This window comes from Chiloscyllium punctatum, chromosome 39, assembly GCF_047496795.1.
Source record: "Chiloscyllium punctatum isolate Juve2018m chromosome 39, sChiPun1.3, whole genome shotgun sequence".
In the NCBI taxonomy this organism is placed as follows: Eukaryota; Metazoa; Chordata; class Chondrichthyes; order Orectolobiformes; family Hemiscylliidae; genus Chiloscyllium; species Chiloscyllium punctatum.
Window position 1 is genome coordinate 66,950,615 of NC_092777.1, and position 288,358 is coordinate 67,238,972.

General features: G+C 45.1%; 3 protein-coding genes across 9 annotated transcripts; 1 reads left to right on the top strand and 2 right to left on the bottom strand.

Annotated features, from left to right (window-relative positions):
• Nucleotides 1-18,344: 18,344 nt before the first annotated feature.
• ankrd40 (ankyrin repeat domain 40) lies at nucleotides 18,345-28,169 on the bottom strand. Of its 3 annotated transcripts, none has more exons than XM_072558988.1 (5): nucleotides 28,002-28,169; nucleotides 26,772-26,920; nucleotides 23,863-24,111; nucleotides 20,527-20,708; nucleotides 18,345-19,530 (listed from the first exon to the last, which is right to left on the bottom strand). In XM_072558988.1, the coding sequence occupies exons 1-5, from the start codon at nucleotides 28,130-28,132 to the stop codon at nucleotides 19,444-19,446; spliced, it is 798 nt and encodes a 265-aa protein (XP_072415089.1). In that variant the 5' UTR covers nucleotides 28,133-28,169; the 3' UTR covers nucleotides 18,345-19,443. The 3 variants fall into 3 exon arrangements, with proteins under 3 accessions (XP_072415089.1, XP_072415088.1, XP_072415090.1); XM_072558987.1 differs by having other exon boundaries at nucleotides 18,345-19,584; nucleotides 28,002-28,168; XM_072558989.1 differs by lacking the exon at nucleotides 18,345-19,530 and adding an exon at nucleotides 19,628-19,923.
• A 14,630-nt stretch (nucleotides 28,170-42,799) lies between these two features.
• Nucleotides 42,800-66,875, top strand: luc7l3 (LUC7-like 3 pre-mRNA splicing factor). 2 transcript variants are annotated; one of them, XM_072558994.1, is made up of 11 exons: nucleotides 42,800-42,957; nucleotides 45,200-45,266; nucleotides 48,038-48,077; nucleotides 48,160-48,307; nucleotides 48,591-48,665; nucleotides 50,401-50,505; nucleotides 50,590-50,751; nucleotides 51,624-51,901; nucleotides 53,342-53,508; nucleotides 62,239-62,438; nucleotides 66,273-66,875. In XM_072558994.1, the coding sequence occupies exons 1-10, from the start codon at nucleotides 42,859-42,861 to the stop codon at nucleotides 62,403-62,405; spliced, it is 1,308 nt and encodes a 435-aa protein (XP_072415095.1). In that variant the 5' UTR covers nucleotides 42,800-42,858; the 3' UTR covers nucleotides 62,406-62,438; nucleotides 66,273-66,875. The 2 variants fall into 2 exon arrangements, with proteins under 2 accessions (XP_072415095.1, XP_072415096.1); XM_072558995.1 differs by having other exon boundaries at nucleotides 51,627-51,901.
• A 1,117-nt stretch (nucleotides 66,876-67,992) lies between these two features.
• abcc3 (ATP-binding cassette, sub-family C (CFTR/MRP), member 3) lies at nucleotides 67,993-205,517 on the bottom strand. 4 transcript variants are annotated; one of them, XM_072558990.1, is made up of 31 exons: nucleotides 205,335-205,517; nucleotides 167,968-168,144; nucleotides 152,541-152,666; nucleotides 150,015-150,152; nucleotides 146,627-146,752; nucleotides 142,619-142,683; nucleotides 131,871-132,002; nucleotides 131,448-131,663; nucleotides 127,727-127,904; nucleotides 122,012-122,173; nucleotides 121,780-121,872; nucleotides 120,197-120,400; nucleotides 115,524-115,670; nucleotides 113,789-113,876; nucleotides 112,728-112,794; nucleotides 109,192-109,318; nucleotides 107,882-108,058; nucleotides 107,631-107,798; nucleotides 102,790-102,973; nucleotides 99,204-99,309; nucleotides 94,324-94,477; nucleotides 92,395-92,602; nucleotides 84,613-84,926; nucleotides 77,931-78,130; nucleotides 76,939-77,065; nucleotides 75,587-75,688; nucleotides 73,223-73,369; nucleotides 72,269-72,427; nucleotides 70,517-70,683; nucleotides 68,516-68,710; nucleotides 67,993-68,386 (listed from the first exon to the last, which is right to left on the bottom strand). In XM_072558990.1, exons 1-31 carry the CDS (start codon nucleotides 205,380-205,382, stop codon nucleotides 68,278-68,280), a joined length of 4,611 nt encoding a protein of 1,536 aa, XP_072415091.1. In that variant the 5' UTR covers nucleotides 205,383-205,517; the 3' UTR covers nucleotides 67,993-68,277. The 4 variants fall into 4 exon arrangements, with proteins under 4 accessions (XP_072415091.1, XP_072415093.1, XP_072415092.1 ...); XM_072558992.1 differs by having other exon boundaries at nucleotides 142,619-142,680; nucleotides 205,335-205,516; XM_072558991.1 differs by lacking the exon at nucleotides 84,613-84,926 and adding an exon at nucleotides 91,589-91,899 and having other exon boundaries at nucleotides 205,335-205,515.
• Between the last annotated feature and the right edge of the window lie 82,841 nt (nucleotides 205,518-288,358).

Here is a 288,358-nt window from a genome sequence, read left to right on the forward strand (position 1 = left end):
TGTCTTCTGAACTACTTTATCTTCCTGTTCTTTATGGGCCAGTCAACATGCACACCACAGAACATAGAACGTAGAAAAGTACAGCACAGAACAGGCGCTTAGACCCACAATGTTGTACCAAGATTTAATCCTAATATAAAATACAATAACTTAACCTACGCACCCCTCAACTCACTGCTATCCATGTGCATGTCCAGCAGTCACTTAAGTGTCCCTAATGACTCTGCTTCCACCACCACCACTGGTAACGCATTCCATGCATTCCCAACTTTCTGCATAAAGAACCTACCTCTAGTGTCTCCTCTTTACCTTCGTCCTAATATCTTAAAACAATGACCCCTTCTACCAGTCAATCCTGCCCTGGGGAAAAGGCTCTGGCTATTGACTCTATCCATTACCTTGTGTACCTCGATCAGGTCACCTCTGTTCCTCCTTCTCTCCAGAGAGAAAAGTCAGAGCTTAGTCAACCTTTCTTCATAAGGTAAGCCCTCCATTCCAGGCAGCATCCTGGTAAACCTTCTTTGCACCCTCTCCAAAGCCTCTGTATCTTTCCTATAGTAGGGCGACCAGAACTGGACACAATATTCCAAGTGCGAGCTGCAGCAAAACCTCACGGCTCTTAAACTCTATCCCCCTTTTAATGAAAGCCAAAACATCATATGCTTTCTTAACAACCCTATCCACTTGGGTGGCAACTTTAAGGAATCTATGTACTTGCGCACCCAGATCCCTCTGTTCCTCCACACTGCCAGAATCCTGTCTTTAATCCAATATTCAGCATCAAGTTCAACCTTCCAAAATGCATCACTTCGCATTTATCCAGGTTGAACTCCATCTGCCATTTCTCAGCCCAATGTGCATCCTGTCTATGTTGCGCTGCAGCCTACAATAGCCCTCAATACTATCAACAGCACCTCCAACCTTTGTGTCATCTGCAAATTTACTAACCCACCTCTCAACCTCCTCATCCAAGGTGTTTATAAAAACTACAAAGAGCAGAGGCCCAAGAACAGAGCCCTGCGGGACCCCACTCAACACTGACCTCCAGGCAGAATACTTTCCATCTACAACCACTTTCTGCCTTCTCTTAGCCAACCAATTCTGAATCAAGATAGCCAAATCTCCCTGTATCCCATACTTCCTGACTTTATGAATGAGCCTACCATGGGAACCCTATCAAATGCCTTGCTGAAGTCCATATACACCACATCCACTGCTCGACCGTCATCGACCTGTCTTGACACCTCCTCAAAGAACTCAATAAGATTTGTGAGGCATGACCTGCCCCTCACAAAGCTGTGCTGACTGCCTTTAATCACACTATGCTTTGCCAAATAGTCATAATCCTATCCCTCAGAATTCTTTCCAAAACTTTGCTGACCACAGACGTGAGACTGACCAAGGCACCTCTGAACCATGGTGCTTCCCAGAGCCCTATCATTCATCAGGTGTTCCTTACCTTTTGTTTGTTCTACCCAAATGCATCACCTCACATTTATCTGATTTAATTCCACACAATTCAATCCTACTAGGTACATTTTCAATAAATACTCATGTATTATGATTTTCAAATTGTCCTGTTACCATATATTAATTATAGCTTCTTGCATTTTACCTACTATAGATATTGGACTAACTGGACTAGAGTTTCCCATTTTCTGCCTTTATGTTATCTTAAATAGTGCGATTATATTTATTATTATTCTCGTAGTCACTGCTCAAGAATTTGCTAAAATCAGGAAGGTCAAATCCAATGCATCTGCAATCTCTCCAGTCACCTGTTTTGGTATCTGAAGATGTAGGTCATCAGATCAGAAGATTTAGTGTTGCTTAATCAATTAATTTGTCCGGTAATGCTTGGACTATCTTCTTTAATTTCCTCATTTTTGGTTCCCTATTAGTTCTGGGATATTTTAATGCATTCTAGAACAAAGATATGATACTGCACAAAATATTTGTTTAATCTCTCTGATATTGCTTAAATTTCAATAAAATTTCTATGTATTATGATCAATCCTCCCTAGAGACACTTTTACCACAAAACTACTAACTATTAATTAATTATTTCTCATTGTATAGCATTGAATCGAAAATAACTTGTTCATAGTTGATTCCTTGATATACTGACCTAGAAACTATTGTGTGTATATATTTCATGAATTGTCTTCTACATTATTGCTGCAAGTCTTCTTTGCTCAGTCTATGTGGAAATTAAATCCACCATAATCACTTAGCTGTGTCTCCAACTTCCTGAGCAATATTCTGTCCAATATTTTTATTACTGTTGAGAGATCTGTAAGTAAATCCAATCAATACTGTCTACACTTTGCAGTAGTGTAGGCTTCACCCAAACTGATTCTAGTGCTTCTGTTTTCAAAACTAAGATTCTCTTTCTTTCTTGTATCTATTCCGTCCTTTATATTGATCCCAACTCCTGCAAATTCTCTTCTGAAAATTGTAACTTTGGAATATGTTGGAATATCTGGCTCGTGAACTTGATCACTTTGCCACCATGTCAGGAGAAAAGAGACCCAGTCTGTTTGTCTTTTCCTCATAGGTATAGCACCCCTCCCCCTGCCAACAAACCCTGGTATTATTTCTGTCAATCATTTTCACACCATCTCCAGTGCCACTGTAGCCTCTTTAATATTGATGACCAAAATTGTACTTTAGTGATCCTGCTCTTCCTGAAATATATTAATCACCTGGAGCTTAGTGCATGGGGTACAATTTCAAAGTTTGCAAATGGCACTACGTTTGCAAGAACTGTAAACTGTGTGGGACTTCAAAAGGACATTGACATCTTGGAGTGGGCAGGGAGGGGGCATTTGAGGGTCAATGCAGAGAAATGTGAGACTTTGATCAGAAGAACATTGAAAGACAATATAAAATACGGGGTACGATTCTGAAAGGGATGCAGGAGCAGAAGGATCAGGGTGTATTTGTGCACAGATCATTGAAGGTGGCAGGACGGAGGTGGGGGGAGAGCAGTTAATAAAGCATGCAGTGTTCTCAGCCTTATTTAATAGGGGCATAGAGTACACAAGCAAGGTGGTGATATTAAACTTATACAAGACTCTTAAGTATTATGCACAGCTGTGGGTGCCACATTATAGGGAAAATGTGAATACGTTAGAGAGAGAGAGAGAAAAAGAGTAGAAGCAATTTATAAAAATGGTTTAAGGAATGAGAAATTTCAGTGATGAGGGTAGATTGAGGAAGTTGGGTTGGTTGTTTTAGGAGAGAAGAGGCTGTGACGAGATCTGATAGAGGTTTTCAAAATTGTGAGCAGTCTGGATACAGTGGAATCGAGAGTGCAGTGCTGGAAAAGCACAGCAGGTCAGGCAGCATCCGAGGAGCAGGAAAGTCCATGTTTCAGGCAAAAACCCTTTATCAGAAATAGAACATAGAACAATACAGCACAGAACAGGCTCTTCGGCCTCGATGTTACGCTGACCTGTGAACTATTCTCAGCTCGTCCCCCTACACTATCCCATCATCATTCATGTGCTTATCCAAGGACTGTTTAAATGCCCCTAAATGTGGCTGAGTTAATTACAATGGCAGACAGGGTGTTCCATGCCCTTACCACTCTCTGCACAAAGAACCTGCCTCTGACATCTGTCTTAAATCTATCACCCCTCAATTTGTAGCTATGCCCCCTTGTACAAGCCGACGTCATCATCCTAGGAAAAAGACTTTCACTGTCTACCCTATCTAATCCTCTGATCATCTTGTATGTCTCTATCAAATCCCCTCTTAGCCTTTTCTCTCCAATGAGAACAGACCCAAGTCTCTCAGCCTTCCCCCCAGACCAGGCAACATCTTAGTAAATCTCCTCTGCACCTTTTCCAATGTTTCCACATCCTTCCCAAAATATGCTGACCAGAACTGTACACAATATTCCAAGTATGGCCGCACCAGCGTTTTGTACAGTTGCAGCATGATATTGTGGCTCCGGAACTCAATCCTCTACCAATGAAACCTAACACACCGTATGCCTTCTTAACAGCACTATCCACCTGGGTGGCAACTTTCAGGGATCTATGTACATGGACTCCAAGATCCTTCTGCACATCCGCACTACCAAGGATCTTTCCATTGACCCAGTCCTCTGCCTTCCTGTTATTCTTCCCAAAGTGCATCACCCCACATTTAGCTGTAAATGGAATACAGTGGAAAATTGTGAGCAGTTTGGATACAATGGAAGTTGTTCCTCTTAGAAAAAGGAATAAAATCAAGAAGGTATTGATTTAAAGTGATTTTCAAAAACAAACATGTGTGATATGAGGCAAATGTCTTCACACAAGTGGTTCAATCTGGAACATACTGCCTGGAAGTGTGCTGCAACTAGGCTCCAGTGGGGTATCAGCAGGAGCAAGGTGCATGGAGTGGGGAAAGGGCAGGAGAATAGTTCTAAAGTACAATATTCATTTGGGGAGCTGGTGCAGACACAATGGGCTGAATGGCCTCTTTCAGCATCATAACACTTCTATGATTCTGAATGATCTGATGGAAACTCTGTTTGTATGAAATGTGCTACTCTGGTCTACCCTCTGTGTCTTCTCTTTAAAACATTCAAAGTGTTTGGTCAAATGAGACTTTCCTATTGAAATCCATGCTGTTTATTTATTTGCAAAGTGCTTTTTTGATTTTCTAATGTTTGATTTTAGTCAGCTTCAATTCTTTTGCGGAGCATCAATGTTAAGCTGACTGCTCTGTAATTCCTTTTAAGAATTACATTTGCTGTTCATCATGCCTCTGACAGTACACCTTTTTTCAAATGTTGTGAAACCTTTTCTATCGCTTTCCTCAATGGCTTTTCAAATGCATGGATGTAATCTGTCCTGATCACATTTTATCCTTTTTGATTACTTTATGTAATATTTTCCTTTTTATTATACTAAAAGCACATTTTTCATTGCACATCCACTGTCCTCTCTCCCTGTTAAATACTAGAGCAAAGTAATTATTTAATATTCTGGTCTTTTTTCTCTATCATTACCTGTGATCTATCCTGTTAATCACAGGGTCAGTCTATCTCCTTCTCAACTCTCCTTTCTTCATTTACGAGCCTGGAAAATATTTTACCATGTTACTTGATAAATTAATTTCAAAATTTCTCTTTGTCCTTCAGACTGTTTTATTTCCTGCTAAGCTTGTTTTCATTCATTTAAGTAATATGGGTGTCGCTGGCTGGACCAGCATTTATGTGCTGTCCCTAGTTGCCCTCCTTAGGAAGGTGGGGGTGAGCAGCCTTCTTGAACCGCTGCAGTCCATGTGCTGTGGATTGACCACAATGCCCTTAGGGAGGGGATTCCAGGAATTTGACCCAGTGACACTGAAGGAACAGCAATATGTTTCCAAGTCAGGATGGTGAGTGGCTTGGAGGGGAACTTGCAGGGGGTGGTGCTCCCATATACCTGCTGCCCTTGTCCTTCTAGATGGATGTAGTTCTGGGTTTGGAAGGTGCTGTTGAAGGACCATTGGTGGATTTCTGCAGTGCATTTTGTAGATGATATACACTGTCGTTACTAAGCATTGGTGATGGAGTGAGTGGATGTTTGTGGATATGGTGCCAATCAAGTGGGTTGGTTTGCCCTGGTGTTGAGCTTCTTGAGTGTTGTTGGAGCTGCCCCCATCCAGGCAAGTGGGGAGTATTCCATCACATTCCTGACTTGTGCCTTGGACATGGTGGACAGGCTTTGGGGAGACAGGAGGTGAGTTACTCACCGCAGTATTCCCAGCCTCTGACCTGTTCTTTAGCTGTTGTATTTGTGTGATGAGACTAGTTGAGGTTTTGATTAATGGTAACCCCAAGGTTGTTGATAGTGGGGGATTCTACATTCTCCTGCCATTCATGTACTTAGTGGATGACTTCACATTCCTAGCCCTCCATCGAAACTCTTTGGTCTTTAGTTTGTTCTGGTTTCTCACAAGCCTGGCTCGTTCTTGCACCTCTGTTGAACACCATTGTAAACATTTCCTATTGTTGCTCTACACTGTTGTTCGCAAAGTTAATTGCTCATTTTATTTCCTGAAGTCCTATTCTCAGCCTTTTAAAATCAGCTTTTCTTTAATCAATGATTTTCTGAAGGAATGCTGTATGAAGGTTTTATTTGGATGTCACCTTATGTTTACTGTTCTGTTCTGGCTCATTGCGCACGACTAGTCATCAATAGCCCTTGGGTTTGTAAAAACTGTATTCCCTTCTCTCCATGATTATTACCTCCTGTCCACTTAATGTCAGGAAATCCCACCAGGACTATATTTCCACATATTTTTCGCAAATTAGTAATTCTTCTACGTATTTCTCCCTCCATCTTCCTTTCCCCATTAGTTGATCTTTAAACTGATTATTATTATTGTGAATGATCCTTTCTTAGATTTGAACTCCAACAAAATAGAAACAAAGACAATAGGAATAGGCGTAGGCCATTCGGCCCCTTGAGTCTCCTCTGCCATTCAGTATGATCATGGATGGCCATCCAATTCAGTCCACTGTTCCCACTCTCTCCACCATTCCCTTTGATCCTTTTAGCCCCAAGAACTATATTTAACTCCTTCTTGAAAATAGTCAATATTTTGGCCTCAACTGCTTTGTTTGGCAGAGAATTTCACAGGCTCCCCACTCTTTGGATGAAGACATTTCTCCCCATCCTCAGTCCAACGTGAAATTGTTCCTTTGCTTCTGACTAGCAGCTGTCTGCCATGTTTCTTTGGTGAGTATGTTCTCCTGAATGAGGACAGCTACCCACCTCCATCCCAGCTCTCTAGATTCCAATCTATATTATATGTCGGGAGGGGAAGGGGCAGAGATGGGGGATGGGGAGGGGCAGGGATCAGGGGCAGGGGAGGGCAAGGCAGTGGGGGGTATGGGGGGGCAGGGAGGGGGAATGTGGGGTGGGGGCAGCAGAGTCTCAAGTCGTAAGTGTCATTCATTTGGTTTTATCTCAGAGTCACAAGGTTCAGGTCTGCAATGCATCACCAGGCTGTGAGCAAAAAGGAAGAAGTGAGAACTGCAGATGTTGGAGATCAGAGTCGAGAGTGTGGTGCTGGAAAAGCACAGCAGGGCAGGCAGCAGTCAACTCTCCTGCTTCTCAGATGCAGCCTGACCAGCGCTACACTCTCGACCTTGAGCAAAAAAGCCCAGACCGACATTCTGGTGCAGTTCAGAGGGAGTGCAGCATTGTTGGAGGTGCTGTATTTACAGTGAGATGTTAAACTGAGACACCTGCTGAGCTGGGTTAAAGGATACCACAGCACGATTTTGTAAAAGAGCAGGACATTATCCCCGGCATCTTGGCTGTTGTTTATTGCTCAGAACAATATCAGAGAGAAACAGAAACCAGCTCATTATCACATTGCTGTTTGTTGGTGCTTGCCTATTGGAAGCTGTGTTTCCGATATTGCAAGTACTCTTTAAAAAACCGTGTCAGATGTTTGGAGATGTCAGGAGTCTTCAAAATACAATGTTGGCATTTTTGTGTCGATACCTGTCTCTCATGCAATGAAAGTTTCTCTTTCTCTGCCTCTCTGTTTGGCTCTGCCTTTTTCCCTCTGTCCAATTCCATCCCTCTCTTTCTTTCCATTTTCCCCTGTTTCTCTCCAGGCCCCTCCAGGATTTTCCAGACTGTATTCTGTACAATTTTGTCTCTGATCTTGGGGCCTCCTCTTTTTTACACAGTAATGTGAAGCCTGTATTCATTGCCGTGGTGGTTTCCATAGATATGTGCCTGGGATTGTTTGATTGGAGCACAGGGCCTGTATATTGTGGCTTGGGGGGGGTTTACAGCTAGTCTGGCCCTGATTAGCCCTCCCTCGTGCAAGAGGCACCACTTCCTGCTGACTGCGGGACTTCCTCCAGTTGGAATCGGACACCTCCATTTTCAGCACAGCAACCTGAGAGACACGGCTAGTCAGAGAGTGAATTACAAACCGACTCAGGACCCCTGCAGCTCAGGGTTCCCAACAAGACCAGTACTCTCAAGGCTGCCTTTGTCTGTCTGCAGACCTCTGGCTTTGACCAAAACCAAAAGCGGAATTCCGAAAATGATGCATGTCTGAGGGAGGCCCTGGCAGTGTCAATATTGTGAGATTATTGAATCCAGTTCTGAACGTCACACTGTGCACAAACTCTCTGAACAACACAGAGATGCACCATTCTTAAACTGAGTCATCCTGTATCCTGTTAAAACAGAGACCTGATCATTGAGAATTCATTTCCACAGAATCGCACTGGGGGCCATTCAGTCCAACAGATCAAGGAAATAGTCCCACTGGCCCTGCATTTTTCCCATGAATTTGTAAATGTTCTCTTCTTCAAGGGTGTGTCCAATTCCCTTTTTAAAGTTCCTGTTGTTTCTGCCTCCAGACTGTTCCTGTGCAAACCCACTGTTTTAGATTAGATTCGATTCCCTACAGTGTGGAAACAGGCCCTTTGGCCCAACCAATCTACACCAACCCTCCAAAGAGTAACCCACCCAGTCCCATTTCCCTCTGACTAATGCACCTAACACTATGGGCAATTTAGCCTGACCAATTCACCCGACCTGCACATGTTTGGACTGTGGGAGGAAATCCACGCAGACATGGGAAGAGTGTGCAAACTCCATACAGACAATCACCCGAGGTTGGAATCGAACCTGGGACCCTGGTGCTGTGACTCATTAGTGCTAACCACTGAGCCACCAACTCTGTAGCTGCACGGGGGAGGATTCCCTGTGATCAGACTGACTTTCCTGGAAACACTTCGAGTCATAGAGATGTACAGCATGGAAACACACCCTTCGGTCCAACCCATCCATGCCGACCAGATATCCCAACCCAATCTAGTCCCACCTGCCAGCACCCGGCCCATATCCCTCCAAACCCTTCCTATTCATATACCCATCCAAATGCCTTTTAAATGTTGCAATTGTACCAGCCTCCACCACTTCCTCTGGCAGCTCATTCCATACACGTACCACCTTCTGTGTGAAAAAGGTGCCCCTCAGATCTCTTTTATATCTTTCCCCTCTCACCCTAAACCTATGCTCTCTAGTTCTGGACTCCCCAACACCAGGGAAAAGACTTTGTCTATTTATCCGATCCATGCCCCTCATAATTTTGTAAACCTCTATAAAGTAACCCCTCAGCCTCTGACACACCAGGGAAAACAGCCCCAGCCTGTTCAGCCTCTTCCTATAGCTCTACTCCTCCAACCCTGGCAACATCCTTGTCAATCTTTTCTGAACCCTTTCAAGTTTTACAACATCTTTCCGATAGGAAGGAGACCAGAATTGCACGCAATATTCCAACAGTGGCCTAACCAATGTCCTGTACAGCCACAACATGAACTCCCAACTCCTGTAATCCATACTCTGACCAATAAAGGAAAGCATACCAAACGCCTTCTTCACCATCCTATCTACCTGTGACTCCAATTTCAAGGAGCTATGAACCTGCACTCCAAGGTCTCTTTGTTCAACAACACTCCCTAGGACTTTACTATTAAGTTTATAGGTCCTGCTAAGATTTGCTTTCCCAAAATGCAGCACCTCGCATTTATCTGAATTAAACTCCATCTGCCACTTCTCAGCGCATTGGCCCATCTGGTCAAGATCCTGTTGTAATCTGAGGTAATCTTCTTCGCTGTCCACTACACCTTCAATTTTGGTGTCATCTGCAAACTTCCTAACTGTACCTCTTATGCTCGCATCCAAACGATTTATGTAAATAACGAAAAGTAGAGGACCCAGCACTGGTCCCTATGGCACTCCACTGGTCACAGACCTCCAGTCTGAAAAACAACCCTCCACCAACATCCTCTGTCTTCTACCTTTGAGCCAGTTTTGTATCCACATGGCTAGTTCTCCCTGTATTCCATGAGATCTAACCTTGCTAATCAGTCTCCCCTGGGGAACCTTGTTGAACGCCTTACTGAAGTCCATATAGATCACATCTATTGCTCTGCCCTCATCAATCCTCTTTGTTACTTCTTCAAAAAACTCAATCAGCTTTATGAGACATGATTTCCCACAAAGCCATGTTGACTATCTCTAATCAGTCATTGCCTTTCCAAATACATGTATATCCTGTCCCTCAGGATTCCCTTCAACAACTTGCCCACCACCGAGGTCAGGCTCACTGGTCTATAGTTCCCTGGCTTGTCCTTACCGCCCTTCTTAAACAGTGGCACCATGTTAGCCAACCTCCAGTCTTCTGGCACCTCACCTGTGACTATCGATGATACAAATATCTCAGCAAGAGGGCCAGCAATCACTTCTCTAGCTTCCCACAGAGTTCTCGGGTACACCTGATCAGGTCCTGGGGATTTATCCACCTTTATGTGTTTCAAGACATCCAGCACTTCCTCCTCTGTAACATGGTCATTTTGCAAGATGTCACCATCTATTTCCCTCCAGTCTATATCTTCCATATCCTTTTCCACAGTAAATACTGATGCAAAATACTCGTTTAGTATTTTCCTCATTTTCTGCAGCTCCACACAAAGGCCGCCTTGCTCATCTTTGAGGGGCCCTATTCTCTCCCTAGTTACCCTTTTGTCCTTAATGTATTTGTAAAAACCCTTTGGATTCTCCTTAATTGTATTTGCCAAAGCTATCTCAAGTCCCCTTTTTGCCCTCCTGATTTCCCCCTCAAGTATACTCCTCTGGAAGCTGCTCTGATCCTCAACATCTCATTAAGGTTCCTTCTCGACTCTAAGGAGAATAATTGCTTTGACTTCTTCAGTCTCTCAACCCTGGGGTTGTTCAGATAAATCTCCACTGACCACCCTCGATCCCAAACAACATCTTAACATCCTCCTGAAGTGAGATAATACTGCAGCTGAGAATGTGACAGTGTTTTATTCAGGGTTCAGCAGAAGACTCCTGCTTTTGCATATCTTTCAAATTGTCCTGGAAGAGATAATCATCTTAGCCATCACTTTGGTGGCATCTAGGATCTTTCTGTGCACAAATCAACACACATGTTTCTGGTAACAGTAACTACTTTTCAAAGCTGTCCATCAAGTGTAAAGGTCTTTGGAGCAGCTCAGAGGCTGTCCCCCCATGACTCCTGGGCTTCCCCCTGTGACCCCCAGCTGCGCCCTGTGACCCCTTGCTACTCTCCATGACCCTGGGCTGCCCCCATAACCCCTGGCTACTCTCCATGACCCCAAACAGCTCCCCCGTGACCTCTGGCTACTCTCTATGATCCCCAGCTGTCCCTGTGACCCCTGGCTGTCCCTGTGATCTCCAGCTCCTCCCTGTGACCCCTGGCTGCCCCTGTGACCTCCAGCTGCTCCCTGTGACCTCAGCTGCCCCCTGTGACCCCTGGCTGTCCCTGTCACCTCCAGGTGCCCTGTGACCCCCATTGCCCCGTGACCTCTGAATGCCCCCCCACCCCCATGTCCCCTGGCTGTACAGTTGGCAGGATGTCTGGTTTGTGATACAGAGTGATGCCAACAGTGTGGCATTTCCCACACCAGCTGAGGTTATGACCATGAAGGACTCTCCTTCTCAGATCCTCCCCTCGCCTGAGGTTCAACCACCACCAACCATCTCTCTCTGAAGCCCCATGGTTGGTACAATTATGGCCACTTTACCTTCACTTTTTACTCGCTCTATGGAATGGCTTTTCTCACAATACATGTGCATACCAGTTTAAATCTGTGCCCTCTTGTTCTTGTTTCTTTTACAAGTGGAAACAATCTCTCCCGATCTACCCTGTCCCGTTGCTCATGATCTTGAAAGCGTCATGATCTCCTCGCAGCCTTCTTCTCTCCAAAGAGAACCGTCTTCAATCTACCCTCACCGCTGAAGTCTCTCATTCCTGTAAATCCCTTCTGCACTCTCTCCAGTTCATTCACATCTTTCATATAGTGAGCCACCCACAATTCTATCCAGTTCTCCCACTGAGGTCTAACAAGTGTCTGGTACAAGTTCACCATCACCTCCTTGTCCTTGGGCTCTATGCCCTTATTAATAAAGCTGAAAACATTCTGGGACACTCCCATCCCCTCTCCAGCCATGCCCAGAGTCACTAGCCCTGAACTCCTCAGGCAGGAATGTTTCCCGAATCTCTGGATCTCCTGCCTCTTGGTGACTAGATCTCCTAACTCTCGGTTACTAAAGCTCTTGCCTCCCAGTGACTGAATCTCCTATCCTATGATGACTGGATCTCTGGATTCTCTCAGTGACTGGATCTCCTGCCTCCATCAGTGACTGCATCTCCAGACTCTCTTGGTGACTGGATCTCCTCCCTCAGTAACTGGATCTCCTGTCTCTCAATGACTGGATCTCCTCTCAGTAACTGGATCTCCTGTCTCTCAATGACTGGATCTCCTCTCAGTAACTGGATCTCCTGTCTCTCAGTGACTGGATCAACTGCCTCTCTCAGTAACTGGATCTCCTCTCAGTAACTGGATCTCCTGTCTCTCAATGACAGGATCTCCACTCAGTAACTGGATCTCCTCCCTCTCTCAGTAACTGGACCTCCTGCATCTCAATGACTAGATCTCCTCTCAGGAACTGGATCTCCTGTCTCTCAATGACTGGATTTCCTCTCAGTGACTGGATCTCCTGTCTCTCAATGACTGGATTTCCTCTCAGTGACTGGATCACCTGCCTCTCTCAGTAACTGGATCTCCTGCATCTCAATGACTGGATCTCCTCTCAGTGACTGGATCTCCTGCATCTCTCAGTGACTGGATCTCCTGTCTCTCCCAGGCTCAGATTGTCTCAGTCAGTGAGGAGTCTGGAATAAAACCATCAGCTGAAGATGCAATGATCTTTCTCTTGAGATTCCTTCCTACAAGATTTGAAATCATGCTGTTAACAGACATCCATGGACAATTCTTGGACTCAGAGAAGACTTGTCATGGACTTGTCTGGAGAATTTTACAGTCACAACTCCCACAAGTCCCAGTCTCACTGACAATGCCCAATGCAGTGAGTGTGAGCATGCAAGGGTTAAACATGAAGCTACAGACCCTTCCAGAATAAAGTTACCTCAGTTCACGAAGAGAAACCTTAATCTTTTTTGCACAGCACATGATGTCGGTTAATCTCAGTTTTGCCGTAGAATGAAGCAATTATTCTGTTTTAATCGTATTACTCTGTCTGTTGACAGACCCCAGCTCAGTGATAATCCAGTCCGCAGACTCCTCACACCAATACTAAACCTGGGAACAAAGTGCAGCCAACATCAGAATTCTGAGCTGGGATTAGTAACAGTGAGGAGCTTACAGCAGTGAAGGTTTGACCAGGATACTGCTGGCTCAGATGGTCAGCTTGTTGGATCAGTGCCGTGGGCAGGCTGGTGTCCAGCAGCCTCCCTGCTCATTGTCGGGGCTTGGGTGGATGGATGGTGGTGGGGTGGGGGGTGGGGAGTGGTTTGCCTGCCCAAGGGGTCGGCAATATTGGGCTACTTGGTTAAATATCACATTCCCAAAAACACTCACTGGGGTACAGTCCCACACACACACTGACTCTCACTGGATATAGTCCCACACACACTGACTCTCACTGGGATACAGTCCCATACACACTGGCACTCACTGGGGTAAACTCCCACACACAGTGACTTTCACTGGGGTACAGTGCCACACACGCACTGACTCTCACTGGGGTACTGTCCCACACACGCACTGACTCTTACTGGGGTACAGTCTCACTCACACACTGACTCTCACTGGGCAACAGTCCCACACACACTGGCACTCACTGGGGTACAGTCTGACACACACTGACTCTCACTGGATATAGTCCCACACACACTGACTCTCACTGGGATACAGTCCCATACACACTGGCACTCACTGGGGTAAACTCCCACACACAGTGACTTTCACTGGGGTACAGTGCCACACACGCACTGACTCTCACTGGGGTACTGTCCCACACACGCACTGACTCTCACTGGGGTACAGTCTCACTCACACACTGACTCTCACTGGGCAACAGTCCCACACACACTGGCACTCACTGGGGTTCAGTCTGACACACTGACTCTCACTGGGGTACAGTGCCACACACGCACTGACTCTCACTGGGGTACTGTCCCACACACGCACTGACTCTCACTGGGGTACAGTCCGACACACATTGACTCTCACTGGGGTACAGTCCCACACACACACAGGGTCTCACTGGGGTACAGTCCCACACACACACTGACTCTCACTGGGGTACAGTCCCACACACACTGACTCTCACTGGGGTACAGTCCCACACACACACACTGACTCTCACTGGGGTACAGTCCCACACACACACTGACTCTCACTGGGGTACAGTCCCACACACACACTGACTCTCACTGGAGTACAGTCCCACACACACTCTCACTGGGGTACAGTCCCACACACACAGGCTCTCACTGGGGTACAGTCCCACACACACACACTGACTCTCACTGGGGTACAGTCCCACATACACACTGACTCTCACTGGGGTACAGTCCCAAACACACTGACACTCACTGGGGTACAGTCCCACACACAGACTCTCACTGGGGTACAGTCCCACACACGCTGACTCTCATGGACGTTCTGAATATGACACAAAGGGAGATGCAGATAAGGAGCAATTATGAAGGCAAATATCATGAAAGCTTTCACTGCAAAGTGTTGTTGGAGTTTATGAGTTTAATTTTCTTGTCACAAGCCATAAAAATGTTCAATTCTCAGCTGTTCCTCAAGTTGATGATGGTGTCTGTTCAAGGTGGAGGTTTCTACTGTGGGTCTGCCAGACATGAATCTAAACCACTTTCCAGCAACAGTGTTACAGGTTCCTCAGCAAAGATGTAAAATATATTCCTTTTACAATGGTAATTATCCTCAGTAATACTACATGAGCATATTTTTAGGAACAAACTCCAAGTTGAACACATGGGAAAAGTAGAGCGGAGGTTTTGAAATTTATAATAAGAGATGGAGCCATAGAGATGTACAGCATGGAAACAGGCCCTTCAATCCAACTTGCTCATGCTGATTAGATATCAGAAATAAATCTAGTCCCATTTGCCAGCATTTGACCCATACCCCTCTAAACCCTTCCTATTCATACACCCGTCCAGTTGCCTTTTAAATGTTGCAATTGTACCAGCCTCCACCATTTCCTCTGGCAGCTCATTCCATACACACACCACCCTCTGGGTGAAAAAGTTGCCCCTTAGGTCCCTTTCACTTTTTCCTCTCACTTTAATCCTATGCCCTCTAGTTGTGGACTCCCCTACTCCAGGGAATAGACCATATCTATTAACCCTATTCATGCCCCTCATGATTTTATAGACCTCTAAGAGGTCACCCCTCAGCCTCCGATGCTCCAGGGAAAATAGCCCCAGACTATTTAGCCTCTCCCTGTAGCTCAAACCCTCCAACCCTCCAACATCCTTGTAAATCTTTTCTGAATCTTTTCAAGTTTCACAACATCTTTCCGATAGGAAGGAGACCAGAATTGCACGCAATATTCCAACAGGGACCTAACCAATGTCCTGTACAGCTGCATCATGACCTCCCAACTCCTGTACTCAATACTCTGACCAATAAAGGAAAGCATACCAAACACCTTCTTCACTATCCTATCTACCTGTGACTCCACTTTCAAGGAGCTATGAACCTGTACTCCGAGGTCTCTTTGTTCAGCAACACTCCCTAGGACCTTATCATTAAGTGTATAAGTCCTGCGCAGATTTGCTTTTGCAAAATGCAGCACCTCATATTTATCTAAATTAAACCCCATCTGTCACTCCTTGGCCCATTGGCCCAGCTGATCAAGATCCCGTTGTAATCTGAGGGAACCTTCTTTGCTGTCCACTACACCTCCAATTTTGGCATCATCAGCAAACTTACAAACTATACCTCTTATGCTCACATTCAAATCATTTATATAAATGATGAAAAGCACTGATCCTTGTGGCATTCCACAGGTCACAAGTCTCCAGTCTGAAAAACAATAGAGTCATTAGCAGGGTCATTAGGGACATTTAAGCAACTGCTGGACACGCACATCGACAGCAGTGAACTGAAGGGTGCGTAGGTTGTTATTTTATTTTACATTAGGATTAATCCTTGGCAGAACAGCGTGGGCCAAAAGGCCAGTTCTGTGCTGTACATTTCTATGTTCTGTGTTCTAACCCTCCACCACCACCATCGAGCCAGTTCTGTATCCAAATGTCCAAGCTCTCCCTGTGTTCATGTGATCTAACCTTGCTAACCAATCTATCATGCAGAACCTGCAGTAAATCTTGAAAGGATGAGCAATGAAGCATTGGAGAACATTACAGTAAATCACCTGGGAGCTGGAATCTAAAGCAATGACTATCCAGGTCTGTGTTGGCATGATGCAGTCAGATACATTTCAATCAAAGATGTCACCTCAGCGCACTCCCAAAGCCGATGACACTTTTTGAGAAGCTTTGCTACTGTTGCACTGGGAGAAACCCAGCGAGCTCCCACAAAGTCACATGCTACAAATAATGCATTTTTGTGACAGCAATGGAGAGATAAATAATGACCAGGACAAGGGAGATAAATCAGCTGCTTCTCTGCAAACTGGGATCTCCTGCAGTCCCATGGAATAGACAGGGCTTGGTTCAACATCAGAATCCAAACATGGCCCCTCCCACGTGTGGCACTCTATTATTCCTGCAATGACAGAGCCAGCCTGAGTTTTGTACTCAGCCTTCTGGCCAGATGCCAAAGGCATGGAGAGAGTTATCGATGAAACCTTGATTGGAGGGAGAAAGACAGACATTAAAATAAAACCTCCTTCGCCCCTTTTTAATTGCCTTTGAATGGGAGTACACAGGCTGGAACTAAGAGGTTAATAATCCCCTCTCACTACCAAGTCTTACAGACCAGGGTGATCCCACCAGGAAGCCTTACAATAGTGAGATTGTTGTCTGAGAGATTAGGGATAAGGGTCCCGTGGTTTTACCTGCACTCCACTCGATGCCCAGTCATGTGCAGCTGATTTGCTTGTGTTGGGGAAGGTGGGGGAAGGTTGCTGAGTTTTTCACCCTCTCGAATCAGACTGGTACGTCACCAAACACCAAATTAACAAAATACTGCTCAAAGCTTGACCAACACATAGTGGCACGTTTGGATAGGAAAATCTCAGATGGGGCTGAAGGTTGTGTTCTGGGAGAGATACTATACACAGAGAATCTTACAATCACTCCCAGGACAGGGACAGGTTACATAAAGCTCCATCTACACTGTCCCCCATCAACCACTCTTGGGAAAGGGGGAGCACAAGATTAGATGCAGAGTAAAGCTCCCTCACAGTGTTCCCCCCTCATCAAACACTCCCAGGACAGGGGGAAGCACGGAGAGTTGAACCCCTCACCACTTCGTGTGTTGTGGTCTTTCTGATAACTGAATTGGCACTGAAAAAAATGTGGTGAAATGGGGAGAGATCCGGAAACTACCAGATTATTGAGGAATCCTGCAAACTGGAAATAATGAAGATTTAAACTCAGGGTCAGGTCTGAGCTGTTCCAGACTGTGCCATTCTACCCTGGAAGAGAGCTGTCCTGAACCAGGGTCAGCCTGGTGGCCAGCCAATGGAGATTAAGATCCATGCTGTATGTTACATTTCACATTCGGCTTGGTATTAAAAAGCACACAGCAGGAGCTACAGTCAAGACAGCTGCATTCCCTCTTGGACTGCAGCTCACTGTCTGCTCCCAGCAGCATAAAGAGACATGCTGTTTTAACAAATACAACATAGTACTCATTTTACATTTCAGACCAAAATTGTGGGAGATGAAAGGACAACCCGAATTAATCAAAGTTTTTGACTTGCTTCTGTTATACATATCTGGGAGCACTGATACAGGTGACAGTACCAGACTGGAGTGAACTGTCCCTTTTACCTACCCATATAACAGTACAGGAGGTGACATGTGCAAACTCCTTATACACAGACAGACAGACACACATGGACTTTACAGGAGCTGACACAGATACATAAAGCCATACAGGTGTGAATCATTGTCTTGTAGGAGGCTGTTTTTCACCTTGCACAGCTACTCCATCTGCAGGATAGCCCGGTAACCAAGGGCCAAAGGAAACTGGGACAAGATTTGTGCTGATAGGAAGCTGAAATGGACAGCAGTTAGCCAACACAATCTCTCCACTGACCATTAACAATGGGCTACAGCAGGTAAACATCATTTTCTCTGTTGCTGAAAATAGGAGTTCATGGGGGATGTGCAGCTGTCCAGTGTACTTGCTTGGATACCTGTTTACACACCAACAGACATGCCACAAACATGCACGTGTAAACATACAAGATGCTCAATACCACCACATGCACAAGCACACCTTGTCCACAAAAAACTGTTACATACTGTACCTGCACGCAATATTTTTATTAATAATTGTACAGTGATTATTAGATCAATTCCTGATTATAACTGTTAGAAAAAGTGCTCAAGAATATCTAAAGAATAAAAGCCATTTATAAAATATAGCAAATCTCTAAATGCATAGGTTCATCAAGTGGTGTTGGAGTCAGCACTGGACCTGTTGGGAAATGGGAATTTTCTCTGGGACTTATTGTGAAAAGCAGAAACTCGAGAGGATGGAACAGCAGACAAAAGTGAGAATGGGAAGCATGTGCCACTGACAAAGTGAGAGAGGAAAGATCACAATTAAAAATAAAGTGGTCAGTGTTTCATAACTTGAAGGATATCCCAGGATGAGACAGGAGAATGGCCAAAGGGTCAAAGCTTTGATAATGGGCAGTGATTGCTTTACCTGGAGAGGTGCAAAAATGTAAAGGAGCAAGAAAGCTGTGCTGGGTCTTTTGAACCACACAGTTGGAATTAGATTCTTGTCTACAATCGAATTATACTGCCTACCAGTTCCAGTGGCTCCTCATCCCAGGCTGCTCCTGTCAACACCAGGCACATTGGGTGGGTGTGATAGGCTAAGGGTCAGGGACTATATCTCCCACTGCTCAAGGGTTAAGGAAACAAGATGGTCAGGGTTTACTTTCAAAAGAGATTGTTTAACAGGGCATTTCAACCTGCTGTTGGAGCCCATCCAAACAGCTCAGTGAGACACGGGAGTACTGATGGAAGTCTGTGGTACCTACAGTTCCTTGTTTGGAAACAGTGGCTGGCTGGAGCAGCTGCTTTCAGAACGCTGTGCTCGGATAGCCGCAGTGGAAGTGCTCGAGTGGATTGACTAGATGTGAGTGGTGGATGGGAGCACATTTGATACATGAACTAGTTTTTATTTGTTATCATCACAAGGAGAGGCAGCTGAAGGTTTTCAATAATCCCCAAAAGTAATGCTAGTGACCATCGTGATTAACTTTTACAGACATTGCAGCGACTGGTGTAGTCATTCAGCGAAGTAAAACTTGTGCCCTTTCATACACAGTGAGTCTTCAGTTTCTGGAGTGCTGGGATAACGCCTGTCCCAAGTACAGCAGGCACCATGTCTCAGTAGGTCAATGTTGCTGCCCCCTGATTGTAGCAAGGACGCTCAGTCAGAGTCGCTGGCACAGAGCTCAGGGCAGGGTCACCTTTCTGTAAAACAAACTCCAGCTCTTGGTAATTCTGAAGCCTCGCAACTTCTTTATCCTAAAGATCAAGCCAAATAAAACAGGTTTAAATTGAGCAGAGACTTAGGGAGAAGGTGGAGGAAGAAAGCGAGAGGAAGGCAGGAGAGATTAAATGACAAAAGGACAATGATAAAAGGAGGCAGGTACCAGTCACAGGACGAGAAACGGAAGGCAAGTGAGAGGGAGGGGGAGGTGGGAACGAGAAAAGCAGAATCATTACCAACAGTTGCTGCTCAGAAAAAAGGAAGGAGAGGTTGTAATCAGAAGCGGTTGAACTGAGTGCGGAGCCTGGCAGGCAGTGACGAGTCTAATCGAAAGATGAGGTGCTGTTCCACCTGCTCTGAGCTTCATGGAAACACTGCAGAAGGCCAAGGATAGACAGGTCAGAGTGCGAGTACAGACAATTACACTGATAAATGAACCTTTTGTCATTTAATTTCTCCTGCCGCGGATCATATCAGAGTCTATTCATCGCCGGCCAGCTTTCTGAGTAGTGTTTCCTGGCTGTAGCAACAGGTCACAAACTGGAAACATTAACCCTGTTTCACTCCACAGACATTGACTGAACTACTGAGTACTGCCAGAACATTTATAAGCGAGGGGCACATGCCCCCCCCCCGTGCCAGTGTCCCAGCGAGGGGCACATGCCCCCCCCGTGCCAGTGTCCCAGCGACGGGCACATGCCCCCCCGTGCCAGTGTCCCAGCGAGGGGCACATGCCCCCCCCGTGCCAGTGTCCCAGCGAGGGGCACATGCCCCTGTGCCAGTGTCCCAGCGAGGGACACATGCCCCCCCCCCCGTGCCAGTGTCCCAGCGAGGGGCACATGCCCCTGTGCCAGTGTCCCAGCGAGGGGCACGTGCCCACCAGTGTCCCAGTGAGGGACATGGCCCCCCATGCCAGTGTCCCAGCGAGGGGTGCGGCCCCCTGTGCCAGCGAGGGGCGTGGGGTATATTTTGATTACCTTTCTTAGCAGTGTGTTGGGTAGTTTCCTGATCTTTGCCACTTGTTTTGGATCGATACAGAGTTCCTGACAGCTCACCCTGAGCAGCGCCTGGTAAGTGAGCTCCTGTCGATCCAGTTCCACCTCTATGAAGTCATCATCCCGGACGGCAGGATTGTGAACTCGAACTTTCAGCACCAGCTCTGCAAGGACAGAGACAGCAGCAGCTTACAGCGTGGGATTGTGTTATCACCTCAGACCTTTGAACAGGTGAGGCGGCACCTTTTCGGATTGTTGACCCAATCTAACATTGCAGGCTCAGGAATTACTGATTCATTCTCCATCAGAGGGCACAACTAACTGGAATAATTTTAGAAGACCACAGCTTCCTGACCAATTTATACAGAGCACAAACATATCAGTTGTATAAACTTTCAACTGTTAAAATGAGTCACATTAGAAATAACTCAGGAAGGAATTCAATAGGGAGTCAGTCCCCGTCCCACACGGGCCCCACAGGACACCAGTCACCGTCCCACACGGACCCCGCAGGACACCAGTCACCGTCCTATACGGGCCCCGCAGGACACCAGTCACCGTCCTATACGGGCCCCACAGGACACCAGTCCCCGTCCCATACGGGCCCCACAGGACACCAGTCCCCGTCCCACACGGACCCCGCAGGACACCAGTCACCGTCCTATACGGGCCCCACAGGACACCAGTCACCGTCCCGTACGGGCCCCACAGGACACCAGTCACCGTCCCGTACGGGCCCCGCAGGACACCAGTCACCGTCCCGTACTCGCCCCGCAGGACACCAGTCACCGTCCCACACGGGCCCCACAGGATACCAGTCACCGTCCCATATCGACCCCGCAGGACACCAGTCACCGTCCCGTACGGGCCCCACAGGATACCAGTCCCCGTCCGTATGGGCCCCACAGGACACCAGTCACCGTCCCGTATGGGCCCCACAGGATACCAGTCACCGTCCTGTACACATTCCATAGGGTGTCAATCTGAAGACCGATTGCTAATAAATGTCACATCTACCTGTAGTGAGAATGGTCACAGCCTTATTAGAGATGTTTGCAAAATAGTCCATACAACAGTTTAGAGGTGGATCAGAAGTATTAACGTTTCAAATCTAACAGCAAGAACACAGTCTTTGAATGTGAGCACAGAGATTTTCAAATTTTGCTCAACCCAACCATTCCTAACTCTTCATGGGCAAAGTAAATTGCAATTTCCTGGAGGAGTGGAAAGCCTTATCACGCTGATATTTGACCTGGGGAGGGATTGACAAATCAGCCACACTCCGATCGTGCTGAATTGATGAGCACTCTCTCCAGTGGTTCATGGAGGCCAGTGTCAGAAGCATTCACTTGTTGGGGACCATGTCGCAAACAGCAACAGTAGCAATAGCATGGTCAGAGATTGTTCTCTTTTAACATCACTTTTGTGATGAAGCAGAAGACATTGAAAAAAATGGAACACACATCCAGTCGCAGCATTTCATTTTTTTGACGGGAAGTAAATTCAAACTTCTCTTGCAGTGCCAGTAGGTGTTTGAATAAGAAGCTGTGTCTGTTCCTGATGGTGTAAATAGCTGCCACTGTCTCCTGTCAAATGCCCGACTGTGATCAGAAACCTTGGAGTTTCTCTTCGATAGTCAGGATTCTTTCATTCTCCAACTGCATTTTAATATTCAGATCATTCAGATGGTATCTGTGAGATACTCCATCTTAGCCCCGAAGTAATAATCTGGAGTTTGTGAACAAAAGAGAGAAGCTTCCCCAAAGTGTGACAGGAGATGCTGATACCAGGCTCACATTTCTGCAAACAATACTGTGAGCAGAAGTGATGCGATTTGATGTAATGCATGATGTTCACGCATACTGTAACATTGCAGCTAACTCCGGTTACATTGTTTTGGCCACAAGAGCTTTGTGATGGAGGATGCAATTGATGGTCTGAATGTCAGGATTTTGCTCTTTCACCTTATTGACAAAACCTTTGATTTTCCCATCAGTGCTAACACTCCAACACATGGCCCAGGTAAGTTGGTTTTCCCTCAAGGAGGTAATGTTTCTTCACCAGTTACATGGCTCGGTATCTCCTTACAGAAGGAAACATTCTCCTGAATTGCATTCCCACAACATACGGAACATTGGCCAGCATCTGGCAGTGTCAGCTTGGATCAGTGGACTCATCACTTTGCAAAGGAGACGTCCCAATGGTCACCAACGTCTCTTGCAGCACTTCCTCTATCAGTTGTCATGCTGATAATTGGCAGTTTAACCACGTTAGCAGAATGGAATTTTCTCACACTTTCTTGCAGTATCAGCTCCTGCTGATTTGTTTTTACATACAGGCATGATTAAGTTGTCAGCAATAGGATGGGACTTATTTGACTTTGCTACAAGCTCAGCCTCCAGGTAACGCACTGGTTGAGGATTTTCCAATACCCGTGCACAGACCATCAGACATTGCTTATGCTTATTGTTTTGTTTTCTCAAGCTCTTGACTTTGTTCACAAGAGATGGAGGTTTCATTTGCAAATGGCATATGTATGTTCTTGATACAATCAGAGTGTCAGCCAACTTCTCTCTGCAGATGAGATATTCCGGTAAGGGACAAGCTGCACCACCTGTCCAAGAAAATCCAAAGGCCAGAAAGCTCTCACTGTGCTGTCTCTGAACAGTCTTGCCTTATTTTTCTTTGGGTTCAGATGTTTCATTGAGTGAAGCAGCAGAGCAATCATCTCTTTTGACAAGAAACTTTATCCATTCCTTCTTCGAAAACAAGATTTGGATCAGTGATACATGTAAAGAAATTTCTAAAACTATTCCTTTTAAAGCCCATGCTAATATGGAAACCTGTCCAGGCAAGCAGGTCAGTTCAACATCTGATTCAATCACGTACAGAGTTTCCCCTCACACTAACATTTGGTAGTGTGGATACATGTTACCAGAAGCAACTACATAAAGTGGCACTGTGCCTGAGAATTTCATATTCACTTTGCCAGGGCACACCAGCTGAATGGTGCTAGTTGTGACGTTGTCCACATTTTGCAGGGCATTCGTTGTTGTCCTGCCTAATTGTGTATGATTACGTGGCATTTTCTGTGTGCACTTTTTAAGGTGTAGTGTTGTGTGTCAGATATAGTTATCCTTCTATCAACATCACAAGAAACCAATTGTCAGTTATTACCTGGTTGTTAACCGTACTCATCATATTTTTATATTTCTTTGTGTCCCCCCCACACAAGGCAGGCACAAACATTGCCCCTGGAGAGCCTGCTGAGATGGAGCAGACTCTCTGTCTACACACAGTGCCTGTCCCTTTCCCTACCTTGCTCATTTATAGGGTAGGCTCCAGTGAAGAATAGTGGCTGGAAAGTTGCTGGGGGTCCTGTTGCTAGTGTGTTCTGTTGCTGCGATGTCAGTGACGGTTTACGGTCTGTTAGTGAGCCAGCAGCTGCAGCCTCCGTGCTTTTGGACTCCCGCTTCTCCACGTACGGGAAGGAGGGATTTGCCAGGTAGTTGGGCAGGAATGGGAGAGTTGATTCTCCATTAACAACAGGCTCTGAATCCTCATCAACTGCAGGCAGATGGAGAGAGAGAGAGAGAGAGAGAGAAAGAAAACAGCAGTGAGCAGTACCTTACATAGCACCTTAAACACTGATTATAATAACCTAAGTTACTTCACAGAATATTGCCCAACAAAACTTGGATGTGCAAAATAAAGAGATGTTAGGACTGAAACAGAATTAAAAGAATCCACATGCACAGCAGCTTTCACAATCACTGGGTGTAACAATAAAGTAACATGGGAAAACAAGTAGCCAATTTGCAAATTGCAAACGCTCATAAACAGCAATTTGATGATAACCTGATAATATATGTTTAATGATGTTGACTGACTAATGAATATTGGCCAGGACAGGAGACAGAGAGAGACACTCTTCTGAGAAAGAGTCATTCGACCTGCTAACTATTTTCTCTTCAGATGCTGCCAGACCTGCTGAGTTTGTCCAGCAATTTCTGTCTTAGTTTCTGATTTCCAGCATCAATGGTTCTTTTGTTTTTCACCAGAGAGAATTCCCCTGTTTATCACTGAGACTGAGTCATGTGACCATCTACATCCACAAGAGAACATATGAAGCCTCAGTTGAACACCTTCCCTGAAATACAGTAGCTCTGGCAACACAGCACTCCCTCAACACTGCACTCAATACAAGTCTCAACTTCTGTGCTCAGGTTTTGGAGTGGGATCTGAACACTCAAATTTTGGATTCACCAGTGTTAGCCACTAGGTCAGGACTGATAGTGACCAAACGTTTGGTTGATTTTAAGAACTGTAATTAAGAAGGAGAGAAAGATCGAGGGTATAGGCTTAATCAGCTTAACATTTTTTTTCCAAGGGTTTTTTCTGTTTCCATGTGTGTTCGGGATGTGTAGGCAAACATTACCATGGTGATACCCCAACATCCTGGGCAGTGCTCCGTGTAAACTGCATGGCTGCTGGGAGTTTCCTTCGATCACCGTGCCAATCCTGTTGTGCATGAACCTTTAAGATCCATGCAGCAGAAAAATAACATGACAGGAAACATTGGTCCTGTGTGTGTATGTACGTTTGCAAACAAATAGTCAGGCAGCATCCGAGGAGCAGGAAAATCAACATTTTGGGCAAAAGCCCTTCATCAGGAATGAGGCTGGGAGACTCCAGGGTGGAGAGATAAATGGGAGGGGGGTGGGACTGGGGAGAAGGTAGCCAAGAGTACAATAGATGGATGGAGGTGGGGATGAAGGAGATGGGTTAGAGAGGAGGGTGGAGCGGATGGGTGGAAAGGAAGATTGTTAGGTTCCATTTAAAATTTAATTTAAAAGCAATTACATTTCTTCACGGAACACAGAAGCTTTTAAGCTCTGTGTTGCTGTACAAATCTGCGCCTGGCTGCCTTAATTTATTAAACCGGTAACCTTGCTTTAAACAGACCATACTCCTAGTGATTCTTTTGACCGATCTCGAACCAAGAGGCTCCTTTGGAGGGGTCAAAATCTTCAAATTTAAATTTAAACTTAATTCAATTAAATTTAAAAAAAATAAGAGTGCGTAGCAGGGTTGGAAATGTCTGATAGAGAGTGGGTGCGTGTGTGAGAGTGAGAATATAAATGGCATCACAATGCACCCCCTCCCCTAAACACACACATACATAAAAATTGGTGGGGTGAATTTGTCCTTGTAGAATTACATTTTACTTCACTCAAAAACTGCATGAATCCATGTAAGATTCTATAAATTCATTTTTTAAGATTAGAATCAGTGTAAACATTTGTGGCACAGACAATATCACACAGGGGAGCTCACACCTTCAATACATTATCTGGGCTGACAGACACCAATTGTTAAAATTCACTTGAGAATGTAACTTTTACAAAAAAATATTTTGCGATTTACATATGAAAGAACTGAAACCAGCATGGTCATTCTAACAGATGACAGACTTAAACAATCCAGGTCCTTTTCAATATATAATTTCAGTTACATCACACAGCAAATATTTGCTATAAATTCTGTGTCTTACAATCTTATGCTCCACAACCACTTGATGAAGAGGCAACCCTGGAAGCTAGTGCTTCCAAATAAACCTGTTGGACTATAACCTGGTGTTGTGTGACTTTTAACTCTCTCCTACTGAAGTTGCCATGGCTTTCACAAAGAATATCTGGGAACCAGAAGGCTTCTTATGAAATTTGGTAGTTTCAGGGTCATCATTGCTGATTCTAACATTTGGTTCCAGATTTTATTTCATGAACTTAATTTAAATTCCCCAGTTACAGGATCTGAACTCATGTTTCTCGATCATCGATCCAGGTCTTGGCTTTCTCGTCCAGTAACAGACTCACCACGCAACTGTTCCCATTAGAGTACATTATGGGTTAAGGAGGGATCAAAGACACAGAAGATAAGTTTAAATTAAGCCATCACTAGACTAGGAGCCAGTGCAGGTTACTGAGTGAAGTTGGATGAACAGGACTTGGCATAAGTTAAGACTGGAGTAGAGTTTGCAACAAGTGACTTTATAGTGCGTGCAAAGTTCCAATTCAACATTTGACCTTGGAGAGTAGTCCACCCAAGAGAAAGGGACAGAGATGGAGGGATGAGATTGTCAGAGTGAAATATATATTAAAATATCCAGGCAGAGTGGTAGACAGTGATGCTACAGAGCAAGACAAAGAATAATGTCAGCAAATCACCTCCTAACATGGCTCGGAGTTCACGTTTCATCGTCAGTTGTGCTGCACTTTCACCTTTGTTTGTGAGAATATCTTTATTAGCCCCAGCATCAAGTAGGTAGGATACAATCTGAGTGTGACCACGTTTACAAGCCCAATGCAAACAGGTCCTGCAATGCAAGCAACAGAACCAGATAACAGTCAACAATAGACATAGTAAGGTAAACGTTGGTTTTTGCAGATGAGGCAGTGCAGCACTCCCGCAGCGCTGACCCTCCGACGGGGCGGCTCTCCCGCAGCGCTGACCCTCCGACGGCGTGGCACTCCCTCAGCGCTGACCCTCCGACGGGGCGGCTCTCCCGCAGCGCTGACCCTCCGACGGGGCGGCACTCCCGCAGCGCTGACCCTCCGACAGTGCCCACTCCCGCAGCGCTGACCCTCCGACAGTGCCCACTCCCGCAGCGCTGACCCTCCGACAGTGCCCACTCCCGCAGCGCTGACCCTCCGACAGTGCGGCACTCCCTCAGCGCTGACCCTCCGACAGTGCGGCACTCCCTCAGCACTGACCCTCCGACAGTGCGGCACTCCCTCAGCACTGACCCTCCGACAGTGCGGCACTCCCTCAGCACTGACCCTCCGACAGTGCGGCACTCCCTCAGCACTGACCCTCCGACAGTGCGGCACTCCCTCAGCACTGACCCTCCGACAGTGCGGCACTCCCTCAGCACTGACCCTCCGACAGTGCGGCACTCCCTCAGCACTGACCCTCCGACAGTGCCCACTCCCTCAGCACTGACCCTCCGACAGTGCGGCACTCCCTCAGCACTGACCCTCCGACAGTGCGGCACTCCCTCAGCACTGACCCTCCGACAGTGCCTACTCCCTCAGCACTGACCCTCCGACAGTGCGGCACTCCCTCAGCACTGACCCTCCGACAGTGCGGCACTCCCTCAGCACTGACCCTCCGACAGTGCCCACTCCCTCAGCACTGACCCTCCGACAGTGCCCACTCCCTCAGCACTGACCCTCCGACAGTGCGGCACTCCCTCAGCACTGACCCTCCGACAGTGCCCACTCCCTCAGCACTGACCCTCCGACAGTGCGGCGCTCCCTCAGCACTGACCCTCCGACAGTGCCCACTCCCTCAGCACTGACCCTCCGACAGTGCGGCACTCCCTCAGCACTGACCCTCCCCGGTGGTTGGTTATTTTCCACCGTTTTCCCTCTAGGCCCGGTCGCCCAGCTCCTCACCAGCCGTTCACCGTGTTCTGTCCGTTCACTCGGGCTCCGCGGCCCAGCAGCTCCGAAACCAAATCCAAATCCCCGAGACTCGCCGCCTCCCGAAGCCGCTCATCAAGCTCTAGGCCGGGATCAGCCGCCATGGCGCGTCAGGAGCAACCTCTGACCCCGCATGACCCGCCCCTTCACCATCGCCCCGCGGGACCCGCCCCTTAGCCATCACCCCGCCTCTTAGCCATCGCCCCGCCCCAGCCCAGCCCCTCGGGATCCGACCCGCCCCTTCACCATCGACCCGACCCGCCCCTGCCCCGCGGGATCCGCCCCTTAGTCATCGCCCCACCCCAGCCCCGTGGGATCCGCCCCTTCACCATCGCCCCGCCCCAGCCCCGCGGGATCCGCCCCTTAGCCATCGCCCCACCCCAGCCCCGTGGGATCCGCCCCTTCACCATCGCCCCGCCCCAGCCCCGCGGGATCCGCCCCTTAGCCATCGCCCTGCCCCAGCCCCGCGGGATCCGCCCCTTAGCCATCGCCCGTCCCCAGCCCCGCGGGATCCGCCCCTTAGCCATCGCCCCACCCCAGCCCCGTGGGATCCGCCCCTTCACCATCGACTCCCGCGTGATCCGCCCCTTCACGATCGCCCCGCCCCCGGCTTTGTGGGTTCCGCCCCTTCACCATCTCCCAGCCCCAGCCCCGTGGGATCCGCCCCTTAGCCATCACCACGCCCCTTGGCCATCGTCCCTCCCCTGACTTGTGCGGGATCCGCCAATGCAGTGTAGCTCCACCCACAAGTCTTGTCGTCCCGCCCGACACAGCGCCCTCTGGAGTCTGCCTCAAACACGGTCTCGCCGACTGGTGTTATTCCCCGCCCCCTGCCACTGAAACCCCGCCCTCAGGGCGAGAAACCCCACCCCTTGGCCAGAAACCTCAACCACTCCCACCTGATGAAGGAGCAGCGCTGTGAAAGCTAGTGCTTCCAAATAAACCTGTCAGACTATATGCTGGTGTGGTGGGTTGAAGTGATTATGCCTGAAACGTCGATTATTCCTGTTCCTCGGATGCTGCCTGACCTGCTGTGCTTTTCCAGCACCACTCTAACCTAGACTCTGGTTTCCAGTATCTGCAGACATTGTTCTTACCTATCTGATTATTAACTTTGTCCACCCCACCGAGGGTCAGCATGACTCCCAGAGGCTCTTCAGAGCATCCTAGCCAGGCTGTTGTGTCCGAGTTGGAGATTGTCAGGTCCTGCTGTGCTGTAGCTCATACATGGAGTCATTGAGTCATAGAAACGCACAGCATGGAGACAGATCCTTCAGTTTAACCAGTCCATCCTGAATATAATCCCAATCTAAACTCGTCCCACCTGCCTACTCCTGGTTCTCATCCCGCCAAGCCTTTCCTTTTGCATCTGAATGTATTTTAAACATAGTTGTACCCACATCCATCACTTCCTATACGCGAACCACCTTCTGTGTAAGAAATTTGCTCCTCATATCCTTTTTAAATCTCTTTCTTTGAAACCTCTCATCCAAGGGAAAAGACAATTTTGCAGCTGTACAAAACTCTGATGTGGCCGCACTTGGAGTATTGTGTACAGTTCTGGTTGCCTTGTTATAGGAAGGATGTGGAAACTTTGGAAAGGGTTCAGAGGAGATTTACTAGGATGTTGGAGGGAAGGTCTGATGAGGAAAGGCTGAGGGACTTGAGGATGTTACCTGTAGAGAGGAAAAGATTGAGAGGTGACTTAATTGAGACATATAAGATATAGGGTGTAGATTTGCTCGCTGAGCTGTAGGTTTGATATCCAGACGTTTCATTACCTGGCTAGGTAACATCATCAGTGGCGACCGCCAAGTGAAGCGAAGCTGTTGTCTCCTGCTTTCTATTTATATGTTTGTCCAGGATGGGGTTTCTGGGGTTTGTGGTGATGTCATTTCCTGTTCGTTTTCTGAGGGGTTGATAGATGGTATCTAGATCTATGTGTTTGTTTATGGCGTTGTGTTTGGAGTGCCAGGCCTCTAGGAATTCTCTGGCATGTCTCTGCTTAGCCTGTCCCAGGATAGATGTGTTGTCCCAGTCGAAATGGTGTTTTTTTTCCTCCATGTGTAGGGCTACGAGGGAGAGAGGGTCGTGTTTTTTTGTGGCTACCTAGTGTTCGTGTATCCTGTTGGCTAACTTTCTTTCTGTTTGTCCTACGTAGTGTTTGTGGCAGTCCTTGCATGGAATTTTGTAGACGACGTTGGTTTTGCCCATGGGTTGTACTGGGTCTTTTAAGTTTGTTAGTTTTTGTTTGAGAGTATTGGTGGGTTTGTGTGCTACTAGGATTCCGAGGGGTCTTGGGATGGTTGCTGGTGTAGTTATATAAGATAATCAGAGGGTTAGATAGGGTGGAAAATGAGAGCCTTTTTCCTTGGATGGTGATGGCTAGCACGAGGGGACAAAGCTTTAAATTGAGGGGTGATGTATACATATATATATAAGACAGATATCAGAGGTAGTTTCTTTACTTAGAGAGTAGTAGGGGCATGGAACACACTACCTGCGACAGTAGTAGATTCACCAACGTTATGGGCATTTAAATGGCCATTGGATAAACATATAGATAAAAGTGGAATAGTGTAGGTTAGATGGGCTTCAGATTAGTTCTACAGGTTGGTGCAACATCGAGAGCCGAAGGGCCTGTACTGTGCTGTAATATTCAACGTTCCATGTACCATTAACTCTATCTATACCCTTCATTATTTTATAAACTTCTATAAGGTCGCCTCTTAACCTCCTAAGCTCAAGTGAAGGAAGTCCCAGTCTATCCAAACTTCCTTTATCACTCAAACCTTCCATACCCAGCAACATCCTAATAGATCTCTTCTGAACCCACTCCACCTTAATAATATCCTTCCTATAAGTGGGCAACCAGAACTGGACATTGTATTCCAAAAGTTGTCTCACTAATGGCATGTACAACCTCAACATGACTTCCCAACTCCGACACTTAAGGGACTAAGCAATGAAGGCAAGCGTGCTAAACATCTTTTTAAGCACCCTGTCTATATGTGACGCAATCTTCAAAGAATTATGTACCTGAATCCCTAGGTTCCTCTTTCTGTAACACTACCCAAGCCCCACCATTAATTATATAAGCCCTGCCCCTATATGTTGTACCAAAATCAATATCTTACATTTATCCAGATTGAACACTATCTGCCATTTTTCAGCCCATTGACCCATTTGATCAAGATAAAAACTGAAGGTTCTGAGGAAGGGTCACTGCCCCCATAACGTAAACTTCGATTTGTTTTCACAAATGTTGATAGACTGTTTAAGAAGGGTGGTGAGGACAGGCCAGGGAACTATAGACCGGTGAGCCTGACCTTGGTGGTGGGCAAGTTGTTGGAGGGAATCCTGAGGGACAGGATGTACATGTATTTGGAAAGGCAAGGACTGAGTCGGGATAGTCAACATGGCTCTGCGTGTGGGAAATCATTTCTCACAAACTTGATAGAGTTTTTTGAAGAAGTAACAAAGAAGATTGATGAGGGCAGAGTAGTAGATGTGATCTATATGGACTTCAGTAAGGCATTCGACAAGGTTCCCCATGGGAGACTAATTAGCAAGGTTAGATCTCATGGGATACAGGGAGAACTAGCCATTTGGATACAGAACTGGCTCAAAGGTAGAAGACAGAGGGTGGTGGTGGAGGGTTGTTTTTCAGACTGGAGGCCTGTGACCAGTGGAGTGCCACAACGATCGGTGCTGGGCCCTCTACGTTTTGTCATTTACATAAATGATTTGGATGCGAGCATAAGAGGTACAGTTAGTAAGTTTGCAGATGACCCCAAAATTGGAGGTGTAGTGGAAGGCGAAGAGGGTTACCTCAGATTACAACAGGATCTTGACCAGATGGGCCAATGGGCTGAGAAGTGGCAGATAAGTGCGAGGTGCTGCATTTTGGGAAAGCAAATCTTAGCAGGACTTATACACTTAATGGTAAAGTCCTAGAGAGTGTTGCTGAACAAAGAGACCTTGGAGTGTAGATTCATAGCTCCTTGAAAGTGGAGTTGCAGGTAGATAGGATAGTGAAGAAGGCGCTTGGTATGCTTTCCTTTATTGGTCAGAGTATTGAGTACAGGAGTTGGGAGGTCATGTTGTGGCTGTACAGGACATTGGTTAGGCCACTGTTGGAATATTGCATGCAATTCTGTTCCCCTTCCTATTGGAAAGATGTTGTGAAACTTGAAAGGGTTCAGAAAAGATTTACAAGGATATTGCCAGGGTTGGAGGATCTGGGCTACAGGGAGAGGCTGAACAGATCTCATGGGATACAGGGACAGGATGTACATGTATTTGGAAAGGCAAGGACTGAGTCGGGATAGTCAACATGGCTCTGCGTGTGGGAAATCATTTCTCACAAACTTGATAGAGTTTTTTGAAGAAGTAACAAAGAAGATTGATGAGGGCAGAGTAGTAGATGTGATCTATATGGAGGCTGAGGGGTGACCTTATAGAGGTTTACAAAATTATGAGGGGCATGGATAGGATAAATAGACAAAGTCTTTTCCCTGGGGTCAGTGAGTCCAGAACTAGAGGGCATAGGTTTAGGGTGAGAGGGGAAAGATATAAAAGAGACCTAAGGGGCAACTTTTTCATGCATATGGTGGTACGCGTATGGAATGAGCTGCCAGAGGATGTGGTGGAGGCTGGTACATTTGCAACATTTAAAAGGCATTTGGATGGGTATATGAATAGGAAGGGTTTGGAGGGATATGGGCCGGCTGCTGGCAGGTGGGACTCGATTGGGTTGGGATATCTGGTCGGCATGGACGGGTTGGACTGAAGGGTTTGTTTCCATGCTGTACATCTCTATGACTCTATGCCCTGCTGAGTTTTTCCAGCAACTTCTGTTTTTCAGCATCTGCAGTTCTTTCGGTTTATATTGCAATGTTTGCTTGTTTCTTCATATACTACTGCACAGAACCAAACTGCGTTAGGGACTATGTATGTATATGAAAATATTCTGTGATTAAAGCATGTTTTTGAAATAAAAACTCTTCCTATGAAATGCTTATAAAACCCTGTCCTGGAGATTTTTCAGGAATTCTGCTCTCTCTCAGCCATCTACTCGATCGCTACAAATATTACTCTTTTATTTGTACACTTCTCTGACATTTGCCTAGATATCTTTGTTTCAAAATCCCCGATTGTTTGGGGATCTATAAGGACACTCCCAACAGTGTCATTGCTTCTTAACGTTTGTAAGTCCTTATGGCCTCATTTGAGAAATCTTCTGAGGTATCATCCCTCCTTACTACCATAATCTTTTATCAATATTGTGATACCATTTTCTCTTTTACATCCCTCCCCATCTCACATAAAGTTTTGCTACCCCAGAATATTGAGCTCAGACCTGTCCCACCTGATCCGTATCTTTGTGACAGCAGTAATTTCATATCCCATGTATTAATCAACACCCATTTCTGCTTTACAACAGCCTCGTAGTGTTATCACTGGTCTGTTAACCCAGAGACCCAGATAATGTTCTGGGCAAATGGTGGAATTTGAATTTAAGAAAAATCTGGAATTAAGAATCTAATGATGGCCATGAGTCAATTGTCGGAAAGACCCATCTGGTTCACTAATGTCCGTCAGGGAAGGAAACCACAATCCTCACCTGGTCTGGCGTACACTTGACTCCAGACTGACAGCAATGCGGTTGATGCTAAACTGCTCTCTGGGCAATTAGGAATGGACAGAAATGCTGCCCTAATCAGCAACACCCTCATCCTGTGAATCAATGAATTAAAAAAAAGTCACTCCTTACAACCTATGACTTTGAACCAGTTTGTCAACATTTGTCTCAAATATCTCTGACATAGGTTCTGTGTTTCTTTGCCTGAAACCACTCCTGAGAAGTACCTGGGATGTTTTGCCAGAATCACAGAATTTTTATGGTGCAGGAAGCTATTCAGCCCTATAACACCAGGTTATAGTCCAACAGGTTTAGTTGAAAGCAGACTAGCTTTCGGAGCGACGCTCCTTCACCACCGGCTCCAAAAGCTAGTGTGCTTCCAATTAAACCTGTTGGACTATAACCTGGTGTTGTGTGATTTTTAACTATGTTAGGATGAGATGTGAAGGCTCAGTTAGGACGCTTGAGGGTTACAAGGTAGCCAGGAAAGACCTAAAGAGAGAGCTCAGAAGAGCCAGGAGGAGACGTGAGAAGTTGTTGGTGGATAGGATCAGGGTAAACCCTAAGGTTTTCTATAAGTATGTCAGGAATAAAGGAATGACGAGAATAAGATTAGGGCCAATCAAGGATAGTAGTGGGAAGTTGTGTGTGGAGTCAGAGGAGATAGGGGAAGCACTAAATGAATATTTTTCGACAGTATTCAATCTAGAAACAACAATGTTTGGATTAGATTAGATTACTTACAGTGTGGAAACAGGCCCTTCGGCCCAACAAGTCCATATCGCACCGCCGAAGCGCAACCCACCCATACCCCTACATCTACCCCTTACCTAACACTACGGGCAATTTAGCATGGCCAATTCACCTGAGTGTGGGAGGAAACCGGAGCACCCGGAGGAAACCCACGCAGACACGGGGAGAATGAGCAAACTCCACACAGAGAGTCGCCTGAGGTGGGAATTGAACCCGGGTCTCTGGCGCTGTGAGGCAGCAGTGCTAACCACTGTGCCACCGTGCCGCGACAATGTTGTCGAGGAGAATACTGAGATGCAGGCTACTAGACTAGGTAGGATTGAGGTTCACAAGGAAGAGGTATTAGAAATCCTGCAGAGTGTGAAAATAGATAAGTCCTCTGGGCTGGTTGGGATTTATCCTAGGATTCTTTGGGAAGACAGGGAGGAGATTGCCTAGCCTTTGGCATTGATCTTTAAATCGTCATTGTCTACAGGAATAGTGCCAGAAGACTGGAGGATAGCAAATGTGGTTCCCCTGTTCAAGAAGGGGAGTAGAGACAACCCTGGTAATTATAGACCAGTGAGCCTTACTTCACTTGTTGATAAAGTGTTGGAAAAGGCTATAAGAGATAGGATTTCTAATCATCTAGAAAAGAATAATTTGATTAGGGATAGTCAGCACGGTTTTGTGAAGGGTAGGTCGTGCCTCACAAACCCTATTGAGTTATTTGAGAAGGTGACCAAACGGTAGATGAGAGTAAACCGGTTGATGTGGTGAATGTGGATTTCAGCAAAGCGTTCGATAAGGTTCCCCACAGTAGGCTATTGTACAAAATGCGGAGGAATGGGATTGTGGGAGATACAGCAGTTTGGATCAGTAATTGGCTTGCTGAAAGAAGACAGAGGGTGGTGGTTGATGAGAAATGTTCATCCTGGAGTCCAGTTACTAGTGGTGTACCACAAAGGTCGGCGTTGGGTCCATTGCTGTTCGTCATTTTTATAAACAACCTGGATGAGGGTGTAGAAGGGTGGGTTAGTAAATTCGCAGACGACACTAAGGTCGGTGGAGTTGTGGATAGTGATGAAGGATGTTGTAGGTTACAGAGAGTCATAGATAAGCTGCAGAGCTGGGCTGAGAGGTGGCAAATGGAGTTTAATGTGGACAAGTGTGAGGTGATTCACTTTGGTCGGAGTAACTGGAATGCAAAGTACTGGGCTAATGGTAAGATTCTTGGTAGTGTAGATGGGCAGAGAGATCTCGGTGTCCAGGTACACAGATCCTTGAAAGTTGCCATCCAGGTTGACAGGGTTGTTAAGAAGGCAGACAATGTTTTAGCTTTTATTAATAGAGTGATCGAGTTCCGGAACCATGAGGTTATGCTACAGCTGTACAAAACTCTGGTGCGGCCGCACTTGGAGTATTGTGTACAATTCTGGTCACCAAATTATAAGAAGGATGTGGAAGCTTTGGAAAGGGTGCAGAGGAGATTTACTAGGACGTTGCCTGGTATGGAGGGAAGGTCTTACAAGGAAAGGCTGAGGGACTTGAGGCTGTTTTCATTGGAGAGAAGAAGGTTGAGAGGTGACTTAATAGAGACATATAAGATAATCAGAGGGTTAGATAGGGTGGACAGGGAGAGCCTATTTCCAAATATGGTGACGGTGAGCACGAGGGGGCATAGCTTTAAATTGAGGGGTGATAGATATAGGACAGATGTTAGAGGTAGTTTCTTTACTCAGAGAGTAGTAAGGGCATGGAATGCTTTGCCTGCAACAGTAGTAGATTCGCCAACTTTAAGAGTATTCAAGTCGTCATTGGACGAACATATGGAGGTATATGGAATAGTGTAGGTTAGATGGGCTTCAGATTGGTATGACAGGTCGGCGCAACATCGAGGGCCGAAGGACCTGAACTGCGCTGTAATGTTCTATGTTCTATGTTAAATCATATTAAATGTGCCAGATAAATAGAGTCATAGAAATGTACAGCACGGAAACAGACCCTTCGGTCCAACTCGTCCATGCCAACTAGATACTGCAACCCAATCTAGTCCCACCTGCCAGCACCTGGCCCATATCCCTCCAAACCCTTCCTATTCATATACCCATCCAGATGCCTTTTAAATGTTGCAAACGTACCAGCCTCCACCACTTCCTCTGGCAGCTCATTCCATACACGTACCACCCTCTGTGTGAAAAAGTGGCCTCTTAGGTCTCTTTTATATCTTTTCCCTCTCACCCTAGACCTATGCCCACTTGTTCTGGACTCCCTGACCCCAGGGAAAAAACGTTGTCTATTTATCCTATCCATGCCCCTCATGATTTTATTAATCTCTATAAGGTCACCTCTTAGCTTCCGACGTTCCAGGGAAAACAGCCCAAGCCTATTCAACCTCTTCCTATAGCTCAAATCCTCCAACCCTGGCAACAACATCTTTCTGATAGGAAGGAGACCAAAATTGTACGCAATATTCCAACAGGGACCTAACCAATGTCCTATACAGCCGCAACATGACCTCCCAACTCCTGTACTCAATACTCTGACCAATAAAGGAAAGCATACCAAATGCCTTCTTCACTATCCTATCTACCTGCGACTCCACTTTCAAGGAGCTATGAACCTGCACTCCAAGGTCTCTTTGTTCAGCAACACTCCCTAGGACCTTACCATTAAGTGTATAAGTCCTGCTAAGATTTGTTTTCCTGAAATGCAGCACCTTACATTTATCTGAATCAAACTCCATCTGCCACTTCTCAGCCCATTGACCCATCTGATCAAGATTCCATTGTAATCTGAGGTAACCTTCTTCACCGTCCACTACACCTCCAATTTTGGTGTCATCTGCAAACTTACTAACTACAACTCTTATGCTCGCATCCAAATCATTTATATAAATGACAAAAAGTAGAGGACCCAGCACTGATCTTTGTGGCACTCCACTGGTCACAGGCCGCCAGTCTGAAAAACAACCCTCCACCCACCACCCTCTGTCTTCTATCTTTGAGCCAGTTCTGTATCCAAATGGTGAGTTCTCCCTGTCTTCCGTGAGATCTAGCCTTGCTCACCAGTCTCCCATGGGGAACCTTGTCAAATGCTTTACTGAAGTCCATATAGATCACATCTACCACTCTGTCCTCATCAATCCTCTTTGTTACTTCTTCAAAAAACTCAATCAAGTTTGTGAGAAATGATTTCCCACGCATAGAGCCATGTTGACTATCCCTAATCAGTCCTCGCCTTTCCAAATACATGTACATCCTGTCCCTCAGGATTCCCTCCAACAACTTGCCCATCACCGATGTCAGGCTCACTGGTCTATAGTTCCCTGGCTTGTCCTTACCATCTTTCTTAAACAGTGGCACCACGTTAGCCAACCTCCAGTCTTCCGGCACCTCACTTCTCTAGCTTCCCACAGAGTTCTCGGGTACACCTGATCAGGTCCTGGTGGTTTATCCACTTTTATGTGTTTCAAGACATCCAGCACTTCCTCCTCTGTAATATGGACATTTTTCAAGATGTCACCGTCTATTCCCCTACATGCTATATCTTCTATGCCTTTTTCCACAGTAAATACTGATGCAAAATACTCGTTTAGTATCTGCCCCATCTCCTTCAGCTCCACACAAAGGCCGCCTTGCTGATCTTTGAAGGGCCCTATGCTCTCCCTCGTTACCCTTTTGTCCTTAATATAGTTGTAAAAACCCCTTGGATTCTCCTTAACCCTATTAGCCAAAACTATCTCATGTCCCCGTTTTGCCCTCCTGATTTCTCTCTCAAGTATACTCCTACTGCCTTATGCTCTTCAAAGGATTCTCTCGATCTATCCTGTCTATACCTGACTCATGCTTCCTTCTTTTTCTTAACCAAACCCTCTATTTCTTTAGTCATCCAGCATTCCCTATATCTACCAGCCCTTCCTTTCACCCTAACAGGAATATACTTTCTCTGGATTCTCGTTATTTTTTTTCTGAAGGCTTCCCATTTTCCAGATGTCCCTTTACCTGCGAATATCTGCCCCCAATCAGCTTTTGAACGTTCTTGCCTAATACTGTCAAAATTAGCCTTCCTCCAATTTAGAACTTCAACTTTTAGATCTGGTCTATCCTTTTCTATCACTATTTTAAAACTCATAGAATTATGGCCCCAAAGTGCTCCCCCACTGACACCTCAGTGATCTATCCTGCCTTATTTCCCAAGAGTAGGTCAAGTTTTGCACCTTCTCTAGTAGGAACATCCACATACTGAATCAGAAAATTTTCTTGTACACACGTAAGAAATTCCTCTCCATCTAAACCTTTAACACTATGGCAGTCCCAGTCGATGTTTGGAAAGTTAAAATCCCCTACCATAACCACCCTATTATTCTTACAGATAACTGAGATCTTGTTACAAATTTGTTTCTCAATTTCCCTCTGACAATTGGGGGGGGGGGTCTATAATACAATCCCAATCAGGTGATCATCCCCTTTTTATTTCTCAGTTCCACCCAAATAACTTCCCTGGATGTATTTCTGGGAATATCCTCCCTAAGTGCAGCTGTAATGCTATCCCTTATCAAAAATGCCACTCACCCTCCTCTCTTGCCTCCCTTTCTGTCCTTCCTGTAGCATTTGTATCCTGGAACACTAAACTGCCAGTCCTGTCCATCCCTGAGCCACGTTTCTGTAATTGCTATGATATCACTGTTCCATGTTCCTAACCATGCCCTGAGTTCATCTGCCTTCCCTGTTAGGCCCCTTGCATTGAAATAAATGCAGTTTAATTTATCAGTCCTACCTTGTTCTCTGCTTTGTCCCTGCCTGCCCTGACTGTTTTACTTGCCTTTGTTTCCAACTTTACCAGTCTCAGATTGATCTCTTTCCTCACTATCTCCCTGGGTCCCACCCCCCCACCTTACTAGTTTAAATCCTCCTGAGCAGCTCTAGCAAATTTCCCTGCCAGTATATTAGTCCCTTTCCAATTTAGTTACATCCGTTCTTCTTGTACAGGTCACTTCTACCCCAAAACAGCTTCCAATGGTTCAAAAATGTGAATTCTTCTCCCGAGCACCAGTATCTTAGCCATGCATTCATCTGCTCTATCCTCCTATTCCTGCCTCAGTAGCTCATAGCACTGGGAGTAATCCAGATATTACTACACTCGAGGACCTCCTTTTTAAATTCCTGCCTATCTCTCTATAATCTCCTTTCAGGTGTCAACCTTTTCCCTTCCTATGTCTTTGGTTCCAATGTGTACAATGACCTCCTGCTGGTCTCTCTCCCCCTTGAGAACATCCTTGATCCTGGCACCAGGGAAACAACACACCATTCTGCTTTTTCGCTGCTGGCCACAGAAACGTCTGTCTGTACCTCGGACTGGAGAGACCCCTAACACAATCGATCGCTTGGAACTTGACGTACCTCTCATTACACTACAGCCAGTCTCGATGCCAGAAACTTGGCTGCTCATGGACGTATCCCTGAGTGTCCATCACCCCCTACCTTTTCCAAAACAGCATACTTGTTTGAAATGGGGATAGCCATAGAAGACTCCTGCACTACTTGCCTACCTCTCTTACCTTTCCTGGTGTTAACCCATCTATGTCACTCTATCTGCGACTTACCTCCCTTCCTGTAGCTACCATCCATCACATCCCCTTGCTCCTATAAATTCCTTATTGCCTCTACCTGCCTCTCCAATCGATCCACTCGATCTGATAGGATTCGCAACCAACAGCATTTATTGCAGATATAATCCTCAGTAGCCCGTAAACTCTCCCTAAACTCCCACATCATCAGAAGTCACACAACACCAGGTTATAGTCCAACAGGTTTATTTGAAATCACAGAAACTTTTGGAACACAGCCCTTTTGTCCACCCCAGTCCAACACCGGCACTTCCACATCATGGCTACACAAATGGAAGTTGTTGCTGGTAAACATTCCCTCCATCCCCTTTAAGAATGGTAATAGTAATAGATGAGACCTGCTTCCAGTTTTACGGCTGGGCGCAGGATCTGATTTGGGAATCTGAATCTAACTGAGCTGCAACCAGGTTTGATTCAGAGATTGAGGTGGAAGGGTACATTTTGTTTATATCCATTCGTGGAATGAGGGCATCTCTGGCTAGGCTGGCATTTATTGCCCAGCTCTAATTGCCCAGAGGGCAGTTAAGAGTCTTTAACAAAGCTGTGAGTCTGGAGTCCCCACATGTAGGCCAGACCAGGTAAGGATCAGACAAAAAAACTGCAGATGCTGGAATTTGAGGTAGACAGGCAGGAGGCTGGAAGAACACAGGAAGCCAGGCAGCATCAAGGTGTGGAGACGTCAATGTTTTAGGTGTAACCCTTCTTCAGGACCAAAGGATGCCAGATTTCCTTTCATTAAGGACATTAATGAACTAGATTTAACACAGGAGTAATGAGTGTGCGGGGATAGATTACTGAATAATAGGGTAAATTACAGTGGATAAAGTGTAAATTACAGAGGGCAAGGGTTACATTACTGAGGATAAAGGGTAAATTACAGAGGCTGAGGAGGTAATTACTTAGGTCAAAGGAGTTCTCTTGTCCACTTAACAGCCAGACTGAATGTGAGAAATACATCATTCAGTATAAAAAATCTTGAAGACACTCTTCTATGGAAATGTCTTCCATACATTTAAACAAGTCTTTTTTTTAAAGCAAAAGTGTAGTTTTGACTCTGCTGCAACACAACAAGATCTTGTTTTTACACAGTGTCATTCTATAGGTCTTCACTGCCTATTAAATACTTCTGATTTGTATTCTCAGTTTTGTGAGTAAGCTGGAAAACAAAATGGCCACTTTCAGCACAGCAAAATTCCACAACCAACAAATATTTCCCCTTGTGGAACAAAAGCAGAACTTGCTGGAAAAGCTCAGTAAGTCTTGCAAATTCTGTGAAGACAAATCAGAGTTAACATTTTCAGTCTGGTGACCCTTCCTTAGAGCAGTCCCCCCTTGTGGGATAGGACAGCAGGTCAGGCAGCATCCGAGGAGCAGGAAAATCAATGTTTCGGGCAAAAGAATGAGCTCATTCTTGATGAAGGGATTTTACCTGAAACATCGATTTTCCTGCTCCTTAGATGCTGCCTGACCTGTTGTGCTTTTCCAGCACCACTCTAATTTGACTCTAATCTCCAGCATCTGCAGTACCCACTTTCGCCCCCTTGTGGGATAGTCTAAGACTAGAGGGAATAATCTTGAGGGACTAGAGGGAGTAAGGGGCCACCCATTTTAAGAAAGAGATGAGAAGAATATTTTTCTGTTTTAGGAGAGTGTAATCTGTGGAATTCTTTACTGCAGAGGGCTGTTGTGGTTGGATCATTCAGTATGTTCAATGTAGAAGTAAACAGATTTTTAACTAGTAAAGGAATGAATGTTGATGGGGAAAGTCAGGAAAGTAGTTGAGGATTATGGGATCAGCCACAATGTTATTGAATTGCAGGCCAGGCTTGGTGGGCTTAATGGCTTAATACTGCTCCTAAATCTTCTGGTAATAACGGAGGGTAAAGGGGTAAATTGCTGAGGTTAAATAGTTAATTTATTTAGGATAAAAGGGTAAATTATTAAGCAGTGGGGGTAGATTATTAAGGGTAAAGGGGTAAATTATGGAGTGCGAGGGGTCAATTCACATGGTCAGGGAAACTTACTGAGGGCAAAGGTTTAATTACTGAAGGTAAAAGGGTAATTACAGGGCAAAGTCATAAATACTAAGGGTAAAGAGAATTATTACTGAGGGGAATTTCTGAGGATAAAGGAGTAATTGGAGGGGAAGGATACTTAGAGGGCAAAGTAAGGAGGGTGGAGGTAATTAGGGACATGGGTTAAGTAGAGGGTAGGTAGAGGTTATCAGAGCAATTCAGGTAAAGGGGTAATTACAAGGTAAAGGGTAATGTATTTCAGAATAGAGGAGGTAATTACAGCATAAATCAGCAGTTATAGGAAAAAGGGGTAATTAAGAGTGTAGAGACAATTAGGGAATAATTAGATGGCAAAGGGTTAATTAGAAGGCAATGTACAAATAAAGGGGCAATTAGATGGTTAAGGCGGTAACTATATGGTAAAGGTGTAATCAAAGTGTAAGAGACAATTAGAGGATATTTGGATAGGAAAGGGGAATGAGAGACTAAAGGGGCAATTAGAGGGCGAAATATATAATTTGAGTGTAAAGGGGTAAGTAGAGGGTGAAAGGTATAATGAGGGTAAAGGGGTAATTAGATGATATAGGGTATAATCTGAAGGTAGAGGTTAAAGGGTATAATTAGAGGGTGAAGGAGTAATCTGAAGGTAAAGGGGGTAATTTCTGGTGACCCTGATATGGGGTGTATTCTGACCAAACCAGGTGACCCTGGCGGCGTGGGTCATTTCCGGTGCGTTGCAGTGTGGGAGGGGGCCGCGGTGCAGACTGGGAGCAGGCGGCTGGCGCCATTTTGGGAGCGCGGGGGGGAACGATGTTGTCGAACGCGCAGCTTCTGGATGAGTTGATGGGCCGTGACCGTAACCTGGCCCCGGACGAGAAACGCCAGAATGTCCGGTGGGACGATGAGAGTGTGAGTCCCGGGGCCCGGTCTGACAGAAACTGAGTGACATCTCACTGGCGCCGGGAGCCTGCGGCCTAGCCTCGGGCCCCGGTTCGTGCAGAAAGGGCTTTGCCGGGAGCTGCCAGCGAGAGCCCGGGAAACAAAGCGAGGATTCCCGCTGTCTGAGGCTGCTGGAACCTCTCCCCGGGGCTGGGGCCTGGGGCCTAGCTCTGTCCCCTGTGCCCCGGCCCCGGCCCCGGCCCCGGCCCCGGGTGTGAGTGAGGGCGGGGAGGGAGAGGGTCTCGCTGCGGGTGGGTTTGAACCTGTCACCGCTGTGTCCCCCCCCCCCGGAGGTGGGACAGTGCCTGGTCTCTGGAAGTAAATTGTCTCGGAGTCACCTGCTGCCAATGAGCAGAATCCTAACAAAAAGTGATCAAGTTGATCCCGGTTCCTCGTTAATTCGTCTCTAGCCAAGGATCTCAGACTTATCTTGTTGAACTTAACTAGTTTCATTGGGAATTTGAGGAAAACAAACTTCCTGAGAATGCACACATTCATAAAATTAACCTCTGGATTAAAAATAAACTTCAGTTTTTGTTAGGAAAGAAATATCCTGTGGGGAATACTGAAGATTTATGACTTTTTAAAATATCAGCTGCTGCTTTTGATCTCTCTCTTCACCCCCCCCCCCCCCCCACCACCAATATTAATGTCATCAATGAAAATCCTGGAGATTTTAGTAAAGATCCTGAAAACTAATTTGGGGTTGCAGATTCATTATCTTCTATCCAGTTGAAAAGTGCTTCCTGTGTGGCCTTATCGCAGGGCAAGTTGTAGCAGTGCATTGGGGTGGATAATGGTGTTGTAAACCGCATGCTTTTATAAACAAAACTCACTTTTAAGATTCTTGGTGTTTAAAATTATTACAGTACATTGCAATCACAAAATAAAGTTGGCAGCAACTTATGAAGATCCACAAAAGTGCCAATGTTATGTAGTTCATTTTCACTTTTTGCGACAGTTTTGTGTTATAAAATATTTAGTGCTGCTATATTCTGTTCTTATGCTGTTGTATTAATTGTGACCTAGGTTAACTGTTAGTGTGGTCATGCAAAACCTGTCAATATACTTGGTTGTTCTTCCTTCAGTTCTACCCCTGTTGACATTTATCTTGATGAGGCAGCAGTTAGGAATTGGGTGTGGCTTAACTGTTTGGTTAAGTAGAATATCCTGTCATAGCATGCTACTTGCCAACTTAGTGAGTAATTTAAAATGTTCACCATTGATTGTATGCTTTTATGGGTTTCTGTTTTATTTGTTCATGGATTGTATATGTTGCTGGCAAAGCCAGTATTTATTACCCTTCTAACTCATCTTAAAACTGTGGTGAGTAGCTACCTTGATCTGTTACAGTTTGTGCTAAAGGTACACTCTTGATGGTAAGGCAGATATTTCAGAATATTAGCCCTGTGACAATTCAGACCAATAATGAATTCCAAATAAGATAGTATGAGGTAGAGGCAAGCACTTACATAGTTGAGATCACTGATTTAGGAGGACCTTAAACTATCTACCTGCTCACTTTGTCTTGATGCTGCCCATGTTCAAATGGGTTGCAAACTGCTTCGAGGGTGAAAAACACAGTTCCTCACTTTTATTTTACCCTACTTTGAACTTTTGTAGTGGAACAACCCACTTCCAGTTTTTTTGTCAAATGACAACTTATGAATGCCTGACTGCTCTTTAACCAGTGGTACGCTGTCTGTGTTCCTTTCAGCAGGGCCACTCTAGTGATTTGAAGTAGAAACCCTGGATAATTTGCTTCCGTCTCCAGTGTAAGAGTGCTGAACCTGTCAGTAAGAATCCATCTGTCCTGTCTGCAAAGTCTGGATTTTGATTCTCAATCAGATTTCCTTGTGTACTGTGCAGTGACTCCCACGGCTGAAATTTGGACATGCATTTGTGCACCCCTTTTTTTCCCAAAATAAGTGCAATATCTGTTATGAGTTGTTTGAGAAGCTAAAATGTAGTCTGGAGCACTGGCTGTGATTATCCAGGATTACACAGAGTTGATTGTCTTGAAATAATGCTTTTGTTTTGTTCTTGGATTCTTTAGTAACACTCAGAGGCTACTGTGTAATTTCAGCTGTACTGGTTGCTGTACTGTGGAATGGGGCTGAGTATATTTGGGTTGGGGTGGAATTGATGCATATTGTGAAAGCGAATCTGTTACTGAAACTAATAACCACTATTACTATTTTGTCTTTAACAGGTATGTAAATATTTCCTGTGTGGATTCTGTCCAGCTGAGTTATTTACGAACACACGCTCTGACCTGGGTAAGAGTGCTTCATATAAAACTGTTCCATGATAATCCAGTTGTTCAATAGTTTAGTGTCACTGAGGAAATGATCTGGTGTAATTGGCTAGTCACTTAAAAACTATCCAGGAGCCTGTTGAGCAGTTAGTGGAGGCTGCCATGGTGACCTACATACACTGATAGTTAAAGCAAGGGCAGCTCTCTAGGGTTTCTGCGCAGTGACTAAAACTCCTGACTGGCATGTGTGCCTTTCAAGGTAGAGGAATAGCAGTGAAGCCTCTCAGTGGAATTGACTGCCACAACTTGTTTGAGAGATGGTGAGGAATTGTTGGTGGCTATGGATGTATACTCCAGAGAGTGAAAGGAGCTGATGAATGAACTGTTCCCAGTCAAAATCAGCATCTACAAAGGAAAGGACACCCGGAAGAAATTAAGCAGCATCTGGTTATAATACTTCCCCAAGTCCTGTTCACCTATGACCCTATGCTTATTGGTGTACATTAGCAACATCTTAATTTTAAGGTCAGTCGTTTAGAGACTGCCTGTGTTCCCATCAGTCCAGGACTGTTCACGGCCGCAACTTTAATCACTGTAAACACAAGACGCGATCAGTGTTGGACACGCTTCTTTGAAATGTTTCTGTCGGGCCTTCGATCTCCTTCAAATAATCTGATTTTTGGATAATTGGTATTTGGATAATCAGGATTCCTCTGTATTTGGCTGTACGTTGAGAGAGAGGAATGCTCGATGCGACCTGGATGTTGTCGTGCACTATTTACTGAAAATAAGTGTGCAGGTACAGGAGACAGTGAAGAAGGCCTTAATGGTGAGAGGGTTCCAGTAGAGGAGAAGGATGTCTTAATGCAATTAAACAGGGTATTGATGAGGCCACACCTAGAATATTGTGTGCTATTTTGGTCACCTTATCTGAGAAAGGATGTTCTTAAAAAGGAGGGAGTGCAGCGAAGATATTAAAACTTGATTCCTGGGATGAAATGACTGATGTATGAGGAAAGATTAATTAAGTTAGGGTTACACTCACTGGAGTTTAGAATAATCCTAGTGGGGATGGATCTCCTTGAAACCTATAAAATTCTAACAGGGTCTATTCAGTGTGGGTGCAGGAAGGATGTTGCTGCTGGTGGCGGGAGTTTAGAATGAGGGATCATTGTTATGAGATAGACCTTTTTAGGTCTGAATTGAGAAACTTTTCACCAAGTGGTGAGCCTTTTGAATTAGAACATAGAACAATGCAGCCGAGGAGCAGACCTTTCAGCCCCACGTGTCTGCACCGACCACAATGCCGTTCTAAATTAATCCCATCTGCCTGCATGTGGTCTATCCCCCTTATTCCCTGCCTTTTCATGTCTGACTGAATGCCTGTTAAATATTGCTATTGTATCTGCTTCCCTAGCAGCATATTACAGCTACCTATTGGCTTCTGTAAAAGTTCACTCCTACACAATGTGGTTGAGGTCAAAACAGTGTTTTCAAGGAAGTAAGATGCAGCTCTTGTGGCTGATGGGAGCAAGGATATGGAAAGAGGATGGGGTTAGGATTTTGAACTTGATCAGCTGTGGTCATATTAAATGGGGCAGGCTTTAGGTGTTGAATGACCTACTCCTTCTATCTTCTATGTTTCTGAGTCTCGTCTTTTAAACATGTATTTATATAGCTCCTTTAACGTGACAAAAGATTCTGGGGGCTTTGCAGGACTGAACACACAATGCTAAGCAATGAAGAGATAATACAGAGTAACCTCTATCTGAATAAGATTATCTGAAGAAGATCCCAAGGTTCCGATAGAAACATTACATCAAAGAGGTGTTTCCAACACTGATCAAGCCTTTTGTTTACAATGATTAAAGACAAACTTGGTGTACTAATATGCTGTGTGGAGAATAGTCCTGGGCATCCATGGGAGCCCAGGCACAGTCTCCAAATGACAGACTTCCACCCCTACCACCGCCAAGGCAGCAGCAGTCTTACTGTTGGTGTCCAGCCTGGCTGCCCCGGGAGTGGGGAGAGGGGGGGGGGTGGGGCTGGGAGCAGGATAGGTGTGGTTGGGGTGGGCGGGGCCAGGGAGTGTCAAAGGGGTTGGGTCAGGTGGGGGTGGGATGGACAAGCTTGGGGGGTGGGGGGGGAGAATTTGGAAGGTCAGATGGAGATATGGGGGGGGGGGGGGGTGGTGAGTGAGGTGGGCAGAGGTTGAAGTGCTGCTTTCACTAGGTGAAGTGACTCCATCTGATGTAGGAGCAGTACTCCAAACGCTTGTGATTTCACTTAAACCTGTTGGGCAATAACCTAGTGTTGTGATGTCCGGCTTTGTCCACCCCAGTCCAATGCTGGCACCTCCTCGCCAGAGATAATGTATGGGAGCAAGAGTTCAGATAAGGAATTGGGATGATTCTAGAGATTAGTTTACTTGGGTGGTTGGTTTTGACTGGTGCAGGTTCAGTAGACTTAATGGTCCTTTTGTGTTGTAGACTTAGATGTTTGTTTGGATGATTAGATCTCCTTTCTGTCTTTTATTCCAGAGGGTTTTCTCATAGTCAGTTTCCACTTAAACCATCCGCATCTGTTCATAAAACCAAAATTATTTTTGGCCTTACCCATGGCCTTTTCTACAGAGACTTTCAAGTTTTGAAATATAATCTTTCAGAGGGAATGGCATTTGAGACAGAGCTCCCTTAGGGTGGACTTTCTGATGGTCTTGATTGTGGCATTGTGGTCATTATTTGTGACAGACATACCTTTTGTGATGTTACATTTCAATTTTTGCTCCTTTAGGTCCCTGTGAGAAGATTCATGATGACAATCTGCGGAAGTAGTAAGTTTCTAGCTTTATGGCTTCTTGTGTACTGTCCCAACATGTGGAATATCCAAGTTATATCTGCCCTTTGCTCCTGCAGCTATGAGAAGAGCTCCCGTTTTATGAAAGTGGGTTATGAGAAAGACTTCCTGCGTTATCTGCAAAACCTGATGGCTGATGTTGAGCGGCGGATCCGTCGAGGTCATGCTCGGTTGGCACTATCCCAGAACACGACAACTGGAACAGCGGTGAGTGCCCGGGTTGGGCACTGATTCACTAAAAATAGCACCTGGACCGCTTTCAACAGTCTGATTCTACAAGCATATAGTGAAGCCCACTCGGGAATGTTTATAAAGCAGTTGGTTTCTTGAGAATGAATACTGTGTGGAGGAAATTGTAAAATGAAGTGTGTGGGTGGTTATGGAGATGGGGGGGGGGGGGGGGGTGGGGGTTGTGTACAATGGTATGTGAGATTAACTGCTGTACTAACATTGCTGTTTCTGAATTGCTCATTATGTCTGTTTCTGGCAGACTGGAGGGCCTGTGAGTAAGAATGAAGAGAAGGGTCAGGTTTTAACAGAGAAAATAGAAGAACTCCTGGAACAGGTAAGAGCTGAGAGTGTGGCTGCTCTAATAATTCTGGGAAGAGGCTCGGTTTTAGGCTTCCTGAACTTTCTCTGACTTGTCGTTAAAATGTCCAGCAGGAAATGGAACTAGCCATCCCTTTGTTTGTAAAATGTCTGTATTCAAACAGTACCATGGATGCTGGCTCTGTCTGCCTATTGGAGTTACCGGGCCATGTCTTGGATGAGCAAGTGCCATCCTAGAGTCAGTTGAGTGATTTGAGTACAATCAGTGTGTGAGGTTGGTTTGAGGAATTCTCCATGAAGTTTAGTCAGACTACACTGTGCCTCTGTAACACAGGGCTGGAGGAGGCAGGTCATCTCCAGAAGCATTCACACCACGCGGTGACTCATGCAGATATTGAACATAATAACTGCACACTCCTTTTAGTCAAGTGTTAGGAGATTACAGGGTGACCTGGACAAGCTAGGTGAGTGGTGAGATGCATGGCAGATGTAGTTTAATGTGGATAAATGTATGGTTATCCACTTTGGTGGCAAGAACAGGAAGGCAGATTACTACCTAAAATGGAATCAATTTAGGTAAAGGGGCAGTACAGAGAGATCTGGGTGTTCTTGTACACCAGTCAATGAAGGTAAGTATGCAGGTATAGCAGGTAGTAAAGAAGGCTAATAGCATGTTGGCCTTCGTAACAAGAGAGATTGAGTGAGTATAGAAGTAAAGAGGTTCTTGTGCAGCTGTACAGGGCCCTGGTGAGACCACACCTGGAGTACTGTGTGCAGTTCTGGTCTCCAAATTTGTGGAAAGACATTGTGGCTATTGAGGGAGTGCAGCGTAGGTTCATGAGGTCAATTCCTGGAATGGTGGGATTACCTTACACTGAAAGACTGGAGTGACTGGGCTTGTATACTCTTAAGTTTAGAAGACTGAGAGGGGATCTGATTGAGACGGATAGATTATTAAAGGATTGGACACTCCGGCAGCAGGAAACATGTTTCCGCTGATGGGTGAGTGCCGAACCAGAGGACACAGCTTAAAAATACGGGGTAGACCATTTAGGACAGAGATGAGGAGAAACTTCTTCACCCAGAGAGTGGTGGGTGTGTGGAATGCTCTGCCCCAGAGGGCAGTGGAGGCCCAGTCTCTGGATTCATTTAAGAAAGAGTTGGATAGAGCTCTCAAGGATTGTGGAACCAAGGGTTATGGAGGTAAGGCAGGAACAGGATACTGATTAAGGATGATCAGCCATGATCATATTGAATGGTGGTGCAGCTCGAAGGGCAGAATGGCCTACTCTGCACCTATTGTCTAAGTGGGTATGGATTCAAGTGTCAAATTCTGGTTGATATTCTGAATGCAGTAATTTGAGTGCTATGCTGTCAGATGTTGTCTTTCCGATCTAATGTTAAATTGGCCCTGTATTTGTCATCCCCTCTGGTGAATGAGTCATCCCATGGGATTATTTTGATCTATATGCTCTAGACATCCTGACCTATATTTTGGATTAGTGGTGCTGCATTCGAGGAGCAGTAAAATCGGCGTTTCGGGCAAAAGCCCTTCATCCTGACCAATATTCCTCCCCTTATCAAGGTCCCTGAAGAAAATGATCAAATTCTCGTCTCCTTATTGTTTGAGGGAGTTTGCTGTCCAACTGGTTGCTGTGTTAACATTGCTGCACTGCTCAGGATTTGCCAAAGCATTTCACAGCCAGTGAAGGTGAAAGGCACTCGTAATTTGATCTCGCTTTGTTTTTTAGATTGAGGAGCTGGGCTCTGAGGGGAAGGTGGAAGAGGCCCAGGGTATGATGAAACTTGTCGAACAGCTGAAAGATGAGCGAGAGCAACTGCGATCTGCCAGCTCGGTGAGGCTTATTGGCTTGTCATCTTTGATTATTTCACATGGTTGATACATATACCTATAGGATATCTTTAAAATAATTCTGCAGACCATCGAGAGCTTTGCGGCCCAGGAGAAGCAGATGGAGGTTTGTGAAGTGTGCGGTGCATTCCTCATCGTAGGAGATGCACAGTCCAGGGTGGATGATCACTTAATGGGGAAGCAGCACATGGGCTATGCGAAGATCAAAGCAACCGTGGAGGAGCTGAAGGTTAGTGCACGGCTGGAGTGTTATAACTATCCTATTGAACTGATGGTGGACCTGACCTGGAGTCACTAGGTTCAGTTCTGGGCACCACACTTTGGTAAGCAGATAATGACCGTGCGGGTTGTGGAGCGCAAACTGACCAGAAAATAATGAGGATTGAAAAATTAAATTGAGGGCAGCTTGCAGAGACTGCAAATATTTTTCTACGTTCGGAAGGTTGAGGTGATAAAGTTGTGTGCATGTATATCCTCTGGGTATGGGTAGGAGATGTTGACTTGCAGGTCGTGGTGTTCAATGTACTTGCTGTATTTGTCCATCTGGATGGTAAAGGTTGTGGATTTGGAAGGTGCTTTCGAAGGAGCCTTGGTGAACTGTTGCAGTGCATGTTGTAGATGATGCACACTGCTGCTATTAAGCATCAGTAGATGGATTGAATGTTGAAACTGTTAGATGAGGTGCATGTTAAATTAATACTTGGCCTTGGATAGTGTCAAAGCTACACTCCTCTAGACCAGTTGCGGGTATTCCACCAAATTCCTGAGTTATGCCATGCAGATAGTGTATAGACTTTGGGGAGGTTGCAGAAATTTCAACCTCCTGTAACAGGCATAGTATTTATAATCCCTAGTCCTGTTTAGTTTATGGATGTGGATAAGGGATTCAGTGGTGGTAATACCATTAAATGTCAAATGGTGATGGTTAGATTCTCTTGTTGGGAACGGTCATTACGTAGCATTTGTGTGGCGTGAATGTTATTCAGGTCTTGCTGCGTTTGGGCCTGGGCTGCTACAGTATCTGAGGAGTTGCAAATGATGTTGAACATTCATACAATATGTATGTGCTGGCTGTGTATTTAGTGTTTTATTTCTGTCCAGGAGAAGGTTCGGAAGAAGACTGAAGAACCAGAACGTGATGACAAATTAAAACGCGAGAGGGAAGAACGGGAGCTGGAGCGAGAGCGTGAGCGGGAGGAGAGGGAGAAGAAACGGCGGCGGGAAGAGGAGGAGAAAGAGCGAGAGAGGGAGGCACGGCGTAGGAGGAGCCACTCGCGGAGCCGGCATTCTCATTCTAGCCGGGCGTCTGACAGAAGGCGAAGCAGGTCGCGTGAACGCAAGCGGTCACGCAGTAAGGAACGTGAAAAGAAACGCAGCAGGTATGGAACGAGGTGTAGAGGAGAGCTGAGGAGTTAAAGACGATTCGTGAACAGAAACCGACTCCATCCTGTTGTTCGTGGGGCACACTAGTCTCCCTGTGCCTCAGTTCATCTCCCCAGTTAGCAGACCCTTCAGTCCTCCTCGTTTGTGTGTTTACGTGGTGTCTCCATGAATGTTTCGATTATATTTTCCTCACTTGCTCCATTTCAGTTGTCTCTGAACTGAATGGCATATTAGGCTTTTTCAGAGGGAGTTAAGAATTTGCGAAGTTGCATTGCATTTGGAGCCACCTGTATGCTAGATCATACATCAGCGAATCAGATTTTTTTACTGCAGTTGATTTATAGTCTTAAGTACCGGTCGCTGTGAAGCTACCATTATAGTACTGAGGTTTTCCTGACTCTGATGGGGAGCTGTCACCTGCCCCCTCTCAGCTGTGGTGCAGCAGTTGCCCTGCAGTGTACATATTCTTTCCTTTGCTTGTATTGCACTAGTAAGTGAGACCCCATGACAACCCAGTGCATTTACCTTTCTGGAGTGCCTGTGTCTATGCCTAAATTCAGTTGCAGCGTCCAGTCTCCAGTAAGCAGATAATGACCGTGCGGGTTGTGGAGCGCAAACTGACCAGAAAATAATGAGGATTGAAAAATTAAATTGAGGGCAGCTTGCAGAGACTGTGTCACTACCATGGACCAGCAAGAACCATGTTTATCTCATGATCAAATGTGTTTTACTGCCGTTTCAGCCCAAGCAAAGAAATGAGACTCCCCACAACAGGAAATTGAGTGAAATCCATGCCCAAAATGACTAATCAACAGCTGAAATTCATGTCAGTTCCTGGAACCTGAAGCCCATGTCAGCACTTGATTTTCCTCTGGCTGACTTCCTACCCTCCCACTCTCAGCTACTTTTACTCCCTTTTACCACAGCTCTGCCAAGTCCTCACTTTTGGTAGTGCTTCAAGTGGAGTTAAGAGTAAGCAGGTGTTAAGTTAGTAAATATTTTTTGACCAGTTAGTACTATGAAGTAGTTGTTCTACAACTTATTGACTGCCTTATTAAAGCAAGGTTGATTGCAAGGACATATCAACAACGTAAGGGCATTTCTAGGGAGTTCCTGAGACATGGTGGAGTCCTTGCTAAGAACTCTTGAATAGTAAGGCAAAGTTTCTTGAGGTTCTCTCATGCAGCATTTTAAGTTGGGCATACTTACGCGTGCCACATTCCTGTTCATTTTGTTTATTACTTCACATTTGATAAGTTTTTTTTAATCTGTTGTATTTCCTGGTGTGGCTGTGTCTAATTTTATTAGATAATTCTCCTGTGAAACGCTGAGATTTTACTGTAATAAAGGTGCTGATAAAAGTTTTTTTTTGAGATTTGTTAGGAAAGTGTTGAATTTTTAAGTGTGATCTTCACTTCAATTTGGTTTCACAAAAGGGGTGAGGATCGGCGGAGCAGAGACCGCTCTGAGAGAAGCAGAGACCGATCAGAAAGGAAACACCGATCCCGGAGTCGGGATCGGCGCCGATCACGAAGTCGGGATGTCAGGTCACACAAGCACAGAAGCAGGAGCAGAGAGAAAGAGAGGAGGTCAAAGGACAAAGGTACAAGCATTCAGGCTCTTCACAACGGTTATATATTGACTTCTTTCACTGATATCTCCCAAGACCTTTCTTAGCATGGAGCCAGTTGATTAAGGTGCTTGTGTATCTATAGGACAGGATCTGTGGTTTGCAAACTAAATCTGTTCCAATCATCATTGGGTAAGCTTAGTTAGGTGACAGTGAGCTGTGTAACTGTCAAACTCACAACTGCAGGCCTGGATGGAACTCGGAGGGTCAATCTTAGTTACCCCCGTCGCCCCCCCCCTCCAGCTGGTAACTTGTGCTCTGTACAACTGTCCTGTGAGCGCAATCGCTTCAAATCCCAATGATTGGTGGATGGAATGTCCTACCTCAGCATTGATCTAACCATTGTAGAGATGTTTATTAAAATAATAAATCTGAAATACCTATTCTTAAGAGTTAAACCACAAGATCGACAATTTAACCAAAATTGTATTAATGAGTCTAAAACTTAGAATCTTCAGAAATTAAACATGAATTAACGTGAATTGTGATTGATTGTAAACTATAAATTACACAGAGTTGGCTTGACAGTTCACTCAGCATTTACATCACACATTCTTCCAAACGTTGTCTTCCTTGTGAATTTCACTCTTCCGTTTCTAGAATTTAATCTAATTCCCAGCTGATAGCAACAGCCAACACCACATTTCCCAGGTGCACTCTTCTGTAAGGGCATGTTGTGTTCTTTCAACCAGGTGTGTCCCCAGAAATTTTGATTTCCAATCTTTTAGCTTCCTTACAAAAGGAAGAACATAGAACAGTGTAGCCGAGGAACAGGCCCATCTGCCTGTATGTGGTCTATCCCCCGTATTCCCTGCCTTTTCATGTGTCTGACTAAATGCCTGTTAAATATTGCTATTCTTGTTAAATATTGCTTCCACTACCTTGTTTAGCAGTGTTTTACAGGTACCTATTGCCCTCTGTAAAAATAAATTTTCCTTGTATCTCCTCTGAACATGTCCCCTCTCCGTCTTTAAATCTGTGATCCCTTGTATTTGACATTTTCACCCTGGGGGAAAAGACTGACTATCCATTCCTTTCATTTTACATTCTTCTATTGGATCACCCCTCAGCCTTTGATGCTTTAGCAAAAACGATCAAGGTTATCCAACTCTCCTTATAGCTAATACACTACAGCCCAGGCACCTTCTTGGTAAACCTCTTTTGCACCCCATCCAAAGCCTTTATATCATTCCTATAGTGTGGCAACCAGAACTGCACCTAATACTCCAAATGTGACCTGATTGACTTATACAGCTGCAACGAGATTTGCCAACTTGTATACTCAGTGCTTGACCGATGAAGTCTAACATTCTGTATGCTGCCTTTACCACCTTATCCACTTGTGTTGCTACTGTCAGCGCTATGGACTTGCATCCTAAATCCTTTTGTGTATTAGTGTCCCTAAGGATCTTGCCATATACTGTGTACTTTTCTCTTACATTTGACCTTCCAAAACACACCACATTTTCATGTAGAGAGCAGAATGTGTATGAATGAGCTTCCAGAGGAAGTGGGGGAGGCTGGTACAATTACAGCGTATATCTGGTTCGTTTGGATGAGTTGGACTGAAGGGTCTGTTTCCATACTGTACATCTGACTCTATGACATCACACTTGTCTAGGTTAAACTCTCGGTGGATTTCCTTTCTCTGTTAAACTTTTTAATTAAGGTCTGTCTCAAAACAAGTTTTGAAACCATAAATTCCATCCTAGAATATTGTGAAAATAATTTAATTGTTTGAGGGATGCAGCATTGCAGGCAAGTTGACTGTTACCACATCTCTAAATGGCCTGACAAGGGAGTAATGAACAGTTGTCTTGGATAGCTGCTGTCCATAATGTGTAGGTATATCCAGGGTCCTGTTCCAGGATTTTGACCAAATGACAATATAACTTCAACTCTGGGTGTGGGTGGTTCTGTTCCCATGCATGTGCTGCCTTTGTCCTTCTGGAGAGTAAAGATTGTGTGTTTGGAAGGTGCTGTAAAAGGAACTTTGAGTTGTTACAGTGCATCTTATGGGTGGTACGTGCAGTTGCCATTGTGGTGGAGAAGAAAGTGAATGGTGAGGGTGGTGGATAGGGCACCAATCAATTGGACTGCTTTGTCCTGGATGGTGGTGGTTCTTTTTTCTGAGCAGTAGTCATCCAGGCAAATGGAGAATGTTCCATCACGCTCCTGACATGAAAGTGATTGATTTTATATTCAGTTTGAGGGAGTAAAGATTGTTTTTAAACTTAAATAAGGGGATTATGAAGGCAAGAAAACAGAGCTGAATTGAACTGGAAAGTTAGGTTAAGGGGTCAATAAAGATGCAGTGGCAAATATCAAAAAGGATGTTGCAGAATACACTAAATCAATATGATGAGAGGACACATCATCTGTGGTCAACTAAAGTTTCAAAACAGTATCAAACAGCATGGTGATCGTGCATCAGGGGCACAAGGCACTGCTGGGACCAGATCTGGAGAACATCCCAATGAAGAAGGAAGGATGAAGCAACCGTGGCTGACCAGGGAAGTCAGGGACAGCATAAAAACAAAAAAAGAAAGCACACAATGTGTTGAAGATTAATGGGCAGCTGGAGGATTGGGAAGCATTTAAAAACCAGAGGATGGGATGTGGGTGGGAAGGATAAAATTTGAGTAAGCTAGCTTGTAATATTAAAAGAACATTGTAAGAGTATTTTTAGATATCTAAAAGATAAGAGACAAGAATAGACATTGACCGTTGGAAAATGTGACTAGAGAAGTAGTAATAGGAACTGAGATGTGATGGACGATATGAATCTGTACTTTGCATCAGTTTTCACAGTGGAAGACATCAGCAATGTACAAAATTTTTGTGTATTGGCAATTGCTAAGGAGAACGTACTAGGGAAGCTGAAAATCTGAAGGTGGATAGGTGGACTGCACCCTAGAGGTTTTGAAGGAGATAGCTGAGGGGATTGTAAAAACATTGGTGATCTTGCAGGAAATGCTGGATTAGGAAGGGACCCAGAAGAGTGGAAAGTGGCTAAAGTAGCATCCCTGTTTAAGGGAGGGAGGGAGGCAGGAACCTATAGGTTGGTTAAACTGACTGTTGGTCCATAGAACTATAGAAATGATACAGCAGAGAGGGAGAATATTCAGCCCATTTTGTTCATGTTGTCCCAAAGACAGCACGGTGCCGTTTCTAATCCCATCTTTCCTATGGAACATCACTTGAAACAGGTTCCAAGGGCAGCTACTGAAAATAATTTGGCATATTACCCTGTATCCCATGGGCTTTTACTTTTTTGACTGGCAAACTTCACTCATTCATTTAATGAATCAAACTCCATGCATTCATTGAATCAGACTTCATTCATTCAGGGAATCAAATTTCACTCTCTCATTCAATGATGCAAACTTCATGCTTTCATTCAGTGAGTTAAACTTCACTCGTTCATTCCATGCTGCAAACCTCATTCAATGAATCAACCATCATTCTTTCAGTCAATGAATCGGGCACCATTTATTCGATGAATCACACTGCATCAATTAATTCGGTGAATCAAACTTGACTGACTCATTCAAGGAAGCAAACCTCGGCCCGTTTGTTCGTTCAAGGAAGCAAACCTCATTTTTTTAATTAATGAATGTGACATGCCTCATTCATTCTCTGAATTAAACTGCATTCATTCATTCAGACCAGTGGGATCTTGTCAACTGCTTCACTAAAATCCATGTGAACAATATCCATTGCACTACCATCTTTGATTCTCCTTGTCACTTTCTCAAAATATTCAGTCAAATGCATAAGGCATGACCTTTCTTAACAAAGCCGTGCTGACAATCCCCAACTAGTCCATGCCTTTCTAAGTGACAGTTTATCCATTTTCTCAGGATTGATTCTAACAATATACCCATCACCAAAGTAAGACTAACTGGTCTATTACTGTTTGACATTTCCTTTGGACTTTGTTTAACCAACAGAACTGCATTTGTATTCCTCCAGTCCTTTAGCACTCACCAGTGTCTAGTGAAGATTGGAAAATAATCCTGATAGCAGCTGCTATTCCCTTCCTGACCACCTTCAACATCCTGGGGAGTAATCCATCCCAACCTGGTGACTTAGCTACTTTCAAGAATTCCAACTCCTCTAACACTTTTCTTATTCTAATCATTTTATCAAATACTTCACACTCCTGAGTTATTATATTCACATCTCCCCTTTCCTTTGTGAATACAGAGACAAAAAATTCATGTAAAGTTCTTCCCATATCCTTTGTGTGTTCACCCTTAATCTCTAATAGGTCCCACTTTTTTCTTAACTATCCTTTTGCTCTTTATATTCTGGTAAAACATCTTTGGGTTTTCCTTAACTTTGCTAATATTTTTTCGTGCCCTCTTTGATTACCTTTTTTTAAACTTTTTATCTCCGTACTTTCTGTACTCCTTTAGGCTATCTGCAGTGTTGAGTTTTTTTTTTGTAACTATTGTAAGGTTTCTTTTTCTGTTGAATCTTCAATTTACTAGACAACTATGGGGGTCTAGATTTCGCAGCACCATTCTTATTTTTGTGTTCCAAGGATCGTACTTTAAGTGCCTCCCACTGGTTTATCCTTTAGCTGTCCTGTCCAGTCCACCTCAGCCAAATCACTTTAGTTTCCTAACATTTGCCTTTCCCTAAAACTCCTGATTTTCTTTCTGTCCTTTTCCATAATGAATCTATCTGAATTGTGGTCACTATCCCTAATATGATTAGATTACAGTGTTGTAACAGGCCCTTTGGCCCAACAAGTGCCCATTGTCACATTACCCGCTTGCCCAGTTTCATTTCCCAAAACTAAATCCATAATTGCATCTCCTCTGGTTGAGTTTGTCACATATTGTCCAGGAAAAATTTCCTAAACATGGTACATGCATGTTTCACCCAATGGTCCTACAGACAAAGTATTTTCTGCACATGTCCTTTTATCTCCCCCTCTCTTTTGGTGGGTGTGTGACTGCCCCTTTTTTTTAATTTGATAAGCTTAACCCATAAAGCTTCGGTTGTTAGTTTGCTTAGCATGTCATCCTTTCTCACAACTGTAATTGATTCTTTAACCAATACTGCTTTCCCCCTTTTTTTTTGTCAGTCACACTATTCTGACAATTCTCTATCCTGGGATATTGAACTGCCTTTCCTTTAGCCAGGTTTCTGTTATGGCAATGACCTTGTGCTGCCATGTCTGTCTGTGCCCGTAGTTCATCTGACTTGTGTAATACTCTTCATGTTGAAAAACAAGCAGCTCAAACCCTATGTTAGTATCCATTGCTGGACTTACTTTTGTCTTTGAGTCACTGACAACATCACTAACTAATGTTCTACCTCTTTCCTGATCCGAATCTGACCCAACAGAGTCGACACTTTCGTTCCCATCCCCCTGCCATACTTATCTAAAACCTCACCAACAGGGCTAACAAAAGCCGCAATGAGGATATTTGTCCCTGGTCTGCCCAGGTCCAGCCAATCAGGCTTGTACAGGTTCCCCCCCCCCCCCCCCCCCCCAAGAAACAGTCCCAGTGCCTCAAGAATCTAAATCCCTCCCTGGTGCGCTATTTCTTCAGCCATACATTCATCTGATCTGTCCTCTGACTCCTGCTGTCGCTAATGTGGCACTGGGGTTAGTCATGAGATTACTGCATTTGAGATTCTGCTTTTTAATTTATTTCTGAACTTCCTAACAGTGGTTGGTACAATTTGACCGTCCGTTGTGGAGTACTTGGAAATGAATGGTAAAATATGGCTGAGTCAGCACGGCTTCATTATTGGGAGGTCATGCCTGACAAATCATAGAATTCTTTGAGCTGGGGAACAAGCAGGTTAGACAAAGGAGAGCCAGTGGACATGATCTATTTGGATTTCCAGCAGCTCTTTGACATGGTGCTGCACAGGAGGCTGCGGAATAAAGTAAGAGCTTGTGTCGGGCAAGGTACTGGCATGGAGAGAGGATTGGCTGACTGGCAGATGGCAGAGAGTGGGGATTAAGGGGTTGTTTCAGGATGGCAGCCAGTGACTAGTGGAGTTCCACAGGGTTTGGTATTGGGATCACTACTATTCACGTTAGACGTTAATAATCTGAACAGAGGGCATTGATGTGAAGTTTACAGATGACACAGGTGGTGTTGAGGAAGCGGGGAGGCGGCAGAAGGCCTTGGTCAGGCTGGGAGAGGGGCAAAGAAGTGGCAGATGGAATACAATTGGGAGAGTGAGAGATTAGGCACTTTTGAAGGAAGAACAGAGGCATCGACTCTTTTCTAAACTGGGAAAGGCTTCAGAATTCTGAATCACAAAGGGACTTGGGAATCCTGGTCCAAGGCTCCCTTCAGGTTAATGGACAGGTTCAGTTGGCAGTTAGGAAGACAAAGCAATGTTAGCATTCATTTCAAGTGGGCTAGAATATGAGTAAGGATGTATTGCCGAGGCTGTGAAAGGCTTTGGTCAGACCGCGTTTGGAATATGGTGAGCAGTTTTAGTCCCTGCATTTCAGGAAGGATGTGCTGGCATATGTGGAGGTCCAGAGGAGGTTTACAAGAATGATCCCAGGGATAAAGGGTTTGTCAAATGAGGAGCGGTTGAAGACTCTGGGTCTGTAGAAGTTGAGAAGGATGAGAGAGAATCTGATTGTAACTTACAGAATATTGAGGGGCCTGGATAGAGTAGGCATCAAGATGATGCTTCCCATAGAAGGAGAGACTGGGATCAGAGGTCACTGCCTCAGTGAAAGGACAATTCTTTTGAGCGTGTGAATCTGTGGACCTAATTGCTGCAGAGGGCTATGGAGGCCAAATCATTGAATGTATTTAAGACAGTTCGGTAGGTACTTGTCCTTATTTAAGGGGATGAAGGGTTACAGGAGAAGGCTGGGGAAAAGGGTTGAGAAATTTATCTGCCATGATCAAATGGCTGAGCACACTTGATGGGCCAAACAGTCTAATTCTACATCTGTTTTATGGTCTACTGTTTTGCAGAAGTGGCCAACTTAATGAAGGAGGGATGGAATCCATTTGAAGCAGTTTAGACAAGGTTTGAGTCTCCATGCCTGGAATGGGCAGATTGTCTTATGCGATAAAAGTTCAACAGGCTTAATTTGAATCTTCAGGAACTTGGAGGAAAAAGAAGTGATAAACTTTGAAATAAATAGTATCATGAAAGAGGAGTGTTTTGTTAGGGTGAATCTTGAAAGGATGTTTCTGCTTAAGGAGAATTGAGAATTAGGGTCACTGCTTAAGTGAGTTGCCCATTTAAAACAGTTTTTCCTCTGTCAGGAGTCTTTGGAGAGGTTCAGGGAAAGGTTTACAGAGCATTGAGTAGATGAGAGGGAGAAGTAATGATTATATAGAGAAGGCTTAAAGGGCCGAGTGACCTTCATCTGCTCCTGACTGAAGTATGTCAGCATTAACAGCAAGAATGCTACAGAATTCCCAGCCAGTGACTTGCTGTTGCTATTGTTGCTGCTCCAGTATTTACATAGCCACTAGAATGTTAATGGTTTGGTGATTGGGGGGGGTGGGTTCCTTGCTAATTAACATTGCACAGTGCACATTGGCAAGAAGGTAAAGGAAAGCTTTGAAAATACAGGGGAACCTCAATTATCCGAACATGATGGCCAGGCGCTACTACGTTCGGATATTCAATTATTTGGTTAATCGATTTTAAATGCCTTTCCTCTGGGACTCTGAATCTGCTCCCTACTGAGGAGACTGCAGCAGGTACAGCGCGCGGGTCCCCCAATCCCATCCAACACCCCCCCCCCCCCCCCCTCTGTAGAACTCCAGGGAAAATGTGGGGCGAGAGAGAGGGCAGAAGGTCAGTCATTTGTAGATGGTGCCTGTTTAATCACTGTCATGAAAGACACGGTCACTGTTGGAAACGCGTCTTTGATGTAATGTTTCTATCAGGACCTGGAGATCTCCTTTTGGATAATCTGATTTTCAGATAATTGGTATTCGGATGATCACGGTTCTTCTGTACTCCAAAGTTGAATCAGTCCATTAGATGTTGTGGCATCTTTATTGGGTTACAGTCCTATCTGGAGTGTAAAAGTATAAACATTAATCTCAGGAAAAAGCATTACCAGTTGATCCATTGTGCAGTCACCACCCAATCAGCTCCACTCCTTTGTTCTCTTCCAGTTGTGTTTTGAAAGTTACTGTTGAATGTATTTGCACTGGCTGTACCAGCTGACATGTTCCAGATTGCAACAACTCCTGCTTGTTTAAAAATGAAAATCTTCTAATTATTAGATTAGATTCCCTACAGTGTGGAAACAGGCCCTTCGGCCCAACAAGTCCACACCAACCCTCCGAATAGTAACCCACCCAGACCCGTTTTCCTCTGACTAAAGCACCTAACACTATGGGCAATTTAGCATGGCCAATTCACCTAACCTGCACATCTTTGGGTTGTGGGAGGAAACCGGAGCACCTAGAGGAAACCCACGCTAATACGGGGAGAATGTGTGTGTGCGAACTCCACACACAGTTACCTAAGGCTGGAATCGAACCTGGGACCCTGGCGCTGTGAGGCAGCAGTGCTAACCACTGAGCCACCACGCTGCCCCATTTTTTTTTTCCCTCCCCCAAATTTATCCTCCAATTTAAAGCCTTTGATAAACGAACCAATCCTGCTGCCACCTCCATTCAGCCATTACCTGAAAATGATGCCATTGTCTCCAGTAAGTTTCTATCCTTGTTTCAGAAAGGAGAGACTCTGATGAAATGAGGAAAAGCAGTCGGAAACCCAGTCAGACAGACAGAGAGAGTGTAGAGGCTCGACCAGACGCCATGGAGGTGGACGCCACTAAAAGCGAGGTCAATGGGAGAGATGAAGACCTAAAATCTGAAGGTGACACTCAGTCCAATTAAAACTGATCTGATTTGACCTCAGATCAGACCAAGGTAAGTGTCTCTTTTGCATTCCTCGGTTAGGGTTTGCCCTTTGTTTTTTATGGTTCGCTTTAGCAGTGCAGTGTAAGTATTGCAACAGAAGACGGAGAGACTCTAACCAACAAACGCACGGGAAGGTATACTATGTAAAACGTCGAGCGAAGACAACAGACTAGTCTTGACAGATTAAGAGGCAAAATGTGCATCTGGGAGACACTAGGTACTTTACTTTACCTCTGCATATTCTATGTAATGTTCTGAAACCTGGTCCTCGTTTCTGTTCCTTTATGGATCTGGTGAATGGCAATGAATGAATTTGATTTAAAAATAATGTTAAGAAAACTGTAAAGTTTTGGGAAATTGGATTGTGTGGGTTGGTTGGTTGCTGTGAATTGTTATCACTTGAATAAGTTTAGAATTCATTAAGTAGGTGGAGAATGGTTTTTCCTGTTTCTGTAACTGCATCTAAGGCATCTATTTGAAGAAAAATTTTTTTTAGTTTTAACAAAATCTGTTAATGTCACGGATGTTGTAGATTTTTTGTTTTTTTTTGTTTTTTTTTAAAAAACTGCCTTGCACTCTAATGGAGTCTTTCTGTAACTCGAGCCAGTAGCTTGGATTGATGGAAGTGTAGGGTTTATGACTAAGTGAACCTGAGAACCATATCTCACACTGCGCTGATCTTGTGAGCCGCCCATGAAAGCAAATTAAAAATCAAGGAATCAGTGAATGAATTGCAGGTACTCATGCCAGGTACACTCCTTTCTCTACACACCTGTGTTTGAATGCTTTTGCCTGTTTTTAAAAATAAATCTTTAATTTTTTTTAAGCTTGCTATTTCATAATGTATTTGCTGATCATGTTTAACACAGGATTTAAATATTCGTTTCCTGTCACCATAATTTTTTTTGACAATTGTGGAATTGTTTCTGTGCAGATTTGTTACAGAACTCTCTTCAAACTACAGGGGATGGAAGGGAATTTTCAAGAATTTAACTTTACTTTTCACATAAATTTAAAACAAACCAAAAGCTGTAGCAGCCTCCTGTTTGCGTGCAGTACATTACAGGTCCTAGCACAGAGGTACGACTTGCGAGTTCTTTGCCCTCCGTCCCCCTTCCTTGCCCTCCCATCCCATGTCAAGTGAGCTCTTAGTCCGATGGTATCCTGCCATGGCAGATGAAAAATTGTTTTTGTTAATATTAAATACAGAAAGACATTTGAATGGCAGTGACTTTGGTTACAACGTGGGCAAAGGAATTGTCAATATTAATTCTTTGCTTGTGATCAGTTTCCTGGCTGATCAGCTGTTGGCCCAACTAAACTCTGGATCTGTGGGAGGGTTCTAAAGAAGCTCTGTGAAAGTGTGAATAATGATATTCAGCAGAGGTTTCTAGCACATAGGCACATTGACAAGTCAGTACTGCTGGGTCAGTCTGGTTACTATTTGGACGCGGTCTCTCTGCCAGTTTGATTAGGTCAAGGTACTGGAGCCTGTTTGACTCCAATGTTCTCTATTACCCGACCTCCTATCTCCCACAACACATTCCAGCTATTAAATGAAGACAGTGCTTGCCTCAGTCTTGCAGCTGAATACCTTCCATTAATAAATATTTCCAAGTGCCTATTTGATACTGGCTCCCTTAACCTTATCCTTTGCTTATCTGAATTGTACCAGGTTGAATTTCTGTCACACTAAGTATATTTCTCAGTTACACATTTCCCTTTTGAAATAACCTTTTTTTTGGGAAACTGATGAGCCCCAGCCTTTGAATTCCAGTCTCATTCTGGGGCTGTACCTTTTTTTTCTGTGTAGGAACAGTAGGCCTGAGGAAGGGATGTGTGCAAAAAGTGTTTAAGGTGATAGGACAGATTGAGATCATGATGAAAAAGGCATGCACAAGCCTGGGCTATTAAATAAAGGCATAAAGTAGAAAATGGAGGGAGTTATGGTGAATATTTTTATAAAACATTTAGTACACCCTCGACTGGAGTATGTGTCCACATCTGGACACTGCACTTTAGAAAGGATACAGAGACTCTAAAAGAGGTGCAGGAAAGATTTATAAGAATGTTTCCAGGCTTAAGGAAAATCAGTTACATGGATAAATTAGAGAAACTACATTTCTTTAGGGAAGACAAATCTGAGATTTCATAGGTGCTGAAAATCATCTATTGGACAGGAGATTAAGAAATACACTTGCTGGGGTTGGGGGGGTGGGGGTATTCTTAAACTAGGAAGATCACTCTTACAGAGAGCTGATATTGTCTCCACTGACCCCTGGTGCCAATGGTGTCCTCCCATGGAAACTGAAAATGTTGTTAATTATTAGATGCATAATGACATTTTGAAAATTTTATGCATGTGGCATTGCTATACCCTTTTCGTCTTACCTCAAATCCCACATCAATGATCAGCTTTCAGAGGGGCACTGGAGAAAAACGAAAGCATTGACACTAATGTTCACCTGTAATGGCGAGCATGATACATCATTGAAACAGTATCTCTGGTCTGTTTCTGGGCTACACGCAGCCCCATTAAATATAGGCAGTTAGCAAAAATGTTACTGAGCTGAGTCATGAATTATTTCTCTGCCACCTCATGAGTCTGCTTTGACTCACTCACTCTACACCATTTTTTCACCATCCCAGGACGTTCTACCTTTAAAGCACTAGGAATACAATTTGTTTATTTTCCTGTGCTGTTGTATTAAAAACCAGGCCTCGCTAATTCCCCTTACCCTCTCTCACATCACTTTGTCTGAGCGTGCACATCGCTTCGTTATTGACAAACTAGGAATTTTATTGAGGTATGTTGGGATATTTGTGCTTGTGTAAGGGCTATATGAATCATAATTGTGATTGCACCTACTGATCCATTTATAACAGAGTTAATGATAAAGAATTTGAAAAAACAGCCTTTAATTTTATCTGTAGGCTCACTAATTCCAGATTCCCTGAGAACATTCTGTTGACTGTGCTCTTTAATATATTTAATATTGGAGGGATGGGAGAAACATTGTTGCAATAATGAGTTAATAAATATGGCTTCAATTGTTTCGGTAAAGGAAGGGATTTGTGGCTCCCAATGATTTCAGCGGGAACAAGGGATATGAATCCCTCTCTAAACTGGAGTGAACTGGTGGGACTTGGGGGCAGGAGAGTCCAATATAGAAATGGATTCCAGGGAGCTGGGCAGATGGGAGAGTGCATGCTGTATTTGGATGCTGGCTTGATGGACCAAATGGCTGTTTCTCTGCACTTTTCTTAAATCCCATATTGCCTTCACATATCCACATGGATAATGTTTAAAATTTGTAAACAAGTGAAGCATTCTGTAAAGTGAACATTATGCTGAGGTTACTGTAGAAGTTACAATTAAACATTAACTGGTTTGTTTAAGGCAGCAGCACACATCAAGGAGAGCTTTCCAGTAAAGAATTAATATTGACCAACCACAAGGTAAAATGTTTTTCACATGTACAGTCACTGCCCTTGACCCTTTTTATGTTGTGTGATAAATTGGTTGACAAACTCTGTATGCTGTCTGTCATTACAGATGGGAGATTACAGTAAATCACTACTTAAGGATACAGTAGAGGTGGGCTGTTTACACTCTGAGAAAGGGTTTCCTTTTCTAGGTTAGAGCTGTAGCCAGTCGTTAGCAGAAACCCCAGAAGACAAGTGCTCTGTGTAGGGCAGTAGGAAGTCTCCAAGAGGTACTTTCCTTTTGCCTTTTTTTAAAAAAAACAGAAAATAAATGGTTGTGTATAATGGTGAACACGTTTTATGCATTTGTTTTACAGTGATTCTAATTGCATGTTGTCAAATGTTTAATTTCTACAGGCATGGCCATTTTTGAAGATGTCAAGGAATCCCCGTGAAGATTCGATTGCTCGACCTGAAGTCTCTGCCCAGTTAAAACAAGGTGAAAGAAAGCTGTAGTGGTGTAGGGAGAGGGAAAGAGTGAGAGAAATTGTAATTTAAGCAAAAAAATTCATTTCAGGACTTATATGTACAATTAGCTGCCCAAAGAAGTTCCCGTTTCTTGTGCTTGCAATACTCTTTTTCACTAACAGTGAACTCGAGTCCTGTTTTTTCCACAAGTGTCAGACTAAAGTGAGCAGCACCCAAACCATGTGACCTGCAAATGTGTACCCGATGGTTTCCTGACGTTTAAATTTCTTGGCAAACTGCTATCTGTAAATACACAGGCCACAAAGTTGTATAGAGCTGTTTTGATTAAGAGGCTGATTTTTACCATGCTCCTGTCGCCACTATCCTTTTTTTTTGTTTTTTGTAGTATTAGGCTGCCTGCCTCTTTCTCAGTTTCCCATCTAGCCGTGAGGACGAGTGTTTTTCCCTGCCCTGCTGTTCCTGTATTTTGAAAATGGTTGCTGTAATTTGCAAATTTTAGTGTTGAGTATGAATAAATTTTTTTTCAGTAAATCTTCTATTGTGCCTTGTGTTTTAACTTTTTGGTTTTGTAGCTCACGTTTTTCAGGTGGAGCATGTCAACTTGGTCTTGTGTTACCAGTCACAGCCTTCGGGGTGCAGCACCCTTCTGTATTCTCTACAACGTCATCTTGTTAGCTGCAGTCTGGTTGGCAAATACTGCATTGGGTCTGAAAGTTAAGTCACATGTGGAGACTTGAGCTGAGAATGCAGCCTAACACTGCAATACTGGGGTATGCTGATATATATTTCACTTCTATTTTAGATGAGTCATTTCAACTGAGATTCTTTTTGCATCCTGTAGATAAGAACCAAAGGAAGTATTTTAAAGAATATTGTTCCTGGGGTTCTGCCCAATGTTTTGGGGTGGGGAAACCCATTTAGTTCACTGATGTCCTATAGGGAAGGAACGCTGCCATTCTTACCTGGTCTGGGTAAGAATCTTATTCCTGTTAAGAGTTCATTTTATACATTTACAAAGAATCCAAACTCCTGCACTTAAATGCTTAACATATAAATACATCAAGTACAAAAATAGAGTGCTGTTCGGTGATTTTACAAAAAAAGGCAATCATTATCTCCTGAGTGGGAATGGATTTCCTTTGGCATTAACCTTAGAATCAGTTGATCTGAAGCTTTAAGTCACAGTGTGGTGCCCAGGATTTCTACCATCTTTGCTGCACAGGTTTATAATGGTTTAGCTTAGGCCAGTCTAGCATCCTTCTGGTGACGTCAGTGTTTCGGCAATGTGGTTGACCCTTAACTGTCCTCTGAAATGGTCTTGGTTCAACTTTAGTTCAAGGGCAATTATGGATGTACAGCAACTGCTTTGCTCACCAGCCATGTCCACGTTCCAAGAAAAGACAACTCAGTTTGCAATATCTTTTGTGATAATTTGGATGCCTATATTATTGTCTCTCATTGGCTAGAAAGCACATGTAGATATGTGAAGGCAGCATTCAGATGTTGTCAAAAGGTGCTGTGTAAATGCTTGCTCTTTATGTTGATGTATTGATTAGACTAGCTGAGTTCTGCTTGGTGTAGGGAGTGTCTGTGACAACACTTTGTGGAACAACTTGTTTACCAATTCCACCGTGAGACAAGTCATACATACAGTAAAAATCTTGTTTTATTAAAACAGCATTGTATTCCTGTTGAGTTCATTTTATACATTTACAAAGAATCAAACTCCTGCACTTAAATGCATAACATATAAATACATCAAGTACAAAAATAGAAAGAGTGCTGTTCAGTGATTTTGCAAAAAAGGGCAATCATTATCTCCTGAGTGGGAATGGATTTCCTTTGGCATTAACCTTAGAACTGAAGCTTTAAGTCACAGTGTGGTGCCCAGGATTTCTACCATCTTTGCTGCACAGGTTTGTAATGGTTTAGCTTAGGCCAGTCCAGCATCCTTTGCCATGTTATAGAAGATTCCCTTCTCTGCAATGAGCTTGCTTGGTGTATCAAACTCTGCTATCCTCCCTTTCTCTAGGACCAAGACCCTGCCAGAAGGAAAGTGGAATAAAGTTATTCAATGATTAACAGTTTCTTCCAGGGTTCCCCATTAGCTTGAATCCATTGTCATGTTACGGAATTTAAGCGGTCGCACTGTCAAGTGAATGTCTTCTCACCTGGTATAATCCATGATTGTGTTCAAACGATGTGCAATTGTGAGAACAGTGCAGTTCTCAAACTGGGTCCTGATAGTAGACTGTATCAAGTCATCGGTCTCCAGGTCGACAGCAGCAGTAGCCTCATCAAGAATCAGAATCCGTGTCTTTCGAAGGAGAGCTCTTGCAAGACACACAAGCTGCCTTTGCCCCACACTATATTCAGATAAGGTAAAGAATTTAAATCAATAATGAAAACCAGTCCCTCAGTTTGGAAGCCCTTCACTGGTGAAGGGTGCTGCTGACTGCTGTTGGGTTGTAGCTTTGACTGGGTTCTCTAATCTAGCCCGAGTGATGACCTTCACACGTGAGCAGTGCATTGGTGTCAAGTCACAGACAAGACCAATTCTGTCTCAACTGACGTCTGTAACACAGAAGTGAATCTTTGACTTTTTATTCTGCGTCCCAGCTAATTTACTGAGCCAGATACAATACGGGCTTTCTTTGTACTAATTCACATGATGTCGAAGTCACTGGTAAGGCCAGTCTGTACTGCCTATAGGCCATCTGGGTCCAGTGAGTCACTCAGTTGTACACATTTCAGAACCGTTTTATTTTAATCAATTGTGGGATGTGGGTGTCATTGGCTGGGCCAGCATATATTGCCTGACCCTGGTTGCCCTTGATGTTGATGGGCTGTCACCTTGCTCTACTGCAGTCCATGTGCTAGGTTGGGGGTGTAGGGGCACATAGACCAGACTTTGGTCAGCAGATTTCCTTCCCTAAGGGACAATTGTGTAAGCCCATCTGCATCACCATTTGGTAATTTTGTCCTTGTCATCACTAAGACCTTTATATTTCTGCTTTATTAGCACAATGTAAATTCCTCAACTGGGCTGTGATCACAGTTTTCTGTAAGCAAAGTCATCTCTAGAATACCAAGCCATAACTCCAGCCTTTTACCCTCCCTGTACCCTTCCTTTCAAACCACTGCACAAACTCCCTTGATCCTCAGTGATTTTACTTATTGTTCAACCCAATAATTTAAGTCAAGAATTACCCTGACCACTCCTGTGTCTAAAAGGTATTCCTCAGGTGCTCCTGGATACTACTACAGATAAGGTTCCCTTTATATCTTGTGGAATGAATTTCAGGTTCTCATCTGTATGTCGTCAGTAGAAACAAAAGTATAAGTTTATTCCATCACCATTATGGAACAGGAATGGACTCCATGATAGAATGACATCTGACTGGGAGGGTCCCAGCAGGGAAGATTATTTCTGATCTAGTTTTAAGATCCATGTATTGACGTGTATTTTAGCAGATTTCTAGCTGATTAATCATAGATTTGGGTATCATCTGTTACTTTCACAAGGGAGTGTATGTTGTTTCTTTGAGCTAGGATGGCAGTAATAACTTAAGTGTATGGATCTTCCTGTGCAGAGTGAACACTAGGGTTAAGGTGTACGGTGTCTTTGCTTTTGAGTTTTGGAACCATGAGATCATGCTGCAGCTGTACAAAACTCTGGTGCAGCCACATTTGGAGTATTGCATACAGTTCTGGTCACTGCATTATAGGAAGGATGTGGAAGCTTTGGAAAGGGTTCAGAGGAGAAAAGAAGGTTAAGAGGTGACTTAATTGAGAGACCAGATAATCAAAGGGTTAGATAGGTTGGACAGTGAGACCCTTTTTCCTGGGATGATGGCTAGCATGAGGGGACATAGCTTTAAATTGAGGGGTGACAGATATAGGACAGATGTCGGTCGTTTCTTTACTCTGCTAGGGGTGGGGTAGTGAGGCAAGTTTACCTCTTCTATATTGCATGTGAGCTTTGATAAATCCCTGTCATTATATAAACTGGCTATATGTGCCTTGGAATTGTCGACAGTCAATTGTGGAATAGCAATGGTCATTGTTGTACTGGATGTAGTTTTATTTTGGGCAAGAGTGGGCATGTCTGGGACCAGTACATCACCTGATTTGCTGCAATGAAAGAAGTTTATTATTTGAGGTGGCTTTACCTGAGGTTTTCTCCTCCTTCAGAGCATTCATGCTCCAGCTTGGCTGGCAGGCTGCTCACATACTGTTTGAGGTGGGACAGTTCCAGAGCTTTCCAAATTTCCTCCTCTGAGTATTGGTTGAACGGGTCAAGATTCATCCTTAATGAGCCAGAGAATAGCACAGGATCCTTGAATACACAGTTCAGAAGGAATTAGGAATGGGAACACCTAGCTGTGGTCAAACAAGGGGAGTCTATTCTGATTGTGCAGTTGACAGAACGGAGTTGTGGTGAACATAAGGAAATGGGGCCCAGACAGCCTTCTCCACCTGTCCCTCTATTCCCTGTAACCAAAAATCTTTTATCCCAACCGTAAATCTATTCAAAGAAGAAGAGTCTGTAACCCTCTGGGCACAGTTAAGTTTCACAATCACTGTTAAAGTTTCCTGAGGCACTTGATAAAACGTGGGAAAATAAAATTTATGTAGCGGGTAGCAGATTAGTGTAGATAGACATTGGCTAACAGCAAAGAGAATGAGCAAAAAAAGTTGGCAAAATGTAACAAGTGATTGGCCACCAGGATCAGTGCTGGGATGTCAAATGTTTGCAATTTATCTAAATTGGATGAAGGACAGAAGGTATTGTTGAATTTGATTATACAAATAACTCAGAAGGTAAAGTTGTGAAGAGGAAGTGAATCTATTTTAAAAAGTTTGGTGAATGAGCAAAGATTTGGCAAATAGTGTGTAGGAAAATGTGAAATTGCTCTTTATGACAAAATAGACATATTATCTAAAATGAGACTGCAGAGCTCATTTATTGTGAGGGGAACTGAACACAAGTAGGAAGATTCAGTTATAGAGACCACACCCAGTGTACAGCACTGCTCTCCTTAAAGGATACAAGTTTTGTTAAAAGTTTGGAGAAGGTTTACTAGACTTAAACCTAGAATAGGTATACTGTCTTCAGAGGAAAGATTTCTACAGTTTAGACTTATGTCCACGGGAGGTTTTGAAGAGTAAGAGGTTCTTTTGATAAATTGTGAGGTTTTGACAGTATCGATCTGGAGAAGATGATTGGGGAGCCAAAGTTCGTGATGTTCCCAGAACAACAATCACAAACTTTGCTCCCTATTTAAAACCGTGAAAGCAGTGTCTTTGATGTTGGAGGAATATAGATTCTTGGTAAGCAAAAGGGTGAAAGGTTATGGATAGGCAGGAACATCAATTAGAGGTTACATTAGATTAGCCTTGAGCTTATTAAAGAGAGGAGCAGGCTTCAGGGACTTTGTGGCCGTCTGCACTTTCCTTTGTTACAAACCCAAGTAATTTACTGAAAATAAAGATTCCAGCAAACACCAATTCTAACTGCTTGTGGACAGTTCTGATTCATTTTTAATCAATTAGAAACATGTTGAGGAATTAAAGACCAAAGTTTAACAGGTGCTTGATTGCTGGTGTCTTGATCTCTGACTTTGCATGGGTTGGGGTGGACTGGAGAAGCTGTCCACAGGGGAGGAGCCAGAAAGTTGTGGGTATATAAACCCCACTCGAGCCCTGACCACAGCATCCAGACTGACATTCCCAGTGCATTACTGAGGGACTATTGCATAGCAAGGGTGTGCAGAATAGCCCTGTCTGTAAAGGTGCCGTGGGGATTTTGGGAGATAGTGTCTGCCAATAGGGCAAATGCAGCAATAGCAGATATTTATCCAGGCTTAACACTACAGACAGAAATCACTATGTGACAGCAGGAAGTTAGTAAGGCTACTTACCTGAGGAATGATGGTGAGTTTTGAACGGAGGTCATGAAGCCCAATATCTGCAATCTTTATCCCATCAATGACTATCTCTCCTTGTGCTGCCTCTATGATTCTGAAAAGGCAGAGAGTCATCGAAGATTTGCCAGCTCCTGTCCGTCCAACAATACCGACCTGTAATCAGATACGGTTAGGAACACACCTGTATAGGGAGTGTGTACAGTTCTAAACTGCTACATTCACCCAAGTTTCACTGATCAATCATATACCCAGCCAGCCCCACACCTTCCTGTCTCTAACCAAACACCAAAAGCTCTCTGGCCTTATTCATGCTCTCATTAACTTCACTGCCTTCTGGAAAGGCTTGTGCTTGCTGCCCTTCCTCACACAGATGTTTCTCGGTGGCTCATTCTTGGTTTGATTCTAGGTCAGACAGCTTGCTGTGGAGAAATCCATTTGTAGCTCTATTCTCTTTCCAACAACATCACCTTTCACTAGGATCTGAGGCATTGATAGATGATTGAAATGAGCCAGCCAGGTAGTCTCTCAAAATCCTTTACCCTGTCTCCAAAATTTACCCAATTCCTTCTGAAGCGTAATCCTTTCCTTCAAAACCAGCTTTCAGACAGCACCCAGATCAAGACTACTCTCTCCTTCCCCAATTTTTTTTCCTCCTCATCTAGTCTTTTTGGGAAAACAGTTTAATGTGCCTTTGGGTGCTGTCCCTGACCATCCAAATCGGGTCACCAATATCGCACCCACCCGCGATTAATGTCATCTTTCTCTCAACTTTTTCTCTCTCCACCACCACACCCACCCCCCCTCCCCCAAGCTCATGTGAAATCTAAATTGATGAATTTATCCAGTAAGCACAAAAATAGATAAGGGGGCAAGGAATAGAATCAGCAAGTCGATACGATGAGGTTTAAATGGAATAGAGACTATTTGGATTGGGTTTCCCTCACCCACCTTTTCTCCGCCATGCACACTGAGATGGAGGTCCTTCAGCACCAAGTCCAGACCCTTTCGATACCGCACACTGTATCCTTTGAACTCCACATTCCCTGCCTGTGGCCAGGACTCTGGAGGGCGGTTACCCTCAATTACCCACGGAGCCTGTATTTAGACAAAGGGTTAGGATCAGGGTCATTCAGCCTCTGCCTTGCATCAGGGAGGAGAAAGGGAGGACTGCAGATGCTGGAGACCAGAGTTGAAAAGTGTGGTGCTGGAAAGGTGCAGCAGGCCAGGTAGCATCCGAGGAGCAGGAGAATCAATGTTTCGGGCATAAGCCCCATCAGTCAGGTTTCTTTAAAACCCACAGTGATGAACATTTATCAAGATCTCACTTTGTTACCCCAAATGTAAAGTCTCTGGTTTTCATGATGCTCGGTGGTCCAATTCTCCTCAGTGCTCCAGTCATCTCCAGGAAGTATTTTGGAATGTTTCTAACCAACAATTTGGAACCTGATCTCGGATCCAGAACTCTTTGTTCCACATCAATCACATCTTTGTTCCAAATTTAAATAATTTCGGAGGTGAGGGGAGTGTGACATCAGGAAGCCTGAGCAAAACTGGAATCCGGGAAACTCCTGATTGGAATCATATCTGTCACATGTAGAAAGATGGTTGTGGTTGTCAGAGATCAGTCACCTCTGCTCAAGGACATGGCTGCAGGAGGGCCTCAGGGTAGTGTTATGAAGTTGTGTTGAGTATTCATGAAGTGGAAGGCAGAAAGCTAGAATGTATTTATAAAAAAAGATGAGGAAAGAGAGCATGGTCTCAGAGGAAAAGTGCTTTTCTCAGCTCTATTTATACAGAATATCTGCCGAGCTGCAGATTAGACTATTCTGAAATTGAAACTTATCAATTGGCTGCATGTTTGGAAACCTGAGGCTTGTTTTGATAAGGCAACTAGCTTGAATATTAGCCAATTAATTTAAACCAGGCCCTAGATACCAAAACCCAATCACATTTAAATCTGATTGTTTTGACTTCTTCGAACCAATCCAATTAAAGAAATTAATAAGTCATCAAGGATATAAAATTTTGGAAAATCAGAGCCAATTGTCAGCTGAACAGATAGCAACTTTCAGCTCTCAGAACGCACCATCTATCCATAATAAAGGTACCCACAGCACCTTCATAGCTAATATTTTATTCAAAATAAATTACAGATAGAATATCCCTGACAACAGGATCAGCGGAAAAAGGGGTTTGTGACTGGGGAAGGTAAAGCATTCCAGAAGACATAGTCTCTCAAAGTTCTCACAATCTGTTTTAATGTACAGTTTTCTTATTACTTGGATTTATTTAAGTTGGACCTGTATTTATTGGAACAGCATACCAATAGAATTTAGTTCATAGAATCCCTACAGTGTGAAACCAGGCCATTTGGCCCATCGAGTCTAAAGAACACACTACCCAGACCCACCCCATTCCTAAAACCCTCAGTTAGGGAATAGTAAATAGTTGGGGGGGGGCGGGGGGAAGGGAATTGTTTGATTTGTTAGTAATTCTGTTAATTTGTTCACTGTTAGGGTTAAATAGTGTTACTTGTTACTTACAAAGTACATTTGAGAGATTCCTTTAATTTAACCACAGGGGAGAAGGTGAGCTTTTCTGAGTATTTTTAATTATTAGAAGGAAACCTCTATTCCCACCATAACAGATTGGGGCTGGTGTTTTGGTTAAATTGAGAGGGGTTTGACATTTTCCCCATTGACCATCGCTGTGCACCACCTTCCCCCCCCCCCCGCCCCCCCCCCCCAAACTCTCCATCATAAGGTTTGAAGTTGAAGTGGGGATGTTCACAAATGCACCAATGTTCCAAGTTTGGGTTATTGGAGGGCAGGTAACCAGAGCGAATCCAGCCAGATTCAAAGGCATTATCATTCTGTACCTACAAACCAACAGTCATGTTGACCAATTATTGTAATCGTTCCATTGAGTTTAAAAGAGCAGGGCAGAAGCTTGGAATTCTGTAACTACCCAACCACCCAAAGCCTGTCCGCCTTCAAGTCCTCATTGGACAAGCATATGCATATACATAGAATAGTGGAGGTTAGATGGGCTTCAGATTGATATGACCGGTCAGCGCAACATCAAGGGTCAAAGGGTCTGTACTGCGCTGTCATGTTCTACGTTCTGCAGATTTAGGAGGGTGATGGAATATTCCCCAGTTGGCTGCAGCAGTGCAGCTCCAACAATGCTCATGAGAGTTGATACCATCCAGGACATAGCAGCCCATTTGAATGGTTCTGAACCTTTGGTCCCCAACAACATCCACCCCTCCCCACCCACCACAAAACATCTGGAATTTAGTAGGTCACATACCTCTGTTTCAGTTTCTGAGTACTCTTTAACTCTCTCCACTGCCACTATGTTAGATTCCAGGTCCGATGTCATCCTCACCATCCAGTTTAAAGACATGGTTACCTGCATGATTAGATGGAATGTTCTGGTAATTTAATACAAGTGTTCTAATTCAGCAGTACCCGGATTCTGATTTCCTAATAGTACAAACCATTATGAAATGGAGGTGTCAGCTTTAATCTGTGCTCTAGATATTCAGTAGCAGCAATGTCTACAAGATGCACCAGGGTTCCTCAGACAACAGCTTCCAGACCATTGAGTTTCCAGCAAAGCTATTCACCATCCTGCTCTGGAAATATATCGCCATTCCTTCATGTGCTGTCACTGAGTTAAATTCCTGGAATTCCCTCCTTAAGGGAATTGTGTGTCTACGTATAGCAAATGGACTGCAGCATTTCAAGAATGTAGCTCACTTCCACCTTCAAGGGACAACTAGGGATGCGCAATAAATGCTGGTCTAGCCAATGATGCCCATGTCCCATGAGTGACTAAAAGAATTGACCTGTTTTCAGGATATTAAAAGGGACCAGGAGGAGATGATAGAGATAACTGATGCTGGAGCTCTGAAATAAAAAACAAAGTGCTTGAAATAATCAACATGTCTTACAGCATCTGTGGGGAGGCATCTGATGAAAGGTCATCGACCTGAAACAAAAATTGGTTTCTGTGATTTGGGAATCCAGGATGATGTGACACAGTTTAAAATTTAGGGTCAGCAATTGTCAGAATGAAATTAGGAAACCTTCTTACACACACAGCATGGTTAGCATTCTTGATGTTGCTTCAAAAAAAAGGCTATTGATGAGAGTTCAATTGTTAAACTTAAATTGAGAGATTATTAGACTTTTAATAACCAATGGTGCTGAGGGATATAGGCAAAGCTGGGGTTGGGTCACAGATCAGCCATGATCCCACTGAATGATGGAAAAGGCTGGAGGGGCTGAATGGCCTCATCCAGTTCCTCCATTTACTCTCAAATGATGCCCTCGGATCTTTTATTAACAACTGAGAGCAGAGAGGGCCTTGGATTATCTCAATAAAACATTTCTCCCCAAACCTCCCCGAGAAGAGCATGCAGGTTCTCCCTGGTATCCTAGGGCCAGTACTTCTCCCTCACTTCCTCTCATTGGAACAAATTATCTGATCCTTATCTCTTTTTAACTGTGGGGGCTTGCTGTGCATGAACTGGTTGCTGTGTTTCCTTTTTGACATGTGGTAAGATACGGGGAGGGACAGCCAGAGAGTATAAAAGATAAAAAAGTGAAAGCTAAGCAGAGGCGATGCTTTACATGGATGGTAAAGGAGTCCCTTACCTGCAGAGCGTAGGACACAGACAGGCCGACGATCCCTGGGTTCAGGTGAGCTCGGCCAATCACAGCAAAGAGAGCAGCAAAAAGGACGATGCAGTTACCAATAAACTCAATCCGGATGCCCAGCCACCTGAGGAGCAAGGAGAAGACTCAGAGCTGGACAGGAGCACTACAATACCCATCACCCAGACTCTTCCCCAACTCTCAGCCTGGACTCTACTACCCAGAGCAACCCCCTCCCCCAAAACAGACTCCATCTCTCTGCACAGACTCATCCCTCCCACTGAGGTTCATTTTGAGGGGTTAGAATTGAAAGTTATGTTACTCCTGTATCCAATCTTGGTTAAACCTTCAGTTCCGAAAGATGATCCACACCAGACTTGAATGCCAACTCCTTTCACAATGCTGCCAGACCTGCTGAGTTTCTCCAGCAATCTCTATTCATTTCAGATTTCCAACATCCATTAAAATTTGCCCTTATTTGGTTAAACTACACTTCACATAACACAAATTGTTTAGAATTTCAAAGGACAAAGAGGCACTAGTAAGGGTGCAAAATGGTTTTGTGTGATAATCCCTGAACTGGGCAGTTATAGATAACAGGAAAGACTGAAGAAGCTTTTTCCTTTAGAGACAAGACAACTGAGGGAAAAATCACTTTAAAATTATGAAAGGGATAGACACAGAAGATATTTCTGCAGCACTAGGAGCCAATGACAGTCACTAATAAAACCAACTGGAAACTAAAAGAAACAAGCCAGAGAGTGGGGAGAATGTTCACAGTCACTGGGTCTGATATTGGTACGGAGATATTTAAGGGGAAACTGGATAAGCACATGACACAAGGAGGAATAACAGGATATAGTGATCGAGAGATATGGAGAGGATGAAGGAGATTGTGTGGAGCAGAAAGATCAGTCTTGAATAGATGGGTCAAATGGCCTGTTGCTGTGTCAGTGGAGGATGTTCCTAATGTTCTGGGATCCCTGCCTCACCTGTTTGATACAATGCCTGGGTAATAACTCTTCTGGTTTGCATCAACTTTGTTATCGTTCATGAGGATGAAGCTGTTCTGCCTGCCATACGCTCGGATCACGCTGGAGCCGGTGATGGTCTCGGAGAAGTGAGAGTAGATCGGCGAGCGGCTGACAGACTCCAGACGTTTGAGCTGCCGGGATGTAGCCACATAGAAACGCTACAGTTGGGAATAAAAATTTAAAAATACACCAACTGCGGTTAGGATAAACACGGGAGAGTTCATCTATCACATTAAAATAACAAGCATGTTGGTGACAATGCACCATTATATAGCAGAGCAACAGGAGCGTTGTGACAGCAAGGGGACAGCATCAGAGTAAAGGATAAGGGATACAGCCAGAATTCCTTCAGCAGTCCGTGCTGCATTAGAAATCGTCCCAAAGCTATCAGATCAGCATTGACAGGGCCTGGGGAGGGTATACAGAGCAGCACAATGACTGTGTGTGGGGGAAACATCTACAGACACAGATACACACCCATTCTATAGACATGCTCCCACAGCCATGTACACACAACTCTCACTCACTGGAAACTGATCCTCACCAATGCCAGTTGTGGGCCACCGGTGTTTAGCAAAACTGATTGAAAATGGGACCGGAGAAGCTAAACCTGACAGAGATCCATTCCTATCAGAATCAGGAAGGACAAGGAAATCTGGCAATGGACAGATCCAACCCCATTAAACTGGGAGAACTTCACAAACACCCATCCAAAGTGCACCAGTGAGAAATGTGCTGATTAAATCCATATTGTCGTCAATGGAGAGATAGCTTTCCCCTTCCTAAACAAACCAAGAGTTCCTGGCAGCCTGCTCAGGTACTGCGAGATTTCCCCACCAGGCCAGAATGGCCAGCCTTCCTTAAAGTCACAATTCACAACTGGACAGAGCAGGGAGTCAAATCTACAACAAGATGAAATTATACAGCAACTTTAATGTAGCATGATATCCCAAACCTCATCAGACTAACAAGACAAAGATTAGGTTAGCAATAAATTGATTAAAGAGTTTGTTAAAAAGGAATAGTAGGATCATGATAAAGAGAAACAGATGTGTAGAGAGGCAGTTTCAGAGATTGGGCTGTTGCCCATCAATGGTGGAGGGCAGAGAGTTAAAAGCTGCGGGAGATTATAGATACATGGCAGGGTGACAGAGCCATCAACAAAGTTGCACAATATTAAAATCAAAACTATGCTGCACCCAAAGCCAGCATGCGTCAACAAACACAGGGTGACAGGCAATCTGGTGTGGCAAGAGTTTGACATGCTGTCAGGTTTAGAGAGGGTACAGTGTGGAGTGTATGGGAATAGTCAGGTGTAAGACAAACTGCAGATAAACTGACGTTGAAGTGGACTCAACTGATGTAACAGCTGGGAAGACTTTGTCATCCATCCATCTTTGTGATGGGGCAGAGTGTAACACGATGGGCTGAATAGCCTCCTGCACAAGAACCAGTCCAGCATTCTACGAAATCTGGCTGCTGCCAGGAACAGGACACCAGTCAGTCCCAAAGAAATGGAGATTGTGGAGGGGGTGACAGGCCCAACATTAAACTGGGAGCAACTGCAGCTCGTTCCAGACACACAGGGACAGAGAGGGGAGAGGGAGAGGGACAGAGTCAATTTTGAGAAGGATGGTACTCATGTTGTACTTAAATACACTCAGTAAACAAGGTAGTGCGCAGAGTGAATTTGGCAGGAGCAACATTGTGGGTATTACAGGAATGTGGCTGGGAACTAAAACCCATGGATACACAGCCAATCAAAAGGATGGGCAGGTGGGCAGAGCAGGCGGAGTGGTCTTGTTGGTAAAAAATGAAGACGACAGCCAGCAGTGATAGTCAATGTGTGGAATCTGGGTCGAGTTGAGGCTCTGCAAAGGAAACAATGCTGATGGGAGTTATCTACGGCCCTCCTAGCAGTAGTCAGGATGTGGGGAGGAAAATAATCCAGGAGATGCAAAAGACATGTAAGAGACACTGTTACAAAAATCATGGGGGACTTCAATGTGCAGGTGGACGGAGAAGGATCCAAGATGGGGGCAGAGAAGGAGAACGGAGTCTGGGGCTCACCTGCTGCTGTCAGCTTTGTCTTTTTCCCCTTTTGCATTTTTTCTCTTTGTTTACTTTTTAGATTAGATTAGATTACTTACAGTGTGGAAACAGGCCCTTCGGCCCAACAAGTCCACACCGACCTGCTGAAGCGCAACCCACCCATATCCCTACATGTAACCCTTTTTACCTAACACTAGGGGCAATTTAGCATGGCCAATTCACCTGACCTGCACATCTTTGGACTGTGGGAGGAAACCGGAGCACCCAGAGGAAACCCACTCAGACACGGGGAGAATGTGCAAACTCCACACAGTCAGTCGCCTGTGGCGGGAATTGAACCCGGGTCTCTGGCGCAGTGAGGCAGCAGTGCTAACCACTGTGCCACCGTGCTGCCCGGTGAGCCTGGAGAGTGCCGAGTGACGGAGAAGGCCTCCAGCGGCAGTAACACCAGGATGAGCCAGATACTGCTTCAGCCCAGCCTGGGGTCTCCCAGTGAGTAACTCCCCAGGCCCGGATTCTAGGCCAAGGCTCCAGGTGTGTAGCTAGGCCTGGACACCTCAAGGAGCAGAAGCATCAGCAAAGTGACAGAGAGTGGATCAGCGGGAACATCCTGGAGGAGCAGACAGGGAACAGGAGACTTCTCCCGGCACAGAGACACGGTGGCTCCAGCATCCTAGCCCAACAGTGACCGCCCCGGCCCAGCTGCCTGTTTAGGGTTTCCCATTGTTTCTAAATCGGCTTTCCCTAAAAGCCCAGCAGCTGTTTACTGAACTGTGATGGACTTTTTACTAATTTTACTTTTCTTATTACAATGTGAGAGACCTGTGATTGATGCTGGCACCATAGTGGGGCGATTTATAAAACATCTCACTGCATTTTTCATGTCAAAGTCCACATGACAATAAATTTCTATTCTATTCAAGAAAATCAAGTTGGTAGCTGATCTAAGAAAATGAAATTAGTGGAATATCATTGAGCTTTAGGTTTTTCTTTGGAGCAGCTTGTGGTTGAGCCCCCTTTAAGCGACAGGCAATTCTGGATTTGGTGATGTGTAATGAGGCCGACTTGATTAGGGAGCCTAAGGTGAAGGAACCCCTCGGGGATAGTGACTATAATTTGGTAGAATTCACCCTGCAGTCTAAGAGGGAGAAGATGGAATCAGATGGTAATGGTCTGACAGTTGAGTAAAAAGACACATGGTAGGAGCTGGAAGGGGAGCCTAATAGGAACACAGTGGAGCAATAATGGTGGGGGTTTCAGAGGGTAATTCAGGAGGCACAACAGGGATTCATCTCCAGAACAATAACCTGCTGCCATCAATACACACAGGTAATACCTCCACACTCCATCTTCAAACAGTCCCAGGAAATCTGAAATCCACCTCAACAGGCAGATGAAGTCTTGCTTTCATGTCTCACCCAAGACACAGCCCTCCGACAGTGCGGCACTCCCTCAGCACTGACCCTCCGACAGTGCGGCACTCCCTCAGCACTGACCCTCCGACAGTGCGGCACTCCCTCAGCACTGACCCTCCGACAGTGCGGCACTCCCTCAGCACTGACCCTCACCCAGAACACTGTAACCCAATGGCAAGTACTACCCAAATGATTGGAGAACAGTGCACTGGATAAGACAGACGATTCAGCACTAAGCAGGAATGAGAGGAAAGTGAGGTGAATTCATCAAATGATATTCAGGATATAGAAGTTAGACCTCGGTGGGTACACAGACATGTGGAAGCAGAGACAGAGACACTCATGTCCATGCATGGAGTACAGACATGTGCAACTCATTCCTGCCATCCCTGATGGACACAGACTGTACCCTCTAATGCTTGGGCACATGGAGACAGGCACACTCACAATAATAGGAACGATTTTCACACTGCAACCTCCAGATAAACAATGTGTATAACATCACAGCATGGCCCCGTTTAGAGGTAAATTCAGAGACTGCTCAGGATCTTGGAGATTATTCTGGGGAGGGTCAAAGCAGACTATACTTCCAAGTTGCTGTAATTATTGACTGGGATCTTCCTCCAATACACGGCCCACTGCCACTCCCAGACATTCAGCAAGAAAAGGCAGACTTTCAATCCTCCCAATCAGGGCCTAGAATCATACAGACCATGTTACATGCAGTCATTACTGTAGACTAGATTGAAAGAAGTACAAGTAAATCAAAACATACAAACGCAGAACAGGAATCAGCCATTCGGTCCCTTCAGGGCTGTTGTGCAATCAGGAAAGCTCATGGCTGTTCTGATTGTAATCTCAAAATGTACATGCCAACCTACCCTCAATAACCTCTCACTGCACTCCCTCCCTGCCCCACCTCCAAACAAAAAATCTACCCAACACTGCCTTGAAATACTAAGGGCCTCCACATCCACCACATTTTTAGAAATATTTCCAAAGACTCAATCCTCAGACAAGAGTTTGGGTTATTTTGGAACAGTGACCCTGAGTTTGTGATGCTCAGATCTACTGCACATCTCTCTATGGAGACTCCTCAGAAACTTCGGGTTCAATCAGGTCACCTCTTACTGTAAATGCCAGCAGATATAAACCCAGGTCATCCAATCAGATTCGAATTAGGCCAATCAGTTTAAATTATACCCTGAAAAATACCAAACTCCAAACCAGTTTGAATTGACTATATTGAAAATCTTAAAAGCCAATGACACAATCCAATGCTTTGTGGGTATAAGACCAGGCAAATTGAACAGTTGGGAGGAGAACTGCCAAGCCACCAGCATGTAAAAAGACTGCCCGATAAAAATAGCTCTTTTGAAAAGGTCCCTTTATCGATCAGTAACCTGTGAAACAGAAATCCCTGAGAAGAAGACTGGAATTCAGAAAAAATAAAAGCTGCCTGGTTTTGAGGTAAGAAGTTTTGTTTTATAAATCATAATTGGGAGTTTTATCAGACTAGTATTATAGAAGGGAAGATAACAGATAGGTAAGAGGAAGGAGTTGTGATTAGTTGTTAGTTAATTATTCTCTGTTATACTTTAAGAAATAAAGTTAAGTTTTACTTTAATTACTTTTTCTTGGCCTATCTAATTTTCACAAACCACTGCATGGGATAAATCTTTTCTGTGTTGCTGGTTTTAAATTAAGAAAGAGAGTTTACCCAGTGTTGTAACAATATATTCTGTCCAATCCTCTGTAGTGCTGTCTGTCCTAGTATCAAACTTAAAGGAAAAGGATGTATTTATACCATCTTTAACCTTTCTGGTTAACCACAGATGGTGGATTCATCCCATGGACATTCTTACTCCAGTGGAACTGGAAAATTGAAATGGTTTTGTTTCTCATTTTCACCTGGCCAATTTCTGACTTGTCTTCCTTGATTACTCTGCCTCCGTTTACGGGGATAGGCTTTCTTTTTGGTAGTATTCATCACCAAACACATGTTGCTCTCTCCTCCCCCGTCAGCAATCCAAAGGGACTATTCCCCTACCACCTTGGCCCACTGCTCTACCACTCCAACACCTCATTCCCCTCTGAAGACACCTTCCCTTACAACTGAGGGAACTATAACATTCGCCCTTTTACTTACTCACTCCTCACTGCCCAAGGCTCCAAACATTCCTTCCAGGTGAAGCAGCAATTCATATAGACTTCTTTTAATCCATAATTTCCACTGCTCTCAATCTAATCTCCCTGATTCTGGGAGACCAAATGCAGAACACCTCCACTCAGTCTGCAAGCGCATCTCTAACTTTCTGGTCACTTGCCATTTTGATCCACCACTTCCTCTCTCATTCACATTCCTGCTCTCGGACTGGCGCAGTGTTCCAGTGAAGGCCAACATGGAGCTGGAGAAACCACACCATTTTCCAATTTGGCATTTTACACCTTCTGGACTTACTGCTGTGTTCAACAGTTTCACACTAGGAATTCTATGCTTCAATTTTGTCTGCTTTCCCTCCCAGTGTCTGTTTATTTTTGTTTTGCTTTCAGTTAAGCTGACCTCTGCTCTGTCATTAACCTATTTGCCATTGATTCCTGAAGAAGGGCTCATGCCCAAAACATTGATTCTCCTGCTCCTTAGATGCTGCCTGACCTGCTGCGCTTTTCCAGCAACACATTTTCAGCCCTTTCTCCTCTGCTATTAACCTACCCTTGGTCTTTCTTTCTCTCTCTCTCTCTCCTTTCGGATGATTCCCACTTCATTCTTTATTCTGTTAAACCTGTCATCTGCAATCTTCACACATTCCCCTCCTTCACACATTCCCTTCTCCTCTTCTTGTTTCTCACTTTTTCTATAATATTAACCCCAAGACTTTTCCATCTTTCCAATTCCAAAGTCAGGAATTTGAAATGTTAATTTCTTCATTGATGCTGCCAAACCTGTTGCATTTCTCCAGCAGTTTCTGTTTAATCCCAGGTACAATTAACAGTTAAGGGTGAGATTTAGAAACTACTGGGGATTGAGCTGGAAACAGGGACCCACCCCCATCCTACGACATACAAGAACACTGATGTTGCAAGACCTCACTCAGATTCACAGTTCACTTCAAACACTGCCCAACTCTGCAAGATTTCCAGATCTTACCAGTTGAGAGCTCAGTCCTATTTACCTGCACAAGCCAATAGAAGAGCAGCAAAGGGACAATCACTAGCAGGAAGGCTGGACTCAATGCACAGCAAATGAGCAGGACTGCGAGTGTGTACAAGAAGCAGCGAATCCATATGTCAATGTTCTCAGGAATGTTGACATCAATCGTATCCATATCTTTACCAAAGCGATTCAATATCCTCCCAGAGGGAGTTGACTCGAAGAAGGACAGAGAACAACAGAGGACATGTTCAAGCATGTGAAGGTGGATCAGCCTGGAGGCTTTGAGCATACAGTATGCCCGGCTCAGACTGCTGCCTGTGAGCGTGAAGAGCCCTGTGCAAGAAGAGGGAAAGCAGTCAAAGGACAGAGAACACTACAGAGCACACAACCATAAACGTCAGGGAGACTGGAAGCAAGCAAGAAGACCCTCATTTTTATAGCGTTTTTTTACAACCAATCGATGGTCTCAACAGTGGGTTACAGCTAACGTAGTACCTTCTGAAGTGAAAGCATTGTTCTAATGTTAGAAATGCATTTGTTAATTTGCACACAGAAAGATCTCAAAAACAGTCATATGAACCAGGTAATGTTTCTTTTTATGTTGTTGATTGGTATTGATGGTCCCAAGTTAGGGGCTGAGTACAGACTGTGTACATACAAATAAGTAAGCAGGCATGGAAACTGAAGCAGGCCCTAACACTCAATTACTCACAGCCCCAGCAGCACAGCCAAAACTAGCAAATAACAGGGGCCCAGCTGCTGGTCACCTTCTGACAACCAGACCCCAAGCTCTCTCTCAGCAAACCACCCCCCCCCCCCCCCCCCCCGCAAAATCCATTCTCCTCCCAGGCACGGGTTAGGAAGCGGGAAGTGTAGATTAATAGGATACAAGGTTGGGGGCAGTGAAGAGAAATAATCAGGTGCAAACTGGGAAGGGAATGGGAGAGAGTGAGATGGAGTGAAACAGTCAGAGTGGAAAGTGAACAAGAGACAGAAAAAGCTTGAATAAGAGTTTCATGATCATCCCGGAAATCTGACTGGATCAGCTACGTTTAGCCGTCCTGTGACTAATGGATGCATTTCTCTCTCTCTCTCTCACACACACACACAGATCCAGCCTGACTCCTCTTTGGGTAAGGTTTATTCATTCTGTGGGGAAAGGTGCTGGTGGTGGGGGGGTGGAGGGAGAGAGAGAGAGATGGGACAGCTCAACAGACCAGACACTGGCACCAGTCCAAAGGGCATAGATTGAAAAAAATAAATTAGACTTAAGACAATGGAATTATGATGACAATAAAGTTCAAAATAAACAGAAACTTGACTTTGAGCCTGGGACTTATTTTCGCCTCTCATCTGAAACCAACATCTTCTGTTGGGACCTAATGCCATCTCTCTCACCTCACCTTGTCCAAATGTTAGAGAAATCAAACCTAATTCAGCAGAGGCTGCCAGTGGAGTCTGGGATTACCCTACATTCTGTGTACTGTAGTTTCTGGACTTACACTTCACAGAATGTGTTTCTTACAGGAAAATCCCTCAGCAGGGTCTGTTTCTCTTGATACACTCCTAATACCTGCAGAGAAAAGTACAGGCAAGCGATTGGAAGAGAGGGCAGGAGACTCAGAGGAATGGAGTAAGCCAGCACCAACACAGTGGACAAGACATCGAAGAAGCACAGCAGCAGGTCCTCAACACACGCTGGGATCCGATCATCAATTGTTTCCATGTCTTGTGAGAAACGGTTCAGTATTCGTCCAACAGGTGTCAGCTCAAAGTAATGTGCAGGACAGCGAAGAGTTTGGTTAAGCAGGCGAGCATGCAGGGAACAGGAAGCACAGATACAGCAGAATGCAAACAGCAGCTGCGACTCCATGTAAGATAGGAAGCCTGTTGGACGAGAACAGGGTGTTAACGCACCTAACAAAACCGCTGTTTCTACCCTCTCCCCAGGGGCAACCCTCATTTTAGTACATCAGATGGAGGAAGCTTTATTCTGTATCTAACCCCATGCTATCCCTGTCCTGGGAGTGTTTGATGGGGGGGACAGTGTAGAGGATGCTTTACTCTGTATCTAACCCCATGCTGTCCCTGTCCTGGGAGTGTTTGATGGGGGACAGTTTGAGAGGAAATGTATTTTTTTTAATTCATAGAATGCAGAAACTACAGCAAAGGTTATTTAATCTGCTGCACTTGTTTTTATTCATTCATGGGAGGAGGATGTCACTGACCAGGCCAGTATTTATTGCCCATCCCTTATTACCAGAGGGCAGTTAAGAGTCAACCACATTGCTGTGGGTCTGGAGTCACATGTAGGCCAGACCAGGTCAGGATTCCTTAAAGGACATCAGTGAACCAGATGGGTCTTTCTGAGGATCGACAGTGGTTTCATGGTCATCATTAGATCGTTAATTACAGAATTTTATTGAATTCAGATTCCACTATCTGCCAGGGCAGGAGTCGAGTTACTTGGGTCTCTGGATTAGAACAGTCCAGTGATAAGATCACTAGATCATCACCCTCCCCCTCTCGGCCCAGTGGTAGCTCTTTAACAGAGCTGGCTCCTTGAGTCCTGTTGCCCCAATTGTTTCCCTCATTTTTGTCCCTCCCTGATCCTTGTAAAGTTCCCTCCTAAATAATTACCTGTACTCTTAAAAAAAGGAACAGAAATAGGTTACTCTGCCCAAACTGGCCATGCCAGTGTTTAAACCCAACTTGAGCCTCCTCCACTCTCTTCTCTCCCAAATACCTATCTAGCTTCACACAGAATCATAGAATCCCTACAGTGTGAAACCAGGCCATTCAGCCCATCGAGTCCACACCGACCGTCTGAGGAACATCCTACCCATACCCAGTCCATCCCTAAAACCCTGCATTTCCCATGGCTAACCCACCCTATGCCACTCACCTTAAATGTTTCTGTACTATTCACTTCCACCACTCCCTAACAAAGTGAGTTCCACCTACTCCCACTCTGGAACGGAAAAGGTTTCTCCTGAATCCCCAATAGGATCGCACTTGTACTAACAGCTGGGAATTCTGCTCTTCCCCACATCAGGAAACACTGTCTGTCCCCACTCTGAAACCTGTCGTCATTTGGAATACCTCCATTCAGTCACCGTTGAGCCCTCTCTTCACCAAGGCAGGAGAGAGCCAGTCTGTCAACCCCATTCCTGAAATGTATAGCCATGCTCTTCTGTTCATCTCCACTGCACCCCCTCCAGGCTTACTATGTCCTTTCGTTTTAAAGTAGCTTATTTGGCTGGACTACTGGTGTGCAGTTCAAAGTGATGCTAACAGTATAGGTTCAATTCTTCACTGGTTAAGGTTGCCATGAAGGAGACACCCTGTCAACCTCTCCCCTCACCTGAGGGTGGTGACCCTCCTGTTACAGTCACCTAACAGAAGAGCCACCCTATGTTCCAGTAGGATTGTGGCGACTTTATAGAATGTCCTTTCTGTAGCACAGTGACCAGGCCAGTGTGTGGTGCAACAGAGGTTAGCATCACTTCTCTACTTATTACTTCTTTGCTGCAGAACATCATAACTTAAACAGTTCAGTCTTGTCGTGTGTATGAAGAAACTGATCTCAAAAGATGTTTTACAACTCAACACCAGCCAGAGGACCTTCTGATTACATCATCAAATGAGAATTAACAGTTAACTAGTGTCATTCTTTAATATCCCAGTTTATTTGGTCCAATCAAAACACCTGCTGGAGTGATTGGGCAGGAAAGAGCACGAGTGAGTGAGAGCGCGTGAGATCATGTGATGGAGCTTAAGACAGCAAACGCTTAGGCACGAGAGAGAGAGCGTGCAAGTGAGAGATTGGGTGTGATAGAGACAGTCAGCATGAGACAGAAAGAGGGTCAGTAAGGGACTGGAGGTGTGTTTGGATGCCAACATCAGCTTGCAAGTGAACCCTTCTCCAACAAACCTTCTGTAGAGTTCTGAGGCAAAGGGTGCTGCCAATTTTCAATCCTCCAAATGGGGTTATTGGGAGAAATGTGTGGGAAGTATTGATCTGTATTCTCTGACCTGGGGTATAGCCAGCCACTGTCTTACCCTGTCACACCACCTCTGATGAGTGACTGACCCTCAGTGTTTGCGACCTGTAGAAGTCACACAACAGTAACCCTGTCAGCTCGCATGTGAAACAGGACTGAAACCCACCCCCCAACACACCAATCTACTCACCTTCAGAGAACAATGTGAGGGCCATTATATCTGAGCTCCTGTCTTAGTGACAGGTTTGGATGTGGGTAGGGGGTTAGGGGTTCCACTCTGATTTTTCACTTCTTCTACAGGGCACATGCTCCTCTGATTTAAAAGCTCTCCGTGATGGCGTTACACACATTACAGACCCAAAAGTTTCTAAACTGAGAGCATCACCTTCAGATCAAATCCTGTTTCAATATTTGTGTGCAAAGGAGGTTGGTACTCTTCGCAGAATAAACCCCACAGCAAACCATTCAAATTCAGACAAACAATTTGAACACTTCCACATTCAGCAGTGTTAAATCTCTAGGATTCTCTGGAATCTTCCCCAAGTTCACTGAATGTCGAATGGCACAAATTGTGTTGTAAAGAGAGTGGGGGGAAAGAGAGAAAAATAAAGGGAAGGGAGGGGGGAGAGAGAAAGAGAGAGGGGGGTGGGAAAGAGGGGGACAGAGGAGGAGGGGGGAAGAGAGAAAAAGAGGGAGAGGGAGAAAAAGAGCAAAGAGGATAAAAGAGAAAAAAAAAGAAAAATGAAGGGGGGGGAGGAGAGAGAGAGAGAGAGAGAGAAAGGAAAGAGGGAGTGAGTTCGGGAAAGAGAGCTCGTACGAAAAAGAGGGAGAGAGAAAAAAAAGAGGGAGAGAAAAAAAAAGAGGGAGAGAAAAGAGAGAGAGAGAGAGAGAGAGAGAGAAGACAGACAGAGAGGAAAAAACAAAATGAGCCAGAGATAGATAAAGAGACAGAGGGGGTAAGGAACAGACAGAGACAGAGACATATTTAGACAGAAAGAATGATAGTTAATGGTTGAGCTAAAAGGATAAAACAGAAAGTGAACAAGTTAAGCCACACACGACTGGGTGTATGAGCAAACACCAATTTATATCTAGATAAAAAGATAAAGATCAATTAGTACTGTTTATTCCAGTAAATGGTCTCGGTATCATTCAGCTGACATTGCCTGCTCAGAGACCCAGACACACACACCATACACTCTTTGCTCAAAGGCCAGATATATAATACCCAGTAATCGTCATCTAAGGGATCTGCGTCTTGCTCCCTCCAGGCCAAACACAGTCCCTTTCCATAGAGACCACAATGAGTGACCTTTACAGTACCCATAGTCTTGGCCAGGTAGTGACTGTGTTAAGGGGCTGACAGTGATAGAGGACTGTGGTGTTTGTGGTTAGAGTGTGTGGAGTGCAGACTGTGAGACATGTCATCTGCATACATCCTCATTTTGTTGTTCATGGAGTTATTGGTGGCACCAACTAGGTTCCCTTGCCCATACTGACAAAAACAGCCACGGAGCCACTGGGTAAATGAGTGGCAGCCTCCCCTGACCCATGCTGTTTGATACCATCGTATTTTGGGAATGTTTCCAGGCTTTGGCAAGTTCCTATCCCTAGACCAGAGCCAGTATCTTTCAACTAGGATAAAACAATGCATTGACTATCATAAAACAGTGCACAAAGTGTAACTTCTGGAGTTAATTTCAGCTGTGTGGCTATTAGTGACAGACTTTGGTGTCTGTTATGGTCCACATTTTAGAATTGGGGATTAGACCAGAGGTACACAGACCTGCCAAATAGGATTTGTGACAAAGGGAGTGTGGTTATGGGACAGTGTCACAAAACTCACAAATTCTCCAATCCACAATCTCTCAGGGTGCAGCCATGTTAAAGATCACTCACATGGTGATTGCTGGTGAGCCCAAGTTCTGGAGCATTTCTGTCTGACAATAGCTTGTGGGCAGAGAATATGGTGGTGCTTACTGTCAAGCGGAACAGCCAGTCTGGAGTACACATGGCCCTTGGACCAAGCTGCCTCTCAATGTGGCAAACCAACAGACAACACATGAAATGTCAGCCGCACTAATCCACAGCCTCACACTTACAACACCTGGAAAGTGATGACAACATTAACACCAGCATGAGTGCTGGCATGGACAGGTTGATTCACAAACACTAACTGCATCAAGCCACACAAAATAATCCAACAAAGAACCACAAAGGGAAAAGCAAAGAGGCAAGGGGGAGCCCCAGCGTCAGCCACAGTTTTGGAATTTCAGAACAGCAGTACATGATGGTATCTCTCCTGATATTAATCCCTCTCTCCCTCACACTGTCACTCAGTAACCCCTCTTCCCCACAGTAACCTGTTTTAGTGACTGTATCTCTCCTGATATTAATCCCTCTCTCTCTCACACTGTCACTCAGTAACCCCTCTTCCCCACAGTAACCTGTTTTAGTGACTGTATCTCTCCTGATATTAATCCCTCTCCCTCACACTGTCACTCAGTAACCCCTCTTCCCCACAGTAACCTGTTTTAGTGACTGTATCTCTCCTGATATTAATCCCTCTCTCTCTCACACTGTCACTCAGTAACCCCTCTTCCCCACAGTAACCTGTTTTAGTGACTGTATCTCTCCTGATATTAATCCCTCTCCCTCACACTGTCACTCAGTAACCCCTCTTCCCCACAGTAACCTGTTTTAGTGACTGTATCTCTCCTGATATTAATCCCTCTCCCTCACACTGTCACTCAGCAAGCCCTATCCCCACAGTAACCTGCTTTGGTGATTGTCTCTCTACTGATGTTAATCCAGCTGGATCATTCCCTACATTTAAGAATAGGGTGTGTCAAATCGAATTAGAATTTTCTTGACACTTTAAGGGTCTGACAGTGAGACTCCCCCCTTCATAAAGAATACATCTGCACCATTCCATCGTCCTTTGCACCGCAGTTTGTCCAGGAGAAAGTGGAGAGGTGTTCTGGGAGGTACCTGTACGAAGAAGTACACAAAAGCCAGTGGCACGATTAGCAGAGTAAACCACGGGGTACTGGCGACTACTACTATCATGGTGGACAGGGAGACGAAAAATGTTGCAAGGAACATCTGGAATGTCAGGGGAATGACTTCATCAATCACGTTAATGTCCTTGCCGAAGCGATTGATGATGCGTCCGATGGGTGTGGTGTCAAAGAATGCCTGTGGTGTGTGTAACTTGTTGTCCAGGAGCTGTGTGTGGAGCTGCCGAGCAGCAGCTAGGCCTCCGAGTGCCAGTGTGAAGGAGGAGATCAGAACTAGGATCCCTGTGATGGAAACATAATGCAGTTCCAGAGCAGAGGTTAGCACATAGATGAGACATTGTACAATATTCCCAACCTCCTCCCCAACCAGCACCAGTCCAACCCCAACCATCCCAGTACTGTGCATGCAGTTAGTCCCTTCTCCCAAGTGCTGACAATGTCAATTAGATTGGTGAGCAGTGAAGGGATTAATCTGGGCTCAGCTTCATTACTATTATGTGAAGGTGTACACTTAAACTATAAGCTTCACCAAGAAATTAGGAGAAATGTTTAAATAATTTATTTAGCTCTGAAATCTAGAGATTTTTCCAAATTACCACAAGGACCTCTGGACCCCTTCAATAATTGAGAGACAGAATTATTCCTTTTACAGATGCAAACTCCTGATTGGTATAGACCATTCAAGCCCCATCTGCTTCATGGCAGAAATTGTTATTAGTTGCTGATGAACATGCTGCCTCCTGCTGGCTCAGTTTCTAGGTGTAGGATGGGCCTTACCTTGTGTGAAGCCAAGTGCCGCGTACACTCCTACCCGCATATAGGTTCGGTGCTGGGTCCTGTTGAAGGCGGGGTCATTGGTCCAGTCACTTAGCCAGAAGTTGGCACCGATAGCTGCAGCATTTTGGCAGCAGTACAGGAAGCAAATCACAACAGAGATGAAGGGACCGACTGCCTTCAGGTACTGCCAGAATACAATCAGTTTAACCTGCCGTCGAAAGACAGGATTCAGTGACTCAAATCAATTGCTGTTATTTAGACACATGCCTCACTTTCACCCCTGAACCACTTCCTGGCAGTACGGCTGAGCTCAGCAACTCCCAGACTCCATTATCTCAATCCCGACGGCACTGTGCAACTCAGACTCTATGGTATTCTGTCGCCAATCTCCAGGAAGAATAGGAAATCACAGAGAAGCTGATGGGAAGGACTAAATACCAGCATGGGCCAATTGGGCTGAATGGCCTGTTTATGTGCTGCAATATCACCCAGGAGGAACCAGCCTTGTTACTGACAGTCTCCTCTTCTAGCCTTCCACTTGGGATATATTCACCATTCACTATTCCAAGTGTCAGTAACTTAGTGAATCTGTTGCTGCGAGTGTAATTGTAAAGCACACCACTTTTTGTTTCTCTTTACTCTGAATTGTGGCCTAAAATGGGAAAAGATACAGCCATTTTTTAAGATGCCATGGCACCAAGGGAGGGTCTGAGACACCATGGCACTACAGATGGGCACAGAGTAGGCTTCACCCAGGAAAAAGTGCTGATTGGTTCATGCTGAAGATTAGTGGCCTCCACAACTGGTCCTCAGTGCATGAGCTATTCTCCAGTTGGCTCCTGGGCAGGTGGTTAAAGTGTATATACAATACAGAGGCAGAAGCCTCCAGACTACTCTCTCTTTGTAGTAAAAAAGAAAGCCTGGAAGAAAATTAACTATTCTCTCCCACCAGTTCTTATAAGCTGTTGCCTCTAACCAGTGACTGAAAGACTGAACAATGAGCATTCCATTTGCCCTCTCTTTACAACAAACTGAAGGTACTTGGAAGAAGCAACTGAGATCAGAAGGATTCAGAAAGCAAAAAAGGTATGCCTCATTGAATCCTGTGGAGAGTGCTATTGAACTGTGTTTCCCCAATGTTTTTTCTCCACTCATAACATCTATGTGTGTCTCTGTACCTGTCTGCATGTAACTATTGGTGTTTAAGAAGGGGTCAGAGTTTCAATAGTAGAATTACATGCTGCTCATTCACAATTTTTGTTTGCCTGTGGACAGAATTGAAGTACAGAAATCTGGCCAGAGTTTCTTGTTAACCGGAGTTCATCAGACATAGAAATTGGAACTTCAACTTCAGTAACACCCGTGAGTAGAGGGACTTGAGTGTAAATGCACTTTCCCCAAGTGGGTCACAGCATGAGAGACAACTAGGGCTAAAATGCCTTTGTTAAACTTTTAGAATTTGAATTCAGTTCTTAAAAACCTGGAAGCAATAGAATACTAGTTCAAGGAAAACTTCTCATGAAGTTGGGAGATTGTCATAAAAACCCAAATGATTATCTGATGCCCTCTACAAGGAGGGAAATCTGCTGTTCTCACACTGTATGGCCTACGTGCAACTCTGGACCAACAGCAATGTCAAGGACTTTAACTGCTCTCGGAAATGACCCGATAAGTCTTTCAGTTGCTAAGACAGTAGGTGGTTCATCCCTACCTTCTTAACGATAATGAGAATCGAGAATAAATGCTGACTTTGCCTACGAGCCCTACATCCTGCAGTGAATAAGTGAGTGTCTCAGAGTAAGTTACAGGTAAACAGACAAAGGGAAACTTCAGGGAAAGTGCTGGGACCTCAGTGCCACGGTAAGAGGGTGGCATGTGAACACAGCTGCCAAGAGTGACAGAAGTAAGAACTGTGCAGTGTGAACATACCCTCCCAGTTTCTGCTGTCTCAGCCTGGATTAGGTCCTTTGGTTCATTCTTTGGCTGTGGAACAGTATCTGCCACCTTCTTCTTCTCACTCAGTCGCCTCCTTGTGGATTTCCACGTGGATGCCTCACCATCTGATGAGATGACACTGATTTGTCTGATAGAGGAAGAGCAAATAGCAGAAGGAAAATGTCATCAGGAACCACCATTTAGTTCATCAGGGAGGGGGAATAACGCAAATCTCAGCTGGATAAGGTTATAGGGTTTCAGTCCCTAAAGATGACTAATGAACAAGAGAGGACTTTAGAAATATTGGTGAAAGTTGTCACAGCCACCATTATTGAAATTAAACTAGATTATCAGCTGCTATGGTGGGATTTGAACCCCTGTCACCAGAACATTGGTCCGGACCTTTGGATTACTAACCCAGCGACATGACAACTACACTACTGTCTTCCCAAACATGGAAATAAAATACTCCACTGCACTATTTCAAAAAGCAGGGGAGACATCCCATGTCCTGAATAAGTTTATTCTTCATCCAACATTGAAACATAAATTAGCTGGTCACTTTGACATCCCTACAAACACTACATTTGATTGGCCATAAACACAGAAACACAAGGATGGCCTTCAGTCCCTCAATCCTGTCCGAACTTTTAATGAGATCGTGGCTCATCTGTGACCTACTTTTGCCTTATATTTAACAATAAGAAATGTATTAACTTCAAATTTTGATGATCAGTTGATCCAGCAGGAATTGCCATTTCGGGATGAGAGTTTAAACTTCTACTGCCCTTTGTCTGAGGAAGTACATCTTAAATTTACCCCCAAAAGGTCTAGCTCTAATTTTTAGACTCTGCACCCAATCCTGGACCCCCCCCCCCCCACCCCCCCCGGCGAACATAGCCTGCATGCTGTCCAAGGTTAGGATGCTTCTTCCGGAGATGGTACTCAGAACTTGCTCCCAGTCTCCAAGTGTGGACAGCTGTCACCTTGATTGTTGTGTTCTTGTCTGTTTGATATGAAGCCAGCATTCCACTAGATTTTTTGATTAAAACATTATGATTGGGAGCAGAAGATAATGATCTATTTACCTAGACCTCTAATCTTTTTGCTCCTTCACGGTTTCTAGTTGTCCACCATTTAGAAAGCCCCATGTTTTATACCTTTCAGGTTCAAAGTGGATTATCTCATTTCTCTCCATCAAACTTTGTCACTTAACCTATTAAGATATAGGTATTCTGAAATTCATTGCCTGACAAGAATCTAAGGTTATCAGGAGTAGATGGCAATATGGAATTTAAAAGAAACAGATCAGCTTTGATCTTACTGAAAGGTACACTCGGCTCAAGGGGCTAAATACAGTCTAGATTAGAGTGGTGCTGGGAAAGCACAACAGGTCAGGCAGCAGCCGAGGAGCAGGAAAGTCAACGTTTTGGGCAAAAGCCCTTCATCAAGAATGAGGCTGGAAGCCTAGGGAATAGAGAGATGGTGGGGCTGGGGGAAGGTAGCTGAGTGTGCAATAGGTGGATGGAGGTGGGGGTAAAGGTGATAGGCAGGAAGGAAGATTGACAGATGGGACAGGTTATGAGGATGGTGCTGAGCTGGAAGGTTGGAACTGGGATAAGGTGGGGGTAGGGCAAAAGAGGAAACTGGTGAAGTCCACATTGATGCCCTGGGGTTGAAAGGTTCCGAGGAGGAAGATCAGGCGTTCTTTCTCCAGGTGTCGGGTTATGAGGGAGTGGTGATGGAGGAAGCCCAGGACCACCCACCTCGGCAGAGTGGGAGGGGGAGTTGAAGTGGGGGCGGTGGGGTTGGTTGGTGTGGTATCACGGAGATGTTCTCTGAAGCTCTCTGCGAGTAGGTGCCCTGTCTCCCCAATATAGAGGGGAGGCCGCAAGGGGCTAAACAGTCTAGTCCTGCTCCTGATTCACTGGTTGTTTGTCTATTGTAATTTTAGGCTTCAAACACCACCAGTTACAATGCTACCCATCTTGGTTATCAGTAAATTTGGATTAGTAGCTTTCTGTTGTAAAGACCACTCTTTTTCATTTTAGTTTTGATTATGAACAGAATTAGGAAAAGGACTGTTTTACAACAAAAGACTGAGGAAGGATTTAGAGTACCTTTAAAAGGCAAGTTACTGAAACTCACCATGGGCCACGTTTACACGGTTTCTTTACTGGGCCCAGCATTGGGACCTATACACAGCGAGATTCAACCAGCAACAAGCAGCTGATTGGTTTGTGGCATTATGACCATGGATGCTGGAGGTAATCAGCCTAACAGCAACAACTGATTGGTTCCTGAGCAGCTGAATAGCTTGTGGGTGTGGATGATTGAGTGAGAAGCCTATGGACCTCTGGGAAGGGAGTTGGTGTCGCCCTCTTGCTGCCTCCAGTGAAATATTTGAAGCTAAAGAAAGCCAGATATTTGCTTTCTCCTCCCAGCTGCTGGAAGCTGTTCTCTTTAACCAGTAAGTCAGAGACTTCATAATTTGTGAACCAGTCACTTTGTGCTTCCTAGGAGAAAATGAGGACAGCAGATGTTGGAGATCAGAGACCCAGAGTGTAGTGCTAGAAAAGCACAGCCGGTCAGGCAGCATCAGATCAGCAGGAGAATCAACATTTTGGGCATAAGCCCTTCATCAGGAGAATCCACCCCCCAAGGCTCCCAGTCTCATTCCTGATGAAGGGCTTTTGCCGAACCGTCAGTTTTCCTGTTTCCCGGATGCTGCCTGACCTGCTGTACTTTTCCAGCACCACACTCTCTACTCTGCTTCCTGTAAAGAAGCGAAAGAATCTGACGAAAGAGATCAGATAACTGAAGGACTTGTGAAATAAAAGGGATGTCCCATCCGATCCTGGGGGCTGGTGAATGGAACAGTTTGCTAGTTCTCTCTCCACTGTAACATTACTTTTTTTTTGTCTGTTCTGAAGGGTCACTGGATCCCACGCGTTAACTCAGATTTCTCTCCGTAGATGCTACCAGACCTGTTGAGATTTTCTAGCAATTTCTGTTTTTGTTTCGGATTTCCAGCATCCACAGTTCTTTCAGTTTTTTGTTTTATGCCTGCCTGTACTTGTCTGTGTGTGCAAAGGGCAAATGTGGAAGGGGATTAGAGTTTTAATTAGTGGTTAAATGCCAACAGTCCATAGTTATTCACTTGCGGTTAGAATCTATTTAATTGTAATAAAGAGTAATTTTTTGTGAAGTACTACTCCCTGGTCTGTGCTTTCTGTCAAACTTGATTCTATCAGATGGATAAATTAGGGACTGTAATTTGATACAATTTTCTCAACTTTTTAAAATTCAGTTGTGGGACTTGATTTCCAGTGCATGATCCCAGTGAGAAGTGGCACTGTTTCTCAAAATCATTTACTGAATACAGTACACAGGTTAGGCCTCAACACACCTTTGTGAGCCAGCACTGGCCACATCCTGCTAATTAACATACCTGCTCATTATCCCCACTCTGGATGACAAAGAGGAACAGTCTCCAAACCAAGTCATTAACTCACTTTCAATTCTACAACCTTCAACTTTAGCTCAGTCTGCCTTGGGGAATTTTATAAAATATCTTCATTAAGATCTCATTATCTGTGAGAATAATAGGGCTGTTATGGTACAGGATTTTAACTTTCCAAACATAGACTGGGACTGCCATTGTGTTAAGGGTTTAAATGGAGAGGAATTTGTTAAGTGTGTACAAGAAAAGTTTCTGATTCAGTATGTGGATGTACCAACTAGAGAAGGTGCAAAACTTGACCTACACTTGGGAAATAAGGCAGGGCAGGTGACTGAGGTGTCAATGGGGCACTTTGGGGCCAGTGACCATAGTGATGGAAAAGGATAGACCAGATCTAAAGTTGAAGTTCTAAATTGGAGGAAGGCTAACTTTGAAGGTATTCGGCAAGAACTTTCAAAAGTCTAGATTAGAGTGGTGCTGGAAAAGCACAGCAGGTCAGGCAGCATCTGAGGAGCAGGGAAATTGACGTTTCGGGCAAAAGCCCTTCATCAGGAATAGAACTTTCAAAAGTTGATTGGGGGCAGATGTTCGCAGGTAAAGGGATGGCTGGAAAATGGGAAGTCTTCAGAAATGAGATAATGAGAGTCCAAAGACAGTATATTCCTGTCAGGGTGAAAGGAAAGGCTGGTAGGTATAGGGAATACTGGATGACTAAAGAAATTGAGAATTTAGTTAAGAAAAAGAAGGAAGCATACGTCAGGTATAGAGAGGAGAGATCAAGTGAATCAGAGTATAAAAGCAGGAGAAGTATACTTAAGAGGGAAATCGGGAGGGCAAAAAGGGGACACGAGATAGCTTTGGATTCTCCTTAACCCTATTTGCCAAAGGGTTTTTAGAAATACATTGAGGGCAAAAGGGTGACCAGGGAGAGAATAGGGCTCTCCAAGATCAGCAAGGCAGCCTTTGTGTAGAATAGCAGGAGATGGGGAGATACTAAACGAATATTTTGCATAAATGTTAACTGTGAAGGACATGGAAGATATAGAATGTAGGGAAATAGATGGTGACATCTTGAAACATGTCCATATTACACAGGAGGAAGTGCTGGAGGTCTTAAAACACAAAGGTGGATAAATCCCCAGGACCTGATCAGGTGTACTGTAGAACTCTGTGGGAACCTAGAGAAGTGATTGCTGGGCCCCTTGCTGAGATATTTGTATCATCGATAGTCACAGGTGAGGTGCCCGAAGACTGGAGGTTGGCAAACGTGGTGCCACTATTTAAGGGGGTAAGGAAAAGCCAGGGAACTATCCTGTGGGAGCTCTGGAACAAGCTTTAAGAACCTCCAGACATCACTGATCTGTGCGGCTCTGGGTTAACGGATAAAATGATAACAGAACTCTGCACATACCTCATGAACTGTTTCCGTGCCTCTGCTGCTGGGGGCTCATTGTCACCCAAGTCAATGTGGTTACTGAGGGTATCCTCCCCAAGAAATTCCTCCTCTTCATCGAGTACTGAGAAACAACAAGAAAGGAGTTCATAACAATCCAGAGTTAGACCACGCTGATCTGTGCGAGGGCTACACTCAAAACAGAACCCACCCAGAAGCCTGGAACAATGGCCATGGAAAATCCTGCTGCAGACCACTTTGCTATTGGCTGGCCAGCTGATTCCAAATGAATGACAGAACTGATTTCATAAACAATTTTATTGGGAGCTAAACTTAGACTGTATGGGGCAGGATAGTGGCAGAGACACTGATTCCCAGGAAAAGTCCCAGATCATAGAACATTCCCTGCAGAACCAGCTGGCAACACCTGCTCCTTCACTAGCATTCACTCAGCTCAGATAGCAAGAAATAGAGAATAAGTGAGAGACAGATGGATAGAGCTAACTCCCTGATTCATGCCTTGGTGTTAAGTGACCTGCTTACAGAATGCTCAGCATCATCAGCAGTCAAGATTTCATGAATGGTTTCTCTTTAATCACAACTGGCTCTTTATCCTTTGGAGTAAGTTTACTTTTTAATTTTGCAATCCTGGTGGGAAGTCTCACCTACACAAAGCAAGTATCAGGAATCTAACTCCAACTCCAGGACTTGCCAGGGTTCAAGACCTACCATTTGGTACAGTGATCTTGTTTACCAAAGGGCACCAGAGCCCAAAAGCGCTCTCTGAACTAATGCTGTGGAAACATTCATCAATGCAAAGATCAATCCAGCTTAGCGGTCAGTACCAAGTTCACCTAGTCTGCACAGAAACCTAGTTCAGTTGCTCGCTTGAGCTTGCATGTGCTGTATGTGACTGGTCTGTTATATTGCCTGGTTTCTGTAAGCTTGCATCCACGTGTCCACCTGTGTAATTGAGGGGGAATGCTGGCCTGGGCCCAATAACTTAAGTAGGAGATAGCAGTGGGAAGCTGTGCGTGGAGTCAGAGGAGATAGGAGAAGCGTGAAATGAGTATTTTTCATCAGTATTCACACTGGAAAAAGACAAAGACAATGTTGTTGAGGAGGAAACTACGATACAGGCAACTAGACTACAAGGGGGTGTTAGCAATTTGGGAAAGTGTGAAAATAGATAGTCCCCTGGGCTGGATGGGATTTATCCCAGGATTCTCTGGGAAGCCAGGGAGGAGATTGCCGAGCCTTTGGCTCGGATCTTCATGTTGTCATTATCTACAGGAACAGTGCCAGAAGACTGGGGGATAGCAAATGTTGTTCCCTTGTTCAAGAAGGGGAGTAGGGACAACCCTGGTAATTACAGACCAGTGAGCCTTACTTCGGTTGCGGGTAAAGTGTTGGAAAGGATTGTAAGAGACAGAACTTATAGTTATTTAGAAAGGATTAAGTTGATTAGGGATAGTCAACATGGTTTTGTGAAGGGTAGGTCATACCTCACAAACCTGGAGTTCTGTGAGATGGTGGGTGAGGGTAAAGTAGTTGACGTAGCATATATGGATTTCAGTAAGGCATTTGACAAGGCTCCCCACAGTAGGCTATTGCACAAAATATGGAGGCATGGGATTGAGGGGGATTTAGCATTTGGATCAGAGATTGGCTAGCTGGAAGAAGACAGAGGGTGGTGGTTGATGGGAAATGTTCATCCTGGAGTTCAGTTACTAGTGATGTACCGCAAGGATGTGTTTTGGGGCCACTTTGTCATTTTCATAAATGACCTAGTGAGGGCGTAGAAGTATGGGTCAGTAAATTTGCAGATGACACTAAGGTTAGTAGAATTGAGGATAGTGACAAAGGATGTTGCAGGTTACAGAGGGACATAGATAAGCTGCAGAGCTGGGCTGAGCTGAGAGGTAGCAAATGGAGTTTAATGCAAAAAAGTGTGAGGTGAATCACTTTGGAAGAGCAACTGAAATAAAGAGTTCTGGGTTAATGGTAAGATTCTTGGTACTGTATATGAACGGAGAGATCTCGGTGTCCATGTACATAGATCGCTGGAAATTGTCACCCAGGTTGATAGGGTTATTAAGAAGGCATATGGCGTGTTAGCTTTTATTGGTAGAGGGATTGAGTTTTTGAATCAGTGAGGTCAGATTGCAGCTGTACAAAACTCTGGTGCGGCTGCGCTTGGAGTACTGCATATCCGATCGCCGCATTATAGAAGGAATGTGCAAGCTTTGGAATGAGTTCAGAGTAGATTTACCAGGATGTTGCCTGGTATGGAGGGAAAATCTTATGAGGAAAGGCCAAGGGACTTGAGGCTGTTTTCATTAGAGAGGAGGAGGTTGAGAGGTGACTTAATTGAGACATAAGATATATCAGAGGGTTAGATAGGGTGGACAGTGAGGGCCTTTTTCCTCAAATGGCTAGCATGAGGGGACATAGCTTTAAATTGAGGGGTGATAGATATAGGACAGATGTTAGAGGTAGTTTCTTTACTCAGAGTAAAAGGGGCGTGGATCGCAATGCCTGCAATATAGAGACTCACCAACTTTAAGGGCATTTAAATGTTCATTGGATAGGCATATGGACGAGAATGGAATAGCGTAGGCTTCAGACTGGTTCCACAGGTAGGCACAACATTGAGGGTTGAAGGGCCCGTACTGTGCCGTAATGTTCTATGTTCTATGAGTTGCACAGTCACAAACTTACCATCTGGAAGATTGTCTGCAGCATGAGTGTGGGTTTTGGAGAGATTAGAGGGAAAAAAGAAAAAAAAGGTACAAAAGTGAACATATTATAACCTGCAAGAGCTGGAATTCAGCATGCTGGCTGTCTGTCTGTCTGCTCTCAATAACACTGCATGGTAAGATGGAACTGGCATATACCAGCCCCACCCTCTGTGCTTCACAAACTCTGGGTTAACATCCTTTTGATCAATTGTGCTTCCCCCTCCTCTCCCCTTTCTTTCTCTTCCCCTTTTAATGCTTGAATGTTACAGTGCAGGAGACCATTCAGTACGGCTTTGCAAGATCTGATTAGCCCCATCTGAATTTTTCCCATAGCCTGACAGTATCTTCTGTTTTAAGCATTCATCAAGCTCCCCTTTTGATAGTTCCTGTTGAATATGCATTTATCGCTCTGTGTAATAAATATTCTCAACTTTCCCCTAGATTTTCTGTGGCCTTGGTTACCAACATTTCAAATCACCGAAAACAGTTTAGTTTTATTTACTTTATCAAAAGCACTATACAATTTTGAATATCTCTATCAAATCTCCTTTAATCTTCTCTACTCCAGAGAATAATCGCAGTTGTTCTGTTATTCCCTGCACCCTAAAAGCAGAATGAGATCTAACCAAATATTTTATGAAGTTTCAGCACAATTTCCTTGTGTTGGGTAATCTATTCTCTCGAAGAAATCCAGAATTCTGCGTTTATTTTGATTAACAGCTTCCTGGACTCATTCCATCACCTTAAAAAATGATACACCAGTTAACACTTTGTAAAAATACTGCAGGTGTTAGCGCCCAACAGTCGTGTGACAGTTTTCTAATTACCTTGGGCCTCTGCCCCCAGCCCAAAAATCCTCCTACCTGTTGGCTCATCTTCCTCCAAGTCATCTCGCTGGGCATAGTTTCGTAGGAATTCTGCAAAGGCTCCGTTCTGGTTCTGCAGCTCCTGATATGATCCCATCTCGGAGATTCTGCCATTCACCAACACCACAATCTGATCCACTTGAGGCAGGAAGCTGATCCCGTGGGTCACAAGTACTCGAGTCTGCAAAGGCAAAATAAAACCGACAAGAGATCAAAGGCTGCAGCACAAATCACACTGTGAAGAGAGCAGATAAAACTATTCAGTACCCAGTCCTCACTCTCACGACAGCGGGAACGGAAGGGAGGGAATCATGATGGCCTAAGCAGACAAATATTCAACACGATCACCAGCTCCTCTACCCCCCACCACCCCCCTTCAAATTCATTTATTCACTGGTTTCATGAAGAACCAGTTTCGGAAAACACAAATATTAACTCAAATATGTCACCACAGAGATATTCTGTATTTCCATATTAAGTCATATAACCTAACAGAGTAATACATTCAGCTGCGTGGCTGACTGCACCATTCAGTTAGATTTGATCATTGTTTATTCAGGGTAAAGGTCACTCACAGTGTAAATTACAGAAACATGAAAGACAGGAGCAGGAGGCAGCCATTGGGCTCTTTGAGCCTGCTCCACCATTCGATGTAATTATGGCTGATCATCCAACCCATCCTGCTGTTCCTGCTTTCTCAAAGGGGATCATACCATTTGATCCCTTTATCCCTAAAAACTACACCTTAGTTTCAAACATTCAATGCTTTGATTGCAGCCTCTTTTGGTGGGAGTGAATTCCACAGGCTCACTACTGTCTGGGTGCAGCCATTTCAGATCTCAGTCCAAAATGACCTAATCCATATTCTCATACCTTAACACCTACTTCTGGACTCCCTGGTCATTGGGAATATCCATCCTGTGTGTATCCTGTCTACTCCTGTTCGAACCTTATAAGTTTATAAGAGATGCCTCATCATTCTTCCAAACTCCAGTGAAGTTTTTATTTATTTGAAGATGCGGGTATTGCTGGTTAGGCCACCATTTTATTGCCCATCCATAACTACCCAGAGACAGTTAAGAGTAAAATCACATTGCTGTGGGTTTGGAGTCACATGTAGGTAGACCAGGTAAGGATGGGAGTTTCCCTTCCCTCACCCCAACTGATCCAGACAGCCATCCCATGAAGTAGCTTGGGAAAGCTTTGTTCTTTTCCCTCCATAACCGGAATATCTTTCCTCAAATAAAGAGACCAAAACTGCAGGGACCACTCCCCGAGCAGTGTCAGCAGGGCCCTGTATAGCTGCATTAAGAAATCCCTCTCCTGTACGTGAATCCTCACTAGGGTGGTCCACATGCAGTTTGCTGCCTTCACCACCTGCTGTACCTGCATTGCTTACCTCAGTGACCGGTAGACGAGAACACCCAGGTCCTGTTAACCTCCTCTTTTCCCAATTTATCACCATTCAGATTATAATCTGCCTTCCTGTTTTGGCTTCCAAAATAGATAATCTCAGATTTATCCACATTATGCATCATCTGCCCACTTAGTTTGTCCAAATCCCACGGCAACGTCTCTGTATCCTCCTCACAGCTACCCTCCCACCCAGCTTTGTGTCATCTGCAAACTTGGAGATATTACATTTTGTTTCACCATCGAAATGATGAATTATTGTGAATAGCTGGGGTCCTGGCACTCATCCCTGCTGTACCCCACAAGTCACTTACTACCTGATACTCAAAAAGAGCCAGCTACCCTTGCTCTTTGCTTTGTCTGCCAACCAGTTTCTATCCATGTCACTACTCCACCCCAATGCCATGTGCTTACATTTTAAATAGCAATCTCTTCTGTTAGACCCTAGTGAAAACCTTCTGAAAGTTCAACTAAACCACATCCACTGACTCTCCCTTATCAATGCGACTAGTTTCACATCCTTGAAAAATTCCAATAGATTTCTCAAGTGTAATTTTGCTTTTGTATATCCATGCTGACTGTCTGATCTTGTCACTGCTTTCTAAGTGCTCGGTTATTAAATCTTTTATAATGGACTCTCGCATTTCCCCAACTTCAGACATCAGACTGACTAGTTAGAATTCCCTTTTTCTCTCTACCTCCCTGTGAAAGTACAGAGGTTACATTAGCTACCCTCCAATCCATAGGAACTGTAACAGAGGCTACACAATCTTAGTAGATGACCACCAAAACGTAAACTCTTTCTTGGGCCACTTCCTCAAGTACTCTGGGACAGAAATGATCAGGAGCACATTACTGCAGAGGCTGGAATCTGTACTGAAAACAGCAAATGCTGGAAATCACAGTGGGTCAGACAGCATCTATGGAGAGTAAGCAAGCTAAATATTTGAGTCTAGATGACTCTCAGAGCTCAGGCGATTACGCCCTAGGGATTTATCTGCCTTCAATCTTACCAATCTCCTGAATGGTATTGATTTCCTTCAGTTCCTACCTTTCACGAGACCCTGTGCTCTCTAACATTTTTGGGATGTTATTTATGTCTTCCTTTGTGAAGGCAGAACCATAGTATGTATTTAATTGGTCTGTCATCACTTGTTCTGTTTCTGACTGTGAAAGGACCTACATTTGTCTTCATTCATCTTTTGCTCTTCACATATCTATACAGGTTTGTTTTTACAAATCAGTTTGTAGGTTACCTGCACAATTTCACACTATATTTCACTCTTTAATCCCTCCGTCCTCCTTTGCTGAAATTCAACTGCTCCCACTCCTCAGGTCTGCTGCTTGCTTTGGACAATTTGTATGCCCCTTCCTTCAATCTAATACTATTTCTAATGTTCCTTGTTAGCCACAGCCAGCCACCCTTTTCTGTTTTACTTATGCACCAGGCAGGAAGGAACAACTGTTGCAGTTCATCCACGTTCTCTTTAAATGTTCACTATTATCTTTTAACAGTTATCCATTTAAGTTACATCCCCAATCAGAATCAACTCACACCTCATACCACCAGTTCCTTTATTTCGATTCAGTCTCCGAATCAACGCTATCACTTTCCAGCTAACTGAAGAATTTTATCATATTATGGTCACTGTTCACAAGGAAACAGCCCTTCCTGATGAAGTGTTTATGCCTGAAACATTGATTCTCCTGCTCCTCGGATGCTGCTTGACCTGCTGTGCTTTTCCAGCACCACACTTTGACTGACTCTCCAGCAGCTGCAGTCCTCACTGTCTTCTAGTTGCTATTCCCAAGGGGCCTTGCACAGCTAGTTTGTCAATTATTTCTCTCATTACACAGCACTAAGATGGCCTGTTCCAAAGTTGGTTTCTCATTGCATTGATCCAGAAATCCATCCTATATACACTCCTGAAATCCTCTTCTACAGCTTTGTTACTAATTTGATTTGCTCAATCTACATGCAGATTAAAGTGACCCATAACATTATAGATATTCCTGTAGTGTTTGTATTCTAATTTCCTGTTTAATGCCTTCCTCAGTATTAGCACTAAAGGTTGAGGGTCTGTATATGACTCCACTATTGTTTTCTGTCACTTGGGGTTTCTAAGCTTTACCTGTCCAGATTTCATTCACCAGAGTTCTTAAATTAGAGAGGTTACATTAGCTACTCTCCAATCCATAGGAACTGTAACAGAGGCTACAGAATCATGGTAGATGACCACCAAAATGCACACTCTTCTAGGGCTACTTAAGTACTCTGGGATAGAAATGATCAGGAGCAAATGACTGCAGATGCTGGAATCTGTACTGAAAACAACATGGATGCTGCCTGACCTGCTGTGATTTCCAGCATTTGGACACTAAGCAAGCTAACGTTTTGAGTCTAGATGACTCTTTCTCAGAGCTCATAAATGATCAGACCCTGGGGATTTCTCTGACTTCAATCCCACCAGTTTTCTGAATGAGTCTTCCTCACTATGTTAAATTCCTCTTTGACTAGCAAGATTCGCTATCTCCTTTTTTTGTCTGTCCTTCCAAAAATCTGAATGAAACTGGACATTCAGTTCCCTTTTCCTAGACACATTCCCGTGATCCTAATTATATCGTATCTATTTAAATCTGCATAATTAATTCATCCACTTCATGAATGCTCTGTGCATTGAGACACAAGGTCGTAATAAGTGTCTCTTTAACATTCGAGACCCGTTCACATTATTTTGGACTGCAGTTCTGTTTGATAATTGCCCTTCAATTCTCTATCACTTTTCTTACATTTCAAACTGTCTTTTGCCCTTGTTTCCATCTCTCTGCATAGGGTCCCATTCCCCCTGCTATTTTAATTTAAAGGCTCCTAACCATTCCAGCAAATATTCCCCTGGGGTCATCAGTCCTGGTCTTGCCCTAAATATAAGAAGCTAGGGACCAAGTTTGAAAAGTAGGGCCTTAAAAGCAATCTCAGGATTGCTACCAGTGCCACAGATGTATCAGATGAATATGTGGCTGGGGGGGGGATGGTGCAAGGGGGGAGGATTTCAGAATGCTGAATCTTTGGGACTGGTTCTGAGAGTTGGGACTCCAGAATGTCCTACAGCTGCTCAAAGACATCCTTGGCCTTGGCACCCAGGAGGCAACAGATCATCCTGGAGTCTCCTTTGCGGCAATGGAAGTGCTTATCTAGTCCTTCCACTATTACTATAGCTTTCCTAACACATATCCCTTCTCTCTTCTGTTGCAGAGGTGCAATGAATTTGGCTTTGCTGCTTTCCTGAGGGGCCATCAAAAGCTGTTTTGCAGGAGAATGGCCACAAGGGACTCCTGTACTTCCTTCCTAACTGTATAGACTCTGTTTATTCAAGAGAAGAGTCATTCATCATGGGACTACACAGGGTTGGTGACAGATATTTTACCTTTCCCTTCAACACTCCTTCTGGGCCAATGACTTTATCGAAAATGTGTTTAGCCACATGTGCATCCACAGCTGAAAGGGGGTCATCCAGGAGGTACACATCCATGTCGCTGTACACAGCTCGTGCCAGACTCACCCGCTGTTTCTGCCCTCCGGACAGATTTATTCCCTGTAAAAGGAGCATTGGATAGTCAGTGTAAAGCCCTAGTTCAGAGACTGATGGAGAAGGGAGATGTGAGTGAAGACACTTACTTTTTCACCAATCTCAGTCTGGTCTCCACCAGGAAGTACATTCAGGTCAGTGATGAGTGCACAGGCTTCCAGAACCTGTTGGTATTTCTGTTCACTAAGGAGCTCTCCAAAGATAATGTTGTCTTTCAAGGAGGCATTCCGAATCCAGGCCTGCTGAGGAACGTAGGCAACAGATCCCTGCCAGTTAAAAGGAAAATACTTCTGTATGAATAACTGCAGTCTTCACAAATGAACCTTTCATTTTTAAAATTAGCACTCACATTAGCACCCAAAACCAGTATCTATTTGATGGTTGCCACTTACATCTGAAGTATTCAGAATTTAAGCAGAAACAGCTAGATGCACTCATTATTTCATACCATCCTTATGTTGTAATAAATGCAAATCGTAAATAAATAAGAACATGCCGAAAAGCTCAGTGCATCAGCTCCAAACATATATGACTCGCTGATTTCTGATCAGAACCGCTGCCCCCATTTTTGCTGCGGTTAACCCATCATTGTCACTGAAAATCTGCTCTAGACTCATTAATCAAGAATAGAGGAGCAGTAGGCCATTCAGTCCATCAAATCTGTTTCACCATGCAATCCAACCATGGCTGATCATTTACTTTAATGCATTTACTCCACACTTTCCATATTCCTTTGACAGATTTCTGAATACCAATCTCTACCTTAAAACAGACCCAAAGGCTCAGCTTCCACACTTTCTGGGACCTTCCAAATATTCAAAATCCTCAGACTGAAAATATATTCTCCTCATTTTGATCCCAAGTGGCACCACTCTCACCTTTAAGTTGAGCCCCTGGTTTTAGACTCCTCAACCAGGGCAATCAGCTTCACTGGATCCACCCTGTCTCTGCAATTAACTACTTTGTAAGTTTCATTGAGATCATCTCCCATTTCTTTAAAGTGTAGAGAATACAGTTTCCCCAGTCTCTCCTCATAAAACAGTCTTAGCAGCCCCAGGACAAATCTGATGAACTTTCTTCGCACTCACTCTACAGCAATAATATCCTTCCTGAGGTCAGGGGTTTAAATGTGTGGACTCAACGTGTGGAACAAGACTTTGTTACTCCTGTCCTCAAATCCTCTTGTGGTAAAGACCAACATATCATTAGTCTTCCTCATTCCCTTTATTTGCCCCGTTAGTAATTGCATTACCACTTCTTCAGATATTTAATCCATTCCTTCTTACTGGAGTTGATCCATCAACATTACACAGAGCTGTGCCCGTGAGTGCCTGACTGCGATTTTAACCATAGACGTCCACCCGCCCCGAGGAATGGGTCAGAGAGTGGGGGTACTCACATGGATTGCCACGCTGCCCTCCAGCTTCTCCATTTCTCCCAGAAGAGCAGAGATGAGTGAGGATTTGCCACATCCAACATGACCAACCACTGCTACCAGGGAGCCTTGTGGCACCATCAGACTGATCCTGGATTAAACAAACAAGAAAAGGACAATTCGCAGGTTTCACCTTTCCGAATCAGAGGTTCCAAGGCAGCACAGAGACCCAGGTAGTTGGATCACCACAGCGAGAGAGACTTCAACCCTAGGGCATCAATGTGGACTTCAACAGTTTCCTCATTTCCCCTTCCCCCATCTCACCCCAGTTCCAAACTTCCAGCTCAGCACTGTCCCCATGACTTGTCCTACTGGCCTATCTTCTTTTCCACCTATCCACTCCCCCCTCCATCCCCCACCCCTGACCTATCACCTTCATCCCCTCCCCCACTCACCTATTGTACTCTATGCTACTTTCTCCCCACCCCCACCCTCCTCTCACTTATCTCTCCACCCTTCAGGCTCTCTGCCTTTATTCCTGATGAAGGGCTTTTGCCCAAAATGTTGATTTTGCTGCTCCTCGGATGCTGCCTGAACTGCTGTGCTCTTCCAACACCACTGATCCAGAATCTGGTTTCCAGCATCTGCAGTCATTGTTTTTACCTAGATCTATTGGTAAGTCAGGAAGCAACATAACAGGATGTAAACTCAAGGTTTCAATTAAGGGACTGACAGAGGAAAGGAATCTCTCAGGGAACTGTGAGGAAGGGCGAGTTAGGTTAACTCTGTCTTTTACTTGCACCTCAGGGTCAGAGCTTCAAGTGCAATTGCAGAATTTGGAGCATGTTCCTATCAGACATTCCTACTGAAGTGTGCCAAAGTGTCAGTGTTTATGGATCACTGCACCGCTGCAGGCTAAAGTGTGCTCAAATTCAGCTGTTCTTTCTTTGAAAACAAATCTATAATTGCATTAGAAGCAGTCAAAGGCGGCTAACTTGGCTTGTTCTTGGACTGAAGCGTTTGAGAAGAGACTGAACACACTTGACCTGTATTCAGTTCAGCCCAGAAAATTGAGATGTGACTTTATTGAAACTAACAAGATGTTGTGGTTCTGTTCACCGCGCTGGGAATTTGTGTTGCAAACGTTTCGTCCCCTGTCTAGGTGAGATCCTCAGTGCTTGGGAGCCTCCTGTGAAGCGCTTCTGTGCTGTTTCCTCCGGCATTTATAGTGGCCTGTCTCTGCCGCTTCCGGTTGTCAGTTCCAGCTGTCCGCTGTAGTGGCCGGTATATTGGGTCCAGGTCGATGTGTTTGTTGATAGAGTCTGTGGATGAGTGCCATGCCTCAAGGAATTCCCTGGCTGTTCTCTGTTTGGCTTGTCCTATAATAGTAGTGTTGTCCCAGTCGAATTCATGTTGCTTGTCGTCTGTGTGTGTGGCTACTAAGGATAGCTGGTCGTGTCGTTTCGTGGCTAGTTGGTGTTCATGGATGCGGATCGTTAGCTGTCTTCCTGTTTGTCCTGTGTAGTGTTTTGTACAGGCCTTGCATGGGATTTTGTACACTACATTGGTTTTGCTCATGTTGGGTATCGGGTCCTTCATCCTGGTGAGTTGTCGGAGAGTGGCTGTTGGTTTGTGTGCTGTTATGAGTCCTAGTGGTCGCAGTAGTCTGGCTGTCAGTTCGGAAATGCTCTTGATGTATGGTAGTGTGGCTAGTCCTTTGAGTTGCGGCATGTCCTCGTTCCGTTGTCTTTCCCTTAGGCATCTGTTGATGAAATTGCAAGGGTATCCGTTTTTGGTTCCTCTTCCCCTTTTTGCAGTTCTGGTGTGCTGCAGTGTGTTGTGGCCCTTTTGAATAGTGTCTTGATGCAATTTGATGCAACATGAGCAAAACCAATGTAGTGTACAAAATCCCATGCAAGGCCTGTACAAAACACTACACAGGACAAACAGGAAGACAGCTAACTATCCGTATCCATGAACACCAACTAGCCACGAAACGACACGACCAGCTATCCTTAGTAGCCACACACACAGACGACAAGCAACATGAATTCGACTGGGACAACACTACTATTATAGGACAAGCCAAACAGAGAACAGCCAGGGAATTCCTAGAGGCATGGCACTCATCCACAGACTCTATCAACAAACACATCGACCTGGACCCAATATACCGGCCACTGCAGCGGACAGCTGGAACTGACAACCGGAAGCGGCAGAGACAGGCCACTATAAATGCCGGAGGAAACAGCACAGAAGCGCTTCACAGGAGGCTCCCAAGCACTGAGGATATCACCTAGACAGGGGACGAAATGTTTGCAACACAAATTCCCAGCTCGGTGAACAGAACCACAACAACGAGCATCCGAGCTACAAATCTTCTCCCAAACTTTGAACTAACAAGATCTTGGGGCAATGATAAGGTGGATAGTCAAAGGATGTTTCCTCATCCTGAGGTAGAGCAGAACTGGGGAACACTTAAATAAAAGGTTTTCCTTTTCAAGATAGATAAGGAGAATTTTTTCTTTCCTCACAGAGTAATTAGTTTGTGGAATTTGCTTCCTTGGTTCTCTGTGCATTGAATCTATCCAAGGCCGAGTCAGATTGAGTTTAATAGAAATGGGAATTACAGTCATGGGTAGATAGGGACGAGCAATTGAAACAACAAGCAGAAGGCCTGAATGGTTTGATCCTGCTCATGAGTTTTCGCACTCTCTCTCGTTGCCCATTACCCACAGCAATGACATTAACATTGCACACACTCAACACAACGAGGGAAATGAATTCAACAGATTTTTGCTTTTCATTGTTTGGCAATTTCTTGGTTTGGTTCTTCTCAAATCGGGAAAGTTGTAATGAAGCTTAATGCAGGGAGGAGGGAAGGAGTACGAATGATTGGATATTTGAAGCAGAGGAGTACACTCAAGAGGAGGGAGAAATTGGTGAGAATAAGTCCAGATGGGAGACGGACCTTCACCAATCAAACACAATCCATCCCTTGCCTCTTGTTTACTGTGTCTAACCTTGAGCCATTTTGGAATTACCTGGGAGCTTGGGGAACCTTTTGTTCCTCACTGCTGTGTCCAAGGCAATGACTGACCAATCAGAGTCAACTTGTCAATCAATCAGCCCTCTTTACCTTTGTAATATAAACTAACGTGATAGTTTGAAATTTAGCATCCTTGCATTTAGCCAGATGAGGGCAAGATGAGAAGTTTCAGCAAAATATCACTCTTCAAAAATGTTGGATTGAAGTTGTCTTGGACAGTACATGAAGCCATAACTGAGTGGGTGAAATTGTGGCCCAGCAAGCCTACAGCACTCGGAAACAGGAACTATAGGGAGGAAGCCTGACGCTCAGCATCCTCATCCCCATCCCAACTCCCAGTCAATGCCTGGAACTCCATACAGTGCTCAGAGCCCTTGGCAATGTGCTTGTCCCCAGTGTCTCCCTCGCCAATCCATCCAGAATCTGGTTTCCACCTTATCCCAGTGGAAGTACTTTAAGGTTTTACTGTTAAACCTTTGAAGTGCAAGATTACAACTTGAAACATGCTTACCCATTGAGAACAACAGGATCAGTCTTTCCCCAGCTGAAGGTTCCGTTCAGCATGGTGATAGCATGTCCTACAAAACAAAAGAGAAAATTTAGAGTTAGAGACAGTGTCAGAAAGGAAGACACAGGAGGAAAGGATGTAATCGAGAGACACACAAACGGCAGGCGAGAATGTGCAAGGGGGATGTGGGACAGAGAGGGAAAGAGGGAAAGAGGGAAAGAGAGAAAGAGAGAAAGAGAGAAAGAGAGAAAGGAAAGAAAGAAAAGAAAAGAAAGGAAGGAAAGAAAGGGAAGGAAGGGAAGGAAGGAAAGAAAGGAAAGAAAGGGAAGGAAGGAAAGAAAGGAAAGAAAGGAAAGAAAGGAAAGAAAGGAAAGAAAGGAAAGAAAGGAAAGAAAGGAAAGAAAGGAAAGAAAGGAAAGAAAGGAAAGGAAGGAAGGGAAGGAAGGGAAAGAAAGGAAAGAAAGGAAAGAAAGGAAAGAAAGGAAAGAAAGGAAAGAAAGGAAAGAAAGGAAAGGAAGGAAGGGAAGGAAGGGAAAGAAAGGAAAGAAAGGAAAGAAAGGAAAGAAAGGAAAGAAAGGAAAGGAAGGAAAGGAAGGAAGGGAAGGAAGGGAAAGAAAGGAAAGAAAGGAAAGAAAGGGAAGGAAGGAAAGAAAGGAAAGAAAGGAAAGAAAGGAAAGAAAGGAAAGGAAGGAAAGGAAGGAAGGGAAGGAAGGGAAGGAAGGGAAGGAAGGGAAAGAAAGGAAAGAAAGGAAAGGAAGGAAAGGAAGGAAAGGAAGGAAAGGAAGGAAAGGAAGAAAGGGAAGGAAGGAAGGAAGGAAGGAAGGAAGGAAGGAAGGAAGGAAGGAAGGAAGGAAGGAAGACACACACAGGGGAAAGAGAAATGGATGATAAAAATAGAGGAAAAGGGTTTTGGAAGTAAATATATTAAAACAGTAATGAAGGAAGAAAATGACTAAAAGAGGGGAGAGAAATCACAAGAGAAAAGGGGTGTGATTATGCAAAACACTGCAATATTTCAAAATATTGAGATTAATGCAAAACAGGTTCAGACAGAGGACGATTACCTGTTGCAATTTTTTGTCTCTCAACATTTGTGGGATCCAATTCATCATGACTCAGGAAGTTCTGCAATCGCTTCAATGAAACGGTGGCCTGAGAAAGAAAGAGTACAATGGATGCAAACCACAAAAAGGGCTAAATGCAGAGACAGAAAAGGAGGAAATTCACAATTAAATAATTTAAATATAAGGAAATTTTCTATATTTCTGGAGAAACATCAGCCTTTGAACAAAACACCAAATCAACAGTCACCCACAGTCCTTTGAGGGGATTTGATGTTTGTGAAGAGGGAGGTGGTTTGTGGTTTTCGTGGATATTTTATTGGTTATGTAAGTTACTCAATGTCCTGAGGCTTTGTCAACTGCTTTCAGAAAACAAAGTTCCCCCCCCTCCCCCAGTTCTCTTTTACCTTGGGGAATTCAGTCGGAGGACGGAGGATGTGATTGAATGTAAAGATGGACTCGCCAGATAGTTATTTTGTTTGCTACTTCCCTTAAGTTGAATTACTATAATTTTACTTTATCATTTTATGTCAAATTTATATTAAAATTCTTATAAACTAAAACTCAGCATCTGAAATGGACCGAATTTGGCAGGTTGATTAGCAGACAATAGGAGTAGGATGTCTATGTCCCATCAACCCTGCCTCTCGCCAGGACTGATCACTTATTTGTTTGTCACAATTCCCCCTCACAAGATATCAAACTTGACTACACCATTGCCAGTTTATGCCTTTGCCATTCTAAACTGATGCTAGCTCAGTTCAGCTCAATTAGGCGGAGACCAGAAAAAAAAAGTTGCTGCATCCGAACCTTATGAGCCCTGACTTCCAGAAGAGTCCCTGGGAAGAGGCCAGATAAAATGAAACAAATAATTTTCTGCAACACATCATTTTTCAACTGCTATAAGACAAGTTGTGATCACTCAGCTGGTAACTCTGTCACCTGGTCTGAGCAAGCACTGCAGTGTCTTAGGGTCAGTGCTGAGCAAGTGCCACACAAGGTAATCCATACGGAGGGAGCTCTGTACTGATCATCATTTGGGTGTGATATTAAAACAGAGTTCCTGTCTGATTTCGGAGGTGAAAAAGACCCCATGGCATGTTGAAGAGCAGCAGGCATATTCTCCCAAGTGCCCTGACCATTTTTTCTCTCTCAAATAAGTTCACTAAATACAGTTCTGAAGAACAGTCACTTGACTTGAAAAGTTAACTCTGCTTTCTTCGCACAGATGCTGCCAGACCTACTTCGCCAGCCATTTCTGCTTTTGTTTCAAGAGATATTGAGCTCTGAAGAAGTGTAGCATTAGATTTGAAATGTTAACTGTTTCTCTCTGCAGCTGCTGTCAGAGCTGAGTTTCACCAGCACTTTGTCTTTTTATTAAGATACTTGACTGGCCATTTTCTCATTGTTGTTTTGAGGAAAGTAGCCGTGTGCCTCAAGACTGCTGTATTTGACACATTGTAATACTGAACACTGTTTAAAAATTGGCTTGAAGGCATTTTCAGATGTTCTAAGGAGATGAATTTGCATTACAGAAATGCAAATACTCTCATATGATTCTCTTCAGCCTGACCCAAAGCCACACCTTCCTGGAAGAAAAGCAAGACACGCTGGTCACCTCTCAGCCCTCTGTTTTGACTCTACAGGGGAAAAGGGATTTGTTCCCCTCACTTGCCATCTCCAATGGACTTTCTCTCTCCCAACAGTACAAGAGGACATGATCCCAGGAAGTTCTCACCTGAACCACACCACTGATGACTTGAGGCAGCATGTTGAGTGGAAACCGGAGGATGTTGAACAAAGACAAGGAGACAAAAGCTTTCTGTGCATCCAATACATTATTCTCGTCAACAGTCACATAAACCGCAAAGGTCGTCAAGGCAACCTAAATTAGAACAGGAGAGAAATGACAACCATTATGTTGAAGGCTTAGTGGAAGTCACCCTAGGAGAAAGTGAGGACTGCAGATGCTGGAAATCAGAGTCCAGAGTGCAGTGCTGGAAAGGCACAGCAGGTCAGGCAGCATCTGAAGTGCAGGAGAATTGATGTTTTGGGCATAATCCTGATGATTCTCCTGCTCATCGAATGCTGCCTGACCTGCTGTGCTTTTCCAGCACCACACTCTCGGCTTAGTGGAAGTGAATACTTTCCCACGTGTGACTACCATTAACATTCCCCATGCAGGTACAGCATGGGATTAGATATACAGCAAAGTTCCTTCTAACGCAAACTGAAACTGAGCTCCTCTACACTGTCCCCACCAAACACTCCCATGGTAAGATGATGTACACTTAGTAATTCTGTTTAAAGAGGTGAACTAACTCAGATACTAGCATTAGCTGGGGCCTTTTCTAGCTGTACTAGGGAGGTCCTTGGGCTAGTCTAACCTGATCCAATCTTTTTCTCTCTTTATTCATTTATCACCCATTCCTAGTTACTCTTGTTAAAGTGGCAGAGAGCTGCCTTACAGAAGCGCTGCAGTCCATGTGCTGTAGGTATACCCACAATGCTGTAAGGAAAGGAGCCCCAGTACTTTCACTGAGCAACACTGAAGAACGGTAAAATATTTGCAAATCACGAAGTGAATGGCTTAAAGGGGAACTTGCAGGGGGTGGTATTCCCATGTATCTGCTGCCCTTGTCCTTCTAGATGGAAGTGGTCATGAGTTTGGAAGGGGCTGTCTAAGGAGTCTTCATGGATTTCTGCAGTGCATCTTATAGGTAGTACACCCTGCTGCTACTGAGCATTGGTGGTGGAGGGAGCAGATGCTTGTGGATGAGGTGCCAATCAAGTGGGCTGTTTTGTCCTGGATGCTGTCAAGTGGAGTGTGTTGTTACAGGCAAGTGGGGAACATTCCAGCACACACCTAACCTGTGCCTTCTAGATGATAGACAGGCTTTGAGTGGTCAGAGTCACAGCACGGAAACAGGCCTATCAGCCCAACCCATCCAGGCCAACCAGGTTTCCTAAACTGGACAAGTCCCATTTGCTTGCATTTGGCCTATATTCCTCAAATCCCTTCCTATCCATGTATCTGCCCAAATGCCTCTTAAACGTTGTAATTGTACCCACCTCTACCACTTCCTCTAGCAACTCATTCTATTTAGACACCACCTTCTGTGAGAAAGTTACCTCTCGGGTCCCTTTTAAATCTTTCCCTCTCACCTTAAATCTATACCCTCTAGTTTTGGATTCCTCTACCCTGGAGAAAAGACCTTGGCTATTCACTTTACCCAAGCTCTTTATGATTTTATAAACTTCTACAAAGTCACCCCTCAGCCTCCTATGATCCAGGGAAAGATGTGTCAGCCTATCCAACCTCTCCTATAACTGAAATCTTCCAGTCTCATTGAGATCCTTGTAAACTGTTTCTGCATTCTTTCCAGTTTAATAACAACATCTTTCTTATAGTAGGGCAACCCGAATTGTAACAGTGCTCCAAAAGTGGCTTTACCAATGTCTTGTACAACCGCACTCAATACTCTGACCACTGAAGACAATCATGCCAAACACCTTCCTCACCACCCCAAGTACCTTTGATGCAACTTTCAAGGAACAATGTACCTGCACTCCTAATTCTCTGTCTGACAATACAGCCCAGGCCATGAGGTTGCAGATTATGTTCGAAGTACAATTCTGCAGCTGTCGTTGTCCCACAGCACCTCATGGATGCCCACTCTTGAGTTGCTAGATCAGTTTGAAGTCAATCCTATTTACCAGGATGGTAATGTAACGCAACACACCGAAGGGTAAGTTCAACATGAAGGGGAGACTTCATCTCCAAAAGGACTGTGCAGTGAATACTCTTACTGATTTTTTTAGCAGACAGATGCATCTACAGGAGGCTGATTGGTGAGGTTAAGTTGACTTATGTTTTCCCTCTTGTTGGTTCCCTCACCGCCTGCCCAGACTAGCAGATACATCCTTGGTGCTTCTGAGCCATTCTTGGTGACTGAAGTCTCCCACTCAGAACATATTCTCACCCTCTGTTTCCTCCAAGTGATGGCCTAATGATTTTGTCATTGTCTGGATTAACAGTCCAATCAGGAAATGATCTGGGCAGCTGGGTTCAAATCCTGCCATGGCAGTTGATGGAATTTGAATTCAATAAAAATTTGGAATTAAGAGTCTAATTATGATCACAAATTCATTGTCAATTGTTAGAAAAACCCATCTGATTCACTAATGTCCTTGAGGGAAGGAAACTGTCATCCTTACCTGGTCTGGCCAACATTTGCCTCCAGACTCAACAACATGGTTGACTCTTAACTACCCTCTGCTGGCCTAGCCAGTGACACCCTCACCTTGTGAATAAATTTAAAAAACACTGTTGTCCAACATGGAAGGGTACAGATTCTTTAGCCAAGGGGTTGGTAATCAGCAGGAGGTTCCCTTGCGCTGGTTTGACAGGACATATCCAGTGATGGAGGAGGGTGGTGGTGTGTGCAGTATTGTCTCTAAGGTGTTCTTCTGTGAGTATGACTACAGCGGGCTGTCGCTTGATTTGTTTGAGACAGAACGCCTCCAGTTTTGTTCACTATCCCCAGGTATTAATGAGGACGACTTTGCAGAGTCAACAGGGTGTGCTTTTCTTTGAGACTTTGTAGTAGTTGGTACAACTAAAGAGCTTGCTTGGCCATTTCAGAGGACATTTAAAGAGTCAAACATTGCTGAGAGTCTGGAATCACATGTCAGCCAGAACAGATTAGGGTAGCAATTTCTCTTCACTAAAGGGCAATAATGAATCTGATCAGTTTTTGTGGTCTTCACTGGACATTCAATTCTAGATATTCTCTAGAATTTAGAAGGTTGAGGGACCTACTCAAGGTCTTCAAGATATTAACAGGACAAGATAAGGTAGATAAAGACAAAATATTTCCACTGATTAAAGATTCTAGAACGAGAGAGCTTGGATTAAGAATTAGGGTCAGGCCATTCAGGAGAGATATTAAAAAGCACTTACTGCAACAAAGAATATTGGAAGTTTGGAACTCTCTTCCTCCAATGGCAGTCAATGCTAATACAATGTTAAATTTAAATCTGAGATAGACAAGGGTATCAATGGATATGGGCCCAAGGCAGCATATAGAGTTAGACCACAGATCAGCCATGACCTTACTGCTTGAGGCTCAAGGGGCTGAATGACAATACAACTACACAATTCTCTACTCATTGGACTGATCAATGTTATATTTAGCAAAGTATTGCAGTTCTGAGGAAGGGCCACTTGATCTGAAACATTAACTCTATTTTCTCTCCACAGATGCTGCCAGACCTATTGAGCTTTTCCAGAAATTTCAGTTTTTGTGGCAGTGTTTTGCCGTTGCTTTCTGAGGGAGAGTAGACCAGGAAACTTTTCCATTCTTCCTGCCTGCCATCAGGAGCATATGCAAAGGATTTAAGTTGCTCAATTTGTTTGGATACATTACAAACACATGGCCCAAAATTCCTGATCAGTGACTCTAACTAGGACGATCTGGCCCAGAGGTAGGCGTGTTACCACTGTGTACAGTCCCAACCTGCTCACATTTCACACAAACCTCCTTCCATCCTTCAACTGTCAGTGTCACCCATGATTCTCTTCTCTGCAAAATGCTTTTCTAGCCTTCACAAATAACGTACATGCCAAGTTGTCCCAGTGAATTCCTCATTCAGGAAGGTGTGGGTCCTCCTATTGACCTGCACCTGGGACTGAGTATGCTACAGGCATCACTGTGTATACCATGTGGACTCAGTACCATGGGTGTTTTTATATAGGCAGGAGGGATGTCAGGGGAAATGAGCTCAGGATCATGTTCATCAGGTAACCTTCAGCAAAAAAGGAAGTCATCTGACAAAGTGTTGATAGGAATGGAATTGTCTACCATCTAACCACATGTTTGAATAATCACTGACATTAGAAGGATGAGATATATCAGTGAAACCAGTTTTCCATTGATAGCTCGTCCTTTATAGAGGGACAATGCCTCCATTTAAATGGATCACATAGTTTTCAAAACTCTCCCTTACCTTGGTAACCTCATTCAGCCATACTCCGATCTCAGATCGCCTCTTGCTGGCCTTTCAGACATTCTTGATTTCCAACTCATCGACACTGATGGCCATACCTTCAGCTACCAGAATCCTGAGCTCTGTAATGCTCTCCCTAAATCTCTTCACCCCTTGCCCATCTCTCTCTCTCTCTCTCTCTCTCTCGCGCTCCTTCAAAAGGCTCCTTAAAAATTACCTCTTTGGACAAGCCTTTGGTCACCTGCCCTAATATCACTGTGTGGCTCAGTGACAGAGTCAGTTTAGTAACACTCCCAAGAAGCAGAACAGGATGTTTTATGATATCAAGGCATTGCAGAAATACAACTTACTGCCAGGGAGAAACCTAAAGATTAGAAAGTTGTTAAAGGAGCAGATACTCACAATAAAGGGGGCAGTTGTCCAAGTGAAGGTGGAGAGGGCATTGAGGTAGGCAGCTTTTTTCAGAATACTGAGCTCCTTCTGCCGAATGGCCAGGACCTTCTGCTCGAAAGACGCTTCCCAGGCATACAACTTCAGCACCTTAATACCATTCAGGATCTCATTCATCAGCTTAATCCGAGCGTCTTTGTGTTGCATCTGTTGCACCTACAGGGTGAAAGCGATCACAATCACATCATGTGGTTTGCAAAAGATGGCAGATGCATCACAGGCTGGACACGTCACAAAGCATGGCTAGGCCGGGGGAGGTGGGGGGGGGGGGGGTGGAGAGGGGAGGTAAGGAGAAAAGATAGGTCACAGATGGCAAAGGAGGGTCAGTTCTTTAAATGTAATTATGGCTATTTACCCAACTCAAACAGCCTGTTCCTGCTTTCCCCCTTTATCCTTTTGACCTCAAGTGCCATATCCAAAGCCTTCTTGAAATCATACAACATTTTGGGACTACGTCATGTGGTAGTGAATTCCATAGGCTCACCACTCTGGATGACAAAATATCTTATCTCAGTCCTAAATGGTTTACCTGGTATCCTTAAAGTGTGATTCTGGGTCTGGACATCCCTGTAATCAGGAAAGTCCTTCTTACATAGACTGTCTAGTTCCATTAGAAATTCTATAGATGTTTACGAAATCTCTCCTTCATTCTTCTGAACCCAAGGGAATATAATCCTAATTGATTCAATCTCTCCTCATACCACACGGTCACACAATCCCAGGAATCAGATTGGTAAGCCTTCAGTGCACTCCCTCTATAGCAAGAGCATCCTTCCTCAGCTAAGAAGACCAAATTGCACACAATATTTCAGGTTTGGTTTCACCTAGACCTTCTACAATTGCAGCAAGATGTCCCCGCTTCTGTACTCTAATCCTCTCACTACGAGGGTCAACATTTTCTTCACTGCCTGCTGTACCTGCATGCTGACATTTAGTGACTGGTGTACGAGGACACCCACGTCTTGTTGCACATTTCCCTCTCTTAGTTTATTGCCAGTTAATAACCGGCCTTTGTGTTGTTGCTACCAAAGTAGATATGCTCACATTTATCCACATTATGCTGCATCTGCCATGCATCTGCCCATTCATAAACCTGTCCAAATCACACAAAAGCATCTGTGCATCATCCTCACAGCTCATCCTCCCAGCCAGCTTTGTGTCGGCTGTAAATTTGGAGATCCTACACTGAATTCCCTTAACACTAATCTATAGTGTGAATAGCTGGGGTCCAGCACTGCCCCCTGTAGTACCCCACTAGTCTCTGTGTGCCAGTCATAAAACAACTTGTTTACTCCTTCCGTTTCCACTCTGCCAGCCAGTTTCCTATCCATCTGAGGCTGACAGAGTAAAGAAAGTGAAGGGAGAATGAGAAGGATTGAAGCTGAAACTAAAGTACTGAGTGACACAGAGAGAATACGTGTGTGAATGAAAGGTTATTAAACAACGGGTGGGAGAAGTATCCTGAGTAAAGGGATGGAAAAGAGGAAGATACTGTGGAAAAGAATTAAGGAGTAAAGAGGGTTTTTGTGACATACCTGAAAGCTTCGACTTTTCATGGCAATCACTGCATTGAATGGGATCAGAAGAATCATCACGGCAACACCAGCCAGAACTGACGGACCCAGGTACTGGGAAAAGAGACAGAGGCCATATTAGTCTTGATGTCTCAATGGTCAAACCCAAAACTTCAAGTCTTCGCGGTGGTCCTGTGCACCTCAAAACCACAACTTTTCACTATTTCAGAAGGAGATCAGGGAAAGGGGGTACCTGCCACAGGAAGTAAAGAGCCAGGCAGATCTGGAGTGGAGCTGACCATAGCATGTTGAGGAAGCCTGTGAGATCCATGAATCTCTGAGCATCCACTGACATCAAGTTCACAATCTCCCCAACGGTGGATGAACGTTTAGCTGAGTTAGTGATGACCAGAGACTGAAAAAAAGTCAAATAAGCATAGACTTAATCATCATTTCCAATACAAGAGATGTCAGCAGCAGTTAACAAAGATCTGACGACACCTCATTTTCCTGTTCCTGGAGGCTATGGCAACAAAGTGAATATTCAAATTCTGCTTAAATGTCACAAGAATTTCTGACTGAACCACCCTTTCAGGCAGAGTTTCAGACTCCCACCAACCTCAGTGAAAAATCTCTCTCCATTCCCCACTTAGCCTTCTACCTTTTAACTTATACTCCTTAGCTATTGATCCCTCTACTAACGGAAAAGTGCCATCCTCTCCTCCATATTTATGCTCCTCAAAATCGTAAACACATCTGTCAGATCCCCTCTTAAACCTCACTGCTCCAAGGAAAGCAGTCTTACCCAACCACTCCTATCCCAGGCTCTCCAGCCCACCAAAATCCTGGTAAATCTTCTCTGTACCCTCAGGCAGTCACATTCTTCCTATACAGAAACTGAAGTTGCTGGAAAAGCTCAGTAGGTCTGACAGCATCTGTGCAGAGAAATCAAAGTTAACGTTTCGGGTCCCTTGACTTCCTGAGACCCTTCCTATGATGTGATGACGGGAACTGCACACAGTCCCCCAGTTGCGGCCTAACCAAATGGTTTATACAGTTCAGCACAACTTCCTTGTTCTTATATTCAATGCCTTGGCTCATAAAGGCACTTTAATCTCACACTTATGAAGAATTCTTCATATATAGAAGTATACCCTAATCACAGCATGCCTCTCCTGAAGTTTCTGCTGGTACTGACTCCAAAGACTGAAGCACAAGCAAAAAGAAAAAGAACTCACACTTATCTAGCACCTGTCAACCACAGAATGTTACGTATTTTGTAGTTTAGCTATTGCTGGGGTGGAAGAAACATAGCAACAAATTGTGCACTGCAAGCTCCTGTGAACAGCAGTATAATAACAACTGAATACAATAATACCAACAGGATATCAAGAACGGGAGCTTATCCCAGTCCTGTCCACAACTAATGTAGTATCTAGTGCGCTGAATTGAATTAATTAAGTAGTAGGATATTTCTGATGGTTCTATTGTTTTCTGGTCATAGAACATAAAACATTACAGCGCAGTGCAAGCCCTTCGGAATTCGATGTTGCTCCAACCTGTGAAGTTAATCTGAAGCCCATCTATCCTGCACTGTTCCATTCTTGTCCATATGTTTATCCAATGACCATTTAAATGCCCTTAAAGTTGGTGAGATTACTACTGTTGCAGGCAGTGCGTTTCATGCCCCTCCTACTGAGTAAAGAAACTACCTCGGACATCTGTCCTATATCTATCACCCCTCAATTTAAAGCTATGTCCCCTCGTGCTCGCCATCACCATCTGTGTAAAGAGGCTCTCACTGTCTACCTTATCTAACCCTCTGATTATCTTATGTCTCAATTAAGTCACCTCTCAACCTTCTTCTCTCTAACGAAAAACAGCCTCAAGTCCCTCAGCCTTTCCTCATTAGACCTTCCCTCCATACCAGGCAACATCCTCATACATCTCCCCTGAACCCTTTCCAAAGCTTCCACATCCTTCCTATAATGCACTGACTAGAACTGTACGCAATACTCCAAATGTGGCCGCACCAGAGTTTTGTACAGCTGCAATATGACCTCCTAGTTCCAAAGCTCATTCCCTCTACCAATAAAAGCTAACACACCACACACCTTCTTAACAACCCTATGAAGCTGGTGGCAACTTTCAGGAATCTATGTACATGGACACAGAGATCTCTCGGTTCATCTCCAGTACCAAGAATCTTACCATTAGCTAGTACTCTGCATTCCTGTTGCTCCTTCCAAACCTCACTTTTCCGCATTAAACTCCATTTGCCACCTCTCAGCCCAGCTCTGTAGCTTATCTATGTCCCTCTGTAAGCTGCAACATCCTTCAGCACTATCTCAACTGCATCGACCTTAATGACATCTGCAAATTTACTAACCCATCCTTCTACACCCTTATCCAGGTCATTTATAAAAAAGTGACAAACAGCAGTGGCCCCAAAACAGATCCTTGCGGTACCCCACTCGTAAGTGAACAAAGAACAAATAAAATTACAGCACAGGAACAGGCCCTTCGGCCCTCCAAGCCTGTGCCGATCCAGATCCTCTACCTAAACCTGTTGCCTATTTCCTAAGGATCTGTATCCCTCTGCTCCCTGCCCATGCATGCATCTTAAATGACACTATTAAGCCCACCTCTACCACCTTTGTTGGCAACACGTTCCAGGCACCCACCACCCTCTGCGTAAAGAACTTTCCACCCATATCTCCCCCAAACTTTATCCCTCTCACTTTGAACTTGTGACCCCTAGTAATTGAGTCCCCCATTCTGGGAAAAAGCTTCTTGCTATCTATCCTGTCTACACACCTCTGATTTTCTAGATCTCAATCAGGTCCTCCCTCAACCTCCAACTTTCTAAGGAAAATAATCTTAATCTACTCAACCTCTCCTCATAGCTAGCGCCCTCCATACCAGGCAACATCCTGGTGAACCTCCCCTGCCCCCTCTCCAAACCATCCACATCCTTTTGGTAATGTGGTGACCAGAACTGTACACAGTATTCCAAATGTGGCCGAACCAAAGTCTTATACAACTGTAACATAACCAGCCAACTCTTGTACTCAATACCCCGTCCGATGAAGGAAAGCATGCTGTATGCCTTCTTGACCACTCACTGACCTGCATTGCCACCATCAGGAAACAATGGACCTGATCATCCAGATCTCTCTGTACATCAGCTTTCCCCAGGGCTTTTCCATTTACTGTATAATTCGCTCTGAAATTGGATCTTCCAAAATACATTACTTCGCATTTGTCCAGATTGAACTCTATCTGCCATTTCTCTGCCCATCTCTCCAATCTATCTATATTCTCCTGTATTCTCCGACAGTCCCCTTCACTATCTGCTACTCCACCAATCTTAGTGTCATCTGTAAACTTACTAATCAGGCAATAGATACCTTTGTCCAAATCATTTATATAGATGACAAACAACAGTGGTCCCTGTATGAATCCCTGTGGAACATCACTGGGCACAGGTCTCCATTTTGAGAAGCTCCCTTCCACTACTACTCTGTCTCCAGTCGCTCAGCCAGTTCTCTACCCACCTAGCTAGAACACCCTTTATCTGTTGCAACTTCACTCTCTCCATCAGCTTACTTTATCAAATGCCTTACTAAAGTCCATGTATATGACATCTACATCCCTTCCCTCAATCAACTTTGTCACCTTCTCAAAGAAGTCTATTCGGTTTATAAGACATTATCTTCCCCGCACAAAACTATGCTGCCCATTACTGATAATCCCATTTTCTTCCAAATGGGAATAGATCCTATTCCTCAGTACATTCTCCAGCACTTTCTCTACCACTGATGTCAGGCTCACCGGTCTATAATTATATGGATGATCTCTGCTACCTTTTTTAAACAAGGGGACAACATTAGCAATTCTCCAGTCCTCCAGGACCTCATCTGAGTTCAAGGATGCTGCAAAGATATCTGTTAAAGCTCCAACTATTTCCTCTCTTGCTTCCCTCAGTAACTTGGGATAGATCCCATCTGGACCTGGGGACTTATCCACCTTAATGCCTTTTAGAATATACCATCTAGTCTAGTAGCCTGGATCTCTGTATTCTCCTTGCCAACATTGTCTTTTTCTAGTGTAAATACTGAAAAAAAAATTCATTTAGTTCTTCTCCTATCACCTCGGAGTCCACACACCACTTCCCACTACTGCCCTTGATTGGCCCTAATCTTAGACTAGTCATTCTTTTATTCCTGACATACTTATAGAAAGCCTTAGGGTTTTCCTTGATCCTATCTGCCAACGACTTCTCATGTCCCCTCCTGACTCCTCTTAACTCTTTCTTTAGTTCTTTCCTGGCTAACCTGTAACTCCCAAGTGCCCTAACTGAGCCTTCATTTCTCATCCAAACATAAGCCTCCTTCTCCCTCTTGACAATGGATTCAACTTCCTTAGTAAACCATGGCTCCTGCACTTGACAACTTCTGCCCTGCCTGACTTACTTGCCAAGGATCTGCAATAGTTGTTCCTTGAATAAGCTCATTTCAATTGTGCCCGTCCCCTACAGTTTTCTTCCCCCATCGTATGCATCCTAACTTTTGCCTAATCGCACTATAATTGCCTTTCCCCCAGCTATATATATACCTATCCCTTTCCATCACTAAAGTAAACATAACTGAATTGTGGTCACTATCAGCAAAGTGCTCACCTACCTCCAAATCTAACACCTGGCTGGGGTTCATTACCCAGCAACAAACCTAATGTGGCCTCACCCCTTGTTGACCTGTCTATATACTGTGTCAGGAAACCCTCCTGCACACATTAGACAAAAACTGACCCGTTTAAAAATACTTGAACTATAGTATTCCTAGTTAATACTTAGAAAGTTAAAGTCCCCCATAACAACTACCCTGTTACTCTCTCTCCAATCCAGAATCATCTTTACTATCCTTTCCCCTACATCCCTGCAACTATTTGGAGGCCTGTAGAAAACTCAACAGGATGACCTCTCCTTTCCGGTTTCTAACATCAGCCCATACTACCTCAGTGGACGAGTCCTCAAGCGTCCTTTCTGCCACTGTAATACTGTCCTTAACTAACAATGCTACACACCCCTCCTTTTCCAATCTTCTCTGTTCTTACTGAAACATCTAAATCCCAAACCTGCAACAACCATTCCTGTCCCTGCTCTATCCATGTCTCAGAAATGACCACAATGTCGAAATCCCGGGTACCGACCCACGCTGCAAGTTCACCCACCTTATTCTGGATGCTCCTGGTGTTGAAATAGACACACTTCAAACCAACTTCTTGTCTGTTGCCCTCATGTGATGTTGAAATCCTACTTCGGATCTCAACCTCCTCTCAACCTCCTATATACTCTAACTACAATTCAGGTTCCCATCCCCCTGCTGAATTAGTTTAAACCCTCCCAAAGAGCATATTCCACGTGCCCCAAACCCCCCAACTCCCGGATATTGGTACCCCTCTGGCTCAGGTATAGAGGATTCTGCTTGTAGAGGTCCCAAATACTCCAGAAAGAGCCTCAATTATCCAGGAACCCAAAACCCTCCCTCCTGCACCATGCCTAAACCCACGTGTTCAACCCCTCGCTAGCATTTGGCACAGGCAAAAAAAACAAACAATAGTTTGTTCTAGCTCTAAGCTTCCACCATTGTTCCCTGAATTTCTGCCTTATTTCCCCATCGCTCTTCTGATATCATTGGTGCCTATGTAGACCACAACTTGGGGCTGCTACCCCTCCCCTTCAAGGATCCCAAAAACACAGACATCATGAACCCTGGCACCTGGGAGGCATCACACCAACCATGAGTCTCTCGTTCCCACAGAAAGTGGTCATTTTTATACACTCCATGCTTTCTTATAAGCTTATTTAATTGTCTGAATTTAAATGCTCCAACTGGCCAGTATGGGGATTGAATGATGTATGCTGGATTATCAGCCCTGCAATGTGGAAGATCAGCAGCTGTCTCACCTTGCGGTATATCGCTCCAACAATGGCGGTCCGTAGCCGCATGCCTGTTACAAAGCAATACTGGAAGTGCTGATGGAGAATGATGGTTTGCAGGGCAGCGGAGAAGAACATCAAGAATGAGATGCTGTATCCCCACCAGATCCTGGACTCCCGGCTTTTGATGAAGGAAATCAACATGCTGGATGCAAACAAAAAACCAAAGTGTGTCAGAAACTGAAGGAGAACCAGTAACTGCAGAACAAGAGGAATAAGCTTCTCTCTATCCAAGACTTCCTTTAAACACAAAGTGGCTGAATTCCACTGTGTCTCTCGTTACCCTGTACCCAGGAGCTTCCCAGTGCGATCAAACACTGAGTGCAGTCCTTAGATGAGAATTCCTGCTCATCACTTTCACAGGCACTTAAGACAGCACAGAGTCTGGAAACGTTTCACCTGGAGAGGGATAACTAAATTACCAGAACCAGTGAAAACTGAGCGGTTGGGTTGAAGCACCCATTTTAAGAACATAGCACAGTACAGCCCATTTGGCCCTTGATGTTGTGCCAACCTTTTATCCTACTCTAAGATCAGACTAACCTACACTCTTCATTTTATTACCATCCATGTGCCTATCCAGGAGTTGCTTAAATGTCCCTAATGTTTCTGACTCTACCACCACCGCTGGCAGTGCATTCCATCCACCCACCACTGTGTAAAAGAACCTACCTCTGACATCTCCCCTAAACCTTTCTCCAATCAACTTAACATTATGCTCCCTTGTGATAGCCATTTCTGCCCTGAGATAAAGTCTCTGGCTATCCACTCTGTGTCTCATCTTGTACACCACTAGCAAGTCACCTCTCATCCTTCTTCATTCCAATGAGAAAAGCCTTAGCTCCCTCAACCTTTCTTCATAAGACATGCCCTCCAGTCCAGGCAGCATCCTGGTAAATCTCCTCTGCACCCTCTCTAAGGTTTCCACATCCTTCCTATAATGAAGCGACCAGAACCGAACACAATATTCTAGTATGGCCTAACCAGGGTTCTGGAGAACTGCAGCATAACCTCACGCTCTTAAACTTAATCCCCCTACCAACGAAAGTCAACAGCATATGCCTTCTTAACAAACCTACCAACTTGGGTGGCAACTTTGAGGGAATCTATGGACCTGGACCCCAAGATCCCTCTGTCTCTCCACACTGCCAAGAACAGCACTGTAATTCCCCCTCCCCCAAATAAATACTTTCCCATAACATCTGCTCCTATCCCTCTCCATGACTACTGTAGAGGTCAGGGAGTTGTGATCACTATCACCAACATGTACTCCCCCAAGAGATCTGATACCTAGCCTGGTTTGTTGCCAAGCACCAAATCCAATATGGCCTCCCTCTAGTCAGTCAACCTACATATTAAGTCAGGAATCCTTCCTGGGTACACCTGACAAAAACTGCTCCATCCAAACTATTTGAATTAGGAAGTTCGAATTAATATCAGGGAAGTTAAAGTCATCCATGACAACAACCCTATTACCCCTGCACCCTTTCAAAATCTGCCTCCCAATCTGCTTCTCATGTCTCTGTTGCTATTAGGTGGGCCTGTAGAAAACTCCCAATAAAGTGACTGCTCCTTTCCAGTTTCTGATTTCTACACATACCGACTCTGTAGACAAACCCTCCTCTACGACCACCCTTTCTGCAGCTGTAATGTTATCCCTGATTTGCAATGCCACTCCCCCACCTCTTTTACCTCCCTCTCTATTCCTTTTGAAACATCTAAACCCTGGAACTTCCAACAGCCATTCCTGCCCCTATGATATCCAAGCCTCCGAAAAGGCCAAAACATCATAATTCCTCGTACTGATCTATGTTCAATAGACAATAGATAGACAATAGACAACAGGTGCAGGAGTAGGCCATTCTGCCCTTCGAGCCTGCACCACCATTCATTATGATCATGGCTGATCATCCTTAATCAGTATCCTGTTCCTGCCTTATCTCCATAACCCCTGATTCCACTATCCTTGAGAGCTCTATCCAACTCTTTCTTAAATGAATCCAGAGACTGGGCCTCCACTGCCTTTTGGGGCAGAGCATTCCACACACCCACCACTCTCTGGGTGAAGAAGTTTCTCCTCATCTCTGTCCTAAATGGCTGACCCCTTATTTTTAATCTGTGTCCTCTGGTTCGGGAATCACCCATCAGCGGAAACATGTTTCCTGCCTCCAGCGTGTCCAATCCTTTAATAATCTTATCCGTCTCAATCAGATCCCCTCTCAGTCTTCTAAACTCAAGGGTATACAAGTCCAGTCGCTCCAGTCTTTCAGCGTAAGGTAGTCCCGCCATTCCATGAATTGACCTCGTGAACCTACGCTGCACTACCTCAATAGCCAGAATGTCTTTCCTCAAATTTGGAGACCAGAACTGCACACAATACTCCAGGTGTGGTCTCACCAGGGCCCTGTATAGCTGCAGAAGAACCTCTTTGCTTCTATACTCAATCCCTCTTGTTATGAAGGCCAGCATGCTATTAGCCTTCTTCACTACCTGCTGTACCTGCATGCTTACCTTCATTGACTGGTGTACAAGAACACCCAGATCTCTCTGTACTGCCCCTTTACCTAAATTGATTCAATTTAGGTCGTAATCTACCTTCCTGTTCTTGCCAAAGAGGATAACCATACAGTTATCCACATTAAACTGCATCTGCCATGTATCTGTCCACTCACCTAACCTGTCCAGGTCACCCTGTAATCTCCTAACATCTTCCTCACATTTCACCCTGCTACCCAGTTTTGTATCATCAGCAAATTTGCTAATGTTATCTTCTATATCATGAACATATATTGTAAAAGGCTCCGGTCCCAGCACTGATCCCTGCGGTACCCCACAGGTCACCGTCTGCCATTCCGAAAGGGAGCCGTTTATCACTACTCTTTGTTTCCTGTCAGCCAACCAATTTTCAATCCAAGTTAGTACTTTGCCCCCAATACCATGCACCCTAATTTTGCTCACTGACCTCCTATGTGGGACTTTATCAAAGGCTTTCTGAAAGTCCAGATACACTACATCCACTGGATCTCCCTTGTCCATCTTCAGAGTTACATCTTCCAAAAATTCCAGAAGATTAGTCAAGCATGATTTACCCTTCATAAATCCATGCTGACTCTGACCTATCCTGTTCGGACTTAGTCATCCTTATTCCTGATCATTTTTGCATTGCTATAGACACATGTCAACCCATCACACTGACTGCACCTTTGCTCTATCAACTATCTATCCCTCCTCACAGACTCTCTGCACGGTGTATCTGGTTGTTCCTGATGAAGGGCTTTTGCCCAAAACGTCGATTTTCCTGTTCCTCGGATGCTGCCTGACCTTTTCCAGCACCACTCTAATCTCCAGCATCTGCAGTACTCACTTCTTTCTGGCTGTTCACTACCTGCTCCATCATTGGATAGCTCGGATTCCTAACCCCGCCAAACTAATTTAAACCGTCCCAAAGGTAAACTTCCCACCCAGGATATTGGTGCCCTTCCAGTTCAGGTGCAACCCATAAGAGAGAGACAAATCTCCTAAGGGAGACAAATATTAGACTGGGGTGTAAATGGACTTGATCTGAACCCATAGTTTACGACTGGGTGGAGCAGCTTAAAACTGAACCCTGTGTTTCAGACAGGATCTGGAGGGAATTTACAGTCCAAAGAATATTTAATAAATTCCCTTCGGTATACAAACATCATACTTGAGAAGTTGGGGATTGACGAAAGACAACAGATCCTGGCATAGCTTCAGTGCCGATCCCAAAAGGAAGTAAGGAGCAAAGGTTCTGCACAGGGCTATGAGGAATGAAGGTTTCTTCTGGTCCCTCTTGCTGGGAAAAAGGACCTCAGCTTCATGAGGCTCCTGGTCTGTAACGTTATATGCAGGTGGGCATTTGGTGTAGGCAGCCTCCTGATTCCTGGCAAAGAAAGGACATAAAACAGGCGATTACTCTCTGCTGACCAGCAACTATTCACAAAGCATCAACAATTCCCAACCCTTTGAGTCAATTCCAGTCTGTAATGCACTCCCATGTAACTGCTACTGTATATATAAACCAGCTAGAACCCCTCGATTAGATTCCAGACTGTAATGCGCTCCTAGGTATCGGAGGGAAGATAATTACCTTTTCACTTTCAGCTTCTGCTTCTCCCACTCATTCAGTAGTTTTGGCACAACAACATCCGACCTATCCTCTTTGTTCAGCGACCAGAGATCTTTGTCCTCCAGGGGGTGCTTGTAACCCTGTATGGCCATTCTGTGGATATTAAGAGCATGGGAGAGAGGAAGAGAAAAAAAACAGAGACAGTGCAAGGGCGCGGGTGACAAGAGAGTACATGAGTAAGCAACAGGCAGAACTCGAGCATGGGTGTGAGAGAGCATAAACGAGTGAGCAATCACAAGTGAGTTTCAGAGCCAGAGCGTGCACAAACGACAGAGAAAAAGACAGACAAAAACAGAAAGGGGCACTCTGCTGAAATATAAAGACTCAGACCAGCACCAAACCATTACCTGAACCAATTAATTCCTATCAAGACTGATTTGAATCAGATAAACAGTAACCTTTACATTTCCCCCTAATGCTGATCCACAGATACCACTCAGATAGGCCTGACAGGAAATTGCAAGCAATGGCCAACGTGGTTTGCAGATCAATAAAACAGGTGCTGGCTTGTATTGACAACTTATACTTGTAAAGAATCTTTCCCATCAATGATTGTCCCAAGATATTGCACAATAATATCAAATAAATGTGGACCAAGTATCACAAAGAGATAAAAGGTCAGATGACTAAAAGTTGAATGAAAGGTAGGGTTTTAGGGTGACTCTTAAAGGAGGAATGTAAATAAGAGAAATGGAGGTCCCCATTGGAAATTCCAGTGCTTGCAGCTTACATAACTAAGGCTCAACCCCCAGCGGTGCAGTATTTAAAATTAGCAATGTGCAAGGAGCCAGACTGCTGGAGATTGAGGTAGGTAGCGAAATGGTGAGAGAGGTGTGGAAGTTTGCAGAAATTGGAGTAGCAAGGACCTGGAAGGATTTGAAAATAAACAAGAGAATTTTATAATCAAGGAATTAATCAACTGGGAGGAGGGATAATGGGCAAACAGGAATTTGGTGTGAGGTAGAATATGGGGAGCAAAACTTTGCATGAGTTTAGACTTTGTAGAGGATAGGATGTAAGCGGATGGAGAAATGAATTGGAATAATCAAGTCTGGTGAGAACAAAAGCATGGGTAAGGGTTTCACCAGCAGATGAGTTGATGTGAGGAATGGAGTCATATATTAGGAGGTGGAAACAGGATATGTGGTTGGACATTCTACCTGGGGTCAAGTGTAACATATATTTTGAACATAGAAGATTCTGGGTAATCCAAGATGGATGACAGGAAAAAATTCTGGCTGTAACTGGCCACTCCTTTTTGAGGGATTTTAGGTGTTGGAGATCATTTCCTTGAATTCGAGGAGCAGCAATTACTGTTTTATATGCTGTTGCATTGTTTTAGAACTTTGGAGTACAAAAAGTCAAAACAACAGCACGTTTAAAAGGGTGAGGCACTGACAAAGGCAGCACATAGTCAGTGAAGGAGGGAGAGAGGGAGAGACCCAGAGACCCACACTACTAACTGACACAGCAGTGAGCCTGCACAGTTACTGCCTTTGCTGTTGAATTCATGTATCACTGGACATCAGAGTGCATCTGGGAAAATTAACAAACAGAAAAATTCACAACTGATCTTGGAGTGACAGTTAGAGGCAATGAGGAGTTTACAACAGCAAGGGGGTGTGAGGGATGGCAGTTATAGGAAGGGAGAAAAGCCACAGATACAGTCAAGTAGATGGGTTAACTCCAGGAAAGGCAGGAGGGGTAGGCAGGTAGTGCAGGAGATTCTTAGGGGAATGCAACATGAACAGCCAAATTTCTGGTACCAAGACGGGCTCTAATATAATGAGGGTTACGTCGGGTTCCAAGCGATCAATTGTGTTAGGGGACTCTCTAGTCAGAGGCGCACACACAGACATTTCTGTGTCCAGCAGCGAAATATCAGAATGGTGTGTTGCCTCCCTGGGGCTAGGGACAAGGATGTTTCAGAAAGGGTGTAGATAGTTCTCAAAGGGGAGAGGAACCAGCAGGAGGTCATTGAACACATTGGAACAGACATAGGAAGGGAAAAGGATGACATTCTGAAGGAAGAATATAGAAAGTTAGGCACAAACTTAAAAAGGAGGTCCTTGAGCTGCTCGGGAGGATTTAGACTAGTGAATGTGTGAATGTGTGCATGTGCGTGTGTGTGATGGTAGGGATAGTGAGGAAAGAGATCAATCGGAGACTGGTTCAGTTGAGAAAAGAAGCAAGTTTAGCAGTCAGGGACAAGGTAGGACTGATAAAGTAAACTGCATTTATTTCAATGCAAAAGGCCTAACAGGGAAGGCAGATGAACTAAGAGCATGGTTAGGAACATGGGACTGGGATATCATAGTAATTGCAGAAACGTGGCTCAGGAATCAACAGGACTGGCAGCTTAATGTTCCAGGATACAAATGCTACAGGAAGGACAAAAAAGGGAGGATGACAGAGGGAGGAAGGGAGGAGGAGGAGGAGAATGGAAGGAGGAGGAGGAATCTTGAGAAGGGATAGCATTACAGCTGAACTGAGGGAGAACATTCCTGTAAATACATCCAGGGAAGTTATTTGGGTGGAACTGAGAAATAAGAAAGGGATAATCACCTTATTGGGATTGTATTATAGACCCCCTAATAGTCAGTGGGAAATTGAAAAACAGATTTGTAAGGAGATTTCTGTTGTTATCTCTAAGAATAATAGGGTGGTTATTACATTAGATTAGATTCTCTACAGTATGGAAACAGGCTCTTCAGACCAACATGTCCACAACAACCCTCCAAAGAGTAACCCACCCAGACCCATTCCCCTACCCTATATTTACCCTGACTAATGGATCTAACACTATGGGCAATTTTGCATGGCCAATTCACCTGGCCTGCACATCTTCAGATTATGGGAGGAAACCAGAGCACCTGGAGAAAACCCACGCAGACAAGGGGAGAATATCTGTGTGGCGTTTGCACAGTTGCCTGAGGCGGGAATTGAACCCAGGTCCCTGGTGCTGTGAGGCAGCACTGCTAACCACTGTGCCACCCCAAATAATGGATTCACAGTCGTCATTAGACTCTTAATTTCAGACTTTTATTGAATTAAAATTCTACCATATGCCAGGGCAGGATTTGAACCTGGATCCCCAGAATATTACCCAAGCCTTTGGATTAACTGACCAGTAATAACACCACTAATCTATCGCCCCCACCTCAAGGGCAGCACATTGGCTCAGTGGTTAGCATTGCTGCCTCACAGTGTCAGGCACCTCGGTTCAATTCCAGGCAACTGTGTGAGGAGTTTGCACGTTCTCCCAGTGTCTGTGTGGGTTTCCTCCGACTGCTCCAGTTTCCTCCCGCAATCAAAAGATGTGCAGGCTAGGTAAATTGGCCAAGCTAAATTGGCCATAGTGAAGATTATATTAGTCAGGGGTATAAATAGGTTAGGAGAATGGGTCTGGGTGGACTTGATGGGCCGAAGGGCCTTTTTCCACACTGTAGGGATTCTAATTCTAATTCTTCCACCTAGAAAACAAGAGATGTATTTTGCAAAACTAATGCTGAACACAGTTCACTGAAGCTGCAGAAATTAAGGTGCACTGGAGCTCTTCTACCCCTATTGTTGCTAATCTAACCTGGTTGCTTCTGCGATCTTGCACACAATGGGTATCACTGCAGTCTTCAGGTCTGCTTCCCTGATTCTCCTTATTGTTTTCCTGATCTCTTGTCAGCAAAATAGCTTTCCCAATCAGCCACTCTCTGTGACTAAATGTTCTATGTTCTTGTACTAATCATTCAACATTGCCATTTTCCTGCTAAATTCTCCCAGATTTATTTTATTTAATTGTCTCTTTGGTTTCCAATGCAATAATCTGAAATTATTTTGTGAACTATCCTGGCACATGCCTATATCGAATTTGGCTGTCTTATTTCTCTCTTTTACACCATGTCACTTCCCATGATTTTCTCCTGCAGTCAACCCAACTAGTGGACACAAACTTTGTGATGTATGAAACCAGAGTTTCCCCGAGGTACAGCAATTATTGTATATCACTCAAATAACTACTCTTGAAGTAGCTTAAGTTTGGAGCAAGTCAGTGAACTGGTAAATTGCATACAACATCAAAGCAAACCTATTTACTTTTCATCCAACATTTGCATACATACACTTTGCAGAAATATACTTCTAACTGAAGGAGTCTTATCCAGCCATTCCCTCCCTCCCCCCATGAATTTCATGATTCTAGGTGTAGCAGCCCAAATACTCCCTGGCTTTTATTTGGGTATATGGAGATATAATGAGGTGAATTTCAAAATCACCACTGTATTTCAATTTTCTCTGCAACTGTAATATGCTTTCAAAGTACAGTGTAAAAATGAGATAGGTGTATAAATGTGTGTGGTTATGTAGTGCCTTTTAAATGGAAAAACATCTCACTGTGATAGATGGAAGCTAAGTTAACGCTGAAATTTTGGAAGAATCAAAGTCTTGGTTAAAGAGTTAGCTGTTTTTATGAAGAAAGAGATGGTGAGACTTAGCCAAGATGTCTGAAGGAAGAGCCTTCAACAGGCATGACATGGAAGCATTAAAGTCAACCATGTGCTTGTGATTAGACTTGGAAAAGAGGTTATAGTCTGTAGGTTGGAGGTGGTAATTAGAGATGGGAAAGAGTAGACAGGACCAGATGAGAAAGCATAAAATTCAACTTGTGATATTTTTAAGTAGAGATGTTGTGGAACCAGGAATCAATGTAGGTCAACAGCACAGATGCGAACAGAATCTGAAGCACGTTAGTATACAGCCTGTAGAAGCTTTGCACAAGTTTAAATTTATAGAAGGTGTAAGAGTATAAGCTGATGAGGAGAGGATTGGGAAAGTCAATTTTAGAGGTAACAAGGGCACAAGATCAAATGTCAGAAATTTGGGACTGAAACAGGACAACATTTTCTGAGCAGAGGATATAGAATTCACTGCCAGGACTGTTGACGGAAGCAGAAAACATGCTTAAATATGCTCCAGGAGATAGGTTCAGTTACTACCAAGACAGCTGAAGACGTTTTGATCCAGTTAATAAACCTGAAATTAAAAGTTAATCCAATGGTGATTATGAACCTTCGTTAATTGTTATAAAAAGGTCATTTGGTTCACTGATGACCTTCAATAAAGAACAGCTTCCCTCCTTACCCAATCTAACAATTATACCACCTTCCTGATAAAGGGCTTATGCCCAAAATGTCAATTCAATTCTCCTGCTCCTTGAATGCTGCTTGACCACATACTCAACTCTGATCTCCAGTATCTGCAATCCTCACTTTTTCCCCTTAATACCATTCCAGATTTACAAATCATTCACTTGACTCTTAAATGCCCTCTGAATGGGCCTAGCAACCCACCAAATTGCAGAAGAGTCACTACAAGATCATAAACGGAATGAAACTGTCCAACCTCGCCAGTATTGACCTAGGCACTGGAATCAATCGCAGCACACTCAGCCTGTTGACCCTCCCAAAAAAAAGCCCTTAATTACATGTGGAGACTTAAGCCAAAATTGGGAGAGATGTCCCATTGACATTGTCATGCTAACTTAATTATAACTTTAAAAAAAAATGTTCCAGACAGTACCACTGAATATTTCCTGCCCCACAGCAGGACACACCTACATGGTGGGGGCAATGGTGGTACACGGCTGTAAATGAATTACCCTCAATGGTAACTTGGACTTCAAAAATCTCATGTCATCAAGTCAGAAATGGGCAAGGAAAACCGCTGGTTACCACCAACAGACCTTTGGCTGATGAATTAGTATTCTTCTTGTGAGCACCACTTGGCCAAGGACACAACGTACCTGGTGGGGGTGGGGTGGGATTACTTCAATGTCCATTACCAAGAATGGCCATAAAGGAGATGGCTGCTAGGTGGGGTCCAGCAGGTGGTGAAGCAACCAACCAACGATGACTTATTTGATCACCTTCTTACCAATTTATCTGTCAGTTATGCATTTGTCATTGATACGGTTGTTAAGAGTGACCACCATAGTCATTGTAGAAAGAATTTCCCCTCTTTACTTTGGAGGCTACCCATCGAGGTGTTTACTGTTGGTGGGATTCCTATTGAGCACAAAAGATAGTTGTGGTTGCTTGAGGTTAATCATATGATCCTCAGCTTAGGTATTTTCTCTGTGTAGATGTGCCAGTGTTGGACTGGGATGGACAAAGTCAGAAGTCACACGGCACCAGGTGCTAGTCAAAAAGGTTTATTTGAAATCTCAAGCTTCCATTTGCATGACCTGGTGATTTAAAAAAAACTTGTCTGTCTCTAACCTGACATTGTATAACTTCTGACTAGATATTTTCTCTTCAGAGATGTTATTACACACTTCCAGAGCAGGTTGAACTCGAACCCATATCCTCTGAACCAGAGGCAAAGACTCTACTAGTGCACCCTAAATATTCCTTAAACTGTTCAGCTTAGATGTTTTCTACTCAACCTGCTCAAAGATGTTATGACGCACCTCTGGAGCAGCAAATTGCATTAAGATCAGCCACTTCCCAACAATGAATTGCACCATGGTCTCTACAAGGCAGACAGTGATATTAATCACTATACAATGTGGAGCTTCCAGTCATACCTCTAGATCAGGGACTAGATCTAGTCATCTTCAGTTATTTCATCAATGGCCTCCCCTCAGTCATGCTGTCAGAAGTGGAGATGTTCACTCACTGATGACTGCATCATGGTCAGCACCATTCACCCAGGCAGTGAAGCAGCAATATCAAGGCTGATGAATGGCAAGTTATATTCATGCCACACCAGTGCCAGGCAATGATCTTCAAATAATACATCTAGCCAATACCCTTAACCTTTAGTAGTATTGCCATTGCTGAACCACCATAAATGAACATTCAGTGGGATTGCCATGGACAAGAAACAGAAGAGGATCAGTCATATATGCAGTGGCTGCAAGAACAATTCAGATGCTAGACATTCTGCACCAAATAACTTGTCTTTCATCTCCCAGAATGCTACCAAGTACAGGCCAGGAGTGTGACGGAATGCTCCTCACTTGCTTGGATGCTTCAGCAACAGGTGAGAAACTCTAATCGAGGGAAAAGCAGTCCACTTGATTGACACCTTGTCCAACATATTTCTTTCATCATTAACCCTCAGCAGCAGCAGCGTGTATCATCCTACAAGCTCTGCAGTAACTCAAGATTCCTTCAACATCACCTTCCAAACCCATGACCACAGCCACTTAGAAAGATGAAGGCAACAGATGCATGGCAACACTGCCATCTGGAAGTTCAGCTCCAAGCCACAAATCATTCTCACTTGGAACTGTCTTGCTGGTCCTTTACAATTACTGAATCAAAATCCTGAAATTCCCTTTCTAGCAGCACTAAGGGTGTCCCTACACTCCAGTGGCAGCCAGGTCTTGGGCGCCATGGTTGGCTCTGCTGTTAAGTGGGTATGTCAAGATCCAAGTGAGTTAAATAGATAAAGAAGACAGAGCAGAGCATGGCAGAGAACGAGGTAAGACCAATAAATTAAATTGTATTTATTTCAATGCAAGTGGCCTGACAAGGAAGGTAGATGAACTCTGCATGGATGGGAACATGGAACTGGAAAATTCTAGGTATTACAGAAACTGAGGGAGGGACAGGACTGGCAGCGCAGTGTGCTGGCATATAGATGTTGTAAGAAAGATAAGGAGATGAGAGGAGGGGGAGTGGAGTTTTTAAATTAGGGAAAACATCACAGCAGGACTGAGAATATTCCTATGGGATTGTAGGGCCAGTGAAGCTACATGGGTGGAACTAAGAAATAAGAAGGGGATGATCACCTTGATAGGATTGTACTTGAGGCTCCCTAATAGACAGTAGGAAATTGAGGAGCGAATTGTAAGGAGATTACAGATATCTATAAGATTAATATGGTTGAAATTGTAGGGAATTTTAATTTTCCAAACATGATTAGATTAGATTAGATTAGATTAGATTACTTACAGTGTGGAAACAGGCCCTTCGGCCCAACAAGTCCACACCGCCCCGCCGAAGCGCAACCCACCCATACCACTACATCTACCCCTTACCTAACACTACGGGCAATTTAGCATGGCCAATTCACCTGACCTGCACATCTTTGGACTGTGGGAGGAAACCGGAGCACCCGGAGGAAACCCACGCAGACACAGGGAGAATGTGCAAACTCCACACAGAGTCGCCTGAGGCGGGAATTGAACCCGGGTCTCTGGCGCTGTGAGGCAGCAGTGCTAACCACTGTGCCCCCGTGCCGCCCACATGGACTTGGACTACCATAGGATTAAGAGCTTGGATGCAGAAGCATTTGTTAAGTGTCCTTAATAAAATTTTCTTTATCACTCTGTAGATGTACCTACCAGAGAAGGAGCAATACTCAACCTTCTCTTGGGAAATAAGGCAGGGCAAGTAACTAAGGTGTTAGTGGGGGAGTGTTTTGGGACCAGTGACCATAATTCTATTAGTTTTAAATTAGTTATGGAAAAGGTTAGGCCTTGTGTAAAAGTTAAAGTTCTAAATTAGAGCAAGGTGAATTTTGACTGTATTAGACAGGAACTTTCAAAAGTTGATTTGTTTGCACTTAAAGGGATGACTGGAAAGTGGGAAGCTTTCAAAAGTGAGAGTTCAGTACAGTAGGCTCTGTAAGAGTGAAGGGCAAGGTTGGGAGGAATAATGAACACTGTGACTGGAAATATTGAGGCCCTGGTAAAGAAAACAAAAGGAGGCATATGTCAGGTATAGGCAGCTGGGGCAAGTGAATCCCTTGAGTATGATGGGGAAAGGAATACACTTCAGATGGAAATCAGGAGGGCAAAAATGGGACATGAGGTAGCTCTGGTAGATAAGGTTAAGGAGAAACCCAAGAGATTCTACTGGTACATTAAGGGAAAAGAGTAACTAGGGAAGGAATTGGGCCCCTTAAAGACTAACAGGGCCAATTATTTTGTGTCTGTGCTTACTGTGGGGAAGTGAAAGTGTATAGGGTATGAGCAGGTGGGGAAAGAGTTACGTTTTGAGAAACAAAGGTTGAGCTAAGCATGACTCAGTAAACAATGAGGTATTGGAAGCAAGGGTAGTGGGTTAACAAGGTGGAAAAGCATTCATTGTGTAAAGCCATTTAACAAGATGAAGAAGTATTCAGTGTGTAAAGTCAGTTAACAAGGAGAAAAGTATTCATTATGTGAAGCCAGTTAACAAGGTTAAGAACATTCATTGTGTAATAGCAGAGGCTTAGTCTCTACTATTGACACACTGATTGTAATGGTCACTCAACCGATATGGTATGTTGCCTTGTCTGGATGCTCCTCCCTGTAAATGACTATATACTTCATTAAGAAACTGCTGTTCCAGAGAAGACCAGGAACCCATGCCTCTGCACATATAGGCGATTGTTCTCTCTCCCTCCAGGGCCTGGAATAAAGATGAAGGAGGTAAAACTATACTGTGTCTCTGAACGTTTTTCTTCAACTGATATGGGGATAGGGAAACAGGACAACAGAGAAAGACATGGAAGCTAGAGAACTAAAAAGGAAACAGTCGCAGGTAGATAGGATAGTGAAGGCGACGTTTGGTATGCTTTCCTTTATTGGTCAGAATATTGAGTACGGGAGTTGGGAGGCCATGTTGCGGCTGTACAGGACATTGGTTAGGCCACTGTTGGAATATTGCAATTCTGGTCCCTTTCTGATCGGAAGAATGATGTGAAACTTGAAAGAGTCCAGAAAAGATTTAAAAGGATGTTGCCAGGGTTGGAGGATTTGAGCTACAGGGAGAGGCTGAACAGGCTGGGGCTGTTTTTCCTGGAGTGTCGGAGGCTGAGGGGTGACCTTATAGAGGTTTACAAAATTATGAGGGGCATGGATAGGATAAATAGGCAACGTCTTTTCCCTGGGGTGGGGGAGCCTAGAACTAGAGGGCTTAGGTTTAGGGTGAGAGGGGAAAGATATAAAAGACACCTAAAGGGGCAACTTTTCCATGCAGAGTGGTGCGTGTATGGAATGAGATGCCAGGGGAAGTGGTGGAGGCTGGTACAATTACAACATTTAAAAGACATCTGATGGGTATATGGATAGGAAGGGTTTGGAGGGATATGGGCCGGGTGCTGGCAGGTGGGACTAGATTGGGTTGGGATATCTGGTCAGCATGGACAGGTTGGGCTGAAGCGTCCGTTTCTGTGCTGTACATCTGTGACAAGTTTAATCTCAGACTGTTGCCAACAAGAGGGAATTAAAATGTCGATGGAGAAGAGTGATAGAAAACAATGGCTTTTGTCTTTCTAATATTTACTTGAGGAAATTTCTACCCATCGACTAGATATGGGATATACAATCTGATAATTTAGAGATAGTGGAGTTGTTGAGAAAGGGAGTGTTGAGGTATAGCTAGGACTTTTCTCAGAAACATGAGAACAAACACTGCGGTTTCAGATGTCACCAAGTGACATTGATGAGAGGGACAGAAGGATAGAACCTTGCAGGACACCAGAGGCATTAATATGGAAACATGAAGATAAGCAATTGCAAGTGATACTTTGGCCATGCCTAGATCAAGAAAATTGAAGCAGACATTGCTACATGATAGGATGATCAGCATAAATGGAATATCTTTGCACTTAAGAGTTTTCTCTGTTGCAGTTGTTTAGCATCAGGCACTGTACAGGGGATATTACCCATACTCTCATGAGGATTGTTTGACTGCTAATGCAATGAGGAGGAAACTACTCACCTAGTAAACCACCAGAAGGTCAGCCGAGAGAGGAATCCAGCACTCTCTTCAGGGCAGCGATTCTGCGGGAAATGAGAACAGGATCAGTCAATCCTTCAGTCAGTTTAATCTCTTCTGAGTTAGAATTCATAGTGTGGGACAGCATGGATCACATCCCTTCATGTTTGTGCCAGCTCTGAAAGAATTAGTCAATTAGAATGGGATTTGATTTATTAGTGTCACATGAATGGAGGTACAGTGAAAGCGTTGTCTTACATGCTCTACAGGTGAAAGGGAGGACTGCAGATGCTGGAGACTAGAGTAGAGAGTGAGGACCTCATTCCTGATGAAGGGATTTTGCCTGAAACGTTGATTCTCCTGCTCCTCGGATGCTGCCTGACCTGCTGTGCTTGTCCAGCACCACATTCTACTTACATGTTCTATAGGCAGATCCTTACAGGCCAACACTCTTTTTCTGTATATTCCTTATTTTCCTATATTTCCCTCAATTTCTTCATTCAGATGCTGGTCAATCTTGGAAATTTTCAATCGCAGGAGGACCGTGAAAGACAGAAATCAGATTATTTCTGCAGAATAATGATGTCAAGGAGTTATGGCAACAATGAGGAGAAGTGGCATTGAAGCAGTTGATCAGTTATAATTTGATTGAATAGTGAAGCAATCTTGATGGGCTTTATGGTCTACTTTTGTGCCAAAAGACCCACAATCCCAGCTTCAATTTATCCATGTTATTATTTCAGTAAATCTAGGTGGCAACACGGTGCCACAGTGGTTCGCACTGCTGCCTCACAGCGCCAGAGACCTGGGTTCAATTCCTGTCTCAGGCAACTGTCTGTGTGGAGTTTGCACATTCTCCCCGTGTCTGCGTGGGTTTCCTTCCAAAAATGTGCTGGTTGGGTGAATTGGCCATGCTAAATTGCCCGTAGTGTTAGGTGAAGGGGTAAATATCGGGGAGTGAGTCTGGGCGGGTTGCTCTTCCGAGGGTCAGTGTGGACTTGTGGGGCCGAAGGGCCTGTTTCCACACTGTAAGTAATCCAATGTTAATTTGGAATCTCCCAGTTAATATTCTAAAATTGGGCTGGGACTGAGAAATCTATTCATTGAAACACACTTTTTCCACTGCAGCAAGTTGTTAAATGTTGGTATCACTGGGTGACTAGAATATAGAGCTTAGCTTCACTGTTATCATTCTTATTGGACTGCTCTTCAGCCAAAAGATGGCAACCTAAAGGAGATGGCAGGTTAGGTACTCCAATCTAAGCATTAAAATCTCATCAACTTGAGCTTTTATTTGATTGGAGATGAGATTCTGGGATGGTTCAAATGTTCCACTATTAAGATACAGATCAGCCTAGATAAAACTGAAATGCAGAAAAACTGGAGTGTTACTTTTACTCCTCCTGTACTTGAATTCCTTCAAAACAAGGACAGATGGGAACCATGGTCTTTACTGCCTGGATCAACACACTACAGCTCCATCTTTACTGTGAGACAGCGAGGCAAAAGTGAGGACTGCAGATGCTGGGAAGCAGAGTCTAGATTAGAGTAGTGCTGGAAAAGCACAGCAGGTCAGGCAGCATCCGAGCAGCAGGAAAATTGACATTTCTGGCAAAAGCCCTTCAGCAGCTAGTTGTCTCCAAGCATTTTTATTTCCATTGAGGTTTCACATCTTTGCACAAACCCAGATCAAATCCCATTGCTACATATTCTTTACACAAGAAAATTGCTGTGTTGATGCAAAATCAAACAACTTCAGAACATCCCAAAGCTCTCAAAAACCTAATGACAAGTGGCAATTGAACAGGTTTAGTGATATTGGTTGAGGGATACATTAGCAAGGTCACCACAAAGAACTTTTCTGTTCTTAAAAAAAATCTGTGGCACAATTTCCATGTTCAACTGAGTGGGCAGACAGACCCCAGTTTAACAAGTTATCTGAAAGGTGGCATCTCCAACCTTGCAGTACTGTCTTAGCAATGACCATCCTCATTTCTGTCTTAATGGGTGACACCATACAATTGTCAATTTGCCTTTCCTATTACCACTGAATGTGGATGCTAGTTTTTCTTGTATTTGCATTACAACAGCACTACCTTTCTCAACAACTCCGCTATCGCTAAATTATCAGATTGTATATCCAACATCTAGTCAATGGGTAGAAATTTCTTCCAAGTAAATATTAGAAAGACCAAAGCCATTGTTTTCTATCCCTCTTCTCTATCCACATACTCAATCTCTCTTGTTGGCAACAGACTGAGATTAAGCTGGTGTTCAAAACATTTCTTGTTACATTTGACCCCAGGCAGAATGCCCAGCCACATTTCCTGTTTCCACATTCAAACATCACGTGACTCAATGTCTTAACTCCATTTATCTGTTGGTGAAACCCTCATCTATTTTTAAAGATTAAATGACTTACAGTGTGGAAACAAGCTCTTCGGCCCAACAAGTCCACACCAACCCTCCGAACAGCAACCACCCAAACCCATTCCCCTACATTTACTCCTTCATCTAACACTACAGACAATTTAGCATGGCCAATTCACCTGACCCACACATCTTTGGACTGTAGGAGGAAACCAGAGCACCCAGAGGAAACCCACGCAGACATGAGGAGAATGTCTGTGTGGAGCTTGCACAGTCACCTGAGGTGGGAATTGAACCCGGGTCTCTGGCGCTGTGAGGCAACAGTGCTAACCACTGTTTTTGTTCTCACCACACTGGATTATTCCAATATATTTCTCCATCCGTTAACATCCTATTCTCTACAAAGCCTAAGCTCATCCAAAGTTCAGCTCCCCATATTCTATCTCACACCAAATTCTTGTTCACCCATTACCCTTCCTCCTAGATGAGTAATTCCTTGATTACAACATTTGCACGAGGATTCCCAAATCCCTTTGTGCTGCAGCTGTCTGCTTTCTTTCCTCATTTAAGAAATATTCAGCTCCTCTTCTCTACCTTCCAAATTCATAACCTCCTATTTCCCCACAAAACATTCCATGTGCCAAGTGTTTTTTGCCTACTTGCTTAATCTTTTTTAAACTTATGTATCGCCCTCTCCCGAACCCAAGCGATGATGATGTGGCTTTCAAGAGGTTACTTTGTCCTGTTTGGTTTTAAGTTTTTAGTTTAGCCTTAAGTAGAAGCTATTAGGGTCTGAGTTGGAAGCTTCAGTGAATGTCTCCTGGTTGCTTCTCAGTTTTTCCTCCTGGATTGGACAACTACATGTTAAAATATTTTGGCAGAATTTTCTTTTTTGGCAAGGGGTGTGTTTATATGATATTACTATATTGGAACAGTTAATCAGTAATAGGAATTTATCCATTATTCTATTAAGCTTTTCAAGAGAGGTGTTATTCTAAATTCCTCTTGCTTTGGTTGTATTTCAACAATGGCGTTTAAATAAATTGTATTTTGCTTAACATTGAACATTTTACCAGTTGCATTGAATCAGAGACACTTTACATTTGCCTTTAAAGTAAGAAAAATTTAAGGTATAGGCAAATATTTGAGGGGGTCAGTCTGGTCCATAACAGCCACCCCTCCAAATTAGTTTGAAGACTTCTCAACAGCTCTAGTTATTTCATTCACCAAGGCACTGATCCTAGTATGATTGGAGTGAAACCTGTCCCACTGGAACAGTTTTCTTCTATCTCAGTCCGGCTACCAGTGTCCCATGAAATGAAACCCATTTTCCCCACACAGTAATCTTAACCCATGCATTCAACTCCTTGATTTTATGACTGAGCTGCTCTCCCACAGTTATAAGCCTCTGGCCGAGCAGCTTCCAGTCTGTACTGCACGGAGTTTTAACCTGCACTATATGCTCAACGTGCTGGAGTCTGTAGCATTCTGTCTCAGCAGTGAAAATGTTACCCCACTGAAGGGCAACTGACAACTTGAGACATTGTTTGTGAATCTCCTGGCATCCACAATTAACTGGATCCTTCAAGACCATGATGGTCAGAGATGGGAAATGCTATAAACTTTAGCAGCTGGACTCACCTCATTCGAAGATGCTGCTGCAAAATATGGAGGAGGTTCACTGAAGCAGCAGAGAAAGAACTGGATCAGAACTGAGGCAAAGTAGATATAGAAGGTGGTAAATCGGAAGACATCAATTACTTTACCCTGGGAAGAAAGAACAATGCACAGAGAAAACTGTCAGCAATTTATTCACATTTCAGGACACAGCAGTATGGCTGCCTCTACAAAACTCACAAATATTACCCAAACTCTTTCAACCAGAGAAACAATGAGTTCCATTCAGGTCAAGTTCCTGTTTGCATCCATAAGGAGGGCCCATTCTCTTCCTTCTTCAGGATGCCCCACTAAGTAATCATGTCTTCCCCACAAGTCCGCACACTGAAGGTCTGCCTTCAGAGAGAGGATGCCACCCATCATGGTGTGGCATTACCATCATATTAAATGGGATATTTTGAACAGAAGCAGCAGCTCAAAATTGGGTATTCTAGATGCTGTCAACAACCACAGCAACAGCAGAATTGTAATTCAATCATAGAATCCCTACAGTGTGGAAGCAGGCCATTCAAATCCACACTAACCTTTAAAAGAGTATCCCACCCAGACCCATCCCCCTAAAACCCATGGCATTTTCCATGGCTAATCCACCGAGCCTGCACATCCCTGGACACTATGGCCACACTAAATTGTCCAATCTCCCATATCTGCACATTTTTTGGACTCTGGGAGGAAACCAGAGTAATAAAAGGAAACCCAGGCGGAGGAGGGTGGAGAATTGTGCAAACTCTACACAGACAGACAGTTGCCCAAACATGGGTCCCTGGCGCTGTGAGGCAGGCAGAACTAACCACCGTGCCAACATGCCATCCCAAAAGCTGTAACATCATGGCCAGCAATCTCTCACTCTGCCACTTCCATCAAACTGGAGAATAACCCTAATCCGATGATTAGTGTTGGAGGACATGCCAGGAGTAGCACTAAACAGGTCTAAAAATGAGGTGTCAACCTGCTGGAGTTATTACACAGATTACATGCATCAAACTGAACCAGCAAGTGATAGAGCGAGTGTGGAAATTCCACAATTAACTTTAGTCCTGCAGTTCTGTCACATCAGGTCACGAGTGATGGGGAGCTATCTAGCAGGAGCCACCTATCTCCACCCTCAATGCTATGGGAAGCCCAGCACATTAGTGTAAGAAATTTCACAGATAGATCCACAATAATCTTTAGTCAGACGTGCCAAGTGGATGACCCTGTGGTTCCGAGCATTATGGATTCCAGTCTTCAGCCAGTTGGATTCATTCCAAGCATTAATCAAGAAATACCCAAAGATTCTGCATGTAAAAAGGTATGGGCACTGACAACATTCTGGATTGTATTAACAACTTGCTGCTCCCCTAGCCAAACCAATCCAGAACAGTTGCAAAAGTAGCATTTACCTGACAAGTTGGAAAATGGTTCAAGAATGTTCTGTTCACAAAAATGCATAAAAATTCCAACCAAGCCATTTGCAGTCTGATCAATCTACTCTCCATCATCAGTAAAGTGATGGAAGGGGTCATCAACAGGGCTATCAAGCAGCACCTGCTCAGCAATAACCTGCTCAGTGACACTCAGTTTAGGTTTCTCCAGGGCCTCTCAGCTCCTGACCTTGTTACAGCCTTGGGTCAAAAGAGCTAAACCCCAGACATCAGGGGAGTGTAACTACCCATGGCAACAAGGTGACATCTGACTGAATTCAGCATCAGGAGCCCTAGCAATGCTGGGATTGATAAGAATTAGGGGAAAAAACTCTCCACTGCTTGGAGTAATGCCTGGTACAAAGGAAATGGCTGTTGAAGGTCAATCAACTGAGTCCAAAAACATCTTCACAGTCGCCTTCTTGGCCCAGCCATCTTCAGCTGGTTCAATGACCTTCCCTCCATCCTAGGCAGGTCTCCCTCCAACCTTAATCACAGTGGTGCAGGCCTTGAAGTTCCCACACCTGGCAAGGACTTCCAAAACCAGAAGCCAATGCCAAAAGTCAGCATATTGATGACGATCGCTGTGTGTGGAACATTAGAGTGACTGCGGACACCTGTAGTCTTGTAGCTTCCAGTAAATGCTGATGATATAGTTAAGAGAGCAAGTGTTCGCTGATGATTGCACATGTGACTTGTCAGATAGTGGTGCAGTTCATGTCCAAATGCAGAAACACTTGGACAATATCCAGATTGAGCTGTTAAGTGGCATGTAATATTCACATCACACATGTCAGGCAATGATCATCTCCAACAAGAATGAAAGTAACCAACTCCCCTCGACATCCAATGACATTACCATCACTGAAGCTACAACTATCAACATCCTGGTGGGGGGGGGTTGCATTTAACCAGAAGCTGAACTGGAGTTACCGGTGGTAACTATAGTTACAACAGGTCAGAGGTTGTGAATCCTGCAGCAAATAACTCATCACCTGACTCTCCAGAGCCTGTCCATCATCCATAAGATGAAGTTGGGAGTGTGATGGGATACTCCCCACTTGCCTGGATAGATGCTACTCCAACACTCAGACACAGTCCTGGACAAAAATAGCTGTTGAACTGGCACTCCAACCATCATCTTCAACATTCACCAGTGACACAAAGTAGCAGCAGTATGTGCCATCTACAAGTTGCACTGCAGTAAATCACCAAGGCTCCTTTGAAAAAACCTTCCAAACCTGTGACCTCCATCACCTATAAGGACAAGGGCAACAGATATATACCACCCTGACTTGGAACTATTTCACCAGTCCTTCATGGACACTGGAATCCCCACCCTAACAGTACAGTGTTGTTCCTCGATCCCAAGATCTACAGAAGCAAAAGGCAGCTCCAGGCCAATTAGGGATGGGCAATAAATACTGCCCTAGCTGGCAATGCCCATATCCTATGAACAAAAGGACAAAAAAAAAGTCTTGCTTGTTTTGCTAAGGCAGCACCATCCCACTCACTGCCTCATTGTGACTTGTGGACTTGTGAAGTGGGAGAGTCTTATCCCCAGCAGCAAGCCGATTAGAAGGCCCTATTGCTCAAGTGCAGACTGCCCACTGGGGCTACAGCATAACAGATTATGAAATGCCATAGCAAATTCAGTCCATCAACCCCTTCATCCCACAGCACAGCATGCTCAACCCACCATTTTAATCAAATCTGAAAGTTTTGCATAACCGCTTATGCATTATCAAAGAAAAGGGAGGAAAGTTCCAGAATATCTATTTCCTCCTATCCATATGATTTGTCCATCCCGGGTCAGTGGCTCCAAGATCCTCAGTGTGATTTGGAATACACTAATGCTGCATTTACAGGATGAAGAGATTATACCATTTAACGTTTGTGGGCATGTTCCAATTAACACTTTAGCTGCCCTTCAGCCCTCCTGTGCTTACCTCATTGAATGTCACCAGGATCTTGGATCTGAAAGGTATCACAGCACAAATCAAGGTGATCAGCCAGAAGAGGAAAAGCACCCCAGATGACTGCATCCCCCGTAATCTCTCGTACTGAATCAGAAACGTTGCAAGTAACTGAAACCACACACAAAAAAAAGACGAGGGTTATAATAACCAAGCTTTAACTATCCTTCCACATCACTCTGATATCACTCACAATTGCACATTGTTGTTTGTGTAAGCTCACTTTTACAGCCTGCTCCTCCACTTCTCAGCACCAGCTTGCTCAGCTCTGGACCTCACATATCTTAGCTCAAATTCCGTCTCGTCAGAATGCTGACTATAGGAGTTGGGACATCATCTTGCAGCTGTACTAGACATTGGTGAGGCCACTTCTGAAACAGTGTGCACAATTCTGGTTGACCTTCCTATCGGAAAGATGTTGTTAAACTTGGGAAGGTGCAGAAAAGATTTACAAGGATCTTACCAGGACTGGAGGATTTGAGCTAGAGGGAGAGGCTGAATAAGGTGAGTGTCAGAGGCTTATAGAGGGGTATAAAATCTGAGGAGCTTGGACAGGGTGAATAGACAAAGTCTTTTCCCTCGTGTTGGGGAGTCCAAAACTAGAAGGCAGAGATTTAGGGTGAGAGGAGAACGATTTAAAAAGAGACCCAAAAGGCGACTTTTTCCACACAGAGGTTTGTGTGTACGGAACGAGCTGTCAGAGGAAGGAGGAGGAGGTTGGTACAATTACAACATTTAAAATACATTTGGGGGAGGATATGAATAGGAAGTGTTTGGAGGGATAAGGGCTAAATGCTGGCAAATGGAACTAGGTCAGATTGGGATGTCTGGTTGGCGTGGACGAGTTGGACTGAAGTGTCTGTTTCTGTGCTGTCTGACTCTATGAATCCAATCTATGCTTATTGAGATGAAGATGTGAACTCTTTCCTTTGGTGAAGTAGTGATGGAAGAACAAGGGCATAAACCTCCGAACAGAGCCAGGCCATTCAGGGATGGTATCAGGAATACTTTTTCGCACTGGGTTAGAGGAAATCAAACTCTCTTCCCCAAAATTCTGTGTAATTGCAACTTCCAAACTGAAATAGAGGCAAGTTTTATTAGACAGGTATTGAATAAAGGGGGACTGGCTGATTAGCCGTAATCATCATCAGCGCAAAGCAGACTCAAGGTGCTAAATGGTCACTTGCTGTTCCAGTTTAATAAAGTCAAATGGAAAAATGATCTCTTTCTGTTCCGATGAAATCGGCTTGTCAAGCGAATGGTCACCTGTCTAGTATTAGCGATGATAATCAGCTGTAGAGCCTGACCCTGCCTGCACTCAAAAACTGAAATTTACCTTAACTACCTCAGTGTGCCACCCAGTCTCAAAAGGATCAAACTCTACCTCATCTCAACCAAGATTTTAGTGCTCATTATGGGCATTACATTCAAAGTACTGATTCCCCATTTTTAATTAAGTGGCGAAAGTTGTGATTGGCTTTTTATTTTGCACTGTTACAGTGGTTTGAGACAAACATAAGAACAAGGGCTGACTGTGCCATTCAATAAAATCTGACTGCAGCCTGATCTCCACTGATGGACCCTTTATAATCTCAGACTCCTTTGTACATCTAAAGGTCTGGTTTACTCGGTCTTGAATTTGGTCAGTCACCCGGCCTCCATTCTTGGATAGAGAGTTCAAAGATTAACAACTCTGAGAGAAGAAAATTGTTCTAATTCCCATCATAAATAGGAGACCACCGCTTCTGAAACAGTGCCCCTTTTTCTAGATTCCAGCCTCAAAGGAAACAGACTCAAATCCCCAGAGAGTGTTTCACACTTTAATAAGAATACCTTTTTTCTAAACTCCACAGATTCAGAATCAATCTGTACTTATCCCAGGAATCAGCTCAGCGAATCCTCAGGAATTTGCTAGTCCACTGCAAGTGGCAGTCAAGAATCAAGCACATTTGAGCAGGAGTGGGCTCATGAGGACGATATGTACAAGTGAGGAAATACATAAATCAGTACCAGGATTTCAGGAGCCATACACAGTTGACAGGAATGATTTAGGGAGGGAACAAAAATTGGAGGCAGGGGGAAGCTCATTGAGACCAAGTGGTCACTTCTTCAGGATTATCTCCATTATTATCGTCACTTTACAGCTCATCTAGTCACAATGAATCAGGATACTCAATCCCAAACAAGAGCCTGCTGTTGCTGGCTTGAGGTGTTCTCCTCACAGTTTAGACAGAGTACAAGTTCAGAAGGACATAGCTGCAGATCCAGTTCTGAATAATACGACTACCTGGTGCAGTAAGCTTCACTCAGTCGCGACAATACCACTCATGAGCAGGACAAGAGGTGGAAGGGAATCCACAGTTAGGAGAAAGTTGGAGAATCATCCAAACATCTCAAAATATAGACTTAGACTGTTAGTCAGTGCTCCAAATTCCTAATGACATATCGCATGGCATCGTACACCACATCAGCGATATTATTGTGCAATGGTCTGCTCACCATTGTGACTCCCAGCAGTAAGGGGCTGATGAAATATGCTGCAGCTTTTGGTCGATTATTCACCAGTTCAGCAAATGAACAGAAGAGGTCCAACCAGCAGACAATCCACAGCAGCAACCCCAGGATCTGCAGAATACAAAAGAACCAGTAATCAGGCAACAGAGAACACACTGAGAATAGGAGGATGTGTTTCTAAGTGACTGCATGCCTCACACCCAAACACACTGGGAAGGTTTGAAAGGCTCCAAAAGTTGTTATTGAGAAATCCACACTGACACTTTGAGTGCCTAATGCGCTCCCCCTGACAGCCACGTCACACTGAGTGAAAGCAGAGGTGGATATAGGCTGGAATTGGGAACATCTTAAAGCAGTCTCTGGATAACTGCTGGTCTTCAACTGGCAAAGGTCAGGTATCAGCCCTGGGAAGGTCAATGTGCTTACTCACTGTGCTGGTTAGACACTGGCTGGAAGTGAAATGGGCGGATTCAAGCTCCCAGTGATGTTCCATTCAGGAGACAGACTGCCTGGTTAATCATTCATATAATGTTAAGATATTTGCCAGACTATGAAAATCGCATTACCAATTACATATAAGATTCTCTTTACTCATACTTCAAACCAGATATCTACTTTGGAGCCAGACCTATCCTAATGAGATGCATATCTCTTTCCTCAAAGTCACCAGTTGTTCTGGAGACCACCAGCCTGCTGTTGGATCGGTAACAGCTCCACATTCACAAGTACTTCTTCCTTTACGTCATTCAACTTCTCTCTCACCTGATTCTGAAACTCTCACACATACCTTTGTTATCTTCAGACTTAACAGTTCCATGGGCCCCAGCTATGCCTGTCTCTTTGTTGGCTACGTAGAACAGTTGATCTTCTGTAATTACACCGGCACCATTCCCCACCTCTTCTTCCGCTACATTGATGACTGCATTGGCGCCACCTCGTGCTCCCGCGAGGAGGTTGAGCAATTCATCAACTTCACCAACACATTCCACCCTGACCTTAAATTTACCTGGACCATCTCTGACACCTCGCTCCCCTTCCTGGACCTCTCCATCTCCATTAATGAAGACCGACTTGACACTGACATTTTTTACAAACCCACCGACTCCCATAGCTACCTGGATTACACCTCTTCCCACCCTATCTCTTGCAAAAATGCCATCCCGTATTCCTAATTTCTCTGCCTCCGCCGTATCTGCTCCCAGGAGGACCAGTTCCACCACAGAACACACCAGATGGCCTCCTTCTTTAGAGACCGCAATTTCCCTTCCCACGTGGTTAAAGATGCCCTCCAACGCATCTCGCCCACATTCCGCACCTCCGCCCTCAGACCCCACCCCTCCAACCGTAACAAGGACAGAACGCCCCTGGTGCTCACCTTCCACCCTACAAACCTTCGCATAAACCAAATCATCCGCCGACATTTCCGCCACCTCCAAAAAGACCCCACTACCAGGGATATATTTCCCTCCCCACCCCTTTCCACCTTCCGCAAAGACCATTCCCTCCGTGACTACCTGGTCAGGTCCACGCCCCCTACAACCCACCCTCCCATTCTGGCACCTTCCCCTGCCACCGCAGGAACTGTAAAACCTGCGGTGTAAAAACACCTCCTCCCTCACCTCTATCCAAGGCCCTAAAGGAGCCTTCCACATCCATCAAAATTTTACCTGCACATCCACCAATATCATTTATTGTATCCGTTGCTCCCGATGTGGTCTCCTCTACATTGGGGAGACTGGGCGCCTCCTAGCAGAGTGCTTTAGGGAACATCTCCGAGACATCCGTACCAATCAACCAAACTGCCCCGTGGCCCAACATTTCAACTCCCCCTCCCACTCTGCCAAGGACATGGAGGTCCTGGGCCTCCTTCACCGCCGCTCCCTCACCACCAGACGCCTGGAGGAAGAACGCCTCATCTTTCACCTCGGAACACTTCAACCCCAGGGCATCAATGTGGACTTCCACAGCTTCCTCATTTCCCCTTCCCCCACCTCATCCTAGTTTCAAACTTCCAGCTCAGCACTGTCTCCTTGACTTGTCTGGTCTTGTCCGACCTGCCTATCTTCTTTTCCACCTATCCACTCCACCCTCTCCTCCTTGACCTATCACCTTCATCTCCTCCCCCACTCACCCATTGTACTCTATGCTACTCTCTCCCCACCCCCACCCTCCTCTAGCTTATCTCTCCACGCTTCAGGCTCACTGCCTTTATTCCTGATGAAGGGCTTTTGCCCGAAACGTCAATTTCGCTGCTCGTTGGATGCTGCCTGAACTGCTGTGCTCTTCCAGCACCACTAATCCAGTAGTTAACAGTTCCTGTCCACTCTTGATAGTTGCCCACATTGTATACTACATAAACATGATGTCATCTTAAAATCTGTTGGTCATGTTCCAAATTGCATCAAATCCTACCTTGTTGTGTACCAGCTCCTGATTTAATACCACCGCTAGGAGAATTCCAATCCTTGTTTCTAATCCCGCCATGACGTGGACCCTTCCAATCTCCTGCTGCCACACAACCATCCTAGACAGCTCTGCCTTTTTAGCATCCTTGACTTTAACGCTCCTCATCCTCTGTTCAGCCTTTGATACAGTCAACCATGCTATCCTTCTCCAGCAGCTCTCCATTGTCCATTAGCTGGGTGAGACTGCTCCAGCTCTCATTGACCTAACTATGGACAGAGAATCATGTGCAACAGATTTGCTTCCAGTTCCTGCACCATTATCTCCCAAGGAACTTTCCTTAGCCCTTCCTATTTCTCAAATGCTCCTTGGAAACATCATGTGAAAACATAGCATTAGACCAAGTATTGTCTTTGATCCCCAATATAAATTCCATCCCGCTCCTTGGCAGAGAATGAACCAGGCAGCATATAATCCTAGCGATTTATTTGATTGGAGATGAGCCCCTGAACCCATCTGCACACCAACACTGCATACTAACATCTCTGTATATCATCCCCGTACCTCAGCCTTCTGCTGTTAAACACCAATGATACATTTCTGCAGCATTTGCAGTTATACCTTCGGCTGCTTAGGACCAAAGCTCTGGAACTCTTTTGCCTAAACTTCTCACCATTCACTCTCACTTTCCTCAGAAGTTTTTTTTAAATACTCCACTTCTTTGAACAATGACTCAATATTCACATGACTCTATCAACTTTATTCAATAGCACTCCTGTGAAGCTTCTTAGGTCAATTTATTTTATTCAAGTTCTATGCAATATAAAGGTTTTGACCATAGTTGGCCAAGTAGATGTACATCAGAGTGACTATGAAAGCAACCCACATTTGGGGGGGGGGGGGGGGAAGAAGAAGGGAAGGGGGAAGTGTAGGCAGCATGAATAAGACAAACTAACCACAAGACAGTGACAGTCTGAAACTCCCAGATACAAGGGAGTCAGCCTGGTTAACTCCACAGCTTCCCGAGTCTGCTCAGAATCCAGATCTTCTGTACTTCCTTTCTTTACGATTTACTGGAAGTTATGTTGGCAATGCATTCATTTTTATTCCCCTGTCCACTGCCCCGATGCCAACAGCACAGTCAAAAACAGGATAGCTTGCCAAAGGGAAATTAGCTCAGGAACAGGGACCGAATAAAATTGGTGAGTAAAACATCTGCATATAGGAAATTCATTGAATTAGAGTGACAAATAACCAGGGCTTGATGGCTTTTCCACTCAAGGGTTCTAAAAGTAGGGGCACGTTGGAGATGCCCGAAGTACAATCTTTGGAGTTTCCTTGAGACAGGAGTCATCCCTCTGAGTTGAAAAACTGCACACGCTACTTTGTTTTTAAGGGCAAAATAGAAAAATCAGGGAATTACAGATCACTCAACCTAACATCTGTACTGAGGAAATTGTTGGAATCTATAAATCAAGGATGGGATAACAGAACATTTTGAAAACTCTGTCAGTCAATCAATCAAGGAGAGCCAGTGTGGGTTCATAACAGGTCGGTCACATCTGACACACCTCAGGGAATGTTTTGAAAAAAAGTGACAGAGTTAGTGGACAGGGGAATATCTATTGATGTTTTAAAAGGTGTGGACTTCTAGTTTTGATCAAGTCCCATCTAACGGCCTGTTAACTAAGGTGGAAGCCCATAGAAAGGAGGACAAATTACTGACAACGACTGGGAAATCGGTTCAGTGGCAAGTGACAGAATCATAGAATCCTTACAGTGGCGAAGGAGACCATTTGGCCCATTGAGTCTTCAAACAGCATCCAAAGCACTCGCCCCGAAACTCTAGCCCTGTAGCCCTGCATTTCCCAAGGCTAACCCACCTAGCTTATACACCCCTGGATAAACTCAATCTACCTAACCCGCACATCTTGGAACTGTGGGAGGAAACCAGAGTTTCCAGGGGAAATTCATGCAGACACAAGGAGAATGTGCAAACTCCACACAGACACAGTGGCTCAAGCCTGGAATCGAACACAGACCCCTGGTACAGTAAGGCAGCTGTGCAGTGCTGAGAACAGATTTGGTCACCATACCTTCAGAAGTGTCTATTGGCCTTGAAGGGAGTACAATGTAGGACTACAATAATAACCTGACTGCTGAAGCCCAGGTATTGAGGAGAGATTACACAAATTAGGCCTTATTTTCCTAGAATTTACAGGGTTACATAGGGTGATCTGATTGATATTAACAGAAAAAACAAGACATGGTAGATTAATTTCTATTGGTTGGAGATTCTAGAATTAGGGGCCATAGTCTGTGAAGTAGGGCCAGACCATTCAGGATAAATGTTACGAAGCACTTCTATACACAGAGTATTAAATGTTTGGAACTCTGTTCCATAAATGGCAATGGATGCAGTATCAGATGTTAGTTTTAAATTAGAGATGGTAACTTTTTTGGTCAAGCAAAAAGGTATTAGAGATATGGCAGGTATCTAGAATTTGGCCATAAATCAACTTTGATATTAGAGTCATAGAGATGTACAGTGTGGAAACTGACCATCCGGTCCATGCCAACCAGATATCCCAACCTAATCCCATCTGCCAGCATCCAGCCACATCCCTCCAAACCCTTCCTATTCATATATCCATCCAGATGCCTTTTAAATGTTGCAGTTGTACCTGTCTCCACCACTTTCTCTGGCAGCTCATTCCATACGCATACCACCCTCTGTGAATAAGTTGCCCCTTAGGTCTCTTATATCTTTCCTCTCTCACCCTAAACCTATGCCCTCTCGTTCTGGAATCCCCGATCCCAGGGAAAAGACTTGGTCTATTTACCCTATCCATGTCCCTCCATTTTGTAAGCCTCTATAAGGTCACCCCTCAGCCTCAGAAGCACTCCGATGTCCAGCAATACAAGAATTCAACAGCAAAGGCAGTAACTACTAACTCTGTCGTCAGTTGGCAATGTGGGTTTCTTTCTCTCTCCCTTGCACTGACCTCACCATGTGCTTCCTTGGTCTGTTTTTCTCCCTTTTAAAAGTGCTGTTGTTTTGACTGTTTTTTCCCCTCCAAAAGTTCCAAAACAATGCATATAAAACAGGAATTGCTGCTTCTGGAATTTGAGGAAATGACCTCCAATACCTAAAATACTTCCAAAAAAAAAGCAGCTGTTACAGCCAGAAATTTTCCCATCCTCCATCTTGGATTACCCAGAGTCCTTGTTATCGAATGATGAAATTAGGCCTCCTCCAATTCCTACGTTCCACCCCAAAGTTTCTCTAGATTTACTTTCCTCCACAAAACCTATTCTGTATTAAGTGACTTTTGTTTAAGAAAGAAAGTTACAGGACACCTCAGAATGCACAGAACACATTTCAGATGCAATTCTCAAGAAAGTGAAGACATCCATACCTACAACTTCTTTAGCAGCAAAATCTTGCAGATGCCAGTCATTTGAAATGGGAATTTGACGGTCAGATTAAATGTTTCATAAACATACTCCTATTCCAGTGGGTCTAACCCCCTGTTTCTGTATGCCCAAGGTTTAAACTCCTGATTTGTCAATAAGCTGTTAAGTATTCTTCATTATCTTTCTAGTTCTAAGTATGATCTAAGAAAGTAGCTTCAAGATAATTATCAAAACATGGATAGAGAGGTAGATTTTACTTAGTTATATCGACAAATTGTAAATGAGAAACACTAATGGAATGAAAGAATAGTTCTTGAGCATAAAAGCTGAATAGTCTGTGCTGTGTGTTCCCATAACTAACTGATCTGGTTCTAAGTAAAAGGAGGGCAGTTAGTCACTCAAACTAATAGCTAAGAACAATGGCCACAGCATTATTACAACCAGTGTAAGGATACTGTGTGCAGCACAAGGGTTACTTACTGGTCAAGGTAAAGAAAGGAAATTACACAAGAATCTTGCCCAGAATTTAGTTATTTTATTCATTGTTGGACGTGACAGCTCTGGCTCGGCCAGCAATTATTGTTCACTGCCAGTGGTCTTTGAGAAGGCAGTAAGTCATCACATTGAGGTGTTGCAGTCCATGTGATGTCGGTACACTCACTATGTTAGCAAGAGAGTTTTCAAACTTTGACCCAGCAATAGTGAAGGTACTGGAGACATATTTCCAAGCGAGGTTTGAGAAGATATGTAGCTCAGGTTGAGGTTTTGGATATAGGTTTGCTCACTGAGCTGAAAGGTTCATTTCCAGATGTTTCGTTACCTTGCTAGGTAACATCTTCAGTGGACTCATGCGAAGCAATGCTGAAAATTCCTGCTTTGTTATTCATATGTTTGGGTTTCTTTGGGTTGGTGATGTCTTTTCGTGTGGTGAAGTCACTTCCTGTTCCTTTTCTCGGGAGTGGTAGATGGTGTCTAACTTGATGTGTTTGTTGATAGTATTCCAACTGGAACTCTATGCTTCTTGGAATTCTTGTGCATGTCTTCATTTGGCTTGTCCTTGGATGGATGTGTGTCCCAGTTGAAGTCATGTCCTTCGTCATCCATAGGTGAGGATACTAGTGAGAGGGTCATGTCTATATGTAGCTAGAAGCATGGCATTCCAACTGGAAATCTAACAAACAAATAGAGTTAACACTCCATCTACCACCACTTGTGAAAAGGAACAGGAAGGGACTTCACCGCAGGAGATGACATCACCAACCCAAAGAAACACAAACATATGAATAACAAAGCAAGAATTTTCAGCATTGCTTTGCATGAGGTCCACTGAAGATGTTACCTAGTAAGGTAACAATGTCTGGAAATGAACCTTTTCAGCTCAGCAAGCAAACCTACATCCAAAATGTGTTTCCAAGTTAGGAAACTATGTGGCTTGGAGGAGGATTGTGTAGGTTGTGCTCCCATGGCAGCTGCCTTCGGTTCCAAAAATTAACAAACAACTCATACGGGATTCGAAATGTTAACTGTTTCTCTCTCCACAGATGCTGCCAGACCTGCTGAGTTTGCCAGCAATTTCTGGTTTATTTAAGCTGTTACTTAGACCTACATCAATATGTAGAATGATGAAAGGAGAGGAATTGGGAAGAGTTATTATAAACTTTGCACAGAGATGACAATTATGCAGTTTGGTTCACTTTGGCTTTAAAACAGATCAAATGGCACAAACTAAAATCCTACCAAGACTAAAAGGAGGAGTTTATATTAGGTTAACCCAGAGAGTGTAAGAGCAGATCCTCACATTAGAGTTTGCTACGATTCCATGGAATTGAGATTGGTGTCTCCCCTCTAAGTAGTAAAAGGGGACAGCTAAATGACAAAGAGATTATGAACCAGTTAACCTCACAACAGCCAGCAAATAAGGTTCAAAATTTCTGGAAGTGACCAGAGAGAATTTTTTTTAAAGATTAGATTACTTAGAGTGGAAACAGGCCGTTCAGCCCAACAAGTCCACACCGACCCTCTGAAGAGCAACCCACCCAGACACATTCCCCTACATTTACCCCTTGCCTTAACACTACAGGCAATTTAGCATGACCAATTTACCTAATCTGCACGTTATTGGACTGTGGGAGGAAACCGGAGCACCCAGAGGAAACCCACACAGACACGAGGAGAATGTGCAAACTCCACACAGACAATTGCTTGAGGTGGGAATTGAACCCAGGTCTCTGGCGCTGTGAGGCAGCAGTGCTAACCACTGTGCTGCCCACTGGAAAGTGGCCAATTAATTCTTCTTTAACGCAGGATCACTGACTTTGTAAAGAAATATAGCAGGCAGTATGCCCTCGCATGAGCAGTCAATGTTTTGGCTGAGCACTTACATTTGGCCAGAATACAATAATTCCTTAATAATTTACAAATATTTTGTATAATAATGGGCATTTACAAGGGTTGGTTAACAGACAGAAAACACAGAAATAAACAGGTCATTACAAAGTTAGCAGGTAGCTAGCATGCGATTTTAAAATTGAAAATCAATTGCTTTGTGAGCGAATAACAGTCTAACATTAAATGAACTTGCCAAGAGTAAAGTTACATGTGACAGTAAGCAGTGAAGAACATGACTGCAAAAATGTTATAAATGTTAAGCCAAAATAAGTGTTCGATCAAACAGAATGTGGATGATGTAATAAAGATCCACCTGGAAGAAAAAAAAAGGTAAACAGAGAGCTTTTTAAATTGTAAGTGGCTGAGTTGGTGTTGAGGGGAATAGACATAGAACATAGAAAAGTACAGCACAGAACAGGCCCTTTGGCCCACAACATTGCGCAAAGGATTACTCCGAATGCAACATAAAATAACCTACGCACCCCACGATTCACTGCTATCCATGTGCATGTCCAGCAGTGACTTAAATGTCCCCAATGACTGCTTCCACTACCACTGCTGGCAATGCACTCACTACTCCCTGCGTAATGAACCTACCTCTGGATGTCTCCTTTATACCTTCCTCCTAATATCTTCAAACTATGACTTCTCATACCAGTCAATCCTGCCCTGGGGGAAAACAAAAGTCTCAGGCTACTGACTCTATTCATGCCTCTCACCTTCTATACCTCGATCAGGTCACCTCTCTTCCTCCTTCTCTCCAGAGAGAAAAGTCAGAGCTTAGTCAACTTTTCTTCATAAGGCAAGCCCTCCAGTCTAGGCAGCCTCCTGGTAAAACTTCTTTGCACCCTCTCCAAAGCCTCTATCTTTGCTATAGTAGGGTGACCAGAACTGGACACAATATTCCAAGTGTGGTCTCACTAGGGTATTGTAGAGGTGTAGCAAAACCTCATGGCTCTTAAACTCGATCCCCCGTTAATGAAAGCCAAAACACCATATGCTTCCTTAACAACCCTATCAACTTGGGTGACAACTTTGAGGGATCTATGTACTTGCACACCCAGATCCCTCTGTTCCTCCACACTGCCAGAATCCTGTCTTTAATCCTATATTCAGCATTAGAGTTCAACCTTCCAAAATGCATCACTTTGCACTTATCCAGGTTGAACTCCATCTGCCATTTCTCAGCCCAGCTCTGCATCTTGTCTATGTCACGCTGCAGCCTGCAGTAGCCCTCAATACTATCGCAGACACCTCCAACCTTTGTCATCTGCAAATTTACTAACCCACCCCTCAACCTCCTCATCCAAGTCATTTATAAAAACTACAAAGAGCAGAGGCCCAAGAACAGAGCCCTGCGGAATCTGGTGTCTTGCCCATAAATCATTAAAATTTACAGGCAGCACAGTGGTTCAGCAGTTAGCACTGCTGCCTCACAGCACCAGGGACCTGGGTTCAATTCCTGCCTCAGGCATCTGTCTGTGTGGAGTTTGCACATTCTCCCAGTGTCTGAGTGGGTTTCCTCCGGGTGCTCCGGTTTCCTCCCACAATCCAAAGATGTGCAGGTTAGGTGAATTGGCTATGCTAAATTGCCTGTAGTGTTAGGGGCATTAGTCAGGGGTAAATGTAGGGGAGTGTTCTGGATGGGTTGCTCTTCGGAGGGTCAGTGTGGACTTGTTGGGCTAAAGGGCCTGTTTCCATTCCACTGTATGGAATCTAATCTTAAAAAAAAGTAGTGTACAAGAAGCAAATCAGGGAAGTGATAAATAAAAGCTTCAAAATTATTTTAAAAACTGAAGCAGGAGAACAGAGGTCTTGCTGCATTTGTACAGGGCTTTTATGGGAAAACACCCAAGACTTTGGTCTCCTTAACTATATATAAAAAAAAATACATTTTGTTTTTAAAAAAAAACACTTGCTTGAAAAGGAATAAATGAAGGTTCACCAAGCTAATTCGGAGGATGAGGGTATTGTGGTAAAAAAGGAGAGATAAAGTAGGATGGGTGAACTAAATTCAATTAAAACATTTAAATACCTAGACTAGATGGGGTGGTAACGAGGAAGATATTTTCCAAGCTGGGAAATCTAAACCAAATCAGGTTGGCAAATTTAGGATGAACGATGAGAAAAAAAGACTTTTCAGTCAGCAGGTTGTGAAGCCCTGCAGTGTAACACCATTACAGTGTGGTGTGGATGTGGAGATGGACATATTCAATCATAGAGTGACTAAAGTACACAAGGCTAGTCAGCTCATTGCATTGGTATCTTACTTCTGAATGGCACTAAATGAAGTACACACTCCTACTTCCTTTCCTCTCCCCGCCCCCCCCGCCTTGAAAATTGTTTCTTCACATGGGATACTTGCTTTCGTCAGTTATGGCATGGAGCATAACTGCAAGGAGGTAATGTAGTTTTACAGAAGTGTTGATTAGGTCACAGTTGGAGTAGTATGTTCAGTTCTGGTTATCTCACTATATAGTCAGACAGCGTGGAAACAGACCTGATGGTCCAATTAGTCCATACCAATCATGTTCCCAAACTAAATTAGACCCATGTGCCTGTGTTTGGCCCATATCCTTCCAAACCTTTCCCATTTCTGTACTTATTCTAATGTCTTTTAAAGATTGCAACAGTACCTACGTCCACCACTCCCTGTATAAATAAGTTGCCCCTCACTCCCTTTTTAAATCTTTTCTCCTCACCTTAAAAGTATGCCCCCTGGTTTTGAGTTCCCTTACCTTAGGGAAGAGACTTTTGCTATCGCCCTTATCTATGCCCTTCATGACTTTATGAACTTCTATAAAGGTCACTCCTCAACTTCCTTTGCTCCAGTTGGAAAAAAAGTCCCAGCCTGTCTTGACATTCAGTCCTGCCCTCAGCAGGTAATAACCTGGCACAGTTAGCAGTACAAGGGTAGTTACAGTGTTGCTTACACAGTCCCAGACCATTCCAATACCCAGAGATCTTTAGAGGGAAATTAGGTGGAGGGAGAGACAAGGGAGTGTAGTGATGATGCCCTACACAGTTCATTTTTCCTCCAGCTTTCTTGTGTTGCAATGACAACCCAAGGTCTACAATCCAGGGCACCAGGGTACAGTATTAAGTGCCATAAGTGGGTGGTACAGTGGTTAGCACTGCTGCCTCACAATGCCAGAGACCCAGGTTCAGTTCCCACCTCAGGCGACTTACTGTGTGTAGTTTGCACATTCTCCCCATGTCTGTGTGGGTTTCCTCCTGGTGCTCTGGTTTCTTCACAGTCCAAAAGTGTGCAGGTTAGGTGAATTGGCTATGCTAAATTGTTTGTAGTGTTAGGTGAAGGGGTAAATGTAGCGGAATGGGTCTGGGTGGGTTGTGCTTAGGCGGGTCGGTGTTGACTTTTTGGGCCGAAGGGCCTGTTTCCACACTAAGTAATCTAAGCTAAAATGAGAAAATATTAATCTAAGTTACTGTGCTGCCAAAGTCAAAGTCAGTCAGTCATAAAACTGAATAAACAAAACTGGAAGCATTTTCGCTAAACAAAAGTCTCAGTTTAGGTCTCCTCAGGACAGATTGAAAAGGCAATGATCATCATTGGCATGCCACAGCACGCCACAGGCAGTTATGAAAATATTTTTCTGGGTACAGTAAACATAACCAGTGAAAGTGAGTGGAATATTAACAGAGTGGGTATGGATAACTCCTGAGCCAGCAGTCACTGAAATATTCACAAGGCTCTGTCTAATACATTACTTTACAATGACAATGGTTGCAGGTCAAGCTGACTTAGGAGAGAATCCCCATCATACAGAGTGTGGAGCTCAGCAAACATGTAGGATTTAGGACTGACAGTGGAGACCTTCCCCCAACATCACAACTGCAGCCCCCCCCCCCCGACACTCTGAACACCTTCCCGCATTCATGTGTCTTTAATCCATCCCACTTAAAGTTCCTTATCCTCCAAGCTACAGTGCAGAAGGCCATTCAGCCTCTCATTTGTGCTAGCTCTCAATGAACGTTTCACAATGCCATTCTCTAGCCTCCTCCCCACACCCTGCACTTAGTTTAAAACTTATCTAAAAAGCAACATTTCAAAAGTCTTGATTGGACCTGCCTTTCCCACATTCTCCAACTTTGCATTCCAGATTGTGACCACCCATTGGTGGAACAAGGTTTTTCTCAGATCACTTTTGTTTCTTTTGCCAATTCTCTTGTGCCCTCACCTTCAATCCTTTTACAATTTGGAACAGTTGCTCCTGATCTTCTCTGAACAGATCCATCAGAATTTTGAATACTTCTCAGATCTCCTCAGTCCAAACTTTTCCAATCTATTTCCACAACTGAAGCTTCTCATCAGGATCATTCTCACTACGTGGTCAAGGTCTTGCTAAAGTACAACACTGTCCACCTCAGCTTACAGTGTTGCTAAGCTTTGTATCTGCCACAAGTAATTAAATTATGGTGTGTACACAAAGGTTAATGTGCATCAGGAGAAGCAAGGATCCCAATAATGGCCTATGGAGAATTTCAGTATTAACTCCAGAATAAAAACCACTCATTAACCATTATTCACTGCTTCCTGCCCCTCAACCAATTAATGTTGATTCCAGAAGTATTAACTTTGCTCATTCGTCTGTTGTGAGAAACATCTTTTGGAAGTCTACATACATCACAACAGCATTGCCCAAAACAATTCTCAAGTCTTTGAAATATCCCATCAATTTATTTCAATACAGGTTTGCTGTACGAAATCCATGTTGGTTTTCCTTATTTTGAAATATTGCCCTATTTCTCGATGTTTACATACCCTGATCAAGGGGCCTAGTTCTCAGGTAAGGGAAGAGATGGTTATTAGACTTCCAAATGGGCCTCAAATGTTAATTCTAAATCTGCCTTTCTGTACCATCTCTGCATCTGTAACACTATATTCTACACTGTCCACTACCCTGATGCATTTTGTATCATGCAATCTGCCTGTATAGCATACAAGATGCTTCACTGTACCCCAGTACCTGTGACAACTTTAAAAATCAATCTTTTTCACTCAGTGCTTAGTAGGAATCTGGAAACACACTGCCTGAGAAGTTAGTGGAGGCTGGGAACCTTACAAATATTTATATGAGCACTTGAAATAAAAGGATATAGGACAAGTCTAGGAAATTGGCATTAGCACACCTTTAGTGGTAGTCATTGTCAGTGCAGACTTGATTGGGCAAAGGGCCTTTTCTGCACAATATGACTACTATTTTATGACAAATGATCCAATTTCCTTCTGAAAGACATGGCTGTAGCTGCCTCCTGGGAGGAAGTGAGGACTGCAGATGCTGGAGATATGAGTCAAGGGTGTGGTGCTGGAAAAGCACAGGTCAGGCAACATCAGAGCAGCAGGAAAATCAACGTATTGGCCATAAGCTCATTCCTGATGAAGGACTTACGCCAGCAACAGATTTTCCCTGCTCCTCAGCTGCTGCCTGACCTGCGGTTTTCCAGCAGCACACATTTGAATCTGCCTCCCCCAGAGTCAGGCAATGCAGTCTCAATCCTGCATAAAGAGTTCACTTAGGTCTTCATCACTTCTTTAAACTTTAGTTAGCATCCTCTTATTTTTGGTTCATTTTTGGCCAGATCTCCTTTTTTTCAAACAATGTATCAAGTACCCTCAACTCCAAGAGTCTCAGCATTTTCAATTTGCTTATGCTCGAAACGTAGACTCTCCTGCTCCCTCAGATGCTGCCTGACTGGCTGTGCTTTTCCAGCACCACACTGACCTGGACTTCAGCATCTGCAGTTCTCATTCTCTCCGTCCACTTTACCCATCAAACTCCAAGATCAATAGGTTTTTGGATGCTGTGGAAATTCAAGGATGCATGGAGATATATTGGAGGGAGATATTATGGAGTTGGAGGTCGATTTGAGGGGGCAAATGGCGCCTATTTCACCTGGTCACAGTCAGATGACCATAGTCTAGCATCACATCTGAAAGACAGCACCTCCTTTTGTGCTGCATTCCTTCAGTGCTAAAGATCAGGAATGTAAGCATGGATTATGTACTCAAATGCAGACTGGGATTTGAACCCATGATCTTCTGACCCTGAAGTGCTACCCACTAGCCAGCTGATACGCAGAGAGGGATCTTATTGGGGAAAATACAGTCCAGAGACATGAACAACAAAAGAAGTAGATTCAGTCAAAGACTGCAGATTGTTTTGCTGGCTTTGTAAATGTGATCTAACGTCTTGGCTCCCTATAGGTTGCTTTAGGCAGAAGAACTGAATGGTAGTCTCAACAGAAAGAGTAACTGATGCCAGAAAGTTCTACGAAAGGCTACACTTGCACGGAAGTTTTGTGCTCTCATATGTTAATGATTCATTCATTCACTCAATAAAAAGGTGTAGAAATGAGGCAATTACCAATTATTATCAGAGCTGCTTCCTTCTGGCACACTGAACAGATTGGCAGTTATCGGCATATTATGCAAGGCTGATAGCACTAACAGTCACGCAATTACTTTATTTTTCATTTGTTTTCTAATCTTCCCTTGCATCCTCTCCTCAATGCAAACAAACCCACACCAACCACTACCACTCCCTGGCTATCTCAATTAGATGAACAGGTTTTAACTGAATGCAGGCAATTTATTCACACACCTTACTTTAATAACTGGGGTGCAGTAGCTTACACACAGTGGGAAAGCAAAATGGACCAAAAAAAAAACAGGTGAGAACGATCATGGCAGGACTGAATTCTAGAAGCTGAAATACCTGGAAAGTTAGTCATGGAGAATGAATCATCCATTCACTTAATTATGTAAATATTACAAGAGGGATTTACAGGCCAGATTGAACATTAATTTACATCACCACACAGTTCTTGTACATTCCTTCTTGTGCTCTTTAGGGAGGGAGCTCAAATCCAGTGCTTGCAAGAAATGATATTTGAACATTCCAAGTGATTCAGTGCAGAGCAAAGTTCCCTTTACATGGTCTCGAAACACTTGCTCTGTAATTCTGAACAGGAGACTTTAAATATACCAAGTAGGACAAACTATTAGTTCGGTCGTTCTCCAGTTCAGTTCCTCCAAGAGGCCACTAGGCAGAGACAATTGTCACTTGGAATGAAGTAGCACAGAATTATCTTTATCCATAGAGCTTGTACACTTCTGCCAGGTGACAAGAGGAAAAAAAAAGAATTAGCAGCAATGAAATCTTGAGCTCAGTGATATACCTACCGTTTTGATCCTGTTGAGCAAGGTGACCCTTATGTAACCTCGATTGCTCTGTCGGAGATACAGGAAGTAAAGAGGAAAGATCACCCACAAGTACACACATGGAACCCAAACCAGGATCGTCTTCTGAAAACATGTCGTCAGGTCTGGATTGTTTGTGTTTATCGTAACATTGTGATCCTGTAACAGAGAATGGAGCAACAGAACATAAAGTCAGCTTGGGAGACACAGGAACTCTACAATCTGGAGTCTTGCACATCCCAGATTTAAACTGTCTAACTGGTAGATCAGTTGTCTGGGCCCCAAAATTCCTTGTGTACCTCTCTGCATCTCTTGCAAAAAACACACAAAATTAGCAAAAAGGATACCAAATCGACCACAGACTATGGAGACTGTTTCACCAATCAATACCATCTTGGACCTTAACGCCACTTTCTCTCCCACTACCCACATCTCTTGATTCCCTGAAATAACTTCTTTCTCCTAGCATATTTAATGATGGAGCATCCACACATCTAAAAACGGGGAAGAGTTTCAAAGCTTTGCAACCCTCAAATGTGAAGGAATTTCTTTTCATCTCGGTCCTGAAAGATCAGCCCTTTAACCTAAGGCTTTGTCCTGGTTTTGTTTCCACTGACCAGGAGTCTAATGTCTTAGCAGCTACCCAATCAAGTACCTTCAAAATCTTGTATGCTTGTTAATCAACTCTTGTAAATCTATTCTCTGGAATTTAATTTCCTCAATTCTCACAGAAGAACCCTCGTACCCAAAGGCCTAACCTAGTGAATCACCAGAGAGAATATCCTCTTGAACAAACAAAGGTCAAAACTCCAGATATGGTCTCACTAAAAATCTGTACAACTATAGCAATATTTCTTCATTCCTCTTCCTTTGAAATAAAAGCAAACAAGTAATTGAATATCCTCACACTTGATCACATTTAAATTCATCTGCGTACTCATTTAACAAACTAGCTGTATCTACGTGCAGCTTCTCAGTGTCCTCGCCACAGCATCTTTCCATATTGCCTTCCAAATCATTACAGCTCCTTAAAATCTGTTCCCATCACTAAACCAATCAGCAATCTGCCTAAATATTTCACATGGTTGGTGTCAAAATCTTGGATTATTTTAAAATTCATGGGACATGGCTAGGCCAGTATTTAATTGCTCATCCTTAATTTGCACAGACAGCAGGTGGGACTCAAACACATGGCTGTGGCTCTGCAGTCATATACAGCTATACCAGGGAAAAGAGATTTCCTTCCCTGAAGTATATTGATTAACCAAATGAGTTTTCCCCTTAAATTGACAACAGCTTCATGGTCACGATTTGATTCTAATTCCAGATTGTCACCATCTGCTATGGTGTGATTTGAACCCAGGTCCAAATTACCTGGATCTATGGAATAACAGTTTAGTGAAAATACCACTAGGCTATCACCTCCCAAATGCTCTAGTATAGTGTGTCTTTTTCTGGTGCTAAAAAATGTGCTTCCTAAATAAATTGAATTTACCATAAAGAGAAGAAGACACTAGCTGGAGTCGAAGAAATTGGCTGCATTAGGGAGCCTGGTAGGACACGAGTGGTAGATACTAACAGTGGGTTCACTTTTCCTCCCTTCCTCCCCCCCTCCCCCCAATTATAGGATCAGACACATACTGAAACAGTGTTAATTGAAAATGATGGCTCCTGCTTGTTCACTGCTTTCTGTTCATTTCTCTTTCTACTTTTCTCCGGTTCCTCCCTGGGGGAGCTCGGCTGTAGTGGAACCAGCAGCACCAGCAATGGTGGAAAGTTTGGGTTCAGTGGCAAGAGATGGCGCTAGAGTGTGGCAACCCAGACGTTGGTGCATCTAGCACAGACAGCAGCAAGGCACAGGACTCTAGGCGGTCACAATCAGCAGCACCACTGATGGTGGGTCCAGTGCAGGGGACACTGGAGAGTCTGGCTCAAGACTCATAGCAGCGAGGGGAATCTGACATTTTATCCTTTTTCAATTTTGACTCATTTTTAATTCTAACGACTGAATTCCAAGATGGCACTAGTAAGTAGCACTCTATATGTACTTGTGTACTCACTTATGTGACAATAAAGTCTAATCTGTGATTGCTGGCTTTATAGTGTATGTTAATGTCTATTTACAGAGGCTCAATAACTGGCATTCTGGAGTCAAACAGTAAAATCCTCGCAGCCAAGAGAAAGCATTCACACTACTTTCCTCTTCCAGTTTTACAACAAGCTCATAAAATGGCTATTTATTCCTTATGAATGAGAAGCAGTTACATCTAGATTCCTACTGAACCAAGTCCATCATACAAACCAGCTTTCCATCCACTGACACCATTTATGCTTCCCACTGTCTTGCAACATAATCAAGACCCCTCCCTCCCCACTTATACTCACTTCTTCCCTCTTTCATATAAAAGTTTGCATACAGATACAAATAAATTCAAGAACAGTTGAGACTTATGAATGGACCTGAATTTAAATTGAATGCTGATGTCACTGTGTACATTCTCTGCAACCATAACCTTATATTCTTCACTGTTCTATTACCCTAATGGACCCTTTGGTATGATCTATCTGTACTGCACACAAAGCAAAACTTTTAGCTGTAACTAGGCACATGTGAATAATAAATCAAAATCAAACTACATGTGGATGGTGCATTAGACAACAGGCTGGAGCTAGGATGGGATTCCTGGTTAATGCTTTCGACTGATTAATTGAAAGATTGATTTCATTTGCTGCAGAATCTGACACCCCCATTTCCAGCAGCTTCTGCTTTTTATTGCATTGTGAATTCACAATGCTCGAACCTCGTTATCCTTGGCAATTCTGCACAATCCAGCAAAGCCCCGAGCCTCACCAGCAGTCATCTGCATTCATTAGCTTACTAACATCTGGGCATCATATTACTCAGTTTCAGAAAGTCAAACTGGTTTTAGGCTCTGAAACCTGGCAGAGATGAGCTGATGAAATACCATTGCACACATTGATCTCCCAAAACGATCTCAGCCCGTCCCTTGCAGTTTCCTCTGCTCCTTGGAGATGTCAGCAAAGATGGGGTCCAGCTCCAATCCACTATCTCACTGAAGTGAGCAACCAAATCCAAAACAGCAAGGGAAGCAACCATATAGCACATTAGCACAAATTATTTAGACCGACTGACTGGTTTCTGTGTGATATCTTCTCCAGATCAGACCAGAGCCTGATCCCAGCCCCAAGGACCTACGCCCAGTGCCTTGGGATAACAATCTCTGTACGAAAAAGAGCAGAGTTCGAGCCCTGGCCAATATTTATGCCTCAGCCAACATCACCGAAACAAAAAGGAAGATAGTGCAGAGGGTCAGTTACTGAGCTGACAAGAAATCAAAAGCACAAAGTGAACACACCTGAGCAACTTGTAATATCAAATTTAGCTCAAAATCCATATATTTAAAAAAATTGATATCAGAAAAATTGACCACAATGCCGGTGGACTGAGAATAAAAATCCATCTCGTTTGGCAATGCCCTCCAGTAAAGCGATACTTCATTGTTATCCTGCCTGGGACTGTGCGCCTTCAGCCCCCAGTAAAGTGGACTCTGACTCACCCTCTAAAGTGGCCCAGTACACACCTCCACGAAATCAACCATCACCACATTTGTCAGGGCAACTAGGGACAGGTCATACACGCTGGTCTTTTCAAGAGTGGAAAAGATAAACTTATAGGACTATAGACAAAGATGGGAAATGGGGATCAACTGTTTTCCTGCAAACAGAATGACCTAGATGGGTTGAATGGCCACACATCTGTGCTGTTATGACATTTATATATTCACATCTGAAATCCCAAGATTGAATTTTATGAATGGTGGTAATTCATATGTGATCCATTGTTTGTGGATGTGACAAGGTTCAAAGGATAAAGATCAACCCTTTACCTGATGGGCACATGCTAAGAACAATGACTCTTCCAATTGATTTTAAAAACAGACACTGAAGTCAGTTTATTAGCACTTTGACAGGTATCCTAGACAAACAAAAAGTATCCAAATGTTTCTCTAAAGGCAGGCCTTCCCAAATGAAGCCCTGAAACACAACATAAGCTCAGTGTCACAAGCACACTCAGCAACCTAGTCATCTCATATTTCTGATAATACAGCCAGTGAACAAATTATATAAAGACAATGCCTCTATTCACCTGGGATAGGCAAATTCCAGTCTCAGCCATGAACTAGGCTCTGTATCGAACACAATCCAAACAGTGAAAACAAATAGTCAAAAGAACATTTGTGAGCAGTTAATGTTCATAGGCACAGCAACTTTGAATATTTGTCAATGAATTCACAGAAAACAGAGGTTCATATGGAAGCTGATCCACTGTACATGGAAATATTAGAACTGCAGTACAATAGATTGTGCTGACAGATAACCAGCTTGTTCTTCAGATCTGACTCACATTAGTAACGATAGAAACACAAGAGGTTCGGCACAGTCTGGAAGCTGTTTACAATCCCTCGGTGATTAGCCACAGCCCAGCCTGGAAAGATGGTGGTGATTCACCTTCACAAAATGAGCAGCTGGCTGGACCATTTCAGAGGCCACATTAGCCAGGTTGGTTTGGGTGAACAACATTATCAAACCAGATTATGTTTTATTCAAAAAGACAACAATCTGCTATTATCATAATACTGAAACAAGCTTTTTTAAAATTATAGAATAAAAACCAAGAGAACTGCAGTGTTGTAAATTAAAAACAAAAACATGTAGCTAGAAAAGCTTAGCAGGTCTGGCAGCATCTGAAAAGAAATCAGTTAACATTTCAGGTCCGGTGACCCTTCCTCAGAACTCAACCTGAAACATTAACCCAGATTTCTCTGCACAGGTGCTGCCAGAGCTTTTCCAGCAGTGTCTGTTTCTTTATTCCAGGTCTATTTAATTTTTGACATTTAAATTCCTCAGTTATCACAGTGTAATTTGAAATCATGTCTCAGGATCACTGATCTCAGTCTGTGGATACTTGTTCTGTTACTTGACTAATCAACAAAAGACAGCACAGCAACAGCCCCTTCAGCCCTCCAAGCCTGTACCAATCTTGCTCCAACGTGCAACAACAAACCAACCTTCTGCATCCCTCTATTCCCTCCCTATCCATGTAACCATCCAGATGCCTCTTAAACGTCACAAACGCACCTGCTTCCACCACCTCTTCCAGCAGTGCAGAGACTGATAGCAGCCTGGAACGCAAGAAAAGCTTCCCTAAACACACACCACCTCTCCCCCCCCCCCCCCCCCAATAGTATCACCCACGATGTTGATAGTGGAGATTTAAGCATAGAATCATAAACATGGTTGGATCCTCATTTGTTAGAGATAGCCATTCCCTGACATTTGCAGGTCATGAAAGTTACTTGACACTTGTCAGCCCAAATCTAAATGTCACCCAAGTCTTATTACATCCAAACACACATTCACAAGGAGTGGTAAATAATCTGAAAAGTAGCCCTGGAGGAAATACTTGCTCAACCTTGGCCACATTGCAATGAAGGTAATATTTGGAAAACAGCATTTCTGGGCATTCTCTTGTGATTAAAAAAAAATGAAGAGACTCCATCTCCAAACTGTGACACAAGAGGTAAAAGGTTGGTCAATAGCCTTGATGGACAATCGAGAAGATCTAGACCCCTAAGCTACTGCAAGATATGGGCATACAGGTAAACCAGGGATTTCCATATCTGTAAAACAAAGTACCTGCTTAAACTATTAATTTTTTAATCATAAGTGTTAATCAATCAGTGGTTACTTATAATACTGACATTTCTTAAATTCTGCTTCAAGAGGAAAAAGGAGTAGTTGGTAAATCTACAGGAACAACCATAATGTCACAAAATCCTCAATATTACTAATGCCTTTCCAAAAGGAAAGTCAATTTTCAAATGGCATTTTTCTAATCTGTTTCAAGTATAGTGGTAGTATATTAATCACACCAACATTTTTCAATTAACAATTTGAACAGTTTATTTTATATCCCTAAAATGAATGTGGAATGATTAACAAACCTCCACTGGATAAATGCAACACTAAAATCAAATTTAAAGAACTTGAGGGAGATGATGGCATTGTCACTGAATTTAGAGGACCACAAAGCTTTGGGACCAAGGTTCAAACTCCAGGGCAGATGGTGGAATCAAAATTCAATAAAAGTCTGGAGTTAAAATTAGACTCTAATGATATCAGAAAAACCTTGTTAATAGTTATAAACCCCTATCTGGTTCATTACCATCTTTTAGAAACGGAGTGAGTGGCCTTGCCTCATTTGGCTTCCACACAACTCCAGACAAACAATAGTGTAGTTCACTCTGACACTGCTCTCTGAAATGGTGTAGTGAGCCATTCATTTGTGCCATACGTCAAAACAAAAAAATAGGAATCAACAGGATGGTCTACGTGGCATCAACTGAGGCACCTGAAATGACAACAGCAAAACAGAGTCCTATTGACCCCTCTATAGTTAACACCATCTGGGGAATGTGGAAAAAAATTGTGGGAACTATCTCAGACTAGTCAAGCAACAGTCTGACCTCATACTCAAGGGTTATGCTTGTTGATCCAGCTCAGCCTCCTCTAGATGTTCCAAAAGATGCCAGTCTTCAGCCAATTCAATTACTACATATGGTATCAAGAAATGGTTGATAAACTGGACACTGCAAAGGCTATGAACCCTGATAAGTCTTTGGTACTATTGCTGGAATATTAATGTGCCTGAGCTTGTGGTTCCCCTAGCCAAGCTGTTTCAGTACAGCAGCAGCACCATGCCCAGTCTACTCATCAGCAAAGTGATGGAAGATAACAGAGCTATCAAGCAGCACCTGCTCAGTGACACCCAGTTTGGATTCCACCAGGGTCACAACTCCTGACCTCATTACAGCAGTGGTTCAAACATGGACAAAAGAACTGAATTCCAGAGGGGAGGTAGAGTGACAGACCTTGTCATCGAGGCTGCATTTGACTGAGGATGTGGCATCAAGGAGCCAGAGCAAAATTGGGATCAATGGGTATCAGGATGCAAACTCACTGGAACGAGGAGTCATAGCTGACACATAGGAAGTCTGTTATGATCGCTGAAAGTCTGTCATTTCAACTCTAATCTCTGCAAGAGTTTCTCAGGGTAGTGACCTAGGCCCAACCATCTTCAGCTGTTTCAATGACCTTCCCTCCAATCAGAAGGTCACAAGTTTGGCGATTATCAGACAACGTTCAGCACTATTCACAACTCCTCAGATACTGAAGCAATCCATGTCCAAACCGAGCAAAACCGGAAGAATTTCTAGGTTTCGGTTGACAAGTGGCAAATAACATTCATGCCTAAATACCAGGCAACGATTATCTCCAGTGAAAAAGAATCTAACCATCATCCCTTGATAATCAATGGCATTAGCATCTCAAAATCCACCACGACCAACATTTTGGGGTTACTATTGACCTGAAACTGAACTGGAGTGGCCATATAAATACAGTGGCTACAAAACTACATCAGCAGATCAGAGGCTAGTAATTCACCTCCGGACTCCTTAAAAGACTGCCCCCCCCATTGACAAAAGACAAGTGATTTACTTGATTTTATTGTCGCATGTATTTGAGTGCAGGAATACAGGTATAGCAAAAAAAAAGTGTACAAGCTGCCATTATCTGGTGCCATCTTAGAATACAAAAGACAGGATTAAAAACAGAAGTAGAAATAAGAGAAACAGCCAAAAGCAAAGGAATCAATCAGATCCCTCCTTGCTTTTGTCAGGAGTCCTTCAGCCAGAAAAACATCCATCCACCAGTCTGCAAACACAGGTGCCCAGAGTCCACAACTAGAATGCCACTGCTGCCACTGGAACCATGCTGCCATTACCTTGCCTCTGGCATCGTTGCCAGGAGTCTGCACTGGGCTCATCATGGTAATGCAGTCACCATTGAAGATGCTGGGTCCCAGACTGGGCCCACACCTGCCTAGAAGAGCTCAACTCCAACACACACCAATATGGTCACCATCCAGGACTAAATCATACCACTCAATTAGCACCACAGAACACTCCCTCCCCCTCTACCCATTACTGCTGATTGCCAGTTAACAGCCATGTATCACTTGTTTAAATTTTAAATCAGGCTCATTGACCGATGGATCTCAGATGATCAGTGATCTATTTTGTTGTGCTGAAACAGGTGCAGTGCATACACACTTTATCTTCCTGCAAATAGGCTCCTGTATATTAATATGCATAGCTTGCAAAAGATGCAAACAGCACACTGAGCCCAGTGAATCATAGAATACAGAAATGATGATCTGGTCGTTATCAAATTGCTTTGATGAGCTTGCTATAAGCAAAATGGCAGCTACACTTCCTACATTACAATGTGAAAACAAAAATACTTAACTGGTTATAAATCTGCTTAGTGGTGTCCAGTGGTCCTGAAAAGGCACCATATAAATGCAAGTCTTTGTACTTGTTTGGAGTGGTTATAGAACACTGGGTACAGAAGCACATCCCTTTCCCAGCAGTGCTGCTGTAGTAAGCTCCAAAAGTCTGGTCCAAATGCTCTGCAAGGCAGAGTTAGAGTTAAACATGTAGATAGCAAAGCTTTCAGTATGGAGTCAGCAGAAAAAGTGATGCAGCAATCAAATTATTATCCACCTGTGGTTAGAAATTAGATCAAAGTGTGCTTACTGACATTGCAGCAAGCATCATCCAGCCACAACACTGCACCATCATGCAGTATATTGGTTCACTCACTGCCTTTGTAAACCTCTGATAGGGAGAAGTCTGCAAACTACAAGCTCATCAAAAACCGTCATTAGGACAATTCAGAAACCATACCCCATATCTGGAGGGTGCTTTTGCAGCCATTTACGTGCAGTACTCTATCATCCTCTTCCTAACCTCCACTTTGCAGGCCTCACATTAAGAGAATTCACACGACTGGGCAGATAGTCACTGGCTGACTATCACTAGTTACATTCAATCCCAGATGGGATACATCTCAAGTTGCTGAGGGAAGCTAGTCTGGATATAGCAGAAGTTCTGCAATCTCAATTCTCCTTGGAAACCAAAAGCATTGGATTGCGATATCTGATCGGCATGGACGAGTTGGACAGGACAGTCTGTTTCCATGGTGTATCTCTCTATGATTATGACTGAAAGATTATTAAAGAAAGGCATTACAGCTGTTCAACTAGACGCAAAACAAAACAGCAGAGGGATAAGCCCAACAAACACAGGCCAACCAATGTAATATTATTAGTTGGAGAACAAGTGGAGATCACTGCAATGAAGAAAATTAACCCTCACTTGGAACAGGATGGGGGGAAATAAAGGCCAATGAACACAACTGTTTAAAAACAAATCTGGATTAATAATCTGATTGAGGTCCCTGACAAAACAAAACGACTAAAAAGGAGGTAAAATCAACAGTACTGTAAAATAGTAAACTGATCAAGTGGCATCTCCAGTCCTAGGTGGAAGATGGCAACAAATAAAAATTGAAGAGTCAAATGATAACAAAAGACAAAAAAATTGTCTGAGGAATAGGATTGGATGTATTGCCTATTTGTCTTGTTACAAAATGCAATGAAAAAAAGTTTGCATAGTGTCACCACTCTCCAGCACGGACTTAAAACGCAAAATTAAACCAGAACAATAATTTCCTCGCTTTTCTGCCTTTCTATAGAAAGTGTTCAACGTTTGTCCTTTTTGTAAAGTGCTCCACCATGTGCTATGGGGCTGGTGGCCAGGCACAAGTAGCCCTCACCACACTGGTGCTGGATCAAAGGTTGCCACTCTTTGGCACCATCTTGCTTCCTACACCCTCACCACCAAATCCTTGATGGACCTCACCAATGGAGATGCCACTGATGCTGCTGGGGATTGAACCAGCCCAAACTCAACTCCACTGCCACGACTCCATTTCAGGACAACCTCACCACTCTAGCTATTGCTGGCCTCATACTCAGCCCAAACTCACTGCCGTCTACACGGATCTGCAGTGGACACAGATACTGCCGGGAGCACACTCCCAGTCAATGCCCTCACCATGACCAAGCTCTGACTCTCTCGATTTCTGTCTATGTGCTGCACTTAAGTGAATCCCCACACCTGCTCCATTACTACTCACAGCTTTTCAGAGCCCAGGGAAGGGTGCAGTGGGGTTCCACAGCAGGCAGCACTAGGATCATTGCAACTGTTACATTTACAGGACAGATATTGGGTAGAAAGAATTTGAAATACAAAACATGATAATATAGCAAGTAGGGTGTAGGACAGCAGCACACATCAGAATACAGTCAGGCTGGGGAAACAGCGAGGAAGACAGCAGATACAATTTTAATTTACAGATGGCAAGTGATGCACTTTAGGAGGAGAAATACAGAGGCAGCATAATCTCAGTGGGGTGTTCCCCCCAAGGAGGAGACATATTCCTAAATCCTCAAAGGTGACAGTGCAAGTTGATACAGTGAAGAAATGTTGCTGTCTTATTTACTCAACAGCAACATTGAAAACAAAAATGTCAAACTAGCATTTTGCAATTTCTTGTTAGGCATGAGCTTTTCTCGAACTGGAATATGAACGGAAAGTGAGAAACTTGCTGTTCAGAATGTTTGATTGGGTGAGATCTATGGTACCCAGTCTACTATGACTGTCAGCAGCAATCTTCAGCTCCTCATCTCATTAAGCAAAGCAGCCTAGCTCTTAGGTACTTTTCTTTGGGAAATTGCAAAGAGGGGCAGAAATGTTTATCACTGAAAACATTCCAACTTTCTGTTGTCACCATACCTAAAGCTCAATGGCACACTATGCTGCAAGCCAAGAACAAAGTCTCTTACTCTAGTGCTCACATCTCTACACTCGGGACAAGGCCAGAGGAAAAGGAAAACCACTTTCCTGCTTCAAGGATAGGGGCCTGGGGTTGTGGTCACGCTGGTGGAAAAGGGAACACCATCTTCTCTGCTGGTCACCACAGGACATCTTACCACCAGACCATGCCAGCCTGGAGTCAGGTCAGTGTTGTGTTCTGGGTGAAAAGGGGATGCCCAGCTTTACAGGAAGGAGATCAATGACCTTCTACACTACCATCTATTATTATCTCACACAGAGCCACCACTCACTCCGACTCTGCCACTGCACACACCCCTTAAGGCTCACAGACCTGTAAACCTCACTATTACATATATACCCATTCTACTGGTCATAACCATTTCATCCTCCCCTCCACACTTCCGATTTCACTGGGGAACTACATCTTTTCTGCATCACCTAACTCTGCAGGAAGGACCTGTTGGGCTAAGAAAGTAATAAGCCACATACAGGTTCAGTCAGTGCTGATGTAAGCAAATGTGACCTTAGTTAGGTACAGAAAAGCTAGCAGCCTTCAAGTAACCCAGCAGCTTTGCAGAAGAATACAAGCCGTAGGCATCACTGGTGTTTCAAATATTTCACTTTAAAGTTCAAAGTGCGCCCAAGAACATGCCTGATGTATAACAAGACTGGTGGTTTGCTGAGACCAACTTGTGTGTAAAGAGTTGAGGAGTACAGTGGTCACAGAGCATGCAGGGATGTTGTTATGAAACAGTCAGAGGATGGCTGCGATTAGCACTCAGCTCTGATTTACGTGTCGAGAATTCGCATTTCTCAACGAAAGAAGAATTGGAAAGAGCTCTTCAGGTCAGGTTGGTATTTGAAATGGGAACAACATAGTCAGTGCTAAATGATGATTTCAACATCTCACCACTGAAGACTGGAAAGAATAATTAAAACAAAAATTATTTTGTGAAATGGTGTCACTGGCTGGACCAGCATTTATTGCTTGTCCCTAATTGCCCCCTTGAGAAGGTGGGGTGAGCTGCCTTCTTGAACCACTGCAGTCCATGTGCTGTGGGTTGACCCAGAATGCCCTTAGGGAGGGGATTCCAGGATTTTGACCCAGCAACAGCGACGTATTTCAAAGTCAGGATGGTGAGTGGCTTGGAGGGGAACATGTCCACTGCCCTTGTCCGTCTAGATGGAAGTAGTCATGGGTTTGGACGGTGCTGCCTGAGGATCTTTGGTAGTTTTCTGCAGTGCACTTTGTGTATAGTATACACTGCTGAGTGTCAGTGGCAGAGGGAGTGGATGTTTGTGGAGGTGCTGCCAATCAAGCGGGCTGCTTAATGCTGGATGGTGTCCAGCTTGTGTTTTTAGGGCTGCACTCATCCAGGCAATGGCTGTCCCAGAGTTTAGAACCTTTAAAAAGTACAGGGCAGGGTGTAATAGATGAGGGAGAGTAGCATTATTAATTAGAGAGAGTACATCACAGCTGCAGAAAAAAGGGAGGTTGAGGCAGGTTTGTCTACTGGATGGAAGTCAGGAACAGGAAAGAAGTAGTCACTTTACTGGGTGGTTTCTATAGAGTCCCCCCCCCCCCCCCCCCAACAAAAGCAATAGAGAGACGGGAAGAACAGATTGGACAGCAGATCTGGAAAGGTGCAGATGTAACAGTTTTGTTATGGGAGACTTCAACTTCCTCAATGTTGACTGGAACCTCCTTAGTGCAGATGGTCTGGATGGAGCTAGATATGTCAGGTGTCCCCAGGAGGGATTCCAGACTTAGGCTGATGGGGAAAAGGATATTGTATTTGATGCTAGACAATGAGCCAGGCCAGATGTCAGATGTCTCAATGGGACAGCATTCAGTGACAGCGACCACAACTGCCTCATCTTTACCATAGCCATAGAGAGGGATAGAAACAGACAGTATGGGAAGGGGAGATTATACTGCTATTAGACAGGAGCTGTTGAGTATAAATTGGGAGTAATTGTTTTATAGGAAATACACAAATGTGGAGGCGGTTTAAAGGAGCAGTGGTGTGTTGAACAACTTTGTCCCACTGAGACAGGCAGGAATAGTAAGGTGCAGGAGCCTTGGACGACAAGAACAGAGGAGCTTCTCATCAAAAAGGAAGAAGGAAGCAAGGATCTAGCACAGTTTTAGAGGATTACAGGGTAGCTAGGAAATAACTAAAAACTGGACTGAGGAAGGGGGGGGGGGGGGGCGGTATGAGAAACCCTTGGCAAGAAAGACTGAAAACCCAAGGGCTCTACAAGCAAGTAAGGAATAAGAGAATAACCAGAGAAGGTAGGGCTGACCAGGGATAGTGCAGGGAACTTGTGCCTGGACTCTAAAAAGAGATAGGGAGGGCCTAAATGAATTTCTGCTTCAGTATTCACTAGAGAGAGGGACCTTGCAAATACAGAGTACAGGGTACCAGGTTAATAGGCTTGAACAGATGGATACAGAGGAAGTGGATGTGCTGGAAAGTCTGGGAAGTGTCAAGATAGACATGTTCCCAGGGCTGGAGCAGATATATCCAAGGTTACTATGGGAAGTTAGGAATGATTTTGCTGCGCTTCTGGCGATGATCTTTGCATCCTCACTCTCCACAGGAGTACCAGATGATTGGAGGGAGGCGAATGCTGTTCCTCCATTCAAGAAAGGCAATAGGGAAATCCCTGTGAATTGCAGACCAGTCGGTCTGGTTTGTGGTAAGAAGGTACGTAAAAGAATTCTGAGACACAGGATTTACAACTTTTTGGAAAAACAGATTAACAATAGTCAGCATGGCTTTGTGAGGGGCAGGTTATGTCTCAAGATTTATTGAGTTCTTTGAGGATGTGACAAGTTGACAAAGGTTGAGCAGCAGTGGTGGTGTAAATGGATTTCAGTAAGGCATTTGATAAGCGCTCCCCAGGAAATCTCATTCAAAAGTTAGGAGGTATGGGATACAGGAAAATTTGGCTGTCTGGATACAGAATTGGCTGGCCGAAAGAAGACAGTAGCGAACGAAAAGTATTCTGCCTGGAAGTCAGTGACCAGTGTCCCACAGGGATCTGTTCTTGGGCTTCTGCTCTTTGTAGTTTTCATAAAGGACTTGGATGAAGTAGTGGAAGGGTGTGTCATTGGCAAACTTACTAACACAAAGGGTCGGTGTTGTAGATACTGTCGAGGACAGTTGTAGGGTACAACCAGACATTGACAGGATGCAGAGCTGGGCTGAGAAGTGGCAGATGGAGTTCAATCTAGATAAATGTGAAGAGATTCATTTTGGAAGGTCAAATTTCAATGCTGAATACAGTGTTAAAGACAGGATTCTTAAGTGTTGAGGAACAGTGGGATCTTGGGGTCCATGTACATAGATCCTTTAAAGTCGCCACCCAAATTGCAGGTTGTTAAGGCAGTAGATGGTGTTTTGGCTTTCATTACAGGGGGATTAAGTTCAGAGCCACGAGGTTTTGCTGCAGCTCTAAAAACCCTGGTTAGATCACATTTAGAATATTGTGTCCATTAGAGGAAGAGGCTTTAGAGAGGATGCACAGGAGATTTACCAAGATGCTGTCTGGATTGGAGGGCTTGTCTTACGAAGAGAAGTTGAGTGAGCTTAGGTTATTCACACGAGTGAGAAGGATGAGAGGTGATTTCATTGAAGTGTACAGAGTAATGAGAGGCATAGATAGATTTGATAACCAGAGACTGTTCCCCAGGGCAGAAATGGCTGTCATGAGGGGTCATCATTTTAAAGGTAATTGAAGGGAGATGTCAAAGGTCGGTTCTTTACTCAGTGATGGATGCATGGAATACACTGCCAGCAGTAGTAGTGTCAGATACATTAAGGACATTAAAGTGACTGCTGGACAAGGACATGGACAGCAGTAAATTGGGGGGTGTGTAGGTTAGGTTGATCTTAGATGAAGATAAATGCTCAGCACAACACCATGGGCCAAAGGGCCTGTACTATGTTGCACTGTTCTATGGTCTATGCAATGGGAAGTATTCCAACACACTCCTGACTTGTGCCTTGTGGATGGTGGCCAGACTTTCAGGAATCAGGTGAGTTACTCATCGCAGTATTCCAAGCTTCTGAACTGCTCTTGGAATTACTGCATTTGTGGTGAGCCCAGTTGAGTTTCAATCAACGAAAACCCCTAGGATGTTGACAGAGGGGGATTCAATGATGGTAACACTACTGAATGTCAAGGGATGGAGGTTAGAAGGTCTCTTATTGGGGATAGTCAAAGCCTAGTATTTGTGTAGCATGAATATTTACCACCTGCCAGTGCCAGCCAGGATATTGTCCAGATCTTGCTGCATTTGGACACCGACTGCTTCAGTATCTGCAGAGTCACAAACTGTGCTGAACATTGTGCAATCAACGAATATCCCCACTTCTGACCTTATGATGGAGGAAAGGTCATTGATGAATCAGCTAAAGATTGTGGAGCTGAGGACACTACCTTGATGAACTCCTGCAGAGATGTCCTGGAGTGGAGATAACTGACCTCCAACAACCATGACCATCTTCTTATGTGTCAGGTAAGACTCCAACCAGAGAGAGTTTGCCCCTGATACCCAGTGATTCCAGTTTTGTGAGGGCTCCTTGAAGCCACACTCTGTCAAAGGCAGCCTTCATGTGAAGGGCCATCTCCCCTCACTTCTGGAATCCAGCTCTTGTCTGCGTTTGAACCAAGGCCTTCACTTTTCAGCAGCACGGAGAGGCAACAGCAAGGACCAGGGGGCTGCTGGGAAGATATTTGGGCAGTGGCCAAAACAATTGAGTCATGACAAAGGGAAAAGGGAAAACAGGGAGTATGATGATCAATAAAAAGATAAGCAGCAGGTTAGCAAATGCACAGGAGGGTTTAAGTTCAAGGCACACTATGAAAGAAGCAAAAAGGAAGGATAACTCAGGAAACATGACAGGTTAGAAATCAGAAGGTTAAGAAAGCTAGCATAAAGGCACTTTACTTGAATGCCTGGAGCATTTGTAACAAAGGTCAATGAGTTAACAGCACACATCGCGAATAAATACAACTTGGTAACCACTACAGAGACATTGTTCCAGGGTGGTCACGAGTGGGAGTGAAATATCCAGGTGTACCACGCTATTCGGAAGGACAGACAGGAATTTAAGATAGGTGATGTTGATCTGATATTCAAGGATGACATCAGGGCAGTGCTGAAGGAGGATATATGTTCTCTAGAGAATGAGGTAGAATCCATTTGAGTGGAAACTAGAAATTCTAAGAGGACAAAGTCACAGATATGCATAGTTTTTAGGCCACCAAATAACAACATTACATTGGGCCAGCAATAAACAAGGAAGTTTAAGGTAGATAAATGCAAAGTACTGCATTTTAGGAAAGCAAACCTTAACAGGACGTGTACACTTCAATTGTAAGGTCCTACGGGGTGGTGCTAATCAGAGACCTTGGAGTGCAGGTTCATAGCTCCTTGAAAGTAGAGGCGCAGGTAGATAGGATAGTGAAGGTGATGTTTGGTATGCCTTCCTTTATTGGTCAGAGAATTGAGTACAGGAGTTGGGAGGTCATGTTATAGCTGTACAGGGCATTGGTTAGGCCACTGTTGGAATATAGCGTGAAGGATGTTGTCAAACTTGAAAGGGTTCAGAAAAGATTTTCAAAGTATGTTGCCAGGGTTGGAAGTTTTGAGCTGAAGGGAGAAATTGAATAGGCTAGGTTTTCCCTGGAGTGCAAAGGCTGAGGGGTGACCGTAGACAGGTTTACAAATTCTGAGTAGTATGGAGAGGATAAATAAACAAGGTTTTTCCCTGGGGTGGGGGAGTCCAGAACTGGAGGGCATGGCTTTGGGGGAGAAGATATAAAAGAAACCTGTGTGAGGGTGTTATGTGTATGGAACGAGCTGAGAGAGAGAGAGAGAGAGAGAGAGAGAGAGAGAGAGAGAGAGAGAGAGAGAGAGAGAGAGAGCTGGATGAATATGGGCTAGGTCCTGGCAGGTAGGGCTAGATTAGGTTGAGATATCTGGTCAGCATGGACGGGTTGGACTGAAGGGTCTGTTTGTGTTGTACACCTTGATGACTTTATGACTTGAATGGTAAAAAAGTTGCAGCATGCTGCAGTAGAGGGACCTGGGTGTCCTTGTGCATGAATCACAGAAGGTCAGTCTGCAGGTGCAACAAGTAATTAAGGCAGCAAATGGAATTCTGTCCTTCACTGCTAAAGGGATTGAGTTTATGAACAGGGAGGTTATGTTACAGCTGTACAAGGTGCTGGGGAGGCCACACCTGGAATACCACATGCAGTTTTGGTCTCCTTAATAGAGAAAAAGGATAAAATGGCACTGGAGGGGGTGCAGAGAAGGTTCACTATGTGGATTCCAGAGTTGAGGGGGGGTGATTTACAAGGAGAGACGGAGTAGACCAGGATTAGATTCATTGGAATTTAGAAGAATGGGGGGGGGGGGGGGGGGGAATCTTTTAGAAACATATCAAATTATGAAGGGAATAGATAAGATCGAAGTAGAGAGGATGTTTCCACTGGTAGGAAAAGCTAGGACAAGAGGGGATAACCTCAAGATTAGAGGGAGCAGATTTAGGAACGAATGGAGAAGACATTTTGTCACCCAGCTGGTTGTAAATCTATGGAATCCTTGTCCAGTGAAGAAGTAGTTAATGCTATTTCAGTAAATGTTTTTAAAGCTAAGATAGATTTTTTTTTGGAACAATAAAAGAATACGATGAGAGGGCGAGTAAATGGAGCTGAGCCAATGATAAGATCAGCCATGATCTTATTGCGTGGTGGAGCAGGTTGGAGGGGCCAGACAGGCCATTATGTATAAGGTGGTCAGGAGCTGAATGGCCCTGGTGCAACCCAAACTGGGCATCACTGAGCAGGTGCTGCTTGATAGCACTTTTAAGAGAGCTTCCATCACTTTACTGATGATCAATAGTAACTGATGGAGTGGTAACTGGCTGGGTGTGATTTGTCTTGCTTTTTGTGTAGATGACACTCTTGAGCAATTTTCCACATGGTTAGGTAATGCGGAGTTTGATGCCAAGATTCTATTCTTTTCATCCTCTTTAGATTTACCACCTTTTTGGTCATTAATTATGCCAAAGCAGGGTGGGGAAAAGTCCACTCTTGAACTCTCTCTCACATATGCCGCCTGACCTGCTATTTTCATATTTATTGATGAATTTGAGTTCTTTGATGAAGTAATGAAAGTTTGAGGAGTGAAACGCAGTTAGACCATAAGCCTGTACAGGACACTGGTTAGACCACTGTTGGAATATTGTGTGCAATTCTGGTCTCCTTCCTATCGGAAAGACGTGAAACTTGAAAGGGATCAGAAAAGATTTACAAGGATGTTGCCAGGGTTGGAAGGTTTGAGCTATGGGGAGAGGCTGAACAGGCTGGGGCTATTTTCCCTGGAGTGCCGGAGGCTGAGGGGTGACCTTATAGAGGTTTACAAAATTATGAGGGGCATGGATAGGATAAATAGACAAAATCTTTTCCCTCAGGTTGGGGTGTCCAGAACTAGAGGGCATAGGTTTAGGGTGAGAGGGGAAAAGATATAAAAGAGACCTAAGGGGCAAGTGTTTTCACAGAGGGTGGTACATGTATGGAATGAGCTGCCAGAGGATGTGGTAGAGGCTGGTACAATTGCAATATTTAAGAGGCATTTGGTTGGGTATATGAATAGGAAGGGTTTGGAGGGATATGGGCCAGGTGCTGGCAGGTGGGACTAGATTGGGTTGGGACATCTGGTCGGCATGGACAGGTTGGACCAAAGGGTCTGTTTCCATGCTGAATATCTCTCTGACTCTATGACATAGAAGCAGAGGTAGAAGTAGATCATCCAGCCCATTTTGTATGCTGCCAGTGTGATCATGGCTGATGAGATAATCCTGAGATCCATTTCCCCCATTACCCTGGATTCCCTCCCCAATTAACTTACTTCAGCCTTGAATACATTTAATGGCACAGCCATACAACCCTCAGAAGAAATTAATTTTCACCTGTCCTAAATGAGAGACTCCTTATTCAGAGATTAGGACCACTGGCTCTAGATTCTCCCAAGGGAGAAAACAACCTTTCCTCAGCTAGCCAGTCAGGCCATGTCAGAATCCTGTATCTTGTCATAGACCTCTCAATCTTTGAAGTTCTAATGACTACAAGTCTAGCTACTCAGCCTCTCCTCAAGTCCATCTATTCCAGGGATTGAGCTTGGTGAACCTTCCAAATGCCAGTCCATCTTTCTTTAGACAGAGGAGCCCCTAACTGTTCACAATATTTCAGCTGTAGTCTGACAGTGCCTTGTCTAATGAGGGAAATTTTGCTATTTTTATACTGCATTGCCTTTGAATTGGAGGCCAACATTCCATTTGCCTTCCCTATAACCCACTGAACTTGAATGGTAGCTTTTTGTGATTGATTGACAAACACTCCAGATTTCCTCTGGTCGATATCTGTCTGCAGCCTTTCTCCATTTAAATATTCAGCTCCTCTATCTTCCCTGCTAAAGTGCATAACCTCAGTATATTCCATCTGCCAGGTCTCTGCCCATGTAACCTATCCACTTGCAGACACCAATCCTCATCTTTCTACCTATATGTCATTTACAAACTTGGTGATAGTACATTCAGTTTCCTCAAAGCGGCTTTTAGTTCTTTAAGATATGGGCATTGTAGGCAAGGCCTACATTTTTGCCAGTCCCTAACTATCCTTGAACTGAGTGACTTTCTGGGCCATATCACAAGATATCTGTGAATCAACCACACTGCGGTGGGTCTGGCATCATGAAGGGCAGATCAGGTCAACATTGCTGACTTCCTTCCTCTTTTTAAAAAAAAGGACAGAGAACCATGTGGGTTTTTACAGTTGATGATCATCTCAGTAACAGTGACTAGCCAACTAACTATCACTTCCAGATTTTATTCTTTCGAGTACCACCAGTTTTCACAGTGGGATTATGAACTCCTGTTTCAACAGGATTAGCCCAGGCAGCTAGATTACTATCCCATTCATGTCAACACTGCACCAGTGTAATCAACATTCTTAAAGCATTTGGCAAAATGCCATGAAATAGACCTTGTAACAAAAACTGGAGGTTAAAGAGTCAGTAAAAACATGGGTAGGAAATTAGTCAAGGCTGCAACAAAGTTGAAGAAAAGCTTGTTTGTCAGAGGAGTGTGGAGGGCCAGGGGAAAAAAAAAAGTCTCCAGCATTGTTCATTCAGTGGTTGATATTAGGACCAGTGTTTTAATATAATGAAACAAAGCGAGAGAGATTCCAGTCATGTGCAGAGGCAGGAGGGGCTTGCAGCAGAATGGGAAACTTGAGATAGCTGTTGAAAATCATGACAGGTTTTGATAAAGCAAATAAAGTTAAAAAAAACATCAACCAGATGACCAAACTAAAGAGATTGGCAAAAGAACCAGGACTTGACATCAGTAAATATCATCTTCTCACAGGATTATGACTGGGAAAGTTGCCTGAAAAAAAGGGTGGTGCAAGCACATTCAATAGACAATTGGAGAAATACTTTAAAAAAGTACCCAACTGTAGAAAACGTATGACAGGAATTGTGAATTGCTCTTAGAATAGAATAGAACAATACAGCGCAGTACACGCCCTTTGACCCTCGATGTTGCGCCGATCCAAGCCCACTATCCTCCATATGCCTATCCAATGCCCGTTTAAATGCCCATAAAGAGGGAAGAGTCCACCACTGCTACTGGCAGGGCATTCCATGAACTCACGACTCGCTGAGTAAAGACTAGAAGAAAATCTCCATACGATGAGTGAAACACTCCACGCTCAGAGATTCTATGATCATTGTTTTTGATATTTGACGTGTGGAGTGGAGTCACAACCTTGGACTCAAAGATTAATGTCAAAAAGGCAAAACTAAAACATCCTTTTAAAAAAAAACAAACCAAACATTTCCTACAATTGGACATTTAAAATTAAAAACTTTTGACTTTAATACAAACAATCTTTTTCCTTTTTAGGTCACAATTCTTTTATCTAAGAGCCCCATACCCAATTTCTGGCCAATTCTAAATCAACAGTAGTTATGATTCCAATGGAAGGCAGCTATCTTATAAACATCCCTTGGCTCAACTCCTGGAAACTGTAGTTGCCCAGCAACTGGCCAGATCCACTTCAGCGCATTGTTTATTCAGAGATTTTTTGAGAAAAAAGATAAACCCAGTAACTATAGGTCGGTCAGCCATATCAGAGACAATCTGGGACAAAACCAATTGCCATTTGAAAAAAGGTATGTGCTAGTAAATGAAAGTAAAATTTAATTAATTTTAACATGATTTTCCTTTTTAATTTAAGTGGAGTTTTTGCTGAAATAAAGAGCAGTGAAGTTGATAACACCTCAAAAAGACTTAAAAATTGACATTCACAGGATTATAGGAACCATACTGCATAGATACAAAGGCACAGTACGGAAAGGTAAAAAGGAATGTTTTTCACACTGGGAGATAACATGCAAAGGGATTCCAGAGGGGGTTGGCATTGGGACATCCGTTCTTTTGGTTTATACTAGTAATGACCAGAATATCAGTATACATGGCATCACCACAAAAAAAGTTTATAGATAACAAAAATTAGAAAAGGTAACAGATATGGGGAAAATAGCACTTTTAAGAGTAGGTGAAATTCAAATATTTCCAGTACATTAAAAAGATCCTTTGGCCGATCTGGTCTGTGCTGGTCAATCATCTATTTATTTTAATACCATTTTTCAGCACTTTGCCTTGGCATTTCAAGTACTCAGCTAAAAACTTGGTGGAGTGACACAGTTTGTTAGAAAGAACAAGGACAGGCAATATAAAAAAGGTAGTGTTAAAGTGCATGTTGTAATTGGGAATTACTCACGAGCGAGTCTGACTGCCCACCTAGAAAATTACAGGTCACTAATTTTTAAAAAGAAAAAATTCATTCCCAAGATGAGGGCATCACGGGCTGGGCTAGCATTTACTGCCCATCCTAAATGGCTTGGGGGTAGTTGAGAGTCAACCATATTGCTAGTGGGTTTGGAGTCACATTTGGGCCAAACTTGGTAAGGATGACAGGTTTCCTTTAAGGAAGGAAATTAGTGAACCAGATGGGTTTTTCCCAACAATTGACAATAGATTCATAGTCGAGAGAGTGGTGCTAGAAAAACAACAGGTCAGGCAACAGAGGAGCAGGGGAAAAAAAAAAAAGGACATTTCGGACAAAAGCCCTTCATCAGAATAAATTCAGAGTCATCATTAGACTATTCATTCCAAATTTTTATTGAATTTAAATTCCATTTTCCAGTGGGGTTTGAACCTGGGTCCTCAGAACATTACCTGGGTCTCTGGACTAATAGCCTAGTGATTTCATTGCACGACCACCACCTCTTGTTCCTTAGGCCCTTGTATGACTGATTAAACCGATTCTAGAGACCTATCTGATAACATGTGGCAGATGGTTCTGGGAGAAGGAATTGGTCCTTGACCTCTAGATTGTTGGCATTCCTTAGTTTCCTTTTCTGTACTTCCCCCAGCTGAAGTGATTTCAAAGAATGGAGTCCCTTCATACAGTGGTTTCCTCCAAGTCTGTCTCTTCTAAATCACGGTGTCCTGTATGTTGACATCTATTTGAATTTCTTGAGGGAAGCCTTTCAGAGAATCTTGAAAATGTTTCCCTTGCCATCAATTCCTTCAGAGTGCCTTCCTTGAGCCAGGCAAAAGGAGATTTACTCTGGTATTTTGAACTCTGGCATCCCTGACAGCCTGCGATGTCCACGATTGAATGTCAATCTTAAGCACATGTATGTCAACACAGACAGACAGACTTAAGGGTGTATCTGTACAAATCTTAAAAGTAGCTAGGAAAGCAGAAGAGGCTACTAATAAGCATAAAGGACCTAGGCTTTAATAAAAGGAATAAATACAAAGAAGATGTTATGCTAAATCTTCATAAATCTCTTAAGCTGGAGCCAAGGTCCTGTTAAATTCTGGGCTCCACACTTTCAGAAAGATATCAAGGCCTAGGAGAAGGTGTGGAGCAGATTTACCAGAATGTTACTGAGGCAAAAGACATTAGTTATTTAGAAGACTAGAAAAATAGGGTTTATTCTCCTCTATACAGAGAAAGAGAAGAGGCAATTTGATGGAGTTACTCAAGATCATGAATTATTTACAGTAAATAAGGAAAAACTGTTTCCGATGGGGTAAGGGTCAGAAACAAGGAGATACAGATTGAAGATAACTGACAAGAGAATAATCTGCAGTATGTGGAAACAGTAGACTGAAATTTGATATGCATTGATCAAAAGGACGACGGAAGCAAATTCAAGATTAGCTTTCAAAAGAGAATCAATGCAAGAAAGGGATGGTGCATCTGCTTTAAAACAAAAGGATGGTACAGCCCTGTGGAAGAGTACAAAAGGAGATTTACTAGAATGATTGCAAGATTAAGGGATTTTTAGATACAAGGAAAGATTAGAGAAATTGGTCTTATCTTCTCTGCTCCAAGAATACAAGTGATTTTACGGAGGTGTTCAAAATGATAAACAACTTTGATAGGAAGGATATTTTGGAGATGTCCATGTTGGAGTGGGGTGAACAAAGTCAGAAGCCACATGATACCAGGTTATAGTAAAACAGGATTATTTGAAATCACAAGCTTTCAGAGCACTGCTACTTAGTCAGATGAAGTCTTGCCTTCACCTGAAGGAATAACACTCAAAGCCTGTGATTTCAAACAAATCTGTTAGAATATAACCTGGTGTCATGAGACTTCGGTCTTGTTCCCTTGTCAGTAACTAGGGGGTCAATTTTAAGATTGTCAGCAAGAGCGAAAGGAGGGAGGAGGAGAAGAAATTTTACTCAGTTATTAGGATTTAGAACATGCTGCCTGGGATAGTGGTGGAGGCAGATTTTGTGGGAGGTTTCAAAAAAAAAAATGAGCAGATATACTGTTCGCCGAGCTGGGAATTTGTCTTGCAAACGTTTCGTCCCCTGTCTAGGTGACATCCTCAGTGCTTGGGAGCCTCCTGTGAAGCGCTTCTGTGCTGTTTCCTCCGGCATTTATAGTGGCCTGTCTCTGCCACTTCCGGTTGTCAGTTCAAGCTGTCCACTATCAACAAACACATCGACCTGGACCCAATATACCGGCCACTGCAGTGGACAGCTCGAACTGACAACCGGAAGGGGCAGAGACAGGCCACTATAAATGCCGGAGGAAACAGCACAGAAGCGCTTCACAGGAGACTCCCAAGCACTGAGGATGTCACCTAGACAGGGGACGAAACGTTTGCAAGACAAATTCCCAGCTCGGCGAACAGAACCACAACAATGAGCACCCGAGCTACAAATCTTCTACCAAACTTTGAGCAGATATACATTTGAAACTGGCGAATTTACAAAGCCACAGAGATAGAGCTGGAGGAAGTTTATTGGTTACTAGATTTGAGAAAACTATGCAACACATTCCTCTCATTTCTAACTTGCATGCAACTCCCAAAGAGAAAGTTCAGTAGAAGAGCAGTCAGAGTAATTTGTAAACAATAAACTGTGGAATATATGGGCATTACGTGGAATGTTACTAAGTGCTGACATTGGAGTAGAAGAGTCAAGTCAATTTTGAGATTCATGGCTTGGCAGGTTGATAGAAATTCTTTTGTCCTGGCTTCTTTCAACAATGGTTTCTAAAGAACTGACTTCTAACTCAGAGTTATTTCCTTTCCTTTAGCTATAATGAAAGGATGGTTAATGACTGTTAAAGCTGTGACCTTCATAGCACACTAGTCCATCAACTCTGATGTCAGGCCATGAACATACACACAATTGCACATGTATCTCCTGCCCAGACCAATGTATTTTACTTTTAAAAAATGTTCACAGCATCAGATAATTCAGTAAGATTACTTCCTCATATTGGGGTTGGCGCTTGGCAACAGACCGTGCCATGGATCAGATCTCTTGGTGGGAGAGCATTTCAGTGATAGCGATCACAACTCCCTGACCTTTACTACAGTAATGGAGAGGGAGAGGAGCAGGCAGTTGGGAACGTAATTAATTGGGGTATGGGGAATTACAATACTCTTCGGCAGAAACTATGGCACCTAAATTGGGAACAGATATTCTCAGGGATTTGCATGACAGAAATGTGGAGGTTGTTTAGGAAGCACTTGCTGATTGTGCTGGACAGGTTTGTCCCACTGAGGCAAGGAAGGGGATAGTAGGGTAACCTTGGGTAACAAGGGATGTGGAACATCTAGTCAAGAGGAAGCAGGAAGATTACTTAAGGCACAGGATACAAGGATCAGACAGGGGCTCTACAGTGTTACAATGTAGCCAGGAAGGAACTGAAGAATGGATTCAGGAGAGCTAGAGGGAGCTTGATAAACCTTCAGCAGGTAGGATTAAGGAAAACCCAAAGGTATTCTACACTTGTGAGTAAGAGATGGCCAGAGTGAGTGTAGGGCCAATAAGGGAGAGTGGAGGGAACATGGCTGCAATCGGAGGTGGTAGGGGAGGTCCTTAAATACTTTGCTTCAGTATTCACTACTGAGAGGGACCTTGATGTTTCAGAGGATACCATGAAACAGACAAATATGCTCAAACAAGTGGATGTTATGAAGGAGGATTTGCTGAAATTTTGAAATTCATGTGGATAGACCCTAGGTTACTACAGGAAGCAAGGGAAAAGAATGCTGCGCCTTTGGCAATGATCTTTGCATCCTCACTGTCCACTGGAGGAGTGCTAGATGATTGGAGGGTGGCTACTGTCATTCCCTTGTTCAAGAAAGGGAATAGGGACAATCCTGGGAATTAAAGATCAGCCAGTCTCATGTCTGTAGTGGGCAAAGTACTGGAGAGAACGGAGATAGGATTGATGACGACCATGGTTTGGAATAGTCAGCATGGCTTTGAGGGCAGCAGGTCATGCCTTACAAACCTTATTGAATTGAGGATGTGAGAAAACACATTGATGAAGATAGAACAGTGGATGTTGTGTACAAGGATTGTAGCAAGGCATTTGAAAAGGTTCCCATGGTAGGCTTATTCTGAAATGAAGGAGGCATGGGATACAGGGAAACCTGGCTTCTGGATACAGAATTAGCTAGCCCAAAGACAGAGTAGTTAAAGATGGAAAACATTCAGCTCGGTGACCAGAGGGGTTCTGCAGGGATCAGCTCTGGGATCTCTGCTTTGTGATTTTTATAAATGACCTGAATGAGCAAGTGGAAGGGTGGGTTAATAAGTTTGCCAATGACAAGAAGGTTGATGGAGTGATAGATAGTGAGGAGAGCTGTTGTCAGTTGCAATGGGACATTGACAGGACACAGAACTGAATCGAGAATGTGGAAAAGCACAGCAGGCCAGGCAGCAGAGGAGGAGAATCAACGTTTTGGGCATAAGTCCTGGAAGAAATTCTCCAAGGATGCAGAACTGGGCTGATAAGTGGCAGATGGAACTCAACCTGGAAAAAAGTGTGAAGTGATTCACTTTAGAAGGTTGAATTTGAATGCAAGGTACAGAGTTAAAGGCAGGATTCTTGGCGGTCTGGAGGAACAGAGGGATCTTGGAGTCCATGTCCATAGATCCCTCAGAGTTACCATACAAGTTGATAGGGTTGTCAAGAAGGTGTATGGTGTGTTGGCTTTCATTAGCAAGGGGATTGAGTTTAAGAGCTGAGAGGTTATGCTGCAGCTCTATAGAGCCCTGGTTAGACCACATTCAGAATGTTGTTTCAGTTCTGATCTCATTGCCTCATTATAGGAAAGATGTAGAAGTTTGAGGGTGCAATGAAGATTTAGCAGGATGCTGACTGGACTGGACTGTAGAGAATGTCTTAAAAAAAGGACAAGGGAACCAGGGTTTCTCTCATTGGAGCGAAGGAGGATGAAAGATGACTTGATAGTGATATACAAGATGAGAGGCACAGATAGAACAGATAGCTAGAGACATTTTCCACAGGGCGGAAATGGCCATCACAAGGAGACAATTTTAAGATGTTATGGTTCTGTTCGCCGAGCTGGGAATTTGTGTTGCAGACGTTTTGTCCCCTGTCTAGGTGACATCCTCAGTGCTTGGGAGCCTCCTGTGAAATGCTTCTGTGATCTTTCCTCCGGCATTTGTAGTGGTTTGAATTTGCCGCTTCTGGTTGTCAGTTCCAGCTGTCCGTTGCAGTGGTCGGTATATTGGGTCCAGGTCGATGTGCTTATTGATTGTGCTTATTGATAGAGGCATGGCACTCATCCACAGATTCAATCAATAAGCACATCGACCTGGACCCAATATACCGACCACTGCAACGGACAGCTGGAACTGACAACCAGAAGCGGCAGATTCAAACCACTACAAATGCCGGAGGAAAGATCACAGAAGCGCTTCACAGGAGGCTCCCAAGCACTGAGGATGTCACCTGGACAGGGGACGAAACGTCCGCAACACAAATTCCCAGCTCGCCGAACAGAACCATAACAAGCACTTGAGCTACAAATCTTCTCACAAACTTTGAATGATTTTAAGGTGATTGGAGGAAGGTTTAGGGGAGATGTCAGAGGGAGGTCCTTTCCACGGAATGGTGGGTGCGTGGAATGCACTGCCAGCGGTGGTAGTAGAGTCAGAGACATTAGGGACATTAAATCAACTCTTGGATAGGCACATGGTTAGTCTGATCGGAGTGTAGGATAAAAGGTCGGCATATTGCCAGCCGAGTGCCTATATTGTGCTGTACTCTGTTCTAGGTTAGTTCAGTTTGTACTGCATTTCTCCTGCTGAAACATCCTTAATGGATGCAGGTGTAACATTTAGATTCATTTCAGATAGCCATCGAATTTACATCTGCACTCCTTTTGGTTATGTTAAATCTTCAATAAAAAAACATATTGAGTTTAGAAATTTGACTTATCCTTAGGTGACTGGATTATGAGATGATCTGACAGCTGGCATATCAAGTCAAATGGGCATCTTGATGAATGGCTTATGCCAGAAACTTTGATTCTCCTGCTCCTCGAATGCTGCCTGACCTGCTGTGCTTTTCCATCACCACACTCTTAGTCATATTGATACTGCCAGAAGATGTCTATCTACTGTCGACAAATGAATTCCACAAGCAAGCTGGGTATCATGCTTCATCGTAAGATGCATCAGAATCAAAAAGGAAAATCTTGTTGGAAGGACTCCTACAAATAAATACTTTTTCAAAGACCATTGTTTAAAGGTCAGAAAGAACACAGGAATTGAAGGGAATCAAGGTCTGAAAGAATCAGCCTGCTCAAGAGCGGTCAGCCTGGAAATGGATGGGAGATTCCCAGTGGCCTCATAACAGGCAGTCATATAGTGAGGAGGTCACATCTACATGAGGAACAGTGGATCAAACAAGGATTCACCTCCATTGTACTCTTGCTGCACTTCCTGAAAGAGGATAACGCGTAATAGCATAATCCTGAAAGTTTTTCAAATACAAACAAAATACTCAGTGCTGAGAGAGCGCCGCACTGTTGGAACAGGGTCAGTGCTGAGGATGCTGGAAGTCTGAAATAAGCAAACGCTGGAGAAACTCAGCAGGTCTGGCAGCAAGTGTGGAAAGGGAAACAGAGTTAAAATTCCAAGTCCATTATGACTTTGTAAGTTATTCAGAACTCTTCTGAAGAGTCATACTGGACTTGAAACATTATTTGCTGCCAGGTCAGCCAAGTTTCTCCAGCGTTGCCATGTTTGTCCCTGAAGGTTCCTCCCCCATGGAGCTGCAATTCACCCAGAGTACCAATCAATAACAAAGCAGGATCAGGAGTAATCTAGAGCTCAAAGAGAATCAACTGCATTTGGGTGTGCTCCTGCACAAAGCAAATGTCAAAACCTGGCGTGGTCACAGCTTAAGGATGTGAAGGCAGCTGCACAGTGTACCCATATATGGAATTTCCCTGACAGCAAGGCAGACAGGCAAGGCCATGGCTATTCTGTTCATCACAGGCTATTCGACAGAGCAGGACAGCTCTGCAGAGCAGATGGAAACAGGAGGAGTGTCTCTCATGCTACTACTCAGCAGTCACTTGCCATTGTGCACATTCTGGGCCTGCAAGCTTCTCTGTCAAGATCAGAGTGGTGCTGGAAAAGCACAGCAGGTCAGGCAGCATCCAAGGAGCAGGAAAATCAACGTTTGGGGCAAAAGCCCTTCTCAGAAAGGGCATTCCCTCAGCACTGACCCTGTTCTGATATTGCAGCACTCCCTCAGCACTGAGTATTTTGTTTCATTTGAAACACTTTCAGGATGCTATTACACATTATCCCGACTCCCGATGAAGGGCTTTTGCCTGAAAATAAAAATCATATTTCCTGCTCCTCGGATGCCACCTGACCTGCTGTGCTTTTCCAGCACCACTATCTTCAGTCTAATCTCTAGCATCTGCAGTCCTCACTTTTGCCAAGTTTCTCTGTCAGTCTTCACCCAGTTCCCACTCCCACCTATTACTTGTTTAACAGGACAAGTGGCAAAAAAAAGTACTGGAGAAATTCAGCAGGTCAAGCAGCCTCTGGAGTGTTTCTTCATCAGGTGGTCGTGGAGCAGGACCATAAGACACAGGATTTATAGCAAAAGGTTAAAGAGTCATGCGGTTGAAATACATTAAATAGAATTTAGATTAAGTCTTTCATCTTTTAGAATGGTTTTGCTAGTTTTGTTTCGTTAATATCTAAATCCCAGAATTCCTTTTAAGTCACATTCTCAAGATAACTTCAGGTTTTCAACAAAGTGCGTCATCTCAGCTCAGACAATGCATTAAAGGGGAGGTTAAAGTCTGTCTGTGTCCCAATCTGGAGTCAGACTTGTTCAATTTTTCAAGTGGGATGTACAGCATCTTACATGGATTGACTAGGTTATGTATTTTTTGAGCAAAATAAAAAGAATTCTGCAAATATATATTCACCCCATAAACTTATTTGTGTGCACGCAGGAGAGATGGAGTGTGCGTACGTGGGAGAGAATGCATAGGAGTGTGTGTAAGCCTGTAAAGTAAGGGAGAGCATGATGGGGTATAAGCCTGTGAGAGGGTGAGTGCATGGATGTGTGTGCACTTCCAAATAAACCTGTTCGACTCTAATCTGGTGTAGTAATTTTTAACTCCATTCAGAATGGCCTACACAGGTTGCAAAAGTTAAGTAAACATCTTATTTTTGATTTTTATCTTGTTTGCTGCAATGTCAGAAATATCTTAAAGTATAATCACATTTTTGGTTTTCAAACTGATCAGATCTGGATGTCAGAGCAAGTTGTGTTTAACCATGAGCAATTCCGAATGCTCAAAATATCAAACACTGAAATCAGCTAAAGCTCACTACTGTGAAACCCAAGACCTTTCCCAACACTCCCTCGAGTTACGGTGTACTCCACAAGACAGTGTGGAGGAACAGAGGGATCTTGGTGTGCAGGTACATAGACCCCTTAAAATGGCCACCCAAGTGGACAGGGTTGTTAAGAAAGCATATGGTGTTTTGGCTTTCATTAACAGGGGGATTGAGTTTAGGAGTCATGAGATCTTGTTGCAGCTCTATAAAACTTTGGTTAGACCGCACTTGGAATACTGCGTCCAGTTCTGGTCGCCCTATTTTAGGAAAGATGTGGATGCTTTGGAGAGGGTTCAGAGGAGGTTTACCAAGATGCTGTCTGGACTGGAGGGCTTATCTTAAGACAGGTTGACTGAGCTCGGACTTTTTTCATTGGAGAAAAGGAGGAGGAGGAGAGGGGACCTAATTGAGGTATACAAGATAATGAGAGGCATAGATAGAGTCGATAGCCAGAGACTATTTCCCAGGGCAGAAATGACTAACACGAGGGGTCATAGTTTTAAGCTGGTTGGAGTAACGTATACAGGGGATGTCAGAGGTGGGTTCTTTACACAGTTGAGAGAGCATGGAATGCGTTGCCAGCAGTTGTGGAAGAGAGGTCATTGGGGACATTTAAGAGACTACTGGACATGCATATGGTCACAGAAATATGAGGGTGCATACATGAGGATTAGTGGTCGGCACAACATCGTGGGCCGAAGGGCATGTTCTAATGTTCTACACCTGAGCCAAATAAAGAGGAGCACTGAATGGTTAAATCCCCCACCCTGACATGACTCAGCCTGGGGCCCCAGGTGAACAGACTCAGTATCAAATTATACGCAACAGACTGATTAGAACAACAACATCTACACTTAACATACTACATTGGCCAGATCAAATATTAACTTTCCCAGTTACCAAGGAAACTCCTTTTGTATAGTGCCTTACACAAGGACAACTGGATGTTGTTTCAAAAAGAGACCCAACAACTTACTAATAATTCCAGGGTACACACCCACTATCTCCATTCAACCTAAACAGTCATTATAAAACCCAACTTCACAGCCTCAAAGTTCATGAGCACTTCACACACCATACTCTCCCCACCAGCTATATTATTTTGTAATTAGGAAACATCGCAGTCAATTTTGACATGGATAATACCATTAAAATTGGGCACACCACCCACCATGTACATGACAGGTACTCATGTGATTTGTCAATCTCATGCACCACAGGCAAGGATGCCAGAGGCATGTTATACTGGCAAGACCAGGCAGATACCACGACAATGGATTTTTGGACACCACACAACAACAGTAAGCAGGGGCATTCCCTCCCAGTCAGGGAACACTTGGTGGTCAGGGACACTCTGCCTTAGATCTTCAGGTGACTATCCTCCAAGGTGGACTTTGGAATATGCAACAAAGCAGAGGCTGATAGCCACATTCGGTATCCATGGGGATGGCCTCAACAAGAATCTTGAGTTCATGTCACTACAGGTGACCCCACTACACACACACACACACACTTTACCAGGCATACTCCCATGCTGACAGACTGACATGCGCAGACATCCCATACGGTGAATTTGCATTTGCAGAATTATATTTGCAGATACATCCTAGTTTGCTCAAAAAGCAAACAATTGGCAGGTAGTCAATCCATGTAATAGCTTTATAAATTCCTCTTTGGAAATGGAGCCAGTCTGACTCAAGACTGGGATACAGAGACTCTAACCTCACATCTTTAATACATTGTCTGAGCAGAGATGTGGCTTTTTTCTTAAAAAGAAAAACTTTGTTATCTCAAGAATGTGACTTCAAAATAGTTCTGGGATTTACATATTAATGAATTGAAACCTGCAACCCATTCTAAAAGATGAAAGACTTCACAGCAATCCAGGTTTATTCAATATATCATTTCAGTTACATGACACTGTGGTCTTTGCTATAAATTCTGTCACATAGCCCTGCTCCACAGCTACCTGTGGAAGGAACAGTGTTCTGAAAGCTTGCTTCAAATAAACATGCGTGTTGTCTGATTTTTACACTTTGTCCAACCTGTACCTCCACATCATACTTCATTGTGATTGAGGTGGAGCTAAAAGTAGCCAGTCAGGTGATGAACCATCTTTCAGGTTAAAAAAAAACTAAAATCAGATACAAACGACTTCACAGATAATCAGAGTATGACATGTATGAATATTTAAATCTACAAAACATGCTCAATGCGTCCCAAGGAAAAGCAGCAAGTTTTCTCACCTGGAATCGCTTGCAGTCAGCAAGAGCAAGGACTAGCAAACCATGCCTCGGCAGGTTGGTGGGGGGGGAAGATGGAAGAGAAAGAGAGTGGAATGGAGAACAGCAGTATTCTCAACAATCTCCAGACACTCACTCAGTTATAGCTTGTTTCACACAAGGGGCTGGGCCAAAGTTAACATAAAGAACGTTACACACAGACAGATCTATCCAGTCTGGTCCCTCATCCAGTGACACTGGCTGCAGGCCACAAGTTTTATTTGCCAAATGATTCAACAGATTCGAAGTGAGAATCAGCAAATAAAATATCTGATGCACAGTTCAAATGCCCAAGAGGAGAAAGCAGCCAACCCCTGCAGTAATAGAAATGTAAAGCAACAGCAGAATTCACAGCAGCTAACACTGCGAAACCAGACCTCCAGAGAAAATGCCTTCATGGAGTCAGTCATACAGCATGGAAACAGACCCTTCAGTCCAACTAGCCCCATCTGCCAGTGTTTGCCCCATATCCCTCCAAACCTTTTCTACTCATGTACCTATCCAAATGTCTTTAAAACATTGCAACTGTAAATGCACCCATCATTTCCTGTGGGGGCTCATTCCACACTAACTGTGGTGTAATTATGTCATCCTTCTTGTTCTTTTTAAATCCCCTCAGCTTAAAAAATGCCCCCTGGTTTTGAACGCTGTACCTTAGGAAAAATACCTTTGCTATTCCCCTTATCTATGCCCTTCATGATTTTATAAACTCCTATAAGGTCACCCCTCAACTTCCTGTGCTCCAGTGAAAAATGTCACAGCCTATCTTGACATTCAGTGTTGCCCTCTAGGCTGGTAATAACCTGCCAGGGTTAGCATTAAGAGGGTAGTTACAGTGTTGCTTACACTGTCCCAGACCATTCCACAACCCAGAGATCTTTAGAGGGAAATTAGGTGGAGGGAGAGACAAGGGAGTGTAGTGATGATGCCCTACCCAGTTCATTTTTCCTCCAGCTTTCTTGTGTTGCAATGACAACCCAAGTTCTACAATCCAGGGCACCAGGGTACAGTATTAAGTGCCATAAGTGAGAAAATATCAATCTAAGTTACTGCACTACCAAACCCAGTCAATCATTTGTCTGTATTCAATAAAACTGAATAAACAAAACTGAAGCATTTTCACTAAAAAAAAAGTCTCAGGACAGATTGAAAAGGCAATGATTATCAATAGCATGCCACAGGTAACTGTTATATAAATCAAAAATATTTTTCTGGGTACAGTAAATCTCACTAGTGAAAGAGAGTGAAATATTAACAGCAGGTATGGATAGCTCCTCTGAGCCAGCTGTCACTGAAATATTCACAAGGCTCTGTCTAATACATTACTTTACAATGACAATGGTTGCAGGTCAAGCTGACTTAAGGGAGAATCCCCATCATACAGAATGTAGAGCTCAGCAAACATGTAGGATTTAGGACTGACAGCTGAGACCTTCCCCCAACCTCAACTGTACCCCCCAGTCCCCCAATTCCATCCCTCCCTCCACAATGTTGCTTCAATCCATCCCACTTCAAGTTCATTGTCCGCAAGGCTACAGTGTAGGAGGGGGCCATTCAGCCTCTCATATTTGCACCAGTTCTCCAATGAGCTTTTCAATTTCTGCCATTCTCTAGCCTCCTTCCCATACCCTGCATGTTGCTGCTTTTCAGATAATGGTCTGGCTTTCTTTCAAAAGTCCCGACTGGACCTGCCTCACCCACATTCTCCAGCTTTGCATTCCAGATTGTAACCACCCATTGGGTGAACAAGTTTTTGCAGATTCCTTTACATCTGTGCCCTCACCTTCAATCCTTCCACAAATGGGAACAGTGTCTCCTTATCTTCTGTGATTCTGGATAGCTCTCAGATCTCCACTCAGCCTTCTCTTCAAGACAAATAGCCCCGGCGCACACGCACACAGAATTTGTACTTGCAGAATTTTGTTCAAAAACTGCACAAACCGTGTTAGATTCTGTAAATCCTTTTTTGGATTAGAATCAGTCTGAACATTGGGGCACAGACAGCCCCATACAGGGCACCTCACACCTTCAATGCATTATCTGGGCTGACATTACATTTTAAAAGTTACATTCTTAAGTGAACTTTAACAAAGTTATTGGATTTACATATATCAGAACTTAAACCAACATGGTCATTCTAACAGATGAGAGACTTAAACAACCCAGGTCCTTTTCAATTACATCACACTGCAAACCTTTTCAGCTATTACAAGGGGGCACAGCTTTAAATTAAGGGGGGGTAGATATAGGACTGATGTTAGGGGTAGGTTCTTCACTCAGCGAGTCGTAAGTTCATGGAATGCCCTGCCAGTAGCAGTAGTGGACTCTCCCTCTTTATGGGTATTTAAGCAGGCATTGGATAGGTATATGGAGGATAGTGGGCTAGTGTAGGTTAGGTGGGCTTGGATCGGTGCAACATCGAGGGCCGAAGGGCCTGTACTGCGCTGTATTCTTCTATGTTCTATGTTCTAAATTCAGTCTTAAGATCTTATACTCCACAACTACCTGATAAAGGAGCAGCACTCCGAAAGCTAGTGCTTCCAATTAAACCTGTTGGACTAAAACCTAGTGTGGAGTGATTTTTAACTTTGTACACCCCAGTCCAACACAGGCACCGCCAAATCCTGAGCAAAGGAGGTATAAAAGTTTGCAGATGACACCAAAATTGGAGATGGAGTGGAGAGCAAAGGAGGCCACCTCAGTACAATGTGATCTGGATCAGATGGGCCAATGGGCTGAGGATCGGTGGATGGAGTTTAATTTAGATAAATGTGAGATGCTACATTTTGGAAAGGCAAATTAGGACAGGACTTATACACCTAATGTTGTGGTTCTGTTTGCTGAGCTGGGAATTTGTGTTGCAGACATTTCATCCCCTGTCTACGTGACATCCTGAGTGCTTGGGAGCCTCCTGTGAAGCGCTTCTGTGAAGTTTCTTTCCTTCCCCCCCCCCCAAGAGCGTGTTGCATATATGGAATGAGCTGCTAGAGGAAGTGGTAGAGGCTGGTACAATTACAACATTTAAAAGGCATCTGGATGGGTACATGAATAGGAATGGTCTGGAGAGATTTAGACCAAATGCTGGCAAATGGGACTAGATTAATTTAGGTCTAGATTAAATAATGTCTAGTCGACATGGACAAATTGGACCGAAGGGTCTGTTTCCATGCTATACATCTCTATGACTATCTGTTCATTTAACCAGGTCCGTGTCATGCTGAAAGAACAGCACTGTCTGCCTCAAGTTTACAACATTGCTAAATTTTGTTATCAGATGCAAATATTCAAACTGTGGCCTGTATGCCAAGGTTAATGTACATCAGGAAAAGAAAGGATCCCAACAATGACCCTGAGTAATTTCACTATAAACTCCAGCACAAAGGACATTCATTAACCATTATTCACGGTTTCCCGTCACCCAGCAAATCCATGTTGCTGCTGCCTCTTATTCCAGGAGCATTAACTTTGCTCATTCAGCTGTCATGTAAAATGTCTTTTAGAACTCATGTACACCACATCAACAACACTGTCCTAATCTACTTTCTTGAATCTTTAAAAAACCATAGATTTAGTTAAAAATCAAATTTGCTGAATGCACTCAATGTTGGTTTTCCTAAATTTGAAACATTGCCCTATTACTTCTAGAAAGTTACAGCCCATTGAATTAAACAGGCTAGGCTGTATTTTGCTCGAAATATCCTAGCATCCTTTTTTGAACAAGGGCATAAAGTTTTCAATTCCCAAGTCTTCTTCCGTTACCTCTGCATCTAAGGAAATTATTGCTAGTGCTCCTGTGATTTCCACTTTCACTTCCCTCGATATCCTTGGTTGCATCTCCTCTAGTCCTCATGCCTTATCAACTGGAAGGACAGACAACTTACCCAATAACACTATTGAATATCCTATTTTAAATCAATTTTAAAGACTTGTAGCAATTGAATTAATTCTGCTTTTTTTCCCTCCAGCTGGCACTGCACCTTCAGCTTTAGCAAGATGCAAATACTTCAGCTGTGCCCATTGCCCTTTTTGCCATCAGTAAATCAGCCCCACTTTTTCTTTTGCTATTTGTATACCTGCAGAAGATTTTGGAATATCCTTATGCTAGCTATCAACCTCTTTCGAGACTCCTTTGTTGCTGCTCTTATTTATCTTTTTTATATCATCCCTCTGTAGTCAGATTTTCAAACATATTTTCTACCCGATGTGTCAGACTTTAGTTCTCTACTTTATCAAGTGTCATAACCCACAGTGCTATGGACTAAATACAGTATTAGAAAGTATGATGGCAGAATGGCTCATTTTTAGGCCATCAGACACGATAGGCCAGGTAGCCATTGTGTCATTAACATCCTCCAATTTCATGTTAACTCATACATGTTTCATCATTCCAGGAGTTGAGTTTATTTTCCCTTTTAATGAAAAATGACTTGAGGAGCAATCTTCAGCTCCAACTACATGGCCCAGATCCATTCTTACCTCATTGAAGTTGTCTTCCCTACAGTTTATTATTTGCCATTCATTTCTTCCAAACTCTACTCCATCACTCCCCACACTGTTTTCTGATCTATCCCCACCTCCCCAATACCCCAGTCTCTTTGTTGCACCTCAGTCCTCTCACTATCCCTCCAACCTCACTGCACCTCCAGTCCATTGACAGCACCAGCCCTTATTGCACCCCATCATATTACAGCCCCTCTAGGACCCTCAGGATTCCCCCCCCCACCCCCCCATACTTTCTCATTGACATCCACTCTCCTCATCTCCCTCACCCAGACCAACAATTACTCCTTCAATCCCCTCACTGCATTACCCCACTCTTCAATGACCCAGTGCCCTCATTACTCCTCAACCCCCTCCATCTCCATCCCCCCCCCCCCGCCGGTCCCTCAGGGTAACCGCCACAATATCGAGACTGAGCCTCTTACCCAGAGCCGGGCCGGCCTCCCGGACTCACTGCCACACAGCCACTCCATGCTGTCTGAGGGAATCAGACTCAGAGCCGAGTCCCTGTACGACAACACCCTGACAGCGGAGAATCGGACTCCCGCTCCCGGATTTATGTTATAGTCCGCCCCGGGAATACGGTCAGCCCCACCCGCACAGGACACGCCCACACACTGGCCCTGCCCCCAGAGCTACCTGACCCATACATTGGCCCCGCCCCCAAAGCGCTCTTTGCACACAGGTCACGCCCACACGATGGCCCCAGTCCAGGACCACGCTCACGCGCACACACAGGCCCCACCCAGATACTGGCGTTACCCTCCCCCCCCCCGCCGCCAATAACGCACACAGGCCAGACTCACACACTGCACTCACTTCCCGCCAAAACACTAGCCCCGCCCACACGCTGACTCCACCCACCCGCACGGTTCCGCCCCCAGACGTTACGCACTTTCCGCGCACCCACGGGCCCAGCCCACACACAGACCCTGCCCCCAAGACATCACTCACCAACAAACCCTCACACACTGACCCCGCCCACGCACGAGAATGCCCCGCCCATCCAATGGGCCCGCCCACGTTGGCCACGCCCCCTGTTTGAGGAGGTGGCCCAGCATCTCTTGGTGTTGTGTGATTTTTAACTTTGTCCACCCTAGTCCAACGCCGTCTCCTCCAAATCATAATCCTGGCAACATCCTTGTAAATCTTTTCTGAATCCTTTCAAGTTTCACAATATTTTTCCGATAGGAAGGAGACCAGAATTGGATGCAATATTCCAACAGTGACCTAACCAATGTCCTGTACAGCTGCAACATGACCTCCCAACTCCTGTGCTCAATACTCTGACAAATAAAGGAATGCATACCAAACACCTTCTTCACTATCCTATCAACCTGAAACTCCATTTTCAAGGCACTATGAACCTGGAATCCAAGGTCTCTTTGTTCAGCAACACACCCCAGAACCATTCCGTTAAGTGTATAATTCTTGCCCTGATTTGCCTTTCAAACATGCAGCCCCTCACATTTATCTAAATTAAACTCCATCTACCACTCCTCAGCACATTGGCCCATCTGATCAAGATCCCGTTGTACTCTGAGGTAACCTCCTTCGCTGTCCACCTCACCTTCAATCTTGGTGTCATCTGCAAACTTACTAACTATATCTCCTATGTTCACATCCAAATAATTTAGATAAATGACAAAAAGCAGACCCAGCACTGATCTTTGTGGCACACCACTGGTCACAGGCCTCCAGTCTGAAAAGCAACCCTCCACCACCACCCTCTGTCTTCTACCTTTGAGCCAATTCTGTATCCAAATAGCTAGTTCTCCCTCTATTCCATGAGATCTAACCTTGCTCTCCAGTCTATCATGAGGAACCTTGTCAAACACCTTATTGAAGTCCATGTAGATCACATCCACTGCTCTGCTTCATCAATCCTCTTTGCAACTTCTTCAAAAAGACTGAATCAAGTTCATGAGACATGATTTCCTACACACAAAGCCGTGCTGACTATACCTAATTAAGTCCTTGCCTTTCCAAATACGTGTAAATCCTGTCCCTCAGGATTCCCTCCAACAACTTGCCCACTGCTGACGTCAGGCTCACTGGTGTATAGTTCCCGGGCTCTACCTTACACCTTTCTTAAATAGTGGCATCTCATTAGCCAACCTCCAGTCTTCCAGCACCTCACCTATTGATGATACAGGTATCTCAGCAAGGGGCTCAGCAATCACTTCCCTAGCTTCCCACAGAGTTCAGTGGATTTATCCACTTTTATTCGTTTCAAGACATCCAGCACTTCCTCCTCTGTAATATGGACATTTTCAAGATATCTCCATCTATCTCATTCTATATCTTCCATGTCCTTTTCCACAGTAAGAACATTTAGTATCATTTAGTATCTGCCCCATAGACTATAGACCAGTGAGCCTGACGTCGGTGGTGGGCAAGTTGTTGGAGGTGTACCCGAGAACTCTGTGGGGAAGCTAGAGAAGTGATTGCTGGGCCTCTTGTGGAGATATTTGTATCATCGATAGCCACAGATGAGGTGCTGGAAGACTGGAGGTTGGCTAACGTGGTGCCACTAGTTAAGAAGGGTGGGAAGGACAAGCCAGGGAACTATAGACCAGTGAGGCTGACGTCGGTGGTGGGCAAATTGTTGGAGGGAATCCTGAGGGATAGAATGTACATGTATTTGGAAAGGCAGGGTCTGGTTACGGATAGTCAACATGGTTTTGTGCGTGGGAAAACATGTCTCACAAACTTAATTGAGTTTTTTGAAGAAGTAACAAAGAGGATTGATGAGGACAGAGTGGTAGATGTGATCTATATGGACTTCTGTAAGGCGTTCTACAAGGTTCCCCATGGGAGACTGGTGAGCAAGGTTAGATCTCACGGAATACAGGGAGAACTAGCCATTTGGATACAGAACTGGCTCAAAGGTAGAAGACAGAGGGTGGTGGTGGAGGGTTGTTTTTCAGACTGGAGGCCTGTGACCAGTGGAGTGCCACAAGGATCGGTGCTGGGTCCTCCACGTTTTGTCATTTACATAAATGATTTGGATGTGAGCATAAGAGGTAGAGTTAGTAAGTTTGCAGATGACACCAAAATTGGAGGTTTAGTGGACAGCGAAGAAGGTTACCTCAGATTACAACAGGATCTTGATCAGATGGGCCAATGGGCTAAGAAGTGGCAGATGGAGTTTAATTCAGATAAATGAGAGATGCTGCATTTTTGTGAAAGCAAATCTTAGCAAGACTTATATACTTAATGGTAAGGCCCTAGGGAGTGTTGCTGAACAAAGAGACCTTGGAGTGCTGGTTCATAGCTCCTTGAAAGTGGAGTCGCAGGTAGATAGAATAGTGAAGAAGGCGTTTGGTATGCTTTCCTTTATTGGTCAGAGTATTGAGTACAGGAGTTGAGAAGTCACGTTGCACCTGTACAGAAGATTGGTTAGGCCATTGTTGGAATATTGCATGGGAAGGATGTTGTGAAACTTGAAAGAGTTCAGAAAAGATTTACAAGGATATTGCCAGAGTTGGAGGATTTGATCTATAGGGAGAGGCTGAACAGGCTGGGGCTGTTTTCCCTGGAGCATCGGAGGCTGAGGGATGACCTTATAGAGGTTTATAAAATCATGAGGGGTATGGACAGGATAAATAGACAAAGTCTTTTCCCTGGGATGGGGGAGTCCAGAACTACAGGGCATAAGTTTAGGGTGAGAGGGGAAAGATATAAAAGAGACAAAAGAGATAAAAGGGCAACTTTTTCACACAGAGGTGGTACGGATATGGAATGAGCTGCCAGAGGATATGCTGGAGGCTGGTACAATTGCAACATTTGAAAGGCATCTGGATGGGTATATGAATAGGAAGGGTTTGGAGGGATATGGGCCGGGTGCTGGCAGGTGGGACTAGATTGGGTTGGGATATCTGGTCGGCACGGACAAGTTGGACCAAAGGGTCTGTTTATGTGCTGTACATCTCTATGACTCTATAATTGCATGACATTGTAATCTTTTGCTATAAATTCTGTGTGTTATGATCCTGCCCCACTAGTTACCTGATGAAGGAGCAGTGCTCTGAAAGCTAGTGCTTCCAAATAAGCCTGTTGGATTATAACTCGGTGGTGGGTGATTTTTAGCAGATACATGGGAACACCACCACTTGTAAGTTCCCCTCTAAGCCACTCACCATCCTGACTTGGAAATATATCACCGTTCCTTAATTGTGTAGAATCAGAATTTTGGAATTCCCTCCCTAAGGGGAGTGTGAATCAACCTACAGCGTATGGGATGCTGCAGCACAAGCAGACAGCTCACTATCACCTTCTCAAGGGCAACTAGGGATGGGCGACACATGTTAGCCAGCCATTGATGCTACCGTCCCAAAAGTTGAACTGAAGATGGCATGGGGCAGGGTGACACTAGGCACATGGACACACATGATGGCCTCAGAACCATAAATTGGTCACTTGATACACAAGATGGCTGCCGGACCCAATATGGAGAGAGACAGCAGTGGAAACACAGATACTGCTTAGGAGAACCTGGATGCCAGCACAATGCACTCACAAATGAGTTGTTTAGTTTAAGGTGTGTAGGAGAGAGAATACATATGAGTAATGTATAATGCCCATCGAAATGTCTGGGTCCAGGCAACACCTTTGATAGAAATGCTAACACTTTGATATGGATTCAATACAAAGTGCTAATAGCCAGGGCTGCAATAATTGTCCTTCTCAGGAAGAGTGATTAGCACCCATTACTGCAGCAATAGACTTCCGTGAGACATTGAAACTAACAATGCCTGCGCTGAAACTGACAATGACCGCGCTGAAATTAACAAAGGCTACGCTGGAACTGACAATGACTGCAATGATTCTAAAATGTTTGCAATAAACAAACCATGTTACAAAGACAATAACCTTATTACTAATCTATTTTCTTACAAAATGTAAAAAAATTATCTTGACATGTCGTCTGAGTGGAGAGAATACGCGCAGCTGAGCACTGTGCTGTTGGTATCTTTCTCTCCCCGGAGCTCCGGTATTTTCTTGTACAATAAACTCTGTCGTTGAACCCTGACTCTGCCTCCGAGGCTGCTGATTTTCCCCACAACAATTGGTGCTGTGAGCAGGGATCTTATTACTGGTCCCCTGGTTGAAGGCCACGATCGGGGTGGGCCGGGTAAGAACCAATTTGTACCTGCAAACGGGAAGACACAGTTTAAAAGGTATCACCAATTGTAATGTTTGCTTTGCTACAGTACTGAGTTAAAATGTTTTTGTGCATGTCTGTGGAGAATAAGTGTTATCTGTATTAACTGTTGTAAGAATCTGCTGCTTGTGCTGAAACAGCCAGAGGACAAGGTAGTGCCTGTCTCAAAAACTGGCTGTTTAGATGGGCAGCCCTGCTGTGTGAAGGTTGGGATTTGAAGTGGGAATTGAGGCACCAAGAACACGAGGAGTTGTGAAGAACAAGTGGCAAAGTCAGGCAACATTGGACTCTGTAGGGGTAAAAAAATGCAAAGTCCAGTTAGATTTAAGTTAAAAGTTGGGTGCTGTCTGTACTTGTAGTTTCCAATGTGGTGAGGCAGAGGAGCTAATCACTCTGACCAAGAGCCAAACCTCAGTGGAGCACATGTTACCAAGGTGGACACTGTGAGTAACCGTGATACCCTGTCAGTCCATAGTAGAACGACAGAACTGGAATAGTTGCAGTGGCCGGGAGGGTAAAGAGTCCCACCAGTAGAGAGCACACTGGGCTAGAGGTAGGTTTCTGGGCCTATCGGGAGGTGTTGGGTCAGTAGAGGTGGCTGAGACGGTAGAGGAGTCCCGGTAGAAAGCACACCTTGCTAGAAGACTGCAACGGCCATACAGACAGTGCTGGGACAGTATTATTGGCCAGGGGGTAGAGAAGTCCCCACTGGTTAGGAACGCCTTACTGTTGGTGGTATCCGAATCTGCTAAATGGCAAATCAAAGTTTTAAGGGGGATACTGCAAGTTCCCTTATTGAGAAATACAAGGCAGACAGACAAGTGCTGACAGAGGAAATGAAGAAGTGTGGTTGGGATCCATCCCAGACATTAGCACAACAGAGAGTGTGGATAGATAAACAGAAATGGAATAAAACTAAAATGATAGGGGTAATGTTAATATGCCAATTAGCAGGCCTAATTGAACAAGTGAGTGCCTGCACGAACAGGTGGAGAAAGGACCAGGAACAAGTTAAACAGCTGGAGGATAGAATACAAGAGTTGGAGCAGGAGTTAAGGAGCACAAACATTCACACCTGGATTCGCTTCCTCCTAAAAAAACTTATCCTCCTGGGAGAGTTTAAGGACAGAGTTGGTTGTGACTCTGATGCCTGGAGAGGAACCAGGACAAACAGGATCTGAAAAGAGATAAACAGGGTGTGAAAATCCAATGTCAATAAGATCCTGGAGCAGAATTACATCATTCGGCTTATCAAGTCTGCTCTGCCATTCAATGATGAATGATGTTTCTCGACTCCATTCTTCTGCCTTCATCTTATAACTATTTTTCCCTTACAAATCAAGAACCAATTTATCTCTATCTTAAGTATACTCAACGACTTGACCTCCACATCCCTCTGTAGCAACGAGTTTCACAGATTTCCCACCCTCTGGCTGAAGAAATTCCTCTTCATCTCAGTTCTAAAGGGTTGTCCCTTCACCCTGAAGCTGTACCCTCGGGTCCTAGTCTTTTCTACTCATGGAAACATCTTCTCCATGCCCACTCTCTCCAGGCCTATCAGTATTCTGTAAGCTTCAATCCTTCAATCCTCATCCTTCTAAACTCCATCGTGTACAGATCCAACTATTCATCAAAAGACAAACCCTTCATCCCCAGGATTATTCTTGTAAAGGTCCTCTGGAACCCCTCCAATGCCAGCAGATCCTCTTTCAATAGAATTTGTTCCTTCGTGATAGCGAGGCAAGGAATAGGGAAAGACAGCAGCTGAACACGTGGCTGCAAGGGTGGTGCAGGAGGGAGAGTTTCAGGTTTTTGGATAAATGGGGCTCATTCTGGGGAAGGTAGAACTTGTGCAAACAGGACGGTCTTCTCTTGAACCAGAAGGGTACTAATATCCTAGGTGGGAAATTTGCTGGTGCTATTCGGGTGGGTTTAAACTAGATCAGCAGGGGGATGGGAACCGGAGGTGTAGTTGCAGTGCACTGGAGGATGAGAGTAAGAAGGACAGGGACAGGATTTCAGGATCACAGGAATATGCTGGCAGACAGCGAAGTGGTTTGAAGTGTGTCTACTTCACCGCCTTAAGTATCTGAAATAAGGTAGGTGAGCTTACAGCATGGATAGGTACCTGGGACTTCGATGTTGTTGCTATTTCGGAGACATGGATAGAGCAGGGTGAGGAATGGATGTTGCAGGTTCCAGAGTTTAGATCTTTCATTAAGAACAGGCAAGGCGTTGAAAGAGGGGGCGGTGTGGCCTTGTTAGTCAAGGATAGTATAACGCTGGCTGAAAGAACTTTTGATGAGGACTCGTCTACTGAGGTGGTGTAGGCTGTGGTTAGAAACAGGAGAGGAGAGGTCACACTGCTTGGAGTTTTTTTATAGGCCTCCGCAGAGTTCCAGGGAGGTGGAAGAGAGGATTAGCAGAATTATTCTGGGTAGGAGTGAAAGGAACAGAGTAGTCATTATGGGGGGCTTTAACTTCCCCAACATTGACTGAAAATGCTATAACTCTAGTATGGTGAACGGATCAGTTTTTGTCCAATGTGTACAGGGGGTTTCCTGACACAGTATGTCGAAGGGCCGACAAGACGGGAGGGCACATTAGATCTGGTGCTCGGTAATGAATCAGGCCAGGTGTTTGATTTAGTTGTAGGAGAGCACTTTGGAGAGAGTGACCATAATTCAGTTATATTTAGTTTAGCGATGGAAAGGGATGGGTACATGCCACAGGTCAAGAGTTATCGATGGGGCAAAGGCAATTATAATACAATTAGACAGGAATTAGGATGCATAGAATGGGGTAGCAAAATGCAGGGGATGGGGACAATCGAAATGGTGGAGCTGGTTTAAGGAACAGATATTGCATGTCATTGATAGGTATGTCCCTGTCAGGCAGGGAGGAAGTGATAAGGTAAGGGAACTGTGGTTTACTACAGAAATTGCATCTTTTGTTACGAAGAAGAAGGAGGCTTATGTGTTGATGAGGCAAGATGATTCAGATAAGACCATAAGACCATAAGACATAGGAGTGGAAGTAAGGCCATTCGGCCCATCGAGTCCACTCAATCATGGCTGATGGGCATTTCAACCCCACTTACCCGCATTCACCCCGTAGTCCTTAATTCCTCGAGACAACAAGAATCTATTGATCTCTGCCTTGAAGACATTTAGCGTCCCGGCCTCCACTGCACTCTGCGGCAATGAATTCCACAGGCCCACCACTCTCTGGCTGAAGAAATGTCTCCGCATTTCTGTTCTGAATTTACCCCCTCTAATTCTAAGGCTGTGTCCACAGGTCCTAATCTCCTCACCTAACGGAAACAATTTCCTAGCGTCCACCCTTTCTAAGCCATGTATTATCTTGTACGTCTCTATTAAGTCTCCCCTTAATCTTCTAAACTCCAATGAATACAATCCCAGGATCCTCAGCCGTTCCTCATATGTTAGACCTACCATTCCAGGGATCATCCGTGTGAATCTCTGCTGGACACGTTCCAGTGCCAGTATGTCCTTCCTGAGGTGTGGGGACCAAAACTGGATACAGTACTCCAAATGGGGCCTAACCAGAGCTTTATAAAGTCTCAGTAGCACAATGGTGCTTTTATATTCCAACCCTCTTGAGATAAGTGACAACATTGCATTCGCTTTCTTAATCACGGACTCAACCTGCATGTTGACCTTTAGATAATCCTCGACTAGCACTCTAAGATCCCTTTGCACTTTGGCTTTACGAATTTTCTCACCGTTTAGAAAGTAGTCTGTGCTTTTATTCTTTTTGCCAAAGTGCAAGACCTCGCATTTGTTCACGTTGAATTCCATCAGCCATTTCCTGGACCACTCTCCCAAACTGTCTAGATCCTTCTGTAGCCTCCCCACTTCCTCAGTACTACCTGCCTGTCCACCTAACTTTGTATCATCTGCAAACTTCGCTAGAATGCCCCCAGTCCCTTCGTCCAGATCATTAATATATAATGCGAACAGCTGTGGCCCCAACACTGAACCCTGCGGGACACCACTCGTCACCGGATGCCGAGGTTCATTCTGAAAATGAACCTTTTATCCCAACTCTCTGCCTTTGGTTAGACAGCCAATCCACAATCCATCCCAGTAGCTCACCTCAAACACCATAGGCTCTCACCTTGCTCAGCAGCCTCCTGTGTGGCACCTTATCAAAGGCCTTTTGGAAGTCTAGATAGACCACATCCACTGGGTTTCCCTGGTCTAACCGACTTGTCACCTCTTCAAAGAATACTAACAGGTTTGTCAGGCATGACCTCCCCTTACTAAATCCATGTTGACTTGTTCTAATCAGACTCTGCTCTTCTAAGAATTTAGAAACCTCATCCTTAATGATGGATTCTAGAATTTTACCAACAACCGAGGTTAGGCTAGTTGGCCTATAATTTTCCATCTTTTGTCTTGATGAGGCGATGGAGAGTTACAGATCAGCTAGGAAAGATTTAAAGAGAGAGTTAAGAAGAGCAAAGAGAGGACACGAGCAATCTTTAGCAAATAGAACAAAGGAGAACCCTAAAGCTTTCTATAGGTATGTGAGGAATAAAAGGATGATTACGGTAGGAATAGGACCAAACAAAGACAGAAGTGGGAAGTTGAGTGTGAATCCTGTGGAGATCGGAGAGTTGCTAAATGAACATTTCTCATCAGTTTTCATTCAGGAAAAGGAGAATATTGTAGAGGAGAAGAATGAGGTACAAGATATTAGACTAGAAAGGATTGAGGTTAGTTACGAACAGGTGTTATCAATTCTAGAAGGAGTGAAAGTAGACAAGTCCCCTGGGCCTGATGGGATTTATCCGAGGATTCTCTGGGAAGCTAGGGAGGAGATAGCAGAGCTTTTGGCTTTGATATTTGAGTCGTCATTGTCTACAGGTTTGGTACCAGAGGACTGGAGGATTGCAAATGTTGTGCCCTTATTCAAGAAGGGCAGTAGAGATGACCCAGTTCATTATAGACCAGTGAGCCTTACTTCTGTTGTAGGAAAGGTTTTGGAAAATATTATAAAATATAAGATTTATAATTATCTAGCAAACAACAATTTGATTTCAGATAGTCAACATGGTTTCGTCAAGGTAAAAACAATGACTGCAGATGCTGAAAACCAGATTCTGGATTAGTGGTGCTGGAAGAGCACAGCAGTTCAGGCAGCATCCAACGAGCAGCGAAATCGACGTTTCGGGCAAAAGCCCTTCATCAGGAATAAAGGCAGTGAGCCTGAAGCATGGAGAGATAAGCTAGAGGAGGGTGGGGGTGGGGAGAGAGTAGCATAGAGTACAATGGGTGAGTGGGGGAGGAGATGAAGGTGATAGGTCAAGGAGGAGAGGGTGGAGTGGATAGGTGGAAAAGAAGATAGGCAGGTCGGACAAGTCCGGACAAGTCAAGGAGACAGTTACTGAGCTGGAAGTTTGAAACTAGGATGAGGTGGGGGAAGGGGAAATGAGGAAGCTGTTGAAGTCCACATTGATGCCCTAGGGTTGAAGTGTTCCGAGGCGGAAGATGAGGTGTTCTTCCTCCAGGCGTCTGGTGGTGAGGGAGCGGCAGTGAAGGAGGCCCAGGACCTCCATGTCCTCGGCAGAGTGGGAGGGGGAGTTGAAATGTTGGGCCACGGGGCGGTTTGGTTGATTGGTGCGGGTGTCTCGGAGATGTTCCCTAAAGCGCTCTGCTAGGAGGCGCCCAGTCTCCCCAATGTAGAGGAGACCACATCGGGAGCAACGGATACAATAAATGATATTGGTGGATGTGCAGGTGAAACTTTGATGGATGTGGAAGGCTCCTTTAGGGCCTTGGATAGAGGTGAGGGAGGAGGTGTGGGCACAGGTTTTACAGTTCATGCGGTGGCAGGGGAAAGTGCCAAAATGGGAGGGTGGGTCGTAGGGGGGTGTGGACCTGACCAGGTAGTCACGGAGGGAACGGTCTTTGCAGAAGGCGGAAAGGGGTGGGGAGGGAAATATATCCCTGGTGGTGGGGTCTTTTTGGAGGTGGCGGAAATGTCGGTGGATGATTTGGTTGATGCGAAGGTTTGTAGGGTGGAAGGTGAGCACCAGGGGCGTTCTGTCCTTGTTACGGTTGGAGGGGTGGGGTCTGAGGGCGGAGGTGCGGGATGTGGACGAGATGCGTTGGAGGGCATCTTTAACCACGTGGGAAGGGAAATTGCGGTCTCTAAAGAAGGAGGCCATCTGGTGTGCTCTAAAGAAAGGGCAGGTCGTGTCTCACAAACCTCATTCAGTTATTTGAGAAGGTGACCAAGCATGTAGATGAGGGTAGGGCAGTTGATGTGGTATATATGGACTTCAGTAAAGCCTCTGATAAGGTTCCACATGGTAGGCTGATGGAGAAAATGCAGAGGCATGGAATTGAGGGTGATTTAATAGCTTGGATTAGAAACTGGCTTTCTGAAAGAAGGCAGTGAGTGGTGGTTGATGGAAAATATTCAGCCTGGAGTCCGGTTACTAGTGGTGTGCCACAAGGATCTGTTTTGGGACCGCTACTGTTTGTCATTTTTATAAATGCCTTAAATGCAGGCATAGGTGGATGGATTAGTAAATTTGCAGATGACACTAAAGTCGGTGGCATAGTGGACAGTTTGGAAGAATGTTACAGGTTGCAGGGGGACTTGGATAAACTGCAAGATTGGGCTGAGAGGTGGCAAATGGAGATCAATGCAGCTAAATGTGAGGTGACTCACTTTGGGGAAGAATAACAGGAAGGCAGAGTACTGGGTCAATGGAAAGATCCTTGGTAGTGTGGATGTGCAGAGGGATCTTGGAGTCCATGTACATAGATCCCTGAAAGTTGCCACCCAGGTGGATAGTGCTGTTAAGAAGGCAAACGATGTGTTAGGTTTCATTGGTAGAGGGATTGAGTTCCGGAGCCGTGATGTCATGCCGCAACTATACAAAACGCTGGTGTGGCCGCACTTGGAATATTGTGTACAATTCTGGTCCCCATATTTCTGGAAGGATGTGGAAGCATTGGAAAAGGTGCAGAGGAGATTTACCAGGACATTGCCTGGTCTGGAGGGAAGGTCTTATGAGGAAAGGCTGAGAGACTTGAACCTGTTCTCATTGGCAAGAAGAAGGCTAAGAGGGGATTTGATAGAGACATACAAGATGATCAGAGGATAAGAGAGGGTAGACAGTGCAAGTCTTTTTTCCGAGGATGATTACTTCAGCGTGTACGAGGGGGCATAGCTACAAATTGAGGGGTGATAGATTTAAGACAGATGTCAGAGGCAGGTTCTTTACTCAGAGAGTGGTAAGGGCGTGGAATGCCCTACCTGCCAATGGAGTCAACTCAGCCACATTAGGGAGATTTAACCAATCCTTGGTTAAGCACATGGATAATGTGGGATAGTGTAGGGGGACGATCTGAGAATAGTTCACAGGTCGGTGCAATATCGAAGGCTGAAGGGCCGGTTCTGAGCTGTATTGTTCTATGTTCTATGTTCTAAATTTGATTGAGTTCTTTGAAGAGGTGTCAAAGAAGACCGATGATTTTGTCTACATGGACTTTAGCAAGTCACACAATAGACTGGTCAGTAAGGTAACTTTATAAGGGGCACAAAATTGCTCACAATATTCCAAACGCAGTCTGACCAGAGCCTTATACAGCCTCAGGAATACATCCCTGCTCTTGTATTCTAGCCTTCGTGAAGTGAACGCTAACATTGCATTTGCTTTCTTAGCTGCCAACTGAACCTGCATATTAACCTGAATAGAATCCTGAACTAGGACTCCCAAGTCCTTTGTGCTTCAGATTTCCAAAGCCATTTACCATTTAGTCACAGTCTATGCCCCTATTCTTCCTACCAAAGTGCACAATCTCTCACTTTCCCACATTGTATTCTTTCTGCCACTTCTTTGCCCATTCTCCCAGCCTGTGTAAGTCCTTCTGCAGCCTCCTGCTTCCTCAACACAACTTCCACCTATCTTTGTGTCATCTGCACACTTTGCAACAATACTCTCTGTTCCTTTGTCCAGATTGTTAATGTCTGATGTGAATAGTTGTGATCCCAACCCTGATCCCTGTGGAACTGCACTGGTCATTGGTTGCCATCCTGAAAAAGATCCCTTTATCCCCACTCTCTGCTTGCTGCCAATCAGCCAATCCTCTCTCCATGCCAGTACCTTGCCCCTAACACCACAGGTTCTTATCTTTAGCAGCCTGCTGTGCAGCACCTTGTCAAAGGCTTTTTTGGAAATCCAAATAGATCACATTCCCTGGCTCTCCTTTATCCAACTTGCCTGTAGCCTCCTCAAAAAATGTTAACAGATTTGTCAGGCATGATCTCCATGGAGTCCTCCTGCTGACAAAGTGCATGGCCTCATTATAACTCACTCCCTCTTCCACCAAAAGAAGAAATGTGAAATCACATGGAGACATCCTAAATCCATTCAGCATGCTTGCCTTCATTGCTCAAACCTTTGAGTATAGGAGTTAGGATGTCATATTGAGATTGTACAGGACATTGGTGAGACATCTTCTGGAGAACTGAGTACAGTCTGGGTACCCTGTAATAAGAAGGATATTGTTGAACTGGAGAGGGTTCAGTGAAGATTTACCAGGATGCTGCTAGAAATCGAGGGTTTGAATTATAAGGAAAGGCTGGATAGGCTGGGACCTTTTTCCCTGGAGTGTAGGAGGTTGAGGGGTGGCCATATTGAGGTTTATAAAATCATGAGAGGCATGGATAGGGTAAATAGCAAATATCTTTTCCTGAAGGTGAAGGAGTTCAAATCAAGAGAGTGTATTTTTAAGGTGAGAGAAGAAAGATTTAAAAGGGACCTGAGGGGCATTTTTTTCTCAGAGGGTGGTTTGTATGTGGAATGACCTATCAGAGAAGTGATACATTCAGGTACAGTTACAACATTTAAAAGACATTTGGACAGGTATATCAAGAAAGGCTTAGAGGAATACGGGTCAAATGCTGGCAAATGGGACTGGATGAGTTTAAGATATCTAGTCAGTATGGATGAGTTGGACTGAAGGGTCTGTTTCTGAGCTTTATGACTCAAAGGACCAGCAGCTGTACTATACATCAGTGTCAGATTATCGGGTTTGAGCACTGTCATCTTGTGGAGGAGTTCAATGAAAGGAATGTTGAAATATGTGACCTCTTGGGAAAAAAATACGAGCAGCCTTCACTGCCTTGCATAAGCCCCTTACATCACATGTCGAGCAGGCTGTATTTCAATAGCTCAAGGCTGATCACCAAAGACAAATCCAAAAGAATCATGAATACATGAGTTAGGAACAGGAGTAGGCCATTTGGCCTCTCTAGCTTGCTCCACCATTTAATGCTGGTCTGATTGTGGCTTCAAATTCACTTTTCTTCTTACTTCCAAAAATATTTGACTTTTTTGTTAGTCAAATACTATCCACTTCAGCTTTAATTATATTCAATGAATCTGCCTCCACTATCCTCTGGGGAAGAGAGTTCCGAAGATTCACAACTCTGAGTGAAAAGAAGTCTCCTCATCTCAGTACTAAACAGGAGATCTTTTATTTTTAAACTGTGCCGCATTTTAAACTTCTACATTTGCAGTTCCCTGCAGGATCTTACCTGTTTCAATAAGATCACCTTTCATTCTTCAAAATGCCAACGGATACAGGCCCAGCAGTTCCAACATTCCCTCATAAGATACCGCACCCCCCCATCCCAGGTCTTAGTCAAGTGAGACGTCTCTGAGCTGTTTCATCATGTATACAGAACTCAAGATGTGGCCTCACCAATGCTCTACACAACAAACTAAATATTTTTGTGTCAAATTTCCAACAATTCAAAGTGGGCTGTAAGAGTTGCTTTTCTTTTGAGATTTCAGTGCTGGAGCTAATTTCCTCGATTTCTTGGACCAGTAATTACTTTTGTTACAAGTTTTTGCTTTGTTTTTGGAACTTCAAAACTAGGATCAAAAACAATAATACTTTAAACGGGAGGAAAGAGAGAGTTCAGGAATTTCCAGAGAGGCCACGTGGGAGGTCCCAGAACAGCTAGAGTTCATCAAAAACATCTTGGCAATTAAACCTAACCTCTGGCTGGCTGTGGAGTTACCAGCATCTCTGGATATCCGAGTTAGGTCTAAGAACAACAAACTGTGAAATTCCTGGCTGAGCTTGGGAAGACATCTTTAAGAGAACTGCTCTCGGCTGGAGATCAGTGAAGTGATATATAAAACATAAATTTTAAAGTGTTATTTTTTAAATCTACAGTGAATAGGGTGAGGTTTTACATGTGTTCCGGTTCCAAGTGGTTGATTGTGATAGGAAACTCTCGAGAGCCACAGACAGATGCTTCTGTGACCAACAGCGAGACATCAGAATGGTGTGTTTCCTCCCTGGTGGCAGGATCAAAGATATCTCGGAGAGGGTGCAGAATATTCTCAAAGGGGAGAGGAACCAGCAGAAGGTCATTGTACACATCGGAACCAACAACATAGGAAGGGAAAAGGACACAATTCTGAGGAAAGAATATAGGAAGTTAGGCATTACTTTAAAAAGGAAGTCCTCAAGGGTAATAATATCTGGATTACTCCCAGTGCCACGCGCTAGTGAGGGCAGAAATAGGAGGATAGAGCAGATAAATACATGGCGGAGGAGCTGGTGTAAGAGGCAATGATTCACATTTTTGGATCAGTGGGATCTCTTCTTGGGTAGTAGCAACCTGTATAAGAAGGACAGGTTGCACCTGAATTGGAATGGGCCTTCTAGAGCTACTCGGGTGGATTTAAAATAATAAAGGTGTGTGTGTGTGTGTGTGGGGTGGGGGGGGGGAGCGGGGAGGTGGAGTGGGGGTGGTGGGGATGGTGGTGGTGGCTGGTGACCTAAAGATGTAGTGAGAAAAGAGGCAATCTGAGACTGATACAGTGGGAAAAGGAGCAAGTCAAACAGTCAGGGCAGCCAGGAACAAGGCAGAGAATGAGGTTAGACTGGTAAATCAAACTACATTTATTTCAATGCAAGAGGTTTGACAGGGAAGGCAGATGAACTCAGGGCATGTTTGGGAACATGGGATTGGGATATCATAACAATTACAGAGACATGGCTCAGGGATGGACAGGACTGTCAGCTTAATCTTCCAGGGTATAGATGCTATAGGAAGGATAGAAAGGGGGGTAAGAGAGTAGGGGGAGTGGTGTTTTGATAAAGGATACCATTACACTATACTTAGGGAGTTTATTCCAGGGAGGGGGTCCAGGAAAGATATTTGGATCAAACTGAAAAATATTGAAGAGATGGTCACCCTTTTGGGATTGTACTGTAGACTTCCCTAGCGCTCAGTGGGAAATTGAGAAGCAAATTTGTAAGAGATCTCAGTTATCTGTAAGAATAATAGGATGGTTATGGTAGGGGATTTTAACTTTCCAATATAAACAGGACTGCCACAATGTTCAGGGTTTGGATGGAGTGGAATTTGTTAAGTGTGGACAAGAAAATTTTCTGATTCAGAATGGTGATGGACCTACTAGAGAAGGTGCAAAACGTGACCTATTCTTGGGAAATAAGGCAGGACAGGTGACTGAGGTTCTGGATGTAGGTTTGCTTGCTGAGCTGGAAGGTTCATTTTCAGTATAGACGATTTTCCTCTGCTCTGCATAGTTCCTCCGTGCTGCAGGGTGTGGTGGCTCAATGAAACAATGTCCTAATGCGGCTTCATTTGTTGATGCTGAGATGATCAGCGAGCAACTCTACATCCAGAACCTCAACCTGAGCTACAAATCTTATCAAAACTCACTAGGTGACTGAGATGTCAGCGAGGGAGCAATTTGGGGCCAGCAACCATAATGCTATTAGTTTTAAAATAGTGATGGAAAAGGATAGACTGGATCTAAAAGTTGAAGTTCTAAATTGGAGGAAGGCCAATTTTGACGCTATTAGGCAAGAACTTTCAAAAGTTGATTGGAGTCAGATTTTAGAGCTAAAGGGACAGCTGGAAAATGGGAAACCTTCAAAAATGAGATAATGAGAGTTCAGAGGCAGTATGTTCCTATTAGGGTGAAGGGGAAGAATGATAGCTGTAGGAAATGCTGAATGACTAGAAAAATTGAGGCTCTGGTCAAGAAAAAGGAAGCAAATGGGATCGAGTGAATCTTTATAAGGGTAAAAGGCAGTAGGAGTACACTTAAGAGGGAAATCAGGAGGGCAAACAAGAGATATTCGATAGCTTTGACAATTAAGGTTGGAGAGAATCCAAAGAGATTAAGGACAAAAAAGTAACTAGGGAGAGAATAGAGTACCTCAAAGATCAGCAAGGCTGATCTGTGGAACTGCAGGAAATGGGGGAGATACTAATCACGTATTTTGCATCAATGTTTATTGTGGAAGAAATGGAAGATATAGAATGTGGAGAAATAGATGGTGACATCTTGAAGAATATTACAGTGATGGTGGTGCTGGATGTCTTAAAACACATAAAGGTGGATAAATCCCCCAGGTTCTGATCAGGTGTACTGTAGAACTCTGTGGGAAGCTCAGGAAGTGATTGCTGGGCCCCTTGCGAAAATATTTGTATCATCAATAGTCATGGGTGAAGTGCTGGAAGACTGGGGGTTGGCTAACGTGATGCCACTATTTAAGAAAGGTGTAAGGACAAGCCAGGGAACTATAGACCAGTGAGCCTGACATCGGTAGTGGGCAAATTGTTGGAGGGAATCCTGAGGGACAGGATATACATGTATTTGGAAAGGCAAGGACTGATTAGGGACAGTGAACATGGCTTTGTGTGTGGGAAATCATGTCTCACTAACTTGATTCAGTTTTTTGAAGAAGTAACAAAGAGGATTGATGAGGGCTATGTACATTGTCTTACTGAAGTCCATATACACTTGACAAGGCTCCTCATGGGAGACTGATTAGCAAGGTTAGATCTCATGGAATACAGGGAGAACTAGCCATTTGGATACAGAACTGGCTTAAAGGTAGAAGACAGAGGGTGGTGGTGGAGGGTTGTTTTTCAGACTGGAGGCCTGTGACCAGTGGAGTGCCACAAGGATCGGTGCTAGATCCACTACTTTTCATCATTTATGAACACAGGCTACCTGTCACAAAAACAACTTTCAACCATCACCCTCTGCTTCTAGCCACTAAGATAAAGTTTGGATCCAATTTACCAAATTTCCCTGCATCCTAAGGGTGCTTAATTTCTTGACCAGTCTCCCATGTGAGACCTTGTCAAGAGCCTCCCTGAAGTTCATGTAGACTATGTCAACTGGATTCTGCATCAACTGGATTGGATTCCGTACAGCACAGCACTTCTGCACAGAAATTGAACTGGACAAGGCACATAAACACAACGGCTACAAGAGCAGATCAGAGGCTAGCAATCCCACAGCAAGTAACTCACCTCCTACTCCCCAAAGACTGTCCACCATCTACAAAGCACAAATTAGGAGTGCAGCTCCAACAACACTCAAGAAGCTTGACACCATACAGGTGTGCTTGATTGGCACCACATCCACAAATGTTCAATCCCTCCACCACCAGCAGTGTGTACTATCCACAAGATGCACTGCAGAAATTCAACAAAGATCCTTAGACAGCACCTTCCAAACCCATAACCACTTCCATCCAGCAGATACATGGGGACACCACCCCCTGCAAGTTCCCCTCCAAGTCACTCAGCAGCCTGATTTGGAAATATATCTCAGTTCCTTCAGTATCACTGGGTCAAAAGTCTGGATGTCTCACCCTAACAACATTGTGGGTCTACCTACAGCACATGAACAACTTGTCCACTAAGGCATATCAAGCTTTGTGTCGTAGCATCTTAGGTGAAGTACAGGCGGTGCCAGGGCTGGACACAAAGGGAAACAGATGCCGCACTTCAGCTTTCCCCACTTCTTGGGGTGTCCAGTCTGCGTGCCCAAAGACCTGTGGGTGAATTCTGGTTGTTCACTCACAGAAAGACCAATGCAGAAAGTTGCAATGTTGAATGACATCATCCTTGACCTGATGTTGGTGCCAATGACAATTTGTTATGGGTATATTTGTGGGTTTTTTGGGTATGTATTTGTGCATGTATTACATGTGGATCTTTGTTTCATGTTGGCGTATATGGTGCGTATGATATGTATTTACATGTCCTTGTGTGTGTTTGTCTATAGATATGTATAAGTTGTACATAGTAAAATAAAATAAAGAACTGTGGGTGCTGAAGATCTAAAACAAAAACAGAGATTGCTGGAGAGACTCTGTTCCCTCTCAATTTTCTGCCTTGGTACCAACAGAATGATATTTCTGAGGGATGGTTTCTACTGGGGCTCGTGATCAAACTTAGATTGTGATTACATGGCACGGAGCCTCTAATCATCCTGAGTTGTCATTGTGAATGAATGTCCTGCCTACTGCCAGGCTGAAATTGCTAAACCAGAGAGATTCCAAAATTAATTATAGGGTAAGGCTATTCGGAGGTTACAAACCAAGGTTGGTCATGGAATTAAGATACAGATCTACCACGACCTCACTTAAAAGCTGAGCAGACTGGAGGGGCTGCATGACTCTGCTTTTCCCCATATTAGCATTTATCATCCCTGCTCTTTACCCAACTGAGACGTAAATCAATCCTCTCTCACAAAGTAATGACAGCAGGGATGGAATGATGAACAGTCGACCTGACTACAGTTATGCTATTCAGAAATCCTTGTTTACAAAACTGATAAATTCTGTAAATTAAAATAAAAGCTGGTCTTTGCTTGGACTCACTGCTTCATCTGGGATACAAAATCCTTCTGCTTTTGATAACTTTCTTTCCTTGTGTTCCACAACCCGAGTTACTTGTTTCCTCTTTCATATTTTATTTGATGTTGAAATATACTTTTATTTTGAAAATGAGGAACTCTCCCCCCAAAAGGCTGTTGAGACTAGGGGCTCACTTAAGGCTGTTAAGGGCAGATGAAATTAAGATACAAATCAGTTGTGCTCTCACTTAAAGGCAGAACAGGCTCTTTATTCCCTGTCTCCTGCTCAGATATACTCATCTCTGATCTTAGTTTTCCTGATGATACACTTTGTTTTCCCCCTTTGCTCCCTCTCAGACTTCAGCTTTCTCTCCGTCTTTCGTTCATTGTGACCTTTCACTTTTTAAGTGTGTTCCTCACTTTCAGTCACTTTGTGTCGACAAGAACTACTCTGCTCACGATATGAGAGGACCCACAAATTCCCCTCACACATCCTCCTTTCATGTTCCTATTTTATATCTCCCAATTTCTGTCAATGCTTCCACCTGCATCCCTCACAGATTGCTGCATTCCCTGATTCTGGCCTTTTGCATATTCCTGACTTTAATCTTTCATCCTGCCCTTATCTCCCAGAACTTTGGAATTCTCTCCCTAAACTCTCTGCCTCTCTTTTCCCCTTTAAGACCCTCCTTAAAACTGATCTTGATCAAGGTTTTGGCCAGCTGTCCTACTCTTTCCTCATGTGACTCTGTGTCAAATTGTGTTTGACGTTTCATCTGTAAACTACCTTGGAATGTTTTATTAAAGAGAAAACAAACTGATGATCTCATTGATCCCTCTTTATAACGAGGCTCTTTGACATATGTTTCAACCTTCCAGGGATCAGGATGCCAGATCAGACCACTCAGACCATTGAGTCCACTCTGACCCTCTAAAGAAGATTCACCTGGGCCCACCACCTGACCCTGTAACCCTGCGTTTGGCCAATCTACCTAACCTGCACATCTTTGGACTGTGGAAAAAATTGGAGCACCCAGAGAAAACCCTGGCAAAGTTGGAAGGAAATTACAGATGGTTGGAATTAAACCTGGGTCCTTGTGCTGTGACGCAGCAGTGCTAACCACTGAGTCACTGTGCTGGCTAATGGAGGCTCCTGCTGCAGCTCTCGCTGTCACTGTGTGAATGGTTGCTAAGGTGCTCAATTGCTGAAGTGCATGATGCTTGGACCAAGGTGTGTGTGTGTGTGTGTGTGTGTGTGTGTGTGTGTGTGTGTGTGCGTGCGTGCATGTGTGTGTGTGTGTGTGTTGAGGGGAGGGGGTGCACCATTGCTCTGATCCCATATTCCACAGGTCTGATCCCATATTCCACAGGACACAACATAAAATAAAAGTTTATTTTCCAGTTACCAACATGGCCAGTTAAATACCTCATCGATATCAGCCTTAAAACACCAAGATCCATCAACCAAGTCTCTTCATAAACTCAGACATGGATTTATAGTCAAAACAAAACTTACTCAGTGAAAACGCAATCATTGGTTATTTTACACAATCAGTCAGATCGAAGTATAAATGGTTATCTCAATAAAGATTACATATCTATGGTGGATTCTGTTACTAGCAGTGTACCTCATGCCTTCCCCTGATGGATATGAACTTGCTGCTTATTCTTAGTTCAACAAAACAAGATAAAGTCACAGCCTGCAACTGGTATCATGGCAGAAACTGCAAGGTCATCACAAACATTCAACAGCCTAGCGCACAGATCAGAGATTAGACAAAAATATTAGATGCTTAATTCTGTGTTTTATCTTATTAGATTAGATCTGATCGTACATAGTGTTTCCAGCACAGAAACAGGCCATTCAGTCCAACTGGTCCAGGCTGGTGTTACGTTCGACATGAACATCCTATCTTTCTTTATTCCACTCTATTAGCATTCCCTTCTGTTTTCCAATGCATTTATCCGGCTTCAAGTAAAATGCTACATCCTCACCATTCTCAGGCTTCTCCTGAATTTATTTTTACATTTATCAGAGTTCACCTTACATTTATAACCAATTTATTGGAGTTCTTTGACAGAGGAATGTGCTGTTGATGTACTGCAAGTGCATTTCCAGAAGAATTTGACAAGATCCCACACAAAAAGCTGATTGCACAAAACAGGAACTCATGGTGTAGGGTGAACTCTAGAATAGATGGAAGAACGGCTGACTGGCAAGAAACAGTTTACATAAACAAGTTTTTCTCTGATCAGCCGATAGTTATAAGTGCAATCTTGCCGGGGTCTGTGTTGGAACCTCAACCTTTTGCAATTTATATTATTTACTTAAATGAGGGGAGTGAAGGCATGGTAACTAAAATGCAGACAAAGGAAGGTCAAGAAGGATGTTGTGAAGAGAACTTAACAAGGTTAAGAATGAGATAGATAGGTTAAATAAGTGGGCAAAAAATCTGGCAAATGGAGTACAACATGGGAAAATATGAAGTTGTTCACTTTGACAGAGGAATGAAAAAGCAGCATTATTATTTAAATGGTGAATGACTGTAGAATTCCAATTTGGAGAGGGATCTATGTCTTTACTACATGAATACATTAAATTAGAAATCAGCTATAGCAAGTAATCAAGAATACTAATGGGATTCTATCTTTCACTATGAGAGGAATTGAATGTAGGGGTGAGGATTTTCTTCTTCAGTCATAAAAGGCATTGGTAAAACCACATCGTGGATACTATGGGCAATTTTAATCTCCTTATTTAGGGAAGGATGTAAATGCACTGGCAGTGATTCAGTGGAGGTTTATTAGATCAATTCTTGGAATGAGTAGGTTGCCTTCTGAGGAAAGGTTAGTTCGCCTCTGGGTTTGTTTCCACAGGGGTTTCAAAGACTGAGGGGTGATCGATTGGTGTGTTAAGATCCTGAATGGTGTTGACATGGTGGATCTGGAAAGGATATTTCCGCTTAGGATGGGGTTCAGGATAGTGTCACTGTTGTGAAATCAGGGGGTTGCCCTTTTGGGACAGAGATGAGACGAAATGTTTCTCTGAGGGTTGAGTGACTTTAGGACTGTCTGCCTCAGGAACAGAGATCCCTATTAGGCAGGGAATGAAAGGTCAGTGGGGATCAGAGGGATGGTGCAATTCAATCCACAAACACATCTGTTACCTTCAGACTAAGCAATGGAGAAGGTTTGAGGGGCTATGTGGCGTACTTTGCATTTGACCAAATATGTTTTTGTATTATAAATCCTATCTCTTCCAATCCTGGCAAAAGGGCCCTGGCAAAACTGGAATCAATGGCTATCAGAGGGGCAAACTCTCCACTGGTTAGAGTCATACCTGGCACATAGGAAGATGGTTGTGGTTGTTGGAGGTCAGTCATCTCAGGTCCTGGACATCTCTGCAGGAGTTCCTCAGGGTATTGTCCTACTCCCTACCATCTTCAGCTGCTTCATCAATGACCTTTCCACAATTATAAAGACAGAAGTGGAGATGTTTGCTGATAATTGCACAATATTCAGCACCATTCTCAGCTGAAGCAATCCATGTCCAAATGCAGAAAGACCTGGACAATATCCAGGCTTGCACTGACAATTGGCAAATAACATTCATGCCAGACATGGTGTGTCAGGACTATGATGGATTGTGGTGTCAAACTTCCTGAGTGTTGTTGGAGCTGCCCCCATCCAGGACAAGTAGGGAGTACTCTATCACACTCCTGACTTGTGCCTTCTAGATGGTGGACAGGCTTTGGGGACTCAGGAGGTGAGTTACTCACCACAATATTCTCAGTCTCTGACCTGCTCCTGTAGCCAATGTGTTTATATGGAGAGTCTAATTGTGCTTCTGGTCAATGATAGCCCCCAGGATATTAATAGTGGGGGATTCAGTGATGGTAACACCATTGAATGTCAAGGAGCAGTGGTTAGATTGTCTCTTACTGGTGATGGTCATAGCCTGGCATTTGTGCAGCGTTAATATTATTCCCCGCTTGTCAGCCCAAGCCTGGATATTGTCCTGATCTTGTATTTGAACATGTATCTGAGGAGTGGCAAATGGACTCAGGTTTAACTGTGTGTTTGAAGAAATGTATTTTTGCTGCTAAAAGGCCTATTTCTAATTTTAAATTGACCCCCAACTCATGGAAATAATTTCTCCTTATCTCCTCATTTCAATCCACTTATGATAAATATGCAATTGTCAGGCAGGGAGGAAGGTCGAACTGTGAGCTTAATAAAGAAGTTGAATCTTTAGTCAAGACGAAGAAGGAGGCTTATGTAAAGATGATATGTGAAGGCTCAGTTAGGGTGCTTGAGAGTTACAAGTTTGCCAGGAAGAACCTAACACGAGAGCTAAGAAGAGCCAGGAGGGGACATGAAAAGTCTTTGGCAGGTAGGATCAAGGAAAATCTTAAAGCTTTCTATAGGTATATCAGGAATAAAAGACTAAGCTTAGGGCCAATCAAGGATATTAGTGGGAATTTGTGCGTGGAGTCCAAGAAGATAGGAGTGGCACTAAGTGAATATTTTTCATCAGTATTCACACAGGAAAAAGACAATGCTGTTGACGCGAATAATGAAGTTCAGGCCATTAGACTAAATGGGATTAAGGTTCATAAGAAGGAGGTGTTATCTATTTTCACACTTTCCAAAATTGCTAAGTCCCCTGTGTCAGATGGGTTTTATCCTAGGAATCTAGGGAGAAGGTTCCAGAACCTTTGGCTTTGATATTTCTGTCATCATTGTCTACAGTAATAGTGCCAGAAGACTAGAGGATAGCAAATGTTGTCCCCTTGTAGAGACAACCCTGAGCCTTACTTCAGTTGTGGGTAAAGTGTTGGAAGGATTAGAAGAGATAGGATTTATAATACAAAAACAAACACAGAAAATTACAGCACAGAAACAGGCCCTTCGGCCCTCCAAGCCTGTGCCGATCCAGATCTTCTATCTAAACCTGTCGCCTATTTCCTAAGGATCTGTATCCCTCTGCTCCCTGCTCATTCGTGTATCTGTCTAGATACATCCTCAATGACACTATTGTGCCCATCTCTATCACCTCTGCTGGTAACACGTTCCAGGCACCCACCATGCTCTGCGTAAGGAACTGTCCACGCATATCTCCCTTAAACCTTTCCCATCTCACCCTGAACTCGTGATCCCTAGTAATTGAGTCCCCCACTCTGGGAAAAAGCTTTTTGCTATCCACCTCTCATGATTTTGTAAGCCTCAATCGGGTCCCCCCTCAACCTCTGTCTTTCCACTGAAAATAACCCTAATCTACTCAACCTCTCTTCTTGGCTCGCGCCCTCCATACCAGTCAACATCCTGGTGAAGCTCCTCTGCACCCTCTCCAAAACATCCACATCCTTTTGGTAATGTGGTGACCAGAACTGTACACAGCATCCCAAATGTGGCTGAACCAAACTCCTATATAACTGTAACATGACCTGCCAACTCTTGTACTCAATATCCCATTCGATGAAGAAAAGCATGCTGTATTCTTTCTTGACCACTCACTGACCTGCGTTGCCACCTTCAGAGTACAGTGGGCCTGTACACCCAAATCTCTCTGTACATCAATTTTCCCCAGGACTTTTCCATTTACTGTATAGTTTGGTCCTGAATTGGATATTCCAAAATGTATCACCTCGCATTACCTGGACTGAACTCCATCTGCCATTTCTCTGCCCATCTCTCCAATCTATCTATATTCTGCTGCATTCTCTGACAGACCCCTTCACTATCTGCTACTCCACCAATCTTAGTATCATCTGCAAACCTGCTAATCAGACCAGCTATACTTTCCTCCAGATCCTTTATGCATATCACAAATAACACGGATCCTTGTGGGACATCACTGGTCACAGTTCTCCATTTTGAGAAATTCCCTTCCACTACTACTCTCTGTTTCTTGATGCCCAGCCAGTTCTCTATCCATCTAGTTAGTACACCCTAGACCCCATGCAATTTCTCCATCAGCCTACTATGTGGAACATTATCAAATGCCTTATTAAAGTCCATATGTTTGTTATTTACAGCCCTTCCTCCATCAATCAACTTTGTCACTTCCTCAAAGAGTTCTATTAAGTTGGTAAGACATGACCTTCTTTGCACAAAACCACGTTGCCTATTACTGATAAGCCCATTTTCTTCCAATGGGAATAGATCCTATCTCTTAGTATCTTCTCCAGCGGCTTTCCTACCACTGATGTCAAGCCCTCCAGTTTATAATTACATGGATTATCCCTGCTATCCTTCTTAAACAAAGGGGACAACATTAGCAATCTTCCAGTCCTCCGGGACCTCACCTGTGTCCAAAGATATCTGTTAATGCCCCAGCTATTTCCTCTCTCGCTTCCCTCAGTAACCTAGGATAGATCCCATCCAGACTTGGGGACTTGTCCACCTTACTGCCTTTTAGAATACCTAACACTTCCTCCCTCCTTATGCCGACTTGATCTAGAATAATCAAACCTGTATCCCTAACCTCAACATCTCTCATGTTCCTCTCCTCGGTGAATACCAATGCAAAGTATTCATTAAGAATCTCACCCATTTTCTTTGACTCCATGCATAATTTTCCTCCTTTGTCCTTGAGTGGGCCAACCCTTTCTCTAGTTACCCTCTTACTCCTTATATATGAATAAAAGGCTTTGGGATTTTCCTTAACCCTGTTTGCTAAAGTTATCTCATGACCCCTTGTAGCCCTCTTAATTCCTCATTTCAGATTGGTCCTACTTTCCGGATATTCTTCCAAAGCTTCATCTGTTTCCAGACAACGAGACCTTATGTACGCTTCCTTTTCCCTCTTAGCTAGTCTCACAATTTCACCTGTCATCCATGGTTCCCTAATCTTGCCATTTCCATCCCTCAGTTTCACAGCGACATTTCTCACTTGCACTCTAATCAATCTCTCTTTAAAAGCCTCTCAGATATCAAATGTGGGTTTCTCTCCAAACAGCCGCTCCCAATCTACATTCCCCAGCTCCTGCTGAATTTTGCTATAGTTGGCCTTCCCCCAGTTTAGCACACTTCCTTTAGGACCACTCCCTTCTTTGTCCATGAGTATTCAAACTTATGGAATTGTGATCTCTCCTCCCAAAGTAATCTCCTACTGAAACTTTAACCCTAACACTAGGTCCAGTATGTCCCCTTCCTGAGTTGGACTATTTATACACTGCTCTAGAAAACCCTCCTGGATGCCCCTTACAAATTCTGCTCAAACTAGACCTTTAACACTAAGTGAATCCCAGTCAATGTTGAGGAAATTAAAATCTCCTATCACCACCGTCATGTTGCTCCTCCATCTTTCTACAATCTGTTCACATATTTGGACCTTTATCTCCTGCTCACTGTTGAGAGGTCTGTAGTACAGTCCCAACATTGTTACTGCATCCTTCCTATTTTTGAGCTCTGCCCATATTGCCTCACTGCTCGAGTCCTCCACCGTGCCCTCATTCAGAGGGATATCCTCTCTGACCAGTAGTGCACCACCCCTTTTACCTCCCTTAGCAGGTTTTGAGAAGATTTGTAGCTCAGTTTGAGATTCTGGATGTAGGTTTGCTCGTTGAGCTGGAAGGTTCCTGTTCAGATATTTCGTCACCATACTAGGTAACATTTTCAGTGAGCCTCCAGATGAAGCATTGCTTTCTATTTATATGTTTGGGTTTCTTTGGATTAGTGATGTCATTTCCTGTGGTGACATAATTTCCTATGGTGATGTCATTTTCTGTTCTTTTTCTCAGGGTTGGTAAATCAAGTCCACGTCAATGTGTTTGTTGATAGATTTCCAGTTGGAATCTCATGCTTCTAGGAATTCTCATGCGTGTCTCTGTTTGGCTTATCCTAGGTTGGATTGTTGTCCCAGTAAAATTGGTGTCAAAGTGAACATCAATTAGCCATAAAACGACATGACTCTCTCTCACTAATATCCTTACATATGGATGAGGAAGGACACCACTTTGACTGGGACAACACATCCATCCTAGGACAAGCCATACAGAGACATGCACGAGAATTCCTAGAAGCAGGCATTCCAACCAGAACTCTATCAACAAACACATTGACTTGGACCCGATTTACCATCTCCTGAGAAAAAGAACAGGAAATGACCTCACCACAGGAAATGATGTCACTCTCCCAGAGATATCCAAACATATAAATAGAAAGCAGGAATCATCAGCAATGCTTTGTCCAGAGGCTTACTGAAGATGTTACCTAGTATGGTGACGAAATGTCTGAACATGAACCTTCCAGCTCAGCGAGCATTTTACCTCCCTCTCTATCCCTTCTGAAGCATCGATATCCTGGGATATTTAGTTGCCAATCATGCCCTTCTCTTAACAAAGTCTCAGTAATAGCAATAACATCATACTCCCAGGTACTAATCCAAGCCCAAAGTCCATCTGCCTTACCTACTATACTTTTCACTTTAAAACAAACGCACCTCAGACCACTAGTCCCTTTGTGTTTTTCAGCTGCTCCCTGCCTACTCTTCCCTTTAGTCACATTGACTTCATTATCGAGTTCCTTACTACCTCCTTGATGTCCACTAACCTCCTCATTTGGTTCCCATCCCCCTCCCACATTAGTTTAAACCCTCCCCAAATGTATTAGCAAAAGCACCCCTGAGGACATTGGTTCCAGTTCTGCCCAGATGTAGACAGTTCAGTTTGTAATAGTCCCACCTTCCCCAGAACTGGTCCCAATGTGCCAAAAATCTGAACCCCTCCCGTCTGCACCATCTCTCAAGCCATGCATTCATCCTGCCTATTCTTTCATTTCTACTTTGATTAAACCATCTAGAAAGGAATAAGTTGATTAAAGATAGTCAACATAGTATTGTGAAGGGTAGGTCGTGCCTCCTATAGCTTATTGAGTTCTTTGAGATGGTGACCAAACAGGTGGATGAGGGTAAAGTGGTTGATGTGATGTATATGGATTTCAGTAAAGCAATTGATAAGGTTCCCCAGGGTAGGCTATTGCACAAAATACATGGGATTAAGGGTGATTTAGCGGTTTGGATCAGAAATTGGCTAGATGAAAGAAGACAGAGGGTGGTGGTTGATGGGAAATTCTCATTCTCGATTTCAACTACTAGTGGGGTACCACAAGGATCTGTTTTGGGGCCACTGCTGTTTGTCATTTTTATAAATGATCTGGATGAGGGTGTCGAAGGATGGGTGGCACTAAGGTTGGTGGAGTTGTGGACAGTGCAGAAGGATGTTGCAAGTTACAGAGGGACATAGATAAGCTACAGAGCTGGGCTGAGAGATAGCAAATGGAGTTTAATGTGGAAAAGTATGAGGTGATTCACTTTGGAAGGAGTAACAGGAATACAAGGTATTGGACTTCTGGGAAGATTCTTGGTAGTGTGGATGAACAGAGAAATCTTGGTGTCTATGTACTTAGATCCTTGAGAGTTGCCACCCAGGTTGATCGGGTTGTTAAGAAAGCCTAAGGTGGTTTAGCTTTTACTGGTAGAGGGAATGAGTTTCAGAGTCATGAGGTCATGCTGCAGCTGAAGGATGTGGAAGCTTTGGAAAGGGTTCAGAGGAGATTTACTAGGATGTTGCCTGGTATGGAGGGAAGGTCTTATGAGAAAAGGCTGAGGGGCTTGAGGCTGTTTTCGTTAGAGAGAAGATTGAGAGGTGATTTAAGAAAGACATAAAAGATGATCAGAGGATTAGATAGGCTGGACAGTGAGAGCCTTTTTCCTTGGATGGTGATGGCTAGCATGAGAAGACTTTAAATAACTTTAAATTGAGGGGTGATAGATACAGGACAGATGTCAGAGGTAATTTCTTTTGTCAGAAAGTAGTAGGGGCATGGAATGCACTGCCTGCAACAGTAGTAGACTCACAAACTTTAAGGGCATTTAAATGGTCATTGGATAAACATAAGGATGAAAATGGAATAGTGTCGGATTGATGGGCTTCGGATTGGTTTCACAGGTCGGTGCAACATCAAGGGCCGAAGGGCCTGGACTGGGCTGGAATGTTCAAGGTTCTATTTTAAAAGGCCTTGATTCGACCACACCTTTAAGTTCAATACTCAAGGAAAGCGTGCCTTGCCTACAGTAAATGTCCTTCAGCTTTCCAGCCCCTGGTGCTATTCTGATGGATTGCTGTGTCCGCTCTAAGGCAGGCATTTCCTTTCTGAGGTGTGGGGCCTGGAAGTCAACCCGGTTACTCCCGATGTGATAAAAGCTCTGATCAGACTTTTATACAACGTCCACGCCTTTGTGCCTGTTTCTCTAGCGGTAATAAAACAATATTCCATTGTTTTTTTAAAATCTGGTTGCCAGTGTATTTTATCAGTGTTGATAAAGGAGCTGCTGTTGTGACCGCAAAAGGACATGGGATTCTGCAAACTCATAGCTGGGGTCAGTTGGCACCAACTCCCTCCCTCCAAGTGTGCAAAGTGTGATGACTTCTCAGGCCCTTAAATCAACCAATAAAAAACATTGACAGTCAACACCCCAAAGGCACCATCTCAAAATCAGTGCAGCAGCCCAAGGCTGAGATCCAGCCCCAGGCACAGCTCCTGGCCCAGGCACAGCACCAGCCCCTGTCCCTGTCCCAGACCCAGTCATAGCCCCAGACACTGTCCCAGGCACAGACCCAGCCCCAGCTCCAGGGAAGGATTTTTAAAAAAATTAGATTAGATTCCCTACAGTGTGGAAACAGGCCCTTCGGCCCAACCAGTCCACACCAACCCTCCGAGGACCTGGCCAGGTGAGTGAAGCTTCAGTGGGGGAGCATTTCAGGAGTACTGACCATAATACTGTAAGCTTTTAGATATTCATTAATAGGTGTTGTGGTCCTGTTCGCTGGGCTGGGAATTTGGGTTGCAGACGTTTCGTCCCCTGTCTAGGTGACATCCTCAGTGCTTGGGAGCCTCCTGTGAAGCGCTTCTGTGATGTTTCCTCCAGTATTTATAGTGGCCTGTCTCTGCCGCTTCCGGTTGTCAGTTCCAGCTGTCCGCTGCAGTGGCCGGTATATTGGGTCCAGGTCGATGTGCTTATTGATTGAATCTGTGGATGAGTGCCATGCCTCAAGGAATTCCCTGGCTGTTCTCTGTTTGGCTTGTCCTATAATAGTAATGTTGTCCCAGTCGAACTCATGTTGCTTGTCATCTGTGTGTGTGGCTACTAAGGATATCTGGTCATGTCGTTTCGTGGCTAGTTGTCAAAGGTGTCATCCACATATCTGACCCAGAGTTTAGATTAGAACAAACAGTCTTACCGCAGATTCAACCCAAACTCTGGGTCAGGTATGTAGATGACACCTTTGTAATCATTATAAATACAGTAATAGAGAACACACACCAGATCATCAACGCCACACTCACAGGAATCCGATTCACGAGAGAGGAAGAAAAGGACAACCAACTCCCATTCCTAGACGTGATGGTACAGAGAACACCGAACGGAGAATTCACCACAAAGGTATACAGGAAAGCCACACACACAGACCAAGTCCTGAACTACGAGAGCAACCACCCCAACACACACAAAAGAAGTTGCATCAAGACACTGTTCAAAAGGGCCACAACACACTGCAGTACACCAGAACTGCAAAAAGAGGAAGAGGAACACCTCTACAATGTACTCGCCAAAAATGGATACCCGCACAATTTCATCAACAGATGCCTAACGGAAAGACAACGGAACGAGGACATGCCACAACCCAAAGGACTAGCCACGTTACCATACATCAGGAGCATTTCCGAACTGACAGCCAGACTACTGCGATCACTAGGACTCATAACAGCACACAAACCAACAGCCATTCTCAGACAACAACTCACCAGGACAAAGGACCCAATACCCAGCATGAGCAAAATCCCATGCAAGGACTGCACAAAACACTACATCGGACAAACAGGAAGACAGCTAATGGTCCGTATCCATGAACACCAACTAGCCACGAAACGACACGACCAGCTATCCTTAGTAGCCACACACACAGATGACAAGTAACATGAGTTCGACTGGGACAACACTACTATTATAGGACAAGCCAAACAGAGAACAACCAGGGAATTCCCTAGATGCATGGCACTCATCCACAGATTCAGTCAAAAAGCACATTGACCTGGACCCAATATACCGGCCACTACAGCGGACAGCTTGAACTGACAACCGGAAGCGGCAGAGACAGGCCACTATAAATGCCGAAGGAAAGATCACAGAAGCGCTTCACAGGAGGCTCCCAAGCCCTGAGGATGTCACCTAGACAGGGGATGAAACGTTTGCAACCCAAATTCCCAGCTCGGCGAACAGAACCACAACAACGAGCACCCGAGCTACAAATCTTCTCACAAACTTTGATTCATTAATAGGGATAAACAGCAGTCTCGGGTGAAGGTGTTAAACTGGGGGAAGGTGAACCACAACAATATTAGGCAGGAAGTGGAGAGTGTTGATTGGAGGCGGCTGTACGAGGGACATGTGGGAGTATTTCAAACGGCATTTAATAAGAGTTCAGGAGCAGCAGGTTTCTGTGAGAATGAAGGATAGGTACGGCAAGTTATGTGAACCTTGGATAACTCAGGGATGTTATGACCTTGGTCAGAAAGATAAAGGAAGCATACATAAGGGCAAGGGGGATGGGAACTGACAAAGTCCTTGAAGTATTTAAGGAAAATAGGAAAGAACTTAAAGAAGGAATTAGATGGGTTAAAAGGGATCATGAAAAATCATTAGCAAACAGGATTAAGAAGAATCCCAAGACTTTTTAAACGTGTACAAGAAGCAAGAAGGTAGCCAGAAAAAGGGTTGGCCCACTCAAGGACAAAGGGGGGAATCTGTGTGTGGAGCCTGAAGAGGGAGGTGAGGTCCTAATGAATACTCTGTGTTGGTATTCACTAAAGAGCAGGAATTGGTGGAGGATAATTTCAGGAAAGGGAATGCTGAATTTCTAAGCCAAGTTGCTATTAAAAAAGAAAAGGTGTTGTGCATCTTAAAATGTATTAAGGTAAATAAGTCTCCAGGCCCTGATGGGATCGATCCCAGAATATTGAAGGAGGCAAGAGAACAAATTGCTGGAGCATTAACAGACACCTTTGTATCCTCTTTGGCCACAGGTGAGGTCCCAGAGGACCGGAGAATAGCCAAAGTTGTCCCATTGTGTAAGAAGGATAACAGAGATAATCCAGCAAATGACAGCCCTGTGAACCTCATGTTGGGGGGGAGGGAAATTATTGGAAAAGATTCTCAGGGACAAGATCTAGACACATTGAGAAGCAAATGGACTGATGAGTGACAGACAGCATGGTTTTATGCAGGGGAGGTCATGCCTCACTAACCTGATTGAGTTTTTTGAGGAGGTGATGACGGTAATTGATGAGGGAAAAGCAGTTGATGTTGTCTACAAGAACTTCAGTAAAGCCTTTGACAAGGCCCCTCATGGCACACTGGTACCAAAAGGTGAAGTCACATGGTATCGAGGTGAGATGGCAAGATGGATGTTGAACTGGCTTAGTCACAGGAGACAGAGGGTAACAGTGGGAGGATGCTGTTTGGAATGGAGGGCTGTGACGAGTGGTGTTCCACGGGGATCAGCGCTTGGACCTCTGCTGTTTATGGTCTATATAAATGATTTGGAGGAAAATCTAGCTGGTCTAATTAGTAACTTTGAGGACAATACAAAGATTGGTGGAGTTGCAGATAGTGAGGAGGATTGTCAGAGGATACAGCAAGATATAGATCAGTTGGAGACATGGGCAGAAAATTTGCCTTCCGAATCACTTGCAGTAACCCTCTCTAAACATTTTGTGATTTGTATAGCAGAACACCCAGATCTCTGTGTAATTGCTCTCCATTTAGTTATATGTGCCTTTTCTCTTCTTCCTACCAAGTGGACAAACTCACATTTTCATACATTAGACTCCAGCTGCCAAATGTCTGTCCACTCATTCACCCTGTGTGTGTATCTTTGCAAACGTCTCTTCACAACTTACTCTCCTACCCATCTTTGTGTAATCCACAAAAAGTTTGTAAACCTACAACTGATTCCTTCATCTCACTCAGTAAAGACATTGTATACAATAGAGACCGACATTCCAATCATCACATCTTGCCAACGGGAAATGACTCATTGATTCTCTTTTCTTATCTAACTAATTCTCTAACCGTGTTATTCTCTCGTCCCCTAAACCACAAACATATGTATTGCATCGTAACCTTTGATTTGGCACCTTATCAAATTCCTTCCAGAAATCTCAGACCAGAACATGTTCTGGGCCCCCTTATCCATACTGCTTTTTACAAGCACAAAAATTCCAAGAGGTAATCAAACATGATTTTTCTTTCACAAGACAATGTTGACTTAACCTGATTGCATTATGATTTTCTAAATAGTCTTTCTGCATGATAGATATTAACTAGCCTGCAATGTCCTGCTTTATATCCCACCCCCACTTTGAGTAAATGTTACATTCACATTTTTGCCAATCTGATAAGACCTTTCTTGAATCTAGGGAATTTTGGAAAATTACAACCTGTGGATCTGCTCTCTCAGTGGTCACTTCCAAGGTCCATCAGGACACAGGGGCTTGTCGGCTGTTGGTTCTTATCATTTTCTCAGGCCTTTTCCCTGGTGATTGACAGTGTTTCCACTTGCTCCTGATTTATAATTATTTCTTCTGGGATATTATTTGTGAGAAGCCAGGACACATGGTCACCCCACTTTTATCTAATATTCCTCGGACAGGCCGTGGGTCTGAGCCTGGGAGGCTCAGGCAAAGAATTGCAAATCTGTGAGTTGGCCAAACAAGAGATGCTGATCTTGTTACTCGAGAAGCTAAGCTGTGGGGTTTGCTTGCTTGAACTTTCCTCTGAGTCTGCTCATATCATAGAATCCCTACAATGTGGAAGCAGGCATTAGGCCCATCAAATCCACACTAACCCTCCAAGAAACATCTATCCCTGTAACCCTGCATTTCCCGTGGCTAACCCACATAACCTGAACATCCCTGGACACTAGGAGCAATGTTTTAGCATAGCCTAACCTGCACATCTTTGGACTGTGGGAGGAAACTGGAGCACCTGAAGGAAACCTACACAGATACGGGGAGAATGTGCAAATTCCACACAGACAGTCGCCTGAGGTGGGAATTGAACCTGGGTCCCTGGAGCTGTGAGGCAGCAGTGCTCACCATTGAGTCACTGTGCCAGGAAGGGACAAGTTAAAACACTGACAATCACTATTGAAAGGAGACTGAGAAAATTAAAAGAACCAAAAGCTTATGGTAACAAGGCATGCTCCAAGTCCTGCCCCACCAGCACCCCTTCCCCAACCTCTGTCCCAGTCAGACTGTCCTTTTCCTTTAATAAAAGTTGGTCACGTTGGTTTTCAATGAGAAAACAGGAAGTTGAGAGTGTATAGAGAATGGGCCCGGGAGGAGAATGTGTAAAATAGCTTAGTCACGCTAACATGTGAGAGAGCAATCACGAGATATGATTCTGCGTTTCAGTGAGGGTCACGCAACTGACAGAAGAATGTTATCATATATTACACAGCAATCTTTACTTGAGATTACACAGGGAGCTCTGGGAGTCACTGAAGAAAGAATTTTGTATTAGAAACTGAAACAGGAAATATTCACCCAAACAGCAAATGAGAAAGTAGTAGGGGAAAGGAGAAGAAAATGACAGCATCGGAAATTGAAGCCATCACAAACACAGCTATCTGCACGGGGCTTCAGAGTTTGAATGGGTTACTCCAGCCCTGAATATTTCCATTTAACCCTTGAATGAAATCTAACACTGTCATATCTGGCTGTGTGTGTCTCCAAGTCCCAGATCCCTTTCACTCCTCTTTCAATCTCATTTGACCCCTTCTCTGGTGTTTAAAATTCTCAATTTTGCTTTCAAATGTTGTCACGCACCCTAATCACAACATTACCTCCAGAACTGTGCTACTACTCTTTGAAACAATTTCTGATGTGGAACTGTTTCAAATACTTTCAGGAAACCTTCATGATAATTGTTGACACTCCCTTACCCACACGTCAATAACCTGTCGGTAAATTCATTCAGTCCAATAAAATCTGACTTGCACTTTCCAAGCTGTCAGATTGCACACAAAATTGAGCTTAGTCACATCTATTGTTGGGGTAAAAATGCAATTTGTGCACACTTTTGCTGTGCATTGGACAGAGGTTCAGGCTTTGAAGTATGTTAGAAACACTGATCACAATCTAGTCATTTTGTAGCTTCCTGCTCCAGATACTGGTCTCTGGTAACCTCACACAGCGAAATAGCAAAAGGGAGACCCATTCCAGGGATATTTACAAGCATCAGCAACTAGTTACAGCTTACCTGCTGGGAAATCTCTTCCAGCTGTTTGTATTTTACAGGGTTCTTAACACTTTCCATAGTTGTGGCTGGCTGTGTAGGTTTGCAGGGAGCAAATTGGCAGATACTGAAAGACATACCCACCTCAGGCGACTGTCTGTGTGGAGTTTGCACGTTCTCCCCGTGTCTGCGTGGGTTTCCTCCGGGTGCTCCGGTTTCCTCCCACAGTCACAAAGATGTGCAGGTCAGGTGGATTGGCCAGGGTAAATTGCCCATAGTGTTAGTAAGGGGTAGATGTAGGGGTATGGGTGGGTTGCGCTTCAGCGGGGCGGTGTGGACTTGTTGGGCCGAAGGGCCTGTTTCCACACTGTAAGTAATCTAATCTAATTTATCTGACTTCAAGATATCTGCATGGGGTGGGGCTTCAGCAATAACCATTCCCCTAGGAACAGAGTTCACCTGGAAGAATGAACAGAGGGCACATAGTCCTGGATAGGCAGCTGGAAGAGAGGAAGGAAAAGAAATAATGTTTGACATTTCACTAGCGCCTCTCACAATCTCACTTTTGACATGTGATTACAATCATAATACAGGAGACAGGGCAGACAGCAATCTCTCACAAATGCCAGAGCAGTAATGGCCAGTGCCGTAAAGGACAGAGAATTGGTTTTTGAGATGTGGATGGAGTGATAAATATTCACTGGAATATTTTCACTGATTGCCCATGAATAGTCTGATAGAAACTTCCACTTCCACTCGAGAGCCTCTTTGGCTCCAAGCTCAATGCTGTGTGAAAGAGGATGGCAGTCCCTACAGTGCAGCCCTCTGCCAGCATTGACGCAGTGAGTGGCACCAGAGGGCGTGGTGTCAAGTCTCTGGAGTGCGCCTGGAGTGGGACTGGACTGGGATCAGGCTGGGACTGCTCTGGGTCTAGACTTGAACTAGAAGGGGACCAAAGTGTGACTGGATTGGGACTGGGATAGAACTGGATTGGGATAGGAGTGGGACCAGACTGGGACTGGAGTGGGCCTGAACTGGGATCAGGCTGGGACTGCTCTGGGTGGAGACTGGGTCTGGCCTGGGTCTGGACAAGGATTGGATTTGGACTGAACTGAGCCTGCTCTGGATCTGGACTGGGACAGAGGTGGGATTGGACTGGGATTGGACTAGGACTGGACTGGGCCTGAACTGCGACTGCTCTGGAACTGCACTGGGACCAAGGTGGATTGGGATTGGAGTGGGTGTGATCTGGGAGTGGAATGGTTGCTCATTCACCCTGAGGGAGACTGCAGATTGGTTTACAGGAAGCCCTGGGGTAGCTCCAGCTGTGATCTGCACTACCTCAGTGAGGGCAGGCACAGTCTGTGTTAACTGGCAGGCAGTAGCAAGAACATTGGCAAATTGGTGAGGCTGGAAGGATACACTCTGTTCTCTTAGAACATGGAAGGAGTGCCACTCCCTGCTGGCACTGCCACAGCAAACCCAGAAACCTGCTGGTGCCCAGATTGCTGGGCTGTAGTCCCCTGGGACCACAGTCATGAAGTCAGTAAAGTCTGAATGCAGCAAGCTCACATTCTGTATCCTCAGCCTCAGTTTCCAATGCAGCATTCCAACACTGGCTAGAAGCTGCTGCCTTGATGGTTAGACATTGAAACCTTGTGGCTGAGTTATTGATCGTTATGTGCTGCAAAGAACAGGCTGAAGTTGGCTTCCTCCGTCCTGCTTAGCAGTGAGCAGGCCAGCGGCTACATCAGCCTCCTCAGTCTATGTTCCGTTCAGACATATCCTGGGCATCTTTGGCAGTCCTTTAGGTTCTGTGCAACAAGATTCCAGTGACCTGACCCTCCAGCAGCCTGATGGCCGAGTTAGCCGTTCCTCTGTCCTGTCCAGAGCTCATCTCCTGTATCCCACTCACCATGTACTGATGCAGACCCAATATCCCCTCTATGCTGTGCCCAGTGTCAGGGTCTGAGCAGAAGACCATGAAATCAGTAAATGTTGCTATGTCCTCATTGTCACCCTATAAGACCAGAAGACAATAAGACATAGGAGCAGATGTTAGGCCATTCAGCCCATTGAGTCTGCTCTGCCATTCAATCATGGCTGATAAGTTTCTCAACCCCATTCTCCCCGTAATCCTTGATCCCCTTGACAATCAAGAACCTATCTACATCCGTCTTAAATACACTCAATGACCTTGCCTCCACAGCCTTCTTGATTTTCCTCGTTCACCTGGTAATGGAGGGCTGTGAGTACGGGAAAGTAAACCTCATGGATTTACACCCTCTGCATGGAAGTGGCGAGACTGTGGGGTGAAGGAGAGGTGGGACGTGAGAAGGAGGATTAAAGTGTGAGAATTCTCTCCACTTCAACAGTTCCTGTCCTGTGCTGCTCGCAGCCTCAGGGTCCCCCAGGTAACTGCTGCTGCCTCTGGTTAGGTATAACCTGTCCCATAGGAGAGAGGGCGGTCTGCTGTAAGTTGGTGCAATGAGCCAGCTGTCAGGGTGAAGTAGCTGGCAATGTGTAAAGCTGTTGGGAGTGTGTGGGAGGCAGAGTTCAGTGAGTGAGACTGAGGGTGGAGTTCTGATTGTTCAGAAATCGTTAGTGAGGGATGTGGAACAGAGCGCTGAAGCTGCTGATATATGCTATTTATTTATTCACTGACTTTGATGACTTGTCATTGAACTTTGTGCTGCCCTGTTCCTTGGTCCCTGGTACCTGATTCCTACAGTCAGTGCCTTCACGGTGGGTCTGGAGAATCTCCTTGCCTCCTGGGCCTCTTTCTCTCTCCATCTACCTCCATGGCCTCCATTGCAGCATCTTAAAACCTTGGAGTACACACATTCTCATCTTGTGTCATCCCTCCATCTTTCCCATGTTTGATTAATTTCTTGCATGCATCTTTTCCAGCCTCAGTCTCAATCCTCTTTAAGCAGGGCGGCAGGTTTGAACTGACATTAGAACTTCCTGATCCTTGTTGCTGGGTTGATGTGTGCAGCTAATAAAAGGTGCAGTAGCCCAGAAACGATTTGAAAGAACAGGCAGCATCACCTGCACTCCGATCCACGGGCACTAGTTAATCTTCAGAGCTCTTGCCCTTTCTCTCAGGCATTCCCAGTAAGATCTAATTCTGGCATTGTCTCAGTGTGCCACCTTCTGTTCAAACACAGAGCTGCAGAAAAGTTACAACAAGAAACAGAAAGTGAGACAGATACAAGAGACAAAAGGCAGTGCGTGATAGAGAGAATGTGAAAGAAAGAGAGAAAGAGTGAAATAAAAAGGGATAAATAGATTCTGTTCGCCGAGCTGGGAATTTGTGTTGCAGACGTTTCGTCCCCTGTCTAGGTGACATCCTCAGTGCTCAGGAAGCTCCCAAGCCCTGAGGATGTCACCTAGACAGGGGACAAAACGTCTGCAACACAAATTCCCAGCTCGGCGAACAGAACCACAACAACGAGCACCTGAGCTACAAATCTTCTCACAAACTTTGAGGGATAAATAAAGTCCAAGACACACACAAAGATAGTAAGAATAAGAGTGACACAGAGATAAAGGAAGTGTGAGGAACAGTGAGAGATGGGAATTGAGAGAGAGAGAGAGAGTCAGAACTGGGGGAGGAGACCAAGTGAGCAGGTGAAAATGTATTGAGTTTTGAATAAATATTTGTGATCCAGATTTTCTGTGTTCCATTCATGCCTTTCCCATGATTTAATGGCAAATTCCCAGAGGTGTAGACTGTAAAGTTATCTCCCCTTGCAGAAATCATCAGATTTGATGTAATTTTCTCCTGAACTGCTTACATTACCAGTACTGATGTGTGTCGGGACTTTGTTAACATAGTCTGTTTGTTGTTGAACAGAATGCAAGACGCTGTCACCCAACAGACTAAACTGAAACACGATTCAACTTGCCCATCAAATGAACCAGAAAAATATGCAGCAGCTGTCTCCTGTTGGAAACCTACCCATCCGCAGCCCAGTACTGGCCAGAAACAGAAAACTTTCAGACAAATCAACCAAGTATGGAGTGACAGACCCAGGGAATGAAAGAGAGGAGGGAAAGAACAATGAGTAATGTCAGAAATGGAGCAAATAAAACAGAAAGAAAGAAAGACAGTGGCAGAGTGAGACACAAATGAAAAAAAAGCACCTTCCCCTCCAGAGATTGGATGCTTTCTCTATTTCATTCACACTCCCAGGGTGTTCCGCTACCAGGGAACCAATCAGATCTTTGCTGTCAAGCCCAAGCTCTTTGTCAACAATAACTGGTCATGGGTCTGCAGACCAATCATTGACCTGTTACCAGCTGAAACTCCCTGTACACAGTCCCCTAACTTCAGTTCATCTGTAGCCAGGCTGCCTACTGCTGCTGGAACAGCAGCTTTGTAAACATCACTTCCAAAGTTTATCAGCTGCTTATTTCTAAAATGTGCAGTAATCCTTCAACAATCTATGAAACATTATTTTCCTATTTTAGTCCACAATGAAATATTTTAAAAAACTCGCATTAACAGCAAACTCCAAACCAGAGCTGAGGTCATACAGAGGTCAGCTGTACTGGTGAAGGTTGCTTAAGGATAAACATTTGCTAGGACCCTGGGGAAATGGAATTGTTCCACTTTCATATTTCACTTTTTTTTATTCTCTTACGGGATGAGGGCGTCTCTGGCACAGTCAGTATTTATTGCCCATCCCTAATTGCCCAGAGGGCAGTTAACAGCCAGTCACATTGCTGTGGGTCTGGAGTCACATGGAGGCTAGACCTGACCAGTATGACCTGTGTTACCCATTCTGCAAACTGGGCTGGTTTGATCCCTAAAGGAAAATAGTGAACCAGGCGGGATCTTCCAACAAACAATTATCAAATTCAAAATCCATTAGCTGCCATGGCGGGATTCAAATCCAGGTTGCCAGAATATTCTTTGGGTCTCTGGATAAACAATCCAATGATAATACCATTAGGCCATCACCTCCACATCAACCTGAGAAGCCAGACGCTGGAATCGAATGTCTATCTGAAGGATGGCACATCTGACAGTGCGGCACTCCCTCAGCACTGACCCTCTGACAGTGCGGCACTCCCTCAGCACTGACCCTCCGACAGCACAGCACTCCCTCAGCACTGATCCTTAGACAGTGCGGCACTCCCTCAGCACTGATCCTCCGACAGCAGAGCACTCCCTCAGCACTGACCCTCCGATAACACAGCACTCCCTCGGCACTGATTCTCCAACAGTGCGGCACTCCCTCAGCACTGACTTTCCAACAGCATAGCACTCCCTCAGCACTGACCCTCTGACAGTGTGGTACTCCCTCAGAAATGACTCTCCGACAGCAGAGCACTCCCTCAGCACTGATCCTTTGACAGTGCGGCACTCCCTCAGCACTGACCCTCCGATAACACGGCACTCGCTCAGCACTGATCCTTCAACAGTGCGGCACTCCCTCAGTGCTGACCCTCCGACAGTGTGACACTCCCTCAGCATTGATCCTCCGACAGTGCAGTACTCCCTCAGCACTGACCTTCCGACAGTGCGGCACTCCCTCAGGACGGACCCTCCGACAGTGCGGCACGCCCTCAGCACTGACCCTCCGATAGTGCAGTTCTCCTCATACTGCTTTAATAGTGTTAACCTGATGTATGGGTCTAGAATCTGGAACGGGACCATGCGTAGAATTTCCTGAATCCAGGTTGTGCTGTTGCAGGAAGGTTTCCGGTGCACCTGAGGTAGGATGCCAGAACGGAGGTCTGATTATGGATGAACTCTCCACAATAATTCATTAGTCCAAAAAATGACCTAAACTCTGGTCAGACATGTGAGTCGGGGCATCTTTGATCACCGTCACTTTATCTTGCAACAGGTGTAACCAGTCTTGTTGACTCTGTAGCCCAAGTAGGTCACTTGGGGTGACTGGAACACACATTCCCCTCCTAAGGCATACACCTGCCTGGGAGAAGTGTCTAAGGATTATGTCTATGTTCTCTAAGTGCTCCTTATTTGTCTTCTCTGTTATCAGCAAACTGGAGTAGACCTTGTAAAATATTCTCCATTGTCTCCTGAAAAATTGCCCCAAATGACAGCCTTATATATTGGTACAAACTCTTATGGGTATTAATTATAGCAAATGTCTGGGAATCGAGGTCAAGTATGTGTGGCTCATGCTTCGTGAAGGACAGTCCCCCTGCCAGTTTTGTGTGTAAATCCACTCTGCGAGGGGTTGGGTATTTATTCAGCTGCGTGAAGTTGTTTACTGTTTGTTTAAAATCCCCACAAAGGTGAATGGATACACTGGGCTTCACAATCAGTATGACCTGTGTTACCCATTCTGTAAACTGGGCTGGTTTGATGATTCTTTTTCTTTCCAGCTTCGTGGTTTCTGCCTCTACTTTTACCAGTAAGACAAATGGCACTGGGCAGGCCTTGCAGAATCTCAGCATTGCTTCCTGGTCAACACACAGGTGGCCTTTTTTCCTTTGATAATCCCTACATCTTCCTGAAAGACTTCCGAGTATTTAATTAGGATTTCACTTAGGCGGCTATTTTCTCATCAAAAAATGCTGAGCCAATCCATGTGAACCTCTCACAACTAATCTTACCCCATCAGGCTTGGGCCCGAGCCTTTTACTACAATCAGTGGGAACTGAACCAACTGCTTCTCATCAGAGACAGGAACCGGAATTGTACCCCAACCTGTAAAGGTTCCTCGGTATAAATTCCCTGGTATAAATTTCCAGGTATAAATGCTCAGACTGGCCGAGGTCTTGTGCAAACTTAACGGTTGGAGTCCGGAGTGAATTTCAGTAAAATCTGGTTTCTGCGATCACTGAAACGGCCACGCTGGTATTTACCTCTATTCGAACCACATGACCATTTAACCAGACGTTTACCTTGAAGTATTTTGATTTAGATGTTGCTAAGCAATTTACTGTTCCTAATCTGATGTAGGTGGTCTTTCCAGGATGTGCACTGTTCTGGACACTGGTCTATGAGTTCTCTTACTCAGTTTAGGCCCAGTGGGATTTTTTTGCTGTCTCGAGGCTGTATACCAGCAGCAATTACAATCTTATTGAATGGCAGAGTGGGCTCAATAGGCCAGATGCTGGATTAGTGGTGCTGGAAGAGCACAGCAGTTCAGGCAGCATCCAAGTAGCTTCGAAATTGACGTTTCGGGCAAAAGCCCTTCATCAGGAATAAAGGCAGTGAGCCTGAAGCGTGGAGAGATAAGCCAGATGGCCTATTCCTGCTCCTGTTCCTTATGTTCTTATGTAAATGGAGCATATGAGCTACAGGGCATTCCGATGGAATTGCACACCCTTGCCAGGCTGGCTGAGCTTTGGGAACACCACTTGAACTGCATAACTTCACTGGGCTAGGTCAGCCCACAGCAAAACCCCAAAACAAAGCCAAGCTTTAGCCATACAGTTCAAATGTTCTTTAGGATCCAGGCCAGGAAGCCATTGCAGTTGCTGTCTGTATGCGGACTTGAGACAGCAAAATAATCCCTCCTGTCATGGATTCCCTGGTTCTCAAATTGCTGAGTAAAAGCAATAGGATCTCAGAATTAAAGGAGACTTGGGGTCATAATATTCCTAAAGTACGTTCATCTGTTCTTGAAAGGTTTTAGTATCTGGTGCCTCAGGGAAAACGAGGCTTCTAATAACAGAAAAGAGTGCGGATCCACAGGCTGTCAGGAGAATTACTCATTTTTCTTTGTCTGCCACAATGTCATTTGCTTCGAAAAAAACATGGAGAGTCCTTGCTACTCATTCAGCTCCCTCAGAGGACATTACTGTTTATTTGTTTTTTCTGATTGGACCAGATTAACAGTCCCAATCAGTCCTTGGCAGCAAGGTCAAACAAGTCAAGCTTCCAAAATAACGGTATGTTGCCAGAAATGCTTACACCAACTCAAAGACAACTATTGCGAGTCAGTTTCTTCAGGATGTTGCTTTACTCCCATTGCCATTGAAATAATTCCACAGAGGCTGGTATCCCAAACCACCCTTTATTTACACGTGGAAAGTCTTGGACTTTAGTACTGCCTCTTCAGAGCCAGCTCTCCAGGTGAGCAGAACCTCTGACACTCCTGTTTATTTTTCTTCGTTTTACACATGGAGAGTCCTTGATACTGATTCAGCTCCCTCAGAGGACATTGCTGTTTATTTGTTTTTTTCTGATTGGACCAAATTAACAGCCCCAATCAGGGAGCTCATATTCTATGAGGTCCATTTGGTTGACCTTGTTTCAATCACTACAGAAAGCTGTAAGATTCAGGGTGTGACAGGGTGGATTTAAAGAATATATTTCCCTTGGCTCATTAGTCTAAAACCGGGACAAAATCTCAGGATAAGGGCAGGCTATTTAATACTGAGATGTGGAGGCATTTCTTCACACAGTTTTGAAATTGTCCATCCCAGAGGACTGTAGGAGCTCAGTCATTGAGCAGATTCAAGACAAAAATCATGACGTTTCTGGAGACTGATGACATTTTTAGGTGGGGATAGTGCCGGAAAATGGCATTCAAATCAAAGATTAACCAGAATAGAAATGATAACAGACTGGATAGACTGAATGGCTTACTGCTGCTCCTGGTTTTGACAATGATGTAAGTTTGAGTGAGGTTCCTTTGAGATTGATTGGCTGCTTCAGTGGCAGTACCAGGGCCGCAGTGTCCCTGCCAGACCTGCAGAGGGGGCACACTCAGGCTGAGTGAGATATTGTCACCTCTTGTCCTGCTGAGGAGCGCAGCAGGCCTGCAGCATGGGCCTGGGTTACTACAGGGTTACTGCACAATATACACCAGCCACATGGAGACTGAGCACTCAGCAACTAGGCAAGGCCTCACCACACACCGTGTCACTCCAGGCTGAAGGGATCTGGGTGGAGGTCCTGAGCACATGGCCTCAGGCCTGGCCTGGCAGGCTTAGGCCTCCCCCATTGACCACAAACCCAGAGAGGGGCAAGACTGCTCCTGATCCCGATCTGGGGTCACACAGAGAGAGAGAGAGAGAGAGACAGAGGGAGGGAGAGGGGGAATCAGCCAAGGATCCTGTTCCTGATCCCTGTCCAGAGAGCCCTGGGTTAGAGAGAAGTGTTTGGGTGGGGGGGGGGGGGGGGGGGATATCAGCCAAGGATCCTGTTCCTGATCACTGTCCAGTGATCCCTGGGTTAGAGAGAAGTGTTTGGGTGGGGGGGGGAGGGATATCAGCCAAGGATCCTGTTCCTGATCACTGTCCAGTGATCCCTGGGTTAGAGAGAGACAGACAGAAAGGGAGAATGGGGAGATCAGGTCGGGATCCCACTCCAATGTTAAAGTGCCAGAAGAATGATAGCTACTCTGCTGCAGTCCTAGTTTGAGAAATTTGTTTCCTCTCACTCTCTGAGCTCCCTGACAACTGGAGAAGTCTGTGGAAAGTTGAGGATGGTCACCTTCATTTGAATGTTAATGGTGCTCAGGGTAGTTCACATGTTTCTGAATTTGTTGGGGTGGGGTGCGGTAGGGAGGTGTTCTGCAGTACAGTACTGATGGAGTGCTGTACAGCCTCAAAATGAGATGTTAATCTGAGGCAGCATCTGTCCCTCAGCTGGATGTCAAACACCTGATACTACTTTTCTCAAAAAAGAGTATCGGCAATTTGCTTGTGTCTTGGCCAATATTTATTCTCAAATTGATGTCCCAAAAAACTGATTATTTGTTGTTGTTACTGTTTTGAGTGTGAGACCTTTTTTAGCTCAAATTAATAAGGGATTTTCCTCCTTTACAATAGTGACACTAACCACACTTCAGAAGTACCTCCTTGGCTCCAAAGTACTTTCAGATGCCCTGTGGTTGTGAAAGGTGGTTACATAAATGCAGGTTGGTCTATTTTTCCAAGGTCCAGAATTAATTCCAAAACCTGTTCCCCATTATTGAGCTGTTGTTTCCTCCTCATCTTGCCTTTGCTGAAGTAAGTCGGTGCAGGATTTTGGGCTGGTGTGAGCACAAATGCCAGGAGCACTCTGATGGGTTCACAGCCCAGCACCAATCATAGCCCAATGATAGTGACAGCTCAGCCTGGCATTGAGCTCAGATCAGAAGGAGCATCCCAATCAGTGCACCGGGGAAGGGCCCACACATATTGAGAGAGATAGCAGGAGAGAGGGGTAATGAGAAAAAGGGTAGGCAGAATGGCAGAGAAATTGAGAAAAACAGAAAAAAGAGAGACAAGGATAGAAAACCCTTGGCATAGAGGTCAGCAAGCTAGCCCATCAAGAGAAAGAGATAAAGAGAGAAATAAGATATTGAGAGAGAGACAGAATAAAATCAACTTGTATTTTTAATGGCATCTTTAATGCTTTAACAAATAAGGGTTAACATTGAACCACATAAGGAAACAGGTGTAAAATCACACGATTTGGTAAAAACTTGTCCTGAAGAAGAAAAGTGAGGTATGAGACAGAAAGAGGGAGGTGAGAGTGGGGGTGGCCCAGGCAGTGTAGGAACAGCCTCTGGTTGTTAACATTGAGGAGACGCAAGAAGCAGGACATGGAAAAGCGCAGCTGGATCTCAGATATTCCGGGGATTTGTATCAATTCCAGCATAAACTGCCAGCAGAAATATTTAGTTACCCTCGTGATTGATGCATGGGGCTCTCCTCTATCACATCCATCCCCGTGTTCTTAGCTTCTGGGTACACAGGCAGAGGGAGGAGTGCTGGCCAGATGGAGTTAGGGGCAGGTTTTGAGTGAGGGGCTATTTGGGGGATGGGGAAGGATTATTTTGGGTTTCCAACTCTGCTGACTTTTACTTTGAGGCGAAATACAAATTGTAAACAAATCTTCATGACACAATGAGTTTGGATTTTGAGTGGGAAATGAATTTCATTTTGCTGCCAAGCTTTCTGGAGCTGGATTTGCTCCATGATGCAAAAGGGTGGCACTGTGGCAGAGAATGAGGTGGCATATGGACTCAGGGATTAGCACCAATATGGTACTGGCAGGAGCCAGGCTGGTTCAGGTGGGTGCGATGTGGTGATCACCCCAGGGGCTGCAGCACCCTGCACCACCCGATGGAAGCTGGGCAGACTTGGAATAGTGGGGAGGTTAACCTTGAGGAATGCAATGCAGAGACGGTACAGAGGCCTTTTGTTTCCACGCCCCCTCTCGTTGTCATCTCGGTTTCTGCGGCTTCTCTGCTTCATCCACCTCCTGTGCTGCAGGAACAGGGTCAGGCTGTTGGAGCTGACAACTGGCATGTTCTTCCAAAAACTCACATCTCACTGTGATCCTGCTACAAATCTCCAGTGACCTTTTACACTCTGAGAAACAGGTTTCATTTGGAATTTGACCAGAGTTGTTTCCATCAGTCCAGCAGCGAAGCAGGGACTTTCAATTCCTCCATCGCAGTCACTTAAACTTAATCTCTGATTCAGCTCGGAGCATAATCCCTTAACTGGCTCATTCCGTGACTCTGTCCCGGGTTCAATCCCTGATTCTGTCCCTGGTTTAATCCCTGACTCCGTCCCAGTTCAATCTGTGACTCTGTCCCATTTCAATCCCTGACTCTGTCCCGGATCCAATCCCTGACTCTGTCCTGGGTCCAATCCATGACTCTATCCCAGTTCAATCCCTGATACTGTCCCGGGTTCAATCCCTGACTCTGTCCTGGTTCAATCCCTGACTCTGTCCCGGTTCAATCCATCACTCTGTCCTCTGTCACGGGTCCAATCTGTGACTCCGTCCTGGGCTCAATCCCTGAGTCTGTTCCATGTTCAGTCCATGATTCTGTCCCGGGTTCAATCCCTGACTCCATCCCAGTTCAATCTGTGACTCTGTCCCAGGTTCAATCCCTGACTCCATCCCAGTTCAATCTGTGACTCTGTCCCAGTTCAGTCCGTGACTCTGTCCCAGTACAATCCATGACTCTGTCCTGGGTTCAATCCCTGATTCTGTCCCGGGTTCTATCCCTGACTCCGTCCCAGTTCAATCAATGACTCTGTCCCAGTTCAATCCATGACTGTGTCAGTGGTTCAATCCCTGACTCTTTCCCGTGTTCAATCTGTGACTCTGTCCCGGTTCAATCCCTGACTCCGTCCCAGTTCAATCTGTGACTCTATCCCGGTTCAATCCCTGACTCCGTCCCGGTTCAATCCCTGACTCCGTCCCAGTCCAATCCGTGACTCTGTCCCAGTCCAATCTGTGACTCAGTCCCGGTTCAATTCATGACTCTGTCCCACTTTAATCCATGACTCTGTCCCGGATTTAATCCCTGACTCTGTCCTGGTTCAATCCCTGACTCTGTCCCGGTTCAATCCATCACTCTGTCCTCTGTCCCGGGTCCAATCCGTGACTCCTTCCTGGGCTCAATCCCTGAGTCTGTTCCATGTTCAGTCCGTGACTTTATCCCGGGTTCAATCCGTGACTCTGTCCTGGATTCAATCTGCGAATCTGTCCGCAGTTCAATCCGTGACTCTGTCCCCAGTTCAGTCTGTGACTCTGTCCCAGGTTCAATCTGTGACTCTGTCCCAGGTTCAATCTGTGACACTGTCCCAGGTTCAATCCGTGACTCTGTCCCAGTCCAATCTGTGACTCAGTCCCGGTTCAATTCATGACTCTGTCCCACTTTAATCCATGACTCTGTCCCGGATTCAATCCCTGACTCTGTCCTGGTTCAATCCCTGACTCTGTCCCGGTTCAATCCATCACTCTGTCCTCTGTCCCGGGTCCAATCCGTGACTCCTTCCTGGGCTCAATCCCTGAGTCTGTTCCATGTTCAGTCCGTGACTTTATCCCGGGTTCAATCCGTGACTCTGTCCTGGATTCAATCTGCGACTCTGTCCGCAGTTCAATCTATGACTCTGTCCCCAGTTCAGTCTGTGACTCTGTCCCAGGTTCAATCTGTGACTCTGTCCCAGGTTCAATCCGTGACTCTGTCCCAGGTTCAATCTGTGACTCTGTCCCAGGTTCAATCTGTGACTCTGTCCCAGGTTCAATCCGTGACTCTGTCCCAGGTTCAATCTGTGACTCTGTCCCAGGTTCAATCCGTGACTCTGTCCCAGGTTCAATCCGTGACTCTGTCCCAGGTTCAATCTGTGACTCTGTCCCCAGTTCAATCCATGACTCTGTCCCCAGTTCAGTCTGTGACTCTGTCCCAGGTTCAATCTGTGACTCTGTCCCAGGTTCAATCCGTGACTCTGTCCCAGGTTCAATCTGTGACTCTGTCCCCAGTTCAATCCATGACTCTGTCCCCAGTTCAGTCTGTGACTCTGTCCCAGGTTCAATCTGTGACTCTGTCCCAGGTTCAATCTGTGACTCTGTCCCAGGTTCAATCCGTGACTCTGTCCCAGGTTCAATCCGTGACTCTGTCCCAGGTTCAATCTGTGACTCTGTCCCCAGTTCAATCTGTGACTCTGTCCCAGGTTCAATCTGTGACTCTGTCCCAGGTTCAATCTGTGACTCTGTCCCCAGTTCAATCTGTGACTCTGTCCTGGATTCAATCTGCGACTCTGTCCGCAGTTCAATCCGTGACTCTGTCCCAGTTCAATCTGTGACTTTGTCCCAGTTCAATCCATGACTTTGTCCCAGTTCAATCCGTGACTTTGTCCTAGGTTCAGTCCCTGAATCTGTCCCGGGTTCATTCTGTGACTCTGTCCCAGTTCAATCCCCGACTCTGTCCCAGTTCAATCTGTGACTGTATCCCAGTTCAATCCATGACTCTGTACTGGGTTCAATCTGTGACTCTGTCCCGGGTTCAATCCCTGACTCTGTCCTGGGTTCAATCCGTGACTCTGTCCCGGGTTCAATCCCTGACTCCATCCCAGTTCAATCCCTGACTCCGTAACAGTTCAGTCTGTGACTCTGTCCCAGTTCAATCTGTGACTCTGTCCTGGGTTGAATCCCTGACTCTGTCCTGGGTTCAATCCGTGAATCTGTCCCAGTTCAATCCATGACTCTGTCCCGGATTCAATCCCTGATTCTGTCCCAGGTTCAATCCCTGACTCTGTCCTGGTTCAATCCCTGATTCTGTCCCGGTTCAATTCCTGACTCTGTCCCAGTTCAATCCGTGACTCTGTCCCAGTTCAATCCATGACTCTGTCCCGGATTCAATCCCTGATTCTGTCCCGGGTTCAATCCCTGACTCTGTCCTGGTTCAATCCCTGATTCTGTCCCGGTTCAATCTATCACTCTGTCCTCTGTCCCGGGTCCAATCCGTGACTCCGTCCTGGGCTCAATCCCTGAGTCTGTTCCATGTTCAGTCCGTGACATTGTCCCGGGTTCAATCCGTGACTTAGTCCTGGATTCAATCTGTGACTCTTTCCTGGTTCAATCTGTGACTCTGTCCCAGTTCAATCCGTGACTCAGTCCCATTTCAATCCGTGACTCAGTCCCATTTCAATCCGTGACTCTGTCCTGGGTTCAATACGTGACTCTGTCCCAGTTCAATCTGTGACTCTGTCCCAGTTCAATCCCAGACTCTTTCCCGGGTTCAATCTGTGACTCTGTCCCGGTTCAATCCCTGACTCCGTCCCAGTTCAAACTGTAACTCTGTCCCAGTTCAATCCCTGACTCTGTCCTGGGTTCAATCCGTGACTCTGTCCCACTTTAATCCCTGACTCTGTCCTGGTTCAATCCCTGACTCTGTCCCGGTTCAATCCATCACTCTGTCCTCTGTCCCGGGTCCAATCCGTGACTCGTTCCTGGGCTCAATCCCTGAGTCTGTTCCATGTTCAGTCCGTGACTCTGTCCCAGGTTCAATCTGTGACTCTGTCCCAGGTTCAATCTGTGACTCTGTCCCCAGTTCAATCTGTGACTCTGTCCCAGGTTCAATCTGTGACTCTGTCCCAGGTTCAATCTGTGACTCTGTCCTCGGTTCAATCTGTGACTCTGTCCCCGGTTCAATCTGTGACTCTGTCCCCAGTTCAATCCGTGACTCTGTCCCACTTTAATCCCTGACTCTGTCCTGGTTCAATCCCTGACTCTGTCCCGGTTCAATCCATCACTCTGTCCTCTGTCCCGGGTCCAATCCGTGACTCGTTCCTGGGCTCAATCCCTGAGTCTGTTCCATGTTCAGTCCGTGACTTTGTCCTGGGTTCAATCCGTGACTCCGTCCTGGATTCAATCTGCGACTCTGTCCGCAGTTCAATCCATGACTCTGTCCCATGTTCAGTCTGTGACTCTGTCCCAGGTTCAATCTGTGACTCTGTCCTGGGTTCAATCCGTGACTCTGTCCCAGTTCAATCCGTGACTCTGTCCCACTTTAATCCATGACTCTGTCCCGGATTCAATCCCTGACTCTGTCCCGGTTCAATCCATCACTCTGTCCTCTGTCCCGGGTCCAATCCGTGACTCCTTCCTGGGCTCAATCCCTGAGTCTGTTCCATGTTCAGTCCGTGACTTTGTCCCAGGTTCAATCCGTGACTCCGTCCTGGATTCAATCTGCGAATCTGTCCGCGGTTCTATCTGTGACTCTGTCCGCAGTTCAATCCATGACTCTGTCCCAGGTTCAATCTGTGACTCTGTCCCCAGTTCAATCCGTGACTCTATCCCAGTTCAATCTGTGACTTTGTCCCAGTTCAATCCGTGACTTTGTCCCAGTTCAATCCGTGACTTTGTCCTAGGTTCAGTCCCTGAATCTGTCCCAGGTTCATTCTGTGACTCTGTCCCAGTTCAATGCCCGACTCTGTCCCAGTTCAATCTGTGACTGTATCCCAGTTCAATCCATGACTCTGTCCTGGGTTCAATCCCTGACTCTGTCCCGGGTTCAATCTGTGACTCTGTCTCGGTTCAATTCCTAACTCCATCCCAGTTCAATCTGTGACTCTCTCCCAGTTCAATTCCTGACTCTGTCCTGGTTTCAATCCGTGAATCTGTCCCGGTTCAATCCCTGACTCCATCCCAGTTCAATCCCTGACTCCATCCCAGATCAGTCTGTGACTCTGTCCCAGTTCAATCCGTGACTCTGTCCTGGGTTGAATCCCTGACTCTGTCCTGGGTTCAATCCGTGAATCTGTCCCGGGTTCAATCCCTGACTCCATCCCAGTTCAATCCGTGACTCTGTTCCGGGTTCAATCCCTGAGTCCATCCCAAATCAATCCATGATTCTGTCCTGGGTTCAATCCGTAAATCTGTCCTGGGTTCAATCCCTGACTCCATCCCAGTTCAATCCCTGACTCCATTCCAGTTCATTCTGTGTCTCTGTCCCAGTTCAATCCATGACTGTGTCCCTGGTTCAATCCCTGACTCTGTACCTGGTTCAATCTGTGACTCTATCCCGGTTCAATGCCTGACTCCGTCCCAGTTCAATCCGTGAGTCAGTCCCGGTTCAATTCCTGACTCCGTCCCAGTTCAATCCGTGACTCTGTCCCACGTTCAATCCATGACTCTGTTCCGGATTCAATCCCTGACTCCATCCCAGTTCAATCCGTGACTCTGTCCCAGTTCAATCCGTGACTCTGTCCCACTTTAATCCATGACTCTGTCCCGGATTCAATCCCTGACTCTGTCCCGGTTCAATCCATCACTCTGTACTCTGTCCCGGGTCCAATCCGTGACTCGTTCCTGGGCTCAATCCCTGAGTCTGTTCCATGTTCAGTCCGTGACTTTGTCCCGGGTTCAATCCGTGACTCCGTCCTGGATTCAATCTGCGACTCTGTCCGCAGTTCAATCCATGACTCTGTCCCAGGTTCAATCCGTGACTCTGTCCCATGTTCAATCCGTGACTCTGTCCCAGTTCAATTCATGACTCTGCCCTGGGTTCAATCTGTGAATCTGTCTCGGGTTCAATCCCTGATTCCATCCCAGTTCAATCCGTGAATCTGTCCCGGGTTCAATCCCTGATTCCATCCTAGTTCAATCCGTGACTCTGTCCCGGTTCAATCCCTGACTCCGTTCCAGTTCAATCTGTAACTCTGTCCCAGTTCAATCCGTGACTCAGTCCCGGCTCAATTCCTGACTCCGTCCCAGTTCAATCCGTGACTCCATCCCAGTTCAATCCGTGACTCCGTCCCAGTTCAATCCGTGACTCTGTCCTAGTTCAATCCGTGACTCTGTCCCAGGTTCAATCCCTGACTCTGTCCCGGTTCAATCTGTGACTCTCTCCCAGTTCAATCCATGACTCTGTCCTGGGTTCAATCCGTGAATCTGTCCCGGGTTCAATCCCTGACTCCATCCCAGTTCAATACGTGACTCTGTCCTGGTACAATCCCTGACTCCGTTCCAGTTCATTCTGTGACTCTGTCCCAGTTCAATCCATGACTGTGTCCCTGGTTCAATCCCTGACTCTTTCCCGGTTCAATCCCTGACTCCGTTCCAGTTCAATCTGTAACTCTGTCCCAGTCCAATCCATGACTGTGTCCCTGGTTCAATCCCTGACTCCGTCCCAGTTCAATCCGTGACTCTGTCCCAGTCCAATCTGTGACTCAGTCCCGGTTCAATTCCTGACTCTGTCCCAGTTCAATCCGTGACTCTGTCCCAGTTCAATCCATGACTCTGTCCCGGATTCAATCCCTGATTCTGTCCCGGGTTCAAACCCTGACTCTGTCCTGGTTCAATCCCTGATTCTGTCCCGGTTCAATCCATCACTCTGTCCTCTGTCCCGGGTCCAAATCGTGACTCCGACCTGGGCTCAATCCCTGAGTCTGTTCCATGTTCAGTCTGTGACTTTGTCCCGGGTTTAATCCGTGACTCTGTCCTGGATTCAATCTGCGACTCTGTCCGCAGTTCAATCCGTGACTCTGTCCCCAGTTCAGTCTGTGACTCTGTCCCATGTTCAATCCATGACTCTGTCCCAGGTTCAATCTGTGACTCTGTCTCAGGTCCAATCAATGACTCTGTCTCGGTTCAATTCCTGACTCTGTCCCAGCTCAATCTGTGACTCTGTCGAAGTTCAATCCCAGACTCTGTCCCAGGTTCAATCTGTGACTCTGTCCCGGTTCAATCCTGACTCTGTCCCAGTTCAATCTGTAACTCTGTCCCAGTTCAATCCATGACTGTGTCCCTGGTTCAATCCCTGACTCTGTCCCGGGTTCAATCTGTGACTCTATCCCGGTTCAATTCCTGACTCCGTCCCAGTTCAATCTGTGACTCAATCCTAGTTCAATCCATGACTCTGTCCCGGTTCAAACCCTGAATCCGTCCCAGTTCAATCAGTGACTCTGTCCCAGTCCAATCCGTAATCTGTCCCAGTTCAATCCAAGACTCCGTCCCGGGTTCTATCCCTGACTCTGTCCCAGTTCAATCTGTGACTCTATCCCAGTTCGATCCGTGACTCTGTCCCGGTTCAATCCCTGACTCCGTCCCAGTTCAATCAGTGACTCTGTCCCAGTTCAATCCATGACTGTGTCCCTGGTTCAATCCCTGACTCTTTCCCGTGTTCAATCTGTGACTCTGTCCCGGTTCAATCCCTGACTCCGTCCCAGTTCAATCTGTGACTCTATCCCGGTTCAATCCCTGACTCCGTCCCGGTTCAATCCCTGACTCCGTCCCAGTTCAATCCGTGACTCTGTCCCAGTCCAATCTGTGACTCAGTCCCGGTTCAATTCCTGACTCCGTCCCAGTTCAATCCGTGACTCTGTCCCAGTTCAATCCCTGACTCCGTCCCGGATTCAATCCCTGACTCTGTCCTGGTTCAATCCCTGACTCTGTCCCGGTTCAATCCATCACTCTGTCCTCTGTCCCGGTTCCAATCCGTGACTCTTTCCTGGGCTCAATCCCTGAGTCTGTTCCATGTTCAATCCGTGACTCTGTCCCCAGTTCAGTCTGTGACTCTGTCCCAGGTTCAATCTGTGACTCTGTCCCAGGTTCAATCCGTGACTCTGTCCCAGGTTCAATCTGTGACTCTGTCCCAGGTTCAATCTGTGACTCTGTCCCCAGTTCAATCTGTGACTCTGTCCCAGGTTCAATCTGTGACTCTGTCCCAGGTTCAATCTGTGACTCTGTCCCCAGTTCAATCTGTGACTCTGTCCCAGGTTCAATCTGTGACTCTGTCCCCGGTTCAATCTGTGACTCTGTCCCCAGTTCAATCCGTGACTCTGTCCCACTTTAATCCCTGACTCTGTCCTGGTTCAATCCCTGACTCTGTCCCGGTTCAATCCATCACTCTGTCCTCTGTCCCGGGTCCAATCCGTGACTCGTTCCTGGGCTCAATCCCTGAGTCTGTTCCATGTTCAGTCCGTGACTTTGTCCCGGGTTCAATCCGTGACTCCGTCCTGGATTCAATCTGCGACTCTGTCCGCAGTTCAATCCATGACTCTGTCCCATGTTCAGTCTGTGACTCTGTCCCAGGTTCAATCTGTGACTCTGTCCCAGGTTCAATCCGTGACTCTGTCCCAGTTCAATCCGTGACTCTGTCCCACTTTAATCCATGACTCTGTCCCGGATTCAATCCGTGACTCTGTCCCGGTTCAATCCATCACTCTGCCCTCTGTCCCGGGTCCAATCCGTGACTCCTTCCTGGGCTCAATCCCTGAGTCTGTTCCATGTTCAGTCTGTGACTTTGTCCCAGGTTCAATCCGTGACTCCGTCCTGGATTCAATCTGCGAATCTGTCCGCGGTTCAATCCATGACTCTGTCTCAGGTTCAATCTGTGACTCTGTCCCCAGTTCAATCCGTGACTCTATCCCAGTTCAATCTGTGACTTTGTCCCAGTTCAATCCGTGACTTTGTCCCAGTTCAATCCGTGACTTTGTCCTAGGTTCAGTCCCTGAATCTGTCCCAGGTTCATTCTGTGACTCTGTCCCAGTTCAATCCCCGACTCTGTCCCAGTTCAATCTGTGACTGTATCCCAGTTCAATCCATGACTCTGTCCTGGGTTCAATCCCTGACTCTGTCCCGGGTTCAATCTGTGACTCTGTCTCGGTTCAATTCCTAACTCCATCCCAGTTCAATCCGTGACTCTCTCCCAGTTCAATTCCTGACTCTGTCCTGGTTTCAATCCGTGTATCTGTCCCGGTTCAATCCCTGACTCCATCCCAGTTCAATCCCTGACTCTGTCCCAGATCAGTCTGTGACTCTGTCCCAGTTCAATCCATGACTGTGTCCCTGGTTCAATCCCTGACTCTTTCCCGGTTCAATCCCTGACTCCGTTCCAGTTCAATCTGTAACTCTGTCCCAGTCCAATCCATGACTGTGTCCCTGGTTCAATCCCTGAATCCGTCCCAGTTCAATCCGTAACTCTGTCCCAGTCCAATCTGTGACTCAGTCCCGGTTCAATTCCTGACTCTGTCCCAGTTCAATCCGTGACTCTGTCCCACTTCAATCCATGACTCTGTCCCGGATTAAATCCCTGATTCTGTCCCGGGTTCAAACCCTGACTCTGTCCTGGTTCAATCCCTGATTCTGTCCCGGTTCAATCCATCACTCTGTCCTCTGTCCCGGGTCCAAATCGTGACTCCGACCTGGGCTCAATCCCTGAGTCTGTTCCATGTTCAGTCCGTGACTTTGTCCCGGGTTTAATCCGTGACTCTGTCCTGGATTGAATCTGCGACTCTGTCCACAGTTCAATCCGTGACTCTGTCCCCAGTTCAGTCTGTGACTCTGTCCCATGTTCAATCCATGACTCTGTCCCAGGTTCAATCTGTGACTCTGTCCCAGGTTCAATCTGTGACTCTGTCCCCAGTTCAATCTGCGACTCTGTCCCATGTTCAATCCATGACTCTGTCCCAGGTTCAATCTGTGACTCTGTGCCCAGTTGAATCTGTGACTCTGTCCCCAGTTCAATCTGCGACTCTGTCCCATGTTCAATCCATGACTCTGTCCCAGGTTCAATCTGTGACTCTGTCTCAGGTCCAATCAATGACTCTGTCTCGGTTCAATTCCTGACTCTGTCCCAGCTCAATCTGTGACTCTGTCCAAGTTCAATCCCAGACTCTGTCCCAGGTTCAATCTGTGACTCTGTCCCGGTTCAATCCTGACTCTGTCCCAGTTCAATCTGTAACTCTGTCCCAGTTCAATCCATGACTGTGTCCCTGGTTCAATCCCTGACTCTGTCCCGGGTTCAATCTGTGACTCTATCCCGGTTCAATTCCTGACTCCGTCCCAGTTCAATCTGTGACTCAATCCTAGTTCAATCCATGACTCTGTCCCGGTTCAAACCCTGAATCCGTCCCAGTTCAATCAGTGACTCTGTCCCAGTCCAATCCGTAATCTGTCCCAGTTCAATCCAAGACTCCATCCCGGGTTCTATCCCTGACTCTGTCCCAGTTCAATCTGTGACTCTATCCCAGTTCGATCCGTGACTCTGTCCCGGTTCAATCCCTGACTCCGTCCCAGTTCAATCAGTGACTCTGTCCCAGTTCAATCCATGACTCCGTCCCGGATTCAATCCCTGACTCTGTCCTGTCCCCAGTTCAATCTGCGACTCTGTCCCATGTTCAATCCATGACTCTGTCCCAGGTTCAATCTGTGACTCTGTCTCAGGTCCAATCAATGACTCTGTCTCGGTTCAATTCCTGACTCTGTCCCAGCTCAATCTGTGACTCTGTCCAAGTTCAATCCCAGACTCTGTCCCAGGTTCAATCTGTGACTCTGTCCCGGTTCAATCCTGACTCTGTCCCAGTTCAATCTGTAACTCTGTCCCAGTTCAATCCATGACTGTGTCCCTGGTTCAATCCCTGACTCTTTCCCGTGTTCAATCTGTGACTCTCTCCCGGTTCAATCCCTGCCTCCGTCCCAGTTCAATCTGTGACTCTATCCCGGTTCAATCCCTGACTCCGTCCCGGCTCAATTCCTGACTCCGTCCCAGTTCAATCCCTGACTCTGTCCCAGTTCAATCCCTGACTCTGTCCTGGTTCAATCCCTGACTCTGTCCCGGTTCAATCCATCACTCTGTCCTCTGTCCCGGGTCCAATCCGTGACTCCTTCCTGGGCTCAATCCTTGAGTCTGTTCCATGTTCAGTCCGTGACTTTGTCCCGGGTTCAATCCGTGATTCCGTCCTGGATTCAATCTGCGACTCTGTCCGCAGTTCAATCCATGACTCTGTCCCATGTTCAGTCTGTGACTCTGTCCCAGGTTCAATCTGTGACTCTGTCCTGGGTTCAATCCGTGACTCTGTCCCAAGTTCAAACCCTGACTCTGTCCCATGTTCAATTCCTGACTCCGTCCCTGTTCAATCCCTGACTCCGTCCCAGTTCAATCCGTGACTCTGTCCCAGTCCAATCTGTGACTCAGTCCCGGTTCAATTCCTGACTCCGTCCCAGTTCAATCCGTGACTCTGTCCCAGTTCAATCCCTGACTCCGTCCCGGATTCAATCCCTGACTCTGTCCTGGTTCAATCCCTGACTCTGTCCCGGTTCAATCCATCACTCTGTCCTCTGTCCCGGTTCCAATCCGTGACTCTTTCCTGGGCTCAATCCCTGAGTCTGTTCCATGTTCAATCCGTGACTCTGTCCCCAGTTCAGTCTGTGACTCTGTCCCAGGTTCAATCTGTGACTCTGTCCCAGGTTCAATCCGTGACTCTGTCCCAGGTTCAATCTGTGACTCTGTCCCAGGTTCAATCTGTGACTCTGTCCCCAGTTCAATCTGTGACTCTGTCCCAGGTTCAATCTGTGACTCTGTCCCAGGTTCAATCCATGACTCCGTTCCAGTTCAATCTGTAACTCTGTCCCAGTACAATCCATGACTGTGTCCCTGCTTCAATCCCTGCCTCCGTCCCAGTTCAATCCATGACACTGTCCCAGTCCAATCTGTGACTCAGTCCCGGTTCAATTCCTGACTCTGTCCCTGTTCAATCTGTGACTCTGTCCCAGTTCAATCCATGACTCTGTCCCGGATTCAATCCCTGATTCTGTCCCGGGTTCAGTCCCTGACTCTGTCCCAGTTCAATCCATGACTCTGTCCCGGATTCAATCCCTGATTCTGTCCGGGGTTCAATCCGTAACACTGTCCCTGTCCAATCTGTGACTCAGTCCCGGTTCAATTCCTGACTCTGTCCCAGTTCAATCCATGACTATGTCCCGGATTTAATCCCTGATTCTGTCCCGGGTTCAATCCGTGACACTGTCCCAGTCCAATCTGTGACTCTGTCCCAGGTTCAATCTGTGACTCTGTCCCAGGTTCAATCTGTGACTCTGTCCCAGGTTCAATCTGTGACTCTGTCCCCAGTTCAATCTGTGACTCTGTCCCAGGTTCAATCTGTGACTCTGTCCCCAGTTCAATCTGTTACTCTGTCCCAGGTTCAGTCCCTGACTCTGTCCCGGGTTCAATTTGTGACTCTGTCTCGGTTCAATTCCTAACTCCATCCCAGTTCAATCCATGACTCTGTCCCAGTTCAATCCCTGACTCTGTCCTGGGTTCAATCTGTGACACTGTCTCGGTTCAATTCCTAAATCCATCCCCGTTCAATCCATGAATCTGTCCCGGGTTCAATCCCTGAGTCCATCCCAGTTCAATCCGTGACTCTATCCCGGTTCAATCCCTGACTCCGTCCCGGATTCAATCCCTGACTCTGTCCTGGTTCAATCCCTGACTCTGTCCCGGTTCAATCCATCACTCTGTCCTCTGTCCCGGGTCCAATCCGTGACTCCTTCCTGGGCTCAATCCCTGAGTCTGTTCCATGTTCAGTCCGTGACTTTATCCCGGGTTCAATCCGTGACTCTGTCCTGGATTCAATCTGCGACTCTGTCCGCAGTTCAATCTATGACTCTGTCCCCAGTTCATTCTGTGACTCTGTCCCAGGTTCAATCCATGACTCTGTCCCAGGTTCAATCTGTGACTCTGTCCCAGGTTCAATCTGTGACTCTGTCGCCAGTTCAATCTGTGACTCTGTCCCCAGTTCAATCTGTGACTCTGTCCCAGGTTCAATCCGTGACTCGGTCTCAGGTTCAATCTGTGACTCTGTCCCAGGTTCAATCTGTGACTCTGTCCCCAGTTCAATCTGTGACTCTGTCCCAGGTTCAATCTGATTCTGTCCCCAGTTCAATCTGTGACTCTGTCCAAGGTTCAATCTGTGACTCTGTCCCAGGTTCAATCTGTGACTCTGTCCCAGGTTCAATCTGTGACTCTGTCCCCAGTTCATTCTGTGACTCTGTCCCAGGTTCAATCCATGACTCTGTCCCAGGTTCAATCTGTGACTCTGTCCCCAGTTCATTCTGTGACTCTGTTCCAGGTTCAATCCATGACTCTGTCCCAGGTTCAATCTGTGACTCTGTCCCAGGTTCAATCTGTGACTCTGTCCCCAGTTCAATCTGTGACTCTGTCCCCAGTTCAATCTGTGACTCTGTCCCAGGTTCAATCCGTGACTCTGTCCCAGGTTCAATCTGTGACTCTGTCCCAGGTTCAATCTGTGACTCTGTCCCCAGTTCAATCTGTGACTCTGTCCCAGGTTCAATCTGATTCTGTCCCCAGTTCAATCTGTGACTCTGTCCCCAGTTCATTCTGTGACTCTGTCCCAGGTTCAATCCATGACTCTGTCCCAGGTTCAATCTGTGACTCTGTCCCAGGGTCAATCCGTGACTCTGTCCCAGGTTCAATCTGTGACTCTGTCCCGGGTTCAATCTGTGACTCTGTCTCGGTTCAATTCCTAACTCCATCCCCGTTCAATCCATGAATCTGTCCCGGGTTCAATCCCTGACTCCATCCCAGTTCAATCCGTGACTCTGTCCCGGTTCAATCCCTGACTCCGTTCCAGTTCATTCTGTGACTCTGTCCCAGTTCAATCCGTGACTGTGTCCATGGTTCAATCCCTGACTCTTTCCCGGGTTCAATCCGTGACTCTGTACCGGTTCAATCCCTGACTCCGTTCCAGTTCAATCTGTAACTCTGTCCCAGTACAATCCATGACTGTGTCCCTGCTTCAATCCCTGACTCCGTCCCAGTTCAATCCGTGACTCTGTCCCAGTCCAATCTGTGACTCAGTCCCGGTTCAATTCCTGACTCTGTCCCAGTTCAATCCATGACTATGTCCCGGATTTAATCCCTGATTCTGACCCGGGTTCAATCCGTGACACTGTCCCAGTCCAATCTGTGACTCTGTCCCAGGTTCAATCTGTGACTCTGTCTCGGTTCAATTCCTAACTCCATCCCAGTTCAATCCATGACTCTGTCCCAGTTCAATCCCTGACTCTGTCCCAGGTTCAATCTGTGACTCTGTCTCAGTTCAATTCCTAACTCCATCCCCGTTCAATCCATGAATCTGTCCCGGGTTCAATCCCTGACTCCATCCCAGTTCAATCCGTGACTCTGTCCCGCTTCAATCCCTGACTCCGTTCCAGTTCATTCTGTGACTCTGTCCCAGTTCAATCCATGACTGTGTCCCTGGTTCAATCCCTGACTCTTTTCCGGGTTCAATCCGTGACTCTGTCCCGGTTCAATCCCTGACTCCATCCCAGTTCAATCTGTGACTCTATCCCGGTTCAATCCCTGACTCCGTCCCGGTTGAATCCCTGACTCCGTCCCAGTTCAATCCGTGACTCTGTCCCAGTCCAATCTGTGACTCAGTCCCGGTTCAATTCCTGACTCCGTCCCAGTTCAATCCGTGACTCTGTCCCGGTTCAATCCGTGACTCTGTCCCACTTTAATCCATGACTCTGTCCTGGTTCAATCCCTGACTCTGTCCCGGTTCAATCCATCACTCTGTCCTCTGTCCCGGGTCCAATCCGTGACTCCTTCCTGGGCTCAATCCCTGAGTCTGTTCCATGTTCAGTCCGTGACTTTATCCCGGGTTCAATCCGTGACTCTGTCCTGGATTCAATCTGCGACTCTGTCCGCAGTTCAATCTGTGACTCTGTCCCCAGTTCAGTCTGTGACTCTGTCCCATGTTCAATCCATGACTCTGTCCCAGGTTCAATCTGTGACTCTGTCCCAGGTTCAATCTGTGACTCTGTCCCCAGTTCAATCTGTGACTCTGTCCCAGGTTCAGTCTGTGACTCTGTCCCAGGTTCAATCCGTGACTCGGTCCCAGGTTCAATCTGTGACTCTGTCCCAGGTTCAATCTGTGACTCTTTCCCCAGTTCAATCTGTGACTCTGTCCCAGGTTCAATCTGATTCTGTCCCCAGTTCAATCTGTGACTCTGTCCCAGGTTCAATCTGTGACTCTGTCCCAGGTTCAATCTGTGACTCTGTCCCCAGTTCATTCTGTGACTCTGTCCCAGGTTCAATCCATGACTCTGTCCCAGGTTCAATCTGTGACTCTGTCCCCAGTTCAATCCGTGACTCTGTCCCCAGTTCAATCTGTGACTCTGTCCCCAGTTCAATCTGTGACTCTGTCCCAGGTTCAATCTGTGACTCTGTCCCCAGTTCAATCCCTGACTCTTTCCCGGGTTCAATCCGTGACTCTGTCCCGGTTCAATCCCTGACTCCGTTCCAGTTCATTCTGTGACTCTGTCCCAGTTCAATCCGTGACTGTGTCCCTGGTTCAATCCCTGACTCTTTCCCGGGTTCAATCCGTGACTCTGTACCGGTTCAATCCCTGACTCCGTTCCAGTTCAATCTTTAACTCTGTCCCAGTACAATCCATGACTGTGTCCCTGGTTCAATCCCTGACTCCGTCCCAGTTCAATCCGTGACTCTGTCCCAGTCCAATCTGTGACTCAGTCCCGGTTCAATTCCTGACTCTGTCCCAGTTCAATCCGTGACTCTGTCCCAGTTCAATCCGTGACTCTGTCCCAGGTTCAATCTGTGACTCTGTCCCAGGTTCAATCTGTGACTCTGTCCCCAGTTCAATCTGTGACTCTGTCCCCAGTTCAATCTGTGACTCTGTCCCAGGTTCAATCTGATTCTGTCCCCAGTTCAATCTGTGACTCTGTCCAAGGTTCAATCTGTGACTCTGTCCCAGGTTCAATCTGTGACTCTGTCCCAGGTTCAATCTGTGACTCTGTCCCCAGTTCATTCTGTGACTCTGTCCCAGGTTCAATCCATGACTCTGTCCCAGGTTCAATCTGTGACTCTGTCCCCAGTTCATTCTGTGACTCTGTTCCAGGTTCAATCCATGACTCTGTCCCAGGTTCAATCTGTGACTCTGTCCCAGGTTCAATCTGTGACTCTGTCCCCAGTTCAATCTGTGACTCTGTCCCAGGTTCAATCTGATTCTGTCCCCAGTTCAATCTGTGACTCTGTCCCCAGTTCATTCTGTGACTCTGTCCCAGGTTCAATCCATGACTCTGTCCCAGGTTCAATCTGTGACTCTGTCCCAGGGTCAATCCGTGACTCTGTCCCAGGTTCAATCTGTGACTCTGTCCCGGGTTCAATCTGTGACTCTGTCTCGGTTCAATTCCTAACTCCATCCCCGTTCAATCCATGAATCTGTCCCGGGTTCAATCCCTGACTCCATCCCAGTTCAATCCGTGACTCTGTCCCGGTTCAATCCCTGACTCCGTTCCAGTTCATTCTGTGACTCTGTCCCAGTTCAATCCGTGACTGTGTCCATGGTTCAATCCCTGACTCTTTCCCGGGTTCAATCCGTGACTCTGTACCGGTTCAATCCCTGACTCCGTTCCAGTTCAATCTGTAACTCTGTCCCAGTACAATCCATGACTGTGTCCCTGCTTCAATCCCTGACTCCGTCCCAGTTCAATCCGTGACTCTGTCCCAGTCCAATCTGTGACTCAGTCCCGGTTCAATTCCTGACTCTGTCCCAGTTCAATCCGTGACTCTGTCCCAGTTCAATCCATGACTCTGTCCCAGGTTCAATCTGTGACTCTGTCCCAGGTTCAATCTGTGACTCTGTCCCCAGTTCAATCTGTGACTCTGTCCCCAGTTCAATCTGTGACTCTGTCCCAGGTTCAATCTGATTCTGTCCCCAGTTCAATCTGTGACTCTGTCCAAGGTTCAATCTGTGACTCTGTCCCAGGTTCAATCTGTGACTCTGTCCCAGGTTCAATCTGTGACTCTGTCCCCAGTTCATTCTGTGACTCTGTCCCAGGTTCAATCCATGACTCTGTCCCAGGTTCAATCTGTGACTCTGTCCCCAGTTCATTCTGTGACTCTGTTCCAGGTTCAATCCATGACTCTGTCCCAGGTTCAATCTGTGACTCTGTCCCAGGTTCAATCTGTGACTCTGTCCCCAGTTCAATCCATGACTATGTCCCGGATTTAATCCCTGATTCTGACCCGGGTTCAATCCGTGACACTGTCCCAGTCCAATCTGTGACTCTGTCCCAGGTTCAATCTGTGACTCTGTCTCGGTTCAATTCCTAACTCCATCCCAGTTCAATCCATGACTCTGTCCCAGTTCAATCCCTGACTCTGTCCCAGGTTCAATCTGTGACTCTGTCTCAGTTCAATTCCTAACTCCATCCCCGTTCAATCCATGAATCTGTCCCGGGTTCAATCCCTGACTCCATCCCAGTTCAATCCGTGACTCTGTCCCGCTTCAATCCCTGACTCCGTTCCAGTTCATTCTGTGACTCTGTCCCAGTTCAATCCATGACTGTGTCCCTGGTTCAATCCCTGACTCTTTTCCGGGTTCAATCCGTGACTCTGTCCCGGTTCAATCCCTGACTCCATCCCAGTTCAATCTGTGACTCTATCCCGGTTCAATCCCTGACTCCGTCCCGGTTGAATCCCTGACTCCGTCCCAGTTCAATCCGTGACTCTGTCCCAGTCCAATCTGTGACTCAGTCCCGGTTCAATTCCTGACTCCGTCCCAGTTCAATCCGTGACTCTGTCCCGGTTCAATCCGTGACTCTGTCCCACTTTAATCCATGACTCTGTCCTGGTTCAATCCCTGACTCTGTCCCGGTTCAATCCATCACTCTGTCCTCTGTCCCGGGTCCAATCCGTGACTCCTTCCTGGGCTCAATCCCTGAGTCTGTTCCATGTTCAGTCCGTGACTTTATCCCGGGTTCAATCCGTGACTCTGTCCTGGATTCAATCTGCGACTCTGTCCGCAGTTCAATCTGTGACTCTGTCCCCAGTTCAGTCTGTGACTCTGTCCCATGTTCAATCCATGACTCTGTCCCAGGTTCAATCTGTGACTCTGTCCCAGGTTCAATCTGTGACTCTGTCCCCAGTTCAATCTGTGACTCTGTCCCAGGTTCAGTCTGTGACTCTGTCCCTGGTTCAATCCGTGACTCGGTCCCAGGTTCAATCTGTGACTCTGTCCCAGGTTCAATCTGTGACTCTTTCCCCAGTTCAATCTGTGACTCTGTCCCAGGTTCAATCTGATTCTGTCCCCAGTTCAATCTGTGACTCTGTCCCAGGTTCAATCTGTGACTCTGTCCCAGGTTCAATCTGTGACTCTGTCCCCAGTTCATTCTGTGACTCTGTCCCAGGTTCAATCCCTGACTCTTTCCCGGGTTCAATCCGTGACTCTGTCCCGGTTCAATCCCTGACTCCGTTCCAGTTCATTCTGTGACTCTGTCCCAGTTCAATCCGTGACTGTGTCCCTGGTTCAATCCCTGACTCTTTCCCGGGTTCAATCCGTGACTCTGTACCGGTTCAATCCCTGACTCCGTTCCAGTTCAATCTTTAACTCTGTCCCAGTACAATCCATGACTGTGTCCCTGGTTCAATCCCTGACTCCGTCCCAGTTCAATCCGTGACTCTGTCCCAGTCCAATCTGTGACTCAGTCCCGGTTCAATTCCTGACTCTGTCCCAGTTCAATCCGTGACTCTGTCCCAGTTCAATCCATGACTCTGTCCCAGGTTCAATCTGTGACTCTGTCCCAGGTTCAATCTGTGACTCTGTCCCCAGTTCAATCTGTGACTCTGTCCCCAGTTCAATCTGTGACTCTGTCCCAGGTTCAATCTGATTCTGTCCCCAGTTCAATCTGTGACTCTGTCCCCAGTTCATTCTGTGACTCTGTCCCAGGTTCAATCCATGACTCTGTCCCAGGTTCAATCTGTGACTCTGTCCCAGGGTCAATCCGTGACTGAGTCCCAGGTTCAATCTGTGACTCTGTCCCGGGTTCAATCTGTGACTCAGTCCCGGTTCAATTCCTGACTCTGTCCCAGTTCAATCCATGAATATGTCCCGGATTTAATCCCTGATTCTGTCCCGGGTTCAATCCGTGACACTGTCCCAGTCCAATCTGTGACTCTCTCCCAGGTTCAATCTGTGACTCTGTCCCAGGTTCAATCTGTGACTCTGTCTCGGTTCAATTCCTAACTCCATCCCAGTTCAATCCATGACTCTGTCCCAGTTCAATCCCTGACTCTGTCCCAGGTTCAATCTGTGATTCTGTCTCGGTTCAATTCCTAACTCCATCCCCGTTCAATCCATGAATCTGTCCCGGGTTCAATCCCTGACTCCATCCCAGTTCAATCCGTGACTCTGTCCCGCTTCAATCCCTGACTCCGTTCCAGTTCATTCTGTGACTCTGTCCCAGTTCAATCCATGACTGTGTCCCTGGTTCAATCCCTGACTCTTTTCCGGGTTCAATCCGTGACTCTGAACCAGTTCCATCCCTGACTCCGTTCCACTTCAATCTGTAACTCTGTCCCAGTACAATCCATGACTGTGTCCCTGGTTCAATCCCTGACTCTTTTCCGGGTTCAATCCGTTACTCTGTCCCGGTTCAATCCCTGACTCCGTCCCAGTTCAATCTGTGACACCATCCCGGTTCAATCCCTGACTCCGTCCCGGTTGAATCCCTGACTCCGTCCCCGTTCAATCCGTGACTCTGTCCCAGTCCAATCTGTGACTCAGTCCCGGTTCAATTCCTGACTCCGTCCCAGTTCAATCCATGACTCTGTCCCGGTTCAATCCGTGACTCTGTCCCACTTTAATCCATGACTCTGTCCTGGTTCAATCCCTGACTCTGTCCCGGTTCAATCCATCACTCTGTCCTCTGTCCCGGGTCCAATCCGTGACTCCTTCCTGGGCTCAATCCCTGAGTCTGTTCCATGTTCAGTCCCTGACTTTATCCCGGGTTCAATCCGTGACTCTGTCCTGGATTCAATCTGCGACTCTGTCCGCAGTTCAATCCGTGACTCTGTCCCCAGTTCAGTCTGTGACTCTGTCCCATGTTCAATCCATGACTCTGTCCCAGGTTCAATCTGTGACTCTGTCCCAGGTTCAATCTGTGACTCTGTCCCCAGTTCAATCTGTGACTCTGTCCCCAGTTCAATCTGTGACTCTGTCCCAGGTTCAATCCGTGACTCGGTCCCAGGTTCAATCTGTGACTCTGTCCCAGGTTCAATCTGTGACTCTGTCCCCAGTTCAATCTGTGACTCTGTCCCAGGTTCAATCTGATTCTGTCCCCAGTTCAATCTGTGACTCTGTCCCAGGTTCAATCTGTGACTCTGTCCCAGGTTCAATCTGTGACTCTGTCCCCAGTTCATTCTGTGACTCTGTCCCAGGTTCAATCCATGACTCTGTCCCAGGTTCAATCTGTGACTCTGTCCCCAGTTCATTCTGTGACTCTGTCCCAGGTTCAATCTGTGACTCTGTCCCCAGTTCAATCTGTGACTCTGTCCCAGGTTGAATCTGTGACTCTGTCCCCAGTTCAATCTGTGACTCTGTCCCAGGTTCAATCTGTGACTCTGTCCCCAGTTCAATCTGTGACTCTGTCCCAGGTTCAATCTGATTCTGTCCCCAGTTCAATCTGTGACTCTGTCCCCAGTTCATTCTGTGACTCTGTCCCAGGCTCAATCCATGACTCTGTCCCAGGTTCAATCTGTGACTCTGTCCCAGGGTCAATCCGTGACTCTGTCCCAGGTTCAATCTGTGACTCTGTCCCGGGTTCAATCTGTGACTCTGTCTCGGTTCAATTCCTAACTCCATCCCCGTTCAATCCATGAATCTGTCCCGGGTTCAATCCCTGACTCCATCCCAGTTCAATCCGTGACTCTGTCCCGGTTCAATCCCTGACTCCGTTCCAGTTCATTCTGTGACTCTGTCCCAGTTCAATCCGTGACTGTGTCCATGGTTCAATCCCTGACTCTTTCCCGGGTTCAATCCGTGACTCTGTACCGGTTCAATCCCTGACTCCGTTCCAGTTCAATCTGTAACTCTGTCCCAGTACAATCCATGACTGTGTCCCTGCTTCAATCCCTGACTCCGTCCCAGTTCAATCCGTGACTCTGTCCCAGTCCAATCTGTGACTCAGTCCCGGTTCAATTCCTGACTCTGTCCCAGTTCAATCCGTGACTCTGTCCCAGTTCAATCCATGACTCTGTCCCGGATTTAATCCCTGATTCTGACCCGGGTTCAATCCGTGACACTGTCCCAGTCCAATCTGTGACTCTGTCCCAGGTTCAATCTGTGACTCTGTCTCGGTTCAATTCCTAACTCCATCCCAGTTCAATCCATGACTCTGTCCCAGTTCAATCCCTGACTCTGTCCCAGGTTCAATCTGTGACTCTGTCTCAGTTCAATTCCTAACTCCATCCCCGTTCAATCCATGAATCTGTCCCAGGTTCAATCCTTGACTCCATCCCAGTTCAATCCGTGACTCTGTCCCGCTTCAATCCCTGACTCCGTTCCAGTTCATTCTGTGACTCTGTCCCAGTTCAATCCATGACTGTGTCCCTGGTTCAATCCCTGACTCTTTTCCGGGTTCAATCCGTGACTCTGTCCCGGTTCAATCCCTGACTCCATCCCAGTTCAATCTGTGACTCTATCCCGGTTCAATCCCTGACTCCGTCCCGGTTGAATCCCTGACTCCGTCCCAGTTCAATCCGTGACTCTGTCCCAGTCCAATCTGTGACTCAGTCCCGGTTCAATTCCTGACTCCGTCCCAGTTCAATCCGTGACTCTGCCCCGGTTCAATCCGTGACTCTGTCCCACTTTAATCCATGACTCTGTCCTGGTTCAATCCCTGACTCTGTCCCGGTTCAATCCATCACTCTGTCCTCTGTCCCGGGTCCAATCCGTGACTCCTTCCTGGGCTCAATCCCTGAGTCTGTTCCATGTTCAGTCCGTGACTTTATCCCGGGTTCAATCCGTGACTCTGTCCTGGATTCAATCTGCGACTCTGTCCGCAGTTCAATCCGTGACTCTGTCCCCAGTTCAGTCTGTGACTCTGTCCCATGTTCAATCCGTGACTCTGTCCTGGATTCAATCTGCGACTCTGTCCGCAGTTCAATCCGTGACTCTGTCCCCAGTTCAGTCTGTGACTCTGTCCCATGTTCAATCCCTGACTCTGTCCCAGGTTCAATCTGTGACTCTGTCCCAGGTTCAATCTGTGACTCTGTCCCCAGTTCAATCTGTGACTCTGTCCCAGGTTCAATCTGTGACTCTGTCCCAGGTTCAATCCGTGACTCGGTCCCAGGTTCAATCTGTGACTCTGTCCCAGGTTCAATCTGTGACTCTTTCCCCAGTTCAATCTGTGACTCTGTCCCAGGTTCAATCTGATTCTGTCCCCAGTTCAATCTGTGACTCTGTCCCAGGTTCAATCTGTGACTCTGTCCCAGGTTCAATCTGTGACTCTGTCCCCAGTTCATTCTGTGACTCTGTCCCAGGTTCAATCCATGACTCTGTCCCAGGTTCAATCTGTGACTCTGTCCCCAGTTCAATCCGTGACTCTGTCCCCAGTTCAATCTGTGACTCTGTCCCCAGTTCAATCTGTGACTCTGTCCCAGGTTCAATCTGTGACTCTGTCCCCAGTTCAATCCCTGACTCTTTCCCGGGTTCAATCCGTGACTCTGTCCCGGTTCAATCCCTGACTCCGTTCCAGTTCATTCTGTGACTCTGTCCCAGTTCAATCCGTGACTGTGTCCCTGGTTCAATCCCTGACTCTTTCCCGGGTTCAATCCGTGACTCTGTACCGGTTCAATCCCTGACTCCGTTCCAGTTCAATCTTTAACTCTGTCCCAGTACAATCCATGACTGTGTCCCTGGTTCAATCCCTGACTCCGTCCCAGTTCAATCCGTGACTCTGTCCCAGTCCAATCTGTGACTCAGTCCCGGTTCAATTCCTGACTCTGTCCCAGTTCAATCCGTGACTCTGTCCCAGTTCAATCCATGACTCTGTCCCAGGTTCAATCTGTGACTCTCTCCCAGGTTCAATCTGTGACTCTGTCCCCAGTTCAATCTGTGACTCTGTCCCCAGTTCAATCTGTGACTCTGTCCCAGGTTCAATCTGATTCTGTCCCCAGTTCAATCTGTGACTCTGTCCCCAGTTCATTCTGTGACTCTGTCCCAGGTTCAATCCATGACTCTGTCCCGGGTTCAATCTGTGACTCTGTCTCGGTTCAATTCCTAACTCCATCCCCGTTCAATCCATGAATCTGTCCCGGGTTCAATCCCTGACTCCATCCCAGTTCAATCCGTGACTCTGTCCCGCTTCAATCCCTGACTCCGTTCCAGTTCATTCTGTGACTCTGTCCCAGTTCAATCCGTGACTGTGTCCCTGGTTCAATCCCTGACTCTTTCCCGGGTTCAATCCGTGACTGTGTCCCTGCTTCAATCCCTGACTCCGTACCAGTCCAATCTGTGACTCAGTCCCGGTTCAATTCCTGACTCTGTCCCAGTTCAATCCATGACTATGTCCCGGATTTAATCCCTGATTCTGTCCCGGGTTCAATCCGTGACACTGTCCCAGTCCAATCTGTGACTCTCTCCCAGGTTCAATCAGTGACTCTGTCCCAGGTTCAATCTGTGACTCTGTCTCGGTTCAATTCCTAACTCCATCCCAGTTCAATCCATGACTCTGTCCCAGTTCAATCCCTGACTCTGTCCCAGGTTCAATCTGTGATTCTGTCTCGGTTCAATTCCTAACTCCATCCCCGTTCAATCCATGAATCTGTCCCGGGTTCAATCCCTGACTCCATCCCAGTTCAATCCGTGACTCTGTCCCGCTTCAATCCCTGACTCCGTTCCAATTCATTCTGTGACTCTGTCCCAGTTCAATCCATGACTGTGTCCCTGGTTCAATCCCTGACTCTTTTCCGGGTTCAATCCGTGACTCTGAACCAGTTCCATCCCTGACTCTGTTCCAGTTCAATCTGTAACTCTGTCCCAGTACAATCCATGACTGTGTCCCTGGTTCAATCCCTGACTCTTTTCCGGGTTCAATCCGTTACTCTGTCCCGGTTCAATCCCTGACTCCGTCCCGGTTGAATCCCTGACTCCGTCCCCGTTCAATCCGTGACTCTGTCCCAGTCCAATCTGTGACTCAGTCCCGGTTCAATTCCTGACTCCGTCCCAGTTCAATCCATGACTCTGTCCCGGTTCAATCCGTGACTCTGTCCCACTTTAATCCATGACTCTGTCCTGGTTCAATCCCTGACTCTGTCCCGGTTCAATCCATCACTCTGTCCTCTGTCCCGGGTCCAATCCGTGACTCCTTCCTGGGCTCAATCCCTGAGTCTGTTCCATGTTCAGTCCGTGACTTTATCCCGGGTTCAATCCGTGACTCTGTCCTGGATTCAATCTGCGACTCTGTCCGCAGTTCAATCCGTGACTCTGTCCCCAGTTCAGTCTGTGACTCTGTCCCATGTTCAATCCATGACTCTGTCCCAGGTTCAATCTGTGACTCTGTCCCAGGTTCAATCTGTGACTCTGTCCCCAGTTCAATCTGTGACTCTGTCCACAGTTCAATCTGTGACTCTGTCCCAGGTTCAATCCGTGACTCTGTCCCCAGTTCAATCTGTGACTCTGTCGCAGGTTCAATCTGATTCTGTCCCCAGTTCAATCTGTGACTCTGTCCCAGGTTCAATCCGTGACTCTGTCCCAGGTTCAATCTGTGACTCTGTCCCAGGTTCAATCTGTGACTCTGTCCCCAGTTCATTCTGTGACTCTGTCCCAGGTTCAATCCATGACTCTGTCCCAGGTTCAATCTGTGACTCTGTCCCCAGTTCATTCTGTGACTCTGTCCCAGGTTCAATCCATGACTCTGTCCCAGGTTCAATCTGTGACTCTGTCCCAGGTTCAATCTGTGACTCTGTCCCCAGTTCAATCTGTGACTCTGTCCCCAGTTCAATCTGTGACTCTGTCCCAGGTTCAATCTGATTCTGTCCCCATTTCAATCTGTGACTCTGTCCCCAGTTCATTCTGTGACTATGTCCCAGGTTCAATCCATGACTCTGTCCCAGGTTCAATCTGTGACTCTGTCCCAGGGTCAATCCGTGACTCTGTCCCAGGTTCAATCTGTGACTCTGTCCCGGGTTCAATCTGTGACTCTGTCTCGGTTCAATTCCTAACTCCATCCCCGATCAATCCATGAATCTGTCCCGGGTTCAATCCCTGACTCCATCCCAGTTCAATCCTGACTCTGTCCCGGTTCAATCCCTGACTCCGTTCCAGTTCATTCTGTGACTCTGTCCCAGTTCAATCCGTGACTGTGTCCCTGGTTCAATCCCTGACTCTTTCCCGGGTTCAATCCGTGACTCTGTACCGGTTCAATCCCTGACTCCGTTCCAGTTCAATCTGTAACTCTGTCCCAGTACAATCCATGACTGTGTCCCTGCTTCAATCCCTGACTCCGTCCCAGTTCAATCCGTGACTCTGTCCCAGTCCAATCTGTGACTCTGTCCCAGGTTCAATCTGTGACTCTGTCCCAGGTTCAATCTGTGACTCTGTCTCGGTTCAATTCCTAACTCCATCCCAGTTCAATCCATGACTCTGTCCCAGTTCAATCCCTGACTCTGTCCCAGGTTCAATCTGTGACTCTGTCTCAGTTCAATTCCTAACTCCATCCCCGTTCAATCCATGAATCTGTCCCGGGTTCAATCCCTGACTCCATCCCAGTTCAATCCGTGACTCTGTCCCGCTTCAATCCCTGACTCCGTTCCAGTTCATTCTGTGACTCTGTCCCAGTTCAATCCATGACTGTGTCCCTGGTTCAATCCCTGACTGTTTTCCGGGTTCAATCCGTGACTCTGAACCTGTTCCATCCCTGACTCCGTTCCAGTTCAATCTGTAACTCTGTCCCAGTACAATCCATGACTGTGTCCCTGGTTCAATCCCTGACTCTTTTCCGGGTTCAATCCCTGACTCCGTCCCGGTTGAATCCCTGACTCCGTCCCAGTTCAATCCGTGACTCTGTCCCAGTCCAATCTGTGACTCAGTCCCGGTTCAATTCCTGACTCCGTCCCAGTTCAATCCGTGACTCTGTCCCGGTTCAATCCGTGACTCTGTCCCACTTTAATCCATGACTCTGTCCTGGTTCAATCCCTGACTCTGTCCCGGTTCAATCCATCACTCTGTCCTCTGTCCCGGGTCCAATCCGTGACTCCTTCCTGGGCTCAATCCCTGAGTCTGTTCCATGTTCAGTCCGTGACTTTATCCCGGGTTCAATCCGTGACTCTGTCCTGGATTCAATCTGCGACTCTGTCCGCAGTTCAATCCGTGACTCTGTCCCCAGTTCAGTCTGTGACTCTGTCCCATGTTCAATCCATGACTCTGTCCCAGGTTCAATCTGTGACTCTGTCCCAGGTTCAATCTGTGACTCTGTCCCCAGTTCAATCTGTGACTTAGTCCCAGGTTCAATCTGTGACTCTGTCCCAGGGTCAATCTGATTCTGTCCCCAGTTCAATCTGTGACTCTGTCCCAGGTTCAATCTGTGACTCTGTCCCAGGTTCAATCTGTGACTCTGTCCCAGGTTCAATCTGTGACTCTGTCCCCAGTTCATTCTGTGACTCTGTCCCAGGTTCAATCCATGACTCTGTCCCAGGTTCAATCTGTGACTCTGTCCCCAGTTCAATCCGTGACTCTGTCCCCAGTTCAATCGGTGACTCTGTCCCCAGTTCAATCTGTGACTCTGTCCCAGGTTCAATCTGTGACTCTGTCCCCAGTTCAATCCCTGACTCTTTCCCGGGTTCAATCCGTGACTCTGTCCCGGTTCAATCCCTGACTCCGTTCCAGTTCATTCTGTGACTCTGTCCCTGTTCAATCCGTGACTGTGTCCCTGGTTCAATCCCTGACTCTTTCCCGGGTTCAATCCGTGACTCTGTACCGGTTCAATCCCTGACTCCGTTCCAGTTCAATCTTTAACTCTGTCCCAGTACAATCCATGACTGTGTCCCTGGTTCAATCCCTGACTCCGTCCCAGTTCAATCCGTGACTCTGTCCCAGTCCAATCTGTGACTCAGTCCCGGTTCAATTCCTGACTCTGTCCCAGTTCAATCCGTGACTCTGTCCCAGTTCAATCCATGACTCTGTCCCGGATTCAATCCCTGATTCTGTCCCGGGTTCAATCCCTGACTCAGTCCTGGTTCAATCCCTGATTCTGTCCCGGTTCAATCCATCACTCTGTCCTCTGTCCCAGGTCCAATCCGTGACTCCGTCCTGGGCTCAATCCCTGAGTCTGTTCCAGTTCATTCTGTGACTCTGTCCCAGTTCATTCCATGACTCTGTCTCGGTTCAATTCATGACTCTGTCAAGGGTTCAATCTGTGACTCCGTCCCAGTTCAATCTGTGACTCCGTCCCAGTTCAATCTGTGACTCTGTCCCTGTTCAATCCCTGACTCCGTCCCAGTTCAATCTGTAACTCTGTCCCGGTTCAATCCATGATTCTGTCCTGGGTTCAATCCCTGACTCTGTACCTGGTTCAATCTGTGACTCTATCCCGGTTCAATCCCTGACTCCGTCCCAGTTCAATCAGTTACTCTGTCCCAGTCCAATCCGTGACTCTGTCCCAGTTCAATCCAAGACTCCGTCCCGGTTCTATCCCTGACTCTGTCCCAGTTCAATCTGTGACTCTATCCCGGTTCAATCCCTGACTCCGTCCCGGATTCAATCCCTGACTCTGTCCTGGTTCAATCCCTGACTCTGTCCCGGTTCAATCCATCACTCTGTCCTCTGTCCCGGGTCCAATCCGTGACTCCTTCCTGGGCTCAATCCCTGAGTCTGTTCCATGTTCAGTCCGTGACTTTATCCCGGGTTCAATCCGTGACTCTGTCCTGGATTCAATCTGCGACTCTGTCCGCAGTTCAATCTGTGACTCTGTCCCAGGTTCAATCTGTGACTCTGTCCCCAGTTCAATCTGTGACTCTGTCCCAGGTTCAATCCGTGACTCTGTCCGCAGTTCAATCTGTGACTCTGTCCGAGGTTCAATCCGTGACTCTGTCCCAGGTTCAATCCGTGACTCTGTCCCAGGTTCAATCCGTGACTCTGTCCGCAGTTCAATCTGTGACTCTGTCCCAGGTTCAATCTGTGACTCTGTCCCAGGTTCAATCTGTGACTCTGTCCCCAGTTCAATCTGTGACTCTGTCCCAGGTTCAATCTGTGACTCTGTCCCCGGTTCAATCTGTGACTCTGTCCCAGGCTCAATCTGTGACTCTGTCCCCGGTTCAATCTGTGACTCTGTCCCAGGCTCAATCTGTGACTCTGTCCCCAGTTCAATCTGTGACTCTGTCCCGGGTTCAATCTGTGACTCTGTCTCGGTTCAATTCCTAACTCCATCCCCGTTCAATCCATGAATCTGTCCCGGGTTCAATCCCTGACTCCGTTCCAGTTCAATCTTTAACTCTGTCCCAGTACAATCCATGACTGTGTCCCTGGTTCAATCCCTGACTCCGTCCCAGTTCAATCCGTGACTCTGTCCCAGTCCAATCTGTGACTCTATCCCGGTTCAATCCCTGACTCCGTCCCAGTTCAATCAGTTACTCTGTCCCAGTCCAATCCGTGACTCTGTCCCAGTTCAATCCAAGACTCCGTCCCGGTTCTATCCCTGACTCTGTCCCAGTTCAATCTGTGACTCTATCCCGGTTCAATCCCTGACTCCGTCCCGGATTCAATCCCTGACTCTGTCCTGGTTCAATCCCTGACTCTGTCCCGGTTCAATCCATCACTCTGTCCTCTGTCCCAGGTCCAATCCGTGACTCCGTCCTGGGCTCAATCCCTGAGTCTGTTCCAGTTCATTCTGTGACTCTGTCCCAGTTCAATCCATGACTCTGTCCCTGGTTCAATCCCTGACTCTTTCCCGGGTTCAATCTGTGACTCAGTCCCGGTTAAATTCCGGACTCCATCCCAGTTCAATCCGTGACTCTGTCCCAGTTCAATCCCTGACTCAGTCCCGGGTTCAATCCATGACTCTGTCCTGTGTTCAATCCGTGACTCTGTCCCGGGTTCAATCCCTGACTCCATCCAGGTTCAATCTGTGACTCTGTCCCAGTTCAGTCCGTGACTCTGTCCCAATTCAATCCATGACTCTGTCCCGGATTCAATCCCTGACTCCGTCCCAGTTCAATCTGTAACTCTGTCCCAGTTCAATCCATGACTGTGTCCGGGACTCAATCCCTGACTCCGTCCCAGTTCAATCCGTGACTCTGTCCCAATTCAATCCGTGACTCTGTCCCGATTCAATCCCTGACTCCGTCCCAGTTCAGTCTGTGACTCTGTCCCAGTTCAATCCATGACTCTGTCCGGGATTCAATCCCTGACTCCGTCCCAGTTCAATCCGTGACTCTGTCCCAATTCAATCCGTGACTCTGTCCCGACTCAATCCCTGACTCTGTCCCGATTCAATCCCTGACTCCGTCCCAGTTCAATCCGTGACTCTGTCCCAATTCAATCCGTGACTCTGTCCCGGGTTCAATCCCTGACTCCATCCCAGTTCAATCCGTGACTCTGTCCCGGTTCAATCCATGATTCTGTCCTGGGTTCAATCCGTGACTCTGTCCCGGTTCAATCCCTGACTCCGTTCCAGTTCAATCTGTAACTCTGTCACAGTTCAATCCATGACTGTGTCCCTGGTTCAATCCCTGACTCTGTACCTGGTTCAATCTGTGACTCTATCCTGGTTTAATACCTGACTCCGTCTGTTCCATGTTCAGTCCGTGACTTTGTCCCGGGTTCAATCCGTGACTCTGTCCTGGATTCAATCTGCGACTCTGTCCGCAGTTCAATCCATGACTCTGTCTCGGTTCAATTCATGACTCTGTCAAGGGTTCAATCTGTGACTCCGTCCCAGTTCAATCTGTGACTCCGTCCTAGTTCAATCTGTGACTCTGTCCCGGTTCAATCCCTGACTCCGTCCCAGTTCAATCTGTAACTCTGTCCCGGTTCAATCCATGATTCTGTCCTGGGTTCAATCCGTGACTCTGTCCCGGTTCAATCCCTGACTCTGTTCCAGTTCAATCTGTAACTCTGTCACAGTTCAATCCGTGACTGTGTCCCTGGTTCAATCCCTGACTCTGTACCTGGTTCAATCTGTGACTCTATCCCGGTTCAATCCCTGACTCCGTCCCAGTTCAATCAGTTACTCTGTCCCAGTCCAATCCGTGACTCTGTCCCAGTTCAATCCAAGACTCCGTCCCGGTTCTATCCCTGACTCTGTCCCAGTTCAATCTGTGACTCTATCCCGGTTCAATCCCTGACTCCGTCCCGGATTCAATCCCTGACTCTGTCCTGGTTCAATCCCTGACTCTGTCCCGGTTCAATCCATCACTCTGTCCTCTGTCCCGGGTCCAATCCGTGACTCCTTCCTGGGCTCAATCCCTGAGTCTGTTCCATGTTCAGTCCGTGACTTTATCCCGGGTTCAATCCGTGACTCTGTCCTGGATTCAATCTGCGACTCTGTCCGCAGTTCAATCTGTGACTCTGTCCCCAGTTCAGTCTGTGACTCTGTCCCAGGTTCAATCTGTGACTCTGTCCCCAGTTCAATCTGTGACTCTGTCCCAGGTTCAATCCGTGACTCTGTCCGCAGTTCAATCTGTGACTCTGTCCGAGGTTCAATCCGTGACTCTGTCCCAGGTTCAATCCGTGACTCTGTCCCAGGTTCAATCTGTGACTCTGTCCCCAGTTCAATCTGTGACTCTGTCCCAGGTTCAATCTGTGACTCTGTCCCAGGTTCAATCTGTGACTCTGTCCCAGGTTCAATCTGTGACTCTGTCCCCAGTTCAATCCATGACTCTGTCCCCGGTTCAATCTGTGACTCTGTCCCAGGTTCAATCTGTGACTCTGTCCCAGGTTCAATCTGTGACTCTGTCCCCGGTTCAATCTGTGACTCTGTCCCAGGTTCAATCTGTGACTCTGTCCCCGGTTCAATCTGTGACTCTGTCCCAGGTTCAATCTGTGACTCTGTCCCCGGTTCAATCTGTGACTCTGTCCCAGGTTCAATCTGTGACTCTGTCCCCGGTTCAATCTGTGACTCTGTCCCAGGTTCAATCTGTGACTCTGTCCCAGGTTCAATCTGTGACTCTGTCCCCGGTTCAATCTGTGACTCTGTCCCAGGTTCAATCTGTGACTCTGTCCCCAGTTCAATCTGTGACTCTGTCCCGGGTTCAATCTGTGACTCTGTCCCCAGTTCAATCTGTGACTCTGTCCCAGGTTCAATCCGTGACTCTGTCCGCAGTTCAATCTGTGACTCTGTCCCCAGTTCAATCTGTGACTCTGTCCCAGGTTCAATCCGTGACTCTGTCCGCAGTCCAATCTGTGACTGTGTCCCAGGTTCAATCCGTGACTCTGTCCCAGGTTCAATCTGTGACTCTGTCCCAGGTTCAATCTGTGACTCTGTCCCCAGTTCAATCTGTGACTCTGTCCCAGGTTCAATCCGTGACTCTGTCCGCAGTTCAATCTGTGACTCTGTCCCCAGTTCAATCTGTGACTCTGTCCCCGGTTCAATCTGTGACTCTGTCCCAGGTTCAATCTGTGACTCTGTCCCTGGTTCAATCTGTGACTCTGTCCCGGGTTCAATCTGTGACTCTGTCTCGGTTCAATTCCTAACTCCATCCCCGTTCAATCCATGAATCTGTCCCGGGTTCAATCCCTGACTCCATCCCAGTTCAATCCGTGACTCTGTCCCGGTTCAGTCCCTGACTCCGTTCCAGTTTATTCTGTGAATCTGTCCCAGTTCAATCCATGACTGTGTCCCTGGTTCAATCCCTGACTCTTTCCTGGGTTCAATCCGTGACTCTGTACCGGTTCAATCCCTGACTCCGTTCCAGTTCAATCTTTAACTCTGTCCCAGTACAATCCATGACTGTGTCCCTGGTTCAATCCCTGACTCCGTCCCAGTTCAATCCGTGACTCTGTCCCAGTTCAATCTGTGACTCAGTCCCGGTTCAATTCCTGACTCTGTCCCAGTTCAATCCGTGACTCTGTCCCAGTTCAATCCATGACTCTGTCCCGGATTCAATCCCTGAATCTGTCCCGGGTTCAATCCCTGACTCAGTCCTGGTTCAATCCCTGACTCTGTCCTGGTTCAATCCATCACTCTGTCCTCTGTCCCGGGTCCAATCCGTGACTCCGTCCTGGGCTCAATCCCTGAGTCTGTTCCAGTTCATTCTGTGACTCTGTCCCAGTTCAATCCATGACTCTGTCCCTGGTTGAATCCCTGACTCTTTCCCGGGTTCAATCTGTGACTCCGTCCCGGTTAAATTCCGGACTCCATCCCAGTTCAATCCGTGACTCTGTCCCAGTTCAATCCCTGACTCAGTCCCGGGTTCAATCCATGACTCTGTCCTGTGTTCAATCCGTGACTCTGTCCCGGGTTCAATCCCTGACTCCATCCAGGTTCAATCTGTGACTCTGTCCCAGTTCAGTCCGTGACTCTGTCCCAATTCAATCCATGACTCTGTCCCGGATTCAATCCCTGACTCCGTCCCAGTTCAATCTGTAACTCTGTCCCAGTTCAATCCATGACTGTGTCCGGGATTCAATCCCTGACTCCGTCCCAGTTCAATCCGTGACTCTGTCCCAATTCAATCCGTGACTCTGTCCCGATTCAATCCCTGACTCCGTCCCAGTTCAGTCTGTGACTCTGTCCCAGTTCAATCCATGACTCTGTCCGGGATTCAATCCCTGACTCCATCCCAGTTCAATCCGTGACTCTGTCCCAATTCAATCCGTGACTCTGTCCCGATTCAATCCCTGACTCTGTCCCGATTCAATCCCTGACTCCGTCCCAGTTCAATCCGTGACTCTGTCCCAATTCAATCCGTGACTCTGTCCCGGGTTCAATCCCTGACTCCATCCCAGTTCAATCCGTGACTCTGTCCCGGTTCAATCCATGATTCTGTCCTGGGTTCAATCCGTGACTCTGTCCCGGTTCAATCCCTGACTCCGTTCCAGTTCAATCTGTAACTCTGTCCCAGTTCAATCCATGACTGTGTCCCTGGTTCAATCCCTGACTCTGTACCTGGTTCAATCTGTGACTCTATCCTGGTTTAATACCTGACTCCGTCTGTTCCATGTTCAGTCCGTGACTTTGTCCCGGGTTCAATCCGTGACTCTGTCCTGGATTCAATCTGCGACTCTGTCCGCAGTTCAATCCATGACTCTGTCTCGGTTCAATTCATGACTCTGTCAAGGGTTCAATCTGTGACTCCGTCCCAGTTCAATCTGTGACTCCGTCCCAGTTCAATCTGTGACTCTGTCCCGGTTCAATCCCTGACTCCGTCCCAGTTCAATCTGTAACTCTGTCCCGGTTCAATCCATGATTCTGTCCTGGGTTCAATCCGTGACTCTGTCCCGGTTCAATCCCTGACTCTGTTCCAGTTCAATCTGTAACTCTGTCACAGTTCAATCCATGACTGTGTCCCTGGTTCAATCCCTGACTCTGTACCTGGTTCAATCTGTGACTCTATCCCGGTTCAATCCCTGACTCCGTCCCAGTTCAATCAGTGACTCTGTCCCAGTCCAATCCGTGACTCTGTCCCAGTTCAATCCAAGACTCCGTCCCGGTTCTATCCCTGACTCTGTCCCAGTTCAATCTGTGACTCTATCCCGGTTCAATCCCTGACTCCGTTCCGGATTCAATCCCTGACTCTGTCCTGGTTCAATCCCTGACTCTGTCCCGGTTCAATCCATCACTCTGTCCTCTGTCCCGGTTCCAATCCGTGACTCCTTCCTGGGCTCAATCCCTGAGTCTGTTCCATGTTCAGTCCGTGACTTTATCCCGGGTTCAATCCGTGACTCTGTCCTGGATTCAATCTGCGACTCTGTCCGCAGTTCAATCTGTGACTCTGTCCCCAGTTCAGTCTGTGACTCTGTCCCAGGTTCAATCTGTGACTCTGTCCCCAGTTCAATCTGTGACTCTGTCCCAGGTTCAATCCGTGACTCTGTCCGCAGTTCAATCTGTGACTCTGTCCGAGGTTCAATCCGTGACTCTGTCCCAGGTTCAATCCGTGACTCTGTCCGCAGTTCAATCTGTGACTCTGTCCCCAGTTCAATCTGTGACTCTGTCCCCGGTTCAATCTGTGACTCTGTCCCAGGTTCAATCTGTGACTCTGTCCCCGGTTCAATCTGTGACTCTGTCCCAGGTTCAATCTGTGACTCTGTCTCGGTTCAATTCCTAACTCCATCCCCGTTCAATCCATGAATCTGTCCCGGGTTCAATCCCTGACTCCATCCCAGTTCAATCCGTGACTCTGTCCCGGTTCAATCCCTGACTCCGTTCCAGTTTATTCTGTGAATCTGTCCCAGTTCAATCCGTGACTGTGTCCCTGGTTCAATCCCTGACTCTTTCCCGGGTTCAATCCGTGACTCTGTACCGGTTCAATCCCTGACTCCGTTCCAGTTCAATCTTTAACTCTGTCCCAGTACAATCCATGACTGTGTCCCTGGTTCAATCCCTGACTCCGTCCCAGTTCAATCCGTGACTCTGTCCCAGTCCAATCTGTGACTCAGTCCCGGTTCAATTCCTGACTCTGTCCCAGTTCAATCCGTGACTCTGTCCCAGTTCAATCCATGACTCTGTCCCGGATTCAATCCCTGAATCTGTCCCGGGTTCAATCCCTGACTCAGTCCTGGTTCAATCCCTGACTCTGTCCCGGATTCAATCCCTGACTCTGTCCTGGTTCAATCCCTGACTCTGTCCCGGTTCAATCCATCACTCTGTCCTCTGTCCCGGGTCCAATCCGTGACTCCGTCCTGGGCTCAATCCCTGAGTCTGTTCCAGTTCATTCTGTGACTCTGTCCCAGTTCAATCCATGACTCTGTCCCTGGTTGAATCCCTGACTCTTTCCCGGGTTCAATCTGTGACTCAGTCCCGGTTAAATTCCGGACTCCATCCCAGTTCAATCCGTGACTCTGTCCCAGTTCAATCCCTGACTCAGTCCCGGGTTCAATCCATGACTCTGTCCTGTGTTCAATCCGTGACTCTGTCCCGGGTTCAATCCCTGACTCCATCCAGGTTCAATCTGTGACTCTGTCCCCGTTCAGTCCGTGACTCTGTCCCAATTCAATCCATGACTCTGTCCCGGATTCAATCCCTGACTCCGTCCCAGTTCAATCTGTAACTCTGTCCCAGTTCAATCCATGACTGTGTCCCTGGTTCAATCCCTGACTCTGTACCTGGTTCAATCTGTGACTCTATCCTGGTTTAATACCTGACTCCGTCTGTTCCATGTTCAGTCCGTGACTTTGTCCCGGGTTCAATCCGTGACTCTGTCCTGGATTCAATCTGCGACTCTGTCCGCAGTTCAATCCATGACTCTGTCTCGGTTCAATTCATGACTCTGTCAAGGGTTCAATCTGTGACTCCGTCCCAGTTCAATCTGTGACTCCGTCCCAGTTCAATCTGTGACTCTGTCCCGGTTCAATCCCTGACTCCGTCCCAGTTCAATCTGTAACTCTGTCCCGGTTCAATCCATGATTCTGTCCTGGGTTCAATCCGTGACTCTGTCCCGGTTCAATCCCTGACTCTGTTCCAGTTCAATCTGTAACTCTGTCACAGTTCAATCCATGACTGTGTCCCTGGTTCAATCCCTGACTCTGTTCCAGTTCAATCTGTAACTCTGTCACAGTTCAATCCATGACTCTGTCCCCAGTTCAATCTGTGACTCTGTCCCAGGTTCAATCTGTGACTCTGTCCCCGGTTCAATCTGTGACTCTGTCCCAGGTTCAATCTGTGACTCTGTCCCAGGTTCAATCTGTGACTCTGTCCCCAGTTCAATCTGTGACTCTGTCCCGGGTTCAATCTGTGACTCTGTCTCGGTTCAATTCCTAACTCCATCCCCGTTCAATCCATGAATCTGTCCCGGGTTCAATCCCTGACTCCGTTCCAGTTCATTCTGTGACTCTGTCCCAGTTCAATCCGTGACTGTGTCCCTGGTTCAATCCCTGACTCTTTCCCGGGTTCAATCCGTGACTCTGTACCGGTTCAATCCCTGACTCCGTTCCAGTTCAATCTTTAACTCTGTACCAGTACAATCCATGACTGTGTCCCTGGTTCAATCCCTGACTCCGTCCCAGTTCAATCCGTGACTCTGTCCCAGTCCAATCTGTGACTCAGTCCCGGTTCAATTCCTGACTCTGTCCCAGTTCAATCCATGACTATGTCCCGGATTTAATCCCTGATTCTGTCCCGGGTTCAATCCGTGACACTGTCCCAGTCCAATCTGTGACTCTGTCCCAGTTTCAATCTGTGACTCTGTCCCAGGTTCAATCTGTGACTCTGTCCCAGGTTCAATCTGTGACTCTGTCCCCAGTTCAATCTGTGACTCTGTCCCAGGTTCAATCTGTGACTCTGTCCCCAGTTCAATCTATTACTCTGTCCCAGGTTCAGTCCCTGACTCTGTCCCGGGTTCAATTTGTGACTCTCTCT

What these genes read in the sequence shown, in the direction of transcription:
- ankrd40 (XM_072558987.1), bottom strand. Translation starts at nt 28,132, where the DNA reads ATGGCGGCTGATCCCGGCCTAGAGCTTGATGAGCGGCTTCGGGAGGCG. An exon ending in CTACCCTATAAATGAGCAAG is followed by an intron (nt 20,709 to 23,862) that starts GTAGGGAAAGGG and finishes CTGTCCTTGCAG; the next exon opens with AGCTGGTGCTGAAAGTTCGA. An exon ending in CCAACACACTGCTAAGAAAG is followed by an intron (nt 19,585 to 20,526) that starts GTAATCAAAATA and finishes CTTGATCTTTAG; the next exon opens with GATAAAGAAGTTGCGAGGCT.
- luc7l3 (XM_072558994.1), top strand. Translation starts at nt 42,859, where the DNA reads ATGTTGTCGAACGCGCAGCTTCTGGATGAGTTGATGGGCCGTGACCGT. An exon ending in TAGAAGAACTCCTGGAACAG is followed by an intron (nt 48,666 to 50,400) that starts GTAAGAGCTGAG and finishes TTTGTTTTTTAG; the next exon opens with ATTGAGGAGCTGGGCTCTGA. An exon ending in CGTGAAAAGAAACGCAGCAG is followed by an intron (nt 51,902 to 53,341) that starts GTATGGAACGAG and finishes GTTTCACAAAAG; the next exon opens with GGGTGAGGATCGGCGGAGCA.
- abcc3 (XM_072558990.1), bottom strand. Translation starts at nt 205,382, where the DNA reads ATGGAGTGGCTGTGTGGCAGTGAGTCCGGGAGGCCGGCCCGGCTCTGG. An exon ending in GGACAACTGCCCCCTTTATT is followed by an intron (nt 115,671 to 120,196) that starts GTGAGTATCTGC and finishes GTTCTAATTTAG; the next exon opens with GTTGCCTTGACGACCTTTGC. An exon ending in AACTCACCATCATTCCTCAG is followed by an intron (nt 70,684 to 72,268) that starts GTAAGTAGCCTT and finishes TGTGTATTCAAG; the next exon opens with GATCCTGTGCTATTCTCTGG.